The 288358-nt window shown below is 48.0% G+C and overlaps 3 protein-coding genes across 5 annotated transcripts; 1 reads left to right on the forward strand and 2 right to left on the reverse strand.

Annotated features, from left to right (window-relative positions):
* Window positions 1-19823: 19823 nt before the first annotated feature.
* On the reverse strand, window positions 19824-60082 carry CD58 (CD58 molecule). The gene is made up of 6 exons (XM_044238993.1): window positions 59952-60082; window positions 41940-42230; window positions 33906-34169; window positions 26851-26935; window positions 24522-24558; window positions 19824-20140 (listed from the first exon to the last, which is right to left on the reverse strand). Exons 1-6 carry the CDS (start codon window positions 60019-60021, stop codon window positions 20114-20116), a joined length of 774 nt encoding a protein of 257 aa, XP_044094928.1. The 5' UTR covers window positions 60022-60082; the 3' UTR covers window positions 19824-20113.
* A 4743-nt stretch (window positions 60083-64825) lies between these two features.
* Window positions 64826-160084, reverse strand: IGSF3 (immunoglobulin superfamily member 3). Of its 3 annotated transcripts, none has more exons than XM_044238994.1 (12): window positions 159992-160084; window positions 158668-159341; window positions 106083-106460; window positions 103500-103910; window positions 97741-98130; window positions 96268-96327; window positions 93301-93702; window positions 89398-89802; window positions 77511-77921; window positions 73651-74058; window positions 69770-70237; window positions 64826-68014 (listed from the first exon to the last, which is right to left on the reverse strand). In XM_044238994.1, the coding sequence occupies exons 2-12, from the start codon at window positions 158708-158710 to the stop codon at window positions 67764-67766; spliced, it is 3627 nt and encodes a 1208-aa protein (XP_044094929.1). In that variant the 5' UTR covers window positions 158711-159341; window positions 159992-160084; the 3' UTR covers window positions 64826-67763. The 3 variants fall into 3 exon arrangements, with proteins under 3 accessions (XP_044094929.1, XP_044094930.1, XP_044094931.1); XM_044238995.1 differs by lacking the exon at window positions 159992-160084 and adding an exon at window positions 159757-159869; XM_044238996.1 differs by lacking the exon at window positions 96268-96327.
* A 68073-nt stretch (window positions 160085-228157) lies between these two features.
* CD2 (CD2 molecule) lies at window positions 228158-241074 on the forward strand. Its single transcript, XM_044236491.1, has 5 exons — window positions 228158-228280; window positions 228388-228687; window positions 233139-233387; window positions 236710-236832; window positions 240296-241074. The coding sequence occupies exons 1-5, from the start codon at window positions 228220-228222 to the stop codon at window positions 240592-240594; spliced, it is 1032 nt and encodes a 343-aa protein (XP_044092426.1). The 5' UTR covers window positions 228158-228219; the 3' UTR covers window positions 240595-241074.
* Window positions 241075-288358: the final 47284 nt, after the last annotated feature.

Genomic DNA, 288358 nt, shown 5'->3' on the forward strand with positions numbered 1-288358 from the left:
AAATTACGTAAAATGCGTGTGATTTTCTCCCATCAATCTGCCTCTGTGAGTTTAATTTTCAGCCCCAGGCAGGGGAGTCCAGGAGGTTCAAGGAGTAGTTCTTGCCTGCACGACCATGGAAGCCTAACGGGTTTCCCAGCCCCCACCTATGCGAACCCCAGGGCCCCAGCCCCTCCCTACTTTCCACCCAGCGTCCAGAGTGAGTGTTTCAATCCATAAGGCTGGTCATGTTGTTCTGTGGCTTAAGCATCTATGTGGGATTTCTGTTTCATCTGCTAACAATCTGAGGCTTTCCCCATGGTCAGCAAATCCCCACAGACCCTCAGCCAGCTGCCCCTCCTCCTCTCTATACCCACCTCCAGCCATGGGGGCCTGCTTCACACCCCTGACCACATCAGGTAGGCTCCCACCATGCTTCTGCTCTTTCTGCCTGAAACACACTTACCCAAAGACCCCTGAGCTGTTCCCTCTTTTCCTGCTCCTGGCCCCTGACAGGTGCCCTGTGTCATCAGCTTCTAGCCCCTTCCCTGCTCTACTGACTAGACTAGAAGCTTCAGGAGGGCAAGGACTCTGCTTGTTCCTGTAAGTTCCTTTTGGTCCCCAAACGGAGACCAGCAATGGCAGGGACCAGATGCTCAATTAAATGATTGTTTCCTGAATAAATCAGGTGTTTTTCAGTCTAAAATCATTCTGTACATTTGTTTTTATACAGGTCTATATTTTCCAAATGTTCTTCGGTAACTATGATATTTAGTCAGAAAAAAGCGATACAAAAAGACAAAAAAGTCTCTTTTCCAGGCCCATTCTTTGGGAAGGCCCAGAGTGGCTATGAAATTGTTACAGGATGGCCTGGCTCCTGTGTCATGGAGTCAAAAAATGAATCTCGTGGACACAAAGTGTGAAGAGAAGTGAAAGTTGATTAAGTCAAGGAAGGTGAGAGCAGAAAGCAAAGAAGAAGCTCTCTAGAGGGAGAGGGGTCCTGAGTGGTTGCCACTGAGGGCTTCTAGTGGCAACCTTTTCTTGAACTGACTGGGAAACTTGTGGTCTTGAGGTGCTGGTACCATCTTGGTTTGAGCACAGACTAATGATAACACCCTTGATGACTCAATTCTTTGAGGTTTGGCCATTTTCTATGATTACACTGTAGCCACCAAAGAAAAATACTCCCAAACAACCCAGGCCAGGTGGTCTGTTTCCTGGTCTCTTGTTCACTCTGGCTTAGCACTTCCGCCTGCCAGGAATAGCCTCAGAACCCAGCCAGGGCCCCCTATCTTCCCCTGCCTATACCTTAACCTTTTCCTTATTCAAAATAACTGAAGTGCCTCACCACCCCGGGGTCTGAGTGGCACCAGGCCCGTCCTGAGCTCCTCGGAGCTATAACAATACTGGGAAGAGCCACCAGTTTCCTGATGGTAGACGACAGGATTCAGTGGGAGTCAAGCAGCCCGTTTCCCTAACAGCATTTTGCCTTGGGGTCAGTGAGAGGAAAGTGGGGGGTGCGGAAGAGGAGTGAAACAGACCCATAACAACTGTGCCACATCCCCTGCCTTCCCCGCCCAACACACCAGCACAGCTCCTGCCAAGGGTCCCGGCTTCCTAACCTTCCCCACAGGGGGCGTCATGGCTGTGCGCAATGATTTCACAGGCACAATGTGCTTTCCTCGACCAGGTTTTCTCTCCCTTTTCTTAGCACACTGTTTCTCTGGGCCGGGCAGCTGCTGTCTCTGTGCATCTGTGTGACTGAATCCAGAAGGAAGAAGAAGCATTGCCTTGGTTCCAGGGCCCATCTCTGGCCTGACAGTGCCCCTCCTCCCGTCTCTGGCTCCGCTGGTGGGTGGGAGTCCTGGGCTCCCCAGTGACTCAGGGCCCTGTTCAGAGCCACCTTGAACCCTGGAAACAGTTCAGGAAATGAAAGCCCTTTGCACTTGATAATGGGTTCCTTTCCGGATGGAAGGCTTTCTAATCCTTTCCAAGGGCCCATCCAAAAGAGGCATCTGAAAAGAGAACTGGGGGATGCCTGGGTGGCTCAGTTGGTTGGACAACTGCCTTTGGCTCAGGTCATGATCCCCGAGGCCCGGGATGGAGTCCCACATCGGGCTCCCAGCTCCTCGTGACAGCCCTAGCGGCCACCCGGTTCCTGCCTGTGCCATCATGACCTGCCAGCTCACCCCGCATCCAGGGCCCAGCTGCGTCTCCTGGGCTAAGACATGCCTGAGATGCTCAAGAGCTGGGGGGTGGGGAGTGGGGGGTGGGTTCAACCAACTCCTATAAACCGCCGGATGGCAAATACTGTAGTCTCTGAGAGCCGCCAACGGTCTGGCCTCTGTCGCCTCTCCTTTGTTGGTTTCTTAGGACGCTTCCAAAATATAAAACCATTCTTAGCTCACAAGCCTTACAAAAACATCCTGTCAGGGTGGGCAAAGTACAGCCCACGGGCCAAATCCCGCCCACGGCCTGTGTTTGCAAGATGAAGCTTTATTGAAACTCAGCCGTGCTAGTTTATGAATTGTGTGTGGCTGCTTTCCGTCTACACTAGGGAGAACTGAGTAGCTACAACGGAGACTAGAAAGCCAGCAAAGCCTGAAATACTTACTCTGTGGCCTTTTCCAGGGAACATTTGCCAAGCCCTACCCTGTGGTAATAATGTAGATGACTCAGATATCTTTCCGTTTTTAAAAATGTTTCACGTGCACTCCTCTTTAATACTGGAAACTATTTTTTATGACTATCAGGCCCCTTTTACAGACAAGGACACTCAGGACAGACGCCTAATCCGTGGCAGAACCAGAACCCAAACCCAGAACTCTGGCCTCTCAGCGGGGGATTTTTGACCAGATAAAGCTACTCCCAACAGGGCAACCTCGGAAGCCTGGGAGTGTGCTTATTCAGCTCCATCGGGGAAGGATGCAGCAGGTCCCTTGGCGTCAGCGTCTGAGAGAGACTGGGCAGGGGACACCACCTAGCTGACCTATCCAGAAATTCTTAGGATTGTCTGAGACCCGCGCATACAGAGAATATCTCCAAGGACTTTTGCACACAGGAAAGGCTCCTTTGACAGACTGCCTAGCTGGCAGGAGAGCTGTCCTTTAAAATCCAAGTTTGGCTCCCGTGAACATTTAACAGGCTGTCACATCCCCGTGAAGGGCATGGCCATCCTTCCACAGAGGGCTGGGGCTGGCCTTGGGACCCACTGAGACCCGGGCAGCCATTTCTCCCCCGGTCAGGGATGGTGATGCCATCAGTTGTAGGAGAGAGACCTCCAGTGGACATTGGTGGTATTGCAGCCTCCAAGAGCAACTCCGGCGGCGCCCCCCCACCCCAAGGCCCCCACTTCACTTCTTGGGCTGGGAGTGTAAATCACTGATATTGTCATTGAGCAACTGCCCCAGTACAGACAGATAAATGAGAGTTGTCCTCCTCGAAATCCTCCCTGTGGGACATGAGGACAGTATGCCTGTTTAACAAAGCTGCCATTTCCCCAAACGTGTTAGGAGCACTTCCTTCGGGCTGCCTTGATGGCCCTTTCTGCACTTCAAGTCTTATCTGGGGGACACATTTGACTCCTGAGAACAGTTGGCCTTGGTGAAGCTTTGTTTTAGCTTCTTTTAGTCCAGCTTTGCTCCAGGACCCGTTTTGTGTGTTCCATGATATTGTTCGTTTTGTTCATTGCTATCGTTGGTGGTTTTTTATTTGAATTAAATACCAAAATCATAAACTAGGATTTCCAGCCATTCTGGAAAAGCCATACCATGTTTTTGTGTTCTTAGTTCTTGTGCTACAGCCAATGGTTGAAGCTGAGGAGCTGCTTCCCCCTTTGGAGAGGTAAGTGTTCCCAGTGTGACACAGTCCCCACCATCCCCTATTGTCCCTCACTGCTCACCATGCTGTTGACTACATTGCCTTCCCAATCTCTGTGGAAGCTTCACGGCTACATCCCACATGCAGAATAATTGCCATTGTAATATCTGTGGCCACAGGACCAGACGCCATGCTGCACATGGTACGTACATTCTCTTATCTAACCCAGTGGAGTATTATTCCCAACTCATGATGCAGAAACTGGGAGTCACTACCCCTAAGCGATCAGCCTGTGGTCAAATAGCAAGTATCCACCCCATGCAGTTAACCTCTGTGATCAGGCAGGCAGGCAGATCTGGACTTAATTCCCTGAGGTCGTAGAAAGGTTGCATAGACAGAAAATGTCTTTAGGTAGGACGCACATACTTGAATTGAGTTTCAGTTATGCACATAACACATTTTTCCTTGTCATATAACAGGCGGCTCCTCCCCTTGGTTTAGAGGGCATCCCTGGCTCAGTAAAGGGCCCAAAGAATCACTAGGTTTTTCTCTTTTTCTATCCACAATAGATTCAGGAATGGTTCGCCATGATCCTGATTATGAAGTGGTCAAGATATCTTTGGTCTTTGTGTAGAAGACACTGGAATAGTCTCCCTTCCTTCCTTGGGACTCCTGTCTCCACCCCCGTCCAGTGCCATGTGCCCGGTGTTGAGCTCCTCACAAGGGGCCAGGGACCCCCATGTGACACAGCATCTGGGCCTACACTCTCAGACATCACCCCACATTCCAGATTTTCCAACCCCTTTTGTATGTCAAAGTATCTTCCATCAAAACATCTGCCATGTCCCAGATTTTTGAGCTCTTGCTAAGGGATCATTAAGTTGATCTGAGAAATGAACAGGGAGATGAGGTGCTGATAGAATCATTCTTTCTTCCAACATCCATCCCCTCCTTTTTAAACTATCTCGGGGTTCATGGGAGACTGAAGCCCAAATCCTTAGCACTGTGGCCATCCTTTCCACCCAGCAAGCCCACTGGCCTTCCAGTTCCTCCCACACCTCTGTCCCCTCCAGCTGCTGGTTCTTTACAACTGACCTCGCCCTCTGCCTGGAAATCTCTTCTACCCCCTGGTGGCTAATGACTGCCTCCCGGTCCTTCAGTCTCCCTTCAATCACAGCCTCATCAAAAAGCATTCCCCGGGGGCGCCTGGGTGGCTCAGTGGGTTAAGCCGCTGCCTTCGGCTCAGGTCATGATCTCAGGGTCCTGGGATCGAGTCCCGCATCAGGCTCTCTGCTCGGCAGGGAGCCTGCTTCCTCCTCTCTCTCTCTGCCTTCCTCTCTACCTACTTGTGATCTTTCTCTGTCAAATAAATAAATAAAATCTTTAAAAAAAAAAAAAAAGCATTCCCCGACCTCTCTGACTAGGACACACCATCAGACTCCAGCACCACGAACCCCTCCTCAGGGGTACAATTCTGCATTCATTTATGTGATGAACACACCTGTGCTCTCATCAGGGGAGGGGGTCCATGATGCTATCATGGCGGGACTGTACACATACCCCTCGCACCTGCATGTCCAACTTGCATTTGTTGAATTTGTCTGTGGCCGGGGTAAGGAGGAGGAGGAGAGGGAGGAATTTCTTGTTGGAATTGTAGTTGAATCTCATATGAGTAAATTTAGTATAAACCTAAAAGACTTGCCCAAGGATGCAGCCGAGCATTAGACCCCAGTTCCCAAGAGCTTTTCCTTTGTACTCTGTCGCTCTGGCCTCTGGAGCTTCTGTGGGTCTCTGGGGCCCGTGATGATTAATCGCGTGCTGGAAATGATGATGGCTTTGGAGGCCTGCCCAGTCTGGCTCCCGACACAGCCGGTGCAGCAGCATCAGCCTGCGGGAGGGTCACTTTGCCACGTGCAGGGGCAGAGGGGGGCTGCAAGCACCAGGGCAGACCTCTGGGACACAGAAATTCATCTCTCACAGCAGGTGCGTGAGACCCGGGCTAATCCCTGGAAGAAAAGACACCATCTACTGTGCCCTGACCGTGAGCAAAACGCTTTAGGGACACTGTCCGGTTGACTCAGATCCAAGACCTGCTGAAAACTGTTATTATCCCCATTTGCAGATCGTGAAACAGATGCAGACACAGGGCTGCCCCGAATCACACAGGCAGCCAGGGGAAGAAAGGGTGTTTAAACCCGATGTGTCAGGTTCCTCAGCAAATTCTTATGGCACCATGCAGCATAGCCTCCGACAACAAGGAGAATGCTCCAGACTTCATGAAAGTACAGGATTTAAGGACTCAACATAAGAAGAATAAGGAGACAGAGCCAGAGTGGGCCGGAGTGAGCCCTCCTGGTAGGAGGCTCCGTAGAGGGGTTGCTGGCCCTGGGAGCAGGAGAGTCCGGGGCCGAGGAGGAAGAGCTGGCTAGCTCCTAGATATGCAAACGCAGGGCACCCGGCCAGCTCGGTCGGCTGAGCATCTGATTTGAGCTCAGGTCATGATCTGGGGGTCCTGGGATGGAGCTGTATATGGCTCCCTGCTCAGTGGGAAGTCTGCTTGGCCCTCTGCTGCTCCCCCAACTTTTACTCTCCCCCCACCAAATAAATAAATAAAATCTTTTGAAAAAAAAAAAAGAAAGAAAGAAAGAAGAAGTGCAGAATGCAGCAGGGCTCTGGCAGGGGAGCGGAAAAGGAGAGGGATCTGGGCGGAGGAGGCCTCCGTCCTACAGGTAGAGCTCAATGCATTGTCCTCCTTCCCCAAGTCACACCCTTCTTCCTCCCTGCTATTTTGAGCAAAAGGAATTTCTATTTCCCCCTTATATGGAAACATTCATTCAACGGTCCTAGATCTGGAAGAAGAAAATGCAGCCTCGTAGACCAGTCATCCAAAGGAAAATGCAGTGAAACGACCCTGTCCTTAACAGTGTGTCTTGGACACCTGCTTCTGAGAAAAGGGCCTGGAGCGGGGAGGGGAGGCCTTGTGCTTCCCACAGAGGGAGGGGGCTCCAAAAGGGGCACGGAGGGCACTCAGCAGCTCAGGCCTCTCCCAGGCAACTTTGGGCACTTGACGGTCCCGATTCATTCTCCCCCGTCCGGAGGGAAAGGCGGGATGGAATGGCCTTGAACGCTTCTTGCACTTACGGTTTGATGGTCCTCCGACCTGGGTCTGGGGGTGCAGGCAGAGTGCAACCAGAGAAAGGACCACGATGCCCAGGAGGCACCCGAGAGCTGACTTAACAGCAGGTTCATTGACCGAGAAGAGATTGTGTTTGAAACTGACCTCATCAGCGTGGATTTTGTACCTTGAGAGTTTCTTATCATCTGCAAGAAAAGTAATTTATAGATTTCAGTGGACTGGGCATGTTGTCTCGGATAAAGGGCACAGATTTTGATGTCAGGCCAGGGTTCAAAGGGTAAGACCTCAAGAAGGCGGCTCAACCCCTCTGAGCACTGGATGCTTTAATTGTAAAAGAAGGATCACAGCGCACACCTCATGGGGTTCGAGGAGTTTCCACAGAGAGAATACAGAGCACAGATCCCAGCAGGACTGCTGCATATCACCCGTCCCCTCCCTGTGGATCGGAAGGACCAAAGCCCAGGATGGAGTTAGCTGAGAATTGAAATCCACCCAGTATTTTCCCTGCACCAAATACGTGCCTTCGTCTTTCACGCCCACACGGGGCTCTGCCACTGGGCAGACAGAGAACAGAAGCCTGGCTGGTGGCTTCCCCTCATAAATGGAGGACCTGAGATTTGAACCTCCATCTGCTGGATCCAATCACATGGGGTCTTTTCCCAGACTCCCTGGTAGAGCCATCTGCTGGGAGGGGATTTCAGCTTGGGTGTTGCTCGGAGAAACCCCACTGTCTTACAGGTCACATTTCTCCTCCCCTATTCTCGGAACACCCTTCATTCTGGCCCGAATGGAACCAGCCTTGCCAGCCACCTGGGACAAGGGGATCACTTGGCCGCTTGCTTGGGTCAGTCAAAGCATTTCTAGCATCACCCCCCATGCAGGGGAAACGTTGCTATTTATACCGAAGCCTCAGTGCTTTCCAAGGAGTTCGCTCACCCCCTGTGAGGTGGGAGGGGAGTGTTCTTGCCTGATGCTGTGGCTGGGAACAGGCTCCAGGAACTTCCTGAGTCTGGGGTGGGGAGCCCAGGGGTTCTGGGGCCTGCACTCGTTGCATCTGCTGCTCCAGACCCCTGGGGGGCTCTCACCAGCGTGGCCCCTCCAGCCACTCGGCCATTTGCCCCAGGGGTTCTTGTCACCCAGAGACCGAGGTGTGAGGAGGGCTGAGTGGCTAAAGCACCTGGAAACTCAGCAGTAACAAGCCTGTTCATTCTCTCCAGGGACTGAGACGTCAGGGTCCTCAAATACGCACTTCCTCCGACTGGCTGTGATAGTCACTCCCCCGTGACTGCAGCTGGGGATGTGGTGTGACATCAGGGTGCCCGCGTTACGTCATCCACTGGGGGCTTCCATCCGGGGTGTGCTCTCTTGTACCCACCAGCCCTCTTTCTCCCGGCTCAGGGCCCCCAGTCATCTTCAGACCCGAAACCCGCCCCCCACAGGCCCCTCTGACCACACCGGTTTCTCAAGAAACTGACTGACCACCCAGCCCAGGTTGCAGCGTTTCTAACTTGTCTCCCCTTGGTCTGTGACCCCTTCTGGGGTCCCGTTTGGAACCCTGGTCTAGGCCCAAGCCCCTTGATGACAGGTTTGTCCAGACCTCTCAGGTCAGTCTTCTCCCAGCTCTTGGCTTGGGCAGGCAGAATTGGGTCCCCGTCCCAGTTCTACACCTTTATGGGCAATGCAGGCTTAACCGTGTTACTACACTTCTGGGAGCCTCTGTTTTTCCATCTGTGTGATGGGAATAATACTACCATCTACCTTCTAGTGAAGGGGGACATGCAGCAGGCAATGCATGGGCGTAGTGATTGGCACATGGCGAAGGTTCAATGAACGACGTGTGTGTGTGTGTGTGTGTGTGTGTGTGAGAGAGAGAGCACATGCATATGAATGTGTGTATCCCTCCTGAGGCTTGACGCCTTCACTGTATTTTTTTCTTCATCTACCAATTCGAGCACCACGGGGCTACATCATCTCTATCTTCTCAAGAATCCTGGTTATTTATTTTGTCCTTCCTCTCACTTTATGGCTTTCTAACCTATTCTCCCACCCCTGTTTCCTAGCCCTTTGGGGCTTTCATTTCTCCTGCTCATTTTAAATGGTTTACAATAGCAACATATCAACGTTGCTGACATTTCCAGTCCTATCTAACGGGACGGGGAGTGGAGGCTGATGGACTAGCTGCAGAATTAATTGAAGCAATGAATAATTTAAAAAAAAAATAAAGAAAACTTACGAAGGATGCATATAGGCAATTCACAAAAGAGCAAGTCCAATTGATTAAAAAAAAAAACACATAAAACGCTTTCAGACTCTAGCAATCAGGGAATGTAAATTTCAGCAGCAATGAGCTACTTCTTTGCCTCTATCAGAATGACCTACATTTTAAGCCTGATGGTACCTCTTGCTGGCGGGAATGTGGGAAAAGGTTACTTTAGTCATTGTTCTTGGGTGGCGCGCAATCTCTGGGAAGCAATCTGGCAACATCTACTAAAAATGAAAACTAAAAATACTATATCCATCCCACTTCTGGGATTCAACCCCACAGAAATAAAAAGACACCTAACCCAGAGACAATGTGGTTTGAACTGTGTGGGTCCCCATATATGCAGATTTTTCCCCCCATAAACACAGTACAGCCCTGTAAATGCATTTTCCCTTCCTTATGATTTTCTTAATAACGTTTTCTTTTCTCTGGCTCCCTTCATTGTAGGAATGCACGAGATAATGCATAGGACATCCAAAGTGTGTGTTAATTGACCGTTTATGATGTCGGCAAGACTTCCGGTCAACAGTAGGCTACTTGATAAAATTTTTGGAGAGTGGAAAGTTACAGATGGATTTTGGACCGTGCGGGTCAGCGCCCCAAACCCTGTGCCACTGTGCCGGAATATATGACAAGATGCACAAGGATGTGTAACAAATCGTTGCTTCTGGTGGAAAACAAAACCTAGAAACACAGAACATGTCCTTCAGGGCAGGGAGGGTGAATAGATTAGGACATGTGCGGAAATATTCTGCAGTCCTTAAAAAGAGCAGCTGGGCCTCAGTCCGGTGATGCATAGGGATTTCCATGAGTAATTCGTGAGAAAAAGTGAAGGGCAGGAAATTGTACACAAAATTATCCCACTTTTGGGGCGCCTGGGTGGCTCAGTGGGTTAAGCCGCTGCCTTTGGCTCAGGTCATGATCTCAGGGTCCTGGGATGGAGCCCCACATCGGGCTCTCTGCTCGGCGGGGAGCCTGCTTCTCCCTGTCTCTCTGCCTGCTGCTCTGCCTGCTTGTGATCTCTCTCTCTCTGTTAAGTAAATAAATAAAATCTTTAAAAAAAAAATTACCGCACTTTTAAAAAGAACTATGTCCTCCTTCCCCACCCTCTGGCCCCATTGTGTATGTGAACCAAAACACACGAGTGTGGAGGAAGCGTGGCAGAGGCCAGACCTAGCTGTCATCCTGCTTTTGGAGGTTGATGGGAGGAGGTGAGGGAGGACCCCATCAGAAAAAGAAAAAAAATGGACTGTATCAAAATTAAAACAATATATATAACATAATCCCATTTCTCCATTAATGTCCAAGTGTGTGTGGGTATATGTGAGAAGGAAATTTAAATTACATATATGTATCTTGAACATTTTTGTTAACCCAAAACATGCATATGTACATTCCTTTACCAGTAGTTGACACAGAGTCAAGGCCTTTGCATTGTGAATATGCCTGATTTTTTGGAGTTCTGCTCTACTGTGCCTTTGTACAAAAATCACACCCTCGCTGCATTGTCTGCCATCTCTAACGTTGGTTTCCGTGGAGCAGAGAGCGAACTTAGACTCTTGAATACAGGTTGAGTACAGGAACCTTTTAGAAACCAGGCTTTGCCTCTGTTCTTTCCTGTTGTCTTACCTACCTCCAGCTCAACAATAACCTTATTTTAGGATCTCCTCTTTATTAAATTCTCCGAACTGTCAACTTGGCTCTTACAGAAACAATAACTCTTTCACACCCACATTTCCCCAGCTTATGTGACATTCACTGAAGCACCCCAGCATGGAACAGGTTTAGGAACAGACGCCTCTCACTGCAGGTGACATTCGGGTCAACAGGGAAGCCACAGAACCCTCTCTGGCCCATGCATCCCGTGTGCCTCCCGGGAGGGAAGGGCAGCCTGCGTTTCACGGGGAGAAAGGATGGGGTCCCCTAGCCTGGCAAGTCAGGCAGGAGAGGCGAGAGCTCACATACGGTCAGTTGGGGAATGGGGAGCTGCCGGGCTCTCTCCAGCTCTCTATGTGACTCAGTCAGTTACTCTGTGATTGAAATATTTGCTGTTGGGAGTGAGTGCAGGAGTCAGCAGACACAGCAGATCCACCCTTTTACCAAACATTAGATAGCATTTCGCAGCCAGGGCAAGAAGGCAGGGGTAAGGGGCTTGACTGGGGTGTGGTGGTGGGCGGTCCACGGGTTTGCCATCCTGTCTTGGGACAGGAGGTGCAGCACTGGCACTGGGACAGTCTCCTAACTTGCTAAGTAACTTTGAACACACCATTTGAGGTCGCTACACCTGTTCCCCTCTCGGCAAAAGGGGGCGACACCCTCTCATTGACAGAGTTTCCCTGAGGCTCAAATGGGATGGGTCTTCATAACCGTGGTTACTACTGGGAGAGGACCAGCCAGGCTCTTTCAGATGTGCGTACCTTACACCCCATCTGCAGCAACGGGATGGGAAGAGGCATTCCGTCCCTTCCATAGGCAGCAAGGTTTACAGCAAAGAATGTGATCTTGGAGCAAGGGGACAGGGTCTGGCCACACTTCCAGCAGGATCTCGCTGCTTTGGACAGGTCACTTCATCTCTCTGAGCATCCGCCTGTCCCGTGGAAAAGGAGGACTAGAGTCACACATGGCTCAAGCCGTTCTGGTGAGGATCGCATAGAGCTTCTGAGTCCAAAGGCGTCTGGAACCCAGGAGAGGCTCAATAGACGCTATTCTTGGGGATATGATTCTTAGTCCATAAACTGAGACATGAAAGAAATGGAATGTCCTCTAGTGTCCATAACTCAACTGACTTCTGACTCTGAGCTCTCATTTCTCTTCGTTGGTGGAAAACATAAACCCCCGCCCTTCTCAGAGAATGCCCCACTGTGGCATTGCGGTCTGTGACTGTACGTTGTAAAGGACATTGGGGTGGAGGGTACTTGGCCCTGGCTTCCCAGTCACACAGGTTGGGGCTCACTGTCCTGTGCCCAGTCTCTCTATTGCTTGGAGGGCATATTTAGAGCATACAATTGTCTCCATGGCTTGGGGTTACAGAGCCAGAAAAAAAAAAAAAACAACATGGATGCAAGACAATGGGGAAGCACGGAGTCAGTGGTGAGGCAGAGAGTTGTGTGCCTCTAAAGTCATCCAAATTTAAAAAAAAAAAATGAACACTGTGAACACTACACAAAACACACTCTTTCCCACTCTGTGGATTCAGTGAGCCCTCACTCTCTTAGAGCTCTACCTCCCCCCTTCTGACGCCCCTCTGGTTCCCTGTTTTATTCTTCTCTTAGCCCTTAATACTGTACTTCCCTTATTTATCTGGTTTTATGTCTGTCTTCCCCACTAGAATGTAGACCCAGGAAGGCAGACTTCTGTCAGTTTTGTTTACTGTTAGATCCCAAGTGCCTACAACAGTGCCTGGCACATAGTAGGCACTCATTAACATATTGGATGGATGGATGGATGGATGGATGGATGGATGGATGACTTCATTGTTGAATGAATGAATTGGTTTTCTTTCTTTTCCTCCTATGATACTTCTGCTATCAGAAGATTCTCAGCTGGGCTGGGATTAGGGTGAGGCCAGTGAGATCCTCAGCTAGGGTGCAAAATTGAAGGGGGCACCAAAAAGAACTCAGTAATCAAGATAAATTAATATTTAATGCAATATTTTTAAGATTCAAAATTAATGCAAAAAAAATCTGTGAAGAACCAAATCTCAACATTTTAAACAAACATGAGATTTGAAAGGCTTTGCAATGAGCTAAAGTTGGTCGGAAATGAAGATCATCCCTTGGTCAAGAGAAATTCTTCCCCCACCCCCACCCTAGGGAACAGCAGGAGTGACAATATTTTTAACTCCTGTGGGTGAGGTAAACCTGGATGCTTGGGCCAGACTGGTGTTGGCCTCCAAGTCCTGGTTGGGCTTGCATAGCACCAGGGGTTAGAGCCGGCTCCTGGAGCAGGCCTCAGCAGCCATCATCAGCCTACCTGTTCAAGAGAAATTCTTAAACATGGCAAGGTCATCTATTGAAAATTAAGATAAGCAAAGAAGTAGACTTTGAAATTCTTACTAATGAGTTTTTCATCAAAGCCAGGAAAGTACCATTCTGATAAACAATATTTTAGGGTATAAATAAAATATTTAAACTTTAAATATTGTTGAGTTTTAATACACCTACTGTTCAATTTTTCAAAAGAAAAAAAATATTTTGTTACCGAAATGTTCTAGAAAAATCTCGCTTGTTAAGAAAATATATACAGATGTGTAGATAGGGGCATGCATTTTTTCCCTTTTGCTCCAGTCTCTAAATGGGTTGGCCAGGAGAGGTGTGTCGATTGAGTGGTTTCATGAGTCATCTTTAAACAGGTTCTAACTGCTCTGGTGTGAACTGCTTGCATCGGAAGGAATGAAGGCAGTGGGGGTGAGGGGGACGGATTTCAGGAGGCCGGTGAGGGAGGCAGTCTTCATTGGCGTGCTTTTCAAACGACTCTCAAATCAACACACATACATCTACTACTTTATTTTTGTTTTGTTTCTCATTTTTTCCTTTTTCCTTTAAAAAAAAAACCTTAAAATTCAATTTAGTTAGCATATAGTGTATTATTAGTTTCAGTGATAGAATTCAATGATTCATCAGTTGCATATATAGCCCAGAGCTCAATACATCACATGACTTCCTTACTGCCGGGGACCCACTTAACCCATCCCCCGACCTACCTCCCCTCCCACAACCCCGTTTGTTTCCTATGATTAAGAGTGAAATCAGTCAAGCAGAGAGAGTCAATTATCATATGGTTTCACTTATTTGTGGAGCATAACAAATAGCATGGAGGACAAGGGGCGTTAGAGAGTAGTAGGGAATTTGGGTAAATTGGAAGGGGAGGTGAACCATGAGAGACTATGGACTCTGAAAAACAGTCTGAGGGGTTTGAAGTGGCGGGGGGGTGGGAGGTTGGGGTACCAGGTGGTGGGTATTATAGAGGGTGTGGTGAAAAAATAATGAATACTGTTTTTCTAAAAAAAAATAAACTGGGAAAAAAAAAAGAGTCTCTTACGGTTTGCCTCCTTCTCAATTTTTGCCTTATTTTATTTTTTCTTCCCTTGCCCTATGTTCATCTGTTTTGTTTCTTAAATTCCACATATGAGTGAAACCATATATTTGCTCTTTCTCTGACTGACTTATTTCACTTAGCCTATATACACTCTAATTTCAGCCACATCATTACAAATGGCAAGATATATACACATCTTCTTTATCCACTCAGCTGTTAGTGGGCATCCAGGCTCTTCCCATAGTTTGGCTCTTGTGGACATTGCTGCTATGAACATTCGGGTGCACGTGCCCCTTCGGATCACTACGTTTGTATCTTTAGGGTAAATACCCAGTAGTGCAACTGTTGGGTCATAGTGTAGCTCTATTTTCAACATTTTGAGGAACCTCCATGCTGTTTTCCAGAGTGGTTGCACCAGCTTGCATTCCCACCAACAGTGTAGGAGGGTTCCCCTTTCTCCACATCCTCGCCAGCATCTGTCATTTCCTGACTAGTTAACTTTAGCCATTCGGACCGGTGTGAGGTGGTAGCTCATTGTGCTTTTGATTTGTATTTCCCTGATCAGAGACCAACTACTTTAATCAATAGTTTTCTTTTTGCATGAAAGACTCTTGAAAAATAAACCTCGAAGAAGGAAAAGAGATCAAGAAGAGGAAGAGGCTAGAGAGAGAGGAAGGACTCAAACTCCCCAGATGTCAGATATTAACACAGGCTGCCCAGGGAACCCACACATCCGCTCACTTCACTCTCACTTCCGCCATCCCCGGCCACTCTTGCTCTGGCCACACGGGCCCTGGCAGGCTGCTGGGCCGCTGTCAAGCCTCTCACTACATGGCCCAGTGGCCAGGGCTGTGCTTCCTCAGGCTGACGGACACACACATCTGACCTTTTAGTTGAGGGTGGGGGGCGTAAAACTGAGGGTTCAGAGGTCTCCCAACTATCTGGGGAAGAGTGACCACATGCCTCTAACTTCTCTTAGTATAGCTTGGTGGGGAAGAGTCCTTCGGCGGTGCCCGGCCTGGGTTGGAGCCCTGATTCTTTCACTTGTGACCGGCTGAGCTTGGACAGGTGTCTGTGGCTTTCCTCGTGCATGAATCATTGAGAAAAATGTACCTGCTGGTCCCTTAGGGGAGGGCTTCTGGTGGGCCAGAGGCCTCAGGAAGGAGCACCAGCGATGCAGAGATGAGGCTGAGGGCGGGGACTGGAGAGTCCAGTGCTGACTGTGGAAGGGAGGTTCCACTGGCTCTGTAGGGGGACACCCCAGAAGGAGGAGCGGGCCTGGGAAGGGGAGTGTGGCTGCTGGGCATAACATGACTAAGGGTGGCCAGGAGGGGACACACAGTGGAAGGATCTGTCTCAAGATTTTTTTTTTTAAACATTTAATTTATTTATTTGAGATAGACAGCAAGCATGAGCAGGGTGGGTCGTGGGCAGGGGGAGAAGGGGAGAAGCGGACTCCCCGCTGAACAAAACCCCTGATGCAGGGCTTCATCCCTGGAAACTGAGATCATGACCTGAGCCGAGGGCAGACGCTGAACTGACTGAGCCACCCAGGCGCCTGTGTCTCAAAAATTTTTTAAAAATATTTTATTTATTTGACAGACAGAGATCACAAGTAGGCAGAGAGGCAGGCAGAGAGAGAGAGAGGAGGAAGCAGGCTCCCTGCTGAGCAGAGAGCGCGATGCGGGGCTCAATCCCAGGACCCTGAGATCATGACCTGAGCCGAAGGCAGAGGCTTAACCCACTGAGCCACCCAGGTGCCCCCCGTGTCTCAAGATTCTAAGTCGAACTCTGGTTTGTGACACGTTCATAGACTCACTGGCCGGTGTTTGAAACTAGATGATTGTTCTGGGCTCTGACTTCCAAAAAGAAGGTTACTTTGTCCTCTGGTAATTTGCAGCCCCAGGCAGAGCAGGGAAAATTGTAGTTGGGATCCTGAGATTAGGGAAGTTGCCTACATCTCCCATCAGCCTCCAGGGCTGAGCCAGCTGATGGGGAAGGCTGGTGCTGGGGAGGGGGACCCCCACTTTGAACTAATAGCTTAGTTTTTTGTTATAATAATGGCTTTATCAGGACATAATTCACACACAGCACAAGCCATTCATTTGAAGTGTACAATTTGATGGTTTTAGTCCAACAGTTATACATTTACTACAATATTAAAACATTGTCATCACCCCAAAAAGAAACCATGCCCTCATTAGCAGTCCCTCCTTCCCCTGACCCTGCATCCTCCTTCCAGCCCTGGGCCACTATAAATCCACTTCTTAGCGCTAGAGATGTGCCTATTCTGAACATTTTGCATGGACAAAATCATACAGTCTCTTTCGATTGGCTTCTCTCCCTGAGCACGTTTTCAAGGCTCACCCATGGTGTAGCATGTATCAGACCCTGGTACTTTTTTTCTTTTTTTTTTTTTTTAAAGTAGGCTCCTTACCCAGCAGGGAGCCCAACATGGGGCTTGAACCCATGACCTGATCTGAAACCAAGAGTCGGACACTTGCTTAACCTTCTGAGCCACCCAGGCATCCTCAAATCCTCATTACTTTTTACACCGGCTACCAGCCCATTGTCTGAATGGACCACATTTATCTTTTCCTCGTGGACGGACATATGGCTTGTTCTCACTATTTGGCTATTATGAGTAATGATCTATGACATTCATACGCAAGTTTTTGTGTTAACATGTTTTTATTTCTCTTGGGTATATACCAAGGAGTGGAACAGCCGGATCGTACGGCTATAATTCCTTTGTTCTTTGTACAGGCCTCCATTTTAGGACTTTGTACACTCTCCCCAAGTGCTCACAGATGTGTTTACCCTATCACATCACAAGCTTTCCTCTCGCATACCCCACAGAACCGGGCACCTACAGTACTAACTATGTGGGAGTCAAATGTTGCTTACAGACACGGCAAGGTGAAGCTGGAGAGCTGCCCCCCAGATCCTAGGTGGGCGGGGTGGGGAGTGTCCCTGGTACCCTTGACAAGCAGTGGGGACCACAGCCTGATAGAAGTAGGTTCAAGAAAGGAGGGGAGGAGTCAGAAAAAAGGAAGTACAGACCATTTCTTTTGAGAAAATTTTCCATTAATGATAGTGGAAAATTAAGACAAGGGCCAGTTGGGGAAGTGAATCAAGGGTATTTTGGTTTTTTTGAAGATATGGAAAATGACATTCTGTTTGTGTGACGTAGCAGAAAGGTGAATGCTGATGATGTGGGAGACAGACAAGGAGGGATCTCCTTAAGTAGATGAGGGCAGGTGGGATCCCACACAGAAGCAGCGTTATAGAAGGAACATTTTGTCCTAAGACTCATGTTTTGAGACCCTAAATCCCATGTGACTCTATTTGGAGACAGAACCGTGAGGAGGTGACAAAGGTTATATGGGGTCGGTGGGGGGGAACCTGCTCTGATAGAGCTGATGCCCTCAGAAGAAGAGAAAGGGACACCAGGGCTCTTTCCCAGCCATGAGAGGACACAGCAAGAAGGCAGCCACCTGCAAACCAGGAGGAGAGCCCTCACCAGGAACCAAGCCAGCCGGCACCTTGATCTTGCACTTTCTAGCCTCTAGAACCGTGAGAAAATAAATTTCTGTTTTTTAAGTCGCCCCGTCTAAATTCTTGTTTTTAAAGTTACTCATATTTTGTTATGGTGGCCCCAGCAGACAAAGACAAGGTCGGGGAGACTGAGTTCAGGCGGAGCAAGGAGTGTTTCAACAGTCACAGGAGGGGAAGCAAAAGACACGGCTGCCAATGCAGCCGGGTGTGCAGACACGTGGTGGGACGTTTTTCTGGATGCTTTTGTTTCGGTGACAGAGGAAGTGAGGCAAGCAGCCGAGCACACGGACACAGGGCTACAGGTCTAGGAAGAGAGAGGAAGAGAGAGTGAGCAGACCCAGGCAATGCTGCAAGGTCATCTGAGAGCCACTTCGAGCCCCCTGGGGGTCTGCAGTCCAAGATGACCCTACTCAGCCCAGGGCTGTCTTGGCCTGCAGGGGTGCTTGGCAGCTCGGGTGCGGGGAGGGAACCAGCAGAGGTGACTCTGCCCACCTTGTTAGGATCTGTCCAAATGAGGACAAGTGGGAGGGTAAAAGAGTAAAGGTAGAGGAGTCACTCTCACGATGAACATGGAAACCCAGCGTGGCTCGGGGAACAAGAGGTCGCTGCAGCAGCAGGCCAGTGGGGGCCAGTGGGGGTCTGTGGAGCAGGGTCCTCAGGGAGAGATGTGTAAGATGGAGAGAGGAGCAGGGACACTTGTAACAGGGACTGTGAGGGGCTGCAGGCATTGCTGGTGGAAGGTCAGAGACAAGACCAGGGCAGGGACTGCTGGGAAGGGACGGGGGGGCAAGATGCTTGGGGCAGACCATGCCAGGGCACCGGGTCTGGGGTTCTGAAAGCACACTCAGATACGGAAGGGAGGCGCATTAGGAGAGTGATCTGGGCTTAGCGCTAAAATCTTCACAGGTTGAGGAACAACGAAGATGCTAGAAAAGGGAATGTCTGGTGGTGGTGATCTGCTGGTTTGCCCATCAGAACCGAGGAAGGAGGCATGGGCTGGAAGCAGAAAGGAGCCAAGAGGACGCCAGGCCTCCTTCTTGCCCGGGGTCCAAGGAGCCCAAGAGAGGAAGCAGCTGGCCCTTGAGAGGGCATCGGGAAGCATCAGCCTCAGGGAGAGTCGGGTTCTGGTGAGAACAGAATGGTGGAGGGAACATTCATAGCCGAGAATCCGAGGAATCTTGCTACTAATGAAGGGGTCAGAAACGGCCTTACAGAGCTTCTGGAGATGAAGGTCTGGAAGGCGAAGGAAGGTCTGGGAGTCCCAGGCTCCCTACAGGGCCTGAAATAAAAGGGTTTCACAAGATGAGCCAGACACACACGTTGATAGGAAGCTTTGCTGCCCAGAGGTAGAAGGAGCAGGGGGAAGAAGGGCTCTTCCCAAGAGTACTCGGGGCTCCCAGGCCCCTACCTCATTCCTGCTGATAACTGTGAGGGGGCCAGAGAGAGCAGTCTCATGGGGTTCCTTTCAGCACGCTTTGCCTTGGGGTGATAAAGCGGTGTTTCCTCTTTCAGGCTGAAGACTCCCACGTGACAGGAGCTACAGAGGTAGTGTGGGTTCAGGAGCTAAGGGCTTTGGACGTTGGTATGTATGATGGCGACCCGAGGGATAGCCAGCGCCACCTGCTTCCTCATTCAGGAGAGGCTGATAGTCTGCATTTGTATAGGACTTCAGAGTTTTTAAGAGTTCTCTGCTGTTTCCCTGCCCATGTGACAGCTAACACCAGACACTGAGTGCGTTAAGAGACCTTCATGTGACAAGTCTCCCTGAGTGTAGATGGCGGCCATCTGGTCTTAGCGAAGTAAACAGAAGACCCGTGTGTTCTCACCTCCTATCAAGAGCCACGGATCCAGCACACGGAACGTGTTTTGTCCACCTCCTCCTCACTCCACTACCCATCCTGCAATGAATTCTTTTCCCTCTAAGACAAAAGAGCAGTGGAGGACGGATCTAAGTAAAAAGCCTTCACCTCCTGAGGTAGATGACTCAGAATAGTTTTCTGACCTAAGAGGAAAAAATAAAGCCAAACCACCTACCATTTAGGGTATATTTACATATTTACATGTGTATATCTGATAGAAAATTAGCAGTAAGAAACTGAGAATCAAAAACTATTTACAGTATGTAGTTGGAGACCAGAGTAGGGATAGGGTAGATATTAGTTCTGGTTAATAGTTGATATTTCTTCCAAAAAAACTCTTCTAGTGGAGGGTCACTTCAGATTAGAGTTCCAAAATGTCCTTGAAGATGACAGAATACTTGAACAGCAAATCAGATGGCTTTTGATTCCATTATTTAAATAACTTAGTCACTATACATTTGATCATCTTGAAGCACCGGTCAACTGGGGCTATAAGAAAAAAGATTTTATGTTAGTAACTTGTAAAATGCAAACCAAGGTACCCTCTTATTCTACTGGGAGTAGACCTTTTACAATGAAGCCATCAAAGCCAAGGGCTCCGCGGCACAGAGATGGAGGGAGATGGGTCTTGAGTCCTCCTGGGACGGTAGCTGGAGGCCCACTGGAAGTAGCCCCTTTAGTGCAAGGCACTCACATTCAGTCCCGTTTCCTCAAACCGACCCAGTCTTTGAGTGTCATTGAGACCTCCGAAGAACAAAGCTAAGACCTTAAGGACTGTTATGTGAGCTGTCGCTCCTTCTGGGGGTTATCTGCTCCTGGCCACATGCGGCTCCTGGGGATGGTTTCCGCTCCTCCTCAACCTCTCTTCCTGATGAGTCATCTCTGCAGTGATGACAGGACAATCTGGGGTTGGCTCAGAAGAAACGAGTCCAGGCACAAAGCTGCAGCAAAGCCTGGACACGCCCCTTCACACCCCCCCTGCCTGTTCTTGCCTCGTGCATTCCCTACCGCCTATACTTCCTCGGTCAGGCCAGACCCACTGGGTGCAGCCCAGACCACACCAGGGCTCCCCAAATATCTGTGCCCCATTGGTGACCAGAGATCATAAAGAGTGAGTGCTGCGGTCACAGGGATTAGGAAAAAGGGAGAAGATTATGAGCTTTCCTATTAAGAATCTAACAGGTACCTGGGTGGCTCAGTCACTTAAGCGGCTGCCTTAGGCTCAGGTCACGGTCCTGGAGTCCCAGGATCAAGCCCCACATCATCGGGCTCCCTGCTTGAAGCCTGCTTCTCCCTCTCCCTCTCCCTCTGCCTCTCCCTTCTGCTTGTTCTCTCTCTCTCGAATAAATAAATAAGTAAATCTTAAAAATAAAAAAAAAAAATTTTAAAAAGAATCTAATAGAACCCAAAAATGGGTGCTGTGAATTTTTGAGGGGGATGAAGTGAGAGGTGCTTCCCAAATGTGTCCCGGAAGGCAGAGCACTCCTCAGAGCGGGGGCAGGGCTGGGTGGCCGCACTCCTCACCCATGCCCGCACAGGTTGCTCCTCCTGCCTCTCCAGCTCCCCTTCAGGCTGAGACACCCCCACAGACTACAGATCTTTCTTCCCAGAGAAACAGGGCTCTCGGCTCCCTCTTTAGCTTGGGTGACTCTGTGACCTCTCTTCCAGGCGTTCACACAAAAATAGAGATGACCAGCACTCCTGGAAATTGTCGACATTGAACTGTCTGGCTGAAAAGTGTGGTATGATGCCTGTTTTTCTCTCAGCACTCTGAAATGTGCTTGGGTGTCCTTGGAAATATATTAAGTGGGTCTAGCTCTTTCAGACACTGTCCTCACAGAAACGTGAAAATTTGGCCTTTGTTCCTGGTTATGCTCGTCCCCTCCCCCACTACTCTTCCCCACCCAACACCCTCCTCACCCAACTCCGCCATATATGTAACTAATTATTGAGTTTAAGGAAGTCCCACTATGGCTATAGTGGCCTCTTTAAATGTAACAATTAGTATTAAGTAGGTTGTAAATATACAAAGTACAAAATCTGAACAGTAAACAAAAATACACCAAGAGCTGTGAGTGAGCTCCCACACCCAGCTCCAGGCTACCCAGGTCTCTCCCCAGGATGTCACCCTCAGATGTCACTTTTACCTTCCAAGATTCATTATACCAAAGCAGTGCTTCTCTTGCTTGGCAGAGCTCTCCTGCTCAAGAGCCTACGATGGCTCCCTATTCTCATATTGCTCCAGCTTAATGCTCCTGACTTCACTCTTTTGCCACCGACTCAGCTTGATGCTAAGCAGACCAATCTCTCGGTCAAATAAACCACAAGGGTCTAGCTCCCCTCCATGTCTTTGCCCCTGCTGCCTCCCCGGCTGGAATGCCTTCTCCACTCCACCCTGCTCCGAAGATCTAGCTCGCATCCCACTCCCCTCAGAGCCTTCGTGATGATTCTGGCCTCTTCACCTCCCCTCGGGTGGCTGCCCAGCCCAGACCATCCCTACCACACATGCTGGCCCATTGCCCGGGGCCTCAGCCCATCTGTTTATGTTACTCATCCGCTCTCTCCAGTGTGCCCACACGCTGCTCGAGGGGGGAGCCCTAACATACCCCTTCTCTGAACCCCACACAGTGGAGGCCTCCCTGGGCACATGATCTCAAGCCACCAGCGAACACAGAGCCTCACTTTGCTGGCACAGAGGGACCTCCGTGAAAGTGTGCTGAATGGAGAGAGCAGCCAGCAAGGGCATGAGCTCTGGGATACTCCGTCACCTCTCCCAGCGGCCCTGGCTCACAGCCTCCCCTGAACCACAGCGGCAGTCCTGTTCCGATGGCCGCCCATCCGCTGTCACCAGCAGGGTCCCAGCAGAGGCCGGCCCAGAATCTCGCCCTCCCCGGCAGTCATGCTCACTGCCTCCAACTGGTAATCCCCACCTCTGACCACAGCCCCTTGTCCCCTCTCTCCCCCCTTCCCTGGTGGCACACCTGTTCCTCACCTCACTGACCGCTGCTCACCCTCTCTCCAGCCCCCTCCGCATGGCCTCCTGGCCCATTGACCCCTCCTCACAGCCTTGATAGGAGCCTCCCAGAGCTGCCCCAGGCCTCCTGCCCAGCCAGCCTCCCTGGTAACCTTGGTGTGTCCCACCCAGCAGCTGGGGAGAAAGGGACCTTCTGAGCCCATGGGCCCTGCCACAGGCAGGTGCTCCCTGCTGCACAGCAGCCCTTCCTCATTCCCACTCCTACCGCTGACCCCCGGGCATTCTCAAAAATCAGCAACTCACTCAATAAAGCCAAAGGTTTTGCCCACTCACCCTCCCCAGCCTCTCCTCACCGTTAATATGCAGCCGCTGCCCTGAGGGTCTCTAGCAAGGGCCAATCTGGCTCTCCACCCTGACTCGACCCAGCCCAGCTCCTCCACTCAGCCTGTCACCCAAGGACTTGTCTTTCTTGGTGACCTCAGACGCTCAGGGCATCGGTTACTAATGAAGGTGCACCCCAGGCTGGAGCTCCAGCCGCAGCCCCGGAAGCCACTTCGGCAATTGCGCACCAGACCTCGGGACCCGTGTAGTGCGCCAGAAGCCCACACTCAGCGTGTGTCACGGCACAGACCCGGCTCCCCAACCCAGAGCCCCGCCTGGGCACCAAGCGTCAGAATCCCTGCCACTTCTGGCTTTTTTCCTGGGTAATAATCATAGTCCCAATCATCCTAGCGTGGTAACCTGGATTAAGCTCCCCTCCAAACCAGTCACGCTTCCAAGCGTTGTCTTCCTAACGTGTTTGTGCACGCTGCTACTTCGATGTCCTCACCCACAATACTAATCCTCTACTCTCGTTACGCCCTTCCTCCACAGAAGACAGCTGAGGCACAGAGGGCTGAAGTCACTTGTTCAAGGCCCCGGAAGAGAGGAGCTGGCAGGGAACTCGCACCCCCGGCCCCAGGCAGCCTGCCTGCTTAGCTGGAATGTTCGTCACGAGGACTGCCCCACCTCCTCCCGCACCCGGCCCCCCATGGCAGCCCTGCCAGGGCGACCATAACTCAGGCTTTCTCTGCTTGGCTGCACTCTTCCATTTGCCCAGCAGCCAGTGTGCCCATCTCCAGCCTCTTGTCTACCAACGCCCCCTACGCTCTGGCTGACACATAGCTCTGCTCAGAAACCCTCAGTGGTTTCCCAGAAAAAAAACAACACAGACCTCTTGGCAACTCTCTCAGTATCTTGGCTTGGCCCAGCCTGCCAGTCCAGCCCTAGCTCCCTCTTCTCACCAACATTTGCTGTCCCAAAGAGGAGGACTCGCCACTCCCTATCCTGCCTCACAGCCCTGAGTCCCTTTACTCTTCCCACCACCCCCTGAAGCCCAGCTCCTGGGCTCCTGCCTCGTGACTGCCAAGGACCTGGCAGGGGACCAGGGTCCTTCTGGAGCCTCCATAGGGGAGTTTAGCCACATTGCTGCTGTTGACTGTGTGGATCCTAGCTTTGGCTTGTGACACAGGCCCAGGTCTGATCCTGGCTCCCAAAGTGAACCCAATCCTTGGTCCAGTTCTCCGGGGACAGGAGATGGAGGCTAACAGGATAACCCTCTGAGTCTGAAGACCCTGATTTGACCCAGCTCGATGATGTCTTAGCAATGGGCCCTGACTTCTCATAGTCACTGTCTCAGAGCAAGTGGTCACGACACCCCTGTGCAAAACCCACAGCGAGGGCAGGAAGGGGTGACACCCAGAAACTGCTGAGCCCAGCGCGGATGTCACTTACTACCATTCAAGACAAGTGACAGATACACATGGTCCCCAAGGAAGAGGTGGCCCACATCAGGCCTGTTCTGGCTCTGCTGCATGATACCTAATTTACCCACCGCACAGTCTACGGGGTACTTACTCGGTTCTCTCTGTTTCTCTGCCACATTGCAGAAAACCTACAAATGAAGACATTTTCAACTCAGTTAAAGGACTGAAAAGCAAAGCTGAACGCTGCAGTTCCTGCATGCCTGATGGAGACCTGATTCTGAAGCACTCTAAATCAAAGCCCTGTCGAGCTGGTCTTCCCGCCCCTCCAAATGCTGAAGCCAAACTAACTGCAGAGGGGGTCCAGGGACGTGTTCTAAGACGGCTCCTCACATGATAGGAAAAGAAATGCAAACACTGCTAACAAAAATGGATATTTCTATGGCAGCCCATGCACAAAGCTAAAGACATAGGGCAGGCTCGGATGGCGTGGGTCAGCACTGCCCAGGAATGTGTGAGCCACCCAGGTCATTTAACAATTTTAGCAGTTGTATTACAAAGTGAAAAGAATGGGGTGAAATTCATTTTCAAAATGTTCTAATTTTGAAATTAAAGTTGTTTAATTTTGACACTATAATTTTTTAAAACATGTCATGAATATTATCATTTTAATGAGTAATCAAAATAAACATTACTAACGAGATATTTTGCAGCCCTTTCCAAATACGTCTTAAAAAGTCGGTGCGCATTTTACATTTGCGGCATGTGTTTTTGGACTCCCATGTTTCCCAGGTTCAACAACTAGCTCATGGCTTACCATTTTGGACAGCGCCATTTTGGATGTTAAGATGTGGCTTCCATACACGTCCACATCAGTGTCCTCCCATAAAAGGCATCAGCCTTCGTCTGGAGCCAGGCTGGTGGTCCAGCAGCCTAGTCCACAAGCCTGACTGAACTCGTCCTGGTGTCTGTCAACTACAACTCAGAAGGCTCCATGCCAAATGCCTCAGCCTTTCCCAAGTTATGGCTTTAGGGTGGTGAAGCCAGCTGAAGTAAGGATATTTTTCAAGATAATTTTTTTTCAGGTTATAAGGTGCTACGGGTATTGACCATGGGAGTAATTAATTTCTTCTCCACTGAATGAACTTTTAAAAAAAGTTAAATCACCTGACTGCTTTGGAATTATATGGGCACTGAGTATACCTTCTTTTTTGGTTCAGGTATTCTGATGATAGACGCACAAGAACTCTGAGTGGATAATGTTTTTGGTTTCTGGGGACCCATCTGTTATGGAGCTGATGAACAATGATACTGTTATTTGGGGATTAAAAATAATTCTTTACAAGAACATTTGAGCTCCTTAAATATTTTACTCATTGGTAATGAAGCCTCAAAACTTTCTTCAGCTGATTCTTATTTAGAGGAGAGTCGACTGACTCATAATCTACCACCTAGGGATCCTCGTGATATATGCAACCTTTAATATGGAAACAGTATCCCTGGGATATGACATGTTAGTGGCCAGGTACCAACAGTAGTCTCGGACAGCACTGGCGGACAGAACTTTCTGCGATGATGGAATGCTTCTCTATCTGGTCCGTCCCACCACGGTAGCCGCTAGCTCTGTGTGGCTACCGAGCACTTACATGTAGACAGTTCAAATGAGGAAAGAAATTTTAAATTCAACTTAATGAATTGCTTTTATATTTAGACCACTCCACGTGGCCAGTGCCTACGGTACGGAGCGGCGCAGGTCTAGGGGAACATAAAATCTAAGTTGGTCCAAGACATGCATGTGAAATGACATGGGTCCCACATGCCATCACGTGGCTGAAAGGTGACTCTTCTGCATTCCCTGTGGGAGTAACAAATCAGCCTTGCCAAGAGCCCTTTTGAGAAAGCAGATGTGGAGAAGAACAGGATGGGGGAACAGCCCACCTGTTCTCCAGGGCACATGGGCTGTCTTCGGCGCTGGCCCACATGTCTAGGGGACCCAGGATGGCTCAGGAAGGCAGTGCAAGTAATACCAGGCCTTTAGGACCCACTCCAAGTCACCAAACCCTAACAACAGTTTCCTCCTCCCCGGGACCCCCTTCTGGGCTAGAAGAATGGAAAGTAAAGCCCTGGCAGCCAAGAGCAAGGGGTCTTGTGCAAAATCTAGCTTGGAGACCAGAGATATAATACATGTTCACACAGACCACAAGCAGAAGGAGGCTGGGGAACATCCAGCAGGGTTCCCATATCTGTAAAGCCTCCTAATGGCCCGAAGATTCCTTGCCCCCAAGACCATGCAAAATCTTGGCAAACCTCGTGGACCCAGCAACTTTGGATGATGAAGAACACAGGAAGAAACAGAAGCCTTGGTTTCTTTCCAAATGCCTAAAATTTCAAACTTCGCTTTAGTCTCTAAACTATTAACTTTCTGGCCTTTGAAAAACCAATTCGAGGTCGAAACGGATTTTTTTGAAAGAAAGTATACATACCTCTTTTGAACAGCCAAAAAAATTACTCCTGCTACTAGGGGTATGACTACTGCTGGTATAATTGCAAACCTGCTCCTTGAATTCTCTGTAAAAAAAATAAAAAATAAAAATAAAGGAAGCTGGTAAGAAAGAAGGAAATACAATTAGCCAGATTGATCAAAACAGAGTCCAGGGGATTCTTCATATTTGCATATCTACAAATTCCATATCTACAATCCGCCTACTTGCTAAGATGTATGTGTCCTCCCCACGTCCATGCCACAGCATGTTCATGTTCCCTGGAGAACACATGGGGCAGGACGGCAAACAACCCGATTGCTAGGTGGACATGTCCCCACTGAGGCTGAACCAGGCATCACTCCACCCTCTTGAGTCCCTCTCCTCTAAGGTAAGTAAGTGTCCTATTCCTGGTCTGTGTACTGCCACATTTTTCATACTTTCGTGCTTTTTGTTGGCTAATTGTCTAAAACAGCCCTGAACACAGTGCCAAAGTGCTGTGTAGCATTCCTAAGTGGAAGAAGGCTGGGATATGCCTTTCAGAGAAAATATCCGTTGTTAGATATGCTTCATCTAGGCATTAAGTCATGGCGCTGTTGGCCGAGAGTCCGATGTTCATGAATCAACAACACATCTATAAGGTGTCTTTAAATAGAAAAGCACACAAAACAAGGTTGTTTACTGATTTCTTGCCAAAAATGTTGACCAGAAGCTTGCAGGAACCTAACCCTGCATTTCCCAGAAGCAACATTCAGTATTCACTAATTCCGTATTCACAGTGACTTTATGACACACGACTACCGTAGATCAAGAGATCCAACAGTATTTATAAATAACCTTACCCGTATACGGTTGATACATAGCAAGCCCAGTGCTATTTATTAAAAGATGCAAACACTCCACTAGAAGTGTTGTTTCCAGCTAGCCCACACTGTCTGTGGAAGCTTAACTTAGCAACACGAGTCTGGTAGGGCACTGTGGTGGCAGTGCGCGTAACAAGGGCTCTGTAAAAACGTCCATCGTAAAGCAGCTACACAGTGTGCCCACAGTCTCACCGAACCATTATAAGAGTCGGAGCGTGCTGCAAACCTCTTGCTGCCTCAGTTTTCTCCAGGGGTGACTAAATGGGCGTGATATGTACACCTGTCTCAGAGGGCAGCTGGGAGCATCAGTTGAGTTAAGATCCTTGAGAACAGCTATAACCTTTCACCACCAACCTAATGAGGAGATGCTCTTGGTATCGCTACTGACATCCTTTGACCCCGCAAGTCCATTTCTACAGAAACGATCAGTGATGTGCTCTTCCCCTCCCTCCAGAAAAGGCACAAAGATGTTTACCGCAGCTTTCCTGACAATATCAAAAAGCCAACACAGGGCGCGTGGCTGGCTCAATGGGTTAAGCCTCTGCCTTCAGCTCTGGGATCCCAGAGTCCCATCGGGCTCTCTGCTCAGCAGGGAGCCTGCTTCCCCCTCTCTCTATGCCTGCCTCTCTGCCTATTTGTGATCTCTCTCTGTCAAATAAATAATCCTAAAAAAAAAAAAAAAAAAGCTAAAACAACCTACGTGTCCTCAGCAGAAAAGCAGGACATATTTACAATGTGGACTCCATCCAGCTGCTAAAAATCCAAAGGCAGAATACCTAAACATATGGCAAAATGATCCCAGGGCACTGCTAAGGGAAGGCTGGGGTCACTAACAGCAACCACTGAGGGTTAAGAGAGAAGGGAGAGGCTGGGGAGGGGAGAGAGAAAGTGAATAAATAAATGAGAATGAGAATGTGAATACACACCCTTTCTTCTTATTCAGAACACAGGTGGGTTAGTACAAACAGAAAGTCACCCACCGGTTTGATCTGAGAGGCCCCCAACCAGAAACTGCTAGTTACCTCCCTGTAATGCCCCCTATCCTTCCCCCGCTCTTTGGTGACAAAATTCAGATTTTTGGATGGGCATGCTATAACTCCACTCACAGATTAGTTCCTCAGCCTTTCTTGCAACTGGGCTTGACCACGTGACTAAGTGCTAGGCACTGAGCAGTAGGGAGGGTTGTGTGGATTTCTCCAAAGTCTCCCCTTTCTGGATCCTCCTGCCTGAACCAGTGGGCAAGGCAGGAGGATCCAGGCTGCTGCTGGGTCTCTGACAACTTTATCAAGCGGCAATACGTCCAGGACTGCCTACTTTGGATATGTATGTATGTATGTACACACACACACACACACACACACACACCTAGTAGATAGATAGATAAATAGATAAATATAGATAGATATAGATTCTAATGTGAAAAAAGCCATCTTCATTTTCAAGCCACCAATATTTTTAAAAAAGTATTATTTTTAAACCGCTGAGTCTAATGGTACTTGATCCAGTCCCTTCCAAAAACCTTTCTCCCAGGGATGATGCCATATGCCACGCCCACTCTGGGACAGCAGATATTCAGGGGAGATGACAAAACAGTAACACAAGTTCTTCGGTCTGTTCTTCCTCGGCATCTGCTGCACGGACAGGTGCTCCCCCCTCTTCACGTGGCTCCTGATTGAGATGACACCTTGCTGGAGTTTTCTTCCTGCCTCCTGGGAGGTCCTTCTCTGTCCCCTCTGTGGGACACTTGTCCTCTCAACAGCCTTGAAATGCTGGGGTCCCTGAGACTCAGTCCCAGTCCACTGCTCTGTCTTATCTGCTCACCTAGTCCCACGGCTTTAAATGCTGACTGTACAATGATTCTGCCCACACTCCTTCTCCCGTGCTAATGACTCCCCAGAGACCTAGACTCAAATCAAAACGCCTTACCTGAGGTCTCCACTTGAAATCTAACAGGCATCTCGAACACGTCCCAAACCGAACTTCTCACGTCCTCCACACACCTGCTGCCCTGCTTTCCAGTCTCAGTAAACCATGACACTGTTCATCCAGTGGCTTGAGCCAGAAATCTGGGGGTCATCTGCACATTTCTTATTTGGGACCCTTCTCCCCTACTCAAACCATCAGGAATTCCTTGTGGCTGTATTTCCAACACGTACCCCAACCTGAACCACTGCTCCCAATCTGCTGTCATTCCAGCCTTCTGAGACACCATAACCTCTGGCCGAGACCCAGAGTTTCTAAATTAGGTGCACATACCCCAGGGAGTACACGAACTGACCGGCGAGGTGCAAAAATGCAAGACCCTCTGTTTACATTTGCTACTTTTATCAGTGTTTACGTTTTTCCGATTTCGTTTAAGTTTTAAAATGGTACAAGTTAGGGCACCTGGGTGGCTCAGTCGATTACGCATCCAGCTCTTGGTTTTGGCTCAGGCCATCATCTCATGGGTCGTGAAATCGAGCCCCGCATCAGGCTCTGCACTCAGCGCAAAGTCGGCTCGAGATGTTCTCTCTCCTTCTCCCTTTGCCCCTCCCCCAACTCACACATGCTTTCTCTCTCTCTAAAATAAATAAATACATCTTTAAAAATAAAATAAAACGGTACAAGTTATATTCATCTATTGGTCCCCATACCCAACTCCCCATTTTCCTTTGGGAATAGAACCCTTGTGTTTTAAGTTGGTGCATGCCCGGCCAGCTGGCTAGTAAGGAGGACACTTCCCCGTCTCCCCCAGGGGTCATGGCCATGAACTCAGTCTGGCCAAGCTGCTGGCCCTGGAAGTGATGCATGTCACACTGGGTGGCTCTTTAAAGGGGAGGACTGTGCTCTCTCCTCTCCCTTCCCACTTGCTTCAAGGTAAGTAGAGAAGTGAGCCCCTGTTTGACTCCAGAGAGCACAATTTTTAAGCCATACCCATTTTGGTATATGTTTCCAAAAGATAAGGATTATCTATAAAGCATAACCATGCCATTATCATAGCTAAAAAAAACTAAGGCCTTGATACAATCAAATATGCGGTCACCACTTAAATCTCTCTTATTTTTTCACTTTTTTTTTTGTTTGTTTCTTTGAATCAGGTTCAAACAAGGTCCATATATTGCAATTAATTATAGGCTTCTTAAATCTCTTGACATTCTAAGCTCCCCCTCGCCTCTCTCTTTCTTCCCCTTATAATTTATTTATTAAAAAACCTGATCCCTGGTCCTACAGAACACCCCCATAGTCCATACTATCATTCCAATGGTACAGTTTTCTGGCAGTCAAGTCCTGTGCGTGAGTCAAAATTTATTCCTTAATTTGACTTATTTTAAGACATACGGAATCAGGATGATGTAATGGGGGAAAAAAAAAAGGCTCCAGGATTCAAAGACCTAAATTCTAATTCTATCTCCACTACATAAGAACTTGGGGAAGCCGCCCCAGCGAGTAGAACTTGTTTCCTCACTCTTAAAAGGTAAATATCTTCTGATAAGGTAAGTGACTCCTGTGGGGCAGTCTGGAATGGTGATAGTGGGCAGCCAACAAGACGATTATTGGGGAGGGCCTGCCAGAGGGCAGCAGGCTGGTCCATGTGAGTTACAATGTTTCACTGATAAAATAGGAAAAGTCTGGAATAAAAAAAAAAAAATCAGCACTTAAAAAAGTAACACCTAGATTTTAACCATTATACCCACAAAAATTTATCTATTCTGATGCATGCAACTCTACAGAAAGTATTCAAAAATCATATTGGAAGAAAAGAGATCCTAGACAATTTATTGTCAAGAAGAACCATTACGATCATTAAATTTGGGCCCCAGATTCAGGGAAGAAAAATGTCCTCCAACACTAGCTTAGTGGGTCCCCGGGTATATGTCTCCTATGTCAGGACTACTCTAGGATTTATTTATTTTTAAAGATTTTATTTATTTAGGGGTGCCTGGGTGGTCAGATGGGTTAAAGCCTCTGCCTTCGGCTCAGGTCATGATCCCAGGGTCCTGGGATCAAGCCCAACATCGGGCTCTCTGCTCAGCAGGGAGCCTGCTTCCTCCTCTCTCTCTCTGCCTGCCCCTCTGCCTACTTGTGATCTCTGTCAAATAAATAAATAAAAACTTTAAAAAAATGATTTTATTTATTTATTTGACAGAAAGAGAGCCCAAGTAGGCAGAGGGGCAGGCAGAGAGAGGAGAAGCACATTCCTTGCTGAGCAGGGAGCCTGATGTGGGACTCAATCCCAGGACTCTTGGAATCATGACCTGAGATAAAGGTAGACCCTCAACCCACTGAGCCACCCAGATGCCTCAGCACTACTCCAGGATTTAAATGACCTGGAATTACCTAGCACTGTTTCTCAAACTTTCAAAGTCTATAATGCAATGTGAACTATTAGTTTGGAGGGTGATGTAAAAGAAAGATGAATCACCATTATTGCATAACCAAGAGAGTCTGTTTGCAAATTAACCACCTCTATCATCAAGGAGAGGGATGAGATCATGATGATCTTTTCTCAAGGTATCCACAGGAAAGGGCATCTTACTTGGACACTCAATTCCAAGGGTAAAGGTTAAGTGAAAACCTATGCAAGGGCAAAATGCTTGGGGCACAAGAAGCTTTTCAAGATTTCAACCATCTGGTTTATTCTGCACGCAATACCTTCTTTCTTTTGTTGGTTATGGGCATCTCTCTCTCTTTCTCTCTCATACACACACACACACACACACACACACACACACACCCCTAAGCCAAAAAAGCACACTGCTTTTGATTTTTGTTCCCACAATAAGGCAACTATCTGCTAGCATCAAATTGCATTTCCACACCTTGGATATTATGTAACACCCAGTAAGTGGAATTACTAAAGACATGTCTGCTCCACACAGAACAACTGTCGTGGACTTTGCAGCTGGCTTTCAAATCTTCTGTGACTTGCACAAAAGGTGCCGTCCTGAGTGGTACCTCTGTGGGTCTGGTTTTTTCTCTGCCTCTGGGGATCAAAACCATAGGTTAAGAACTGGAACTCATTTTGTCCTTCATCTGGAAGTATTTGTTTGCTTTACCCAGGAATTCACACTGCTTAGTCTGAAAATGATATAATGAACTTAATGCCTCCATGTCATTATTTGAAAATTTTCGGGGTGCCTGGGTGGCTCAGCTGGTTAAGTGTCTGACTTCTGATCGCAGCTTAGGTCTTGACCTCAGAGCTCAAGCCCCATGTTGGGCTCCACCCTGGGTATGGAACCTACTAAGAAAAGGAGAGAGGAAAGAGGAAGGAGAGAGGGGAGAGAGGAAAGAAAATTTTCAAGAAGGACAATACATTGGCAACTCAGGGAGAAGGGCTCACTAATCAAATATAATTCAAGGTTTTTTTATATTCATGACATTGACTAACTGCCTTTTTCCACTTCAGTTGCCTGTTCAGAAAAAATGGATTCACAGAATCACCCCATTACTGCCCAAGGGAACTCACAGAGTCCTGTTCACTATTTACAAGGATGATATTGTTCTGCATCATAGTGTTCACTATTTTCACCTCTTTTTTTATGTTCTAATGACTGACTTTCAAATTACCGATCCTTTTGTCTGTAAACTGGGAATATAATGTAAAAAAAAAAACAAACCCGCTAATAAAAATTGCAAATTACAAAGATACACGAGAGTTGAACAAAATAAAAGGGCCACAGCCAAGACCGATTGTCATCCCATCCAGGGAGCAGCCGAGATAAGGTACCAAGTGCACATTTTTGCGGCACACGGGGGCAGCCTTCAAGAACATGATGGTTATCAAGAACATTACTGAATACTGCTGTGAACAGTTCCTGAGGAGCTCCCGAGCCCGATGGTCTGACTTCAAAACCAGGCTCTACCCCTCACTATCTGTGATCTGAGGCAACCACACTGAACTCCCCGCGTCCAGGTTCCTCCCCATAAAATAAAGATAATGGCTGGTACCCAACTCCTGCAGCTGGGGAGGACTGACTTCATGAACTGATCAGAACAGTGCTTGGCCCAGCAGAGGCTAAGAAATGGCAGCTGCATGTCTATAAAGCATGGTCCATGAAAACCATCCCTCATCTTACATTTCAGACATGAAACACAGGTGAGCATCTCTGGTTTGAAACTCCCGAGCCACCTGGGGTCCCTGGATGCATCACCCCTCCCAAACCCCCCCGCCCCTGTAGAGTATCTCTGCCATGACACACAGGGTTGTTTACTCACCAGCTGGGACACAGGTTGCTAAGACAAGCAAGGATGTCTGTTTGGACAACGGACTGTTAACAGTACAGCGTATTTCCTGCGAGAGATCATTGTTCCTCTTAATCACCACTTCAGACATATTCGAGCCATTTTTACACAGTGCCGGAAAGCAGTTCCATGAATAGTTTAAATGTTGTATGAAATTGTAAGACTCTGGGATCCTGCAATTGACTGTAATGTCTTCAGCAGCCAAGGTGCAATTTAGTGTTGGAGACGGAAGAGGATCTGGAGAAAAGAAAGATAATATTTAGTACAGGAAAGAGGAACATTTAGGCTCATCATCTATGGAGAGATGAAGAGCTCCCAGCTTCCTCATGAGCTAGAAAAGACAAACAGACGCCCCTCCTTGAGCACCCAGGGGACAGAATTCCCTCTTCTTCTGGGTCAGATCTTCCTGCTCAAATTCAGAATATACGCAGGCACTAAATTCCTTATCCTCCATGCAGGAAGCCACGAGTTTCCACAGAAGAGCAGCAAAGTCAGGTAGCTGCAAATCCTTGTATGAGCTGGCATGAGGATTTCACAGTTTTTTTTTTTTTCACTTACTTCTTTTTTATTTTTATTTATTTATTTATGTAAAGATTTTATTTCCTTATTTGACAGAGAGCTAGGGAAAGAGCACAAGTAGACAGAGCAGCAGGCAGAGGGGGAGGGAGAAGCAGGCTCTCTGTCGAGCAGGGAGCCCGATGCAGGGGCTCGATCCCAGGACCCTGGAATCATGACTTGAGCACAAGGCAATTGTTCAACTGACTGAGCCACCCAGGTGCCCCTATTTATTTATTTATTTATTTTAAGTAAGCTCTACACCCAATGTGGGGCTTGAACTTGTGACCCTGAGATCAAGAGTTGCATGTTTTTCCAACTGAGCCAGCCAGGCGCTCCCTATTTTTCTCACTTACTTCAAGTAGTCACTACCCTGTTGTACTAAAAATGTTCTTGTATTTGAGTATAAGGTGGTACCCAAAACTAAGTGGGGTGCTTCCTAACATATATAGAGGAAAGAGTTCGTATTATTCTACAACCTAAAAATGTTTAATTCCAAAAGATATCTAACTTACAGTGTTTGCAAAGCATGCGTGGAGCCGTGCCGTGAGCAGGTCCTGCTAATAGGCAGAGTGGGGGACGGCACCTGCCACAGACCTGTCAGTCGACTGGCTACAGCAGCCCCAACCTGCAAGGGAGGGTTAAGAACCATAATGCTAGTTCATCCCATTAGACGTCCGTGTATTTGTTCATTCATAGGCCTTCTTGCATCTCTACCTTGCCCCAACAACTCACCATAAGAAATTGGAGAAAACATGTACAAATATACGGACTCTCCAGAAAATGGTCATAGTAGAATTTGGATAATAAAATTTCAATGCTTTATGAACATCTATGAAAAAGCAAATTAGAGCAAAGTAACATTCATCAAGATGACAGAATACCATGCTGCTATTTAAAATGGTATTTTCTAAGGCAAAGAAATGCTTACAATCTAATTATTCATCTAAAATAATCTCAAAACGGGGGCACCTGGATAGCTCAATGGTTAAGCATCTGACTTCGGCTCAGGTTATGAACTCAGGGTCCTGGGATTGAGCCCCACATCGGGCTCTCTACTCAGCGTGGATCCTGCTTCTCCCTTTCCCTCACCAGCTGCTCTGCCTGCCTATGCTCTCTCTGTCAAATAAATAAGTAAAATCTTTTTTAAAAAAATCTAAAAATGGAAAATATTCAATTCCTCTTTCCCCTCATCTTCTCCAGACTTCTTTCATGCTCAGTTAAGTAACACACCCGGTTAGAGACCTGAGTCACCCATGACTTCCCCTTCTGCTTGGGACTTCTTCAGCTGCTGGATTTAATCTAGTTCACATAACTTGTTATGTGTTGCCTGAAAGCAAGCAATGGACACCTTTCTCCAGATTAAATTGTAAGCCACAGACCAATAGCTTTTAAAAGAGTAAGAGCTGCTATCATTGACTCCAAGTTAGCCAGCCCAGAGCCCTCCTCTCTAAGCCTCCTCCGGTCCTTCCTGCCTACCACATGCCCACAGCAGCCCCAGGAAGCACCTTCCCGAGGCCCCAAGTGCCTCTGTGCACTTGAGAACCAGAACTGATGGTTCTACACTCTGCACGTACCTATGCCTCCCTCTGTGACTAAGCTGGGCCTGAAACTGAGCTTTCTAGTTCCCTGGAAATGTTCCACAGAAGCATTTCTCAACTCTCAGTGGGCATGAGAAGTCACCAGGGGTGTGTATTAAAATACAGATTCCTGGGCTCCCCCTCCCCCCCAAGGATGCTGATGTGGGTGCTCCAAGTGTTCTGTCCCAGATTCTCGTGTAGTGATCTGATTCAGCCAGCGTCTAGTGTTTCGTGAACTCAACAGTGGCGCCTCATAAGCCCCCTTTGGCTGTATGTCTGTGGAAGGTAAGGACTCAACACGCCTCAGCTCTTACCCACGGCGCCTGACCCAACACAAGGCTCAGAGGTGGCTCCTCAGTGAGGAGAGCGGACGCTGGACAGAGGGAGGGATTCTCTCCACTGTCTCAAAGGTAAACTTCATCGGCTCCCCTCTGAAAAGGAAGGGTGAGGTGGCTAAGAGCCTGACTGCCTGGGTTCATACTGCAGCGTTGCCAGGAAGAGCCACGTGCCCTCGGCCAAGGTACTGAATCCCTGTGGCTAGGTCTCTTCTCCTACACAACAGGGAAACCAACAGCGCCACCCCTTCATGATGGGGATGAGGATCACAAGAGGTGACATGGTAACAGCTGGCATGGGGACTACCATGCGCTGCCTGGCATGGTCACATCAGCTGTAACAGAGCGCACGGCGGGAAGGTGAGCACCCCCTCCACAAGTGTGCATTACACAACCAGGAGCTGGGAGGTGTGCGCTTCCGTTCCCGCTGGCTGTGTGATCTTGGCCCATGGCTCTTGTGGTAGCGGGCACATGTTCAAGAAACCAACCAGCCAGGCCCCTTGTTCTACAGATGCAGAAGGAAGCCCTTGGCTAAATCGGTCTCATTTTCAACTATGAAATGGAACGTAATACTCTGAAAGATTGCAAAGGTCTACTAGAGTATGAAGAGAATTTGAAAGGGCCCACATGGGAGAGCTGGTGTAATTTTGTGTGTTGTTAGAGCGCATGGAACCATCCAAAAGCTTTTTCTGGTGGTCTCGCCACAGCATGGCCGCTGGAAGAGCCGGTCCCGCTCACGGGAAAGGATGCAAACCTCCTCAGGTCTCCCCCAGCTCAGATCTCTGCTGAGACTCCTCAGCTTCTCTCACTGCCCACCGGACTTCCCAAGGCCACAGGGAACAAGTAGGAGTTACATCTGGACCTCAAGCAGCATGAAACTGACAGGAAACATACCCACTTCATCCTTAAGACAACTCGGTCCATTTACAATGCAGGAATCCAGTGCCCTGCTCTGTAAGACGGAGAACCGCTTCTACAGATCTGATGATATTTGTGTATTTCTCTTAACTTTAGTAAAAAGTCATACCACTTCAGATCGTTTAAGGATTGAGTAGTTAATTCTACTTATACGACCATCACCGCCTTCAATGCAGCTAACGAGAGAAAGCACTAATAAACCCTGGTGGTGGAAATTTGAAGGGGATTTTGAGGGAAGAAGGAAGCCAAATACGAACTTTCACACAAGGAAGTGGATGGCCTGAATTGAGGGGGTGCCAGGAAATCCCCCTGCCGAAAATATCCTTTCTGAAAATCTCCCAATAGGTCTGGTGTCTCCGGAAGATCACTAAGTCACTTAGGTATTAACTAACATACCCTGAAGGAAGTAGACCTTCCTCATTTCAAAAAAAAAAAAAAAAGTATGACCAATCATTTTGTTATTCAGGTGTGAAATCCTGAGTCATCTTATGTCTTTTTATAACCCAAATCTAAATTCGCTTGACTCTTTCTTAGAAGCATCTTCTCTTTCTTTCCTTTCCCAACATCTACCAGCAACACCTGTCTCCCTAGAAGATCACAGTCACTTCCAACCTGGTGTCCCCTCTCTCTAATCCACTGTCAATACCTACCATCTGATTAATCATCTGAAAATAGAGTTCATCAAGTCATTTCTTTGCTCCAGGATCAGATCCAGTGGCTCTTCCGTGTCACAGGCTAAAAGCCAGACTCTCGAGCCAGGACTTGAGGTCCCACCCTTAACGCTGCCCACATCGCTGCCTCCTGATCAACACTCACCTCTCTTGGGCTCTGCAGGTCTTTGCTAACGAGGCTTCCTAAGGGCTATTCAGTTGGGCTGACTCCTGAAATGATGTACCTTAGTTGAATGACCGTGGAATTTTAAAAATCAAATTATTTTTAACGATTTCATCAAGTTTAAAAAGTTAAACATATCCAAAAGTCTGAACACAGTTTTACAAACTCTTATGAAAGGGCTTTCAAATGTTTTCCGTTGTTATCTAAATACGAAATCAATCTTTTTAGTCGCTGGTTCTATAAACAGCCAGATCCCCAACCTGCATGTTTTATAAATTCTGCTTCTCCGAAGGCATGCACTGATTTTCCTAATGGGATGCCTCCACACCTTAACAAGCCTCACTCTTCTAAATGGAATTAATCATCTTCTGGACCAACCAGCCACCCAGCCTGAAAGCCTCCATTTCCGTCAACCCCCCCTCCCACCTCCCGGTCACCTGGTTCAATTGCTTTCATTACTATAATAAATATTTACTGAACACCTAGTACCTGAGTTCTAGGGCTACAATGATAACAGGAGAGAAATTCTCTCCTCTTCCTAGTGTCTCCAACAGACCAGGCAGGTGAACTTATGAATAGCTACTCCACCAGCTCCTCACCCCCTCCCATTCCACTGACGCTGCCTCAGACAGGACTTGGAGAGCTCAGACTTGAACTTCTACACTGGACTTTCTGCCTCTTCTCCCTTCCCTGCAAGCCATCTTACACACTTTGCTACCAGATGGATCTTTCTAGAACGCCTCTGGCATAGAGGAGGTAAGGCTAGAATGACATCCACTTCTAGGAGAAAACAGTGAGCCTGGGACCCCATAGAGGGCCGAGATGGGTACGGGTTGAGCTGGCAATGCTGAGGGGCAGCACAGAAAAGGGAGCCAAAGTCAAGGGCAACACTAGGATGCCTCAGAACAGAAAGAGGTGATCCTGGATGCCAGATCTCATACGGCCTTGCACTACAGATCTTAGCTTTAGCTCCGAGTGAGGTGGGGCCACTGGAAGTTTCTAAGCTGAAGAAGGACACGCTTTGACCTCTGTTTTAAGATCACTCTGGCTGCTTGCATTTAAAAATAAACTGTGGTCATAATACACATAAGTCAAATCATTATGCTGTATACCTCAAACTTATACAGTGAAACAGGTCAATTATGCCTCGATAAAACGGGAAAAAAATTAAATGTAGTTAAATCTGAAAATAACACAAAATGCCTCCTGTTAAGGGGCAACGGGTGACCAGTCAGATGGTCGCTGCAGGCCTCTGGACAAGGCTGACGGAGCCCTGGCTCAGCCCCGGAAGAAGCGGCAAGAGGTGGTCAGAGGCTGTAAAACCAGCAAATTTCCTGGTGGAATAAACACGGTGTTCGAGAGAAAGAGGAAGAGAAACACGGTGTCGAAGATGACATCAAGGCTTAGCCTGAGCAACTGGGAAGAAGGAACTGCCATTAACCAAGCGCGGGGAAGACGTGGGGAAGAACAGGATTCAAGGGAAAGCTGATGAGCTCACGATCATCAGACAGGCATCCAAGTGGAAATCCAGAGGAAGCGGTTCGAAACACACGTCCGTGGGGCCCCGGGTCAGAGCCCTCAATCTGTGTTATCAGTACCAAAATAATATTGAAAGCCTGAAGCCAGGCTGAGCTCACCCAGCTGGGTGTGAGCGCAGGCAGAGAAAGCTGGCTCAGGCCTTCAGGTCTCCAAGGCCTGCAGGTGGGCAAGACGAGCGAACCAGCCAAGGAAACCGGGAAGGGACACCTAGTGAGCGAACAGAATGCCAGAACGGGGTGGGATCCTGGATGCCCACAGAAGGTCGTGTTTCAGGAGAGACAGGGATCCGCTCTGTCAGATGCTGCTGAGCGGCCAAGAAAGATGTGGTGGGGAGAGCACGAATGGATTACTGGTTTTTTAAATGAAATCAAGAGTTCAGGTGAAAGCCTGGGGTAAAGAAAGCCTGTTTGGGGTGGGGTAAAAGTAAAAAGAAGGAAAGGGGTTAAAAAGCAAACACAAATAATCCATGGAATTCTCTACAAACAAGTGGCAAGTGAGTGGTAGCTGGAGGGGTGGGGGAGGAGGCATCTGGGGGCTCCCGGTGCTGGTGTCAATATTTGACAGCATACTACGGATGACAGTTGGGTCCATGGAGGACGCTGCTGCAGGAACAGGGCAAGGGCAATGACTAGGGCAATGTCCCCAAGGACTAGTCCCCAAGGCCTAGACCTCTGTGAGCAGGGTACCGGTGCTCAGGGCAGGTAGGCAGGAAGGCTGAGGGTGACAGCCTGTGGAAATTCTCCTCTAAGTGCCTCTCTTCCTCAGTGAAACAAGATGCAACGCCTTCAGCTGAGGAGTGGGTCTGGAGAAGAGGGTCTACGAGGCTTGAGGAGAGGAAGGACAATTGCTGGGACACTGGGGGACATATTAGATTTGACTAAGGCAAGTGACCAGAAGCTTCATGTGTGAGGCTCTGTGAGGCAATGAGTTTCTCTACAGCCACAGTGTGTTAGCACAAAACAGGGAGCGCGCTGGACTGGACCTGGCCACACAGGCCACAGGAGTACAGCCCATTTAAAAAGGGTGCCTGGGTGGCTCCAGTCACGATCCTGGTGTTCTGGGATCAAGCCCCACGTCAGGCTCCCTGCTCAGCAGGGAGTCTGCTTCTCCCTCTCCCTCTGCTCCTACCCCTACTCTCTCTCCCAAATAAATAAGTAAAATCATTTTTAAAAAATTTAAAATATTAAATTAAAAAAATTAAAAGGAGCAAGGAAACTAACCAAATCTTCCAATGCTTGGCCCAGTGAGTGAGCACATTCGGGCTGCCTAAGGAGGATAGGGGGTCACGCGAGGTAAAGGGAGAGCAGAATTGGCAGAGCAGGGGACACCTGGCGTGACACAGTGGAGGGCTCAGAATGAGTGGTAATGACAACTTCCAGGTTCTATCCGTGGGGAAAGGCAGCGGGGGAGGTGGAAGGAGGACAAGACCACCACCGCAGGAGAGGAGACCGCGGACTCAGAAGCCAGGATATTAGAACAATAAATTTAAATATTATAATCACTGAGAATTATGACAGTAGGGACATCAGAAACAGCAAAAGTGGGCCAGGCTTTCCAATGATCCAGAAACGTTGGGATATATCCAGGAGCCTACAGATGACAAGGAGAATGACCTGGAAGCACGATGGGAAGTATGGAGGAACAAAGACTCCATCTCACATTCCCATGTAAGGTGATAGAGGAGAGAAAAAAACCCACCTCCTGGGGTGTGGGGCAGGTGCACACTCTCATTTCCAGAGCATCCTCTCTCAGTGGAGCTCAGAGTTCTGAGTTCACTGCTGCCACTACATCCCTTTCCAGAATACTCCCAGCAAGACAAGCAATGCTGCTGGCAGCAGCTCCACCCAGCTGGCCTCCATCTCCGTCATATCCTCTCCTCACTCAGAGGATGAAGAGGGCACGGACACTGGTGTGCCTGACAGCCTAAGAGATCCAACTCTCTTCCTTCTCAGAAACCATGCATTTGTGTTCCTCTCTTAAAATAGTTGGGACAAAGGGGCGCCTGGGTGGCTCAGTGGGTTAAGCCTCTGCCTTCGGCTCAGGTCATGATCTCAGGTCCTGGGATCGAGCCCCGCATCGGGCTCTCTGCTCTGCAGGGAGCCTGCTTCCTCCTCTCTCTCTCTGCCTGCCTCTCTGCCTACTTGTGATCTCTGTCAGATAAATAAAAAATAAATTAAAAAAAAATAGTTGGGACAGTTGCCATGTTAAACAAACCAATTTATGGAATAAATTTATGGAATACTCACCAATCACCTTCAGAGTGAACAAAATGTCGCCACTGCTCAAAGAATCCAGTTTATAGTCCGCCTCATCCGAATATGTTAGGTTGAAGATGGTAAGGCTTCCTGATGTGGTGTCTAAATGAACTCTGCCTACAAAAGGTGGGAAAACTCTGACGGAAGAGCCTGCTTCCCATTCAAGGACTTTATCCCTATTTTTTGTCCACATAATCTCTGTAAAGGGTACAGAGTTTGATACAGGGAAAGTTACGCTCTGGTTCACAGTTCCAAACATCGGGAAATGACAGCTGATGGAGTCTAGGAGGGAAAAAGAAACTGGTTAGGAAAACCAACACGACTCGACTGAAAATAAAAAATCATCCTCCAAGATGTTCTTTGTGGGGGTGGGGGGAAGAGATTTTGCAGTAAAAATGATTCATCAGCTACTTTTTACACTAAACAGATAAACAGCTGATGGCAAACACAGCTCACGGAGGGCGGGAGTTTCCTCTCTCGCGGGGGCGCCGTGGCCCACAAACACGCAAGAAACAGATTCAGCTTCGATGGAGCATCAAGTCCCCTTTGGGAACTGGGGGCAGCGCAGGCCCTCCAGAAGCCCCACTGTGTGGGGAAAACAAAGCCCGCCGGGGGAGCTACCTCCTCCAGGGCCTTCCTCAGGAAGTCATGCTGAGGCTCACAGGAGGCATCGCCCCAGGCCTGGGGGAGGAGGGGAGGAGAGGTCATTGTATTGATAGAGGAAGGGGAGCCTCCCCTCACCAGCTCCCCCCTGCCAAAAAAAAGCAGGCCCCGAGTGGAGAAGGAGCTGGGTGTGTTTGAGGAAATAAAAGCAGCTCCCCATCGCTAGAGGAAGCAAGCAAGTGGGTCACAGGTTGGGGGTGAGGCTGGAGGGGCAGGCAGGGCCAGGTCACAGCATTTGTGGGTGGGGGCCTGGGGGTGTCCGGTGAGACAGGCTCAGGGCTTGGGATGGATCCTCATGGCAAGCGAAAGCCACGGGACGAACTGCAAAGTGGACAGTGGTGGCCCGAGACAGGCGTGCAGGCAGGGCAACCGGAATCGAGGTCAGTGCTGGAGCAACGAGAGGGTGGCCGCCGGGGCAGGCCAGAGCAAGGTCTGGAGGGAGGGGACAGACAAAAGGCCAGACTCAAGAGCAGCTAGGGACAGAAAGCACCAGGGTTTAGTGACTGGAGGTGCAGACGAGGGAGAGGGTGTAAGAACCTATGTTATATTCTTATTTTAGCCAGAGGCGTCCAATGAGGTTCAACAATAACTGTTGTTTAACCCTTAAACTGTCCCTGCTCCCCTCAGGGATTTTATATTTTAAGGATTTTATATTTTAAGTCCCCCAGGGGACTTAAAAACAAGTCCCGGAAACCAGCTCCAGGTGTGGAGGCCAAGAAAAACAAGGCTAGCCTTGTTTGAGTCTAGCCCTGACAGAAGTATAGCCATCTTGGCAAAGCAAAAGCTGGCACCTTGCACTGAAAGAGTGGGTTAGCATAAGAATGGCCATCCTGAAGGCCGGGAAGCCATTTTACTGAGCGTCCCTAACAAACCCACCCGGTGCATGTAACTAGAGATAAGAGAAAGTAGCAAAGGGGCACCTGGGTGGCTCAGTGGGTTAAGCCGCTGCCTTCGGCTCAGGTCATGATCTCAGGGTCCTGGGATCAAGTCCCGCATCGGGCTCTCTGCTCAGCAGGGGGCCTGCTTCCCCCTCTCTCTCTGCCTGCCTCTCTGCCTACTTGTGATCTCTCTCTCTGTCAAATAAATAAATAAATAAATAATCTTTAAAAAAAAAAAAAAAGTAGCTAAAACCTAAGAAACAACTGAATCATATGCCACCAGGGCGGTGTTAGGTGGTGGCGTCAGGGGACTTAAAAACAAGTCAAAAACTGTCAAAGTAGGGTGCAAGATATGTATGTAGCTATGAAGAAGTGCCTTGAAAATGCTATATAGGGGCGCCTGGGTGGCTCCGCGGGTTAAGCCTCTAACTTCGGCTTAAGTCATGATCTCAGGGTCATGGGATCGAGCCCCACATCCGGCTCTCTGCTCAGCGGGGAGCCTGCTTCCCTTCCTCTCTCTCTGTCCTCTCTCTCTGCCTGCCTCTGCCTATCTGTGATTTCAGTCTGTCAAATAAATAAAAATCTTTTTTAAAAAGTGCTAAATAAACCCTTGGCTTTGAGGGCTCGGGGTCCTTGTTAAAACCCACTACGCTGTGTGACTTGCATTATCGAGAGTGTTTTCTGTCTAATTAAGGGGTGGTCGACTCCGTACCCTAACAAGGGGGCGTTAATGGACTGGTCAGGTGTCCTTGGCTGACTGACGGGCTATCAGCGGAGATCAGAAACAAGGACTGGGAAGCAAGCGGAGCCCTCAGGGCACAGGACTGGGTTCAGTGGCGTGGGGAGCGTGGGGGAGCTGTCTTCAATTGTCCCTCCTCATGAGTCAACTGTTAGCATCTGTGCCCGACCCCATACCGCCAAGCCTGGCTGAGAGCCGGAAATCCACACCGTGGGAGTATCCACAGCAAAGAACTAAGGCTTCAAACAGAAACTCCCGCCTATTCGTCCCCAATCTGGCTGTTGAGTATTTACTACCACCGCTAGACTGAGATATTCCCGATACCCCAAAATGGGTTTAAATGCATCTGGTTCCAGACTTGACTTTCCTGTTCAGAGAGAAGAGCAGCTGTTAAGGGAAAGACATTAACGATAAATTAAAACTTGAAGCTTTTGCCTAGTAGCAATCAGGGTAATTGAAAGAACATGGGAAAAAAATCAAGACTATTAAATAGACCGATGGTAGGCAGCCGTGTTCAGTAATTTCAAATAAGGAGTAAATAGGGCCCGTTTGTCTATTGTGAGGATTTTGAAAACCCATCTCCCTTAATTAAGGGGGACTGCCCACAGGAATTCACCAGCAGCCTTGTTGGGGTGCCGGTCGCTCGACCAGACCACATGGGAAGGTGGATGAGAGGGGCAGGATGTGAGGAGAGATGGTCTATCCACACCCACTAGCGGAGGCCTGAAACGTCTTGTGCGTGAATGAATGCAGGAGTGGGGAGGGCGGTGGGGGAAGAGAAGCAGTATGAGATGAACCTCGGCGGCCATCTTCCCAGGGAGAGGCCGTGTCTCCTGGGTTTGAGAACAGAGGGACGGAGCAAGTCGGAAATGGAGCCAGTGCTGGCAGAAAGCACGGGAGGGGAAGGGGGAGACCGGCTCCAAAAAAGCCAGTTTTGAGCTGGAAGAAATTCTCAAAATCCTTTAGTCAGACTGAAAGGGCCTACTCAGCCAGAGCGGCCCCACCCCGGCTGAACTGCCATTTTGTTGTAAAACTTAAATTGACTCCCCCTGCCGCCCCCCAGGGGAACTTACTTGAAAGCAAGTCTGGGAAATCAGTCCCAGGTAACAAAGTCCAAATACAAGGGTGGGTCAGGCCAGGTGGAGGTATTCAATCAGTGGGGGCGCATACTGTTTCCTAGCTACCAAGGAGTATGCCCCCCACCCTTTGGCAGCCTTTTGGCGCCAATCCTACCCAAGGTGTGATAGGCTGGTTCCAATGTCTACTAGGGTAAACTGTAACTCAATTGGTCACCTAGCATCACTGCGGAGTTTCCTGTGTGTGTTACAATCTCATTGGCCACCTGTGTGTGGCCAGGCCCAGTCACATGGCCTTTACTCTATAAAAGTTAGTCTGGAAAGCAGGGAGGGGTCACCCTCTCTGGAGCGGTGGCCCTGACCGGTCTGTTTGACACTCGGTCTGATTCCTGATGCTTGGCACGAAATAAAGCTTTGCTTGACCTTCGCTTTGTATCAGTCTCGCTCCTTTAATCACGGACCCTTTATTGGGGGACCCAACAAGACAACTCCCCATCTCACAGGTGAAGTGACAGGGTACCAAGAAAACTGAAGGACAAGGTCACCGAATGCCTCCTCGCTGCCCGCGGTGCATTCCCGCACCCTCGTGTCCCTTGGTAACACCCGTCAGGCACCCCGCAGCAGTGGCCCCAGCCGTGCCGCACAGAGGAGCGAACAGGCTTCGCAGTAGCTCTGCATACTCAGGGCGGCCGAGGGACCAGAACGCAGATTTCCCGACTCTCGTGCCGCACCCCCTTTCACAGCAGGCTCATTCTGGAAATATTTGCTCTTTAAGTACCCACTGAGCAGCTCTGTGATGTGGGGACCCCCACCCTCCACCCCCAGAACATGACAGATGCAGTCCCAGCCTCTCAGAGCTCACTTTTGTTAGCAAAGTCAGACTTGATCCAAATAATTGTACCAGGGGCACCTGGGCGGCTCAGTTGGTTAAGCATCTGCCTTCAGCTCAGGTTAAGATCCCAGGGTCCTCGGATGGAGCCTCACATCAGGCATCTTGCTCAGCCGGGTGCCTGCTTCTCCCTCTCCCGCCGCCTGCTCCCTGCTCCCTCTGCTTGTACACACTGTCAAATTATTTAATTAATTAATTTTTAAAAACCACAAATAATTGGACCAACGTCCCGTTGCAGCTGTGCTCAGGGCCAGCAAGTAGAAACACAGGGTGTCACTAAAAAGCACCCACTTGGGGAGCCGACAAGGGGTTAGAGACGGCTTGGGAAGAAGGAGGAGCAGCAAGTGCCACCAAGTGGGGTTGGGGGGAGCTGGCCCCTGTTCAGGGATCTGGGTCCAGAAGGCAGGAGGGCAATGCTATGAGACAAGATGATCTGGGGGGCTGCACGCGCAGGCAGAGCCCAGGCCTTGCAAGGCCTCAGACAAAATTCTGCCCTGTATGTTGAGACGAGAATGCTACCAAAGAGTTTTAGGCAGGATGGTGACAAATAAGACGAACTCTTTAGTTTAAAAATGTGTTTAAAAACAAAACATACATAGACACATAGATATAATTTTATATAGATGCAGAATGGAGATACAGACATTTAGCACAATCTTCTCTGAACTGTGTGGGTGTGTGTGGCTTGGATGCCTTACCCCATCTCCCAAGCCCTCTAACCACCCTCAGTCCAGTAATTTCCATAAACAACTCAGAATATACCCTTTTTTTTTTCTTCCTGCTCAGATCACCAAATAGAAACAAAGATGCATCACATATAATGCATATATATGTATATATATATATGCCTGGTCATGATTTAACAAAAACGGTCTTATGCATGCTTCTCCACATCTTGCCTTTCCCGGCAAGAGTACCTCATAGAGGTCACACCAAATCCACTGGTAGGGCAAGACTTTCATTCCAGGGTACAAATGAACCATAATTAATTAGCCATCCACCACTGCTGTCCCTAGCTTCTTCTACTACAGTAACTGTCAAAACCATACCTGTGTTCTTGCATATTTATGGCTTTGTATCTATGGGACAGTGTCCCTGGAGTGGGGCTAAATTAAAGGGCAACATATTCTTTATTTAAAAGAAATTTTTAAAGATTTTGTTTATTTATTTATTTGACAGAGAGAGCACAAGCAGGGGGAGAAGCAAGCTCCCCACTGAGTACTGAGTCTGATGTGGGGCTTGATCATAGGATCCCTGAGCTGGAGGCAGACACTTAACAGACTGAGCCACCCAGGTGCCCCAGATTTTTTAACAGGCGCTGCCACAATGCTTGCATTTGCTATTTACATTCTGATCAGTAACATATGAGTTACCTTTTCCTTGCACCCTGCAAGCATCCAGCGATCTTTTCCTTTTTTTTTTTTTTGCACATTTAATTATCAGGCACAAAGTGACATCTCATTGTTCTCTGAATTTGCATTTTCCTGACCTCTAGAAATTTAAGCATCTTTTCTGGTTTTTGGTAATTTGGATCTCCTTTTCTGAGAACTGTCCTTTTGTATCCTTTGCCTTTTGTTCTATTGGCTAGCTCGTCTTTTTCTCACCAGAGTTTATGAGTTCCTTGTATGTTATAGAAATTTTTGTTATCTATACTGTAATTCTTCTCCAAGATGGGTGGTTGGTGTCATTCCCTAAGACAGGGGATGAGAAGGGGAGCCAGCTGGGGCAAGAAGATCATACTTTCAGATGCCAACACTGGGGTGGGGTCTGTAAGACTCCCAGGTGGATATGTCCAGTAGGCTGCTGGGCACACGGGAGAGGATACAGACTTGGGGATCATTACATTTGTAGTGGCTACTGTCTAGTATTCCCTTCCCACAGTAAACTCTTTTCCACTGCACTTTCAAGACTAACCATGAAGTAAGTTGCTGATAGGATAACTGCCAAGGAAAAAGAAGAATAGGAGAAAGGGGAGTGAGTTCTTTCTCAAAGGTCACACACTGAGAATGAATGAATGAATTTGCACACAAACAGCAACAAAGGAAAGGGGTCAGCAGTGGGCTGGTTGCTTTGCTGATATGGGGTGGTCAGAGAGGATGCCAACTTCCTACGCCTGGGGGGCAAAAGGGTAAGTGCCCAGATTCTCAGGCAGATGGGCCCAGGGGAACTCTCAAAAGCCTCCCATATGAGCTATAAAATGTAAATCATAACGCCCACCACAAACGATTGTTTTGAGGGTTGAATAAGACTGAGAGTGTTTACACAATGGCTGAAATAAATGTGGCTTTCAGCAGGGCTTTCCCTCTTTTTCTTGCAGTGAGTCAGGCCACATCAACGCCTTTGTTGTGTGTGATCCTGGCGGTGTGACCACTGAGTGGTGCGGGATTGCATCATTTACAAACGAAGGGAGAGAAAAAAAAATGCATTAGTGATAGCCTAAACAGACATTCCATGCCAGCCTGCGTTTTAAAAACTGTTTTGAAGAATACTGAACGATCTTTTAAAGACCAGGGAGGGGGGTGTACCTAATACCAACAGATAGAGAAATCCTACATCTAAAATCAGCCCCAGCTCCAAATCCTTAGTGGCAGTGTCCTTGCAAAACATCACCATCACACCCAATTTTGATAATTCTTATATAGCTTGAAGTCAGAATTGGAACTCACATATTTAAAGATGAAGTGTCCTGATTTTTTGACTTAGAACATATGGTCACCATAACTACAGAGTTAAAGAGGACAGATTCCCACTCCCAGCCACAGATTCCTCTGGGTGTTTTCCTTGGGTCCTGGGATTGACACTGACTGCTATTTTTAGTAACCAAACACTTATATATAGTACTCACTATCTGCAAGGCACCCTTGGAAGAGTTCTACAAATATGCAGGAGGCAGGCACTATTTGTAACCCTATTTTGCAGATGAGGAAACTGAGGAACACAAAGATTAAGTGACTTGTTAGTGAGGTGGTAAAACTAGATTTGAACCGAGACGGTTTGAAAATTTAACCACTATTTTCTTCTATAGCCTGCTATGTGGCACGTGGCTATTACAGACGTGACAGGATACATCCTAGAAACTGCATCTGTAGAACTCCTATATGGGGACTACTCCAGCTGAGACTCAAGCACGCCTCTGAAACCCGCAGGTGAGGTAACGGGCTCAGGGGTCCCCAAATCACTGACTGTCACGGTCTGAGGGGTCCTGAGAGAACAAGAGTCTGTGGCCCCCAGGACCCCCGGCTTGATATACATGAGGAATTTGAGGTTTGACGGAGCAAGAAAGCGATAAAACCCAAAGCCCCAAGATGTGACGACCTAAGTTTTGTGGTGGTAGTGTTGCAGTTTGTAAACGACTTCAGATGTGACAAAGGGACATGGGACAGGGCTTCCCAATTAGAGGCCATGAGAAACTGAAGGGAGGGCCTAGGAGTCTGCACTCCCCACGCGTGATGGAAGGTACCATGCGCGATGCGGAAAAGGGACAAGAGAGGCTTGAATGTGGGGGCGAAGGAAAGCGAGAGCCAAAAAAAGAAAGAAAGGGAAAACAAGGGACAGGTGAAGACGTGACGTGGGAAACAAAACCACAGGTGCCCCTGCGAAGCCTGAGAGAACGGGGAGCAGCAGCATGAACAGATGTCCCCGGTGCAGCCCACGGACGCCGCGGGCACTGACGCGCATGCACTCCTCAGCTCCCACCCGCGGGTGCGCGTGCAACTTGCCGAACTTCTGATTTTCCAAGAAATGCTGGACGCTCAACTTCTGTGGGGGGAACTTCTCATTCTTAAAAGGCAGCAACCGATCCCAATCTGAGTTCAGACAAAGACAGGGTGATGCTCTGTCTCCGCTGTTTCGCCGCTGCCTGGCCCAGGAAGGGCACTTGATAAATATTTGAGTGAATTAAGTCACGGAAATACAACTCGACTACAGTCTGAAAAGCAGGGCTTCCTGACAGAACCTCGGAATTTGGCAGCTCGCCCAGACCCTGACCTTGGGACAGCCCCCTCCACCGTGTGCAGGCGAAAGAGGCACCTCTCCAGTGCTAGCCAGCAGCACCACAGCCAGACTAGAGAGGCTGCTGGATCCCCACTCCCATCTCTCCCCCACTGCTATTCCTTTCAAGATGTCTCCTGCTTCCCCTTCCTGCCTGCTACTTGCACCAGCTAAGTGTGGACCCATGCAGGATGTCAGCTCAGAATCAAAGGCAACAGCCTGTATGGGGTCTGAGGAGATGCAATTTGTTTACTGAAGTCATTTCTTAGAAAAGAAGGATGTGATTTTAAAGTCTTCTCTCTCTAAAATATATTTTAAGGATGGCTTGCAGATTTGAGTAGCTAAGATTGAAGTTGATTTGATGAAAAAAAAAATCCCCTAAAAGTTTCAGTACCTGAATATATAAATCTTGGTATTTCCCCATGTTCAATATTCTAACGGTGTTTCAGTTAAAGACTCCTTCAAGCGTGAAGACAGCAGGATCTGGGGGCATTCTGAACCCAAGCGAGCAGATGAGTCTTTTCTCCAGATGGGAGGTTGTGACCATAGCCTTTCTCCTCTGTATCATGGCATACCGTCCGTTGACATCTGCCTGGAGCGTGAAAGTGGCGGCATTTTGGGAAACAAAGTCTCTCTCTACACACGTACACACGTTTACCACACAGAGAAGTGGCCACTCTCCTAAAATGTCTGTTATCAGATAATCTGTCCTATTAGGTTCATAGATATTAGCAGATCAGTCAGACCCCATATTCCAGTTTTGGGGTAGGAAATCTGCTCACCAGGTGTGTAGATAATAAAGAGGAAATTGAGTGTTTTTACTTAAGGAAGTGCAGTGCAGCTCGTTTCTTTAACCTAGCTCTTCATAAATCCACTCCAAATGAGTCTGAGGCCAACTCAGCCTAGAAAAAAAGTGACAGCATGGGCCTGAGAATAGGGGGAAGGACATTCCAAAGAATGGGAGCCACCAGATTTACAGAAGTTCAGAAGCTGACTGAGATCATGCAGAGGACACAGAGCTGGTGCCCAGACACAGGCAGCCAGCTCCGGAGCCCACACTGTTAGCCAGGAAGTGAGACGCCTTGGTCTTCCCTTGTCCATTCCATCCTTGTCCAGATCCAGTCAAGGATTTGTGCTGCCATGATTGCTAAAAACAGGAATCTCCTGCTCTCAGCTACACTACCACTGCTTCCCCGTCTCCTTGATTTCAGCCTGAAACAGCAGCCACCTGAATCTCAGAAGGTTGTAAGCCCCTTGGCACCCCCAGTCCCAGAAACAGCCTAGAACTTGCCCCACATGTGCTCCCAGTTGTCAAGCTACAACTTGACTCCTGGTGAGCTCCTCTGCAATGGAGATGTTGGAACCAATGACATCAATTTCCTGTTGAGCTTTTCTGTCTCCTGGCAGGCTGAAGCTTTCCCCCGTTTCACCCCTTGGGCTGACACTTACAGTCCTTTCCCTGCTCCATCTGTACAGTGTGCCTCAGGCACCACCAGTCACACCTGACTCATGAGTATATGAAATGTGGTCCGTCCAAAAGGAGGTGTGTTGTGAGTGTAAAATACTCACCAGACACTAAAGATTTAATATGAAAAAGGGAATGTAAAATCCCTCATTAATGTTTTCTAGATGTTGAAATGAAAATATTATGGTTCTATTAGGTGATGTAAAATATATTATCAAAATCATTTTTTCCAATTTCATGTTATGTTTCTAATGGTCAGCCCTCCTCCAGCCTGTCTTTTAAGATCCCGTATACCATCTTGCTCAAAAGCCCTATTTGTGAGCTCATTAGGCTCAAAAGCCACATGTTCTTGTTGGAGGATATATCTGAGATCTACAGCATGCTTTGGGGAATAATGACTTTACTAGAGCAATTTAAGACTCTGTGAGCCTTTTAAAATCTATTCTCCAAAGTCTGATTCAAGGTATTTCTATACACTATTGATCATTTCATTAAGAATTTCTATATAATCCCTACCATTTTCAGGTTACTTGGCTCATAGTTGAGAAACTAATTTATGATGACACAGCCTTATTAGTTTCTTATGAATCTGAATTTCTTATTATTTTCTGACTGTGCATATAAAATAGCATTTTCCCCCTAGTTTTTAACTGTTACAGGGGGAAGATGTTCAAGAAACTACACAACAGTGAGCCTGGTGGAAATTCAGACACTAATCACAGCAGACATTTTGAGGAACATTATAGAAAGGAAGTTTAAGTCCACTAGGACCTGAAATGGGTCTTGAGAAGCCTATCAAAATAATTTGTTTCCTTCAGATGGGATACTTGGTCAAGGCCACAAAGGGCAGACCTGTGAACTAGGAGTTCCCCACCGGGGGCAGAGAGCAGACATGAACTTATTACAGGGATTCCGGGCAACAGGTCGCCTTACTTCCACTGATTTTAATTGGAGCCTCAGAGTCCTTGGACTCAGAGGTCACTGGTACAGGCACCAGTAGCAGGAAAAGAAAAGGAAAGGAAAGACAAAAGGGTGCAAGGGCAAGAAGATTTTTTAAAAGGAAAAGAAAACAAAAAAGGAAACAGTCAAAGGAGAAGATGCTGTGTCTATAAAGTAACAGGAAGACATTTTCTTTGGATGCTAGTGGACAGACACCAAAAGCTATCTCCAAAGAAATGCTAAGATGTCTTCTGGCACTTTCATGGGGACAGTGTCCGTACTTTACAACTCCTATTCAGACCTCAATGGGTCTGAACAAGTGGACAAGGTAGTATCCTGGTTTCACTTTCAATCTGGAGACAGGTTTGATTTGTGACTGCTGAGTCTGTTTTCCTATGAAAAAGCTTTAAAAGATCTTCTGCACTTGAGAAGAAATCACTTGATTTCTGCACTTGAAATCAAAACACAGAAAACTTCTGCAAACACGCATGCCTCATGTATGCAGGCAAACTTTCTGCTTTTAAACAGAGGAACTAGGGCGCCTGGGTGGCTCAGTGGGTTAAGCCGCTGCCTTCGGCTCAGGTCATGATCTCAGGGTCCTGGGATCGAGTCCCACATCGGGCTCTCTGCTCAGCGGGGAACCTGCTTCCTCCTCTCTCTCTCTGCCTGCCTCTCTGCCTACTTGTGATCTCTCTCTGTCAAATAAATAAATAAAATCTTTAAAAAAAATAAAATAAAATAAAATAAAATAAATAAATAAACAGAGGAACTAATACCTACCCTGAAAGCCTGTCTTCATTCAAGAAACACCTACAATTTCTTGGACAATAAAACAAATTCTTTGACCTAGTTCTCAAAAGGTGGTTCTAAGTCTCTAAAAATTTTTCAAAGCTACCCATCAAAATTAAACCAAAAACCTAGTCACAAACGCAATGTGGGAAACTTGATTAGATCCTGGTGTTTTAAAAAAGACATTCTTGGGCGCCTGGGTGGCTCAGTGGGTTAAGCCGCTGCCTTCGGCTCAGGTCATGATCTCAGGGTGCTGGGATCGAGCCCCACATCAGGCTCTCTGCTCAGTGGGGAGCCTTCCTCCCTCCCCCCCCACCTGCCTTGCCTACTTGTGATCTCTCTCTGTGTCAAATAATAAATAAAATCTTTAAAAAAAATAATAAAAATAAAAATAAAAAATAAAAAAGACATTCTGTGACAACTGGAGAAATCTGAGTAAGGGTGGAATTTAGGTGATATGATGCATTACCATTAATTTTCATAAATATAATGTGATCAGGATTACACAAAAGTACTAGGGAGTAAAGTATGGGTGTATAGAGAGATTATAACTGTAACAAAATGTTCATAAATATGTCAGTAAATCCACATCCTGAAATCTACAGCCCGAACAAGGTTTCCCCAACCCACTTCTGCAGATGGTGCTTTTGAAAACAATCTTATGTGACTGGCAACTGTGCTGTCCTACATAACTTTACATGTCTTAGCAAAAATTACACTGAACAATGCATACACATCACACGTAAGAGATCACCTACGGGGGCACCCGGCTGGCTCAGTCAGAAGAACGTATGACTCTTGATCTCAAGGTTGTGAGTTCAGGCCCCATATTGGGTGTAGAGATTACTAACAAAATAAATAAACTTAAAAAAAGAGAGAGAGGTCTCCTATGGATCTTCAAATCTTCATAAAGTTTATCTAAACTTGGGTTGGGAATGCACAGGTTCTGAGACAGATGGACGTTGACTTCTGTCACGTTTTCATTTCTTTCCTGTGTGAAGTGAACCTGGACAAGGTACTTAACCTAACTGAACTTTGTTCTCCTCTTTAATAGTCTCTACCTAAAAAAACTGGTGTGATAATGAAATGAAAACAAAAATCCAAACCACTACGCATAGGACCTGGCACAGAGTATGTACTCAGTTCCTGACAGCTACTATTATAACAATAGGTCTAGTTTTCTTATAGGAATACACCACACTATTTTGACTCAGAGTATCTTCTTCCTAAATAAAAACACAAAGATTGTGAATCTTGATTACAGAAAGAAAAATGAACAAGTTTCACTTAATAATGTGAGATAATAACTTAAAAAGGAGAAATGCTAGACAGACACTATATCATCTAATGTCCAGGTTTAACACACTGTGTTGTTAAAAAAAAAAAAAACACGAAAACAAATCAGTGAAAGGAACATTTTAAGAAGTAGTAAATGGCTTTGTTTCTGCATACAGGGAAAGAAAATCTCTGTGGAGAGAGCTGGCAAGATAAAGGAACTATACAAAGCAGCAACAGAAGAGGGCAGGTTCTGCTAAAAAGAGTTGAAACAACAGTCCTTATTGAGTTTGGCTACCTGCATGGACTACCTCAGCCCCATCCACGTGGCATCCTGACAATGCACCCAATCCTGCTGGTTCCCGCTTCCAAACACACCCCCCTGTCTCCCATCCAGTCCCCCGCTCTTGCGGTCATTGCATACCTACACTGTTCTTATGGCCTCCCCTGCTGGTCCCCCTGCATCTCTTCTGCTCCCTCTACAGACAGCTCTCCAGATTCACCAGAATAATTCATTTACACATTCCAGTCACTGTAATTTCACTCCTGTTCAAAATCCTCCAAAACGTCCCATTTTGCTGGGAGTAAAAAAGTCACAGTCTTTAAAGGGGCCCACAGAACTTTATCTCTAGGACCTAGCCCTGACTGTGCTTACAACTTCCTTTCCTACTGCTTTCTGGTGCAATGGGCTCCTTGAACGCCCCTAAATGCCAGAAGCCCATCTCAGGGTCTTTGCTACTAGCCCCTCTGCCTGGAATACTGCTCCTCCAGACAGCTGCCTGGGTCTCTTAAGGCCACGCTCACCTGTTGCCGTTTTAGGGAGACCCTCCCTGGGCTACACAGTGTAGAACACAAACCACTAGAGAGCAGGGTGGCTGAATGCAACATCAGACATTCAGCCTATGGAAGACTATGTAGCTGTAAAAAAAGAATGACGACAGGGGCGCCTGGGTGGCTCAGTGGGTTAAAGCCTCTACCTTCGGCTCAGGTCATGATCCCGGGGTCCTGGGATCGAGCCGCGCATTGGGCTCTCTGTGAAGCAGAGAGCCTGCTTCCCTTCCTGCCTCTCTGCCTACTTGTGATCTGTCAAATAAATAAATAAAATCTTTTTTAAAAAAAAGAATAATGATGATCTCTATGAACTGATATGGAATGATTATCCACACATATGGTTAAGAGACAGAAGCAAGGTAGAAAAGGGTATATTGAGGATGTTACTATTGTTACTGTTTTTGCATCAAACACTTGTATCCACAAAAAGAAACAAGGATAAAACAGAAACAAACAGTACCTGTTATGACAGGGAGAGGGTGGGAACAGGATTTCTCTGAGCATATCTCTATATGGTTTGACTGGCACCATATTAATATTTCACATACTTAAAAATTGAATCAGGGGGGAACCCTAAAAATGAATAGAAACAAATTAATGCAACTATATATTGCGTTGATAGCATAACCACCCAGAAGAAAAAAATTAATCCAAATAACTTTTAAAAAGACATTATTCTGGGGGCACCTGGGTGGCTCAGTGGGTTAAAGCCTCTGCTTTCGGCTCGGGTCATGGTCCCAGGGTCCTGGGATCGAGTCCCGCATCGGGTTCTCTGCTCAGCGGGGAGCCTGCTTCCCTTTCTCTCTCTGCCTGCCTCTCTGCCTACTTGTGATCTATCTGTCAAATAAATAAATAAAAGTCTTTTTAAAAAAAGACATTATTCTGTACATATTCAGTGGGATATATGGATGAATAAAAAGAACCGTGAAGAAACTCCCAACTATAAAGTTTGTGCTTGGTAGCAGTACTGGTAGAGCAGTGAGGAAACGATTTTGTGTTTAATGCATATTAGGAGAACATAGTGATGCTATGAGGAATAGTGTTCTCACTGTGGCAAAGGGAGATACAAATAAGGAATAGAGGAAGAGAAAAATGAACCAAATTGTTGAATGAGGCTTAGTGGTAACAGGATAAACTCATGACTTTGTGAAAACTTCCCCAGCTCTTAGAACTGACAGCCTAGAAATGAAGACTCCAGTAGCCTTGAGCACACCTAATACCCAGACACTGATTTCTAAATCCCATCTCCCACTAAAAGGAACGAGAGACTCTGTTTATAGGCTGAGGCAGGAAAAAGATACAAAATGAGTCCAAGACATGCTTCTGTGCCAGAAAGTAGGAAGTTCTCAAAAACTGATGGAAACATAGCAAAGAACATGGAAGCACACAGAGGTTCCCATTTGCCAAAATCTGGATCACCGAGCATCAGAAGAGTTGACAAAAAATGCCATCTTAAGAAATACCCATGGGTCAATACTCAAACTAAAAAAAAAAAAAAAAAAATTAAAAAAGAGGAGCAAAAGCTCTTCATTACTCAAGAATGTCGATGATGTATAAAGAAAAATAGGGATAGAAAATTGCCATCCACAAATATTTTAGTGGACTTGGAGAAGAATCACCAGTGGATGCTAAAACACTGGATGAAAGATTGTTTTGGAACAGGACAGTTACACAATCTCAAATGTCACTTGATAAATCACATATTATTTACAAAGGGGAACAGGTGCCTCTATGATAGAGGAATCTAGTGGATCACCTTAACCAAATAAGCAAAGTTAAGTTCTCCAATAATGGGACAAATAGGACTGCATCTATTGAGATGCATGGAGAAGGACACAACACATCTATGGAACGCTCCTGCAAGTTATAACCAGAATCTAATCATGAGGAAACAGACCATCCAATTCTAGGGACACTATAAAACTGGCCCACACCTTTCAAAAATGGTGATGTCATAAAGTACCAAAAAAAAGAAAAGAAAAAAGAGTTGGCAAGTTTTAGATTAAAAGGTATTAAAGAGGCAGGACTAACCAAATGCAGTGTGTGATCTAGGATCAGCTTCTGGACTCTATCAGCAAAGAGTTTTATACTGATGGTATATCTCCTGACTGTGATCATGGTTTCATGGATTCCATGAGACATACATTTTTAAAAAGACATACGTTGAAATGTTTACAGGTAAGGTGTCATAAGATCTGCAATTCTCAAATGTTTAGACAAAAAAAAATGTGTGTGTAAACAGAAGTAAACCAAATGTGTCAAAATTTTAATAACTGGGGATTCCAGGAGAAACGTGTGAATGTGTTCATCATACTATTTTTCGCAACTATTCTAAAGATTTCTGATGTTGCAAAGTTTTAAAGAAGGAAAAAGAAATATCAACCATGCCTACTCCCCTTTCCTCTGTATTACTAATCTCCGTATTAGTTTACTTAACCACCTCCCAACATCTATATATTTACTCATTTATTCATTTGCTGTCTCTCTCCCCCACTATAATGTAAGCTTCACAAAAGCAGGAAAGTCTGTCCCTTGTTGTAACCCCAGTCCCTTGTATAGTGCCCAACACATAGCTGACCCTCAATAAGAATGTGTTCAGTGAAAAAAAAAAAAAAAAGAATGTGTTCAGTGATCATGTTCACATTCTAGGAAGTATATACTCTCATTACCTTTCCTCACCAGTGAGTGATACTCTCTCTCTCTTTCAAGGCAAAGATAGTGAGGTTTGCAGAAGTAAGGCAACTTACGGAAATTATAACGCAGGTGAGGAGCAGGGCCAGGGTGGGAAGCCAAGCATCTGACTGCAGAGCTGATGCTCTTAATCACTGGTGGGCAGCTTCCCATTGAGACAGGCTCTGCCTGTAGGTGCATCTGCCCCTTTGGCACAGCCATCAGCATAGGAAAGTTGGGGGGGGGGTCCTGTGATGGCATCCCCCCGTGACAGCATCCTTGCCTCCAATGACTCCCGGCTGCAATCCTTCCTCCATATTGCTGCCAGATTATTCCTCCTAAGCACATGGTTCTGATTCTGTGAGGCCCAGAAAGAATTCTCCTTTGCCTGCACAAGATAATCCAGACTCCCATCCGGGATGTGTAGAGCCCTGCAGCAGGGCCTCCAGCTCCCACGGGCACACTTAGGCTCTAGGGACACCAAATGATTCTCAACTGCCCAGGTTCACCCTGAACACTGTGCTCCCCTGTCTTTTTCACCTCTTGGAATTTTTCCCACATCATAGCAGGTCCATACACCATCTATCCTCCGAGGCCAGGTGCAAATACCCTCCCTTCCATGAAGTCTCTGTTTCACAAGACAGACTTGATTCCACAGAAGACACTGCTCCCTTCCCTGTAGACGACGCCCAGAGCACTTTATGCTCAGCCTGTCTTACAGCATTTACTTGGGTGCCTTAGAATGTAGGCACTTCGCGATCTTCTCAACCCCTCCGCGCGCTAGGCAGTCTCCAAAGACACGCACCCCATAGACACTCAATGGGAGCTGGTTGCAGAAAGAGGATGGAAGATTGACTTATTGTATGTGCAAAGGGGCCCCTAACGGGAAACCTCAAGGAAATAAGAACTAGTTAAGTGTTTATTATTATGCTTCAGAGGTTTGGCTATGACTGTGTGTAGGGGTTTATAAAGGTGGGGAGATAAAAATGGAGACATAAATATTTCATGGGGCTGTGAACTTAGCTGAAGAAATGGGAAAGGGATGAACGCAGTTCTACACGCACAGATTTCTTTTACATTTTCAGGGGAGGGGAAAGGAGCACCAGCCGCCCTGCTTCGGAATCCTGGGGCGATTCGGTCATTTTTCTTGGTGGGTCCCTGTCCCAGGTCGGGTACGCTTCCGGCAGGAGCTCAAGCCAAACGCGCGGCGGCGTTGGAGGAGAGGGGAGCAGAAGGGGAACCAATCGGCAGTCGCCGCTCCTGAGCCCCACCCGGCGCGCCGCGGATAAGCCGAGTTCTTTGGTAGGTCCAGCCGCCGGGACCCGTCCTGGGGGAGCTTACCCGCTGCGGAAGAAGTGAAAGGGCCGTCCCCAGCGCTAGGCGACGGCACCCCGGGGGTGTGGGGGGGGCAGCAAGTGGTTTCGCAGTCACTGGAACCCCAGCAAAGGCACAGCCTTCCGGAGAAACACCCAGTGGGGAGGTGAAAGGGCTTGGGGGAGATGGGGATTAAGGATTCTAAAAAGAAAAAACCACCGGAAAAGTGAGCGAGCCACAGTCCCATCCCTCTTCCAAAGGCGGATTCCGGTGCCTAAGGTCAAAGTTGCTTCCTGACTACCCATGGGAGACTTGTTGAAGTGACAACTCTGCCGGACAAGGTCCCGCGGGCTGAGTTTCTTCTCCCCAACCCAGCCGTGGCCGCCTCGCGCCCCACCCGTCCACCCGGCTCCGGAGCCCTGAAGCCATCGACACCCCCAGCGCTGCCTAGTCCCCGCCAGGGCGCGGGGAAGGCCCCCACTCACCGAACTGGAGCGCCAGGCAGACCACGCCGAGGACCCCCGCGGCCCAGCCACACGCACTCCCTGCGGTCATGGCGCGTCCGGCTGGCCTCTAAGGCCCTACTGCGCTGAGTGCACCCTAGTAATTTCGCCAGCAGCCCCGCCCCGGCCTCCCCGCTGTACCAGCCCCGCCCGCTCTGGCCCCGCCTCGTCTCCCGTCCCCTGCTTCCTGTCCACCCTGTTCCCAGAGTTTTTCTGCTGCCTCCCGTCTGCTCGGTGGAGTCCTTCCATCAAAATGGCTTGCGTTTTAAAAACCAGGCTTCTCTTCGTTCCCCCCGCTGCTCCAGCACTTTTCCTGGACGTCTGGGACGCGATGGAGGCAACTTTGTAACTGGGGGGAGGGGAAGCTGTCGAGCCCCTCCTCCACCCCGTAAAGCTGCGTCCCACTCGGCAGGCCGGTACGGGCACCGGAGAACTCTGCCGCAGGACCGGGCGGCTCTGAAGCACTTCCTTCCGCGCTTGCCTCCAGCAGCAGCAGCAGCAGCAGCGCGGAGCTTGCTGCTCTGCTGCTGTCCTGGAATCTTAAAATATAAGGAAACGGGACATTTGGGGCAACTGCTAGAACGTGCGGGATTACCTGATGCCGCCGGTCCCGCCGGTCTCATTCAAGTTCAGGCCACCTTTTCCTTAAGCCTGCCCGCCCCCGCCCCCACCCCAACCTTCCCTTTCCCCGGAGCTGGGACTTATAGCCTTGGTTTCTCCCTTCTCAGTTTCCTCTTTGTTTTCCTCCTCCTCCATCTCAGCTGTGGACTTTCCCTTAGGCTGAGGAGCCAGGTCTGGTCGGGTCTAGTCGCCCCTTCACTGTTCGGCCTCCCAAACCACCCGCCTCAGATGCAAAAGGCACTTGGAACATTCCATCCTAGTGATTAGCCTTTTGTTTTTGTTTTAAGATGTATGTATGTGTTATTTATTTGAAAGAGAGAAAGAGAGAGCGCGAGCCGGGAGAGGGGCAGAGGGAGAAGCTGAGAAGGAAGCCGGCCTTGGGGCTCCATCCCACGACCTAAGCCAAAGGCGGACAGGCGCTTATCCCACCGCGCCACCCAAGCGCCCCCTATTGGTCATTCTTCTTGATTGGCTTGTCCTCGCTCAAATCTGTCTGACCCCAGACCGGAGGACTCGGAGAACGGAACCAGCTCCTCACGTGGCTTCCATGTCTTCCCCCCTTTCGTAGAGAAGCACATGAATTGCCCCCGCCCAGCTGCGGGAACTAAGGGAACTCTAAACCTGTTCTGGTGAACAGGACAACCTGCTGTCCTAATAAACACCAGCGTGTCTGTTTAGAAACTGAGTGGAAATGTGCTTTATTGTTGCTGTCTTCTCCATCAGTCTCAAGTGAGGATTCCAAAACCACTCAAGACAGTTGAACTATACTGTAAGAATTCATTAGTTCTTAAGTCAAGCATAAAATCTTAAAAGGTATCTGGGTGGCTCAGTCAGTTAAGCACCTGACTCTTGATCTCAGCTCAGGTCTTGATCTCAGGGCTGTGAGTTCAAGCCCTGTATTGGACTCCACACTGGGTGTGGAGCCTACTTTAAAAACAAAACAAAACAAACAACAACAAAAAAAAAACCTTAAATCTTAAAAGGCATCCCTACCAATGAAATTTCTGGGACCAATGTCATGTACCTACCTGAAGACATTCCCTATCAACTGTAGATACTTGGAACATGAGGAAGGAGCAAAGTATAGCACAAAATGTGAGAAAATCACATTTCTGCTCTGTCCCGGGCTGGTGGGAACTCAGGCCAACTAAAAAAGGTAGGATGAGGTCAAACTTTTAGACTGGAGACTCTGAATGTTTTTGAACTGAGAAGTGATATAACAGCAAACATCTGCTGAGCACTTACTAGCCTGGCCTTGTGTTAAGTCCATCACCCGAACTAATTTAATCTTCTTGCTGCCCCTGTTTTCACAGAAGAGGAAACAGACACTCAGAAAAGGTAAGTGACTTGCCCAAGGACACACAGTAAGGGGCAGCATGGGCAGTCCAGCTGAAGTTCATCTAAAACACCACTCTCACCCTCTCTACAGATACAGCCATGCTATGGACTGGACTGGCCAGCAGATGCTGTCAGTCCAGCAGGGCTGTGGAAAAGTCTGCCCAGTCATGTGGGGCAGGGAAGTTTGCCTCAGGTCATGGCCTCCAGCCTTTGGGTAAGGAATGATTCATTAGGTCTTCTTTGGTTAGATGTTCCTCTGACCAAGTCCAACAGCAGTGCCAGCTTTCTCATTAAGAGACATGCTATGCTTCTATCAAGCCATTTTGGGGGAAATATTTATTTCACACCCAATGTGGGCCTTGAACCTGTAAGGACCTATTTTACTGCCCCTGCTCCCCTTCCCCCAGGGGACTTAAAAAACAAGTCCTGGAAACCAGCTCCAGGTGTGGAGGCCAAGAAAAACAAGGCTGTACCCACCTTGAATCTAGCCCTGACAGACGTACAGCCATCTTGGCAAAGCAAAAGCTGGCACCTTGCACTGTAAGAGTGGGTTAGCATAAGAATGGCCATCCTGGTTTTAATAAAAGTGGGGTTGTTGAATGCTCAAAAAAAAAAAAAAAAAAAAAAAAAAAAAAAGAATGGCCATCCTGAAGGCTGGGAAGCTATTTTACTGAGCGTCCCTAACCAGCCCACAGGGCGCAGGTAACTTGAGATAAGAGAAAGTAGCTAAAACCTAAGGAACAACTTAATTATATACCACCACCAGGGCGGTTACGTAGAGGCGCCACAGGGACCAGATGTTAAAGAAAACAAATAGTTAACTTGCAGAAATCACAATCCTGCAAGACAGGAATCTCCCTTGGTTTGCAAATGTCCTGGTGATTTACAACAAAAAGGGCTATCTCGTCAATGGCCCAATTTCCAGAGAAAAAGGGCTCAGTTCCTCAAGGCCTTACCCTCCCCACCATAAAACTGAGGGAGGCTGAGGCAGAAGGAAATGTAAATCAAGTTAAATTTCTTCTAAACCTAAGTCTCACTTAACAGCCAGGATGGCGCCAGGGTGATGCCGGGGTGGCAAAGGTTAAACCAAGTTAAACTGTCAAAGTGGGGCGCAAGATATGTATGTAGCTATGAAGAAGTGCCTTGAAAATGCTATATAAACCCTTGGCTTTGAGTGCTTGGGGTCCTTGTTGAAACCCGCTGCGCCAGGCCGATACTTGGACCCCAGCTAGCTGGGGTCTTGCATTATCAAGAGTGTTCGCTGTCTAATTGAGGGGTGGTCGACTCCATACCCTAACAAACCCCAAACCCCAAGATTAAGGGCCTCATGCTCTACTAACTGAGCCAGCCAGGCGCTCCTTCTACCAAGCATTTTAGAGGAGCTTCTATGCGTGGTTTAGCAGATTTCATGAGTCAAAAGTGGCTCTGAAAGGTGGACCTGAGTTAGGCAATGGGCCCAAAAGGCTCTATTCGTATACTGAAAACATGCTCCCAAAAGGAGAGTGGATGTATTTTTCATCTGGTGCCAGTAGTGAGGACCAGTCACATCTGCTTATCACTGCAGATAAATCATGAACTAGAGGGGGAAAAGGAGGGCTCATCTAGCCTGCTCACGTGGCATGGGGTTGCTGCTCTTCCTAGCACGTCCCTCTCTGGTTCTTTGGCTCTAGTTCTTGCCTACCTTGGAACTACCCCCCAGGAAGCTTAGAAATCCCAGGACGAGAGAGCAAAACACTGCTCCCAATCTTACATACATGGAAATTGTCCCAGCCTCTTGTGGAAATGTACATTCACTTCACTCATATAAATACTGGGCAGATTTGCACCAAAGGCGTGGATGGGTAATCTTCTTCCACAATACTCCATTTCCCTTTTTAAAATGTGCCTTGGCAGAAAGAGAGCAGTTGGTAGAAAAATTAGGCAAAAGTAATGCGTAAGACATAACATGGAACCATTCTGGGTACCCAAGGGATAAACAATCCCATTTCAACTCCTGGCCAGGCCAGCAGCTGCAAGAAGTTGATAAGGATGCGGCAGATGGGGCTGCGAAGCCGAGGAAAGCACACATTAAAGCCTTTGAAAGGTTTGATTTTTTTTTTTTTAAAGATAAAAGGAAGCACCTCCCTCTGCTTTTTACCCGCTATCTAGTTTCTTTTGCATAGTCAGTGCAATGTACAAAATTACAGATGGGTTTTGCCGAATCATGTGTCACTGCTGTGGTTTTAATCATTCTATCATTCTCACTTTGCAGAAGTGGTGAACTCCTCGGTACTATCCCAGTGTTCGAGTGGTGTGGGGAACGTGGACTGGTGTGCTGTGTGGGAGAGCACCCTGAGCAGGAAAACACAGCTCCTGCTTGGCTCCTGCCTCCCAGAAAATGCTTCCTGATAAGTCCACAGTCGATGGGGCAACACTCCATCCTTTGAGAAAGGCGGTGTGGTCTTATTGTGGAGACTCTGTAGCCAAGGGGAAGTTGCTTGTTCCAGTGCTCATCAGTCTCCTCCTACCCCTTCCTGTCCCACCCCCTAAAAAGGAAAGCTGTTCGGGAACTCTACTCGTGAACCTGCCTATTGGGCCTCCAGGTGTGTGGTGCCTGCGCAGATCTGGGGGCAACATGGCCTTGACAATCAGGGTAACTGTGTACATGTACTATGATTCATCTTTAGCAGTTGACGGTAAAGCAACTTGGGAAAGGTACCCCCCCCACCCCCATCATCTGTACAAGGCACTCTTCAGGCTGGGGGCAGGGTAGGGTAATTAAGGTTACAATGCTTGACCCTTGAGCCTAGCAGGCCCATGCCAGGGGCAGAACAGCACACCTCCAGGGCTCAGTTTCAGAGGAGAGAGGCAGTTTAAGGGAAAGGAGGACAATGGGCTCCAGTAACTGTAAACAGCCGTATTTTCAACATAATTTACTACAGGTCTCTGAAGTGTATATAAAACATTTTAGTGCAACATTTTACAAATAGTTTTCCTTTTAAAAAAAAACAAAAAAAACCCCAAAACAAATCAACAGCTCTCTACATCATGCATGGGTAGTTTTCTTACCCTACCTGTTTTGTCAACAATAAACGCAGAGAAACCATTGTTTGAAAAGAATATGAAAACCTGCTACAGAGACACCCTGATGAAGGAGGGTGTGGTCATATCAGTATCCTGGGATGGGCCTAGCACAGTGTAGTTTTTCATGAATGCAACATTGTAGCTGTAGATCCGTCAAGAGAACAGCTGGTAGTTTTCCTCTCTGGGTCCTCGGCCTAGAACTCCCGTAGGCCGTGTGTGCAATGAGGTCTCCAGCCACTGGAGGGCACCATTACCACTCACCTGACACCACATTTCCGTAGAAATGGCCAAACAAGGTCCTGGGTATTTGTCGAAAAAGCTGAAATGCTCACCCTTTGATGGTAGCCCCCAGCCCAAGAGAAAATATACAGGGGAAAAAAGAAAAAAAAAAAACCCCAATCATTAAAATACTGGCTTCGGTTTCTTTTCTTCCTTTTAAATTTCCTGCAACTGCTTCACATTATTTAATTTGTGCGTCACCTACTTTTCTATAGCTGAGAACCAATGCGAAGTCAACTCTTCTCTGTCGTTTATACTCCCAGTCCCACCCAGCCCTCTGGAATCTTCCCCTTCTCACAGAGGAGAAAGTAAGTCGTCTTCCCTCACTGACTCAGGCTAGAAATGAGGGGCTAATTTTCCCACAGAAAGCCCACGTGGCTGAAAGGAAGAAATGGGGCCAAGGACTGCCTTCTTCCCTCCCTGCTGAGCCGGCTGACTACCTCCAAAGTGTTGACGCAGCCTGCATCATAAATGGGAATGAGCACATCAGGCTACGGGGAGTGGGGGGGGGGGGCTGAAGGGGTGGTGCCTACACACGGCCCCAAAGAAGAGCACTGGAGTGTGGGGAGGAAAGGGAGGCAGGCTTCCCCTCAGCTGAGCACCTGTGCCACCCGCACCCCCGCGGACCCCGAGATGGATTGGCAGCCACATGGCCTCCTGCCACGTCTGTTCAGCCTCAGAACAGACAATAATCTTTCTGGTTAGACTTAGCTCCAGAATCCCTGGTGGCTTTTTCTAAACTGGGAATTCCCTTGGGATTCAAGATGCGAGCTCAAGAGGAGAGGAGACGGCGCTCTCGGTCGGCAAAACAGAGAAGCCCAGGGCATAAGCACTCCTCCCATGGAGTAGGCAAAAGGCAACACTTGTAAACCAGGACGGGGCTCCAGAGGAGCCAAGCACACTGCCCCGGGATATAAAGGAACAGGGGGACACTGGCCTTGTTGGGCTTTGGTGGGCATTCGAAGGAGATGCCACCATAACAACAAATAACCAAATCACCAAAACCACAAACAAGATCCAAGAAGGGGAAGGGCAAAAAGCCACACCCAGGCCTGTGATGACTTCCCGCTGAGACTAGGTGTCCTCTGAATGGGTCACAAAAGGGCTGTGTCTGGACCTCTCCTGGGCAGATAGATATTCTTACAGCGGTAAGACACAAGGGGATAGAAACAGTGGATAAGAAAGACAGGGCTCTCTCTGAGGAAACTAACTGCAGGCAAGAAGAAAAACCTAGTCTTCATACCTCCATCCCAGCAATTACAGCTCCCCTGCTCTCCAAGGTCAGGCTCCCTCCAAGGTCAGACTCTGGAAACCACCTGGTCCCACCCTGACCCTTGCAGGAACTTAGCCGTCAGCGTGGCCGGTGCCCCCACAGGTGTTCTGTGGTAGCTGCTCGGGCCCTGATGTGTTCAGCTCAGACTGTCCCCTTTTCAGGCTCCCTGGCCACTTTCCCTTAAGAGTTTGGCAAAGCACCTTAGAATGGAAGCCCACCCGCTCACAGTTATCAGTTAAGAGACTGCTCGTGCAGAACAGATGGAGCCAACAACTCGTCCTTTCTCCTTCCTTCGCTCATCACTGGCTTTGACCAATCTGAAAGTCAGGAGCTGCTAAATGTAGCCCTCTCCCCACTTCAGCTGGCAAAGTGCGTGCCATTTGGAGCTTCTGACTTCCTCTCCAACAGAGTAGGGGTTGTGTGTTGTTTTTTGTTTGTTTTCATTTTTTTTTTTTGGCAAGCTTGGGATGAAGCCTATTTTTCGCCTCCCTGCCAGGCTGGTTGGGTACCATCTACTCCTAATGGGGTTATGCTGGATTTCTCCTGTATGTACACAGTTCTTTGAAGCAAAATTCAATGCTTTCATCTTGACTACAAAGAAGTTCCAACCACTCCAGCTGAGGGAAACGATAAGATACAAACTGGGCCCACACTACACATAATTTTCAAGTCTCATTAAGAAAGTAAAAAACGCTCGGATGGGTTCTGATCCATGGGTAGCATTTTCAAGTATGCAAAAACAGTAAGTCTTGGAAGAGATTCCTTTGCGCCGTAACGTTCATCCTTCCTTTTGCCATCAGTGGTACGTTAAAGAGAAATTCGTCCGTCACATTACGGAATCCAAAAAGGGTAAACCGAAGGGATTTAAAAAGAGTCCATTACAAAGAATAAGAACCCCTGTAACATCTATCTGGGAGTACTCTATAAATCGGTGAGTAGACGTGGGACCTGGAGCTACTCACTACATTACCGGAAACAAAAACAAGGAGCCTAATTCTGCAGGATAAGGACTTCTGCTCCAGAACAGCTAACCAACCAGGACTGCCACCTCAAGGCAGTCTGTCTCTGTGACTGATCGGGGACTTCGAACGCTTCTCAAGTCTGACAGTTTTCGGCGTGAGCACTCCAGGGGCTGGGTGCCGTCCACTGCACGATCACAGAGCAAGAGGCAGGAAGGGAGAGTCTCAGCTCCTCCGTGGCTGAGGTCCGCTGGGCTCCCCTTAGTCTATGGCTCCTGGGTGGATGCTGAGCACGGGGGGCTCCAGGCAAGTGGGGGAGTAGTTGAGGTGTGGCTCTTTGATCCACAACAGGGGTACCCCGTTCTTCCCGTCCGAGTTCTTGCTGGAATTGCGGCTCTTGAAGCGCACCAGCAGGATGGTGATGATGAGGATGCCAAAGATGGGGAAAGGGTAGAAGAAGACGAAGTAGAAGAGGGCGTCATTGGAGCAGATGATGGACTGCAGGGTGGAACCTGGAACAGAGAGGCAAGACCGTGAGGGCTGGGAGCCTGGACCTCTGGCCCTCGCTCCCGGAAGCCCTCGCCCAGCCTGACCCAGCTCCCGCACCCACCCTGTCTTTTCCTGGCTGCTGTGAAGAGAAGAGAGACCACCCCCCTAGCCTTGCTCTCCCAGCAGCGCCTCTTCCCATTCACAGCTGGAAGTTCATTCAAAGTAATGCCTCCAGCTCCCGCAGGGAGCCAGTACGGACTGCCTGGAGAGCTACAGAACCAAATGCAGTTTACTGATTGTGAGCCCAAAGGGATAGTGGAGCAGCTGAAAGTTCTCACCACCTGCCCGGTGAAAACTTCACGTGTCCCTCTGGACTCAGTTCTGCTCCAAATGTCCTTCTTTGGGAAGGACACGTTCTCGCCCCACCTCCCAGCTTCTGAAAGCAGTTTTACTGGAAATGACGCTTACTCACTTAAAATTATCAAGTGAAATGCCATTACGGACCATTTACCAATGTCCACAGTGTGTGTGTGTGTGGCTGTAAGGAATTCAGTCCTAGTTATTCCTGGATGTGGAAGAGAATGAAACCTGCTCCCCCACACCCCAGATCCAATCGAGGTCTGCTCTGGTGTATGAGACCTCAGCAGCAGACCATTTTCTCTGGAAAACAGGGCTGCTGATGACCTCTATATACTATAAAACTTAATAAATAGGAACATCCACAGTGGGAAGATAAAATGTGGACTAAACACCTTTGCTTGTACTTTGGGGTTATTCAGTGGATTATGAGGGGGTCTGAGTATGATTTAGGCTTTTCTCTGCTTCCCTTTCTACTGCATAGCCATTGCTCAGTATTACTAGGAAAATTCAACACACATTTATACTTGTTAGATTTCCAAAACATATGAAATTGCTGATAGTCGCCCACTTTCGACCTACAAAACCTCAATTTCATATGGTTCCGTCTCCCAAACAGGAGGTAGTCAAAGAAAAGAAAAAGCTGACAAGACGAAAAAAACCTCCAATCAAAATTACCCAGGACAATGTTTTGGCTGAAACGGAAAAGAGGTTATGGTTTCCCGCAGATTCTTTATTTGTGCATTGCAGGCTGGTTCTAGGATGCCACACTTGGACAGTAGGCCAACTTAAAAGAGCGACTTGTGAGAACAAATCATTCAGGCCAGCAATGATTTCTTCCAGTCTCTGGCTGTGGAGTCCCTTGATCTGATGAGAAGACTGAGCTCTGGACCTTTCTGGAGCAGCTGATGGCGAGCAGGGCCCTCCAGTATCACTGATCATCCCAACCACTCATGCAACATTCAGCTCCACTTCCAAGTCACCCTCCAAAACCCACGTGAGCCAGGAACTTGAGAAAAACAGAGCAGCAATGTACTCGGGCTTCATTTTGTGTCCTTCTGAGTCTGAAACACGCTAACTGGCTAGAGCAGGATGAGGTGAGATATTCTGAAGAGCGACACCATAATGTCGCTTGGGTACTTGGATAATGAAATGTTACCAAATGGGAATCTGGTGGAACATCCAGTTGATTAGGAAGATTCCTGGATGGTAAGTTCCCACTCTAACTCCTATCCTCAACTGAGGGTCAACTATACGAACTGGTATGGCAAAGCCAAAATGCCCTCGACAGGTGGGAAAACTGCTTTGTAACCCCATAATCAAGCTCTGATTTTATTCTTCCAGACTGCTGGATTCACCAGCTGGAACCAACGGTTGGAACCAGCAGAGACATCCTTCCCCTGTAACCTGGGCCGACTCACTTGTGTCCAGAACCCGGATGCCGATGGGGGCCGACTCCTCCTCCGTCAGCCGGTACCACTCCTTCTGAGGGCTCGGCAGCCACTCCTCCACGCGGCAGGAGTAGTTCCCAGTGTCCTGGGGGCTCGCCTGAAGCACGGTGAGCCGGTAGAGCAGCGGGGAGAGCCTCTGGAAGCGAAGCCTGCCCTCCCAAGGGCTGCCTTCTGGGCCAAAGATGGCATCTGGGCCCACGCTCAGCAGGGCCGTCCGCTCCATTTGGTCCTCCTCTTCTTCCTCGTCCCCTTCCTCCTCCCGCTCATCCAGGCCAGGGCCGTCCCTTTCCCCTCCGGCTTTAGTCCTCAGAGAGTACCAGGCCACGGCAAAGCGGGAGTCCTGACTTGACCGAGACACAATGCTGCAGTCCAGCTGGAAAGCTGCCTTCTCGGACACTGTGGCATTGGGGACCACCGTGTCCACCTGCAGGGCAGCATCTGAGGGGGGCAAAAAAGGAAGAAGAGGCTGTTTTAATTTCTTTGCTCAAAATAACCTGAATGTCCATCACCAAATACACTCTAGTAACACAGTAATACTATACAACACACACCTATTGAAAAGAGCAAGGTGGTGCCGTGTGCCTGGCGTGGGGGAAGGAGACTCCAGAAAGATTGCTAGGCCCTAGAACACTGTGTACTCTATAGGTCACTGTATGCAGAAGAAAATATATTTATTTTGACACACGTATGTTTATGTTTGCTTCGAATATCCACAGAATTCACAAGAAGCCAGTACGCTGGATTTAGGGTGGGCTCAAATCTAATGACTTGTGTCCTGATAAGAAGACAAGGGGACACACAGACAGAAGGACACAGAGGCAGAGTCTGAAGCAATGCGGCCACAAGCCACAGGACACTTGAGGCCAAGAGACACCGGAAGAGGCAAGGAAGGATTCTTTCCTAGAAGCTTCACGGAGAGCCTGGCCTTGCTGACAGCTTGCTCCTAGACTTCTAGCCCAGAGAACTATCAGAGAATAAACTTGTTTCAAGCTACCAAGTTTGTGCTAATTTGTTATGGCAGCTCTGGGAAACTCACTCAACCCTCAGCAGCTTCTGAGTTTGAGCCATGTGGGTGGGGACTGTTACCCAGATCATAGTGAACCGAGGAGCAAAGTGTTCTCCAAAGACTCAAGCCCGAGACCTGAAAGGGCCCCTCACCCTGAGCACAGACCACCCCCCACCTCACCAGAAGGATGACATGGACAGCATCCTCCTGACCGAGACAGGAGACACAAAAGGGCCAGGAAGAGGGACCCAAGTAGGTGAGTCACACGTCACAGACACCACCAGGCAGCATAATCAGTTTCTTTATTTTGCTGCTGCCCTATTTTTTTTTGGGCTCAACGGGACAAGTACTAAACAAACAATCCACTCCCTACCTCTTAAATGGCCTGTCTGGCTCCGTTTATGAAATACTCATGACAGATGCCAACACAACGGCAATGAAAGTAGAGATACCAAATCGGATTCTGCTTGGAGGAAAACCAAAGAGGAGCATTTCCCAAGTACTGTCCTGGGCTTTCGATGAATTGGTTTAACGTTGCTCACAGGTCAACGCAAAGCTGGGGTCCCCTCACCTCCATGGGGCTGGCCCGTCTAGAATCTCAGTGTGCATCGCTGGCACAGAAAGGTTCGGGAACCTTCTACAGGTGGTGAGAACACCACCTTGGCCCCAGCTCCCAAGGAGGAGAACACATTGGAGAGCAAGGCGGCAGGACGCAGAATATCCATTCAAAGGCAACTCACATTCCTTGGCTCATTGCTTACCCTTCCAGAGAGCAGGGCTGACTGTAACCCCAGAGCCATGAGAGAGAAATGCTGCAGCTCAAGGGGCAGTCCACGGTATCTTTGCTCTGCAGAGCCTACTGCATTAGTGTCCTAAAGCTCCTGGCGGCTGGCCAGCGAGAAGCAGTGGACCCCAAACGGCAAGACGATCAGCTCCTGGACATTTAATTTCCTGGAAGGATCTGTTCCTCATCTACTCTCCTTTGTTTTCTTCTCGCCTGAATGCTTATGATCTAAAGATTGATTTATTTATTCTAGAGAAAGAGCCTGAGCAGGAGGGGCAGAGGGAGAGGGAGAATCTCCAGCAGACTCTGTGCTGAGCACAGAGCCCGATGCAGGGCTAGACCTCACAACCCTGAGATCGTGACCTGCGCAGAAACCGAGAATCAGTGCTTCACGGACTGCACCACCCAGGTGCCCCGAATGCTTAAATATAAGCAGGTGAGTTTTAGTTTAAATTTCCTGGCTCCCTCGCGTGCCTCGTCTGCAGGAATGACTCAAAGCAAGTTTTCTGAATGAAATGAATGCCCGGGCGCCTGGGTGGCTCAGTGGGTTAAGCCGCTGCCTTCGGCTCAGGTCATGATCTCAGGGTCCTGGGATCGAGTCCTGCATCGGGCTCTCTGCTTGGCAGGGAGCCTGCTTCCCTCTCTCTCTCTCTGCCTGTCTCCTGTCTACTTGTGATCTCTGTCTGTCAAATAAATGAATGAAATCTTTAAAAAAAAAAAAAAGAAAGAAACGAATGCCCACCTGCCCACGCACTCCCCCTCCCCTCAACATACCTCTCTAATTTGGTTGCCCATGTCTGTCCTCTTCTAGAATAGGCCCAACCATCTACCTATGCACACCTGAGCTCTCTTTCCTGTTTCAGGTACAAGCCCGGGGAAAGAAGGCCACCCCCAACTCTCCCCTGTATGTTAGGCTAGAATGCAGCAGGGACTTGGTAAATGTCCATCCCCTCCTCATTGCCCTGCAGCCCTGGAGTGGGGACGTGCACATGGTTGGGTGCTGGGGGACAAGAGCACCCGGCAGCCACCTCTCTCCAATTTCATCTTTGAGAGAGGACACGCAGCAGTTTCTAGGCATGGTAAAAGAAAAAAAACAAAGGCTCCTGGGAACTATGAGTAACTCAAAGCAGAGGTGATTTCCCATCCTGCGTAGGCAAGACACAGAGCACTGAGATAATGCCTCTTTCCCAGAACAAATGGTGTGTTCACTCCGAGGTGTGTTCCATGACACGTGGGCCTGGGCACAGCTGCGAGGCTCCCGTGTCCTACCCACGAAAAGAGCGTTCTCGGGAGATGTGCCAACGTGACAGACACTTCCAACAGACTACAGACAGGAACGCTGGGATGCATGGGAAACGAACAAGACAGAGCGTTCTCGTGGACACAGGCTACCAGTCCATTTCCGCTCCATGTCCTCTGGGGGACCACTGACTTTTTGCTGGGACCAGGATGGATGAGGATGTGGTGTCCAGAGGACCACCTCTGCTTTTATTATGGATGGAAATGTGTAACCATAATCGTACTGAGTAATTATGTTCATTTAGCTACTATAGAAATGACAAGGACAAGAAAGGCCACACAGAGTGGTCACTGGTACCAAAAAATTATTAGGTAGTGAGAGATTAACGTTCATCTTTTCCTAGGTAAAGCAAGCTATTTCTATTTAAAGCACGGGAATCAATTCTTTTCCGCTGAAAATCCACAAGCTTAACTTTTTTAAGCCACATGGCTACTATTTCAAGATTTTTGCATCTCCACCACCTTCTGAGCTGGAATTGTACTCTTTAACAAGGAAATACTCCACGTTCTGCAACAGTTAACTGAAAAATCCTATTCTGGTTAAGAAAGAGAACGACTTTAGGCCAAAGCCAGATGTGCCATTTTTCCATTCACTAGGGGAAAAAAATGTGAGACAATTCTGAATGCAAATACAAAATGTAAATGGTCATATATTTAGCTGCAAACAATGTGTTAATACACTCACTCTGTGCAGTGCACCAAGTATAACCCTTAGAGGGGAAAGACCCAGAGCCCTGTGGGCCTGGGGACATTAACCCTCACCTGGCCTCGTGACGGTCACAGCCATCTGCCCAGCAGTGTCCTCCGCCCGCTTATACCACACGCCGCTGGGGCTGGGCAGCCACTCCTCCACGCGGCAGCTGTACGTCCCGCTGTCCTGCACAGCCACGTTCTGGATGAAGAGTCGGTACACGCCGGGGGAAGGACTCTCTAAATGTAGCCGCCCCTTCAAGTTATTTCTGGCCGCCTGCTCCCCATAGTGGAAGGTAGCCTCGCGGCTCAGGCGGGCCACGGTCTCCCGCTCCGGGTGGTTGGGCTTCCACACAAACCACTCCACCAGGAGCTGGGAGGCCACGCTGGTGCGGTTCAGCACCACACACTCCAGCTGCACCTGCTGCGTCTCCAGGATCGACAGATTCCCCTGCGCTTGGCTGAGCCTCAGGCGGCTGTCTAGAAAGGCAAAGAAAGACATATTAGCCTCATGGAACAACAGGCAACTCGCATGCACCCTCTCCATGTGCCGGCCCATGGATGCCTTCTGCATACTGAAGGGCAGCGGCCCACTCAGTTAGCAGAAAGGTCTCCCGGCTGTGGCACCCACACATTCTGAGTCCCTTGATCATGTACCTGAGTTCACAGACTGCAAGCAGTTCATGGAAACAGCTGACCCCAATTTCTATCTCATCAGTTCAGAGGCATAGGAGAGGACAAGCACGAGGTACAGATGACTCCACACCCAAATGAGAGCAGCCCATGAGCCTATGGGTGACCAGCAAGGCTGGCTGGGAAGGGTCAAGCAGATGAGGGCATGGTGAGACCCTCTTTCAAACCAAGAGCAAATTTTGAAAACTGACCACATGACAGCTAGAATATGCTGGGCCACCTACCACAAAAGAACTGCAGACAATACAAATATGTTCCTGAGCTGGCTCTACAAATCGCAATTCTTACTTTCTTGGGTTCCCTCTCAAAGTGAGAACAGAACAGATCTGACCTTAGTAAAGAAATATCTGATATCGATGGAACCAGTGACTTGAAAAACTCAGCCAATCAGATTCTCTTCCAGAGAAAAAGTGTCACTGATGATGGTGTGCCCTGATGACATGCGTGTTGTTTCATAAAAGGTCCTGATGAGCCTATCTGGACCAGGGGAGCCAAAAACCTACAAAACTGTAAAAGCACAGAAGCACCTGGGGAAGGACACCTCCTGAGTGATACCCAAGGTGGGCGTGGCATGCACGAGCAATTTTTACTCTTTTTACACTTCAAAACTGTCGGAATATTTTACTATGCAATTCAATAAGTTTTATAATTAAAAGGTCAATTAAAATAACAGAAAAAAGGGGCGCCTGGGTGACTCAGTTGGTAAAGTGACCAACTCCTGGTTTCGGCTCAGGTCATGATCTCAGGGTCATGAGACCGAGCCCCAAGTTGGACACCCACTCAGCACAGAGTCTGCTTGAGATGCTCTCTCTCCCTGTCCCCCAGCCCTCTCCCCTCATTCATTCTCTCTCAAATAAAATCTTTAAAAAAAAAATAGGAAAAATATTTTAATTTTTATTTTTTTTAAAGATTTATTTATTTAGAAAAAATATTTTAAATAACGAGTCTCCCAAAAATATACATGTACATATATGTGTGTGTGCGTGTGTATAAGGCTATTAACTCTGATGGTCTCTGAGTTGAAAGATTATTTTCTTCTTTTATTGTGTGTTCTCCAAAGCTCTATAAGCATATTCTTTCTTCTCAGGTAAAGAAGGAGAGGGGTGGTATGTAGAGAAAAGGAACTGGAAGCAGAGGCATAAGAAAACAACAAAGAAACAAACAAAAAAAATCACTGAAAAGGAGGGATGTGTTGTTTGAATCAGCATCCTGTGAGCTTTCTGTTTATAGTGCTGTATTCCCACCAACAGAGATCTCACTAACTGTGTTTTGACAAAATCCGTGCAGCCCTATGTGTTGGCCCAGTTAGCTTGCTCTAAGTCTGTAGTCTCAGATGGGGAAATTCCCTCGATAAATTTAGGATCCACTGAGAATCTCTTCGTTTCTGCACAAATGAGCAAAGGCAATGTTGATGAATGGTGACTAAGAGGGAACTCGAGGTGGGCGGGGATCATGTCCTCCCAGCGGAGAAAGTGACCCAAACTGAAAACAGGCAGAAAGAACAGAAACCTAAAAGAACATCTGTGGGCCAAATGACAACTGTCAGTTTTCAAAAGCCCCAAGGACCAGCCTGAGGTCTCTGGAAAAACCAAGAGGGATAATGGAGACCAGAGCTTCCTTCACAATACACCCGCAGAAGGGTTCACAGAAGTGTCACCATGAGGGGCTGAGAACCCTGCATTGGGGCAGTCTCAGCAAGACAACATCCCAAGGGAAAAGAAGGGGGATGGCCCCAGTGCACTCAGTGTGGGCCAGGCCACGTCCTGGCCTCTGCCTCTGGTTCCATGCACTGTCTGAACAAAGGTGTACCGAGGGCCCTGGGAGACAAGCCGTGGGAACAGAAAGGTGAAGAATATATCCACACACATGCACATATTTAGTTCTACATATAATACATACTACCTGATAATAAATGCAAAAAAATAAGCAGCCCATAATTACTCACATACAAATAGGTAAATAAACAGAATGCCAGATTGTGATGTATGCTGTGCAGGGGACAAGGAAATGGGTACAGGGTGACTAGGGTGCTAGTTTAGTTAAAATGCACTAGGAACACCTCTTTGAGGAAGAATGAGATCAATGAATATCTATGGTCAACATGTTCCAGCCTAAGAGAACAGTAAGTACAAAGGCCCTGGGGTGTTCGAGGAAAGCTGCCATTTGTTTCTTATTCACTGAGTATTTATTAAGGGTGCCATACCAGTGGCTAAATATACAAAGACAGAGCCCTGCCCTCAAAGTACTTAAAGTATAGTGGAAAAGAAATGCAAACAAATAATTATTACATCAGGTATTTTATAAGGAAAAAGGAACCTCTGGTGATATGGGAGAAAGCGGGGAAGGCTTCCTAGACGTGGTGCTGAGTGAAGTCCTGGGGATGGAGTGAAGACAGGAGAAGCAGGAGAGGGCTGTTCCAGGCACAGAGGAAAACGTAAAGGAAGACACGGAGACTGGACTTGGGGTGCAACAGAGCACCCTGGCCCATCAGGAAGGACAGGCTAGTGACAACAGATTGCAGGCCACATAGGAAATGAGGGACGGAGAGGGAGCTAAATGGCCACATCGTGTGGGGAGTTCAAAGAACTAGAAGAGCTCTCTAATAAGGAAAACGGGAGACTGACAAAAGCACCCTCCACTCCTGAAAAGATATGACCCAAACTTATTCTGGGTTGCTCCAGAGGCAGATCTAGAACCTGGAGGGGAATTACAGGGAGGGGTTTTTTAATGAGCAGGGCTGCCCTGTGGTGGGTGGGAGGGAGTCCTGCAGAGCTCAGGTGCCTCCCCTGGTCTGTCAGGAAGCAGAATGGGGCCCCCACCCACACGCTCTGAGATGGGGGCCGAAGCGTAGTCCGCTTTGAAGATGGGAAGGAATCCCCTCCTGGGTGGAAATGGGTGGTAAGAAAGAAAGGGGAGCAGAGCAGGGAGACCAGAAAGTGCCTCCCAGGCAAGAATGCTGGGTATGGAGCCGGCACCAGCCTGAGATCCAAGGTGCAACCTGAAAACCCAGAAGGAGATCCAGGAGCCGCCGGGGTCCCGGCCTCACCGCCTCGTGCCCAGCACAGTCACCCTGCGGGGCTGGCCTAGTGAGGAAGATGCTGTCCCTAACAGCAGAGCAGAGGGCACTTTCCTGAGTTAGCCTCAGCACCAGGCGGCACTAGGACGAGGTCCCCCCGCCCCCCGGCAGTACCTCCATGCTAAAGCCACTGGCCTGGGATGGCTGTGCCCCAGATCCTTACCTGGCTGCTTCACGGTGACCTCTGTGCGCCCCGAGACCTCCTCGGCCAGCTTGTACCAGGCATAGTTGGGGCTCAGCAGCCACTCCTCCACGTGGCAGTAGTAGCTGCCACTATCACTGACCTCGGCTCTCTGCACCGTGAGGCTGAACAGGCCCCCGGACACGTGCCTCTCGAACTGCAGCCTGGACCGCAGGCCCTCCTCCTCGGCGTAGGTGCCGTACTCAAAGGCCGAGCTGTGGGTGGTCTTCAGGATGAGCTTGCCATCGGCATCCGAGGGCTTATGCACGTACCACAGCACGGCGAAGTGGGAGTTCTGGCTGGTCTGAGACTTGACGGAGCAGCTCAGCTGGATGGGCCTGTTCTCCACCAGGGTGAGGGTCCGCTTCGACTTGCTCACCTGCAACTTTGTCACTGCAAAGGCAAAGGGGGGCAGTTCAGCGGAAGCGCTGGAAACCTGGCCGTCCCTAGCCTCGCCTGCGGCCCCCAGCCAGGCTATGCCCAGCACAGCTCCTGGAGGACTGAACGCGGACGGGCTTCCCCCGAAGTGCGGCTCAGCGTGAGGCAAGTGGCACGGAGCTGGCTTCACCCCAACATCCCTCCACCTTCCTCATATCACCCAGCCTCCAGGGGACTCTGAGAACACAGATCTGCCCAATCACTTCCTGCTTAGGAAGTTTAATGGCTCCCAACTGCTTATCGCTTATAAAGAAAAAGTAATTCCTTTTCACAGTACAAAGTCCCTCCAGGATCTGGCTCTTGCCCAACTGTTCTGGCTCATCTCCATGACTCACCCCTCCAGCCCCAACCCCACCACACGGGCTCCCCCAGTCCCTCTGCACCTCCCTTTTTTTTTTTTTTAAGATTTTATTTATTTGACAGAGAGAGAGAGAGATCACAAGTAGGCAGAGAGGCAGGCAGAGAGAGAGAGGGGAGGAAGCAGGCTCCCCCTGCTGAGCAGAGAGCCCAACATGGGGCTCGATCCCAGGACCCTGAGATTATGACCTGAGCCGAAGGCAGAGGCTTAACCCATGAGCCACCCAGGTGCCCCAAGCACCTCCTCTTGGAGCTCTGGTCTCTGCCCCTCCCCTTCCACCATCTCCCCTCTGGCCCTTATGCGCATTCATCTCTCCACACCCCACCCCACCCCACCCCAGTTCCTACTCCCCCACCCCGACCCCCCCCCCCCCCCGCCGGCAGCCCCAATTGGCGCTGGCATCAGAACTCTCTACATATCTTCTCGCTGTTTTTCCTTAGTCTCTCTTCCACCCTAATCTTTGAGCGCCCTGAGGGCAGAGATCAACCTTTTCCCTGACAGTCTGCAAATATTTCAAGTGTAGTCCTCCTGATGCTGAGTGCCAGGGATGGCCTGAAGAACACCACCATTGTGCCTAGTGGACGGTCTTATCATTACACCCCCCAGAGGCTGGCACAGTGCCTGGGCTTCAGAAAGTACGTGCTCAGTGTCTGCTGGGATCTGTGGGGGAGAGCGTGCCCGAGAAATGTGGTAGCAGGCAGTTGGAGGATTGCTGGGGGTGATCTTCCTGTGGGCAGAGAGGGGGAGGAGGCTGAGAAGAAAGTGGCGAGCAATGGGACAGAACGGAGCTAACTCCAGGGTCCTTCCCCTCGCTGCCCTGCTCCAAAACCAGAGGAAGGGCAGACTCCACAGTGCCACCCTACCTGCTAATTAAGGACTGGGCTCACCTTTATGGTGGCAAGAAGCCAAGGTCTAAGGAAATACATCTCAAGTAGGTAATCTGGGATCATACCCACTCCACCCTTATTACACCTGGCTCTGCTTACTCTCCTACCCACCATTATCCCCCTACTGAAAAGGTTTTTAAAAAAAGGAAAAAGCCACAGCTCCAAGTTCCTCCTTGGGAGTGAACAGTGAAAGCAGCTTTTCACACCCCAACTGAAATTTCTGAAAGCCCCAGACCATCATTTGGATGCCTTGGTCACGCACAGATCAACATTCTGGGTGGCAGAGATGATTCAGCAAGCTAAGGGACGGTGGGATCTAATACCCAATGCCATTACTGCAAAGGCAACTCCAATAACGAGTAACTCAGTGTGAATTAGGAGACACTATTCACGAAGGACTGCTAAATTCACATTCCCACAGACCTTCTCAAGCCATTAAGAGCAAACCAATATGAATGGCACCTGGGCGGCTCAGTAGATCAAGAGTCTAACTCTTGATTTCGGCTCAGGTCATAATCTCAGTGTCATGAGATCAAATCAAGCCCAGTAAAGGGCTCCATGCTGGGCTTGGAGTCTGCTTAAGATTCTCTCTCTTCCTCTCCTTCTGCTCCTCCCCCACCACCTCTTCCCCTCTCTCTAAAAAAAAAAAAAGAAAAAGAACACACCAATATGAGAGAGAAATCCTCCGTCCCACGCCCCACCCTTCTTTTTGTCTTTTTTGTAAACAAGCCCCTCGCCAGCCTTCTCCCTTCTTCAAACACACAAAGTCCTCCAGGGCACACAGGAATCCAGGGCAGGGTTTACCAGTAAGCTTCCCAGCTCTGCAAACTAGATGCATTTAGCTTGCCAGTCGACTTTGCAGATCCGATTCCTACAATACTTGAAACAACCAGCTCCCTTTTCATTCCCTTCCAACCCAATTCACCACATGCAAATGATATCTATATCAGCACAAATGATACCACCTGAATTATCTGGTTCTTGTCCAAAAAACTGGGTTGTTCAGTGTAGAGCAGAAAGAGCTTTAAAATGTATTATTAATTGGGGCCAGATTATTTTTGCAACTGTTACTAAGGAAACCTCAATTGCTATAGTAACTGCATATGTTAAACTGAAATCCTATGACTAAGCCTCAATTCGGTCACGTGGTCTGAGAACAAGAATCCAAGGAAGGAAGATGTTTTAAAGCATTTCCATTTTTTCTTTCCTTGCCATGTCAAAATATTGTGAAGTGTTGAAAAGCTTGAAAGAGAGGCACTTTTGAAATGTGGTGCCTGCCTGACAGGTGGGCAAGGGGTCAGCTCCTACTCTGTGCTTGGAATTTCCTTCCCCATCTCAAGGGCAGGGAGGGCCTTGCCTGAAGCCCAGGAGAGCCCGCAGCCCCCATGCCTAATTAGGAAGATCTCAGGAGTCCTGTCTGGTACTGCCCTGGACAGTAGGAAGCCTGCCTGCACCATCACCCTTCGTTTGGCAGGGGGGGCAGCCCACTTCAGGATAGTAGAATTTTCTTAAAAAAAAAAAAAGATTTTACTTATTTATTTATGAGAGAGAGAATGAGGGAGAGAGAGCGTAAGAGAGGGAAGGTCAGAAGGAGAAGCACACTCCCTGCTGAGCAGGGAGCCGGATGTGGGGCTCCATCCCAGGACCCTGAGATCATGACCTGAGCCGAAGGCAGTCACTTAACCAACTGAGCCACCCAGGCGTCCTAGGACTGGTGGAATTTTCATCGGTGTGATGACAATACCTCATAGGAGTATGTGTAACCTAAACGCAATGGTCTGTAGAAAGTTTAGCAAGAGTTTATTTACATTTTTTACTACTTCCATTTCATTTTGGTCTCTGGGTTCAGTGCCACGTTCAAAGCACACCACGAGATCCAGAACTGTCAAACAAAGTGGCCAACTTTCTACTAGACGTGCAGCCACTGGCCTGGGCCCGACGTTGCCTGAGAACTTGACAGAGATGCAGATTCCCAGAACGCCCCCCGCAACCGCCCTGCTACTGACTCAGAATCTGCCTCTAACAAGATCCCTGGGTGATTCACGTGAACCCTAGAGCCTGAGAATCCACAGATAGAGCCCCATAAGTGAATGGATTTTGGGAGGGAGACAGCACACAGGTGATGAGAAAGCCAGGGGCAAAGGTGGGTTAATCCCCAGCTGGAGTCAGCAGAAGGTAGAGGCAGGAAGAGAAGCTGGGAGTGAGGCCCCACCTGCCAGTACAGGCTCAGGTGAGTGCTGCCTCCAGGGGGCGCCTCAGGCTCCCAGGGCCGTGCTGTGCCCTGTTTGAGGGAAGGGCCCTTTCTTTGTGCACCTGCAGTCTTTCGTAGGCCTTTCATGGGGCGGGATCCTGGGTTTGGCATTCTCGGAGAGGTGGCTGTGTCACAGCAAGGACAGGTGGAAGGCCGTGAGAGGTGTCTGGGGGAACTCAGCCGCCGGGGAGAGCAGCGGCTTCACCGGCCAACCCACCCATCCTGCAGACCCTGTTTTGTATGCCATCCCCCAAACCCCCGCCCCGAACTCCCTTCTTCCATCAGTCAAGGACTTCCTTCCACCCTGCAAGAGCTCTTACAGGCTGTCTCACGCTGAGGTTTGTTTTTTAAAGGCCTTTTGTTTCCTACAAAATTATAAGCATCTGAAAGCCAGGGACTGTGACCCAACCATTTGCTAAACAAATTAAGAAATGGGTGACTGAATAAATAGGTGACTGATCTTTTCTTGGAGGTATGGGGATCTAAAGGAGAAACGTTTAATCCCGACTGCAACAGGAGGGACAGCCCATTTCACAAAGTGTGCGACATCTGAGCTCAGCCAGCCCTTGAAAAACAAGTGAGTAGGTGTTGTCCAGGCATAGGAAGGGAGAGAGAGGGCACCCAAGAAGAGAGGGGCCAGGGGAGCAAAGGTGGGAACTGCTCGGCACACCACAGTCAGGGAGAGCAAGCGGTCAGTCCTGCAGGTGAGGTCAGAAAAGTAAGCCTCCACCGGTCTGCAAGGGGCCTGGGATGCGTACCAGACGCGGACCACTGCGGCTCTCAGGGGGCCATCTGGGGCCACCTGGGGCCTTGTGGGGCCCTCCGACATCAGCATCACCTGGGACTTGCTGAGACCACGGAACCAAAAAGCTGGGGGTGGGGCCCGGCGAGCTGCAGCCTCACCAGCCCTCCAGCCAAGTGGGAGGCACGGTGAGTAAGAGAAGACACAGGTATGGCCGTGAGGTGGCCGCAGGTAACCCAGGAGACAGCAGTTTCTGTACGGGGGTGCACAGGGCCAGAGGGACCAGTGAGGAGACTTGGGCAGTGAAGGAGCAGAGAGAGGAGGAACACTGGGCTTTACTAAAGACAGGGGACAGCGATCAGAACAGTGAGGCGCAGACAGGGCCAGTGGCCGGACAGCAGACATCTGTCAAGTTGAAGCAAGCAAGTCAGGCGAGGAGGGAAAGCTATGGGAGAGAAATGAGTGTGTGTGTGCATGCGTGAGTGTGTGTGTGTGTGTGTGTGTGTGTGTCGCACCCTCCCTCAGAGAAGGAGACCGCAAAGACACACGCCAGTCAGGCAGCTACTATACCTACAGTCCCTCTATCCTAAGCCCCTGCTCTTCTCTCCCCCCATGGTCAGGCCCTACTTGACCCCTAGAATCTCTGTGGCCATACTCGGCCTGCAAGGGAGCTCTCCAGTCCCCACCCCGAACCAGGGGGAACTTCCTAAGCCACAAACAGGAGCTTGCTGCTCCCAGCTTGGGGCCTGCTTGGGGCTCCTCAGGACCACAGTTTTCAGCAGATATCAGCGAAATCTGCGGGCAGGTTTTTCTTTGTCATATTGATGGGAAGTGGGGGTGCTAAGCAGATGAGGGCCAAGGATAGATGCAAACCCAGGCCTGGGATGGTTCTGGGCCCCAAACCTCTGGCTCTGTCCTGTGTGACTTTCAAATGACATTCATGTGGGGGGAAACAATACTTTTTTTTTTTTTTTTTTAATTTTGCATGGTTTTAATATATGCCAGGTAAACAAAGGGAGGATTTTCCTTTGTTTTGTTCCACACTGCAGCAAGAGTTGCTCAGGATTTCAGAAAGCATGTCGTGGAGAGCCGCACTGCTGGGGCTGACGGGCCTGACAGTCGGTCGGTGTCTCTAGGGACAGAGCGGTGTGTCTGCCCAGCGTAGCTGTCCCTGAGCCCTGAGTCACTGTGCTACGAACTCCTTTTCAAAAACATTCATCCTCTATCCCACAGTTAGGGCACCGTAACCATTTCTAAAGGTTATGTGAGTAGGAACGTTATACTGTCTAGGAATTTCATTTTAAGAGTAGTAAAGGGACTATTCTGAACTGTTATAAAAAGGATATGATCTGAGCACCATCAGAACTCCTGATTGCTCAGATTAGAAAACGTTATTTAACCAATTCATAGATTCCTTTCTGTGTGCTAAGCACTGTTGTAAGCACTTCATAAATACTGGCTATTTGCTCCCCACCAGATCTATGAAATACGTAACATTAGGGGCGCCTGGGTGGCTCAGTGGGTTAAGCCGCTGCCTTCGGCTCAGGTCATGATCCCAGGGTCCTGGGATCGAGTCCCACATCAGGCTCTCTGCTCAGCAAGGAGCCTGCTTCCCTCTCTCTCTCTCTGCCTGCCTCTCTGTCTACTTGTAATCTCTGTCTGTCAAATAAACAAATAAAATCTTAAAAAAAAAAAAAGAAATACGTAACATTATCCCCAAATTTAGAGATACTGGCCAAGGTCACCCTGCTGGTAAGTGGCAGAGCCCAGACTCAAACGCAGGCTGCCTGGTCTGTCCTCGCTTTTAACCACCACATGTGATGACCCTCCACACTTTGGTGTCTAAAAGGGGCTCCCTTGGCCCTCGCCCACATACCTGGGGCCAGAGCCCTCCGTGACCCCATGCTTCAGTCACATCAAAACATGTGTGCTGCTTCCTCCCTCCATGATGTCCCCTGTACATGCTGTTCCAAGCCTGAACTGGCCCACTGCCCACCCCCAGGCCGGCCCCGCCACCATCCCTGTGACTCTTCCCCAAGCTTCGACGTCTTCCCAGGCTGCAGGACAGCCTGCCAGGCAGGAATGAGGACATGCCCCTGTCTGCAGCTGCATACTGAGCATGGAAACTGGCACAGAGTAGGGGCTCAAACGCGCTTGCAGAAGGCAGCAGGAGGGAGGAGCGAGGAGAAAGCAGCAAAAGTTTGGAAGTGGAAGCAGCTGATGAGGAGTCACCCAGACATGCCCTGTCTGTCTTACCTGTCTGCAGACAGAGCAGTGACCCTTACGTGCTGCCTGCAAACAGGTGCACCTGGCGTCACCATGACAACAGGGCCTGAGGAGGTGGGGGAGGGCTGGGGGACTCCCCTAGGGCTCTGGCGCTCCTGCTCACTGTCTCTGAGCCCCCAGCAGGCGGAAGCCACACGCACCCAGCATGCCAGGAGAATGAACCTCAGCTTCTAAAAGATAGCAGGGGCCAATCCCACTTGGGATGAGGCAGGCTGTCACTTACCAGACTGTGACAAGGACAGCCACTGTTCACATGCCCTGGACCCATGCAAGTCAAAGAAAAAAGCGCTCAGCCCTCCCAATCTGCCAGGTCAGCAATAAGAAACTGGAGAAAACGGATTTGGCAGCATCCACAGGGTATTAAATATTCATCCTGACTACCCATCAGTAAAATCCCAGCAGAATACACCCACTGACAAGTCGGCTTTCTACACCGGAGGCTCTCCTCTTGGAAGCTTGTTTATTGCTTTGTCAATTTGAATGTGCAATATTTAATAGCCAGACCGAGAGAGGGTCGTAAACACTTGGAAAATGAGTGCTGACATTTCCCTTATTGCTTCTGTATTTAGGAGTATGTGATTGGAGGTGTTTTTTGGTGCTAAAGAAAATCAGAAGAAAGCAAAGCGATGCTTGGAAATTAAAAGAGAAAAGAATTGATTAAGAGCGAGGAATCGAATTTGTTGAACTGGCTTAAAGTCTTGCCTAAATGCCCCGTGGGGGTCACACTCTGTGATCAACGGGAATCAGGCTAATCTAAATCAACAAAATGGGAGCGATGGCATTCCTCGAAGATCTCCTTGGGGACGCGCGGATGGAGCAGGAAGTAGGTAAAAAGAATGGTCAACGATAGATCCGCGATCGATCGTGCCATCCAGCCAGAGATTTTAATGCATCCAATACCTGTGATGTGGTCAGGCCCGCAGGTGGCCCTGGCAAGGACCGGACTGGGGCACAGATCACACAGAGCCCCTTGGGAGCAGGTGACATGAACACTGAAAGGCTGACACATGGACCAGCACGAGAGAGCCAACAGTCCCTGGGTTTCTCTGTGATTCTGTGGGAATAAGAATATTTGATAAAATATTCTGAAAAGCGGATGGCGGCAGGTGTTGGGTGGGGGGACACTCGATGGAAAACACCAGAGCAGGGGTGAGAGGACTGTTTTGAGGGGCAAGGACTGGAGGGAGAGCAACAAGAAGAGAAGCCCAGGCTGGTTCTGAGCTCTGGTATCCCCAAGTCTTAGGAGCCATCTTGTGGCAGAAGTTTGAAGAAACGGGCCTTAGAGGAGACGTCACTTAAAATCCTTCACCATGGGGGCGCCTGGGTGGCTCAGTGGGTTAAAGCCTCTGCCTTCGGCTCAGGTCATGATCTCAGGGTTCTGGGATCAAGCCCCACATCGGGCTCTCTGCTCAGCGGGGAGCCTGCTTCCTCCTCTCTCTCTCTGCCTGCCTCTCTGCCTACTTGTGATTTCTGTCAAATAAATGAATAAAATCTTTAAAAAAAAAAAAAAATCCTTCACCATGGCATGCCTCGGTGGCTCAGTGGGTTAAAGCCACTGCCTTCAGCTCAGGTCACGATCCCAAGGTCCTGGGATGGAGCCCCGTGTCCGGCTCTCTGCTCCGCGGGGAGCCTGCTTCCTCCTCTCTCTCTGCCTGCCTCTCTGCCTACTTGCGATCTCTGTCTGTCAAATAAATAAATAAAATCTTAAAAAAAAAAATCCTTCACCATTAGCAGACTAGAACCTCTACGGGCACCTCATGGCCCCAACTTGAAAAAAACAAATTGAAGTATTTACTAACGGGTGTCAGGAAATCACGGATGGTAAACCAGAGAGAGGTGAAGTCAAATAAAAGTACCTGGTACTGAAGAGGCTCCCTGAGAAGGAGGAAAAAAAAAAAATTGCCTAGAAAATGTGCAATATAATCAAATGAAGAGCTTGGGTTGTGGAGCCAGACTGCCCGTCTGGATTTGCATCTTGCTTCTGCCTCTTATTATGGATCACTGGATCATCTATTTAATGTCTCTGTTCGTGTCCTCGTCTATAAAATGGGTGAAACCTGGTATTGTGAGAACCAAGGAAGCTACTGCATCTAAAGCACTCAGGCTGGTGAGGAACACACACAAGAAACACTCCATCAAGATTAGCTGCTGTGTCATTGTCACTATTCTCACGGCTACAACCTCCTGTGCTGTGAGACTCCCCGTCAGCCGGCTCCCAAGATAAACTTCTTTCTATTAATGAGGCTGTTAACTCAATGCATTAAGTACGCTCTCTGACGATATGGCCTTAAAGAAAGTCAAAGTCCCCCTTTCATCATCCAACCCCACTGCTTTTTAACAAGGCACACATGGGTTCAAATCCCAACCTCGCCCGCCCCCACCACTTACTTGACTTGGGCAAGTCAGAACCTCTGCGAGCCTCAGTGACTTTGCTGATCAAGTGGGACAGCAAGAGCCTCCTCCCAGGGTATCGGGTGAAGACAACACGGATCACACACGCCAAGTGTCTGACACAGTCAGTCCTCTGGTATTTTCCACTCTACTTCCCCTGCCTGCCCCACCCCCCACCATGAAGGCTCAGTACCAACCCAAGTGTGTGGCGGGGAAAGGAAAAAACGACCATGGAGCTCTTTGGGAAAGGTGAAGTGCTAACTGCATAAATATTTAAGAGAGGAGGATGGTAACATTAAGAGGGATGGACTCTCCCTCGTGCATCAGCCATTCCCTGGGCGGTGTGTGGCCCCAGCACCCACTGGGCTCTCTGCAGCCCCCAGAGGACCTGGCAGCGGAGGGGGCACAACACCGCTCACCTCAGAGCACAGGCCACGTGACTCACAGCCCCTCCCCACAAGCTTCTGCACCACTGCTGCCCCTTCTCGCTCCACAGACTAGTTCGGCACAAGCCACCGAGACCCGAAACAGGTCTCAGAGAAGACCCTCACCCCTAGCTCTCCAGCTACATTTTCCACCCAGGAGGAATGAGATGGTGTGATGGAAAATGGAGAGACCTTGGAAGCTGAGAAGACCGAGGACCACCAGCCCCAGCAAGCTCGGTTTTCCACTTGACAAGCTGGTTCACCTCCATTGTGCCTCCTAAGTTACTGGGAGCCTGGGTTTCTCCGCAGAGAAACCACAACAGGGATACAAACATCTCCATCGTTTCAGTGTTGGATGAATTTTTCATATAGGGGCTAGTAAGGACAAAGCCTGGCTCCCAAGAGGAACTTAACACATTTCTACCCCTTATTCTTTTTAGAAACACCGTAAGTTCATCGAAATCCAAATAACTTGAATCTTTGCTGAGCTAATTCCTGAGCCTTTCCTTACGTGCTCCAGCCTTAGATTCCAAACAGGGACAGAAGCAAGCAAGTATTAGGAACTGATTCAAAAAGGCAATGTCAGGCAAGGTCCTGAGGTCAGCACCGAGGCTACCTTCTACAGCTGCAGAACCATGTGACGGATGCCATGGCTCACAACGGCGAGCTTGAGGGCCAGAGGAGACCACAAAACGCACAATCACAACTAGAATGTCCTGGTCAGTGAGACAGGCAAGTGTGTCCCTCAGCACTTCCACAACAAGAGGTCATACAAAATGGGGTCTCTGCTTAACCCTCCATTAACCCAAAAACCTACTTAAGCAGCACAGCATCTTCTTTGAGCTTCCTGCTGCTCAGGCTTAGGCTGTAACTGCCCAAGGAACCCCTTCCCATCATTTATACAACTTGCTTGTTCCAAACTCTGTGGCAGAACAGGGCTTTCACGGGGTTAGAAGAGGCCAAGGGGGAGCTCAGACAACACCACTATCACCATATGACGTGGCGGAGCAGACAGGTTGGTGAGTGGGTAGAAAAGTCCTCTTTGCAAGCCGTTCAAACCATCTTTGCAGAATGGGCGGGTCACAAAGTCAGAAAGTTGTCTTTGCAAGTCGCGTCTCATCCACACCACCCTTCACAACGAGGGTGCCTGCCCTTTCCTATTCAGGGGCCCAGCGGCCATGGCAGGGAAGCTGGGCCCATAGCCTGGGCTCCACCTTCCACCAGCTTCCAGCCAAGGAGGAGACGGGACACACTCCGGGGACACGCGGAAAGCACAGATACCTACCCGCTCCCGTGCACTAGGAAAAGGGTCCAGCGAAGGAGCAACCCCTCCCCCTCCCACTCCGGGAAATGGCATGGAGGAAAAAACACAAGCATTCAAACCGTGGATCCACATTTTACCAGCTGCGTGACCCTGGGCAAGTCACAGTCTTTCCTGGGCTTGTGAAAGGCTCATAAAACCAGCAACCCTAAGCACCTGCCACAAGGGAAATAACTCAGTAAGGGACTCTCCCGTCCCCTGTCGCGCTCAACATTCCTTAGCTGCCAACAAGGGACAATGGTCCCTCCTCCATGGTGCTGTCACAAGAATTTAGGAGATGACATTAAGTAAAGAGAGTCTAAAAAGACAAGACAACTAAAAGCAGTTTGCAATTCCTGATTGGATCCTGGTTTGGAAGGAAGAAAAGAAGAAAAACTATAAAGGACATCATAGGGACAACAGGGGAAATGCTGGTAGCATTCCGCAGCGGTGGTGAATTCCTGGGCCCAACAGCAGTGTCCTGGTTGGACAGGAGAGAGTCCCTCTTCTTAAGAGGCACACACTGGAGGACCCAGAGGCAGAAGACCCGACCCCTGCCAGTGACCCTCAAATGGTTCAGAATCAACAGCCCAAACCAAACACAGGGAGAAAATGAATGGGGTAAGAGGTCAGCCATGGACAAGCCAGACCAGCAAACGGTCCTCTTACAGCCGCCTCCAAATCTGAAATTTCTGCAGCTATAAAGCAGGACCACTGAGGGCTCGATGTGCGTCCCCTCTCCGTCCCCACGTGCTGGCACCATGGCAAACCCCACCCCCCATGCCGCTGACCTGGCTGCAGCACCCTGATCTCCAGGAGGTTGGAGGTCCGCTCGGCCAGCCGTGTCCAGGTGTTGTTGTAATTCCTCCGCCACAGCTCGGCCACACACTGGTACTTGCCCGCCTCCGTGTCGCTGGCCCGGCTGATGCTGAGACGCACGTTGTTGCTCGACTCGGCCTTCTCGATGGCCGTTCGGGTTCGGAAGCTGGAGGACCTGTCCCCCCATTGGACTCCTCCATCCCGGGTGAAGGTCACCAGGTCATGGAACTCGAGGGTGCCTACCGGCTGGAACCGCCACGTCACTGACACGGGGACCCGGGCCGGATAGTGGGGTTTGATGATGCACTGCAGGTCGAAGGAATCACTGTAGGTCACGCCCGGCGTGCGGGAGATAGCTGTGACAGCGAAGCCCATTTCTGCAGAGAGAGCAGAGACTCCAGCTGTGGGAGGGAGGGGGGACACCTGGCTTTCTCAGGGCAGCGTGCCGCAGTGATGGGACTACTGGCAAAGCGAACGGAGCACTGCCAAGGCTCTGGGTCTCTCCTGATGCCCGGACCACGGCTATTTTGGCTCTCACCTGGAAGCACAAGCCCAGAAGGTCACAAGACCCTGCAGACAGAGGCCAGAGGCAATTCTCTTTGAGCAGCACTGAGCAAGTCCCTCTGAGTGAAACCTTCATTTCCATCTGCCTCCCATCAGTCCCCTTGCAGGAACTGAGGTTTGTAGGCAGAGCTCATCCTAGAAATCTTGGGATCCCAGGCTGAAACAGGAGAAAAGGGGTGCCTGGGTGGCTCAGTCAGTTAAGCATCTGCCTGCATCAGGCTCCCCGCTCAGTAGGAAGTCTGCTGCTCCCTCTCCCTCTGCCTGCAGGTCCCCCTACTTGTGCTCTCTTTCTCTCTCTAAAAAATAAAATCTTTAAAAAAAAAAACAAAAACACACACCAAGAGAAATAAGCCCCCAAGCCAACTTCATTCATTGCCTGTAAGGTGGACACAGCCTCCAGTCCCAACGCCTCCCCTGTCTGGTCTGCAGCACATCGGGGCTGGAGAACGTGAAGGCAGGTGGCAGGACATGTCCCACGTTCCTGGGCCAGGCAGTGGAGGTTCACTCACCTGCCCTTCTTTCACTTTCCTTGTGAAATTCATAGGAGACAGGCACTGAGGGAGCTACAGCACATGGCCAGACCTCGAGCAGGGGGAACTTGGGGTGAGGTGGGCTTCTGCCATCACAGTAGACTGTGAGGCTCCTAATACTCCTCACGGACGGCCAGCTGACTAGTCCCTGACCCCAGCTCCTCAATGGGGGTTATCTGACTTCCCTCACCTTGAAACACTACTTAGCATTAATACACTGGTTGTGATCATAAAACCAGGGCCAGTGAGCATTTACGGAGCGCCATGCCCCAGGCATGCTGCCAATGGCTGTGCTTCTGCCACACTTCACTGAATCCTCCAAATGACCTCGTAGGACAAGAAGGCGCACCATCCATTCCTTACGGGTGAGGAAGGGGCATGGAGAAGTGAAATGAATTCCCACGGTCAAGCTGCTAGCCAGGGGCAGGCAGGTGGTGTTATCCATGGGAAGGGGTTAAAGGCACAGACCCCTGAGCCAGATGCCTGACGGTGACACTTTCTAGCTATGTGACAGCAGCAAGTTACTTCACTTCTCTCCACCTCTATTTCCCCACCCATAAAATGGGTCCTTGTGAGGATGAAATGAGTTAATATTTTGCAGCATACTTGGCATGGAATAGTACCTGGCGCCCGCCCTATTCTGTCATATATGTCATTTGCTGAAGAAACAAAATGCACATAAAGGAAAGTACTTCAGATTCCGTGGGTAAAATACCAGGCACAGAATGAGTTTTTCAGATCTGTGTGGGGTGGTTAAGACAGCAAATAGGTCAGCATAATCTGCTGAAAAATCTGGATTTTCAGTTTGGATTTCATAAGCTATCTTTATGTATCCTTTAAAAAAAAAGTTAAGACCCAGAGACCCAGTCTTAAACCTCAAGTGGTTGTGGTGGTCACTTGGGTCTCTGCGTGCAGTATATGTTGCCCCAAGGGTGGGGGAACATAGGACCTCAGGGAGAGGCCATGCACCAGGGGTTCCTGGCCTCAACACCCTAAGGGGAGAGAGCTTCTCCAGGCAAGGGACTCTGTCCAGGTTTGACAGAGCACACACCAGGATCACGGAGCACGGGGCAGCCGGCTTACTCTAACTGAATGGTCACGATGGGCCAGGGCAGCTGGAGGGTATTCCCACCTGTCATCTTCCTGGGGCGCCTGCTGAGAGCCAGCCGTACCTAACTGCACCAATATGAAAACTCATCTAGGTCACCATCTAGACTGACAGGCAACTTGACCCCACAGTGCCCTCCACTCTCCCTGCCCTAACCGCCTTGGGCCGCCCTAACTATGGCTCTGGCCAGAGGCACCTCAGAGGTAGAGAACAGGGAAGTAGAACCAAGCCCTGGGATCCCAGGTCAGAGCCCCTGGTGACCCTGACTGTGAGAACCACAGACATAAGGTGAGAAGGAAAATTCTCAGGGGATTAGCGGATTCTGTGAGGTGACCTCTGGAGAAGTGCTCCGGACAAATGTTAACCACTCCTTGGATGTCCCTAACCTCATGATGTGGGGAAAAATGACCGTGACTGGAAAGTTAGACGTTTCCTCACAGGTGGCATCCCCAAAGGTCCACACTGGTGTTGACTGAGCCGGCGGGGGGGGGAGGGGGCGGCGATTGGCAAACTCAACCAGTGGACGAAGTTTCCACAGACAGAAATCTGAGCAATATGATGACTGCAAGAAGCAGGCCAATCTTGCGGATTAAGCTTTTAGGAAAAAAAAGTGTATTTGTAATCTTGGGTGGGTAGTATATTTGTAATCTTCCATTGAGGGAAAACCAGCCGGGGCTACCATCGTAATGGGTGTGTGTCTAAAGGCGCCACCAGCCCTACCTATGAGGAGAATGGACAATGTAGTCCCAGGGAGTGGGACACAAAGCCACTGAGGACAGTTGATGTCACAGCTGTCCTCATAAACAGGAAGACCTAACAAGACAACGACTGGCCTTTTACAATTTAATATGTTGATCTTATTAGGCAGATAAACATTGACAGAAGTCTCTTTCACGGCCCCATGAGAAGCAAATCTAATTCTCTGGTTTTAGCAAATCTCAAGGTATCTTTTAATTTCATGCTAATGAGGAAGTGGCTTTCCTAAGAAGGTGCCTTATAGAGGGAAAGATGAAAGCACAGGCTTTGAAAGAAAAATGGAGAGACTCTTGGCTTCCCGGGTCTGGATGACGGGTCTGTCCTTTAAAAGCTGTGGCCCTGGGCATATGAGGTAACCCTGCTCACTCAGTTTCCTTGTAAAATTGGGTTTAGCCCTTGGCTAGGTGAAAATTCAAAGGGACAATTGAGCTTAAGTGCTTAGACTCAGCCAGGAACATAGTAAATGCTAAAAAAAAAAAAAAAAGGGCGAAAGAGGTATTTTCTACCCTTGTATGTGTTGCTCTGGCCTTTTGAGAAGGGTTGAGCCCCTGGGCTGTAGGGCAGGAGAGCCTGGGGGCAGGCGAGAGAGGCTCTGCTCTGGGGGGTGGCCGGTTTTGGCAGTGGCCACGTTCCTCCACCTGGGGCCACCACTCCTGCTGGGTGGCCTCAATCCCCTGGCCAGAGTTCTTCCAACTTCACTCCTTCCATGCAGACCCAGGAAGGGTGCGTGCCCCCAGCTGCCACCAGTCCCCAAGGCTCTCAACCCTACCCACACTTTGGCAACAGGCCCTTCAATTAAACCCTTCAGAAGGTGCCACTGTTTCCTGCCAGAACTCTGATGGACGTCAGGGTGAGGTTTCTGACAGGGCAGCAGTCTCCCCACTGCCCCACAGAAAGACCACCCGATGCTGCCTTACCAAGAGCCGTGATGGAGACGGGGGTGCTGGCCCGGCGTTCCCCGACGATCTGCCACTCGCCGTCCACAGCCCGCACCCACTCGGTCACATGGCACTCGTACTGGCCCTCGTCCTCCTTCCTGCTGTTGAAGATGCCCAGGCTGAACGAGCTGGGCTGCACCTGCTCCATCTGGACGCCCCCGAAGCTGCTGCGCTCCCAGTAGGATGCGCCCGGTTGCACAGTGCCGTCCCGGTCTAGCCACATGATGTTGCTGCGGCGGTTCTGCCGGTCCACGAGCTGCCAGATGACGGAGAAGCGGCCCTGTGACCGGCCCGCCGTGCGGACGCTGCAGGAGAAGTGCAGGTTCTCCCCCTCCAGGATGACGCTGGCGTTGCTGGCCACCTCCACAGAGATGCTGCTCTCTGGAAAGAGGGAGAGAGGGCCACGCTGTGGCTTTCAGGCCGCTCCCGCCCCCTCCCCATAGAGGGGAAAGGAGGACGGGGGCAGAAGTCATGCTATGCAGGTGCCGGTCACCTGGAGGGTAAAAGCCCCCCGACACTTGCTGCCACTGTGAGCCCTGGCTGCTTCTGGGCACTGCCCCCCCGGATTTTAAGATCCATCAACTCAGAGGCCCTTAGCTGGGTGCCAGGGTAATGTGTGGGATAAAGAGGGTCTGAGACCAGAGACTGAATTAGAGCCTAAGAAACACAGAGCAATGACCTTACGCTTGGGTCATAAAGGCATTTATCAGGGAATCTGCTCAGCTGGGGTTCAAGGATTTTTCCACTTGGGAGTTTGAGTAAGCTGAGTGACTCCGGAATTCTACTTCACCCCCATCTTCCTGCCATTTGGTGATACGGCAGGCAAATGAATGATGGACATCTGTAACATGTCACTAGAGCCCTACAGGGCAATATTAGCAAGCAGCACAAAGACGATGGGACATACTTGGAAGATAAACATGAGCTTGCTTGGGTGTGGGTTAAAATGGCACAGGCGTCTCGTTTCACAGAGGGGTGGAGAGTACGCTCTCATACTTCTCATTACCGAACAGACCAAGGCCACCAGCTCTCCATCCTGCCACCCACGTTCAGCCCGGGTTCCACGGCTGCAACCTCAAAACCTCCTGCCAATCAAAGTTCAGGCAAAGGATCCACTTCCCTTCGCTCCTTCACTACTCACTTAGTTTGCTGACGTCACTCAGTCAAATTATTTCAACTCTACGTGGTTTGTCTCTAAGATAGGGACAGTGACATTTCTACTATGCATTTTTTTAAAGATTAAAAAGGAATTAAGAGGGCGCCTGGGGGGCTCAGTGGGTTAAGCCGCTGCCTTCGGCTCAGGTCATGATCTCAGGGTCCTGGGATCGAGTCCCGCATCGGGCTCTCTGCTCAGCAGGGATCCTGCTTCCTCCGTTCTCTCTCTGCCTGCCTCCTGCCTACTTGTGATCTCTCTCTGTCAAATAAATAAATATAATCTTTAAAAAAAAAAAAAAAGGAATTAAGACTATGCATTTAAGTCACCCAACACACCAACACACTGGAGGATTCCAAAAGGTGGTCACAGTGATCATGATTAACTATTCCTAATAACTTTTGTTTTTATAAATATCCTGCATGTTCAAATCTGTCTTCATTATGCATACATTCTTTTATCTATACTGAGTTTTAAATACAAACACCATAATGAATTCGGCTTCAGTTTTCCAGGTACCACCCACACGAAACACAGTGATTTAAAATCAATCAATGAAATCAAATTCCAGATTAAGCGGCACACCCAATCATGGAGGAGGGACACACAGACACCCATCACCATGTAGTGAATCCATCTCTTCCTGTAGTTCTCCCACAGGCAGAAACAGACAAAGATGAGCACCGAGCCCCAGCAGCTAGTTCGTGCTATGGGGAGGGTGCCTGCTTTCCATTCTGGACTGGCTTGGTCCATGTGAAAAATCGATCTGGGTTGGGTGGAAAAGAGGAATTTTCCCAGGAGCCATATGAAGATGATTTACAGAGATGGGGAGGCTCCCGGTAAGCCATCATCTACGGCACTAAGAAGCCCTAAAAACACGGATTTGGAGGCAAGCAGATGGGGCCTCTAGGCCTGGGTTCACTGCTTCCTAACTCTGTAATCTTGGGACTCTTCTTCAACCTCCCCACGCTTCCATTTCTCTTGTGCAAAATGGAGGCACTAAGAGTTCCTAATTCTCGGGGTCACAACACTGACAGCACTGTCATCCTCATTAATGATAATTCCTCTTGAAGTTAAAGACCCGTCCCCAGCAAGATCGTTCCACGCGGGGAATTGAAAGGACAACTCCGCATGAAGCAACGGAAGTCCCTTCGCTTGCCTCCAGCCGAAGAACAACGTGCAGAGCATCCCTGCCATTCCCTTTGGCCACCCCAGCGGACCCTTCCAGAAGCTCTGGCTGGGTTCCGGTGGGGACTGCCTGGAAGAACTGCCCGGTGAGATGTGGCCCTCAGAGAAGAAAAACCAGGCTGGCGGGCTGGGTCCTAGGCAGATAAGAACCCAGGGGCTGCACTGCCTGTTAAGACTAGTTCCGAGCATTCCTGGGTCTGAGAAAAAGGCAGCCAACAGTGTAGAACTCTCTGGATTAAGGGAGAACTAGCACAGACTAATGAGAATCTGACGGCACGGGCGCTGGTGAAATGTCCCATCAGGAGGTGGGTGAGGCAGCACAGGCTAAGCACGGAGCAGTGGGTCTGGAGCTGGAAGCAAATATTCCTGACACCATGCACACTCAGCCGCTCATGGGACTCGTCCTGCCACGTCTCTGCACGGTGCTCTGGCTTCTTCCTTCCTAGGATGGATAGGATTGTGGCCTCTACAGGGATTTCAGGGGCGGGAGCGCAGGAAGAAGTGATCTATGCGGAAGCACTTGGGCTCTCGGAAGGAAAAGCGCCATTAAAATCCAAGGTATTATCACCATTCCCGATGTGATCGCTGTACTTTGGTAGACTTACCCAAGTGGCCTTGGGGCAGGATCTGGTGGTGCTGAGGGACTTTAACTACCCAGTTATCTGCTGGAAAAGCAATATAGCAGGGCCACAGATCATCAAACAAGTTCTTGGAAGGGGTCGGGGGAAATCTCTTAGTACAAAAGACACAGGAAGTAAAACAGCGTGGCTGCCCTTCCCTGGATCCTTACAGCACAACGAGGAATTAGTTGCAGATTTAAAGGTAGAGAGTCCGTGGTTAAGGCAAGCACAAACCGACAGAAAACAGTCAGGAGAGTGGGCATTCGATTCAACCATTTCGACTCTACAAATACTCAGCAAGCACGTTCCCTACGCAAAGCACCATGCTAGGCATTGCAAGGAATAAAATAAGAGTCTAAGAAACAAAATAATTTTGAGATTATTAGATGTGTGAGAGAGATTTTTAAAAATATAGAAATAAGGACAAAAGAAAGGAACCCCATGGGTGAGAAAAGAAAAAAGTGGCAAGACCCCTCTGTTTACTTTATCCTTCTTGCTTGTGGAGAACTATATTAAAAATGGAAAAGGGAAAATCAAAGCATAGAGGGAGCCATAACAAGGATAAGGGAAAGAACAGGGGGAGCAGTTGAGAAAAAGGTTAAAGGTTAGTTTAAAAATTTCACTGTCCTGTTTGAAAATCAGGGCATGGTAAGCTTTAACTCTCTTTTTAGTAAAAACAGAACTATGAGAGAACGGAGATGTTAATAACGTCCTGATCCTAGGGGATGAGTAAACATGGTAGGAGCAAACGTGGGTAGTGTCCCCAGTTCCCAGCTGCAACGGCTCCCCGCCCAGATGAGGCCAGCTTTCCTGGAGACGGGAGCCTGGCCAGAGCCTTGGAAACCAACTAAGCTTTCACAGGAAGGCTATGCTCCAGGAAGACAGGAGAGGTCCCATCCACTGACTTTTTAAAACACAACTTCAATAGGGAAGAGACCCTTAGGGAAATGCCAACCCTTATACGCAAAAATGCAGACAGCAAATCCTTTTAAATAAGGGGCTTTATGACTGAAAATCCTCCCATAAAAGACCAACCCTTGTAAGTGATATTTTAAGGTAGGCATCTGCCCACTTCTTCTGGGCACTTGATTCCCACGTGGGAGCAAACAGTCATTCCCAGATTCCTGATTTTCCTCCCAGCTGAGCTGGCCCAGCCAGCATTTACAGAGGGCTGCTAACGCTCAGTTCTGGGATGTCCCTTCCAGCCTGCAAACACACCCCAGTGCTCTGAGTCACTGGGGGGTGGGGGGTGTGCTAAGTGTGGGCAGGCAAGCTAGAGAAGGGAGAGAGAAAGATTAGCGGGTTTCTCTGCCAGCGCTGACTGAACCCTTGGGCTCCACGAACCCCCCACTGCCAAATAGCTCATCTGTCCCCCAACTTCTTTTCAATGATGCCAGCTATAGACCAGACGGGGGTGGGGAGGGGACAGGAGAGGTGGCAGCACATCTCTCTACTTACTGATGGGGAGGACTATGATGGGGATGTTCTTGGGCCGCTTGCTCTCCTTGTCAATGAACTCCCCGGTGACCGTCTTTTCTCTCTCGGTCACACGACAGTTGTATTTCCCACTGTCTTCCTGGCGGAGGTGATAGATCTTGAGCACAAAGACACCGTCGCTCTCCTTGGCCACTTTGAGCTGGCCCCTGGCTTCCCGATGGGCGAATTCACTGTTGAGGACTGGCACAGCATTAGGCCCCATGCTGGCGATGAGCGAGCTGTTGAAGGCCCAGGACACAGCGAAGTAACGGTCAGGAACGTTCTGTGCCTCTAGGATGCATCTGAACTCCGCCGGCTCACCCACCGTGTACAGCCGCTTCTCGGTCTCCAGCCGAACGGTGAACTCTTTGTCTAAGGAAACCAACAACAAAACGATGCATTCTGGGTGAACACAGGGACCCCCAGCTACCCCAACAGTATCCGCAAATTCCTACCACCGGGGCCTTCTGGGGGCGTGCTAACCACAGGGAAGGCACGTCCTCGCTAGTCTTGGGAGAAAAATCCAACTGACGCCCAGGGATAATCTGAGGATCCGAGAAACTCCTGAATATCTCGGAGAGAACTCAAAGGTAGCTAGACCCAGACAGTCTAAGGGGCTCACCATCTCAGTTGAGACGGAGGGGACTCTGTAGCCTAGGCAGTCCAGGATTAGACCCCAGAGGTCAATAAGGAATATCATTCCTGACATCACTTACCCAGGTCTAGCTCTCACCTATACCCCCCGAAACTCCATTTAAGCAACAGGCCTACAAACATTTTCTGCCGATGTGGTGGAACCCACACCATGGAAATGTGAGAGACGGGGACTAGGCACTAACCCCAATGCTAAGAAATATCCGAAAATGTACCGATAACAGAGATATGTTCTTAGTCCCCTGTGCACGCTGGAAATAAAACACAGGTAATTACGACAATCGCTCGCACAAAATTCCACAAAGTGAAAATGAATGTCTCTCCACCAGTCACCACCTGTCAGATCAAATCTAGAGAAGGAGGGAGAGGGAAGATACCAAGTTCTGCTGAAAGTGAATGACCTCTGAGATGATCAGTGAGGCCAAGCACCCTCCAGAGAGCTGGCTGTCTGAACGGGAAGGAGCGGGTGCTCAGAGAGGGAAAGGCTCATGGCTGCAAACAGCGTCCCATAGATGGTGAGACACTCACCGCCCCTCATGGGCACCCATGGCAGAAGTGGGGGCTGAGACGAAGGATGAAGGTTTGCAGAAAACAGAACCACGAGGCCTTGGGTAGGAGGGCTGGAGCTAGGTCCCTCCTTCTTTCAGGTCTAGCTCTGACCCCCTGAAGATGGGAAATCACAATCCAGGTATGTTTGAATTCCTCATAGACCTGTTGGCTCTGACCTCGACTACCTTCCGTATGCTGGCATTTCCAAGCTTCTACCACTAACTTTGTGACCTTTGCCCCATTTTTGTCCCCCTGTCCTATGCACCCTTCGAGCAGATAAAAAATTCTATTTTCGTGGGGCGCCTGGGTGGGTTAAGCTGCTGCCTTCGGCTCAGCTCATGATCTCAGAGTCCTGGGATCGAGTCCCGCATCGGGCTCTCTGCTCAGCAGGGAGCCTGCTTCCCTCTCTCTCTCTGCCTGCCTCTCCATCTACTTGTGATTTCTCTCTGTCAAATAAATACATAAAATCTTTAAAAAAAAAAAATTCTATTTTCGGGGCACCTGGGTGGCTCAGTTGGTTGGGCCGCTGCCTTCGGCTCAGGGATCAAGTCCCGCATCGGGCTCCTTGCTTAGGGGGAGCCTGCTTCTCCCTCTGTCTCTGCCTGCCATTCTGTCTGCCTGTGCTCGCTCTCTCTCCCTCTCTCTCTCTGACAAATAAAAATAAAATCTTTAAAAAAAAATTCTATTTTCCCTGAAAAATCACAGGGATCACAAGTATGCATCTTTGACATCCTCTTTTCCAGTCCTCTTTTCCTCTCCTTGTTCCTGAGGCTCTCAACCACTTCCCCTCCCCTCTCCCATGGGCTGATGTCTTGCTCCAAACATCCATATTCTTCAGCAAATTAACTCCTTCCTTTAGGATCCCAAATTCCTAACAAAGCAAACCCCAATCAATGACTCCCAGGGGCTCGCCTCCCCAGGGATAGCTGCTGCCTCAGCTTCCTCTTCCTCAAAGACCAGTCCTACGAGGTGGGAACTGAAGTGAGTTTCTCTTTGTCACCCCCTGCCCAAAAGGGACACACCAAAAGGGAACTGTGCCTGTGTTATCGGCCAGACAGTGGCTCTGTGGTAAACCCAATTACAGTCACTTGACATCAATGATTTTTAAAAAAGAGGAAAAAAAAGGCATGCCTTCCAGATAAATGGCACGGAAGACATGCAAACAGGTGCCTGAGACCTCGGAACTTTCCATTTCCATTTCCTCAGAGTTAGGCTGGCTACAACTGTGGCTTTCTACTTGTGGCAACCAGAGACTCTTCTACTCTTGCGGGACAACCCCATGGTTTGGTGAAGCTTGATGTTCCCAAGTCGAAGACACAAGACTTTGAGCGTACCACCGCCTTCCTGTGCAGCTGGTCCTTGGGGATGATGCCCAGTCAATTACACCTCCAGAAACTGATTCCTGCTTTTCCCAATGCCCTCACTCTTCAGCTCCCTGAAGTTTGGCTTCTGGCCCCTCTCCCACACTTCACTGTCTTAGCAAATGTCCTCAGTGATTCCCCTGCCCACTGTGACCCTGACCCATTGCACCAAAGGCTTCTCTCAAGCAGGTTTCAGTTGGACCCACTCTCCTCCCTTGGGTTCCATGACGCCTTCCTTCCTGATTCTCCTCTTGCTTGACTGACCCCTTGGTTTCTTTCTCTTTCTCACCGAGACCTGCTCCTCTGACCTCTCACTGCTGCTATTCTCCTGGGCCTTTGCAATTACCACCACACGGCTCCTCCCAGGCCCTGATCCCTCCCAGGCTCAGCATGGACAGTGCTTTTATGTACTGAGCATCTCTGTAAGCTTCTGCGTGAAGGATGGAGTCCTGGACTGAAACTGACAAAAACAGAAGAAAAGACAACCAGGGCTGCCACCGACCGGGAAGCAGAGGCTTTGAAGCAGGACTTTGTTCTTAATACCTTTCCTTCCCCTTCCCTCCCCATCCCAATTCAAGGAATCCCCCAGAGCCCTGGCCGCAGGGTGGCCAGTACGTGGATTCCTGCTCCTTGTGGTGCTCCCCATTCTTCCATCTCTAGCACCCGCTGCCTGCTTTCCAGACTGCCGCCCACCCACCCTGGTCTCAGAGCTCCCTCCTACCTGGTCTCTCCACGGCAGGACCGACCTGTTTAATTAACCTCCAGCTGGCCTCTGGGGTTCTGTCCTTCTGGAACCCAGAACTCATAGTGTCACTCCTTGCTTGAAAATCTCTATTTCCCCCTACAAGTGTCTGAAGCAGTGGTTTTCAAACAGTCCTCGGGAGGGGGCAGAGGAAAGGGCAGTTTCTTTATGTAAAATCTTTTGTTGCCCAATATAGAAAACATTTGGTTAAGGGCAGTGAGGGAACACTGTGGCCCTCAGTGTGCCTTCCTCCACCACCTCCTGGCAGGCACCTCTAAGGGGGCTCCCAAGACCCCAAGAAGGACAGCTTGCAAACACTGGGGCTATGGAGTCAAGGCCGAGCTCCCCACTCCAGCATGTGGGCCTCAGGCCTCCTCTCGTCACTCATTTCTGGGCCTCAACCTCTACCCATGCCAGACTCCTGTCTGCTGGCCAAACATGGGACACATTTTTGTGCCCTTAAGCTTGCCCCTCTGGTGTCTCCTCAAGCTTCAGACTCAGCTCCACTGGTCCTCCTTGCTGGTTTTCCTGGATTCGCCTTCACTCTCCCATTCAGGGAAAACTTCAGGTCGCCAGGGCACTGCCTAGTCACTGTGTCCCAGAGCACCATCCACACAGCATCACAGACCTCAGAATACCCCATGAGCCATAGGCCTTCACAGCTGCCCCTTCCCTGAGGGCAGGCTCCAAGAGCTGTTCATCTTCGAATCCCCAGCGGCTCTCGCCGGACCTTCACCGCCACAGAGACTCACTGAATGTTTACAGAAAGGAACTAAGGGAAGGGCCGGATGCGGCTGCAACCGTGGAACCTGAAAAGCTTGGGGGCACCGAGTAAAGTCATCAACTTTTTTTTGCATCTAGTTTTCTCTTGGCTGGCTTAGTCTGAATACATTTGCTGGGCAAATTCAAAAAGTCCTAATCCCAAATTGGTAAGATTAAAATAAAGAAGATTAACTGATGCCACCTAATTTGAAAGCATTAAGATTCAAAATTTGGTCCAGACTTCTGAAGCTGATCTTAAAGCCAACCAGAAAGGGAAAGGATAAATACGAAATGAAGTGCCTTCCCCAGATGTCTTAGTACTGGAAGATCCAAAAGCTGCTAACGGCTCTGGGCCCGACAGAGCAGATAAAGCACTCTCTTTCCCGGAGCCGATCCTTCTCATGAAAGCCCATCCGCTGTCCAGAGAATCCCTTCTGCCCTATTACCTGTAGAGCTGTGCCAGACAACATAGACAGCAGAAGAATCACCTGGGATGTGTACTGGAAATCCAGCTTCCCAGCCCCCAAGAGCCCCGCTCCAGCAGCCTGATTCAGGAATCTGTACCATTGGGTAGACTGGAAGCACTGCTCTACACGGACACAAGAAGACCAAGACCACTGACTGTGTGTAGCAAACAGGACAGCGAGGTTAAGGTCAGGTCCTGAAGATGAGACCCCAAATGTACCACAGATCATCTCCCATAAACCACACCTCCAACCGCAGCTCCTCCTGGAGGTGAGGAACAACACAGGAACGTCCTCGGGCTGCTTACTGCACCTCGATGATGGCTCGATGACCAAAGTCAGGGCACTCAAGGTCTCGTGGAAGGCCTGCTGCTGCCCAGCCAAGGCAGCCCGCGACAGACATTAGCTCCAGATCACGGCTGGACTCGGGGGCATGGGGCAGTCGGAGAGTGTGGGGAGTCAGAGAGGATCTCTGCTCATGGAGTCATCATCTTCTCACCCCAGCTATAAACATGTCAACTCAGCCTCCTCAGGGAGCCCCCTTAGTAGGTCTTTCATGAGTGAAAGCCCTTATGGGAGAATCTGATACTCGCCAGGCGGACCTCGATGCCCTGCCCTGGGACTTCTCCCGGGGCCCCATCATAAAGCCACTGCCCTCTGCATCTGCCCCACCACTGACTTACTTTGCAGAACTTCTGAGGGACCCTGAAGTACTACGTGATAAAGCATTCTGGAAATTATAAAACACCACCAAGGACATAGTATTAATATAGAAAATCATAATTAAAGCCAAAATTTCCCTAGATCATAATTTCAGACCTCTGATGGAAGGCTCATAATCTCAAATGTCTTCTACAAATAAAATAGGACTGGTCACCGAAACAGGTAATGTCATCAAAGTGGGGGGGGGGCAGTCCCTGGGAACCCAGTTCATAAGATACAAAACAGTTTATGTGAAATCTTCCCATTTTTAAAAATGAACCTGTAATTCAAGAAAAATATCAAATACCCCATGGGCCCAAGAAACCCTATCTGTAAGCAGGATTTGGGCTGGCTGCCTCCTCTCCAAAAGTCATTAGAAGGTCAGATTTTAGGCAGGCCCCTCTATGTTCCTAGTACTTTCAGAGGTCACCAGAGAAGGATTCTGCACCTTCTCCTAGCATCAGACAACCCCCCCCCACCACCAGCAAGAACAAGAGAGAGACTGACCTGTGGGCTGGACGTTGACCACAGTACCCTCGGACCGCTTTCGGGTCATGGCGTACCATGAGCCATCTGGGTCCTGGATCCACTCGGCAGCCTCACAGTAGAACTCGCCCTGGTCGGAGGGCTGCAGGTGGAAGACGGTGAGGCGGAATGTGGAGCTCCCCAGCTTGTCCAGCCGCACCTCCCCCAGGCTCTGCCTCTGGGCGTACTCGCTGCTGGAGTGCAGCACAAAATCTCGGCTCAGGGCAATGACCTCTGCAGGCTTCTCGCCCCCTCGCTGCCGGAGCCAGGCCACTGACAGGTGGCTGTGCTGGAACGTCTCCGTGGTCACCTCACACGTCAACTCCAAGGGGTCCTGCTCCACTTTGTGCAGAGTCTGGGGCACGGCCGTGGTCTGCAGGGTGTCAGGAATCACTGCAACACAGAAATGTCCCGGGCGCATGGTCCCAAAGCTGCAGACCCTCACCCTTGCCGGGGGGGCCAGCCACTGACCCCACACGGCCTTCAGCAGTCACCGGGAGGCCTCGGTCAACCCCGGATGGCACAGAAACAGAAGGAGTTTCCTGCGTGGATTTGGACTGCAATTTTTTGGCACTTAACACTTACCTGTTTGCTATTTTAATAACACTTGGCTAACACAGGCGGGACGTACTTCGTTCCTCATAGTAAACGAACTCTCTAAAAATACCGTGTCAACAAGAATTCTCTTTTAGGCCAAATGAGATTTTGTTGTTCCTTCTGGTACTGCTTCAAGATACTTTCGCTTGGCTTCTGACCGATCCTCAAAAGGAAATAGTTCTTAGAAGTTGCGTTTTCACATGTCTGTGCACCTCGCTGACTTCCTCCCTTCTCACTGCCTCACCCCCATGTTCCCCCCCACTCACTTCAGCAATGCAATGCTCTAGCAAGGCTACATTGTAAAAAAAAAAAAAAAAAAGAAGAAGAAGAAGAGAGAAAGAAAAAAAAAGTCTTTGGCAGAGGAAAGCAACAACAACCTTGATCATCAGGTAGGTGGAATTTTCCTGTAATTCATGTGTCAGAGGGGTCCGTGTTAGAAGGAAGCCTCAGTTCTGGCAAGTGAGAACATGGCCCCATGGCCCCTTGGTCAGAACTGCACTCTGGGGGCACCTGGGTGGCTCAGTGGGTTAAACCTCTGCCTTCAGCTCAGGTCATGACCTCAGGGTCCTGGGATCAAGCCCCACATCGAGCTACCTACCTCTCTGCTTACTTGTGATCTCGCTCTCTGTCAAATAAAAAAATAAAATCTAAAAAACAAAAACAAAAACAAAACTGTACTCTGGAGACTCAACACCCCCCTTCTTGGCCTGGGGCCACCCCAGTCACAACAAGTATGTGTTTTCTTACTGAGCTCATCTCAGGCCTGGGTCTCACAGGCCTCTCGATAGGATGCAGACCGACAGAAAGGAAAAGTGAGTTTGGTGTGGGGTGGGGAGAGGAGAATTCAGTGTGGACAGCACTGGGGTGGAATGGTCACCCATGTAGAGGGTCAACCATAATAAAGCTATTCTGTTTTTCTGCTCAAGATATAATTTCCAAGCAGAACTGTGATAATAAAAACTGGAGATTAAAACTTGGGCGGAAAAACAGACCAGCCTTGATATCGTTGACTCTTCCAAATCAGCAAGCCTGGTGGCCCACAGCCGTCCACACTGAAATCTGTCCCCTCCCACCAGCAACCTCCAACATTCAGGGGGTACTAGGGCCAAGGGAGACAGCTGGTGCACAATCCCTTGCTTGTGCAGCCGGAGGACCTAGGGAGTGGCTCCGGGTGTGAACGAGGACCTGCAGGTGCACTCCCTCCTGACTCAGCAATGCCTGCAAGTCTCAGAGCCCCAGAGCCCCAGAAGCGCAGTCTCGCTTCTCTGCTAGCGGATGTCCTCTACTCCACCTCCATCACTTCTTCAGGCAGATCATCAACCACAAATGTCCTTGCCTTCGATTTTCCTATCTCCTTTCACCAGCTACAGGGTCAGTTAACCTTCTCGGAATTCTTAACACCTGCATTCGATCTTTTGTTTTAGCCCCAGCCTTCTATTTACGAGGGATTTACAAGGGAACCCACGACCTTTGTTCACTCATGCTACTGGTTAACCACTAAGACATCTGAGGAGCTTTGGGTTTTTGTTGTTGTTGTTGTTTAGTCAAGTAAAGTTGGAAAGCAGGGACTCGGTAATCTGGACTCAGTATTTATTTCCTCCCCTCCCCCACAACCCATATGGTGAATCTAATCCTTCCTTCCCCCACCCCCAGTGGTATTTGGAGGTGAGGCCTCTGGGAGGTGATGGGGTCATGGAGGGGGAGACCTTGGAAAGGGACCTCAGTGAGCTCTCTCATTCCCTTTCTGCCATGGGAGAACACAACGAGAAATCAAAGGTTGGCAACCCAGAAGAGGGCCCTCACCAGAACCAACCGTGCCTGCCACCTTGACCTTGCACTTCCAGCCTCCAGAGCTGTGAGAAATCAATGCTTGTCGTGTCAGCCATCTGGGCTGTGGCATTTGGGTATAGCACCCCGAGCAGACTCACTGGGGTGGGATGCCAGCCACGGGAAACGTCATCTCCTTACCCACGAGGTTCATCTTGGCACTGTAACTCCCGAAGTACTGGTTGTCCGTGCTGGGCGTGTGGCACTCATACTCCCCGGCGTCCCGGGCCTGCAGGTCGGTGATATGCAGCAAGGCTGAGTTCCCCTGGACCCTCTCCACGTAGATCTTCCCCCCGCGGACTCGCTGGGTGTAGATGGCGTAAGGGAAGGAGGAGTCCACGGTGCTGACGATTTGGACCTCCCGTTCTGGGGCGGATGGCAGGTAAATGGACCACTGGAAATTCTGCTCCGAAGGCCCCTGGTAGCCGCTCACGTTGCACCAGATGGTGATGTGGGAGCCCTCCGTGCGGTACAGGGGTCCTTCCTGGACGGCGACATGTCGCTGTGCCAGCACTACACCTGTGGGGGACACACGGACAGGCTCGCTTACTTCGCAGACCAAAACGCAGAGTAGGCAGCGATCTTCAAAAGCGTTTGTGATTTGTATGACATGATCATATAAATAGCTTCCTGGCCCTCTCTAAGGTGCTCTGTGATTTATAAATATTAATTAAAACACTGCGCTAAAGCTCTGTCCCGAATTTGCATATATGGAGATCTGACCAAGCAAAGCCGCAGTTGGTTACTGATTCAACGGCTGAACCCTTGGGAATTTCATTTAGTCCCTCTGTTTGTCATTTGTTTTATATCTACTTATTAATGCCGTTTATAAAGTTTTTAATGAAATGAGCAAGAAACGTTGACTCCTTGACACCCATTCCCATGAAAACAAATAAAAGCAACCGTCCTGCAGTCTGGGCCCGTAGGATGAAGGGAGTCCTGCGGCCCTTGCTTTGGTGCTGCGCCCTTTGTTTTTAGATGTAGCTCTTCCCAGCACAGGAGGTGGAGGAGCAGTTACTCACCTGGAGCTCCTGCGGGCGACTGCGGCTTGAAGCTGAATGCACATGAATGTGGAAGGACAGCCCCGATGCCCGCACACTGGCCATGGGGGGAGGGGGGGCTGCCAGTCTGGCTGGCTATGCTGCTCTGGGGTCACCCCTGCCTGCCTTCTCCTCATTCTTCTTAACTACGCTCTCCCCCATAGACTCGGGAGCATGGAAAATGGTGAGTTTCATTCCTCATTCCATGCTAGCCTGAGGCTGCTACTGCCTGAGCCCCAGGGCAAGGAGGAGAAGGCACCCCCACATCTCCTCACCAACACCGACCCCCCACCCCCAAGCCGAATGGCCTTCCTTCCCTGCAGCAGCTGGGTACAGCAGTGAGGCACAGGGGGCAGGTGAGTTCCAGCCCCTGTTCTGGACTGGCTGTGTCATCTTGGACAGGCTGCTTTTCCTTTCTGGACGTTGATCTCTTCATCTATAAAATGATTTCTAAGAAGGCCTGGGAGTGGACCAGCACATACATTAGGGCTGGCTTTGTCCCTTACTAGCTGTGACCTTGGCTTAATTACTTAAAACCTCGGGGCCTCAGTTTTCTCATCTATAAGACTGGGACAATAACATGGGCCTCACGGAGTTATCAGACTCAGTAAGATAACGCCCATAGGGGTGCCTGGGTGGCTTAGTGGGTTAAAGCCTCTGCCTTCCGCTGGGGTCATGATCCCAGGGTCCTGGGATGGAGCCCCGCATCAGGGCTCTCTTCTCAGCAGGGAGCTTGCTTCCCTTCCTCTCTCTCTGCCTGTCTCTCTGCCTACTTGTGATCTCTGTCTATCAAATAAATAAGTAAAATCTTTAAAACAAACAAACAAAAGCACCTGTAAAGCCCCCAACACAGGGTCTAGCCCACAGTTACTCTTCTGTGCAGGGCTGCTAGCTAAAAACCCCTCCTAAAAACCCCTCCTGGCTGGAACATTCTGCAGTGCTGGATCCATGGGTTTGGCCAGACATCCCCAAGGACAATCCAAGGGCCTCTTGACAACGACAGCGCCTCTCTCCCACCCACCTCCACGCACAGCAGCAGCCCACTTCCACGGTCCATGACAGCTTCCCCTCTCCCTCTCTGAAAAGGAATCCCAGCTGCCCAGATGTGAACCGATCTGACGGGGATCCAGCTGGTGAGCAGCCCAGACAGCTCGAGGACATGGGGACACAGCTTGAGGCCAGTCCGGGGCTGCACTTGGGAGGGGGCAGGATGGGCACCTCCGAGCAAGCTGGCCTCAGCTACAAGATGACAGACTTTACCACAGACCCTAGAAGGAAAGACGGGGAGCTTCCGACCTGTAATTCACAGAAATCCTTTCCTCCCAATCCAAGTCTTACCCGGAACCCCATCTTGGCTTCCTGCGCAGAAACTGAGAACTGAACAAATGAAGGATCAAAGTGGTCTGTGAATGTCACTGATCCATCCTGGTTGACAGCCCTCATTACTACACTGACAGCCAGGGAGGAGACAGCTCATTAGTTATTTTCGGTCTGTGAAAATTGTGGTGTATAACATTTTGACTATGTGTACTCTGTCTATGACAACTTAAAATATCTGTATGGTGACATTCTGAATCAAATGTTTGCACTCCTCCAGAAACACAGAACTCTGAAAACAATCTAACTGCATTCAGAACATTCAAGTCTCTTTGTATCTCAGGGCTTGGGGACACAAAATCCACAGCCGCTTGCCAGGAAGGCCACTAGAGGCAGGTGAGAGGGAGCCAGCTTCTCCTTCACGCTGCAGCCACGCTAGAATCAACCGGGGACCTTTCCGACACAGCAGGGGCTGGACCCCAGCTGGTGTAACTGGTCTGGGGTACAGCCCGGCCAGTAGCAATTCTAAAAATCCAAAAGCATGGCAAGGTCGACAACTGCTGCTTCCATGGGTCTCTATGTGCTGGCAACCAGGTGTCCAGATTTTGGAGGCCATCTCCTCCCTTCTGCAAAGACTCTCCGTGAATCTGGGTCAAGAGAGCATCACTCTTCTCATCCCGTGAATGGGCGCGGCGGAGGCCAGTTCTCAGGCGAGGCAACCCAGAGCTTAGCCAGCCCATGTTCTCCTCACAGACCTTACCACAGCGTTTGGCCATCAGATCACACATGTCACCCCCTGGAAAGTAAACAGCGTGAAGCGGCCTTGATGAGCTGAGGCATCCGGGTCAAACTAACTTGTCCAAGCCCGAAGCAGGCTGTAAGCAGCCTTGTTGAACAAATAAATAAACAAATACCAGGCTGGACTTGAACCACACACATTCGGCCGCACTTGTTCATTCAAGATCTCCTTCATTTCCTTCCCGCCCCACAAAGGGCCTCTGGTCCCTGAAAATAACACCGTTCTTAAAGAGTGGACCCTAACACAGAAGTAGAAATTACATTTTCCTTCTCAGTTTAATTCCCTTTCTGCACCCCACTCTCCACATTTCCTATTCCTGGCACTGCCCCCTCATTTTCTGAGACAGCGCCGTGTCTTCAAAGAGACCCAGGTCCCCTACCTGGCCAAGGCCTGCGCTGGCCTCGAGGCCCCTTCCGTCTTCCCTCTCAGCCTACAACAGGAGACTCCTCCTGGGAAGGGATTACTTTTTTTTAGTGTTATTGCTTTTTTTCACCTTAGACATTCTTATATGTTTTGAATTACTCTGCAACAAGCAAATACCACTTCTGTAATTTAAAAAGAAAAGAACAAATATACACAGGGTCATATACAGCCATCTAAATAGGACTGGATGCAGAAGGCAGAAAAAGAGTGGAAGACAAAAATAAGAGCAAGGAGCAAGGGCTACAAATACAAAACAGTAATATGTGTGGTAGCTACAAATGCAACTATATCAGAAATCACTCTGAACATCAATCAATGGTCTAAACATGCCAATTAAAAGAGATTGTGAGAGTGGATCAAAACACACGAGCCAAAAATTAACAAGTCAGGAAATGACAGATGCTGGCAAGGATGTGGAGAAAGGGGAACTCTCCTACACTGTTGGTGGGAATGCAAACTGGTGCAACCACTCTGGAAAACAGCATGGAGGTTCCTCAAAATGTTGAAAATAGAGCTACCCTACGACCAGCTATCGCACTACTGGATATTTACCCTAAAGATACAAATGTAGTGATCTGAAGGGGCACGTGCACCCAAATGTTTATAGCAGCAATGTCCACAATAGCCAAACTATGGAAAGGGCCTAGATGTCCATCAACAGATGAATGGATAAAGAAGATGTGGTATATAGATGTATACAATGGAATACTATGCAGCCATCAAAAGAAATGAAATCTTGCCATTTGCAACGACGTGGAAGGAACTAGAGGGTAGTTAGTGCTTAGTGAAATAAGTCAATAGGAGAAAGACAACTATCATATGCTCTCCCTGATATGAGGAAGTGGAGATGCAACGTTGGGGACTTGGGGGGTAGGAAAAGAATAAATGAAACAAGATGGGATCGGGAGGGAGACAAACCACAAGAGACTCTTGTCACAAAATAAACTGAGGGGGGTCGGGGGGAGGGTGGTAGGGAGAGGGTGGTGGGGGTTATGGACTTTGGGGAGGGTATGTGCTATGGTGAGTGCTGTGAATTGTGTAAACCTGGCGATTCACAGACCTGTACCCCTAGGGCTAATAATACGGTATATGTTTATTAAAAAATTTAAAAATTAAAAAAGAAATCATAGAGTAACACAGTGTTTGGCGCAAGCATGAGAAAGCACTCCATCAATTTTCACAATTTTAAGCATAATGTTAACGCTTAATATCAAATGAGATAATAATGTGGAAGTACTCTGTAAAGTGGTACAGGGCTGTACCCACTGTTGAGTTTCCTCTACATAAATGCCTCACACTTCTTTGATGCCATTAGTGATAATAGTCCAGTGTCATGTTATTGTAACTGAAGGGTAATTCTCTGTATATTTTGTCTGTTGAAGGTGTGGATAGAAATTAATAAAGCTCCCTTCACTCTACAAAAAAACAAAAACAAAAACAAAACAAAACAAAAAAAACCACACAAGCCAATATATAATATCTTATATATCTTGTAGATATTATATATCTATAAGAAGTCCACTCTAAATATAAAGGCACATATAGATTATGGGTAAATGGATGGAGAAAGATACCCCATGTAACCACCAATCAAAAGAAGCAGGGAGGCACCTAGATGGCTCAGTGGGTTAAGCCTTTGCCATCGGCTCAGGTCATCTCAGGGTCCTGGGACTGAGCCCCATGTCAGGCTTTCTGCTCAGCAGGGAGCCTGTTTCTCCCTCTCTCTCTGCCTGGTTCTCTGCCTACTTGTGATCTCTGCCTGTCAAATAAATAAATAGAATCTAAAAAAAAAAAAAAAAAAGCAGGAGTAGTTCTATTAATCTCAGAGCAGATTTCAAGGTAGAGAAAGTTAAAACTGATGATGAAGGACATTACACAATTCTCCACAAAGACATAACAATTCTTAACGTGTACGCATATGACAACAGAGCATCATACTGGATGAGGCAAAAACTGACAGAACTATAAGGAGAAATGGATGAATACACTAGCAGAGCTGGCGACTTTGGTACCCCTCTCTCAGAAATGGACTGCTCCATCAAGCAGAAAATCAGTAAGGATACAGCTGAACTCAACAACACCATCAATCAACTGAATGTAACAGACGTCTATTGACCACTTCATCCAACAGCAGCTGAGTACTCATTCTTCTCAAGCTTGCATAGAACAGTCCCCAAAACAGACCACATTCTGGGCCATAACACACACCTTAGCAAATTCTGCATTAGCAAATGCAGAAGACTAGAAATTGCAGTGTCTGCTCGCAGACCACAGTGGAATCATGTAACAGAAAAATAACTGGAAAATCCCCAAACATGTGGATATTAAACAACACACTTCTAAAGAACACCTGGATCACAGAAGAAATCTCAAGAGATATTTAAAAATATTTTGAATTCAATGAAAATGAAAGCACAACTTACCAAAATGTGTCATATGCAGGCAAAACAGAGCTTAGAGGGAAATTTATATCGTTGGACGCATGTATTAGAAAGGAAGAATGACCTCAAATCAGTAATCTAGGTTTCCATCTTAGGGAAATAGAAAAGGAAAAGCAAATTAAGTCCAAAGTAAGCAGGAGATAGAAATCAATGGAATTGAAAATAGGAAATCAAGAGAGAAAATCAACAAAGTCAAAAGCTCTTCTTTGAACAGATCAATAAAATCTATAAGCCCCTGGCCAGGATAACTAAAAAAAAAGAGAAAGGACACAAATTATCTAATAATAAAAAATGAAAGAGAAGACATCACCACAGGGCCCATGGAAATTAAAAGGATAATTAAGGAATCCTATGAACAAGTCTGTGCCTACAAATTTGATAACCTACACGACAAGGATCAATTCCTTGAAAGACGAATCTGTGAAAACCCACATGAGAAACAGATGATTTCAACAGACCTATAGTCCTATCAAACAAATTGATTCAGTAATGAATAACCTTCCAAAGCAGAAAGCACCAGGTCCAGATGAGTAAATTCTATTGAACATTTAAGGAAAAAAGTATGCCCACTCTCTACAATCTCTTTCAGAAAAACAGAAGTAGCAGAACACTTCTTAACTCATTCTATAAGGCCAGCACTACCCTAACATTCAAACTAGACAAAGACATTATAAGAAAAATACAGACCAATATCTCTCATGAGCATAGATGCAAAAATCTTCAACAAAGTATTAGAAAATCAAACCCAACAATTTACAGAAAGAATTATACACCAAGACCACATAGGATTTATCCCAGGTATGCAAGACTTGTTCAATATTTAAAAATCAGTTAATATAATCTACCACATCAATAGGCTAAAAAAGAAAAATCACATGATCATATCAAGAGAAGCAGGAAAAGCATCTGACAAAATCCAACAATATTCACCGTAGAAAGTCTCCGTAAAGTTGGAACACAGGGGAATTTTTCCATCTTAATAAAGAATATCTAAAAAAAAAAAAACCCCATAGCTAACAGCAAACTTAATGGTGAGAAACTCAAAGCTTTCCCACTAAGATTAGGTACAATGCAAGGATATTCCTTTTTACTACTACTCCTTTTCAATATCATTCTTGAAAGTCCTTGCTAATGAGATAAGGCAAGAAAAGGAAATAAAAAGTATACAGGGGGGTGCCTGGGTGGCTCAGTGGGTTAAAGCCTTTGCCTTCGGCTCAGGTCATGACCAGGGGCCTGGGGTTGAGCCCCGCTTCGGGCTCTCTGCTCAGTGGGAAGCCTCCTCCCCCCCCCCCCGCCCCCTCCTCTGCTCAGTGGGAAGCCTCCTTCACCCCCCCCGCCCCCCCCACCTGCCTCTCTGCCTACTTGTAATCTCTGTCAAATAAATAAAGAAAATCTTAAAAAATATATATATATACAGATTGGGAAGGAAGACATTAAACTGTCTTTATTCACATATGACATGATTGTCTATATAAAAAACCTAAAGGGATTGACTAAAACAAACAAACAAACCCTGGAACAAAAGGAATGTGAAGTTTTGAAAACACAATACCATTTACATTAGTACTCCCCAAAATGGAATAGTAGAAATGTAACAAAATGTACAGAAGATATATATGAGGAAAGGTACAAAACTCTGATGAACAAAATCAAAGAACTAAGCAAATGGAGAAAAAGTCAATGTTCCTGGATAAAAGGACTCAATATCATCAAAATAACAGTTCTTACCTGCTTTATAGATTGAACGCAATTCCAATCAAAATCACAGTAAGTTATCTGTGTATATCAACAAACTGATTCTAAAGTTTATCAGAAAGGCAAAAGACCCAGAATAGCCAACACTATATCGAAAGAGGAGAACAAAGTTGAAGGGCTAAAGCTATGCAACTTTAAGACTTACTATAGAGTAATGAAAACAGCATGGTATTGGAGAAAGAAAGGGCAAATAGATCAATGGAACGAAATGGAGCCCCATAAATACTTAACTGATCTTTGACAAATGGGCAAAGGCAATCCAATGGAGCAGAGACAGTCTCTTCAACAAATAATGCTCACATAACTGTATAAACACATGCAAACAAATAAGAAAAAAACCCAAATCCAGACAGAGACCTTTTTCCCTTCACAAAAACTAACTCAGAATGGATCACAGACCTAAACGTAACATGTGAAGTATAAAACTCCTAGAAAATGACCTAAGAGGAAACCTAGGTGAGACTGGGGACAGTGATGACCTTTCAGATACAAACATTAACGGCATGATCCATGAAAGAAATAATGGATAAGTTAAGTGCTCTTAAAATTAAACTCCTTCTGTACCCCTGGGGCTAATAATACATTATATGTTTATTAAAAATTTTAAAAATTAATAAAAAAAAAATTAAACTCCTGCTCTGTGAAAAACAAAATCAAGAGAATTAGAAAACAAGTCACTGACTCGGAGAAAATATTTGTAAAAGACACATCTGAGAGAGGACTGATAACAAAATATACGATGAACTTTCAAAACTTAAAAATAAGAAAAAAAATGATTAAAAAATGGGCCAAAGACCTTAAGAAACACCTCACCAAAGAAGACATCAGATGGCACAGAAGCATATGAAAGGCTGCCCTACATCTTGTCACCGGGAAAACAGAAATGAAAACAAAAAGATACCACTCCCCACTCATAAGAGCCGCCCAAATCTGGAACACTAACACCACCAAGTGCTGGGGAGGACTTAGAGCAAGAACACTCATTCATTGCTAATGGGGATGCAAAACAGAATAGCCACTCTGAAAGACAGTCTGAGGGTTTCTGACAAAACGAAGCACACTCGTACCATATGATCCAGCAACTGTACTCCCCGGTATTATCCAAAGGTGTTAAAAAGTTTTGTTGCTACAAAAACCGGTACATACGTGTTGATATCAGCTTTATTCATAACTGTCAAAAGTTGGAAAAACTCAAGATGGTCTTCAGCAGAGATCAACAAACGTGGTACCTCCAGACCACAGAGGAGAATTCAGCACTAAAAAGAAATGAGCTTTCAAAATAAATAAAAAATAATAAAAAGAAATGAGCTTTCAAGCCATGAAAAGGCCATGAAAGAACTTCACATAGAAATAAGTGAAAGAAGCCAATCAAAAAAGGCTACACATTATATGCTTCCAACTAGGCAACATTCCACAAGAGGGCCAACCTATGGAGACACTAGAAAGATCAGTAGTTGCGGGGGGCGGGGAGATGAACAGGCAGAGCACAGAGGGTTTTTAGGGCAGTGAAAATACTCTCTGTACAATACTGTAATGATGAACACGTTTAATTACACATTTATCCAAACCCACAGAGTATGCCACGGAGGAAGGGTGAACACTAGCGTAAACTACGGGCCTCAAGTGACTCTGCTGTGTCAATGCAGGTTCATCCTGGGTAACCAACGTGCAGCTCTGATGAGTGACGTGGGTGATACGCGAGGCTACCTATGAGTGGAAAATGGGGTGTACAGAAAACTACTGTATCTCCCTCTCGATTTTGTTGTAAACCTAAAAAAGTAGAGAGAGAAATACTGGATAATATGATGGCAAGTGATTTTTATTTTCTTTTTTGTATTTTACACCTCCCTACCCTTGTTTCTCTGCAAAGAGTATATACTACTTGCATAAGCAGGAAAAAAATTTAACCAAAAACAAAAGTAAGGTATGACTACTGTATAAAATTTCTTCTGTATTGACTAATATGGTAGAATAAAAAAAAATACGTGTTTGGTTTTTGTCCCTGGTTCCTGGCCCAGAGTTCCTAAAACCCTTGGAATTTCTGAGTGGTAACAATGTCTTTTTGTCATTCATAAAGAGCCCCTTTTCCCCCAAAGGAGTGATGCTAATGATTTAAAGCAGGCCCTTGACAGTTTTAAGAGAGGAGCTGGCCTAGCCTAGAGGGCTGATACTTTCTTCCCCACCCCACATACTCCAGGGAGAAAACAGGGGCAAGAGATTGAGTTCAACCACCAACGGCCAATGATTCAACGAACTATGCCAGTGTAATAAAACCCCATATAAAAACCCTAAATGAAAGGGTTAGGAAACCCCTGGAGTCAATGTGTAGGGAGGGTGGCGTGTAGGGAGTTTACCCTCCACACCTTGCCCTCTGCCCTGACTGGTAATGCAGAATGCTGAAGCAGGACTTCCAAGGCTAGGCCAAAAAAGACACCAAGGTTTCTGCCTTGCTCTCTGGGACCACAGACAACATGTCAGGAGGACATCAAAGCAGCCCTCAGGGCAGGTCTACCTGAGTGCCCCACCTCCACCCCCCTCAAAGACCAGCATGTAACTGGCCCATGTCCGAAGCGCCAAGACCAGCCAAGATGACAGCCCCCCACCAGGAGTCACAGTATCAGAGCCACCAGAGGTAAGGGCTCCTGGATTCCTGATGCACAGGAACTGTATGAAATAATGTTTACTGTTATCTTTGTGTGTTTTCTGACTTTTTGTATCATTTCAAGAATTTTATTGACAACTGCAGTAATTCCTGCTTTCACAGAGCACACACAGCTTCTCCAATCAAAATTCTTTTTTAAGATTGCACTTTTTTTTGGGGGGGGGACAACAATTTTAGGTTTATAGTAAAACTGAGAAGAATTTACTATTGATTTCAGCCTGAAGTGTGGGGGTAATTTGTTTTGCACCAATATATGACAGGTATCGACACCTGTGAGTCTTAAGATTTAATGAAAAACTGTGTTTGCTGCCCATGCATACATTTTCTAGAAGAGGGGTCCATCAATTTTAAAAGATTCGGAAAGCAACTCAAGGCCCAGGAAAAGAATTCAGAATATTGCTTTAGATAGTACATGATCATTAGGACAGGCCATGTCCTTTCAGATTTACTTGTGACTGTCTCCAGTCACATAAACAAACACGGGGTATCTATCACTTCACTAGTTTTTCAAGAGCATGCATGTTCAAGGACGCTCTTTTTCCTTTGTTCCCAGATGAAACTGGCTAGGGGTGGTATGATTCAGGAGTTACAGAGCAGGAGGGGTCACTGTGCCTGTGAAAACTAGCTTCTCCTGCATTTTTTGGAATACGCCTAGGCTCCAGGAACCCACGTCTCTAGGCAAAGGGTCCAACTGCTATGTTCAAGATGCATGACTGAGCATGTCGAAGTGTCAAAGGATCTAGCTCACCACTCCACGTCTGCTCTTCCAGCTGTGGCCTCTCCAGTTATGAAAGCTCCCTCCACACCCAGCTGGTAGAAATTCTACACGCAACCCTGCCACACTGGCGTATCTCCTTATCCACACGATGGGAACAATGGAAGGCACCGTATCTCGATCTTGCAGGTAACCCCAGAGTTCAGATAGATTGTGAAAGCCACCCAGTGAGCATTTCAAGATTTTATTTTCTTCCGCCCCCTAGGAGATCATCTAAAACTTGGGGGGGGGGGGGTCTTTGTTAAATACAAGAGCATAAAAAAGGAACATTGATGTTTAACTTTTGGCTAAAAATGCAAAACTGCATAGGTAGTAAAATGATGTTTAAAAAAACCCAAAACTATACCTAGAAACTATGACCCCAGAAAACAATGATCCTGGCCTAAATCTCTGAGTGGTGAGAATGCTGGTGACTCTCCCCTTCTCTTTTCTTTTTATTCTCCCATTACTTTAAATTGGCAAGTCTGTGTTGCTTTACAGTGAAGAAAGAGGACGGTAACAACCGGCACTTTAGGGGGCCAGACACCACCCTCCCCGCTCGGCGTCCATCATCTCATTTAATCTTCACACAACAAAGGTTAGCTGATGTCATTAGAGCCACCCTGACCGATGAGGAGATGTCCTTCGGGGTTAAGCCATTTTCTCCAGGACAAAGAATGTGACTAATACTCTCCTAGTCTGTGGTGCATGCCGAACATGGGAACATCAGCGTTAAGCGAGGATAAGCCACAGACTGACTTCCTTAACAACCTCGTCCTGACAGCTGTCAAGGGGAATCTCTAGGGCCTCAAGTTTAAAATGCCAAACAGACCCTCTGCAAGGTGGAGACTGGACCCAGTAGAAGCTTCCCAGAGAGTGAGCAGTCAGGGAGGCGACTCTGGTGACAAGGTCTGGGGGTCCCCACTTGTTAGCCTTCAGCCAAGGGAGGACAACGGTAGTATCAGCAAAAAGGATCTCCGTGTGTTCCCCTTCTAGACCAGGGGACGGACAGACAGACACAGAGGTTGGCCCTTGCGACGACAGCCAGCACCTGCTGGACCCTGATGGGGCACCAAACACTGTCCAAGTGCTTCACAGGTATTAACTAACGCATGTCAACGCTCACAGCAGCCCTGGGAGGAATATACTCTTAGCGACTTCACTTCACAGATGCAGAACCTGAGGCATGGGGTGGAGGAAGCCAGACTGCCCTCACCTGCACCACCCAAAGCACCTTCACAAAGGGGTCCCGCTAGGTCCATGTCAGCACCCATGAGAGGCAGTCTGACCGAGGTGTGCGTACACACACACACACGCAGGAAACCACAGAGACAGGACAGCGGTCTCCTCCACTTCCCCAGACCACGGGCATGAAGACCTCTAGCTCGGTCCTCGTTTCCATCAAAACTGTCCCCTGAAGCAGCCTCTGACTCCCATGCGATGTGTGTGCAATGCCACCACCCAGCAGCAGATCTGAAGAATGCAGATGATTCCAGAAGCTTCTCCTTCCTTGATCTTGCACAGCATGGGAGGTGCTGCGAGACCTCGGCTAGGACTACTGAAGCTCTCTGTGCCTTAGCATCCCCCCATTTGTCAAATGACTTAACTGTCACCTTGTCATTGAAGGACGAAACGAGTTCTTCCTCCAAGATTCTGAGCATGTGGCCCATCCTACGTGCTCCACGAGCATGAAGTGGCTGAGTGCCAGAGGGCCTGTGGTGGTGACAGGAGCTCTAGCCATGAACCCAGTTTCTCCCACACACCCTGGCAAGGCGTGTTTTCCAAACACAGCTCCTGTCCCGGGTGCTCCTCCTCAATGAGACCCTGCAATCAGGGGTGGACTTCGATCTCCCTCCCTTTGAACCTGGGCAGGCTGGTGACCCTGGGACTGTCCGGGTCTGGTCGTAGCAAGTAACGCAGCATCTGCTCTGCCACCTGGTGCCCTGTGTGGCCATGCAACAATCTCCAGTGTCCTGAGGCTGCCGTGCTGTGAGGAAGCCCAAGGCGCAGGGAGGGGGCCCCTCCACCCCGTCCACAGCCCGACGGAGCTCACCACCCACGGCGTGCCATCGAGCGTACGGGATCGAGCCTTCATAGGACCGCTCAGCTACAAGCAGCCTCCCAGCTGAGACTCTGGAATAGCGGGAACAGAAAGAAGCCATCCCCGCCACGCCCGCCCCAATTCCTGACCCTCAGGTTCGGCAAGCACCATAAAATAGTCTGAAGCAACTGAGTTTGAGAGTAACTGATTACAGAGCCAAGGGGGCTGGAACCTACGCTACGCTTTCAACCAACAGTTTCTGAGTACCTGTTATATGAAGGGGGGCCCAGCCCCAAACGGAGGGAGGGATTAATAAGACATAGTTGTATGCAAAGCTGACAATCCCAAAGGAAATGCACACAACCAATCATTACTGTATAACAGAAGGTGACCACGGTGAGGGGCAGAGTGCAAGGTGAAGATTCCCTCAGAAGGAGACTGTAGGCTTCCAAACAGGCTTCACGGAAGCAGGGGCATTTGAACTGGGTCTTGAAGGGTGGGCAGGGAAGTATGTGCCGCATAAAAACACTACCGGGTCGCTGCAGGACCCACGAGAAGCCTGTTGGGGGCTCTGGTCACACGACAGGAGGGTACAGGAGTCCCAGGCGGGAAAGGGCACCGAAAGGCACCCGGATACAGTCAAAGCTCTCCTCTGGGATAGGGGAAGCTGAGAAAGAGGCTAGCACAGGAAAAGCAAGGACACAGATCGGGTTTGTGTTTCTGAGTCCTCATTCTGGAGGCAGGTGGAGGACAGAGCAGAGGGCAAGACCCAAAGCAGGGAGACCAAACTCACAGTCAAGTGAGACAAGATGAAGGCCTGGCCTGGTTTTAAGTTCAAGGACAAAAATATCACTATTCCTTCTCTCCTTTTTTTTTTTTTTTTTTTTTTTGGTTTAAATCCCCAGCGGTACCTAAAATAGAGCTCGTCTAAAGATGATTAGTTAATGTTACATTATTGATGCCACTTCTAAGGAGGTATGACTACCTGCTACAGAACCAGCAAAGAAGATGGCAAACACAATGATTCACTTCACCCCAAACCGACTTTGATCTCCGTGACATGTGTCCTGCTGAGTCATGACGAGGCTGCCTGGCTGTCTGTCTCCGGTAGGATTCCCAGCCAGTGAGCCCCTGGGCGGGGTCCCTGTTTCCCAGCTGCAGTCTCATTTACTTGGTCCTAAATGCTGAAGCTGCCACCTTAGAACGCTGCTGAACGATGACTTCAAAAATACTTTAAAGGTTCTAATATTTACTTTAATTAGAATATTTCAAACAAATGATAATGAAAACATTATAAGCCTTCAATCTCTTCTGACTACCAGCCAACATCCTGCTTCCCACCTCAACTCCACAGAGACTAGCACTAATATGAACCACTCCAGACTTTTCTTAAAAATCCACGTAGGTACAGAAATACAGACACAAACAGATATGTGTATATACATATATAAACATATATATACACAATCATTGAAAATACACAGTATCATTACAAAAACACTTTGGTTCCATACAGACACATTCCTTGGTTTTGCTCCCCAATGTTTTTGAGATTCGATATAATTCTAGTTCCTTCCTTTTATATAGCTAAATGGTATCCCCTCCTGGGATTACACTGCATTTTATTTGTTCCCCTATAGATGGATATTTACAGGATTTCTCATTGTTTTGCTATAGCCAACATGTCCTCCTCTTTGCGCATGCCTCCCACTGGAACAGCACTCCAACGGGTCTTAAGGGATAACTTGCTTTGAGCTTATGCACGTCTTGCTTGCTGACCTAAGTCCCTTGGTCTGGAGCAGAACTAACATACTTTCCTTGAGATTTGCAGACCACTGGCCTTGAGGAGTGAAGGAACAGGCCTTCCCAGAAGATAAGGTCTGACTCTATGAAAACAGCTGCCCCAGAAGCCAGCAAGTCTGCTCAGGGTCACATCCACTTTGGACTAACCACCAGGGCACCTGCTTCTCCTGCTCATGTGCTCTTCTCTCTTCCCCTTTATACCTTTCCAGCCTCAACTATACGGGGGAGATGGTCTTTGAGACGTTAGTCCACCACCTTACCAGGCTGCCGGCTTCCCGAAGAAAGCAAGCTTTCCTCTGCCGCCATCCCTTGTCTGTCAAGTATTGGTTTTCGAGCAGTAAGCAGCATCTGAATCTGAATTCGGCTCCTGCTCTCTGTCCAGAAGCACTAGGTTTTTGTCCTCTCCTTGACCAAATTTGTGCAATCCCCTAGCTTCTCTCTCCTTAACCACTGAACCCACAGGGAAGAACTGAGCATTTCTAGGATGTCCGTGGCCCTTTCTCCCATGACGTGCTTGGCACTAGGACTAGCCCCCTGCTCTTCTTCCTCAGCCATGCCCCCTCCTGTCACTCAGCCCTCCCACAGCCTTCCACTCCCCGAAAAGGCAGAGCTAATGCCCCAGAGTCCCCCCACCTTCTCATACCCAACTGGGGCCCTTCACTCCCATCCCAAGGTCAGCACAGCCCAGAAGCTTCTGGAAAGGCAGATGGGGGAGCCCTGCAGCCTGCCCTGATCCAACCATGCCCACAGCTAAGGTAACAGACCCTCTTCCCAACTGCACCAGAACTGAGGGCTGCATATCCAGGGGAAAATGCTTATAATTGAACAGAAGTACCAGTATTCACCTTCTGTTTTCTGGAAGAGAAAAAAAAAATTAAAAGACGGAATCAGATTACTTGCCTGTAAATGCTCTCCCTGTAATTACCCTACATCTACTGACCACTGTTTCCTTCCATCCGGTTTCAAAGATAACAGAAATGGACTGAGTGTCAGGCAGATTGTTTTTAATGAGAGGACAACCTCATGGTACAGCTCTCCGGCCGAGTCTGGTGGCCTAGGAAGCACCAGTTTCACGTGAGTTCCCGTAAAAGGACCCTCACTCAGAACCATTCTGGACCTGGAATGCCTCAGTTTCACCAAGTTCTTAGACAGTTTGAGAGGCACCTGCTGGATATCCAAGGAGTCACTTTACTGGCCGTCACCACCGTCCCCCATGAGGAGCAAGGTAACACCTCCTTGGTTCCCCCCCATCACCTCTATCCTCCGGTTCTTCCTCCTAGAAGCTGGCAGGCTTCCTATGTCTCCCCTGATGTTCTCGTGGCCCCAGGAAGAAGATGCTAAGCCCAGGTCCTTCCTGAAAAATGCCCAAAGGGCTCCTGCGGATTGCATGAGGAGGTCAGTTCTCTGGGGCAGCAAAAAATGCGGAAGACCTCGAGGGCATGACCTGGGAGGGAACTGGAGGCAACGGCTTCAGGAAGCTCCTGAGAGGTCTGCCGTGGCCCTCAATACAATGTCCCACACCCTCCCCGTTGTCTTCCAATGCCAAGGCCACAGACATACACAGACACTCATAAGAAATGGGGGCTGCCCTGCTGCCAAGGGACGTACAGGTTTTGAATGGGTGGTCTTCAGATGGGCCTCAGAGCAGTTTCCTACTCCTGGTGCAGCCCCTCCAACTTCCCTCCAGGGAGCACTCCTTGTACCAACCACTGATGCTCTTCTCCCAATTCCGCCCAAGACCACAGCCTTCTCCCCTGGGCTCTCTTGGCCTCGTGAGGCTGTGCTGTGACTCCCAGAGGGAACCTCTGCACACTGAGGAGCTCTGTTACCATCCAAACATGCCCTGAGCTCAGCACTTGGGGCTTGTCAAACACTTCAGTATATGTCACCAATGGGAGAGCCAACAAACACAGCAAGGTCCAAGGGCCCCCTTCTCTCAAGTTAGGAAAAGTCCAGAACACTCGCCTTCAGTCCCAGAAGTACTCGGGCAGCTTCCTCTGGGAGCCAGGCTGGCTTTGCCAGACAGTCAGGGAAACTGATGGGCTGGCAGCTGGGATGACCATTGTCCTGACTGTGACCATGCTCAAAGGCGTGTGGGCCATTCTCTTGGTCGTTAGGCAGATAAACACAAGGATCTGAGCTCAGGGGCCCATTCAACTAGCTCAAGTGGGTATATGTGTGCGGTGGGGCAGGTATGACAGGGGACACCATGGAAGTTCAAAACAACCCAAGAGTATGAGTCACAGTCCTTAGAAGTCCCAAAACTGGAAACCCACATGACCTAGACTACTTCCTCAGGACAGATGCACTCCTCTGCAAAGACAGGCTTCCTCTACTTGCCCGAAGTTTCTGGGCTCCAACAGTCCAGCTTGCATATGCCTACCGTTACCTGTGCACTCACCTGCAACTCCCTACTATGGCTCTAGTACACATTCCCCAGACAGCCACACCTCAAAGGCTCAGGTGTGGATGTGGGGGGTCGTTTATGACACACACATCGCCCCACCTAGGCCCAGGCAGCCTTGACCGGGTGGGCTTCTATATTCCATTATCTGGCATACAACCACTGCCCCCTCCGTCCCTGCTTCAAGAGTGAGTAGCCAGGCATCCTGAAATATGTCCAGCATGCTAACAAAGAATCAACATCCACACTCAACTAAAAATTAATAGTCAAGTGCATGGACACCGCCCCTGGGGATTTCCCAAGCCCCTGTTACCTCTATCATAATAATTCACAACCATTCCTCCTCTCAGCTTTGACTTTCATTGTTGGTGGTTCAGTCTCCTCCTCTGAGGGCCGCCCTGGGGATGCCTCATTTTGCAATTTAATTCAAGGAACACGCTTTGAGCAGGACTGTCACCATGGAGTGAGTAGCGGGTCCCTTGGTTTTTCTTACTGGGGCCAGGAACACATAAAACACAACTCTGCAGCAGCCCAGAGACAGGAACTGGGGAGTTCGGAACACAGCCCTGGGAGGTGTGCGGGGCTGTGCTGGGGGAGAGGAGAGGGGCCCTCCAAAGGGTGGCAGAATGAGGAGCAGCACACGGCGGGTGGGGATGGGGGTCTGCAGAAGCGGGGAGAGGTCCAGCCAGCAAGGCTCTGTGACAGAAATGACAGCCCTTCTCCAGCAGGTGGAATATTACACAGTCATCAAAAATCACAGAGCAAAATACTATGAACACCTAAACATGTCGGAAGCATCTTACTTAAGTTAGAGAAAGAAAAGGCTCTAGAGGGTTTACAAGTGTTTTTGTCAAGAACCACTTACCCCACTACCTATGTATGGGGAAGGTGCTGGGCCAACACACAGGAAATTGCTAAAGGACAGGAAGGTAGTAAGTGACTGGTTTTCTTTGTGTGTTGTGTTTCCTAAGCATTCCGCACTCTGCATGGATTACTCTTGGATGGAGGACAAGCAGTCACAAAGCATTTCTCAGACCGCCTTCCCCTGCACCCTCCCTCCCCCAGAAAAGGAATCAGAGAAGGGTGACTGTTTTTGTACAGATGAGTCCAAGGATGGGTGAGTGGGGGAGGCGGGAAGGGAAAGGGGGCTAAGCGGCCTTTGTGGGTGGGGGAGGGGGAAGGGAAGGGCTGAGAAAGACTGGATGGCAGAATCGGCCAGGGCCAGGCTGGCCAGGTGACCTGGCAGGTGTGACAGGTCTCGTGGTTAATCAGTTGCCCTCTATTTGAGCTCAGTACTTGCTCAAGGGCCTGGTTGAACAGGTTCGACCTCATCTCCTTTTTTTTTTTCCCAAGCTATTTAGTCACTTTGCTAAAACTCCTTATTTTCCGAGTTATTAAACTTTCAATTCCGTGTTGATCCATTCCTAGCCCTTGTACACATCTCTTCTGTTTCTTCCAACTCGATGCCCTCATGCGGCACGGATGGAGACCATGAGCCCTGGTGACAATCGTCCTTCCAGGGTACAGAGAAGGCCCCTGAGGGACAGGCGGCTGGGGGAGTTCTGAGAAGGCAGAAGTCCAGGCATCACCATGCAGGCTGCCTCTGACTTACCCGAGGCTAAGGATGCACAACAAGTCCCATGGCTGTCCGCGGTTCCCTACTGAAAGCAGCTGCACCAGTAAGGCCCTAGAGAAGCCTCGAGGAAGAGAGACTTCAGAATTGGGATTCTGAGCATTGGTTCAGTGGTCCCACGAGGGTTCAAAAGCCTCTGCCCCCAGCGGAAAACTCGGCCCAGAAGCTGAAGGTACTCCCCAGACATCTTCTTCTAATTAGAGGTGAGAGGAAAAGCCCTCTGGGTAAGACCAAAGACATGAGGGGGTCATGAGATGCCTCATCCTAAAACCAATGCTCCCCCTCAGCTGTCACCTGAAAAGGGCCATAAGGACTGAGAACCTGCGAAATCCCTGGCGTCGGCCAAAGCTGCCCTATGCAAGCGGTTTCCACAACAGTCCTCTCGTCTGAACTTCACACACGCCTTGCAAGAGAAGGATGCTGTCCCCATTGCACAGAGGGTGTGAGCAAATGGAGGCTCAGAGAAATTAAGCACCAGGGGGATATGCGGCCAGTAATGCATCCAGTCCACAACTGTGGGTGCTGCCTCTCCCTCACCAGGCCCCGTGTCAGGCGAATGAGCTACAAGACCCACATCCTCACCATCTAGGAGGTGGAGACAGATGTGCAAACGAAGTCAGAAGGGCCAGCAGTGCAGCGAAGGACACGTGCAGGGCATGGGGCAAGCGGTCCCCACTAACCGTAGGGAGTCAGAAGAGCTTCAGAGATCAGAGCTTTCTGGTGCCTGTTTTAATTAGGGTGAGCAGATGTGCCTGCTTGGTAAGGCTGGAGGGACACGACCAGGCCCTCAGCCCAGAGGAGCCCACATGCACACAGCTCCTGGGGGGAGCCAAAGGGCTCACGGTGTGGACACACTGGGGGGGGTCAGACCGATGAGTGGCAGGAGCAGCAGGGCAGACCCGGTGGGGCTCAGTCGCCACACTACAGAGGCTGTGATCCGAGGGCAGTGAAGAGCCACGGAGGTGTCCATATTCCGAATGTATATTCTGAGTCATGTCTCGGGAAGGTGGTTCTGGCGGGAACGATGGGAAAGAGGTCCTAGCAAAAGATCCTTGCAATGGTCTAGAAGAGCGCCGCTGAGAGCCCAACGAGGGCAAACCCCAGGAGGGGACAGAGGCAGTCTGGAAGAAGAGATGCTAAGGAAATGTGGCCACGAGCCCAAGAGTCCAGGAGCTGTCCAGAGCAACTCGCAGATCCGGGTGACAGGGTGCGTATAGGGAACAAAGACAGAGGAGGAAGGTTGGCAGTGGGGGGGGCGGTGGATGAGTCACGATCGGACTAAGAGTCCATTCCCCTGCGCCCGTCCGACCCTCCGGACCACCGTGCCACTTGAGGCTAGAAATCACCTCCTCTCCCCACCCTCTGCAGGACAGAGGGAGCAGAGAACACAGCTGATGGAGGCAAACACTCAGACAGGAGGTGCCTCCGAGGCCAAAATAAGCCATCGATCAATTGGAGGAAGTTGCCAGAAGACAGTTAATTCAAGACTGCTCCCAAATAGCTGGCACTCAGTTCCCCTCAAAACCTCCGTCATTGGAGGACCCCCCAGCTCCCAAACGGGCATCATTACCACAAAGATCCAGACATAGCAGAAGTCGCCAAGGGCAGAGCCGTTCCTGGAAGGCAGTCAAGGATCCCAGACTCGCACGACGCAATCAATGAAGGCTTGATTGAGAAAAGAGAGGAGAGGCAACTGACGTTCAAAATAGAAAATGATGCCATTAGTGAGAGCCCTGATGATATGGCTGTGAAGGTTATCGCTTTGCTAGGGCTGTACGTTTGGAAACAGTTACGGGTAATCAAAACCAGAAAATGCTGACCATCCCCGAAGGTCTCCAACGCACCTAAGTGCTGATAAGTGAAGTTATCAGCTGTCTTTTGTGTATATGGCCAGATGAGCTATGGATCTCTGTGTGGCGGGGGGCTGCCAGCGTCCCTCGGCACAGCAGACCGCCACGGAGAGGCGACATCCCCACCAGGATTTAAAGAGCATCTCAGAAGCCCCTTTCAAGATAACTGTGGAGTAACTAAGCATGCCACACAGTGAATGAGGGGTGCTCTGAGGCAAGGGGAAAAAAAGCAAACCTGGAAGGAACAAATGGGGACCTGGAATCCCACCCAGTGACCCTTTTTCAGCCACTTACTTCTGTCTCCCCAAACTCACAAGGATTGTAAAGGAAATCCATGCTGTAAGAAGGAGAAGAAAGACTGTACTCATTAACTTAGAGAGCTCCCCTTGGCTGGCAGGATTCACTCACCTACCTGTAGAGCCAAGAGCAGGACCCAGTGCATGCAGTGCTTTTCAGGGGTAAAGGAGCTGCTGTTTAAAAGCTCTTTATGGGGGTGCTTGGATGGCGCACTCAGTTAAGTATCTGACTCTTGGTTTCCACTGAGGTCATGATCTCAGGGTCAGGGGATGGAGCCCCAGCCCCGTGTGCAATGGGCTCTGCTGTCAGCACGGAGACGGCTTGAGATTCTCTCTCCCTCTGCCCCTCCCCCTGCTTGCACACACATGTTCTCTAAAATAAATAAGTAAGTAAATAAAATCTTCTTTAAATACCCAAAAAAGCATTTCTCAGAAACTGTAGCCAAATCCAGAAAAGTGAAGGGCTGTGGCCAAGAACAGGGGAGGCAGCATCTATAAAGGGGCTCAGAGAAAGTTTTAAATCCCCATGCGTGTGGATGGTGACATTCGTGTGTTTACAGAGCATTTGATTTACTTGCTAAGGCAAAATTCCAGAAGGATGAGACACCGGGACCTGAGCAGAGAGTTTCTTCACTGCAGCTGTCCCTGACAGGCTCATTGTAAAGTAATGAATTCCGTGGACACTCAGAGAGAAAAAAGAGCTTCAGATGCTACAGATCGATGCTGCGCACTGCAGAGACACAGCCCTTGGTGTCGGCGAGCTGTGTTCGTGTACCGTGAGGAGTTCAGCTGCAATCTGTCCCTTTGAAGGCCCGCTAAGAAGTAGGTACAGCAGTGCCTATGCAATCTGCCTCCAGCCTGCCTACTTACCTTGTCTCCTGCCATTCACTCATTCCCTCATCCCTGTAGTATATATTCACCATGAACATGCATCAGACTCCAGTCAGGCCTGTGCCCATTTCTTCTCTTCATACTCACCTCTGTTCTTACCATGCTTCCGATCGAATATCCCTACCCGTGGTTTCATCTCATCTCGAGGCTCGGTGTAAGTCCATTTTCCTCCCTGAAGCATTTTAGCTATTTCTGCCCACTTCAGGCTCTACCCTTCTCTGAATCATTATTGGGATTACTGTTTGTGTCATAGAGTTTAGTGCTGGTTCTATAGAAAAGAACCTTCTGTGATGATGGAAATATCCTAGACATGTGTTGTCCAACAGCAGTAGTCACTAAGTGCATGTGGCTATTGAGCATTTTACATGTGGCTTGTGAGGTTGAAGAAGTTAATTTTTAATTTTATTTAATTTTAATTAATTAAAATTTGCATTTGAGAGGGCACCTTGGCTTAATGAGTCAACCATCTACTCTGACAAAAGCTTTTGGTTCAGAAAAGCCTTTTCGGAGCCCCAGGCGGAGGCTGACCCGGAGTTCACAGGCCCAGCCTTCTGGTGAAGGTGGGTGGGTGGCTCCCGAGGGGAGGTCTGGGCTGGGGAAGAGCCTGGGCACCAGACCAGAGAGTCAGCATCACTGTGGGGGCCCGGGGTGGGGAGAACACTGCGTGCACAGCAACAGCGGTGGTCTCTGGGGGGGACGGGGTGAGGAGCAGACTTAATTCCCACTGCCTACATCCTTCTGTATCTTTTTATATTAGACACGGGCAATTCTTCGCTCATCCCAAAGTAAATGAATAAAAATGCATGCTATGCCAAAGTAAAATCTGGAGACAATAAAAAAGACGAAGATTACTTAAAATTTCTTCTAATTAAGTGTCGTTTAGCAATCTAAGGGGAAGGTGGGGGGAGGGCTCCAGATAGTGAAGAAAACAACTCATCAACAAGAGCTCTGCACTTCTGGCCAAAAGCACCTCCCCCCTTTCCCTCCCTCCCCCGCTGAGGACAGCTCTGGCGTCCCTCTTCCGTGGCCTCCATCCCTGGCTGCCTCCTCTTCAGAGTGCCCAGTATCGTGCGCTGCCCGCCAGGCCACAGGCGGTGCCCTCCACCCTCGACATCTAACGGTGCTATGGGGGAGTTCAACTGCTCCTGCCCTTTCCACACCTGAGCGAGTGTACCCGGAAGGGGGCCGCAAAGCTCCCTTCCCTTCCTTTCCACATGCTCTGCTCACCTGACTCCACGGCTCCCATGGAGAGATGGATCTGGGTCCTCCTCTTGGACCTAGGCGGGCTTATGACTTCACCAGCAGGGATACAAGTGCCTTCAAGGCTAGGTCATGAAAGGCTTCCTCCTGGCTCTCCCTGGCGCCTCGCTCCCTCGGAGCCCTGGGAACCCTGGGAGCACCCTGAGGGCACTGAACCCGCCATACTCTGAGGAAGCGAGGCCAGCCCCCAGGAGTGACCACAGGAAGAGAAAGAGATGCTGCGTCCCCACCCCTCACCCCACTGCTCCACCAGCTGGGGTCCCAGCCAACAGCTCCATGCAGCGGAGTCTCCATGCAGACACCAAGGGAGGATCACGGCCAAACCCTTCCTGAAGTCCTAGCCTACAGGATTCCTTGAGAGAGAATAAAAGGATTATTCTCGTAAGCCACTAAGATTAGGGCGGTTGGTTGAAAAGCCCTAGGTAATGGATAACCGCTTCTCCACAACAGAGTCGCCAGGGTCTAGACCCCATCTCAAACTCACTTCAGGCTCCCACCCACTGGTTTTAAGGCACAGAACTTGGTTAGCCCTTGAGTCAAGCTGTCAATTCCAGAAATTTGTTTAAATAAATTCATTGTATCTGTGCATATTTGACTATTCCTCCAAAACAATCTCCACTTATGTCTGCCTTCCCTGGCTCTCTTCCTGGCAGAGAGTGGTCCTCACTCTTCTCTCCTCCCTCGACTGTGGACAGCCAGTGGAGGACCCAGGGACGGCCCCGAAATCCTGTTTACTCCCAGTCACGGCCAGCCCCTCCCAGGCCCCCTCCTGCAGCCACACCTCCATCCACTGGCCACCCTCTGCACCTGGCCCACAGCTGCCGCCCAGCCCTCATCCCGCCCAATCCCCACACGCAGAGCAGGAAGGACTATTTTTTGTTTTCCACCCACGGTGTGCCAGAAAAGGCTGGTGGCAGCTTAAGCACAAAGAATTCTCAGTCTCGAACACTGGGATGGCCACCCTCTTTTTTGGGCACTGAAGCAGATCCCCCATCGTTCCAAGAATCCAATGACCAACGCTTGGTAACGGGGTCTCTGCTTCCACCCACAACAAGAAGTCCGAGGACTTCAAAGCCCTTCCCTGGAATGGCTCTTTCTCTGCCCCACACCCAGCCCACTCTGAGTCCCTCCTGAAAGCCCAGCCCATTTGTCTTCTCTGCTGGAAGGCCTTCTTCGCCCCCTCTTGTGCGGTGTGCCCCTGGCTGCACCATGGAGGGACGTTTCCATACCCGTCTGCCTCGCAGGCCTCCGGGCAGCCAAAGTCAGGGCCTCATCATAACCAGCTCTGTGGGCCCCTCTGGGCTTCTGCGGCAGGTGCCCAGGACATGCACGGGACGAATCACGCACTCATTCTCCCGGAACCCTCTTTCCCAGTGCACCTCCACTCCAAAGAACAACCTTCCCCCCGGGTGCCTCACTCCCCCCGCCCGCTGAAGTGAGTCCCTGCTGTGCAGACAATCCCGCTCCAAAACCACCTTCCGCACACCCGTTTTCCGGCTCCTTGCACGCTCAGAGTCGCTCTGAAGGGCATCTGTTCAGCTCTCCAAATCTCCACAGCCTGATTTCATGCACTTCAGAGTTGGCCCTTGTTGCGCCCTCTCCGGCCTCCAGCACACCAGGAGGAAGCCTGCTGATGACTTTTCCCAAGCTCACAGCAGTCTGCATGCCCATGGCTCTTACGCCTGGAAGAAACACTGCTCTCTAGTACGGAGGATGCCGTTCTGCGCATCCTAGGTCTTAAAACTAGGAAAGCGTGGGTGCTGCTCTTAGAACAGTCCCTGGTACCAGAGGAGCTCGAAGTATCAGCTCAATGAATGAAAAGGAGGAAAGCTCACTGACCTGGAGAAGGTGTGGTCGGCCGAGGCTCCTCTCCACCGGGCACCGGGGACTGAGAGAGGTTGCATGACTCAGCCAAGGTCACCCGCAAGCCAGTGAGGGCAAGTGGAACCCCGTCTCTTGCCTCCCCGCCCCTGGCCCTCCTTCGGCCCCACCCCAGCTTTCTGGAGCCACCCACCGCTTCCATGCTCCGAAGGCAGCATCTCCACGAGGAGTTCTGGACAGTGGCCAGGAGTATTTTTCTTCCTGGCTTTAAAACAAACTGTGACAAATGGCTCTGCGGATCTGGGCCATGAGGCTGAGCAAATGGGACTGCGATTCACACTATTAACTTAAATTCTACTCAGTGTTATTTCAAATTAGGGCATTTTAACCAGAAATTATAAAAAGCATGGTTTGGGGAGGAGGGGGGTGCGTTTCTAAGTTGCCAACAGATTCATTTACAAATCGACTTGTTCCTGGCCACCCTCAGCCATCACAGATTCGTACCCACTCCTTTTCCTTCCCTCCACACTAGGTCCTGACTCAGGGATGTGAAGAACGATTCTTGGGGCCCGTGCAGCTACCGACTGCCCACCCCTGCGGCTCAACTCCACGGGTGGCAGCTCGGGTCAGGAAGCTGTTAGAACGCTCTTCTTTACTTGGAACTGAACTTGGGCGCAGGGGTCCTGGACACAGGCTGAGCGCAGTCTCTTATTTACCCATTCACTGGGTAGTAACTGAGCACATTCTAGGCACTGAACACTGAAACAAGAATGAAAACTACAGAGAGATGCCCAGCGACCCTCCGGACGCTCACGGAGCCTGCCGTCTCGATGCTCTGCGGCTTCTCCTCCCCAGGCTGAAAAAGCCCGAGACCTTCCACGGCCGCACGCGTGACATGGGTTCAGTCCTCTTCCCCGTTTCTCACAAACGGGGTCCGGGTTGCCTCTGTGCCTCCAGATGTGTTGCCCAGAACTTCACGCCATCCCCCACCTGTGGCGTGACCGGCACAGAGGAAGGACACCAGCACCCTGGTTCTGGACACCAAATTTCCTCCCGTGCAGACAAGACGGCTTTGTCCGGGGGCCCCATCACAGGGCTGACGCCTGCCAGCTACACAACCTGCCACCCCGCCCACAGCCCCCCCGCCTCACACTTGGGTAGCTGGATTCCAAACCTTGCCTTCGTCCCCGTTCCAGGCTAGCAGAAGGCAGCCCATCCGTCTGCCTCGCTTTTTATCTTCCCCACCAACCAACCTGCCTGCTGTCTCTTCTCGTTTTACAGTCCTTTAAATGGCTTTAAATGAGTGTGACCTCCACCTTCATCAAAACTCACTGGAAGAATGCAGAAAGGTCAAGGACAGAATCCCACAACACCCTAATGCACCCAGTGAACTCTGAACGCGGTGCTTGGGCACAAGACTTCCGTGCCTGTCCTGTCCATAGACGCATCACGTCACCCCACCTCCTGCTGGCCTGTGCAACAGGCATGCTCAACAAATGGAATACGATGCCAAAGCCTAAGCCATTCCACACTTACAAAAATACAAATAAATTTAAAGAAATTCTATTGGCTCCACTCTGCCAGTCCCTTCTTGTCTCAACACCTCCTCTTGGTCATCAAGGTGTCCAAATTCCCAGCCCACTCCCCCATCCCTCCGATCTCCCCCAAGTCCTTCCAGAATTAGCCTCCCCACCCCCGCCCCCGACAAGCCTGCTGTTCGTCATTCCCACGGACAGGCTCTGCTTACAATGTCTTCCATCTCCCCACGTTGGTGGGCGAACAATGGTGAGCACAAAGGAAGAGGAAGGAGGGAAGGTAGAAGGAAGACAGGAGGAAGGAGAAACCAGTGATTCTCAGCACTGGGTCTTGCCAGGCCCTGCTCTGGATGCCTCATGTGCGGCACAGGTAATCCCCACAGCAACAACGTGAGGCGGGTGCCTTTCTCCTCCCTGTCCACAGATGAATGCTGAGCCAGGAGCTCAAGTCATCTGCCCCAGGCCACATGGGAGTTTGTGCTCTGAATCATTCCACCGGCATCACTGTCCAGTAAAGGCCTGGAATGAAGCACCAACCCGCTGAGGAGCTATCTGTGCCAGGGCTGCGGTGGGTGTCAGCCTGGGGAGTCAGGGAGGGCGTCTCATGGAGGTCCTCTTGATCTGAGTCTCGGGAGATCAGCAGGAGTTGGGCACACAGCCCAGGGACCAGTGTGGGGAGGCACTCATCCACACACGAGGACAGGGCCCAGGCGAGGCCAGAGAACAAAGGGTGAGTTCACCGAGAGGACTGCTGCGGGCCCTGGCAAGGACACTATGAACCCTGGTGACAATGGACAAGTAGGGACCAGGTCTGCATGGTCTGTGTTTCAGGAAAGATGGGCCCTTCATCCTTCGTACATCCAGTCACCCAGGCCTTGTTACAAAAATCTTACTTTCTCCGAGCCCATCTGTCCTACCCCAATGCAAGCCTCAGGTGTTAACCAACAGCAGGTAAGAGGGAGGAAACCATATCTAGGACCAGACTACATATAGGGAGGGAAGGGGTCCCCCTTCACCCCTCCCTCCACCCTGTTCCTACCTTCTCCAAAAGGAGAAAATACAAAGTAATTGATTCTTCTATACCCTGTTAAGTCAAACCATTAGGGTTTCGTTACTTGGCTTTCCCTCTCAATATAACTTTCTGGAAAATACGTAGGACTCTATTAAATTTAGGGGGATCCGTGACCTACTGTCATCAGGTGACAAAATACGCACTTTCTCAGGATTGGATGAGTGTCTTAGCTTCAGTCTGGACGCTTACGACATCACGTGAGCACAGTGGCCATCTCCAGCTCACAAGATGAAAAGTAATTACACATTCCTTGAATTTAATTTTTGAATGAGGAAGCCTTGGAAACCTACAGAAGAGTATACAGAGTAATGAACAGCCATGCCTATCCAAAGGCATGCCTGTCAAATCCTGATATTTTGTCGCACTTGCTTAAAATTCTTTTTTCCAAGAAAATAAGCCTCACAGACGCTGCCCAAGTCCAAAATCCCAGCTCCCTGTGCTCGCTTCGGCAGTACATATACGAATTTCCCAGCTCCCTATCCCATGGCCCCACCCACCCCCAAAACAACATCCTGCCCTCAGCGTTTACCACTCCTGTACGTTTTTATGCTTCAGTACAGTCTTTGCACATTTCCAAACTGTTTATCACGGCACCACGGCATGCAGTTTGAGTCATGTTCACTGGACCATTGTTGAGGGTAATCTCTGTTGGCCTGTGTCACACCAGCACATTCATTCCTAGTGCTGTATATCACAGTCCCTTGCATGAACGTTCACTGTATATATATATAGATAGATAGATAGATCATAATTTATCTATTCATTTCTCTGTTGAACTTTTAGTGGTTCACAACTCTTCACTACAATAAATATCCCTGTAATCCTTCATCTGAGGGGATCTCTGTTCATGCTGCGCATGGCCCAAATGGCTCTGCTACCCTGGGATGCCAATTTGTATTCCCAAGGTCAGGGTTAAGTGTTCTTTCTGTCCTAGGTGCTTGTTAACTCCCTGGCATGGTCTGGCCACTACATTTTCACCAATCGGATGGGGACAAGATGCTACCTCCTTGTTATTCTGAAGATGAATTTTGAATGCAAATGCAAATTACTAATAAACATGGCCTAAGAGCCAAGAGTTCTCCACAACACATGGGCAAATCATAACTGTTCCTGGTTCTCTGGAAAATAATACAGGCAGGATAAGAAAGGGAGCAAGTGCAGATAAAACGAGGCTGGGGATGAGCTGATAATGGCTGGAACTGGGTGATGGGTGCATGGGGGCTCGTGATCCTATTCTCTCCACTTGGGGATATACTCACAATTTTCCACAATACAGAATTAGACTAAGGAAAAGCAGTAAAAGTATCCGGGCCAAAGAATGCTCAAAGAACAAGAGCAGGGGTCACAGCAGAGGGCAGCCCTCAGAGCAGGCAGCGCGCAGAGCGGAAAGGGCAGCAGAGGACAAAGGGAAGCCAGGAGAAGGTCTTTTTGAATCGTGTTAGTATGATTTAAGTCAGAAAAGTTAGGAACCATATTCACGCGACGTTCGTGATGACCCTGCACCACACTGCCTTGGCTGACGGAGTGCTACACGGATGAAGGATGAAGGTGTTGTTCCATCAAGTTTTCCTTTGAAATACAGCACATTTCATTTGTTTTCATGCTCCCAAATGTGCTTTTTAATATGAGGAAGAATTATCTACGACAAGGAAAACTTTAGAATGACAAGAAATTGGCCCTCAGGCTTCCGTTTTTGACGTCTGGGGTGGCCTCCCTAAGGGTAAGAGCTCATATTGCGTGCTTCTGCAGTCCTGAGGACTAATCTTAGAATTCTGGATGCTTCCAAGCAGCTAGAGCTGGGAGGACCTGAGTCGCCCTGCTTAAGGGGCAGGGCTCCAGGCCTGGGATGAGAAAGGTCAACCTCAAAGAAACAGAGAGTGGGATTTGAGACAGAGCAAAACTTGACCAGGGAGAAGGCTCAAAACTCCTGTCACATGGGGAGGAAGAAGCACATTCACTCAAGTGGGTAAGAAAATGAAAAAAGGCACCTGGGGGCGCTCAGGCGTTGAAGCGACTGCCTTCAGCTCAAGTCATGAGCTCAGGGTCCTGGGTTTGAGTCCCACATCCGGCTCCCAGCTCAGTGGGGAGTCTGCTTCTCTGCCCTTCCCATGACTCATTCATTCTCTCTCTCTCTCTCTCTCTCTCTCTCTCTCTCTCATTCTCTCTCTCTCAAATCATTTTTTTTTTTTAACATGGGAAAGAAAAGCCTCAACCAGAATCAGAGCCAGTGATTTCGAGCCGGAGATGCGGGCTGTCTGGGAAGAGCTCTCCTGAGCCCAAGGGCGAGGGGGCAGCAAGCAAAGCCCCTCAGGGACATAGGCTCCTCCATGCCACCACCAATCACCACCCGCTGGCCACGGGAACTCAGGGTGGCAGATAGCAGTGGGGGCCACCAGGGCCACCTGCCGGCAAGCCCACGGCAAAAACTGCTTAGCGAAGTCACTTTCGGGTTCCTCTGCATATTGCTGCCTAAAACCATCCCACCTCAGAACCGGCGTCCCCCACCTTCCCCAGCAGCCTCCCCTGCCCCTCCCCCTCTGCCCCAAAGCAGTCTTCATTAACCACACGGATTGACCACCCAGCAGTAACAGAGGCGGCTGGCACGTCTTGGTCTGAAAAGCACAGGGTGAACAGCGAGAGTGCACAGGGTGAACAGCGAGAGTGCTGGGGTTGGAGGGCCTCATTCGCCAAATGCTGTGTGAAAACTCTGGAGCGGGGTCATGCCGTCCTGCCCCCGTATTCACAGAAAAGGAAACAGAGGTCACCCCGTGCAAGGTCACATGGCTAGTTCCTGACAAAGGGGCTTAGAGAATGCAGGACTCCGGATTCCCAGATCAGTGCTCTTGACTCTCCCACAAGGCTGCCCTCTCCTAAACACCCACTCGTCTCTGTGTTAGACTCCAGCTACTTTTGTATTCACACCCCTGGGTCATCGAGAAATTCCATGTGGGATGGACATTCGTCATGTGACCTTCAGGGGCCTTGACTCACTCCCCTGACAGTCCTTTGTGTCCTTGACGCCTGGACACTCAGTGGCTCTGTTCTCTTTTGTGCATTTATTACTGTCAGTCTGTGGGAGCAAGCAGGAACTTTCCATGCCCCGTGCTCAGAGGACAGCCCTTCTCAGCAGACCCGACCCAGGGCCAACCTGCCCCAGTCACACCTACTCATGCCTTATCCTCCAGGGGCTCCAGGGACAGTGGATCCCACAGGACAGTTCCTGGTATGAACTTGGCCTCTCTTGGAATGGTGGCCAAGGCCAAGACCAAGTCTTATGATGCCATGTGCATGCATGAGAAGCTTTCCTGTGGACAGTGCGACTGACCAGCCAACCCTCTGGGCAATGCAGACCATTGTTCCCACTCCTCAGTGAGGGAGCTGAAGTCCAGAAAGGTCTGATGCTTCACCCAATGTCATCAAGTTAACAGGAGTCAGGGAAAGGGTACCAAATCAAGGTTTCCCATTCTAAGTGCAGGACTTTCTTCAGCCTACCAGGCAGGTTCCCCAGCTCACCTCTGTCCTCCCCAAACCCGGGGCCAGATTTGGTGAGATCATTCAGCCACCGGTGTTTCAGGGCCATTTCTGGGCTCAGCGCCACCCCCCCCCACCCGACCGTGACACCAATGCCTTAGAGCAGAGGACCCATGCTTCCTTCATCCAGACCCCCTGCCCAAGAACACCTGTTGGCAGTCCCCACACAGGAAATGCCACCACAAATAAAGAGAAAAGTGAACCCAAGCGAACCACATGCTCCTCAAACTCCTTCTCTCATCACCAGGGCCAACTGTAATGGGACAGCGGGCCTGTCCATTTGGGGCCATCAAAACATCAGGGATCTACCTGGAAAGTACTAGAAACTGTACTTACTGGACACCTGCTAAGGACAGACTTCAAATTACCAACAGAGGTGATGGGAGCAAAGAAAGCCAGCAAAGGAGGACGTCTGTGTGGGGGCAGTGGTCAGAAAAGGAGGCTGCCCTGAGTCACTGAGGGCCACATGGAGAAAACCTCTCTAGTTTCTAGGACCTCATCTGGCTCCAAACATGACAACTTTTCCAGAAATCCTGCATTAAAAAGGCGGGCTCAGTAACTTGTTACTATAACCTGCCACCACAGCAGCCAGTGATGGAACCAAACACATCCATGAACCGTGGAATTTAGAGGATCTAACCCTTGAGAACATGGGTGGCTCTCAGCTACTCGGCTGAAATCTTCGAGGGAAAATGAAAGTCATCCTAGTAAAGAAAAAATCAAGCCTCAGACCACAGGGTAAAATCCTGCTGCATTTCCAGTATGTGGGCCTGCCCTAGAGACTTCAAACTTGCCAACTCCACAACCGCAAAAATCATTCCAAAATGTAAATCTCTTTATGTGTGTGTCTGTGTGAACATCACACACATTCATATCTATGTGTACATGTACATATCCACATACGCATGCATACACACATACACGTTCATGTTATAAGTACTTACAGTTTTTTTTCTTAGGAGACCCTATCTGATAGTGATTTTTGTACCTAGCATGGTTCTAGAAGAACCGAGTCTTAAATACGTGTCTTCTAAAATGGTTCTGGGGTTTTTGGAATTGGCTCACTGATCTGAATAAATTTAAAAGCAAACAACTCTTTAAACGGCAAAAGAAAAATAAAGAGAAAGCATGAACTCACGGCAGATTACTATGATTATGAAGTAATCTACATCGCAGCAGCTAGTGACCCTGCAGGTTGGGTGACCAGAAAGACCCCAGACTAGAAGTCAGTGGTATCAGGTCCCCCTGACATGCTGCCAGTGGGCATGTGGGGTGGCACAGTCACCTGGGGAGACAATCTGGCAGTTTCCTATAAGGTTACACGTACTCTCACCGTACGACCCAGCAATCCCGCTCCTGGAATTTACCTAAGACGAATGCCTGTATCCTCACAGAGACTCACACGTGAAACAGCAGCTTTATTTATGATTGCCCCAAACTGGAAACAACCCAAATGTCTACCCACGGGACATTTTGTTCATCACACACTGTGATCTGTCCGTAGCACGGAATACTGCTCAGCAAAAAACTAAAGTACATCTATACAACCACGTGAATGAACTGGAAAAGCGTTATGCGGAGGGAGAGAAGCCAAATTCAAAAGGCTCCAGACTGTGGGATTCCGCATGGCCCATGCTCCAGCCGGGGCAACACTGTGGTAACAGAAACCAGGCCCGGGGCCACTGCGCCTGGTGGTGTGAGGAGGGGACTTTCTAGGGTGACAGGAAAGCTCTCTACTCAGTTGTGACGGTGGTTTACACAAACGTTTGCATCTGTCAGCACACAGAGAACAGCATATTCGACACTTAATTCTGCTATACATTAACACCACCACAATAAAGTGATTAGAACATTACTCAGTTCCTCTTCCTTAGCAGGAAGGGGCCCCTGCTGGCCGTGACTTGGAGAAGTCACAGGACCCTGCTGTGCCCTATCTGATCTGGAGAGGGGGCTGTGTGACAGTCCTCAGACCTGAAACTATAGGGATGAGGGCAGAGAACACACAGAGCCTGGACTGACATGGGAGTTCAACTGATGTCTGCTTCTGCTTAAACCCCGCAGCCAGCCAGGGTCAAGGATGAGCCAGAGGACTCGGTCAAGTACTGAACTCCTGGGGAGAGCAAGGGACAAAAGCTGGGCCCAGCCAGACAAGGATGGGGGCCTACAGCCCAAATGGGGCACCTCGGGTGGAAGGAAGCTTGCAGCTGCAGCCACTTATGGGGCTGGAGGGAAGACGGAGGCCAGCACGGAGAGGGTAGTGAGGGCCGGACCTCTGTGGATCACTTTGCACAAGGCCAGCCTGGCTGGGGCCTCCAGGCCTCTCATTTCCTCTACCTTAATAAGAGGTCGTGCGCAAGTGCCTACCCACAACTGCATCATCTCCCGGCCCCAGCTTAAACACAGAGCCGAGCCAGAGCAGGACAAAGTCTCCTTCATAACCCACTGCAGCCTGTTCCCACTGCTGCTTGAACCCTGGGGCTCTGTGACCCGGAACACCAGCTTCGGCCACTCCCCGGCACTTTCCGCAGGCGCCAGGACAGTGCATTCCTCTGCCTGGCTTCTGGGTACATGCCATTATTTATCGTTATCTTCAGAAGGAGCTAGAAGCCTCTGTGGGCTGGGGTCAAAGAGAGGACGGGTCTGCAGGACTTCGAGGAACCGTAAAAGGCTTGGAAGTGAACGGTGCCAGCTCTTCGGTGTCTCACTGTACTTGAGAAGTCCCTCCCAGCACAATACACTTAGCAGCCAAGGCAGGGTTCGTTTTGGGTTCATACAGAGTGAAGGCAAGAATTTCCTCAAGTCACTGGAGGAGAGTAGGAATGAGGCAGAGAGGGGCCACTTCAGAGCACGTACAGGACACCAACGCTGCCAGAGGCAGGAGTAGCTGTCCGTGCAGAAACAGAGGAGGAGGACGAGGAAGCTGGGACGACAAAGGAAGGCAGGGGAGCCAACGGGGGTGCCTCCGGTCATGAGCCACTGCCACGGGCAGGAAAGCCAGTAGCTGACAGCATATGCCTCCTCCCGGGTCTCCCCAAACCCTTCCCGGCATGCCATCCGGCGACAAACAGCTCACTTCCCAGGACCCTCTAATCAGATACTCTGCAGCCCCCTGACACTCAAACGCCCACCCAGGTTCTTTCCCGAAAACCCAGCGTGCTACGTGAGATGACATCGACACGGCTCCCTGAAAGTGCTGGAAAACGAGGCAATATAAAGGAAACCCTGAAGAACAGGCAAGAGAACAGGAGCCCCGAAGGAAGCAGGAGCTCGAGCAGATGGAGGGGGCTGGAGAGGAAAATGGCTCACATATCGTATAAAGGCAACATTCAGAGGCAGAGGTGTGACAGGTGGCGAAAAAAGGTGAGGCAGGCGGGCAGGTGAGACCCAGGCAGTGCGGCCCCGTCAGCGGGCTAAGGAACGCCCCCCCCGCCCCCCCGAGTTGCCCACGCTCTCAACCTCAAATGACGCCAGGGCCCGGAGACTTCTGGAGCCCGGCCGCAGCGGCCCCGCCAAGATTGGGACAAGAACAGCAAGATATCCCAAGGAATGCGACAGTGGGGTCCAAAGGTCCTGCATTTATGGCCTGGCAACTATGTACTGTGGCCTAAATCCAATCTCCAAATGGCCACCAGTGTCCAAGGCAACCTGCAGCAGGTCAGCTGACCAGGGAGGCACCCAGGCCCTGAGCGCCAAGTACAGTTTCCTGAGCACGGACCAGGCCCCAGGCACATGGCAGGCACTCAGGTGCTCTCCTGCCTGGGCCCCATTCCATTCTGACACTAACCCCCAAGAGTGGCTCCTATTGTTTTGCAGATGAGGAAATAAATGGGAGCTTAGAAGAGTTAAGTAGCTTGCCCCAAATCCTACTGCTGGCTCAGTAACAAATGCTTATTGAATGTTGGCTGGGTGGACAGATGGAGGGATGACTGGAAGGACAGATGGACAAGGGAAAGGCCAGGCTGACAGATGGCTTCAGTGTCATCTTCCTCCTAGGATGACACTTGGACCTTCCAGGCCTGTCAGAGGAAGCAGGGAGAGCAAAGGGGAAAGCAAGAGTGGCTGCCCAGGAACAGAATGGCACCGACAAATATTTATGACACCTCTGTGTTGTTGGAAGACGAGGAAAAATTAAAAAAAAAAACAGAGATGGCCCCTTCATGCCTTTAAGTTTTCAAATTCAGGAGAAGCTGGAAACTTCTAGGGGGTACGGTCCAAGGAGTCCATGGTGGCTCTCCCGCCCCACCCCCACCCCTGCCTCAAGGGCTTTCCTCTGGGTATTTGTGGGCTCAAAGTTTTCAGTGAGATGAGAAACAGGACACCCCAGAGATCACACCCAGAGCAGGAGAGGCGCCTCACAAAAGCCCTTCCCTTGCAACTAACTCTGCTTTGTTTAAAGCGAGATCAGATTGGGCATCTGCACTTTTACTCGATGCCTGATGAAAACCAGATCCCAGATGCCTCCCAGCACTGCCTCCCAGACCCTGCCCTGAGGAAAATAATGGGAGTCAGCCAGGCCCAGTGTGTTCCGGGCTGCAACAAAGACTGGCCTGGTCCAGGGGCCTCGCTCCACGCTCCTGAGCCTTGAAGAAAAGACACACTTACCCTCTTTGGAGAACAGGAAAGATTAAAAAGCACCTTGTGCTGAGTCTAAGCTGGAGGTCTGGAACTTCTCCCTGAAGCTCCAAGTCCAGTTCCACTGATGACTGAGACACTCAAGCTGGTCACCAGTGGATACCAGCCACTTGACATTTCTGGAATCTGTGGAGAGAGCAGCCGTCTCCCCACCACCGCTCCTGAGCAGGGAGCCCCTACCCTGGGAAGCTAAACAGCCTTGGGGGACAGGAGCAAGGAGTGGACTCACCCTCCAAGAACACCAAGAGCCCCAGAGGGAGAAGGAGGGGCAGCCCACTCACTCAGACCTCTGAGCAAACCATGGCAGGAGGAGGTGTTAAAGTGTAACCTGAAGGGACGCCTGGCCGGCTGGGACAGACATCTGCCTTAGGCTCAGGTCATGATCTCAGGGTCCTGCTCAGCGGGGAGCCTGCCACTCCCTCTCCCTCTGCCCCTCCTCCTGCTTGAGCTTTTACACTCTCTCTCTCCGTCAAATAAATAAAATCTTTAAAAAAAAAAAAAAAAAAAACTAATGTGAAGACCCCATAGCAGCTGGATCCTACACAAACAGCAGTTAGCAATGCCACCCCATTACAACAGCAGATCTAGCTTCCACGACGCTCTCCCAGCCAAAGGCAGAGCGAGCATGCTGGGAGGAGGTCCTCCTCCCCTCGTGGCCACACGCACAGTCCCTGCCCCTCAGTACCAAGCATGTTCTGGCCAGGTGGGAGGGTCGGGGGGGGGGGCAAGCTGGGGAAGGGAAGAAATACAGGAATACCAGCTCTTAGCTGCCTTCCTTCCCCAGGAGATGACGCCTCTTACTTCCTCACCCATCTCACTGACCCCACAACACTGCAAACCTGGAGGAGTGTGTACAGATCTGTGTTGTCCCTGTCACATCATCCTAAGTCCCGGTCTTTCATTCCCAAGGCCTAACCCATATTTTGAGAAGAATTCAAGGTCCCATTGCTTAGATCTTCCACCATTACCTCAAAAGCCCGGTGACAGAGACCAGACAGATTGTCCTAAACTCGATCCCCTCTTTCAAATTTCCATTTTACGTCATTTCCCAAGCCACACACCCAGACGCTTCGAGGCAGCTTCTAGACTTCCCCTTTGTGCCACATTCAATCAAGCCTTCTCTCATCAGTTATTTTATTCCTTTCCAATTTTCCTCTGCTATCTTCCTCCCCTGCCTACCACTTTCACCTCGCATCTCACCACCTGGAACTAAATTATTCCACTTGGCTTTTCCCGTCTCCCCTTCTGACCAGCCTGGTACATGGCTGCCTCCCCATAACCCTCAAGGTCCCCTTTCCCAGCTTCTTCCCTGCTCCCAACCCTCCCTCCACTGCATGGGTCAAGGGTCACCTTCTGAGCCTGCAGCTGTCCATGCTCTAGAATCGGACTGTGGCATTAGTCAGGACATAATCTCAACTGTTCTCCAGCAGTGCCACGTCCACTCCTGTCCCTGCAGGCCTGCTCATGCCATCCGCTGCTCGGAATGCCCTTCTGCCCTTCTGCTCTTCCCACACAAATCCCACCTCAGGATCCAGTCCAAACACAGTTGCCTCGCTCCAGCTTTGCCTACCCATGGACTTAGCTCCCTCCTTTCTGGCTTACCCGAGGGCTCAGCACTGGCTCTGAAGAGAGTGCCTTCTGATGATCAGCTGAACTGTACTGTTACGAATAAATCCTACTTCCTGCTCCTCTGAGGGAGTGTCTAATACAGGTAGCCTTTGACTATAAGTAGCAGAAAACACCAACTCAACTGGCTGAAAGAGTGAAGACAGGAAGTACGGAGCTCGACCTGTTCAGCGTTCAGTGGCTCTGGATCCTCTCCCTCTAATGGCTCAACAGCTTTACTTTCCTCATGGTGACATGATGGCTGCCTCATCTCCAAGACTCTAGTGGAAGAAGCTGTCCTTCTTCTATGTTTCTAAGAGAAGACATTTTTCCTAGAATCACCACAGCGAACTTCTCCTCGTATCTCACTGGCCACGAACGACTCTGTCACTCACTCACGTCTACACTACGGGTCTCCATAACTGGCTTAGACTGGTCAGCTTTTACTCTAGAGCCAGAGGTGGGGTCACTTTTCCTTGAGTGGTACCAGAAGAGAGACATGACTTTCAAACCAAATGAGGGCTCTGCCGTCAAGAACAGAACAGCTGTTGTGGAGGTAACCAAGGGTCTGCCATAGGCTGGGACCAACAAAACACATTTGTGTTTTCCAAACTCGCCACCCCCATCCTGTGCTGGCACATAAGACGCTCAACAGCGAGCTGTGCCATTGAGCCAAACTAGAAATTATCCTGTGGGTGTGAGAAAATAGTGAGCATTACAATGGAGTGGCACAATTGGACATTTGTGCAGAGAAACCGGAAAGAGGGCCAATAAATCCAAACAGATGCAAAAAAAGTACTCAGCAGAGGAGGTTTGGGAAGCTCTGGTCCCAGCCCTAGGCTGGGCCTAACTCCCAGTTCCCTGGATAGGGAGTAGGCCATGGGCCAGAGCCCTGGGCTTCTCCCAGCAGGGCCCAGCTGGGCCTTCTCCTCAGTTCAACTCTTGCCTCCAATGGGCCCGTGATCTACAAGACCAGCCCACAACCTGGCAGGCACAAACGAAGCTCACAATGAGGGCTATCAGTGCCTCGCGAGTCACCGAGCACTTTGTGGGCACACATGGATCTGTTGACCATGAGACCGCATGAGGTCTGGGCTGGAAATGCAAGCGTTCCCTTTCCTCTGGACTAAAGAGACGGCCCCTTCTGTTGCCCCGATGGGGCTCTCATCCCTCATTCCTCTTGGGCAACCCTGCTCAGATCTTTGTCTTCATCTCAGCCTTCCAGCACTTTCTCCTGGAGTCTCTGGGCCACAGATAGCACTCTGGGCCCCAGATACACATGCCTCCACCTGAGGCTGGGAAATATGCCAAGAACTGCACAGAAAACACACGTACCACAAGGCTGTGAAGTCCCACTGGTGCACCATCTCTACCTGACGTCACAGGGCCACGAGTTTTGGCTCCTGGAAATTTCAGAGTTCCTTCTCCAGTACCATAGCGGTCATCTCCTTGGCTAACGAGAACTGTGTTAAATGCAGCGTACTCTAAGAGCTCAGCGGATTATAATACATATTCAAAATTCAATACATATTGACTGAAGAGCTATTACGTTGAACCTTATGACACTGCTGATATTCAACTGTTGCTGACCTACAAATGGGGCAACGTCACACAACTCAATCTAGTATCTCCTCCACGCCAGGCAACAGGCTAGGAAGGGCTTGGGACACCGTGGCCGACAACACCCACAGAGTCCCTATGCTCATGGGGCTTACAGTCTAATGCATTAGACCGTGCATTACAAAGTAACATACTGTCTAGCTTCGTTCCTGTAATTAACAATATGTGTGCTTATTTGTGGACTGCTTGACTTCTTTGCTAGCCTATAAAGCTACACAAGGATGGTGATCGTTGTCTTTTCTACATAACACACTGCCAAGCACGTGGCAGAAAAGATCAGATATTTGCTCAACTTACTGACTCATGTTAAGATAGGTAAGCACAGGTGCTGCAGCAGCATAGGGGTTGGGGGGGGAGGGTAAGATCAAGGACTTGACTAACTTGGGAGTTCTGATATTGCTAATAGGGTTGAATTAGGCCTTCGCGAAACAGGTCTGTATACCACACAGGGTCCACCGGCAGCGAAAATAAACAGGGTTTCACAGGGACTACTTAAAATACTTAAGAGAACAAACTGTTTTCATGCACAATCCAGTTTTTCAGAAACTCCATTTACATAAACAATTGGTACGCTAATTGCAAATCATTCTTATTTCTCTCCTGAAGCAGGATCCCCAAGGATCTTTTATTAGGCGCTCTATTAGCCTCGTTTGAGTTACAGTATTTACTTAAAAGTAATAACAGTGAAGTTCTTAGAAAATATTTGGTAATTCAAACATTTTTCTAATTTTAAACTAATCCTCATTAGTCTCCATTTTTAGGGATTTTACCATCATATGGAAAGAGAGTAGCAAAGTCTGCACTGCGGGAATATTCGCCAAACTCCATTGCAGGAGGACACTTCTGACAGCGAAAACCCGAGCTAACCACCGAAAGGGTTGAAAACAGCACAGCAAGAAATGACAATCTGAAGAGTGACCGCAAGGGGCACCGGCTGGCTCAGTGGGTTAAAGCCTCTGCCTTCGATTCAGGTCATGATCTCAGGGTCCTGGGATCAAGCCCCACATCAGGCTCTCTGCTGAGCAGAGAGCCTGATTCTTCCTCTCTCTCTGCCTGCCTCTCTTGTGATCTGTCAATTAAATTAAAAAAAAAAAAAAGCTAAACCGGGCACTCACGTTGAAGAGTGACCGTAATCCAATTTAGTCTAATCAATGACACACACACAAAGTCACGTTCCATTTCTAAGCAAAGCACATGAAAACTGTAGAACCTGCACCCCCTGATCTTTCTGATTGACCTGCTATAACATAATGACAAATGTCGGTGAAGAGCACTGACCAACAGGCCTCTTGTCTCTCTTGCGGCCTGAGAGAGCCAGCCCCAGACACACTGCACAGACATCGGTGAGCTTGGCTGGTATCTTCCTGCGTGTTTGGCCTCTCGTCCTCTGCACCGGCTCTGAGATTTACTGACACGCTGGTCACATTCACGGAGCATCTCAACGCTCTTGCCATGGCAAACGATCAGCAGGCCCTCTCCCCAGGCCGAAAGCCAACAAAGATCTGTCGCCAGCAAGGAGGACGCCGGACCCTCCGAAGGACGCCAGAGTCCCCATCCCGCCTCCTCTGCAGAACCTCGCAAATCTCGCGGATGCAGGCAGGATGATGGGGTTGGAGGAGATTATGCTCTGAATGTCTTAAGAGATTAGATACTTAAAATCCTCCACATGACTTCAGTCATCCGCGTTACAGATGACAGAGTAAAAGCCTACTTGATTAAAGCTGAAGGCCTATACATTTGCAAAAGGGAAAATAGGCAGAAGGAAACAAGAGTCAGATTACTGATGGGCACAGCACCAGCTCTGGGACATCGGGGGCTGCTGAATAAATTATGACAAGGAGGCACATGCAGTAATCACAGACTCACCATAAATACCGCAGCCCTCAAGGCTCTCGTATTCACTTACTTTCCCCCAAAGCATAGATTGAATCTGGCCTTGTCCTCAAAGGAGGCCTGGCTCTCCCCAAATTCCAAATATGGAAAATTACAGCTCTACTGTGGTGATGGGGGGAGGGGGGTAAAAGTGGAAAGGCAAATGTTTGTATTATGTCATGTTTTCCTTTTAAAACAAAGGCTGCGTACACCAGACTCCCTCTCTGTTCTGTGAGGGGTGGTCTCCAGTCCCTCTACTCTCCCCCAGCCCAGGCCTATGGCAGTCCCTTCCTCACCTCCAGAACACTTGCCCTTTAAGAGAAGAGGATTACACAGGAGATCCCTAAGGATTCTCTCCAAATACATTCAAGCCCAGAGGCACATGAGTTCTTAATCTACTTTCTCTCTTCCAGAAGTTCACCAGCGGGTGGAGAGCTGCTCAGAAAGGTTGGAATCATACGTGTGAGAAAGGAGTTACAGATGCTGTCCCTCCAGACAGCAAGGTACCAGGACCCCCAGCAGGGGGCCATAGCCCATTCTGACACAGGGACAAAGAAAGAGCTAGGCAGGGCACTCAGATGCAAGCTTGCTTGTTGGTAATGGAAGACTAGAAGGCAGATGGCAACACTGTCCAGCATGCTTCCTTGGATACTAAAACATCAGAAGACCTTAAGACACTGTTCAGCAAATCATCTCTAAATAGCATCCTAAAGGGTGGTCTAGATTCAGGAGAAGCCTAGAATGACTCCACATGCCATCTCTGATAATCTAACCGACGTGTCCATGTGGGAAGCAGAACCCCCAAAAGACCAGCCAACTCCCAGCCAACACAAAACCAGCATGGAACAAATCCGATGAGGCACACCAGGAAGGCCTTGGAAAAGCGCTGCCTACGGGGAGGAGGAGGGCTCCATCCAGACGCTCTGGGGAGCAGCAGCCACCAGCTTTGGAGCTGGGGTGACTCCCACCTGGAACCTGCCTGGAACCTGCTTGGGGGACTGGTGGAGAAAGGGGAAGCAATGATCGATGAATGCTTAGGGGTAGCAGCCCTGGGTCAGAGGACAGCATCTGGCAAGGTGCAGGCCTGGAAGAGCCTGGACCACCCTGAGTAGACACAACAGTTTCTGGAACCCAGGCCCAACATTAGAGGCAGCTCTGAGCTGTCCCCACAGCCTCCCCCGACAAGGCTCCCCGAGGGGAGTCACTCTGTAGGAAAGTAGGGAGGAGGAGTATAAGACAGGAGACATATCAAGCTTACCACCACCACAGCCCCCACATGAAGGGTCCTCAGGAGAAGCCCTGGTGTGGAAGCCGCCTCCGGCATGATGGGATGTATGTGATGGCTCTATTTTTCTTTTGTTCTGGCTTCCTAGAAATTCAGAGCTGAGGACGAAATTCCCAATTCCCAGAGACAGACAATATTCGCAGCAGTAAGTAAGGATGTTCCACATATCCAGGACTTGGGATATTTGTGTATTTTCTCATTTTTTTTTTTAAAGATTTTATTTATTTATTTGACAGAGAGAGATCACAGTAGGCAGAGAGGCAGGCAGAGAGAGAGAGAGGAGGAAGCAGGCTCCCCGCTGAGCAGGGAGCCCGATGTGGGACTCGATCCCAGGACCCTGAGATCATGACCTGAGCCGAAGGCAGCGGCTTAACCCACGGAGCCACCCAGGCGCCCTATTTGTGTATTTTCAAAAGAAAGAATTTGCGCTCACGGGGCCACCCACCCCGGTCACCCCCAATCAGTGGCCCTCATGTCTTACTCCTTCAGAGGCCATTGTCGGGGCCGATGGGGGCATATGTAATTCACAGCTGCTAAAGCAGAGTTGAAAAAAACCAGGAGGAAAAGATGTTCAGTAACCGTAAGAGAAAAGACATACCTCAGGGACAGAAAAGAGTTCCCCCACGTCAGAGTGTTATTAATTAATTTTTCTATTTATGAAGATTAAAAATACAGATCCTGTGACTTCTTAAAATGTTTCTCACGATTTTACCTTTCCATTCTTAGTTATGGGAGGCAACCGCATGAGGAGCTGCTTGGAGTCCACACTTGAATATTTGCTGGATGAACAGACCAAAAGTCTTCCTAGGAAAGTCGTGGAAGTGGTTTCTAGCAGAACAGCAGTCTCGGGTTGGGGAGGAGCAGGTCAAACCCCGATGCTGAAGAAGGGTTGACTTCGATACATGAATCCAACCAGCATCCCTCCAAAATGGGCACTATTTTAAAAATCAGGTCTAAAGGTGACCGATCCAAGAAACCTGCTTTTGCTTCCAGGGATTTAAAGAAAGTCACACCAGTGAACCTGAGAAGTAACCCAACACTTTGAAATGATAATCATTTTTTACAGAAATAGCTGCTTCCGCAGGGATAGAGAAAAAAAAAAGTGTTCTTTTGGGTCTTAAACGTCTGGTAGCCGGTAACCTCAGCAGTTACTCTAGTCCAGTTCGTTCTAAATGGAAGAATCATTGGGGAATTGAAAATGCAGGAAAACTTCCCTCATTTTCCCCCCAGTCTATGAAAAAATATGAAACTTGACTGAATTAGATCCCAAACCCAATATTTATGGTTATTCTCTTAACAAGTTTTAAATATGCTTCATTTGAATTCAACATAATTTCAAAATTATAACTAAAACAGTCAACAAAATATGTGTGTACCTAATTTGTTAAATGTATGTGTTTGGGGAGAAAATACTCAGAACAAACAAGTCAATTCTTTTCATTAAGTACATTAAAATTTAAGGGTAGTGTTTATATTATGACTCTTGATACGGCAAGACAAAATTATTCCATGATGTAGCTATTGAATGAGGCTCACTACTCCCCAATGATTTCACAAATTACAGTTCCAACTAGCTATAAAATAACCAAATCAGTTCTGATATGGCCATAAAATTAAGCCTGAAAAAATAGTGAGGTAAATTACCCCTTTAAAATCAAGTTGTTGAACAATATGTTCTGTATGAGTCTATTTCTGTCAGAAAAAAAAAATCTATATTGGTATGAATATATGCATAGAAATGATAAAAAAAAGATTTGGAAGAATATTTATCACACTGTAAAGAATATATATCAGACTCAGTAAGGGACATAGGGCGGAGAGGGGAACTTTCACATTTTACCCTCCATCTCCACCGTCTAGATTTTTTATTCACAACTTTATTCCCCTGTTATCTCTGTCAACAACTTAAAATCCAAAAAACAAAGCAAACAATAGAAGCTACCTTCTGAAATTGAAACCAATCTCTCATGATCTTATTTTTATACAATATTGTACCCTAAACACTTTATTTGTTGTTTTAAATTATGAGTTAATTCCAATCAAGTCTTCAGTAAATTTAAGATTGATGGGATCGTTACATCTAAGAGGTTGTGAAACTTCTCTAGAAGTCTTTAAAAAAAAAAAAAAAAAAGAGGAGGAGGTTGTCCCTGAACAGGACAAGTGTGGACTGACCTACAGCAATGGCTGGTTTTTCAGACCCATACTGAAAGTCCTTCCTAGCAAAGTCAGTCAAGGTCACCGACGCAATCAACAGATGGGCAAACACCGTCTAGGTTATCCAAGGGCCCTGGGGCTCTCAAAGTAACATGTGGGGTAGGAGAGCTGGCCACCTCAGACATTTCAAAACACCCGACAATGACTCCACTTCCCCTACACTGCAGATACAGGGCTAAGGTACCCAACAGATAAAGCCATGTGCGTCCTTTGGTCACGGGCAATGCAGTGTGTCAGATTAATGTTGCTTTAGAGCTGAACCATATCACTAGAGCAAGAGTGAGCAATCATAGTGGTTACCACGTAGGAGAAACAGATTAATTACTACTTAATGCTGAGAGACAGAAGACTTCAAATGGATGGGGCGCCTGAGGGAAGGAAAGTTAATAAAAAGGGGTCCGTGAGAAGGAGGCCAACAGCCTGCCTCATGACACATTTCTGTTGCCAGCACGCCACAGGCCGGGATCCAATGCCCTGAGGGCAGAGACTGTGTTCTCAGAAGTCACCAAGAGAAAGGAGGCATGGAGTGCCCCCCAAAGAATGGGAAAATGGGTGCTACAGACAAAAACAGTATTAAACACACAAAAATAAGGCCAAGTTTAGGCAATCCTGAACAGGCTCCCAGACATCAAAGAATCAGATTTGGGGAAAGAACACACAACTGGTATCGGATTCTCCCCCAAACCCCTGCCCCGTTTTAATAAAGGGAAGGCCTAGGGACCTGAAAGTCAAGGGGAAGAGGCCACGCATTTCTTTGAGTTCACAATTTTGTTAGAATGTCTTTGCCCTGGGGCACCTGGGTGGCTCAGTGGGTTAAAGCCTCTGCCTTTGGCTCAGGTCATGATCTCAGGGTCCTGGGATCGAGCCCCGCATCGGGCTCTCTGCTCAGCGGAGAGCCTGCTTCCTCCTCTCTCTGCCTGCCTCTCGGACTACTTGTGATCTCTCTGTCAAATAAATAAATAAAATCTTTAAAAAAAAAAAAAAAGAATGTCTTTGCCCTGACGATGTTCTGATGGATTCATGAAAGCTCTTTCCTTGGTACAGGAACAGGTCCCCTTCACCACTCTAGACCTTCACCTGCAGGAATGCCTCCTACCCTCCCTGGCTACTTCTCCAGAGGTCCTCCAGAACACCCACTTACAGCTCTCTTCCTTCCACCTCAGATCCAAATACCCAGACGTCATGCCAACTGACTGACTGCTCCTTCCGGCAACAGCCACTGACACTCACGTCAGACTTCTCCAGTCCTTGGGAAACCTTCTCAAAGCAGCTGCAATGTGCCCATGGTGGCCTCCAGCCCCGCAATTCTGCCAGATCCTCCTTGTCCTATTACTTAAGAAATGCCTAACATTCCAGCTCTTCCAGAAAGCCTTTCCAGACTGACCACTCACAAGCTACTCCAGCCTCATCCCTCTCCTAGACAGAAGTTCCCTCCTGCTGAGCTGACAACAAGAACAAACTTGCCCACCCCCTCCTTCCCCAAAAGACACCTGTCCTCGGAGAGCACGTAGTGTCATTGTCTTCCTGTCCATTTGCACAGGGATATACTGCTTGCTTTACTGCTGGCCTTAGAGGACCATCGCCTAGAAGAGAGGAACATTGGGCAAAGCCTGGGTCACCTGGATGACGAGGAAGAGGATATGTGGGGGGAGTTTAATTAAAGGGCTAATAGAGGATTAGACAGAAACTTTGTTTCAACTCTCATTATCACAAAGCCTGTTATAAAGGTTTTCCAAACACATCTGATCACTTTCCAGCCTGAGTAGAGTTAATATAATTTAATCTTTGATTTAGGATCTTGCAGGGCCCTGAGGCTCATCACTGTCTTCTGCTACTATAATTATAGATGCGGAAGATGTAGAGACTGGACGGATGGTGGCCTGGAAGTTAATTTCTGGAATAAATCCTTGCTACCACATCTTGCGATTTTTGCCTTTCGGAAAGCGGAGTTCAAAAATAAAAAACAAAATCTCCCTTAATTGAAGGTTCCAGTTCAGGGAGGTTCATTGCCATGGTCTTTGTTAAGTGCCCACCACTGTGGCCCACAATTAGTCACTTAATAAAGCGTTCTTGATGAGGGAATTTGGCAACGTGTGATTTTCTACAAATGGAAGCTTGATTTTGACGCAACCACTCATTTCTTTGAAAATCAGGGGGCATTCACACACAGGTGTCCTAAATTTCCTTAAATTAAAAACCAACCCTTCGCGAGGAGTTAGCTGTGCTCACTTTCAAGCAGCAAAGAAACAGGTGTCCAATCACGGCAAATGAAGAGCTCCCGAAGGAACCTAAAAATATTAATCAAGGAGCCATAATGGAGGATGCACGAGGCCAGGGACCAGGGGAGGCCAGCCATGGCGCCACTTCATTCAGTTTCCAGGCCAGGGCTCAGCGGAAGTGGTCCGCCTGGGCTCCGGGAGACCCAGCCTAAGTCCCACTCCCAAACTCCTTAGAGTCAAAGGCGGTTCTGTGTGCCCTCATCATCCCGGGTGAACTGGACCCTAAAACCACCGCCAGTCACTTCTCGAGACCCTGCAGGGCCACCCTACCACCGTTACGACTGCTGTCTCCTCTGCGCCGTGAGGATTCTACTGGGAACAGAATGCTCCCCGCATGGAAACCCTGCCCGTTTCGGAAAGCTAATGAAGTCCTCTCACACGGCGTGCTCCCGGCAACCGCCGCCTACACTGAACTTCACTTGGCACTTCACAGGGGTCCTTGAACAGAAGTCAGGAGCTATGGGAACTTGAATGGGAAAGAAAAAATACGCCTTTATTTTCAACTAACCTCTTTGTGAATGTGGACCTCTCTGTGAATGTTTGATTATGGACGCAGGCAGCCGTCATGACCGTGTCTCTAGGACCTGTGACTCTGTCACAGCAAAAATCACACATGCTTTCATTTCATATCATGGTTGACACTGATACCTCAACATACCGTTTTCGTGCCTCACTATGCCATAATTACAATAATTGTTGGACCTGCTGCTAGAGGCTCGTTATTTAATGTGTTACTAAAGAAGCGTATTGCTATAATCATAAATTGGTTTAATGTTTTGATGACTATATTTCAATATAATTGATTTCCTTTGTTAGCCAATGTGTTTTTATTTGCGCATTTCAAAATGTTCTCCAGGGAAAGGGTCCAGAGGTTTCACCATACTGCCCCAAGGATCCAGGGCCCAAGAAAGATGAAATGTCACCCTGTGTTTGTCGACATTTTAAAAGCACAAGTTCTAGAGCCCAACTTGGATTCAAATCTAGGCTCTGCCCATCTCTAGCACTTGTCCTTTGAGCAAAACGACCTGAGCTCCCTGAGCCTTGAGTTTCCTTGTCCTGGGCAAGGAAGAATATGAAACCATTTAGTCATCAAAAAATTAACTGAACAGGGGCACCTGGGTGGCTTAGTGGGTTAAAACCTCTGCCTTTGGCTCAGGTCATGATCCCAGGGTCCTGGGATCCAGCCCCACATCGGGCTCTCTGCTCAGTGGGGAGCCTGCTTCCTCCTCTCTCTCCCTGCCTGCCTCTCTGCCTACTTCTGTCAAATAAATAAATTAAAATCTTCTTTAAAAAAAATTAACTGAATACCTACTTACTTTGTACCAGGCATAAGGCTGAGTTCTGGGGCTACAGCAGTGAACATGATAGGGAGGGTCCACCGTATGGAAGGGCTTTGCTCCGCCAAGTGTCTAGCAGTGACTGGCACACAAGTGGACTAAAAACACTACGATCACTACTGTTAAAATCACAACACTGCCTGCGTGATTGTATGTGGATTTATGTTGCTTCCCACTGTAACAACTATTGGCTCATCTGGCTCGTGCCCTCCCGGTAAGGCTTCTTAGAGGCCAGGGGCTGGGCCGCAGAGTCACAGAGGGGCAGCTGGTGGGATGGAAGAACACAGGCTTTGGACCAGAAGATCTTGGCTTCAAAACCCTCTGCTGTCACTCACTAGCTCTGTCGCTCAGCCAGCAAACCACTGCTGACCCTCCCACATCTGTTCTCTTCTCGGAACCCTCAGTTTTTAGCTAGTCAGAATTAAGGATGCCATTTCTCAGGCCTCCTTGCCGCCGAGTACAGTCATGCACTCAAGTTCTAGCCAACAGGGGTATAAGCAGAAGAGGGGAGGGCAACCTTCCAGAAATGTCCTTAAATTATGAAGTCTTGCCCTTCACCAAGCCTTTACCCCCTTCATGATGGCTGGGGCTAGCACAGCCGTCTCAGATCATGCCATGACCTTGGGAATGGAGGCATGCACGAAGGACAAGACAGAAGGGGCCTGGATCCCTGCCACTGTGGAACACCATATCGAGCTGGTACAGTAGTTAAGGAACCTTAACCTCCCTGGACCTCAGTAGCTCCATCTACACACAGGTGATGCTGGGAGTCCTCTATCCAGTGAGTGTATGTGGAGGACTTCATGAGACGGGGCTGGCTTCACAGCCAAGGCCAGAGCTTCCCTTACTGCAATGCGAAGCGCAGGGCATGGGGGCATCTTAACACGGCCTGGGGGGCATAGTGGGGACTCAGTAACTCGCAGAGTTGAAAGGCCTCCTAGCCAGTCAAGGCCTCCTAGCCAGTCTAGTCCTCCTGATAATTCCCTTCTCAGGCACCCCGGTCAAATGGTCCCAGGAAAGGGACAGTGTACCACTCCTGCAACAAATGCTAGGGACGGTGTTTGTTCACGCATAAATTACAATCTTCAGAACTCATCCCCTGACCACCCCCAAGCTGCTTCACTTGTGTCTTCTGCCTTTGATCATGAGTCCTGCCTCCGAGCTCACTCTCATCAGAACATCAAAGTTCCCTTCAATCTCTTTTGGAAGAACCCTCTGGCCTCCTCCCTAGCTAACAGCGTGGTAAGGGATCACTGCCTTGGTCCCATCCTATTCAAGCAAGCAGCCTCTCAAACTCTACACATGAAATTTGCCGCCACTGGAGGAGAAGACGAATGGTCATGAGCCAGCTACAGGTTCTCCTGGGCTGATCCACAGATGTCCCAATCTCCTCTTTCCAGGCTCACACTTTTAAAGCTATTCCGTCTTGTTTGCAACATCAGCACTGGCCTAGGAGGCGTAACTCTTCATGGCTATGCAAAACCGAAATCTGCTTTATGGGCCTGAAACTTAGCATCATCTTTCTGGATCGTCCCCTTCCTGTACTTGCAGACACAAATCCTAGTCTGCCTCTCCCACATGGCTGTCATTTTGCCACGTCCCTGTCACTCATGCAGGCTGCTGCCTGGCACAGCCCCGGCCCCCTTTCCCTCTCTCCTCATTCCCTCCTTTTTCACACGCACGCCACAGTCCTGCCACGGTCACACCAGCCCCTGCTCGTGTGCTCTCTCTCTCTCTCTCTCTCTCTCATCTTCTGCCCCTCTGGCTCTGCCCATTCTCAGCAGTAGAGACTTCACTAACCCCCGTGGCTCGACCAGGCCTGGGCATCAGGTGGCTCTGGAATTGGCACAAGGGTGGTCGTGGCAGCCAGTGGCCCCCAAGCTGGGTGGGGCAGCCAGTGCTGCAAGAGGAAGAGACAAGACCTAGCGGTCACTGTGGCTGCGGGGAGGACAGACACAAGGGCAGGAGTCAGCCCCCAGACAGGCCGAAAAGGAGGAACCTGATCCAAATCCCCGACGCTGGCAAAGGAAGGGAGCACAAAGCGTGGGTCCACAGGTGCGGAGGGAGTTGGTGGCATGTGGGAGATGGACCCCGGGTCCGCCCTCAGGGACTGTCACCGGGCTTTCTGACTCAAACTGCTGTTTCTGGAGGCTGACAGCACCTGTACCCCTGCCACTGTGCAGAGTACTTAGCCTCATCCTACTTTGTACAAACAAAATTGGATTCTGGGTGTGTGACCCACATGAGCACAAAACCTTGGGATTCTTTGCTCTTTGAAATTCACATTACACATTAATTTACATTACACAGCAAGAATGCTGACGCATGAATCAGCCCACACCAGACTGCAAGCAGGAAATAAGACCCCCAACCTGGGTTTTGTTCCCTCCCCAGACACCTCCAGTTCTCCGAGGTTAGCAGGGGTGGGTAGCAAGAGCCTCTCCCCACCTCTGCTGACAGTCACTCAGTGATGGGAGAAGTTGCGCCTTCAGCAGCAGGATGTAAAGCACCAGGCACACCCACACTTCTAAACCTTCCCACCTCACCCACGGCTGGCAGCCAGTGCTCCCTTTCACGGCCACCTTGAGGCTCCTTTCCTTCCCTCCCCGGCACCTGTTTCTAAGGGGGCGAGAAGGGAGGCAAGAGAAGAGTGTCAGGGCCCAAGGACCAGTCCACAGAGTGGCCCAGAGGGCAAGCCGCAGAGGGACCTGCAGGAGGCCTCCCATTTCTAGAGCAGCCAGAACAAACAAAAGGCACAAATGTCCCATTTCCTTGTTTTGCCATTGGTGGCTCCTTCTCCTGCCCTGGGCCCCACCCTTCCACCCAGCCCTCTATCCCGCCTTAGCCATACCACCTCCTCCAACTCCCCAGGGCCTTCCTTGTTTGTCCTCTTGAATCCAAATGAATCACTAATTACTGATTTAAACCCAGACACGAAGTCAATGACAAATGCAGTATGAACAAATACCAATGGGATATTCAGGACTGGTGCACAGAGAGCTATCTGCTTTCTTAACTCTGCCTGAGCAGAAAGGAGACACAGGGACACCTTATCCTCACCCACCCTTGAGCACGGCACCAGCGAACCTGCCTGGGGACCCTGTGTCTGAGTGTGTGCCAGGGTGGACAGGGCTGGCACTAATGAACTCACACACTGGTTCTTTCACTTGGAACTGCCTGGGAGAGCAGAAAGACTGATGCCTGGCTCACCCTCCCGGAGAATCTGGTTTCATTGGTCTGGGGTTGCTGCCGGAGATCGGAACTTTTAAAAGCTTCCCCCAGGGATTACGACACGCACCCAAGTTTAAGAATCACTGACTGCACACGTTTATTATGTGTTCCAGACATTTTTCAAAGCAGTCAAGGTATTCAGGACACCTTATAGGCTTTCACTGTCAAGATAGTCCTTGGAGGTATCATCCCATTTTACTGAGGTTTATAGGGCCATCACGATGAGGCTCAGATTCAAATCAGGCTCTCAAACTCCAAAACCTGTTCTTTCCACCCAACTGTGAACTACAAGCATACAAACAACACATCAGAGCAATCTCCACTGCCAGCAGGTCATGAATGAACTCCGTAAATGCCAAATATCTAGATTCGGAAATGCAGACACCATAGGCAGCCATGGTGACCTCTTCACTCAGGGGACAGAACCACAGAGAGGTCAGAGGGTGGGCTCCTGTGCGAGCTCTGGGGAGATGGACAGAAAGGATGCATCAGATCCTGGCTAGGAAGTTTATCCTAGACCCAAGATGTGTCCTCAGATACTACACACAAGCAGATGTTTAATGGTATAGAAAGTATGGGCAAGGGGGGATGGGGGCTCTGCAATGGGAAGGGGATCCCTAGGGCAGGTATCCAGGGTTTACCTCTTGGGATCACAGTTCCTCACCCTGCTCTAAGCATTCTGGCCTTCTGTAGGGGCACTAAAACCATTCCTAACACATTCCCACGCAAGGAGCTTCCCCTCCTCCAGTCTCTCTTCTTCCAGAACTACGCTCTGAGTTTCCTTGGTGAGGGGACATAAGACTGGTATCCTCAAACACTTTTAGGCTCCAGGCCGCTCAGGCAGGGCAATGCATCCCTTCACCACCCTACCCCACCCATGACTACCTCCCCCAAAAAAGGCAGAACAAAACAAAAAACGCAGCATCATTACCACCAAACCAACTTTCCCCACAGTAAGAATAACGCTGCCACTTTGAATTTGGCATTAATGTGGACAGCGGGTAAGACGCTAAAGTTTATAAGGCACATGAAGTCCCTAAACCACTGACACACAGATGGAGGGATCTCACCGCAAGGCAAGGCTTGGGACAGACCCTTCAAGGACAGTAGATGTTCCTTCTTAAAGACAGCAAACAATATCTCACCGTTCCTCCCGGGTCAGAATAGGGCCTCTTGGTACCCTATTCCAACCTGTGATACATATCTGCTGTGTGCCGGTGGCCCCCAAGCCAAGTGTTGATGGGAAAGAACCACAAGGAATTACAGGAACCAACAGCAGGTTAAACTTTCACATCGATCGCACTGATAAGCAGAGCCACTTACCCAGCACAGCCAGACAACTCAGCACTGGGAAAAAGCACTTCATGTCGGCAGCAGAGAAGAGACACAACACAGGACGCTCCCTCTTCTCTCGCACTTAATCTCTCATTTCTGGCAATCCACTTATAGCTCCAGAGGACAGTTTTGGAAATAGAACGTAACTCAAAAAATGAAAACAGGTTAAAGAGAAGAGATCAGCAGGATGGGGGGGGGAGGGGGCGGCCAGTGGCTTGTGTTGAACTCCCCTATGCTAAAAGAAGGGTCCAGAACAATTCTGAAGGCCCTCTAGGCTTCTGCCACATCCTGTGCCTTGCGGTTTCCACTGGAATTGTAGATTGCAGTGAATTAATCCTCAAGGAAAAGGGAAAAAAGAGTCTGAGAAAATCCTTTCATCCACTGATTATACAGAAATGTCCTTGGCTTCCCAGTGAAGGTGTCTGTAAGCTCCCTCATTCGGATTCCCCAAAGGAAACAGGGCAGGTTTTGTCAAAACCTCTGACAGCTAAATCGCCCCGGAATGGCACCGACTGTCTGGGTTTCTTCATCAAAAAGTCCGTCTCCATCCATGTCGGTAGGTCAGGGAGCTGCCACCTGCCCCACACCTACCCAGGACACACGAAGCAAGTTGGCGTTCAGCGGCCCCGAGGCGAAGCCGGTCCCACAATGCCAGCAGATTTCTAAAACAAACACAACAGAGATGTATCAAAGGCGAACACGAGCGCCGCAAAACCGAGAGGCGCTGAGCGCTGGGCTGCTCGGGACGCCTGGGTCCTGTTCCCGGATCAGGACAGTCAATCCGGGCGTTCTGACCTTGGGCAAGTCGCTACACCGGCCCCCGCCTCAGTTTCCCTGCCCACAGCAAATGCGGGAAGCCCGATTGTTCCAGCAACACTTTGCCCACACGCCTCACTCCAGGGAATTCCCTTCGCCTCCTGCCGAGCCCGGCGCCGCGGGGAACCCCACCCTTCGCGGGGACACAGCGGGAGGAGGCTCCGACGTGGGGCCGCCACTCCCGGTGCCAGCTCCGGCCCCCGCCCCAAACGTGGAAGCTCCGCGCGCGCCGCGTCCCAGGTGGCCCCGCTATTGTTTTACCTTCCCGGGTGTTTATTTTTGCTGATTGGAAAGAAAAGAGACGGAGGGAGAAGGGAGCGGGGGCTGCGCTTTCCGGGGCCGCGCGCCCGACCGGCCAGGGGAGGGTCTTGGGCCCGACCCCGGAGCGGAGCCGGCCCCGCGCCCGCCGCCGCCCTCCCCGCCCCCTGCCCCGGGTTCCCGGCTGCCCGCGCCGCCGCCCCTCCGCGCGCCGCCCGCGCTCCCACCGGATACTGACCTCGCCCCCGGCCCTCTCCCTCCGTGCGTCGGTCCGGCGGCCGGCAGTCTGGGCGCACGCCTCCGGGGACGCGCCGCCTTCTCCCTCTCCCCCCGCAGCCGCACCGGCAGCCGCGCTCCGGTCCCTCCCGAGTCCCCGCCCCTCTAGCCCGGCCCGCTGCACCCGGTGGAGCCGCGCGCGGGGCGAGGGCGGTGGCCTGGGCGAGAGGCCCCGCCCTTGGCCCGCCCCTTCCCCCGCCCCCGGAGAAGAGCGGTCTGTCCCAGGGGCCCGGTGGGGGGCGGGGGGGTGGACGCGGGGGCCGCTGCTCTGTGGGGCGCACCTGCCCAGGGCAAGAGCCGCCCCAGGGCCTGGGCACTGGGAGCATGTGGGCCGGACAGCCCTGAAAGTTAAGTAGGGCGTCACACGCAGGCTACCGCGCCGTGGGCAAGCCCCACAAGGCCTTTCCCAAAGCCCAGCAAAGGACCCATCAGCCTTGAAGAGGGCAGCAAGGGAGCAGTGTCCTCTCTCCTGGAAATAAAAACAAAGCCCTTAACAGGAGACTTGAATCCGTTCATGTAGTGGAACCCCATATTGTGCTTCATTCTAGGGCAGAACTTCCTAGAAGTTGTGGCCAAATTGGACTCTGGACCCAACCTGGGTTCTAATCCTGGTTCTTCCACGTCCTTGCGGCCGACCTTGGAGTTACTTCACCTCTCTGGACCTTCGTTTCCCCATCTGTTGTATGGGGAAATAGCCCGCCCCTACTAAATAGGGTTATGGGAGATGTCCATGGCACACTTGTAAAGCACTTCAGAATGGAGCCTGCCCCATCTTAAGCACTTGGTAAATGTAAGATATAATTATTTTATGAGGAACAGCCCTATCGAAACAAGTGCATTTTCATCCATTCAATACTTCATGAGTACACACACCTTCTGGGTAGGAATGGTCAAAAGGTAACCAAGATAGAGAAAGACAGTCCTGCCCTCCTGGAGTTTGCAGTCTACTGGGGAGACTATAAAAGGAGTAAGGCAAGAAAAGAACAAAGGGTTGAGGAAGCACATTCTAGGACCCGGACCCTGTGTTGCCGAGTTGGGTCATAAGGAGGAGGGCTTTGGTCAAATCGGGTCAGGTGCCTGGAAGGCTTCCTGGGAGGAAATGAAAACCAGGTAGAGTCCAAAAGAGCAGAAGGAGGCTGCGGAGGAAGGAGAGGAGGGAGGGAAAGAGTAACTGAGTCCGGACCCTGAATCAGTACCCTCCAAGACCTAGAGGGAGGAGAGAGCAGTCCAGTTAGAGAACCCAAAATCTCTGTTGGGCACAAATTAGGCTGTAAGAAAGTGGCAAGAAATGGCAGAGAAGAAATCTGGTGCCAGAACCTAGAGGGCTTTGTATGGTGTTTTAAGGGGTTTAGACTTTAGGGACCCCTGGGTGGCTCAGTCCGGTGGCATGATCCTGGGGTACTGGGGTTGAGTCCCGCTTCAGGCTCCTTGCTCAGCAGGAAGCCTGCTTCTCCCTCTGCTTGCTGCTCCCCCTGCTTGTGCTCACTCTCTCTCTCTAACAAATAAAGTCTTTCAAAAAAAAGGGGGTGGACTTTAACCCAGGGCAATGGTGAAACCCCTGAAGGTTCTGAGCAAGGCAGTACTGTTCCCAGATGTACATTTTAGAAAGACAACTCTGGCCTAGATGTGGAAGATGGGAGGGGAGTGGAGTTCTAGTAGGTGTTGCTGAAAATCCAGACAAGAGATCCTGGTGACCAGGACCACAGAAGTAGCAACAGGGAGGGAGAGATATGAGCAGGTCCCCTGGATATCAGGATGTAAACTCCATGGAATGCCAGGCTGAAGGTGAGGAATGGGGCCGAAAAACCAGGTCCGCCTCAAAAACTGAGATCAAGATACATAGGATAAGATTGGTTGTATTGAGTTTGAGAGGCCCAAGAGTCATAGAAGTGAAGATGTCCAAAAAGCAGTTAGGGGACGGGGTGTGGAGTACAGGACTCAGAAAGGGACTGTGGGTTTATAAGATGTTTTTCACTCTATTGTACAGTATGGTAATGAAAGGATTTCGTGAAGGAGTATACTGATAATTAATGTATTAAAAGAGATATTAGTTACCCACTCCCCCAGTGTGCAAGGCAATGAAGAACATGAGCCGCTGCCTTCGGCTCAGGTCATGATCTCAGGGTCCTGGGATCGAGTCCCGCATCGGGCTCTCTGTTCGGCGGGGAACCTGCTTCCTCCTCTCTCTCTCTGCCTGCCTCTCTGCCTACTTGTAATCTCTCTGTGTCAAATAAATAATAAATAAAATCTTTTTAAAAAATTAAAAAAAAAAACACCCTTCTTAAAAAAAAAAAAAAAAAAAGAACATGCAGTGGGGGAAAAAAAAAACCAAAAAAAACAAAAAAACTAAGGAGTCTCACTTGCCCTCACCTCTCTTCTTTGCTGGCAGGATCTATAATTACCTTTTATCCCAAACATCTCTCTCTCTCTCTTTTTTCTTTAAAGATTTTATTTATTTATTTGACAGAGAGAGAGAGAGCACAAGTAGACAGAGCAGCCAGGCAGAGGGAGAAGCAGGCTCTCCACTGATCAGGGAGCCTGACACAGGGCTCAAGCCCAGGACCCTGATCATGACCTGAGCCAAAGGCAGACGCTTAATAACTGAGCCACCGAGGCGCCCCATCCCAAACATTACTTGGCATTGTGAGCTGCGTACAGTAAGCACATTATAAGTACTTCAACTGAATTGAACTGAATTGAATATTTATCACATATACCGAGTGTTATATGGAAAATCTCTTCTTGTGCGTTAAATATTACCTCTTTCCCCCAAGACAACCCTGAATCTGACATCTCTCACTCCTTATCTGCTAGACTCTTTCATTTATTTATTGAGTATCTATTGTGTGCCAAGAAAATTCTCCACTCTCGTTCGTGGCACTTATCTTAGTGGAAAACACAAACAACGAAATGAATAAATATGTAACATAACATGACATGTGTTCTTAGGAAAAGTGGGAGAAGGGGATCGTGTGTATGTGTGTGGGATGAGTAGGAGTATTCTGTTCTATGTGGGTGACCAGGAAGACGACATCTTATTAGAAGAACTGAATGAGCCTTGGAGATTTCTGGAAGAAGAGCATTCCAAGCTTAGGAAATAGCAGGTTCAAAGTCCCATTTTTTTTTTTTTTAAGATTTTATTTATTTATTTGACAGAGAGAGATCACAAGTAGGCAGAGAGGCAGGCAGAGAGAGAGAGAGAAGCAGGCTCCCTGCTGAGCTGAGAGCCCGATGCGGGACTCGATCCCAGGACCCTGAGATCATGACCTGAGCCGAAGGCAGCGGCTTAACCCACTGAGCCACCCAGGCGCCCCTCAAAGTCCCTTAAAATGCTCAGAACTATAAGGTTTGTGAAGGGACATGAGAGCAAAGGAGGAGGTGAAATGTGATCAGAGAGGTCACAAAGGAAATCCTATAGGACCTCATGGGCTAGTGGGCAATTTGTGTCCCTCTGGCCGCAGGGAAAGGAGGTACAAGTGGAGGAGGGACACTGAAAAGGGGGCTCTTGTAGTTGTGCAAGTGAGAGATGACCTTGGCTAGGACTGGGATGAAAATGATACAGGTTGTGAGATATGGGTGGAGTCTAGAAGCATTTTGAGACTATGTTCAATGGTATGTTCTGGAGAACTGGATATGGAGAGGAAGAGAAAGAGGAGTCAAGGGATCCTCCAGAAGAGCTACCTCAGCCTGTATCAGAACTCTCTGACCCCCCTAAGATTGCCCGACCCCTTATCCAAGACCACTCTTCCTAAGCATTCAGCCCCTAGACTTCTGCCCAGGGCCCCTTCCTCCATCCTTGAACCCTATACTCAGTATCCCTTCTCATTTTTAACTTCTCCACCTACCCCACCTACCATCTAGACCACTGGCATTTTTTGGATGGTTTGTCAACCCTTGACTTCCATCACCACCCCAGATATGCTACAGCTGGTTCCCAGCATAGCTTTCTAATTTGCACACAGATGGACCATCTAAGATATTCCAAGGGCTGTGTTCACTGTAAGGCAGGAGAGTAGAGTAGAGGCATGCCTCATTTTATTGAGATTCGCTCTGTTGTGTTTCTCAGCTACTCCTTTTTTTTTATAAAATGAAGGTCTGCGGTGACCCTGGTCGGAGCAAGCCTGTTGGTGCCATTCTACCAGGAGCGCTCACTTCATGTCTCTGTGTCACTCACATTTTGTTAATTTTCACGACATTTCCAACTTTTTCATTATTATTATATTTGTGGTTATCTGTAATCAGCAATGGTGACTGGCTAAAAACTCAGATGATGGTTAGAATTTTCAGCAATAAAGTATTTTTTAATTAAGGTGAGTACATTATTTTTTAGGCATCAGGAATTGCACACTTAATAAACTAGAATAGTACAATAGACTACAACAGACATCAGGAAACCAAAAAATTCATTTGACTCATTTTTTTGGCAATATGCACTTTATTGCGGGGGTCCGGAACTTAACCCTCAATATCTCTGGGGCACACCTGTACAGTGAAAAGATTGTCTCTGCCCTCCAGACATAGAAACCATTAAATGAAGTGCTGAACAGTGGTGTGATGGTGGCCCTTTCAGGAGACCAGTTACAGACAGCGGAAGAATCATAAGGGAAGGAGAAGTGGTCAAAGGAGAGGAGGGGACAGAAGTCCCCAGTCAGCAAATACATCGGGTGGCTGGGCCCAACCCTAGCAGCTTGCTTCAAAACAACTTATGCTGGAATGTCGAACCCTCTCCTGGACTGGCCTGGGCTCAGGTGGATATTCTGGACATTTTGGAAGACTCCTTAATCTTCTCCCCCGGGGCTTAAATTCAGAAGCCCACAAAGCCAGGCGGAAGCATAGCTTGAGCAAAGAAGCTGTGGTCAGGAACAAAGATCCTGTGTTGCCTGATTTTCTTAATTTTTCAAGAAAAGCCGGAGATCCAGATTTTCATTTGATTTCCCCTAATTTTATTCATTGGAAGCTAGTGTTTTAAAATAATGTAAACACTGTAGGGGGAACGACAACACGAAATGGGTAGATAAGATATGGGCAAGCGGTTCTATCAGTTGGAGGTCTCCAGACTAACTGGAGCTGTAATCAGAGGCTAATATAAGGAGCACCTGGGTAGCTTTGTGGGTTGAGTGGCTGCCTTCGGCTCAGGTCATGATTCCAGGGTCCTGGGATCGAGTCAGGCATCAGGCTCCTTGCTCCGTGGGAAGCCTGCCTCTCTCTCTCTCTCTCTCTCTCTCTGCCTGCTGCTCTGCTTACTTGTGCTCTCTCTCTCTGTCAAATAAATAAGTAAAATCTTAAAAAAAAAAAAAAGGCTAATATAAAGCCACAAGTGACATAATGTTACGGTTTTCTAAAACTGGCGGGGAGTGGGGTGGGGTGAGAAGGCATTAGCCAAGTTCTCTTTTGTCAACTGAAAAAAAGTTGAGGGCAAAGCATTTAGTCTAAAGATAGCCTGACACCTTGTGCTCACCAGTGCCCGTGTTCATTGCCCTTAAGCCATGCAAAATGCCAAGTGGAAGGAGCAAAGCCTCCCCACCCCACAGAACAGCCAAGTCAGAGCTAAAAGTACCGCTAAACAATCCTGATAGCAAGCTTTCTTCTTGGTGATTATCCTCCTACGTGGGTGAGGCTCCCCAGAGCTGGAGACTAGCAATCGCTTACACAGGATACCATCTGTCCTATAAAAAAAAAAAAAAAATGGAGTTCACTCTTACATCTCAAGATCAAGGTGGCAAGGGAGCAGAGTAGACCCCTGAGGCCCTCCCCATGGGTGGATGCTTGGAACCTGAGGTGTGCCATCTGGTGTCAGTGAAGGGTCTGGATATGCCACCCTGGAACTCTGAAGACTGGTTTATCCCAGGGGGGATGTAAGAGTCTATGGAGCTAACATCATTCCTCCTCCACAAAGCCCCAGAGCTGTGCTCACTGATTCTCCCGTTCTCCAACTGACGGAGAACGGTGGTGTTTGGAGAAGGACGCCAGGTCTGAGCCCCTGACACTTAACTCTGGTCAAGGTACTACACTCTCGCCTAGGTTCCTCCTTTAGACAGGGGGTAACAACAGCATCTGCCCTCCTAGGGCGCTTGCAAGGATGAAATGAGCTGATATATAAAAGAACTTAGTAAGATGGCTCTAACTAGTTCTCAGTACTCACTGGATATTGTTTGGGCTGATTCTGAACTTCGCAAAGTATACACAGCAAGGGACTGGGAACCCGACATTCTAGCTTTCTGTCTGGGCTCTGCTGCTCATGGAGTCTTTTGACCTCTCTGGCCCCAAGTTCCTTGTTCTGCAAAGCGAGGTTGGTGAGACTAGGCAGAAGGTCCCAAAGTAGCTGGAAAGGAATGACTCCAACAGCCTGACAAATACAGATTCCCGGGCCCCATCTGGAAGATTTAGTTTCTGAGTGTTGGTGTGAGACTGAACTAGATGATTGTTTGAAAAAACTTCCCCCCACCCTCCTGGTTCTCCTCCCCTCCTTCTCGGAACCATGCAGGTACTGGCAGCGGTGGGGGGCAGTGGGGGGACGCACAGAGACTCACAACAACCTGGCTGCCACTGTCCCCTCCCCTCCCCCTGCTAGGGCTCTTCCAGCTCAAAATCTTGGGATCGAGTTTTCACAAATTCATGATCCCATGTCCTGCCTCTAAGCCCAGTTCCGATTTTGATTGCTGGGTCCCTCAACGGTATAGTTTATTGCCCACTTCAAAAGAATTAGCAGAGCTCATTTCTCTACCAATATTCCCTTCTGAAATTAGTCCTGACCACATGGAAGAGGCTCCCCATCTTTCCTAGCCCCAACCTTGAGGATTTTGTTGCTGTCCATTTTCTTGGCCAGAATCTCAGCTAATCCTGATTGGGTTGGGTTTGGGTTTTTTGGTGGGTTGTTTTTGGTTTGTTTGTTTGTTTTTTGTTTTTGTTTTTGTTTGTTTTTTTGGTTTGGGGAGGGTTGTTTGTGCTTTACCCCAATGGCAGCCTTAGATCTGATTCTTCCTACACTCTGCTCTGGCTCACCACCATCGTGTGCTCTTCTTCCATGGGCTACCTCCCCTTGCTAATGAATGGAACAACCTAGAGCACATGCGAAGGCAAAGATTTTGAGCTGAGGCTGAATGCCATACACTGTCGTGTTGGAGTGACTTCTCCGAGTTGGATTGGCTGACCGCCTCCCCCCCCAATCTCTCGCTCTCTCAGTGTCCCAGGATGGCAGGGCTGAGAGCCAGGGCTGGCTACCACTTTCAACCATGCCGTTGCCCAGGTGAAGGACACTCAAGAATTGAGCTTGGCCCCCACTGGTGAAAAAACTGTGAGTTCAATCACAGAGCTTCTGTCCCTGCACAGGGGAAGGGGTGTCACCCCGGATCTGAGATTCTAAGAATTCAAACAACCACGAACTTACAGCAGAAGAGAGCCTTCTGGATGTGAGGGCACTCTTTCGGAGACATCTGTTATCCCACTCATCGCCAGGGCTGTCTAGCCTGATCTGGCTGGCGTGTTGCCTCTTTCTATAAAAGAGTGCAAAGACATTGGCAAATCTCACCCAAATATATATGAGCCCAGCTGACAGTTTCCAAAAGTTCACTTGGAAGTTAATTATTTGGAACTCAGAACATATTTCCCCATAACAGTAATATAGTAGATGATGATTCTATTTCCAGGCTGACACACAAGTCTTTTTAACCCTTAATACACTTAAAATGATAACATATTTAAGAGAAAAGGCAGCAAGCCAACAATACAGATAAAACAATACAGAAAAAAGACATTAGGACAAGGATTTTTTTCCTTTAAAAAAAATAATATTCACACTGTTCTACACCCCAAGGTGCAAGAAAGCAGGCAAGCTTCCTATTCTCACGGAGTTTACTTTCTGTATTTATTTTACTATTTATTGTTTGTCTTCCCCGTGAGAACGTAAGCTCCCTGTAGACTGGTACCTGACCGGCCTTGTTCTGTACCGCATGTCCAATGCCTAGAATAGTGCCTAGCACATAGGATGCGTGCAATAAATATTTGATGCATGAATGAGTAAACAACTTCTAGCTGGGGAGACAGACAATAAACAAGGAAGCAAATAAATATGCAATCAAATATCAGATGGTGATTAAGCTCTATAAAGAACAATAAAGCTGAGAATGCTGGGATAGCACTGGCTATCTTCGATGGAATGGGCATGAAAGGCTTTTCCAAAGAAATGATATTTGCACACGATCGGAATGAGGAATTGAGTCGTGGAAGAAATGGGGCAACGTCAGACCAGGAAATTTGGACCAATATTCTCACTGCCAACTAAAATACCCAGACGTGGGACACCTGGGTGGCTCAGTTGGTTAAGCAGCTGCCTTCGGCTCGGGTCATGATCCCAGCATCTTGGGATCGAGTCCCACATCAGGCTCCTTGCTCGGCAGGGAGCCTGCTTCTCCCTCTGCCTCTGCCTGCCTCTCTGTCTGCCTGTGCTCGCTCTCTCTCCCTCTCTCTTTGACAAATAAATAAATAAAATCTTTAAAAATAAATAAATAAATAAATAAATAAAAATAAAATAAAGTACCCAGACGAAATTTAAATAATGCCAAAGCTACTTATTAAAGTGGTGAGGAATTACTGGGCAAAAGCTAGGAGAAGAGGGGGACCGTCACACAGAGCCACTGTTGCCTTGTGGATACCCATGCGTGTGCAGTAACTATCCATAATTCAGAACTGAGTTTTTGGTGGCCTCAGAAAGTAAGGGGACAAACATCAGAGCCCAGAGAGAAGGTTGCAGGCTCTAAATCTAAATCTGGGATTGTCCAAGAGCTATGCCCTCAGGGTAACTGTGAACCAGAATCAACTCTGCCTTTAGGTCATCTGATGCAGCTTGAGACCTTGAGCCTAGAAAGTGGGACCAGACTGGGAGTAGCACTAGGTGCCTTCCAGAAGTAAATGAAAATCCCTTCAGGAGAAAAAACAAACAAACAAACTATCACCGTAGGCCTCAAATTATTCCAGAAGGAAAATTTCCAGCATACAGCCAGAGATAACCAGGAAATAAGACAAGGTGAATGAGAACCAGCAGATGCAACAGAAAACTGGAACAGGTCCACAAAATCTCGAAAGACTGAAGTTATCTGACACAGCCAATGGAGCATCAATGATTACTCTGTTCAAAGAAATACAAACTTGAACTCAACTTGAAAATTTTGTCAGAGAAATCAAATCTGTAGAAGGATCCAGGAGAAGAGCTTTGCCAGCAAGTGCAACGGCCCTGGGGTAGGAACGAGCTTGGCATGTTTGAGAGCTAGAAACTCAGTGTGGCAGGAACAAAGCGAGTGAGGTAGAAGGTGAATTCAGAAAGGAAGGCAAATGCCAAATCTTGAGTCTTACAGGAATTTGTGTTTTATTTCATTTATCAAGGGAAACCACTGGGTGGTTTAGAAGATTAAAGTGACATGACTTCATTTACGTTTTTTAAAAGGCCCATCTGGCTGTTGTATAGGAAAGAGTCTACAGGGAAGCAAAAATAGATGCAAGGTGATCAATCTGTAGATGACTGCATAGCCCAGGTGAGAGACGATGGAAGCTTTGCCTGGGGAAGTGGTGATGGAAGTGGTGAGAAGTGGACTCAGGATGTGAGCTGCCCACTCTTCCTGCTGGATTAGACATAGGGTATAAGGCAAAGACCAGAAGAGCTGCTCACCCCAATATGCTCTCGATATGACCCCATTTTCCCCCTGACACCACATGGTGTCTATTTCTCTCTCAGCAGACAACTCTGACTAACTAGCATTTTAGCCCAGTCCTTCCTTGCTTTACACCTAGAGAGCCAACTGCTTTTTGAAATGTTCTACCAGGATGTCACCAGACCTTGGACTGAATATGCCCCACTCATTATTTTTGCCTGGAATCTATTTTTTCCTCTTCAATTTCCTATCTCCATTAGTGATACCACTTTTCACTCAATCATATAAGCCAGAGCCTTTAGATTAATTTTAGACTTCTCACTTTCCACGGCCAATCGGTAATTGGAACTGCCAACTCTATCTTCTTAACATCTTTTGAAGCTGTCGGCTCCTTTCTGGTTTTGTGGCCTCTGCCCCAGCTCAGGCTTCAGTTCCTCTTTCTAGACTATTATCCTGGTTGTCCATATGCTCTCCCAGGGGACGATCTCACTCCCTGCCCATCCGTCCTTCTAAAGGGCACTTCTTCCTAAAGCGTAGATGTGACCCTTCTGGGGCCACCGATTGCTTACGAAAAATTCAGACTCCTTAGACTAGGTCACGGGCATGCCTTCAACTACCCTTGATCTCGCTCCAACTTTTCTCGGTTCTTGATTATTCCCACTATGATCGGGTCTTACCTGGTTACCAATAGTTTCCTGGTTCAGCCTTTGTACGTGCTGTAATTCTGCCTGGTATGCTTTGTCTCCTGCCATGACCCATCAATTTGGCGAACTCCCAGCCTTCTTGTAGAAGCAACAGAACCCCCAGCTTCTCTATGAAGCCCTCCTCCCCACCCCACCCCCCACTGCTTGCCTCCTTCCGGCATTGGGTTAACCACTGATGAAAGCTCTGTGCTTAGTATAGTCCTCAAGGGTAGTGCTTTTTCGCTGATTTTGGTTATTTGTTTACATGTATGTTTACCTAGTGGGTTTCCTGGGACCAGAGACAGCCTAATGTAACAGTGCCGTCTGTTCCCTGCACTATGCCTGGTGCCTAGCGGGCATTCAGCTGAAGTTTTTTGGAGTGAATGAAGGTGAGGCTAAGAGAATACCCTGGACTCTACCCGCAAGCCCACAGAGTGGGCCTCCAGGCCTTGGGCTCCAGCAGCCGGGGAATAGGGGTATTTCATGAGTTTCCGCTGGGTGATTTCGTCCCAGGTGTAGCAGACCCCAAACTGCTTTGGATAGAGAGTTCATACAAACAAGTAGGAGGTCAGGATTTTGTTTCTGCTTGTACCCAAGAGCCTTCATTAGTGATCACTCTCTAGTTCCCTCCACAGAGGCCCCTGGCAAGGAACATCTGCCCCCTACAACACAGCCCACCTCCATGGGATCCCCGAGTCTCACCCCAGCCCAGACCTCAGAGCCTGGGGACTTTGTCAGGGAGATCATCTCCCCTGACACTTTGGACAAAGCTGACAAGGCCTTAGGAGGCCACGCATGTGCCATACATTCACCACACAGAATATAATACATAAAAGTCGACAGGCTTCTCCCCCTTGTAATTTCTACAACACTTCTGGGACCCCCTCATGCTCCCCTCCCTTTCCTCAAAGATAATTTCCTAATCATGAAAGAGGAGCAGAAAAGGGAAAAAGGAGAGCATGAAACAAAGGAGGACAATTGGGAAGGGGGAAGGATTGAAGGAAGGAGTAGCAGGGAAAGGAAAGAAGGAAGGTTGAAGGGAAGGAGAGAGAAAGGGAAAGAAAGAAGGAAGAAAGAAAAAGAAGGAAGGAGGAAAGGAAGGAAGGAGCAAGGAAGGAAGGAGGGGAGGAAGGAGGGACTGAGGGAGGGAAGGAGACAGAACCTTACATTAAGTCAGCAGGCATGTGACTGCCATGTATATCGGAAGTATCTCTACTTAAAGAGCAGGGACCTGTGGCAGATATTAAACGTTTAATTGACTAAAGAAACCAATCGTAGAACAAAGCCCTTTTCTTTGTGGGCTATCATATGATAACCCAAATACAGTAGTTGCTATCTTTCTCTAGACACTATCAACCACAGCTGTCTGTCTTGGTCCTAGACTGTTTCAACAACAACAACAACAACAAAAACAACAACAACCTTTTCAAAAAAATGTATATATGCGTCCATCAGTCCCAAGACCAAAGTAGTCTCTGTTGCCAATGGCTGGCCTGTGGTGTTCAGCACTGACCCTCCCAGCCTGCTGTTGGCTGCCGGATGTCAGCCGGAGGCCCTCTTCCTTCATCACCCACCCATAGTGCTGGGGGTCCCGGCTGTTGCTGAGCCCTGCCCCAGGTCTGAGGGAGGCCTCATTGCCTGAGGCCCACTGGGGGTGGCGGAGGGGAAGGAGCAAAGCCTCCTGGGAGCAGAGACCAGATGGGGTCATCTGCAAATGCTGCGTGTTCAAGGGCTTCATTTCAGCTTGGGAATCCAGTGGTTAGCCTGAGGGAGAGAGAGGACAGTCCTCCTAGCAGCCTTTGAAAGGTGCACCCATGAGCTGGGGGACATGGTGGGGAACACACCCTAGTCCTCACCCCGGGGTTTGCTTTCCGGGTGGTCCTACAGTTTGCTACAGCCCAAGGGGCAGCTGGATGGTTCTAGACCCCACCACCTCCATCACCTCCACCACTGACCCTTCCCTCACTGCCTTCTCTTCCCGCCTTTCCCACTCCTCCTGCTCCTCCTCCTCCACCTCCTTCTCCTTCATAACTAGGAATTTGGATGAGCAATGGCAGTCACACCACACGAAGATGCTGACCAGAAGGCCACGGAGCCCTCTCTCTTTGCCTGCCTCTCTGCCTACTTGTGATCCCTCTCTCCCTCTCTCTGTCAAATAAATAAACAAAATCTTTAAAAAAAAAAAAAAAAAAAAAGCTCGAATCCACACTTGCCCTTGCCCTTGCCCTGGCTCCGGGACCTCAGAGCAGTTATTTAACCACCCAGCCTCAGTCTCCACACCTGCTAAATGGTAGCAGTAGCACCTGGTTCACCAGTGGAGGTACTGCAGTACAGAGCTAGCGTGGGGAGTCCGCGGCCAATAAACCGCATGACGTCTGCAGCCCACAGTCAGTAGTCAATGAATTTGGTCACTTCACAAATATAATTAAACACCTGAAAATGGCAGGCTCTAGTCCAGGCTTGGGGGGGGGCGGGGGGCAGCAAAATAAGTGAAAAGGAAATCCTGCTTGAAGGGAGTTCACTTTCTAAGATGGGGAGACAGACAGTAAACAAGTAAACAGGTAAAGGATGTGGCGCAATCGTGACAGAAAGCCCCAAGAGAGAAAGAAATCCTGGGGTTTGGTTAGGGGTAAATCTGCGCTGCAAAAGGAGGGATTGTGACCTTAAATAGAGCAGTCAGGACCCCTCTGTGATGTTTCTTTCTTTCTTTCTTTTTAAGATTTTATTTATTTACTTGAGATAGAGCACAGCACATGCACAAGCAGGGAGAGTGGCAGGGAAAGGGAGAAGCAGATTCCCCACTGAGCAGGGAGTAGAACACAGGACTCAATTCCAGGACTGCGTGGGGCTCGATCCCAGGAACCCAGGATCATGAACTGAGCCGAAGGCAGAGCCTCAACCAGGCGCCTCCCAGACCCTCATGGTGTTTGAATAAAGACCCAGAGGAGGTGAAGGAGCCCAGCCCCAAATGTTTGAAGGAAGAACATTCTGGGCAGAGGAACTGCAAGTCCAAAGGCCCTGAGCCAGCCATGCACTAGGTACAAGTGAGAAGCATCCAGGCGGCCGGTGAGACAGAAGCTGGGATGTGGTGGGGTGCGCAGCTGGAAGTGAGGTCGGAGAGATAATGGTATATGCGTGCAGGAGGGGAGGGGGGGAGCAGGGAGAACAATCATGTGGGAACTTGCTGGCCATTGTAAAAACCTTGAAGACTTAAGGAGAGGAATGATATCATCTGATCAATGTTTTCACATAATAGCTCAGGCTGATGTGTTGAAAACAGATTGCAGGGGTCAAGAGTGACGGTAGGGAGACAGGCTCAGGGCCACGGCCATCATCCAGGCGAGAGACTGCGGTAGGAAGCATGGTGGTGAGAAGTGGCCAGGTTCGGGTTTATGTTTCTTAAGGAATTGCTGACAGGAGTGTGATGACAGATTAGAGGGGGAGTGTGACAAGAAAGGAGTGCCAGGGGGCCTCTAAGGCTTTGGGCCTGAGCAATGGAAAGGGTGGAATGGCTGCTTACTGAGATGGCAAAGACTAGAGTTGGAGCAGATGGGGACTGGGGGGAGCAGACGCTGTGAATTCTATTCTGGACATGGTGAGAAATTATTACCTTCCCCACACCCAACAAGTCAAGCACTGGGTCTTGTATTTGGGTGCTTGCCTTCTTAGAACTCTGCCTCGGCCACTTAAGGACAACGGAGGACAGCCAGAGGGTCATGGTCAATAGCTCCAGCTAACAGCCAGATGTGTTTGAGGACGTCTTAAAACATCCTGTCACAGTATAATCCTCCAGAGGACATCAGTCACATGAGTGATCCCAGCATGACCAAGCAAAATCTTCCAGTTGAGCCCAGGCCAAATTGTCCCAAAGCTTTCGGGTTTGTTCTGCCGCGATAGATATTTGGTACATTCGTGTTACGTTTGATGATGCCTTATGGACATTCAGATTAAGATGTCAAATAGGTGTGATCTCTCTGTCAAATAAATAAATAAATAAAATCTAAAAAAAAAAAAAAGATGTCAAGTAGGCAGCTGGATGTCTGAGTCTAGCATCCAGCTGATAAGCTGAAAACGCATCTCGGGAGTCCTTAACACATTGATGATAGTTAAAGCCATGGTATGGATTCCGGGAAGTTGAGTAGAGGCAGGGAAGTCCAAGGACTGAGCTCCCAGATAGCATAACATTCAGAAAGGAAGAGGAATTACAAAGGTGGCCAAGAGCGCCCAGCAGGTGCAATGGGAGAAAAGCCAGCCACAGGAGACACCCTGGGAACCAAGTCTTCCTACAAAGAGGAAACCAGTTATGTCAAATACTGCTAACTGGACCAATAAGATGAGAGCTAAACACTGGATTTAGGCAATGAATATCCTTGGTTACCCTGAACGGGTTTAATCAGGGCTCTGGGTAATAACCCTTTTGAGGGATTCTGTTACAAAGGAAAATAGATAAGCGTACTGAGAGCAGTAGAAGGATGCAAAGTCAAGAGGGGATGTTTTAAGGTTGGGAGCATGCGGTTTATGGGTGGGAATGATCTAGAAGACAGAGGCAAGTCAAGTGGTGCAGGAAGTGGAGGGATTCGCAGGACAGTGCCTTCGAGTAGGTGAGTGGGAATGGGAACGGTGTAGGTGGAGGCACTGGGCTTTGCTGGGGGCAAGGATGGGGCACACGTACTGTGGGAGGAAAGGCAGAATATGTGGGCATTGATGTAGGTTGGTGGGTCGGTGTAGGTAGTACATGGAGTGGCTTTGCCCAGGTTTTCTCAGCGGGACCATTGGCTGAGCTTGAGGAGAAGAGGGGGTTAGTACTGGAAGGTGCGGGAGAAAGGGGATAGAAATGAATGGTAGCTATCATGAATCATTATTATCTATCCGTAGGAAGTGAGTGTTCCCATCCTACCTGTTACTACCCAAGAGCTCAGGACTCCTGTTCTGGCACGTCCCGGCTTTACAACAGCCTTTACATAGAAGGACTTTAACTAGCACCATTGTGCCTAGACAAAGACATCTCTTACTTCCACCTTGACCCAGAACCCAGGTCTGTGCAGATACGTGGGGCCATGTGCTTAGGAGGGTCTGAAATTTTTCCCAGACCAAGGCTGTGAATCTTGATTAACCTGAGCTGATCAAGGGACTTCTGTTCTCTTTGCCGGCCCTGTTTTAGGCATGAGCATGTGTTGCAGTTCTGATCGATAATGGGTGAGAGGAGGTCTGCGGGCAGCCTCTGGGAAAAGATTTTCCCTTATAATAAAAAGAGAATCATAGAAGGAATGATGATGTTTCTTTGCTCGGCAGTGTTGTATCTGTGTGTAGAATCCGGAACTGAACAGCCACATGGTGACTGGGTCTAAGGGGGGAGGGGCGGTGGTGGCTACACACTGCAGGAGGCAGGCCTTCGATGACATCACTGAATCACCAATCCCAACCCCAGAGCCTCCTCTTTACCTCCGGATTTCTTAGTATTTGTGATATGATTATATATTTTCCTTGTTGACTCTATCCCTTTTTTGTTGGTTCCTCTGTGATTTGCAACTAGAAGAATTCAGATACACAGATTAGCAGCAAAATGCTTGCAGAATTCAGCTTGGCCTTATTGAGGACACAAATCCACATTCTATGCGATATAGATAAAGCGAGAACAATGTACCAGGCATGGTATTATACCCCGATGAATAAAACTCCTTTACTGTGAATGTCTTATAACAAATCTGTGTGTGTCTGGATTGTGGACTGGAGATAATAAAATACGGAAATTACCTTCCTTGAGAGCAGAACATAAGTGCCTTGAAAAAGGATACAGGAGGTCAGAGAAGAGAGTGATGACATCCACTTAGGGAGATGGAAGTAGTCTCAACAAGGAATTAGAAGGAAAGCTGGGTCTTGAAAAGCAGGTGGGATGTGGGGGAACGGAGATGGAATGGGGGACTGCGTTGGGTGTAGAAAGTAGGGAGCTGTAATAATAAAGGTAGAGGCTGGAAGGTAGACTGTTCTGGAAAACCACATGGTAAGTTCCGTTTAGCCAGCTTGCCTAGAGGAGAGTGGGCTTGATGGTGGGAAGTTACATCAGGTCAGGATTTGAGAGGCCAGTGAATTAGGGTTTGCTCAGCTTGGAAACGGCAGCCCTGAGAGAATTTCTCAATCGACTGGTAACCTTATCGAAGCTGAGCGTGGGAAAATTCCGTTTCAGAAGGACCGAAGGCATTTCTTCTTTTGCCCAATAATAACTGTTTTCGTTATTTGCCACGCCCTCAATATGCACACACACTCATACAGACCCACCTAAAGCTTCAGCAAGAATAAACAAGAGAGAATTACATTCTCAGGCCCCAGCAATGGGAGGGAGGAACGGGGACCAATGATTAGCCTTGGCCTCCTACAAACTTCTCCATCCCTACTTCCTGCATCCCGCCCCCTTCTCTTAGGCTCCCTGCAGTGATGGAGAGCCCCCATTCCACTTAAAACCTGCCTCCAAAGCCCAAATTTGCACCAGGACAGCGGTTCTCTAGCCTCTGGTCTCTATTTTTTCATACAACAAGGTTCCTATCGGTCATGGTACCTTTTGCAGAATGCCATGAAATATTGATATATTTAAGTCCAAAATACAGCCTCTGATTTAGCAAAAAATTACATATTTAGCTACTGTATGCTTAAGTTGCTTAGAAATGTTAAATTTAATTAAATTTACAGGCACTAACACACAATATAAAACCACAACCATAAGCCCAAACACCTGTCCACAGAAAAAACAAGCTGTCAAACGAAGCACCAGCGGCTATGTCTGGGCCCATTAATATTCATTTGTTACTTGCTAATTCTTTCTGTCATCTGCTAGCACTGGCCAGTGGACAAGGAATAACAGGTGCCAAAGATTTAATAAAAATGTAGAGAGAGAAAAAAGTAAAAGCAGGAGAAATTCTATCCATTAACTTAATTTTTTCTGGGAATTAGTATATTTCTTCATTCATCCAACAAAGATTGATTGAGCAGTTACTGGGGACCAGGCACCATGCCAAGCGGAGGAGACACAAGGAAGTAAGGCGCAGTGCTGCCTTCCAGAAGATGGCTAGTAGAGGTGGGGGCAGATGAGAAAAAGGCTACCAGGGGAAGTGAGCGTGATGGGCCGTAGGGAGCAGAGTGTTGGGCCTAGAGCCAGAGAGAGGGCTTCATGGAGGAGGGGCCATGAGTCAGTCTGGGAGAGCAGCTCAGTTTTCTCAGTTTTCTAAGCCCAGACTCATCCAAGAATGGGGTTTCACACCCAGGACAATGTTCACAGAACTGGGGATCGAGGCTGAACCAGCAGACGGTCACCGACCTCTATGACCTGGGACATAATTACCATTCAAAATATCATCTGCCCTTACTGTAATTTTATAGATGGAAGGACATTTTCGTACCAAAAGGAAAAGAAAGGAGAAGGACATCATTTTAGAAAGAAATAAAGAAAAAGAACGGTCCTCCCATTGTTATAAATTCAGTTTGGGGAAGATCTTTTCACATTGAATTGTCTTATTTGGTGGCAGATTCAAGAAAACACGAAGCATAGAGCTATAGTTGGGGGAGAGGCTGGGGAAGGTGCCACAGGCAGAGAAAAGGAACAGGGAGTGAGGTCCTGAGGTATCTGGGTACCCTGGGTTTGGGAGAAGGTAGGGGCAGAGCCGACCAGACCCCAGAGCTGCGCCGTGGCCTCCTACAGCCTCAGAACGTTTCCTCGCTGGATTCTTCTATAAAACAAATGACAAATTACATTTTTTTTATTGTGTTGGCATAAAAAATAATATAATCTTTATCCCTAATAGTTCCTGTTTATCCTCCTTTGGGTGTTAAAGGAACTTCATACATTTTTGTGGGCTGCTCAAAGTATTGGAGGCCTAAGGTGCTTTGCCTGTGATGCCTGGTGAGTAAGTCAGGCCAGACTGTCTGGAGATTTGGGCAGCATCCTGGGGGGTGAGGTCCCGGAGGACATGTGCTATCGTAACCGCCTCAGAGGTTCTGTCTATGGAGAACTCTGGCCCTGTTGGGAAAGCAAGGCATGCACTAGAGGAGGCGAGGCAATACGGTCACATGTTGGCCAAAGACCATGGAGATGTGTGTCTCTCGTAAGCACGCACAGCCGGGACTGGATACGCAGGTGGGCAAAGGGCCCCTTGCCAATGGTCAATAGGACAGGCTGGCCTTTCTGGCTTCAGGGATAGTAAGCCCCAGGAAACTGCCTTCTCTAGAAACTCTGCCCGATGCTCTAGCATCCTGGGCTTAGCCTGATCTACATTCTGGCGGCCAGGGCCAGACCCAGCCTTCCACAACTCTGAGCCCCTCCACCACCAAGACTCTGACCCAAAAGCCACCTCTATTATGGACTGGATAAACGAAAGCTAGATTTTAATCCTGCTGTCCTTTTTTGTCAAAGTCTCAGGGGCATGCTTATGGGAGGTGGGGGTTGGGGACTGGACTGCTCTTTTCCTCACTTCTGCTCAAAGCAGTCTTAGCTGTGGTATGAGGGGCTGAAGGGCAAGGACCAAGGTCACTTAAATGCATGGCGCATTTGAGATCACTGTTGGGGAGACGAGGGACGGGGGTAGGGAAAGAAGAGAGACAGAGACAGAGGCAGAAAGAGAGAAAGAGGCACAGTAGGCATACCTGGCTGGAGCCCAATTAATGTTTTCGAAAACATGATGCGTCCTTACAAGAATGTGGACTCATATGCTACCCAGATTTTTCTAATTTAGCCTAGGTAAGAGAAGTCCAGAGGTAGGTGCATAATAGTAAAAATTGAGAGGATCAAAATGGATAAAATGTAAATGTCTAATTGGAATACCGTCTTAGTGAATACATGGGATTTTCATGCTGTCTGCCAACATCTTCTCCCCCAGTATTTTACAGTGAAAACGTTCCAAGCTACAGAAGACTTGAAAGACTAGCGCAATGAATACTTATGTGCCCCTCCCCAGATTCACTAGTTAGCATTTTGCCACATTTGCTTTTTCTCCCTATGTATCTCTGTCTCTGAGTGTGTGTGTGTATACAGGAGTATGTTTGTGTGTGTGTGTGTGTGTGTGTCTTTTTCTAAACCATTTCCAAACAAGTTACAGACATCAGGACACTTCACTATGTAACTACTAAGAATAAAGACACACTCCTAAAATATCATCATCAAGCTGAAGAAATTTAACATTGATGCAACAGAATTATCCAATATGTAGTTTAATTATCTGAAAATATGTTTTTGTAGCATTTCTGTAATCCAGGATCCAATCAAATTCATTTGTTGCAATTTGGGTGCTCTATCTTAGTCTCTGTTAAGAGTCCCCTGCCTTGACTTCTTTATCTCAATGACCTTGACAGTATCTCAGTGGCTGTCCTCTTGGATGACCTTTGATCTGGGATTTGCTGGTTGTTCCCCCATGATTATATTCAGGCTGAGTGTTGGAGATAAAAATCCCACACAGGCGAATGGTGCGCCTCCCACTGAAGACATCAAGAAGCTGTAGGGCCAGCTGACCTCATTGTTTGTGATGTCAAGTTTCATTATTTGGTTAAAGGAATGTCCATCTGATTGCTCCATTGTAAAGACAGTTTTGACCTTTGTAACTAATGATTACATTGTTGGTGGTTTTTGTTCGTAGGGCCAAATGCCATCAACATTTCTTGGAAAAACCATCTCTCTTCTACTGTCCCATCCAAATCTCCCACTACCAACATGGAGGGACTTAGAGCTCATGCCAGCATCCCAGAGGCTGCTCCGAGAGCAGAAGGCTTTGTGACTGTAATAATTAATAATCATAATTTAAAAAATTTTTTATCTATTTATTTGACAGAAAGAGTGAGAGAGAGATCGTAAGTAGGCAGAGAGGCAGGCAGAGAGAAAGGGGAAGCAGGCTCCCTGCCGAGCAGAGAGCCCTATGAGGGGCTCGATCCCAGGACCCTGAAACCATGACCCGAGCTGAAGGCAGAGACTCAATCCACTGAGCCACCCAGGCGCCCCAATAATCATAACTTTCTTAATGCTTCTGTTGCCGCCAGTTGGCACAGCATTTTTGCCCATATTACAGCTTTTTATTGTCCCCAAATTTCCTTTTCTTTCTGCAGGAAGCTTAGAAACATCCACTCATTCATTCATCTGTCCATTCATCCTGACCACATACCAGGTGCTGAGCCAGAGTCAGGGGGCTTTCCAAGATGAGGGAGGAGATCCGATCCCTCAAGTAGACAGACACGTAAACTACAGCACAGCGTAACGAGGACTGTAGGGGAGAAACTCGCTCTGGTGGAGCAAACATGGTGATGAAAGTGTCCCCCCCCCGCCCCAGGAGAGAATCACAGGTAAGTGGAGGCCGAGTCTCCAACCTGCCCTAGCAATTATCATGTGCAAAAATGTATTTCCTTCTCTTTAAAGCATTGCCAGGCGGGCTTTTTGTCATTGCAGCTGAACGCACCCTTCATGTACTCATCGTGGCCTTGCATTTCAGATAAGGAAATGAAGTCCCCAAGAGCTGCATGAGTTTTCCAAATGACACTCAGCTCGTAAGTGCATCAGGAGGCCCTTGACCCAGAGTGCCCAATTCTCTGTGGCCTGTGTTGGTCACCTAAGGGAGGAGGTCAGGAGAGCCCCTTTAACCCAAGCCTGAGTGCACTCTTGACTCCCCTCCTCTGGACCCAAACAGACATGGCTAGACAGGAGAAAAATACCCAGGGACAGTTAGTTACTCAGGTGGCCTAGGCACTGGTCATTTCCTTCCAGCCCACTGAGTGATGGGCATCTCAGTCTCAGAATTGGGAGCGAGTTCATCAAGTCCAGCATTGTTCAAGCAGACAGATGGGGGTGTGCCCAGCTCATCAGCCCAATCAGACGAACAGACTGTCTCAAGGACACAAAGTACACCATGAATAATTCCTGTAAATCCGGATCCAATGCCCCCATTTCAGAGGGACTGGCTGAGTGTGTAAGAGATGGAAGGGCCCAAACAGGAACAGGAGTTAATGGAGGGGAGGAATCTATGGGGGCTGAGGCCAGAGAGGAGCTCAGCGGAGCAAAGAGCAGGGCTCACCAGCCTGCTGTGAGTTTGAAGTATGGGAGCAATTAGGCAAGAGCTATTTGTAGACAGAAGGAGAAAAGGTGAGCTCAGCCGCTCCATCCCGTGTGCAGGCTTGTCGCTGAGACCGTCACCCTCGCTAAAGGCTATGAAGTGATGCCGAGGGTCATCCTTCTGGAACGCCAGGGGGACGGCTGGCCCCATTTAGAACACCTCTCCTGAGCTCTCAAAGAGACATCAAATATATCTATAAACACGAAGGTGAAGAATTAAAAGCTTGGCTGATCATTGTCCCACTTCACCGGAAATCATTTCATTAGAAAATGCCAGTGCGCCTGTATTTGTGGTGTGTGGTGTGGTGGGGCATGGTGTGTGAGCATACGTGCTCGCACGCCCGTGCCTGTGTGTAGAGGAGGTAGTGGGGGGGGGGTTTGCCAGCATTTGCCTTTTTGTTTTGTTTTTTGGTGTTTTTTTTCCCCCTGCTGTTCTCCACCCCTACAATAAGCTGAGGCAGTATAAGTTACAATTTATTAGCTGGTTGCTATGGGTTACACCAGCGCTCCACAGATATTCCCTTCAGAAATAGTAACATTTAATGTAATGTAAAACAGAACTACTGTATCACCACTTGGTTGGCTTCTGCTGGCTTGCAATATTATATCCTTCCCTGCTGAGATCGAAGCCTGGGGAAATTAGCTGGTGCCGTTATTTTATTATGGTGATGGGAGTCTGCCATACCCCTGGTTTTGTGAAAAAGAGGGTTTGCAAACCAAAGGCTTCTGGGGGAGCTGGGGTGCCCACTGATAGTGCCACGGAGTGCCCAGAGACCCAACGTTTGTTTCATCTTCCTGTTCATTATGTAAGGCAGATTCCTGAAGCCGAGTTCTGTGAGCCTGAGGCCAGTTACAATTTTGAGGAGGGCAGTTCTAACTACCGGTGGGTTTTATTTATTTTACCATCTGCAGACCATTCCTAGCAGGCTAGTTAACAAAAATTTGTGGGCTGATCAATTTTTAGGATGATATTTAGCTGGAAGGGTCACGCAAAAGGAAATGGGTAAGAGATGGCAGTCGTCTGAATTTAAAATAAACATGGGGCAAAAGAGACGGTGGTTTCGGGCCACCTACATCCTCTCTCATCTGCCCCTGTCTCCATCACCCATGCAGCTTCCCACCACGTCACCCAGGGCATATGTTCGGTCTCCTGACTCTCTGCTCACACGCATCTCTCTCCAGTTCATGGAGCTCTGGTGCTGTCTTCCGCCTATAGGTCACTGAGTCCGTGTACAGGTAACTTCTTCCCGGAGTCTACTTCTATACAAGGGCTGGGGTGATAGGAAATCCTGGGCTCTGGAACCAGATGGTCTGTGCAAACCCTGGCTCTGTCGCTCTCTGGCTGTATGACCTTGGGCAAGTCACAGCTCTCTGGAGCCCTGTTTCCATGCTTTAAAAAATGGGATAACCGTATTTACCTGCTTGTATTTCCTAAGGATTAGAGGTGGGCCTATGTTCCTCCTACCTTCTGCTCTGCTGTGGCAACTTCTGTACCCCTCTTTTGGGGCTGGTGTGCTCTGGACTATCAGTCTCTCTTTGTCAGTCTTAGTCATAGAGGCAGCCACTAGACTGAGGGACAGCAAATGCCATAGTCTCTATGGTTCAGATGCCTTTGGCTGCAAGTAACAAAAGATGCAACTCACAATGGTTTAGTAATGAGGAAACTTACTATGCCCTGTAACGAAAAGTATTGTTCCCCAGTAATGTCACTGATGACCCAGTTCCTTCAGCTGTACTAGGCATTGTATCCAAATCAAAAGACAATGTCTGCTTCTCTTTTTATGAAAAGAAAAACTCTTTTAGAACCCCCTTCCCTGTCCCTGTGGACTTCTGCTGAATGTTCTGGCTAGTATTATGTCGTGTGTCCTTTCTGAGACCAATTACGAGCACAGGGAAAGGGAACATTATGAATGGCTCAGTAAAACACACAATCATGAGTAGCACAGGTTGCCAAATAAAATCTGGGTTTTGTTATGAAGGAAAAAACATAGGGGTAAGTTTATCCTGAATGAGCAACCACACAGTTTCCTGTAATGGCATCCATTTATTCACTCGTTCATTCAATACATAGTTTCTAAGTACCTAGCCTCCATTAGGCATTGTGCTAAAAGCTGTGGACAAGAAACATAGACCCTGCCCCTAAAGGAACCAGCATTTCAAAGGGGGAAGGAGATAATGAACAGGGAAACAGATAAACAAGATAACTATAAATTGTTTTAAGTGTTAAAAAGGAAATAAATAGAGAGCAGACACCCACTAACCTGGGTGGTCAGGGAAAATCTCTCTGAGAAGGTAGCATTTGGTGGAGTATGGAACACAAGTCAGGTGGAGATTAGAAGGAAAAATCTTTCAGGTAGAAGGACCAGCAAGTGCAAAGTCCCTGAGGCAGGAAGGAGGTGACTGCGTGACTTGAGCAAAGTCTGTGCCTAATGACTGATCAGAAGTTGCACCTGGAACCTAGCCCAGCTCCTGCCCCAGGCTGGAAACAGATCACTGGCAGCAACTCCGGCTTCCAGGAGCCTCTCCTGCCCAGACTTGCAGCCCCACCCCGGTCACAGGCACAGCTGCCGAGTCCACAGGACAATGGACTCGGTTGTGGGCTCAACTCTGTGAAGAAAGGAAAAGTCACTGTGGATTGGATGAGGAATTCACTAATGGGGTCAAAGTCTTCTTTGGGCACTGTCTAGTTTAGGTAGCAGCCATTTCCTCTGCCACAGCTATCAGGGGTTATAGAAAGACAGGGGCAAGGGAAGCATGGACCTACTTTCTCTGTGTGTCTTTAAGGGCTTTTCCCCTGGTAGCTCCCCCATTATGGTGGGCTGGGCCAGCTGCTTCTCTTTCACAATGGGGCAAGGCAGGGCAGCTCTGCCAAGCTCTGAGAAGGCAGGGACTGGTGTTCTGGACTGTTGGTATAGTAACCCCCACCCCCCACCCCCGATTACCAACCCCTTTCTATAACCTAGCAGCTGGGTGGACATAAATGGGTCCCCAAATCTTCTTCCATTTTTGAGACTGGTCATTCCTCATTTTTCTTCCCCTTGTCTGCAGCAAACCCCTCTCCCAGGTTCAAGTCAGCCCTGGGCCTCCCAGCCTGACCCCGCCAGGACAGAGAGCAGTGAGGACGGCCTTCCTTCCTTCCTTCCTTCCTTCCTTCCTTCCTTCCTTCCACTGTCAGCAGGGACACCCGGCTTGCTCGTCAGGCTTCCTCTGGAGGCGGGTCTCCCTGCCTTCTGTTTCCAGGCAGCCATTTTCCCCAGAATGAGGTCAGCCAACCTAGCTCAAGCCTGGGTTTCCTTTGAAGCTCTGGTGAAATGAGAATAAGCTCATGGGGGCCCCAGATGAGGCCACATTCACATCAGTTTCCTGTCCCTGGCTTACTATACTACTCACGACACCATACTGCTCCGTGTTTCTCGGGCCCACAGCCTCTCTGCCAGTCCCTGGGGATTACTCACCTATGTCTGCAGATTGCATGGCTTTCCTGGACCTTTGGTCCCTGGCACCCTGCTGGGGAGTCGGAGAAGGAGAATAGGTTCTTGCTTCCAATCTGACAATACCACAGGGCCCTAGAGCAGGGTCACTCAGCATATGGGGCACTGGGAGTGTGGTGAGATGTCCCAGCTGTCTGCTGGCCTCTGGGTGGCTGGTTGTGGTAGAGGCCACCACACTTGCTGGGACCTCTGCTTCCTCCTGACTTGGAGCTGTGCTTCTGCATCCTTTCCCTCTAAGGATGAGCTGTGTCCTGGGAGCTCCACGTTTGCCTATTGCCAACAATCTCCCCACCTCCCTCCCCTCCCTGTCTTGAGTCTGTAGGCAACTCTTCACAAACACAGTGGGGTTCTTCCTCTGGAGTTCCAGAAATCCAGGTGGGAACGGGTGGGAGAAGAGGTCACACCACCATCCCCTGTGTCTAAATCTGAGCTCTTTCCCCAGCCTGCTATAGAAGAGTGGTACCAATGGGAGAGTGGAGGTCAAGGTCAAGTAGCTCATTTTGCAGAGGAGAAAACAGAGGTCCAGAAAGGCAAAGCCATTGAGCCCAGGACTCGGGCCACAGAGCTCATGGCAGGGCCGGGCTCCCCATGTCTCCATGTCTCCCGATTCTCAGTCTGGGTCTCTGTTCACTGGATCTTCTGTCCTCCCAGTTTCAGAGTTTTATGAATGGTCCTTTTTAGTTGGAACACCTCCCTCTTCAGTCCCCAGACCCCCACCACACTTGCATGACCTCTGATAAGGAGCCTCAGCCATGAGTGGCCCTCGTTGTTTGTGTCCAGGACGATGACTACTTTTGTGATCTCCCTTCTAGCACATAGAGGGGAATCAACACGTATTTATGGAATCAGATAATGGCATCATTTCCCATTTCCTTCCTACTCTATAGTGTGTTAACGGGAGTGCTATGAAAAATAAATGCATATTTTCGGCCCAATTAGGTGAAGCAAACTTAGACTGTTGTTTTTGCTGCACAACTGAGAACTTCTAGTAGGCTAAAGGGTGCTGTGACGTTGGCTACACAGTATGAGCCTGTAACAACTCCAGAATATGCACTCGGTGCCATGTTTGGGGAAATGCTGTGTGTGGTGGGTACATAGAAAATCAGAGCCTTCCTTGAATCCCCCCCACCCCCATGACCTTCTGGTTTCCTGGGACAGCCAAAGCACTGGTTAGCCTCTGAGATGAGCGTTCCTACAACCCAGCCCAGCTGCCTCTCCATGGCCTCAGGGCTGCTGTGGGGCGGGCCAGCACCCAGATCACCCCATTTGTACAGGTGGGGCTTCTGCTGTGCTCCCTGCTCCCCACTTCCTGGAACAGTTTAAGGAGGCCAGCTGGGCTTTTGGCCCAGGAGACAAGACATGAAATGTCTTCCAACAGGCATTCTTCTGGCTTTCCTTCAAGTGGGATTTGGACTATAGGATTGGGCTTAAACATTGAATTTCAATTTTATACACACACACACACACACACATACCAAGAGGCCCTGGGGCAATGGGGGTGTTTGAAATGAACACCAGCCCAAGTCCTCTACCTGCCAAGTGTTCGATTAAGCTGCTTAGGTCTGTTTCCACCATCCTGTCTTTCAAATATTTATGTGGCAGATTATAGGCAAGCTTCAAAGGCAAGGAAATGCAAATCTGTTCTATAAATCATAGAATAACACAGCTGCTGTCTTCCTCGCAGTGACAGCTTACGAATGGCAGCATTTCTGTCTGCAGAAGGGGTGGTGGGAGGTGGATTTTTGCTCTCAACCAGGACCGGGGTGCACGTGTGTGTGTGTGTGTGTGTGTGTGTGCATGAATTGGAGGTACAGGAGAGAATGGGAAGTTCTAACCATACTTGCCTGTTTGCAGAAGAGAAGATTTTATTTGTTTTTTTTTTTCCCACTACTTTCCCAGTAGTTAAGAAGTTAACTAATGTGAAGTAAGGAGTTAATGAATCTCAAACAAATTTGTGGAGGGATAAGACCTCTCCCGGCCTCATGCATCCAGGGAGCTAAAGATGGGAGTAGCTTTCAGTTCTGGGGAAACAGACCTAGAACATAAAGTAAGGTGGGGAGAAGTTACTAAGCGAGAACTTGGAGAATTCCAAAAACAAATTTAATTTAGACTAAATGTGTAAAAAGGAAATTGTGCATTGCAAATAGGTATACACATTAAAGTCTGCCCCCAGGGTCTTAACAATCTGCCAGTGGAAGTCCCAGTATGCTGAAGATGAGGCTTTTGTGGGCTCTGCTCAGCTGTTGCCCTGAACACATGGATCTGGTACAGTGGCGTTCAGTGACACGCTGATGTCCGCCAAGACCAACACTGGGGTTTATGGTCCTTGCTCAGCAGCTGGGTCTGGCCCATTGTCATCCTGCACCAGTACCTGGGGAAGGCTACACTCAGCAGCATGTAGAGGCCCAGGGGAAGGGGTGTACAAGAGAAAATGTGTTGGGAAAATGTTTGCCGGGTATTAGTCAGGATTTTGTTGCAAGTGACTCAAACCCACTTGGGCAATAGGTGAATTTTCTGGGTCATAGAAAGGAGTACTGAATAAACAAATCATGGGGAAAGAAGAGATGGAGGTAGCTGGCTTGGGAATAGCTGGAAAGGGCTGGAATTCTGCCAGGGCTCTCTGCCATCACCTGTCTTTAATTTTTCTCTGTGTTGGTTTCTAACATGGCTGGCAACCACTAACGGATTTTGTACCTAACACATTTTGCCACTCTCAAGTCCTATTTTGAATAATACCAGGGAAGAACTATGATTGGCTCAAATGGGATCAGGTGCCCATGCCTGGACCAATCAACTGTAGGGAGGGGGTGTAGGGTCGTATAAAAACATGGCAGTCCTTATGGTTGTGATCCTAAGAAGGGGAGAAGGGGTGGAGGGGAGAAGGGGAGAAGGGGTGGGAGAGTTTTAGGCAGAAAACCCAATAACCATCTACTATAGCCAAGGGAGGGCTGGGGAAAAAATAGAGCAAACAGAGCAGTGAAAGGGGGCCTTAGAAGATGGTGGGATAAATTAGTTATATGTTGGAATTCCACTGACTTCTTCCTTGAAATTCTGTTCCATAGGATTCCTTAACAACACTATATTCTCCTGGTTCTTTCTTTCTTCTCCTTGATGGCCCTGAATCCTCCTCTTCTCTGCATCGAGGATTTCCTCAAGATTGCAGACTCTTTGCTCCCTTGTCTCTAAAGAAGACTAGTAGACTGCTTTCTTCCAAATGCATGAAAAGCCCTTCCTGTCAGGACCCTTCCCTTATCTTTCAAAAGAAATCTATAGTTGAAAGGTGATTAGTCACTTTTAATGCCTTGCTACTCAAAGTGTGGTCCCTGAATCAGTAGTATCAGAATCCCTAGGAATTTACTGGAACTACAGGAGCTTGGGACTTGCCCCAAACTGCTGAATCCATTTACATTCTAACAAGATGACCAAGTAAGTTCATTAATTTGAGATGCATCACTTTAACCAGTTGCAAATTAAACTCATAACTTTTCTGCCTTCCATGCCTAAATAAATATTTCTCCACAATTTTCCCATAAGGTCAAAAGCAACCAATTTCATATTTTTTTAAATTCGAGACATAATTTTTTTTTAATTTAATTCAATTTGGAAGAGAGCACATGTGCATGTACATATGCAAGTTGGGGGAGGGGCAGAGGGAGTGAATCTTCAGGCAGACCATACTAAGCATGGAACCCCACTGGGGGTGCCATCCCATGACCCATGAGACCATGACCTGAGCAGAAACCAAGAGTCAGATGCTCAACACACTGGGCCACCCAGGGGCCCCCAAAGGTAACCACTTTTAAAAACCCACACTCACAACAAAGGACTGATATCCACGATCTATAAAGAATTCCTCAAACTCAACACCCAAAAAACAGATAATCATGTCAAAAAATGGGCAGAAGACATGAACAGACATTTCTCCAAAGAAGACATACAAATGGCTAGCAGACACATGAAAAAAATGTTCAACATCATTAGCCATCAGGGAGATTCAAATCAAAACTACATTGAGATACCACCTTACACCAGTTATAATGGCCAAAATTAACAAGACAGGAAACAACAAATGTTGGAGAGGATGTGGAGAAACCCTCTTAAACTGTTGGTGGGAATGCAAGTTGGTGCAGCCACTTTGGAAAACAGTGTGGATATTCCTTAAAAAATAAAAAATAGAGCTTCCCTATGACCCGGCAATTGCACTACGGGTATCTACCACAAAGATACAAATGTAGTGAAAAGAAGGGCCATATGTACCCCAATGTTCATAGCAGCAGTGGCCACAATCGCCAAACTATGGAAAGAGACACGATGCCCTTCAACAGATGAATGGATAAAGAAGATGTGGTCCATATATACAATGGAATATTACAAAGCCATCAGAAAGGATGAATACCCAACTTTTGTATCAACGTGTACAGGATTGGAGGAGATTATGCTGAGTGAAATAAGTAAAGCAGAGAAAGCAATTATCATATAGTTTCACTTACTGTGGAGCATAAGGAATAATATGGAGGACATTAGGAGAAGGAAAGGAAAAGTGAAATGGGGGAAATCGGAGGGGAAGATGAACCATGAGAGACTGTGGACTCTGAGAAACAAACTGAGGGTTTTGGAGGGGAGGGGGGAATGAGGGGTTAGGAGAACCTGGTGGTGGGTATTAAGGAGGGCAGGGATTGCATGGAGTACTGGGTGTGGTGCTTAAGCAATGAATCTTGGAACACTGAAAAAATAAAATAAAATTTAAAAAAAACCCAGACTCACGATAACCCTCAAAATTATTTTTTTAATACTTCCTTGTCTTTTTTACCTCTATCCAATCCATCATTAATTTGTACCTACTAATCCCACTGTCTCATCGGTCTGCTTTTTCCAACCATGCCCTCATTGCCTAGAGCAGGTTCTAACAGATGCATTTGCCAGGCAGCCTCCTCATTTATAAATTTTTTAAATGGGTCTAATAATACTAGGCCTCATTTACATATTTACATATTATACAAATTTAATGGGTAATTATTTTCATCCTTGTAGGTGTAGTTTTCAACCACGGTTTTGTGAACAGTTGTAGGGAATATTGCAAACAATATATTATGAATTAGAAAGCACCATAATTTATGACTGTTTCGCTGATGATTATAAGCAGAAGCTTTATTCCCTTTGTTGCAAACCCACCTACGCCAATTTGGCTGTTACCAACAAGTTAAATATTGGTCGCCCCCCATAGTTAGAGTTTGAGGCAGATACAATATACCACAAAACAAAAAATGAAGCCAAACACGAGAACTCTTCATTTGCTGGCCCACTTCTGTGGTCCTCGGAGGGTCCCTAGCCATCTGTTTACATGGCGGATGTTTTTACAAATTTTGCAGAGGACACATATTTGAACCACAATCAATGAAGTCACCTTCTCTTTCCTTTATGAATTTCTTTCCACCAAACCCCATTAGTCAGGTGGCGTTGAGAGCTATGGGCATTTGGGGGAACTAACTAAGGAAAGTTCAGTTAGTAATATATTGAGTTTGGGTTGAGTGGGATGTGTTTGTGCGGTCTACAGACATTTCCACATACAGTTAACTGACTCTTATCTGTCCTCTGCAGGAGTGGTCTTACCGCCCACTGGGTAAACTTTCCCATTGACACGATGGGCAAATGCAGTACCAGGGGGCCTACTGTGAAATGAATCTATTATAGGGCACTAGCACTGGATGTTTAAGGGGAGAGGAAGAAGAGCGAGATTCTATGTGCAAAGCCGGAAGCTACACTGCAGAGAGTTTTTCCAGTTAAACCCAGAAAATGATAATCTGAAGATTCAGTGCTCATCAATTCTTAGTAAGGGAAAATCTGTTAGGAATGTATGCTGTGTGCAGCGTCTGCAATCATAAACACTGTCCACTATTTTTTTCTTTTTTGAAGACTTTTGCAAAATCAAATTTATCAGAAGTCCTCTATTTTTAGGGCATAAGTCTTACGGAAGAACTATGGTGAATGTGTCCATTAAAGTTGCATGTTTTATGAATTTTATAAATTAATGACTCACAAAAAATTTGATCATCCAAGTTAGAGGAAGAATGGAATTATTTTATTTCTATGGAAAATATTAAATAATAGTTGTATCTATAATATATAGATCATATATATCTATATATTGTATTATAGCTATTTTACATATCAGCTTTTATTTTATTATATATCTTTATTATATATCTTTCATTGCACATCAGCCATTAATTTAAAAAATTACTCAGTTTTCTGGACTTTTGTGAATTTAACTGTTTAAAGTTCAGAATTTGCTATTTCTTTTCTCATTTCTATACAAATATTCGCTTTTGAATACTTTTGTTTTTGTCATTTTTAAATACAAATAGTATATTTTAAATATAAATCGTAAAAGTATTTTTAATACCCTTTTTTCCCAAGAAGGCCCTCAAATACCGGATTTGACCTCAGCTGGGGGAATATAGGGCTCTTCCCCTTCATAATCTTGTTACCGGGTCACAACAAAGACCAGTGTCAGGTTAAATTCTGCTTCACGTCACAAACACATATGATCAAGCCAGCAGAGAAGCCATCACCGAACCTGTTTGGTAATCTCAGTGAAGACCACTTCTGTTTCCTCGTAGGTGCTCTGGCAGGACGTTTAATGGAAAGCTTACATGCAGCAAACACTACTATTCTAAAGGCAGAATTCTGCTAACCATCCACTTGGAGTCAGAACAAGGGTCTTCTGAATCAGCAGCTACGCCCAGAATTACTTAGCGATGGAGCCCAGGTGAGAAGTAAGCACTCGCTGGATTCTTACACCCTGTCCCTGCAAGGTGGGAAGCATCTCTAGGAGATTTTATTCAGTCCTCCTGACCATCACTCACAGCACCAACACAGAGCATTTCTAACATCCAGTATGCCTGTGATGATGATAACTGAAGATAGAAAGACTTTGGGGCCAGAAGACCTCCCAGCTTTGGGGAGGAGGACTCAGAAGGGAACAGAGGTGGGATGTTCAGAGCCATCTGACCTTGTGTTTAACCTCGATCAGTTTGGCCCTTGGTCTCAGTGATGATGTAATCATCCAAGATGACAACCTGGTGCTTCCAGGGGCTTTTGAACGGAGAAGCAAGCCCTGCCCTACCTGACGGCAAAGCTGGGAGCACGTGAGGCTGGTGGCTGGCAGCCACGCTTCCAGCCTCGAGAGGAAAGTCGCTAGAGTAGCACAGAGCTACGGTGCAGTAAGCGGGAAAGAAGGGTGAGAAACGCCCAAGAGTCTCCAAGTTCCAGTTCTACCATCACTCCTGCGCCACTTGCTTGGATTATGACCTCACAAATTCTCTGTATTGCTTGAGCTGGTCAAAGTCAAATTTCTGTCACATTTTCAGACCTAACATGTTTTAAACAAAGCACTAGATAAGGCAGCAGAATTATAGAGCTCGACAAAATAAAAGAAACAGAAACAACAAGAAACGTGGAGGAGATGTTGTAACTTCCAGGAACAAAATAATCGGGAGGGATGAAATTTGCCATCTCGGAGGTCCACATATACTTTAGGGTGCAGGGTATAGACCTGAAAAAAGGGACCCTGGAATTTTAGCTCAGGAAGACAAACGTGACTGTTGGCATCACCAGCCTTGGAGGATGAGACGGAAGGGCAGCAACAGAAGAGTTCCTTTCTTTTGGTAGGAAGGGGAGGACAGACTGACCACACGGGAGAATGAAGACACCTGCATGGGCGCACACAAAATAAGGGTAGAGATGGTTATGGAGAAGACGAGGAGAGAAAAGGAAATGAGACTCTGGCACATGCTCCCAGGCGTAGGACCAGAGGTGGGAAAGAGGTGGCAGGCTTCCAGACCTGCATGGCAGGCTGGGTGCCAGGCTCACTCCCTGGGAACAGGGGGCAGGGCTTGAAAGCACAGGAAGTGGCTCCAGTAAGCAACCAGCACGGGGTCTCTGGGGCGTGAACCACCCTAGCTGCCAAATGGATGCACTCAGAAGCAGACAAATACAGGTTCAAGGTCAATCTAAGGGTGCAAGTGAGGGCAGGTGAGTGAGTAAGATCTAGAAAGAGAGCCTAAGAGTCAGATATTGGTAGAGGGAGGAGCCCAGGAGCAGATGCTGGTGAGGTCCCATGCGGTGTGTGGTTGAGGCCAGTGGGCACTGGGCTGCAGGCAAAGTCTCATATGCAAGTTCGGCGGACAGCTGTCTGTGCCAAAGCTTTGCTTTTACGCCTGCTTTTCCACAGGCGCGTGGCTCTGCCTGGGGCTCAGGGGCTGAGCGGGACTTCTGAAGGCACATATGAGCTCCTTAGCTGGCTCGGCAGCAAGATCCAGTGGAGATAGCTGGAAATCTCATCTTACTAGACACAGGGTGCCTGAATAATTCTCCTCGTGCCTCTGTTTCATCTTTTGTATTTAAAGGAAGAAATAAGAAGTGCTCCCTTGAACCTAACTCTTGGCATTCTGCTCTTAGATGTCCGTGACAGAGACCCTGAGGGGAGCCAGCCTTCGGGAAAGCTGGTGACATTGAGGGCCTGACCAGGTGAGGGCCCTGAACCCACTGGGAAAGCAGGTTTTAGAAATGTCCAGATAAGGGTTAGAAATATCCAGAATAGCTCTCCTTGAGCAGAGACTCTCAGTGAGCTGGCAACTCCAGAGGAAAGGGAAGGTAATTGGGGCTAATTGGGACTAATTGTGTTTTGTTAACCAATGAAAGCAAGAAAGCAGACCTCAAATAGGACTTTATTTCCAAGTTCTCGGTCAGGAAGCTGGATCTTCAGACTGGAAAAAGACAGAATTAATGCAGGTGAGAGGGAATGAAGCCACAGGGAAGTGCCATGAGAAGACTTCGCACACTCACTAAGATCCTAAAGGCCTGGCAGGATTTATCCCCCTCCAAGTGTTCCTCAGAGAGGATGCCCAGGGTGCCAAGTTCCCAAGGCTAGTCTATTGCTCAAATCCACCCTCCTCCTGCTAATGATACTCAAGGGCCTAGCCCTGTGCCAGCCGCAGCCAGCTAGGCCTACTGCTGCTACCAGTACACACGCCTCAGGGTGAGGGGCCCCGACAGCCTTCCCTCAGCTCCCCAGAGCACAGCTGAGATCAACTGACCTTCCGGGATCGACAGTCCAGAACTCAAGCTGCACAAGGGCAGGGCATCTGTCGGACCCCACTCCATCCTCGCTATGGACCCCCAGGAACAGTTCCTGGCAGATAGCAAGGGCTCAGGAAATCATAACTCTAAACCAGTCTTTACTAACTAAACATTCCAAAATTAAAGATGAGACAGAGAATGTGTAACAACCGTTGAAAGATGTTGCTAACTTTGGGGTTCTTAGGCCCAAATTTAGGAATGCCTTTGTACAAATTATAAAAAGTAACCCCTCCCCCTCGAGCAGGCCTGTGGCTTTGCATGAAGAAGATGCTTTTGTGGAAAGTGGAGGGTATGCTGGGCTCACAAAATAGAAAAAAAAAAAAATGCTTCCGCTAGGGCATGTACATTAGAAGGTGACCCTACTTGATGGGCACGGCTACGGGAAGAGGGCCTGGCTGGAAGGTGGTAACTTTGCGTAAAGAATAAGGCTTGCCTTAGAAGACAGGAACAGAGAAGAACTATAAAAATCGTAAAATGAGTTTAAAAAATGGCAATAAACACATATCTATCAATAATTACTTTGAATGTAAATGGACTAAATGCTCCAATCAAAAGACATAGGGTGGGGGGTGGGAGGTTGGGGTACCAGGTAGTGGGTATTATAGAGGGCACAGCTTGCATGGAGCACTGGGTGTGGTGAAAAAATAATGAATACTGTTTTTCTGAAAATAAATAAATTGGAAAAAAAAACAACAAAAAGACATAGGGTGATGAAATGGATAAAAAAGCAAGACCTCTCTATATGCTGCCTACAAGAGACTCATTTCAGACCTAATGACATCTGCAGATTTAAAGTGACGCAATGGTGAAGAATTTATCATACAAACGGTTGTGAAAAGAAAGCCAGGGTAACAATACTTATAGTATACAAAACAGACTTTGTTTTTTAAAAGATTTTTTAATTATTTATTTGAAAGAGCCAGATCAAAAAAAAAAAAAGAGAGAGAGAGAGAGAGAGGGCGTGAGTGAGGGGTGGGGGGCGGTGGGAGGGTGGAAGGGATAGATGGTGAGGGGGAAGCAGGCTCCCTCACTGAGCGGGGAAGCCTGATGTGGGGCCTGATCCCAGAATACTGGGATCATGACCTGAGCTGAAGGCAGATGCTTAACCGACTGAGCCACCCAGGCACTCTGGACAAAATATACTTTAAAACAAAGACTGTAACAAGAGACAAAGAGGGATACTGTATAATCATAAAGGGAGAGATCCAAGAAGAAGATAAAACAACTGTAATTTATGTAACTATGTAACTTATGCACTCAATATGGGAACACCCAAATACACAAAGCAATTAATAAACATAAAGGAAGTAATCAATAGTAATACAATAATAGTAGGGGATTTTGATACCCCGCTTACATCAGTGCTTAAATAAATCATCCAAACAGAAAATCAATAAGGCAACAATGGCTTTGAATGACTCATTGGACCAGATGTATCTAACAGATATATTCAGGACATTCTACCCTAAAGCAGAATACATGTTCTTTTATTTATTTGTTTGTTTGTTTGTTTTAATTAAGTAAGCTCCACATCAAACATGGAACCTAACATGGGGCTTGAACTTACCACCCTGAGTACAAGACCTGAGTTGAGATCAAGAGTCAGAAACTTAACCAACTGAGCCAACCAGGTACCCTTACACATTATTTTCATGGAACATTCTCCACAATAGATCACCTATTAGACCACAAAGCAAGTCTCAACAAATTCAAACAGATTGAAGTAGATTATGCATCTTTTCTGAACACAGTGCCATGAAACTAGAAATCAACCACAAGGAAAAATCTGAGAAGAGCACGGATATATGGAGGTTAAATAACATGCTATGAAACAATGAATGCGCCAAACAAGGAATCAAAAAGGAAATAAAAAAATACGTGGCGACAAATGAAAATAAAGACATAACTGTCCAAAATCTTTGGGATGCAGCAAAAGCTGTTCTAAGAGGAAAGTTAATAACAATACAAGCCTACTTAAAGAAGCAAGAAATATCTCAAACAACCTAACCTTATACCTATAGGAGCTGGAAGAAGAACAAAAAACCCCCCAAAACCAGTAGAGGAGGGAAATAATAAAAATTAGAGCAGAAATAAACGAAATAAGGGCACCTGGGTGGCTCAGTTGTTAAGTGTCTGCTTTAAGCTCAGGTCATGATCCCAGGGTCCCCCATTAGGCTCCCTGCTCAGTGAAGAGCTACTCCCCCTGCTTGCTTGCCTTCTCTTGCTGTCTCTCTCTCTCTCTCTCCAATAAATACAATCTTAAAAAGGAAGAATGAAAGAAATGAAATAGAAACCAAAAAATGATAGGACGATGAATGAAACCAGGAGCTGGTTCTTGGAAAAGGTTAACAAAATTGATGAACCTTTAGCTAGACTCATCAAAACAAAAAAAGAAAGGACTCAAACGAAATCAGAAATGAAAGAGGAGAAATAACAATTGACACCAGTGAAATAGAAAGATTATAAGAGAATATTACAAGAAACAACTATAAGCCAACAAATTGAACAACCTAGATGAAATGGATGAGTTCCTAGAAATATATAACCTCCCAAAACTGAATCAGAAAGAAATAGAAAATTTGAACAGGCCCACTATCAGCAATGAAATTGAATCAGTAATCCAAAAACTCCCAATGAACAAAAGACTAGGACCAGGACCAGACAGCTTCATGGGTGAATTCTACCAAACATTTAAAGAAGAGTTAACGGCTTTTCTCCTCAAACTATTCCAAAAATTAGAGGAAGAAAAGCTTCAAATTTCATTCTATGAAGCCAGCATCACCTTGATACTAAAACCAGATAAAGACACTAGTAAAAAAAAGGAGGGGGACTACTGGCCAAACATATCTCATGAACATAGATACAAAAATTCTCAACAAAATATTAGTAAACAAAATCCGACAATACATTAAAATAATCATCCACCACAATCAAGTGGGATTTATTCCTGGGATGCAAGTGTGGTTCAATATTTGCAAATCAAGGGCGCCTGGGTGGCTCAGTGGGTTAAGCCGCTGCCTTCGGCTCAGGTCATGATCCCAGGATCCTGGGATCGAGTCCCGCATCGGGCTCTCTGCTGAGCAGAGAGCCTGCTTTCCTCTCTCTCTCTCTCTCTGCCTGCCTCTCTGCCTACTTGTGATCTCTCTCTGTCAAATAAATAAATAAAATCTTTAAAAAAAAATTTGCAAATCAATCAACGTGATCCATCACATCAACAAGAGAAAGGATAAGTATCATACCATCATTTGACAGATGCAGAAAAAGCATTTGACACTGTACAACATCCATTCATGATAAAAGCCCTCAACAAAGTAGGTTTAGAGGGAACATACCTCAACATAATAAAGGCCATCTATGAAAAACCCACAGCTGACGTCATCCTTAAAGGGGAAACACTGAGAGCCTTTCCCCTGAGGGCAGGAACAAGCAAGGTTGTCCACTCTCACCACTGTTATTCAACATAGTACTGGAAGTCCTAACCATAGCAATCAGACAACAAACAGAAATAAAAGACATCCTAATTGGTCAGGAAGAAGTAAAACTTTCACTGTTTGCAGATGACATGATACTGTATATAGAAAACCCTCAAGGCTCCACCAGAAAACTACTAGAATAGATAAATGAATTTAGTAAGGTCACAGGATACAAAACCAACATACAGAAATCCATTGCATTTCTATACACTAATAATGAAGCAACAGAAAGAGAAATTAAGAAAACAGTCCCATTAACAATTGCACCAAGATAATAAAATACCTAGAAATAAACTGAACCAAGGAGGTGAAAGACCTATACTCTGAAAAATCTGAAACACTGACAAGAAAAAATTGAAGACAACACAAACAAATGGAAAGACATCTCATGCTCATGGATCGAAAGAAAAAATATTGTTAAAATGTGTATACTAGGGTGCCTGGGTGGCTCAGTGGGTTAAGCCTCTGCCTTCGGTTCAGGTCATGATCTCAGGGTCCTGGGATTGAGTCCCACGTCAGGTTCTCTGCTCAGTGGGAAGCCTGCTTCCTCCTCTCTCTCTCTGCCTGCCTCTCTGCCTACTAGTGATCTCTGACTGTCAAATAAATAAATAAAATGTTTTTTTAAAAATGTGTATACTACCCAAAGCAATCTACAGATGTAATCCCATCCCTACCAAAATACCAATAGCATTTTTCACAGAACTATAACAAACAGTCCTAAAATTTGTATGGACTCACAAAAGACCCCGGATAGCAATCTGGCAAAACAAAAACAAAAACTTGGAGGCATCACAGTTCCAGACTTCGGGTTATATTACAAGGCTATAGTCATCAAAACAGTTTGGTATTGGCACAAAAATAGACACATACATCAATGAAACAGAAAAGAAAACCTAGACATGAACCCACAATTATATGGTCAATTAACCTTTGACAAAGCAGGAAAGAACATCCAATGGGAGAAAGATTCAACAAATGGTGTTAGGAAAACTGGACAGCCACATGCAAAAGAATGAAATTGGACCACTTTCTTACACCATATATAAAAGTAAACTCAAAATGGATTAAGGATCTAAATGTAAGACCTGAAATCATAAAAATCCTAGAGGAAAACACAGACAGTAATTTCTCTGACATTGGCCATAACACCATTCGTCTAGATCGGTCTCCTGAGGCAAGGGAAACAAAAGCAAAAGTACGCTATTGGGATTAAATCAAAATGAAAATCTTCTGCACAGCAAAGGAAAGAATCAACGAAACTGACAGACAACCTACTGAATAGGAGAAGGTATTTACAAACGACATGTCCAAGAAAGGGTTAGTCTCCAAAATATATAAAGAGCTCACATAATTCAACACCAAAACCCCTCAAATAATCCAGTTCAAAAATGGGCAGAAGACATGAACACATGTTCTTCCAAAGAAGAAATACGGATGGCCAACTGACACATGAAAAGATGTTCAACATCACTTACCATCAGAGAAATACAAATCAAAACCACAATGAGTTATCACCTCACACCTGTCAGAACGACTAAAATCAAAAATGAAAGAAACAACAAGTACTGGCAAGGATGTGGAGGAAAATGAGCCCTTAGGCACTGCCGAGAATGCAAACTGGTGCAGCCACTCTGGAAAACAGTATGGAGGTGCCTCAGAAAATTAAAATTTGAGCCACCACATGATCCAGGAATTCCAGTATTAGGTATTTCCCAAAAGATATAAAAACCTTAATTCAAAAAGGTATATGCACCCCTACATTTATTGCAGCATTATCTACAATAGCCAAATTATGGAACAGCCAAGTGTCCATCGACTGATGAATGGATAAAGAAGATGTGGTGGATGTATACAATGGAATATTACTCAGCCATAAACAAGATTGGAATCTTGCCATTTGCAACGACATGGATGGATCCCGAGCGTGTAACACTAAGCGAAATAAGTCAGAGAAAGACAAATACCATATGGCTTCACTCATGCCGAATTTAAGAAACAAAATAAATGAGCGTACGGTGAAACAAAAGAGAAGAAACCAACTCCAGAGAACACAGGGATGGTCACCAGAGGGGAGGTGGGTAGGGGATGGGTGAAACAGGGGATGGGGATTACGGCGGGCCCTTGTGATGAGCAGCGGGTGACTGCTGCATCACTCTATTGGATACCTGAAACTAACATATAACACTATGTTAACTATACTGGATTTAAAATCTTTAAAAAAATTTTTTTTAAAAAGTGAAATACGTGCTAACAATGCTAAAAATAATTTTTTTTTTAAAAATTTTAAAAATAGTGTCCTGAAGCTGCCAATCACCTTTCTAGAAAGTGCTGAGTGACACAGATGATTAAGCAGCCGACTCTTGATTTCAGCTCAGGTCATGATCTCAGGGTCATGAGATGGAGCCCCTTGTCGGGTGGAGCTGGCAAGATTCTCTCTCTCCCTCTGCCTCTGCCCTCCCCCTCCTTCCACTCATGTGCTCTCTCTCTCTCTCTGTCTTAAAAAAGGTTAAAAAAAAAAGGGAGCAGAAGAAAGAAAGTGCTGAGTGACAGCTAAACGAAAACAGGGAACGATTAGGGTGGGGCTGCCTGTTAAAACAATGGAGAATTTTTCCCTGTGAGTGGTGTAGTGAAGTGTATTTGACACACCTTCTCCAAATGGATGAAGAAATAGACATATTTTGAGGCCCCAGAAACTTGACATGGCTTTTATCCTTGTTATATGTAATGTTCTTATGAAAATGATATGATGGCGATGCTGCTGATGAAATGATTATAGGATTATCAAAATCCTCTAAAACGTATCACGCACTTTTACATATTGGGAAGGACAAATAAAAAGAGGTGAAATAGGGGTGCCTGGGTGGCTCAGTGGGTTAAGCCTCTGCCTTCGGCTCAGGTCATGATCTCAGGGTCCTGGGATCAAGCCCCGCATGGGGCTCTCCGCTCAGCAGGGAGCCGGCTGCCCCCCTCCCCCTCTGCCTGTCTCTCTGCCTACTTAAAATCTCTCTCTCTGTCAAATAAATAAATAAAATTTTTTTTTTTAAAAAAGAGGTGAAATAACCAAAAAAAAAAAAAAGAAAGAAAGAAAAAAGGAAGATAAGGCCTGCCTTTCTCCCAGCAGGGGCCGGCCTGCACCAGAGTGGTCACAGCCCTGTTCTTGGACATATGGCCTGGTGTTACCCTTTGGCCAGGCGCCTGGGTTCCGTGGACAAACCGCAATCTTCGGACAGGGCCCATGGGTGGCGGAGCCAACAGAGCTGCCTGTTTGCAAGCCGGCGGGAGTCAGGCCAGCTCTGCCTAGAATCCCAGCCCCACCCCACTCAAGGTGGGGAAAGGGTGAGGGGTTCTCGGGCCTGCCTCCCTCCACTCATATCCTGTCCCAGCGGCTGCTCTCTGGTGACTGGTGGTGATGGACCTCCTTTCTCCCAGGTCTCCCAGATCGCAGACCTACGATCTATGCGCTGACCCGTAGAACAGTCCGGAACACAGTAGTCCAGAGGGCTTTCCATCATGCCATGAGGAGGACAGGAACTGTCTGTCCCCATTATGCTGTTCTGAGTGTCCTTCGTTTTCTTTAGTCTTTCTTCTAGGAATGGTAAACGCTCTGCCCAGTGTCCCTGACAGTCTTCTGGGCCTTCAACTCCCGCCAACAATTGCTCAGGCAAAAAATACTCTCCACTGTGCAAGAATGAGCAAACACTCAATTCCCAGCATGTGCAAAAAGTTAAGAAGTATTTCTCCCCGGGGCACCTGGGTGGCTCAGTAGGTTAAAGCCTCTGCTTTTGGTCCAGGTCATGATTCCAGGGTCCTGGGATTGAGCCCCGCATGGGACTCTGCTCAGCAGGGAGCCTGCTTCCCTTCCTCTCTCTCTGCCTGCCTCTCTGCCCACTTGTGTTCTCTGTCAAATAAATAAATAAAATATTAAAAAAAAAATATTTCTCCCCTTCTCTGAAAGCAAGATCCCAGAGACCAAGCTCGGACTTCAGTGTGTACAAAAATAGACACCACCAAAGCAAAACATTTACCACCCAAACCTAAAAATCATCGTCCAGACTAATAATGACTTTAATCATTCCAAAGAGCACACATGAGACACCTGCTTCATGCGTGTGTGTTGTGTATGTCACAAAATGACTTGCAAACTAGTATGTTGTCTGTCCGGATGGATTCTACCCACTGTCTTCTTTCTGGGCAAAGATGGACACAGGTGTGAATGGCAGTTTCCTCAGATTCTATCCATACACAGAATTCTCAAAGGGAAAGGCAAGGGTCAGCCTCATCCAGGACACGCCCATCACAAAGAAATAACAAAGGGAATTTAAAAGAGTTTCTTACTATCGGAAATGGTGTCAAGTTTCTTGGCCTGAAACTCTTTTAAGCCATGGATGCCCAGACATCTTACAAATGTCATTGCTGAGTAACCGTTTTTTTTGCTTTTTGAAAGGACTATTGAGCTGGGGAAATTCTGAGACAGGGGTCTGTGTTTCAGGAAGAGAGCAAGATTATTATTATTTTTTTTTTTTAAAGATTTTATTTATTTATTTGACAGATAGAAATCACAAGCAGATGGAGAGGCAGGCAGAGAGAGAGGGAACAGGCTCCCCGCTGAGCAGAGAGCCCGATGCGGGACTCGATCCCAGGACCCTGAGATCATGACCTGAGCCGAAGGCAGCGGCCTAACCCACTGAGCCACCCAGGCGCCCAAAGAGAGCAAGATTATTTATGCCATCTCTGACCCTATAAATCAGAGGTTGTACATTGACGGCCCAGGGTGTCCTGTGTTTTGCTTGGCTCTGCCCAGCATTTATGAAGCTTTTGATTCAGTTGCCAACATTTAAAAAAAGAGGGAGCATGGCAGGTGATATTCTTGCCCCCTTGTCCCCCTGCCCCCCCCCACCCCCCGCAGTGGTCGCGGAAACAGCATTGTCTCCTCCAGAAAGGTGGAGAAGCAGGCCTTCAGGCTTCTCCCCTTGCTCGGGCTTGGCCAGGACACCCACTTTGGCTGATGGAGTGTGGACACCGGTGACCCATGCCACCTGGGAGATGTGGCTCAGGATGGACCTGAGACCTGGGCCTCCCTTTAGCGGTGGCCCCAGGCCCCTGGTGCATTTGTAGGCACCGGTTGGTGGCAGTGACCCATCAGGATCCCCTGTCCCCAAAGGGTCCCTGCTGGACAGCAAGAGAAGATGAATGCAGAGCTCAATAAGGATTCAGAGATCCATTTTTTTTTTTTTTTAAAACATAGACTCTATGCCCAGCATGGAGCCCAACATGGGGCTTGAACTGAGATCAAGCAAGACCTGAGCAGAGATCAAGAACAGGATGCCTAACTGACTCAGGTGCCCCTCAGAGATCCACTTTTTGAAACCACTGCCTTCCCCTGGAGCCCACGGTTTTATGAAACTAGACCCAGCTGGCTCCCACCTCCTCAACCTGGCACAGGCAGGTAGAAAGTGAGAAGAGCGTCCTAGGTCCCCCCTGGCTAGAGCTAGGACCCTCTGGCTGTGCTGTTTTCCAAAAGCGAGGCGCTGGGGTCCTCAACTACCTCTAGGACGTCTCGGTGTATGTGCCACACTGGGCCACTCATCTCACGCCCATGCCAACCGCATCTACTGAATGCTGCCAGCGGAGCCTCATAAAATGCACCCCTGATTATGCCATTCCCCAGCTTCCCCCTCCCCCTCCTGGTTCCCATCGCTTTCAGGATATAGTCGGAGCGGCTTAGCACAACAAGCAAGTCTGTTCATGACCTGGCCCCACAGGCCTCTCTGTACTCCCTTACCCCACTTCCCACCTGCCTCCCTGAGTTCACACCGTATCAAGCGGCTCAGGGTTCTGCAAACCCACCAGGCTGCGGCATGTCTCCTGGTCTCCCCTAGGCCAGGAACACCTCTCCTGGCTGCTTCTCACAGCCAGTCCCTCCTGGGTGTTGCCTCCTTTGGCAAGCCTCCCCGAGCCCCTCGAGCAAATTCTGAGGCCCGCCCCCTGAGATTCTGAGCAGCCCCGGCTCCCTGAGTAGAGCAGTTCTCACCATGCGCTAATGCCTGTGGCCCACAGCCCCAGGAGAGCAGGGACTCCACACATCTGGTGTCCACAGCGTCTCTGCTATCAAATGATCCTTTATTTAAAGACCCTTGGGACTGCTCATCTGTCCATTCATTCATTCATTCATTCACTCATCAAACATTGACACTTGGCAGACACTGTGCGGAGTGCATGGGAAACTCTCCATTCCAGGGCAGTAAGAAAGATGGCAGACATCTCAGGCACAGAATGATAAGCTAGTAAATAAAGACCACCTCAGGGCACAGGGTACGTTATGAAGAAAACTAAAGCAGTATAGGGCAGTGAGCCGGGGTGGCAGGTGATCTGCTCCCTTCCTTAGGGACGTCCGAGAGCTAGTGTGGGGGCTCCCCCTGAACGCCAGGGGCCCAGCTGGGCGGCTGTCTGCCAGCAGCAAGGCCACACTGCTTCTGGTCATCCTAGGGGGCCCGCTGGCCTCCTCTGCCCATGACTGGGGACAGCGCCTGGCCGTTCGGGGCTGCAGGAGGAAGCTAGTGTGACTGGGGCAGAAAGAACCAGGAAAAGCCAACAGGGCGGGGGGTAACAGGTTGGGCGACGAGCAGACAAAGTTGGGCCCTTCAGGTCGCTCTGAGGACTTTGGGTTTTATTCTCTGAAATGGGAGCCCTCGCAGGGTTTGAAGCAAGGCAGTGGCATGAAATGGCGATATTTCCAAAGGGTGCTCTGGCCGCAGAGTAGAGACCAAGACTGCCAAGGCCGGGGTCGGGGTGGGAGGGCACAAGTAGGCAGAAGTGTCTGGAAGTATCTAGAGCCGTCCTGCAGGGGCGAGATGATGCTGTCCTGGACCAGGTGGGAGGGCAGGGGGGTTGCGGACCCTCCTAGACAGAGCCCCAAACGGGACAGGAAGGACCACGACCTCTCGTGGACTCCTACTCCTGCCTTCTGAAGAAGCCAAGGGCTGGGGAAAGGGTCAGACAGTATTTTAGGCTTTAGTGGCCACGTGGCTTCTGCTGCAGCTACTCAGCCCTGCCGCTGTTGGGCAAAGCAGCCATAAACAATATGTAAATGAATGAGCCTGGCCACGTGCCAACACGGCTTCATGTACCAAAACGGGTGGTCCGTTGGCCACATCTGCGGACCCTGTGGCACCAGTCCTGCGGAGCCTGACTTGTCCTGTCGTCCGTGCCCCGGTCCCTGGTCAAGGCAGTGGTGGCGGGCGCAGAACGGGACTGAGGGCTGTGTCACTGCTGAAAGTCTGGGCGACAGCCACTCCCCGGGAACCGAATTTCTTGTAGTAACGCTTGTGGTGTAAGAATGAATCACGGCTTCCCACTGCCTTTGAGCAAGTTCTCTCTTGACAAAGGAAATGGCTTTTGGCAAAAGCCCTTTTTATTATAGTTCAGGCTCATCAGCTATTCTTCTCTAACTAAATACCTTTATTATGTGTAATTAAGGCAGCAACTGAGAAAAGATGCAAATGTGCTCTGAACACTGACTTTGCAGCAGCTGAGAGCTCTTTTTCAAAAGTTGAAATGGGAGAAGGAGGGAAGAAAAGCTGAAAAGAGAAATGGAAAGACAAGGGGGCTGCAGCGAGGTGCTCAGGCTTTCCCCCCAGTCCAGCGGGCACCCCGTGAGACAAACGGACTTGGCCTGCAGAGTTCCAGGCAGCAGAAACATCGCAAGCGGCCGCTGTTCCAACTTTCTGCATATTCTCTTTCTCAGAATTCCTTCCGCTTCTTTTCACGGCGCGTTGTACAGGGTGACAAGACAGAGCAACTGGGAAGCACAAAAGGAGGCTGCGGGAAGGAAGAGAATATCTCCTCGCCTCATTTATGAGGAGGAATGGAAGCCAGAAACAATCCATTCCTACAGCCCAGGCTTGTCCAACAGAACTTTCTGTGGACTTGCAAATGTCGTGTGTCTTCACGGTTCAGTAGGATGGACACTAGCCCTCATGTGTGGCTACTGAGCATTTGTAAGGTAGTTAGTGCCACTGGGCCATCAAACCACATTCTAGGGGCACCTGGGGGGCTCAGTCAGTTAAGTGTCTGCCTTCTGCTCAGGTCATGATCCCTGGGGTTCTGGGATCGAGTCCTGCCTCGGGCTCCCTGCTCAGCGGGATGTCTGCTCAGGATTCTCTCTCTCTCCCTCTGCCCCTCCACCCTGCTCATGCGCTCTCTGCCTCAAGTAAATAAATAAGATCTTAAAAAAAAAAAAAATACCCACATTCTATTCTAATGACCCTGTATCTAAATGTACATGAACACTGGAGGCCAGTGAGCATGGTATGGGACAGCAAGTTGCAATGTGTTGGTTAGGAACATCGGCTCAGGAGTCAGACCCAGGTTTCAAAGCAGGCTTCCCGCTGTCCGATGGTGACCAGGCCAGATACTTACTGCCACTTATCGTTCACTTCCTCATTTGCAGGCTGGGCACAGTTGTGGTCATTTGTGGAGTAGCTCCGAGAATGAGGTGAGGGAGGGGAGAGAGAGCACTGCACACAGGTCCTGCCAGAAGGTAGACGCTCAGGACCTGCTTATTGTGTTTGTTATTCTCTGGGATATCCTCACGGGACCCAAACCCACCTTCTGGATGTTTTAGAAAGGTCATTCCTAAGGCCTCTGTGCTCTTTTCACATGATTCCACATAAATTGGACTAGGGCGAGCGATGAAGGGGGGCAGAAGGAGAGCCAGAGGCCGCAAACCACATCTTTGACTCCCTCTGGTCCTCTTTGAAGGGCAAAGTTGCTAGTTGCTCACTCGGTCTTTGTGGCGGTGTGACCAGCTGTTTCCCAGGCTGTCCTGCAGTTAGGGGTAGTCAATAAGGTGTAAGCAGACACATTAACTGTGACTTTCAGGAAGTCTTTAGAGGCATCAGGCAGTGTGTACATGCCCCCTTGTCTCTTGTCCATTCACCATCCCTCCTACTTCCTACCTAGAATGCAGACATGATGGCTGGAGCTCCAGCAGCCTTAAGGAGCTGTCCTTACGGATGAAAACCCTGAAGACTAAAGATGGAAGAGCACAAACAGAAGAGGCCTGGGTTCACGTACACTGTAAAACCACCACACGAGCTTGGTACCACTCACTTCCAGACTTCTCTCTTGTATACAAGAAAACTTTGTATCATGTTTATGCCATTATTCCTTTTATTTTCTTATATGTGGCAGAAGCGAATATCGGCTGTGACTCTTCCTGAGCGAGGATTAATTCTACAAGTCTAGGTTTCTGTGGCATATGTTTAATGAAAGAAAGGTTGAGATCGGTTCAGTCCTCGTTTCCTCATTCTGCCTGCAGGGGGCACCTAAACCCCCTGCAACATTAGAAACCATACATTCCGGCCAATCTTTTTTTTTTTTTTTTTTTAAATCATCAAGCCTGTTTGCTATTTTTTCTTCTCTCAATCCCATATTTCAAAATAAGCTCTCCTCTTCCACCACCGATTCAGTCATAATTGGCTTACTCATCATAAGAAACATTTAACAACCATAATGGACTTTTGTCCCGCTGGGGGACTGTCCAGCTGGTGGTCCTCTTTCTCTGTGTGGGGAATTCTCCTAACACAATAGAGCTTCTGAGGACCTGCCACTTGCTGTCCCTGTCATGAGCTGGACATGTGCACAGAAAGCTGAAGATGAGCCAACTGGATGGTCTGACGCAGGGCTTGGCATCCAGAGTGAGCGGCCCAGAGCGGCAGCCATGGTTTGGAATTCATTCCTCAGGGCAGCAACACCCTGTGCCCTAGAGAGATGGTTCCAGGGGCTCAGAGTCTAGTGTCCAGCAGCGCTCCCCCCGGGCTGCGGCTGTGGGGAGACCCCAGCTGAGCACCCCATCACTCAGCTTTCCCTGCTAACAGCCCATTTCCAGAGCCTGGCTGGCCCTCCTGCTTTTCTCTTTCTTCCGGAGCCAGCTGACATCATTCCAATGCGCTTGTTCTTTGCCCAAGCCAATCAGACTTGGTTTCTACTCTTTGTAACCAAGAATCCTGATGGATGGACATGCTGAGTGACATGATTTTACCTGTGATACCAAACAGAACTGCCATCATTCCAGCCAGATACACACACACTGTTTGCGTTAGCCGGTGCAGCCTCTACTGTATACTCTTGGGCCTTTAAAAACACGAGTCTTGTTGACTCTACTTCTCCATTTTTCCCACTAGTGAGTCTTTAAGGACTGGGAACTCAAGCCTGGAAACCGCTGATATCATTGTATTTTCTCATTTTACAGATGACAAATGGAATCCCAAAGAACTTCTCAATGAGCATCACTGGCCATTTGCTCTCACACTTGCTTGGCTCAAAGTCAGGACACGTTCTCTCAAGGAGCTCAAAGTCAGGCAGGAGGGCGGGTGATTTGAGTGCATGCAGAATTCTGCCTTTCTGGAGAAAATCTCTGGGAGAACCACAGAGACGCAGATACCATGGAAATGGGCAGGTGAAGATATTCAGGAGAGATGTGTAAGTGAGAAAGACAGGAATTTCGAGAACCCATACACAGTGGATGAAAGCAGGCACGTGGCAAGGCAGCCCAGAGCACCTGCAGATGAACCTCTGCTCCGGACCAGATGAGGAGGGGTCCCCAGAGCAAGGTGGCACGCAGGAGTGGGGAACACAGGAATTCGTTTAGTAGAAAGCTTCCAAAGTCAGAGAGTGAAACCAATACATGCTTGTATCTTGCTTGAAGAACGAGTGATCAGAAACATCTAGAGGAGTAAAATAAACTTTGGAAAGATGATTGTCTTTTAAAATGGATCCTTCGCTTTAAAGAGAGGAAGACACATTTGTTTCCTAGGGTTCCAGGACTTTTTGCTTGGAGGATTTCTTTTCTATAACATTTTAAGGCGGAATGACTATGCCCATTTCACATATTAGAAACCGAGACTCAGACAGGTGGTCCAACCAGTCCACCAAGTGGTGGACCGAGATGTCTAGCTCCAAAGGCACCGTGTTTCCCGGTCCTGCCCTGCCACCTCCCACGGAGCTCCTTGAAACAACAGAGCACTGGAAATGCATTTGGAAGGCACTTCTCAACGGAAGAGACTCAATTTGCAAAGATTAGATTTGCACACAATTCTGAGAACATATCCATTGCTCAAAGCATTATGCAATAATGTAAGGGTAAATAGCATGGGTCCCATACATAAAGGAGGGAAATAATAGAGGAAGTGTGGTTAATTAATGCAGTAGAAACTGAAACACACAGGAGCAGAAACACATGCACTCCCGCAATACGATACAATAAGCGGCTTCATTAGGAAGACAATTTATGTGGTAGGAGAGATAATAGCAAGAGAGAGGGAAAACGTAAAAACAAATTAGTCTACTAGAAAACACCGATTTGAAAATATTTTACAATGATGGATTGGTAAGAAATCCCTCTGCAGTAAACAGCCACGGAACTCTTGCTTTTTGAGATCTTAAAAAATAGGTCAGCTTCTCTGGGTTGGGCAGGTTTATGTGTGATTTTTTTTCTCCTCCTCTTCGAGGGAAGGGGCCGGCTAGGGATTTTCAAAGGCTCCCTTTAGTTTAGGATTCTAAGGTTCCACTCACGGGGCCTTTCTGTGACGGTCACTTTGTAAAGCTGGTTAACTCGGTATCTCTATTTTTTTCCCCCTCTAAATTCCCCACAGGGCTTAGAACTGAATCAGACCACATTTGGAGTCTCGTGTCTCTTGCTGGGCACCACGTTTTAAAAGGGATGCTGACCTGCTCTGCCTCCAGAGAATGGCACCAGGACAGCTGTGTGGAGGTTGCTCGGAGATCAATTCTGACTTGATAGGAGAAAAGCCTATCTCCTGCTATCAGAGCCCTCTGACAATGGGACCGGCTGCTTTTGGAGACAGTTTGCTCCCAGGGATTGGAAACACTGAAGCAGGGGGTGTTTTAACAGCTGTCAAAGTTGCTTTGGAAGAGATTTTCTTTCTTTCCTTTTTTTTTTTAAACTAAGTTTCCTTTCAATTCCAACACTGTATGATTGATTGATCCTGTAACTCTTCAGTATGTTTTACCAAGTCAATAGCTCCTTTTTAGGTCTTTTGTCTTCATCATTAGCCTCTTCCCTTTCCACCAAAGGGAGGGGGGAAAAGGCAGTTGGCAAAAAGCAATGTAGAATGACAGTAACAGTTGCAACGTCAAGGTCTTATTGTCCTTTCATGGTGCTGCCTCCCCTCCACTGGGGAGGAAGGAGGCGATGTGGCCTCTAGATGATCGGAGTAAATGTCTAGAGCCCTGTCAGGGTGATGGGGGCAGTGCTAGGACCTCCAGATTGTCCTTGGGGAGGTCCACACGCAAGAGCAAGGGCAGCCCAGGCTGACAGAGCCATGCATAGAGGATCCTCATCTTGGTTAATGGAACCTCTCCCCATCTAGATTTGTGACCCTCTCTGTACCCCCACCCCACCCCACTAGACTCAGTCCTCCTGCCCACTTCCCATCCATCTTCACGACCTCTTTGTCCTCCAAGCCCCTCCCCCATCTGTCATCGGAACCTGCACCCAGGCCACACGGGCTCCCTCCAATGTGCTGATGCAAATCCGGGCCCCTCCGTCTCCCCACTGTTCACACTGCTGCTGGGATGAAGGACCTTGGCCTCAGCCCCACCTGTCCAGGCACCCGTGTGCTTCCCCAGTTCTATCTGACTTCCTGCTCCTATCCAGCCCTTGTCCTCTCAAGCCACTCACACTGACCTTCTTTTACCCATGAGTCCTCCCCACATATAGGGCTTTTGCCCTGTTCTTGTCTCTGTCTTGGGCAAATGCTCTTCCACCCTCTTGGCCCAGTAAAGGCTCACTGGCCCTTCCCATCCCAGGTCACTGGTGCTTCCTCAGGGAGGCCTCTCTTACCTTCCTGACCAGATCATGTCCCAGGGGGCAGGCCCAGCGCCCACACTTCTCCTCCCCCAAACTTCTCCCATTCACGGGTGTCCCTCTGTTTCTGCGATGACTTCCTCTCCAGACTGGTGGCAGCCATGCCTGTGTGCTTGGCATGGAACCCCCTGAATGAATGAATGAACAGAAGCTGTGTGAGCTACTTTGTTCTTCCAGTGGTTCTCAGGGCCTTAAGAACCACCTGGACCCTGGAGGTGGTCATCAATACGGCACTCCAGCCCTTGGGTCTCCTCCCCTACCACCCCCAAACCTCTGTAACTACCAAGTCAGAAGGTCTATTGCTTGGTTAACCTTGTCCGCACATTTCAGTCTTCTTTGTAAGGCAATTACGGGAAGTGAGAGGGTCCCTAACACTTGAGTTTAGCCAACAGTTCAATCTATTCCTAGAACTCTCTCTAGCAAGAAACGTCTGACTTACAAAAGAATACTAGGCTTCAGTGGGTAGAGATGGCGGAAAGATTTAGAAAGGAAAGGCAATGAATTATGTACCAGATGCCACACACTATTGGTGCCTCTTGGCCTTGGCCCATGGGGTTCTACTGTCTGAAATGCGCTCCTTGGCCTCTTGTCAAAATCCTAGTCATTCAGCAGAAGCAAGCACAGGAGACTCTTAGAAGCCTTCACTGGCTTCTCTCTTGCGGAGTGGCTTCCTCGTCCTCTGAGCTGTCCGGACACCTTGTCCTTACATCCACCATCATGGTGTCTACCACGTCATCTTGCAAAGCTCTGCTGCTATGAGGCTGCCATTACTGGGCTGTGAGCTCTTTAAGAGCAACACCCTTATCTTCACAGCTTTATCCCCAGGGCCTGTCACCATACCTGACTATATCAGTCAGGACTTCCGGTAGCGAGCCCTACAAATCAACTTGATCTCTTCACCTGAGCAAAAAAGGACAAGCCACTCTGGTCTGCTGAACACGCTCCAGCCTCTCGGCAGTTCCTCCAATTTCTCAAAAACATGGCAACTTCGTGGGCGAGCCCTTCACAGGGAATAAGCCAATAGCTGTGCCCTGACCACGGAATGGTCAGCTCCGAAGGAGAGGGAGAGAGTGGGACAGGGAAGGATGGCAGGGAGTTCTGTGCTGAAGACCAGGCCAGCTCCATGTGGTTTCGTTTGGGGCCATACCCATGGTTCCAGACTCACCATGGCCAAGGGTGCCTCTGTCCTTCTCATCTCCCTCTCCTGCCTCTCCTTTCTTTGCTCAGCTCTGTCAATTCGTGAAACTCAGGAAATGGGGCCTCACGCTGGGCAGCTCAGCATGAGCACAGGGCTGGACAGCGCCACGAGCCCCACGCCCGAGTAGCGGGTCACAGGAAGGTGCCCGTGAAGTTTCAGAAGCTCGGCGGGAGACCCCTCCTCCCTGCCAGCATCTACCCCACTCTTTCCTCCAGGTGTCCTCACTTTGTAATTGCTCCATTTCTTTTCTTTGTTTTCCTAGTTAAAGGCTAACAAAGAATGAATTGGGTATCTCAACCGTTTGTGGTCATCATTAATTTCATGGTCCTCTGCATTTATTAAGTCTTATTTCCTCTCTATAATCTCCTTTCCCCTGATATTTGTAAAAGCACATCTTATTCTCCTTAATTGCTTTGGCTGGTGTGATCCAATTCTGATTTTTTTTCACTACTCTTATCTTTTCCTGGGAAGCTTTAACTGATGCGGCATATTCTTGTTTAATTCTCTTTCTTTTTTTTCTCTGCAGACAGGAGAGTATTTCTTTCTCCGGAGCTTCCCAGCAGTCTTTGGGGAAGTTGTACTGATTGCATTTTGTTTCTTCTCTAGAAGAAATGCTGGGCTGGTCTTTAATTATGGGGGGGAGGGGGACTCCCCCCCTTGGCCACACGCTTCTTCCCTGAAAACCATCCAGCTTTCTCCAGTCCTCCCTCCGCAGCCAAACCAAGTGCTCTTTGCCCCTCCGTGACAGATAATTCTTCCCCTGGCTCTCTCCCTGCTGGAACAGAAGGTTGTGCCTGGGGCAAGAAGGAAGAGGGAACAGGCACAGTCAGATGGGCTCCCTATTAGCAGCTCTGGTACACAAACCGATGGTGAAGCTAACAACTGAAACGGTGCTCCACACCTCGTGGGGTCATGGCCGAGGGTAATTAAGTGCTCATTACCAGTGACAGTGAAACGCCACTCCTGGGCTGCCGAGAGTCCGATCTAAATGTCTACCTGTCTATTGTCTGTCTCTCCATCTCTGACCCACAGGCATCACAATTAGAGCTTCTCCTGTGTATTTTGCTTATTCTTCTTATTTAATATCGATTTCATTCTGCCTTGACTTGGGGTTAGACATTTATGGGTCTCTCTCTCTCCCATCTCCCTCTCTAACTTGTCACTTCACCCCTTTGCAATGGAAACGTGCTTTGGATCTCACGGTCCCCATTTCTAGTGGCATCATTGTCGAAACTATTCTAGAAACATCTCCCACCTCTCTTCACCCTCAGCCTCCATCTGTGATAGTTCACTGACTTGGATTGTTGATATGCGCCCCTTTCCTTTACACTGGATGCCCTGTTAAATTCTCCCGGAAGGCAGTGGACACTAGCGGTCTGCCACATCCAGTCCCCTTCTCTCAATGATCACTCTTGGTTTTCTTTCCATTATCTGTGTCTCCCCACATGCTGAAGGGAAGCCAGTGCTACCCAGCACTCTAGGAATAGAGTATGTGGCTCAGGCCCAGCCCAGTCCAGGTAGCTCCATCTCCTGGCTATTCTCACTGGTTCAGCGGTGAGTACATGACATTGTTCAGACCAATGAGCCAAGAGAGGGACACTTATTCAAGACTTCTGGAATGAAAAGCTTCCTTGCTCTTCTGAGAAAGGTTCCACAAGTGAGCCATGAGGTGCCGGTGGCTGTTTAAAAGGTGACAGAACCCACCTGAAAATGAAGACAGTACAGAAAAAGCAGAGCCAAGAGCTACAGAAAGACAGAGTCCCAATTTTGTTATCTGAGCTCACAGACTCACCTGTGCCTGAATTGCTCCTAGACCTCCATACGACCCAGAAGCAAATCCCACTGGCACGGCCTTTGGGATGAACACTTAATGCAACCCTTTCTTGTGTATCTGCTGATGTTTTCCTGGTCCTCTGGCTCAGACCGTCACCACAGCCCTCACAGGGCCTCCAGTCCTATCCTTTATGTAGCCAGAGACCCTATTAAAATCCGGAGTCAGATAATACCAGTGCTATGCTCAGAAACCCCTAAAACTCTCCATTTAATCCCAAGATCCTTAGCTTGTCTCTCAGGCCCTTCCTGGCATGCCTGTTCCCCTCAAACCTCATCTCTAACCACCCTCGCCCCAGCTCAGCCCACTCCATCCTCACTAACCCTTTAACTCCTACCTCAGGGCCTTTGCACTTGCTGTCAGAAACGCTCTTTCTCAGATCATTGCATGATGTACTCCTTTCCTTCAGGACTCTCTGCTCAGCTGTTGCCTATTCAGTTAGGCCATCCCTGACCTTCAGCTTTAAAATGGCACTTCCCCATCACTCTGTATCCCCTGGTCTTGCTTTATTTTTCTTTATAGCACTTAGCACCACCTGAAAATGTATACATTCACGTGGCTATTCTTACCTGTATCTCCCCCATTAGAATATACATCCTATGAGAAATGGGGGCCATTTTGATGGAATTCTTAGAACAGCAACTAGAACCTAGCGGATACTCAAAAAAGTGCTGTCAGCTTACAGACTGACTGACTGGATGAATGCAAGAGCTAATCATCTCCCTATTTTGAGTCTTTTCTTTCCTTTCTTTTTTTTAGGGAACATGCTCAGTATTTCACCACTAAGCATGATGTTTGCTGTTTTTATGTGGACACATGTTTTCAATTCTCTAAGGTACATGCCCAAGAGTGGAATTACTAGATCATATGATAACTTTATGTCTAGCTTTTTAAAAAATACTTTTATTGAGGTATAATTGACATATAACATTGTATTAGTTTCACGGGGACAACATAACGGTTCAGTATTTATACGTTGTACAAAATGCTCACCACCATAAGCCTGGCCACATCCATTGCTCTGCACGGTTATGCAAGGCTTTGTTTTTTCTCATGGTGAGGATTTTGAAGATCTAGTCTTTGCATCTCTCAAATATGCAATTCAGTGTTATTAACTCTGGTCACCATGCTGTATATTACATTCCCATGACTTATTTATTTAATCACTTATTTGACCCCCTTCAAATACTTTGAGTGAGGTATTTTTCAGTTGCCTTTGTGCACCTTGCAGACAAAGCATCCTAACACAGGCTTTAAACAGTATTTGCTCTAAAAGCGAACAAATGAATACCTTAGCGTTGCTCAGATTGTAAGTTACATCTCCTACATCTCCTGGCCCCTGACAGTGTCTTTTGAGTCCCAAGGCTCATACCAGGCTCACATTGGTCTTTGCCCAATAAAGGGGGCAAATCTCTTCCTTGCCCCCAGGCAACGTGGGGTTTTGAGGTATTCAACAACAGAGTAGAGACCAGATCTCACACTTCCTGTTTCCTTGCATGTTTCAGTTGTGCCCTTCTGTCCACAGATCTGCAACTTCCTGACACCCACCCACCCACAGACTTGGGGGAAGGCTGTGAAATTCTGGGCCATGTGGTCTCTATTTATCTAACATTTCCAATTCCCTCTTCTCTGAAAGCCAATAAAACCGAATTTTTCCCACATGAGATTGTGGACTTTTGGAGGAAAAAAAAAGCAAGCATATGGCTCTCAGGAAATCAAATCTGCCTTGTGAGATTTAAAAAAAAAAAATTCCCTCTGTAAGTCAGCCCATGGCACCACACTCTTTGCAGCTGCCTTTGACATGTTGGGAACGAGGACAACAGACATGTTCTCCCGCCTTGAGTGGCCATAATACATGGCAAAATCTCACTCCGCAATCCTCTTCCAGAGTGACTTTCCCCTTCCCCAGCTATTCCCCGAGGACAACATTAGCTCCCTTTTTAATTCCTTTCCCCTCGCTGCACACTCTGATGTTACTTGCCAACCCCCAGTGGACATGTGGAGACTTACTCTGTTTCACATGTAATAGATAAAACAGCAGGGGCTTCTCATTGGAAAACGTTTTCCAGGCTGCAAAAGGCTGCAGCAAACCACAAAGCTGCCAATATGGTCCAGAGTTTATTAATACACGCTTGGCACACAGTGGTACCCACCCCTGCCCCAGCCCCCTGCGGGGAGGGAGGATGGATTAGTTGTAAGTTTACAGACAAAATCCATAGGGGGGCGGAGGCCTCAGAGGCAGCCCTCTTTCCAGGGACCTTCTGGAGACCCCCTTTGTTGTTCTTGTTTTTGTTGTTTAAAAAATTAACATATGGGTTGAGCCGCTGCCTTCGGCTCGGGTCATGATCTCAGGGTCCTGGGATCGAGTCCCGCGTCGGGCTCTCTGCTCGGCAGGGAGCCTGCTTCCTCCTCTCTCTCTCTCTCTCTCTGCCTGCCTCTCTGCCTACTTGTGATCTCTCTGTCAAATAAATAAAATAAAATATTTTAAAAAAAATTAACGTATAATTGGTATCCGAAGAATGGTGCATATTTAATGTACACAATTTGTTGAGTTTGGACGTATGCCAACACCTGTGACCCCCCCCATCCCTGTGATCAAGGGAACAGAGGTATCCAACACCTTCTGCAGTATTCTTGTGTCCCTTTGTTTTTGGTCATAAGAACGCTTGACATGATGGTACATCCTTTCTAGAAAACAGCATGGAGTTTCCTCAAAACATTAAAAATAAAACTACCATGCGATTCAGTAATCCCACTTGTGGGGATATATGTGAAGGAAATGAAATCACCGTCTCGAAGGGATATAGGCACCCCATGTCCACCCCAGCACTACTTACACTAGCCATACATGGAAAAAAAAAGTTCTTTCATTGATGAATGGTTGATATACACCATGGAATATTACTGAGCCATGAAAAAGAACAAAACTGTGCCATTTGTAACAGGATGGATGAAACGTGAGGACGTGATTCTAAGAGAGCCCAACAAAGACAGATATAGCATAATTATACTTCATTGTGGCGCTACCAGACTCCTGAGGCTAAGTCACAAAAAGCTGGGCAGGCGTGCCGGCTCCTCTTGGAACCCTGGCTCTCTGCTGGCCCACTCCTGGGACATTCCTTCTGAGAAGGAGCCCCCCACACCGTGAGGAGCCCAGGCCCATGCAGAGGCCACGTGGGGCGCTGCGGTCCAGAGCCTCCCAGCCTTCCCAGTGCAGGCGTGGAGCCTTACCAAAAAAAGTCACCAGTATCACCGCGGTACGTTGGGTCTCACTGGTGGGGCTGCAGATATGGCAGGGCAGGGCAAGGAAGAGTCATGCTCACGGTTCTGCAAGCATGATAGGGTGCTGGTGGTTTTATTCCACTATGGTTGTGGTGGCTCGCTATGCACCCCAGGACCCACTCCGCACCCCACCGGCCTCACCTCCCCTTCCACAGTCAAAACTAGAGTAGACTGCAAAGAGGCTTCCTTTCCCCCCTTGCTTTCAACTCAGCAGAAAGGACCAGACTGCAAGGCAGGCAGCACTGAAAACCTCCCCCCCACCGCCCCACCCACGCCGTGACTTCCCATCCCGCCAGCCTGCCTGCCCCTCCCTGTTCTCCCCACTTACTCCTCCCTGCCCCCCACACGCACCAGGCATGGATTCTGGCCACAGGCTCGGGAGGAATCCTCCCCCATAGTCCTACTCAACCGCCTCTTAGGTCCTTTCAGTCTTCACTGGCCACCACCTATGCGGCTGTCCTCGCTCAAAGACCAAAGGCCCCAGTTGGCCTCCACTCCCCTTGCTTACCTCGTTTTCCTCCCATTGTCACACCCCAAATACTTCGCTATTACTTGTCCATGTTGTTGAGTTATCTGTGCCCCTATGAGGGTGAGCTCGATGAGTCCACAGGGCCCCCAGGGCCTGGGAGGGCCTAGTACAAGGACAGCAGCCTGTCAATAAATACTCACCAAAAAAACACATGAATACTATGAAACAAAGTGTCGGTTTTGCTGCTATCCTTAGAAACAAACAGATACATGCCTCTCACAGTCCTAGTTCTCAAGTGAGTAAGTGAAAGATAGGAAGAACCCACAGCCTTTAGAAAATAGTGAGTTTCATCCTTCTCTGCAACCTCCAATTGCAGCCGCCCTGCCTGCCTCTCTCCCCTACCAAACCGAAGGGACCCAGTTCCATCAGAAGCTCCCTGGTGTCTGAGCTGCCCGCCTGCTGAGCCCTGTGCCTCCTTGTCTTTCACTGACCTCTTAAAAACCTTGTATCCTGCCGATGTCTCAAGGTCCAGCTCGGGCACCACCTCTCCCAGCTGGAGCGCCTTTGAACTGGGAATTCCAACCGAACCAGTCTGGGGTTCTTCTCAAGGGTACCTGGCTTCCTGGGAGCCTGTCTCCTCCCTCCCCTAACAGAGGTCCCCGTGAGAAGGGGACTGCATACGTTACCCTTTGCCCCTGGGCAGCCTCAGATATAGATGGGGTATGGGGAGTTGGAGGCCACGGTGGAGGGAAGGAGTGGGAGGGGAGGTCGGGAGAACACCATGCTGAGACTCAGACCGGCAAGAGTAGTGGCAGAGCTAAATGACACAACCCTGGTGACAGTATAAAGAACACAGGTCTTAGAGACTCTGGACTCACCTCCCGGCTGAGTCTCCCCAGAAATTCATTTAGCTTCTCCAAGCTTTAGTTTGCTCAACTACAAAAATGCTTATACTGCAAAGATATTTTGCAAAAACAACAGAATGTCATTTTTGAGGGTGGAAATGCGTATAACCTGAAAACACTATGCAAATACACACTGTTGGCAAAGGTGAGGTGTTCTAACCATCGGTAGAGAAATTAGCAAGGGTGCAGTTCAGCGTCTGGCCAGAAGGTGGCAGAAACAGGCAGAGACTTTGCTCCGAGGTCCTTAGAAACCGGACAGCCCTAGAAGCTGCCGGAAGGGGATGGATTTCCTGGGTTGCTCTGAGGAGATGGTTGTCTTTTCTGCAGCTGACCCCGAAGCAATTAGCCTCTCTCCCGTTGTGGGATCCCGCCAAGGCTGAACTGGATCGCAGAAACCTGCCCTGGCTGGTCTCCCCGCCCGCCCGTTTCTCATGGCCACTCCCACCAGTCTGGCACTGTCCCTACCCTTCTAGGGTGCAGTGTAGCTTTCTCACGGGTCACTTGATCTGGCCCTCACCATGACCTTTTGATCTAAGCTGAGCAGGCAGAGGGATGCTGCCTCCCTCACTGCACCGTTTGAGACGGGACCCAGGCTCACACCCTGGAGACCACACAGGTGGCAAGTGGGAAAATTTCCAAAGCAAATCTTACCGATGGGTCTTCCAGCTGGAATTCTGTTGCACCAACCCTTCCTTCACCTTCTCTGTTCAGTTGTTTCCACAACCAGCAATTATTGGGCTCTTGCTGTGTGTTGGAGTGCCCGCCTGGGCTTCCAGCCACGTAGGCCGCTCTGAGCCCCAACCTGACCTCCGCCCCCCTCCATGCTCCTGCACCCGGCTTCAGGACAGGCCTCAGTCTATCGTCTCTATTCCTCCTTGTGTCATTGTGTTCCCAGTGTGTTCCCTTGTGTCCTTGTGTCCCAGCCTGGCATCCCAGAGGTGATCTGCCACACAGCTCCTTAGATCACAGACTCCTGGGCCTTCTAGCCAAACAACCCTGAGGAAGAAATCGGGGAAGGAAAGGTACAAAAGTCAAAAGCAAACGAGGCAAGTAACCCAGGCCTAAGGACCCTCATCAAATTTCCTAGTTCCCACTGGCCTAAAAATGCCCGACTTGCTTGCTGATGAGTGTTCAGAGGCCCCGAGAGCCTCAGGCTTTTCCAGGCTTATTTCTGAAGGTGAACCTTCTCGAGTTTGGCCCCTGGCTTCTTCACTTGAGTAGGCCCCTCTACGAGGAATGAGGTGGCAAACAAGAAAGCTGCCGGCTGTTGAGGGTCTCCCTGGGGCCAGGCACCGCCCTGGATGCCCAACATGTCACCTCACTTGACTTTCAAAACGAACCGGAGAAGGAAGCCTTTGTCCTCTCTCACAAACGTGGAAACAGAGGTTCAGCGGCACGAGCTGCCTGCTTGGATCCGTGTGTCTGGTAGGGGGTGGGCTGGGTCGGGGTGGCTGAGAGCTGCTTCTCTACAATCACGTGATTACACGGTTGGCCACCGGCCGTCGGTACCCCTGCTCTCAGAAGCCTTTACCCTCCCGGGGACTTCCAAGCTGGTGACGCTCATCTCAGGAACCCAGACTTCACACAGAGACAGTTTCCGTGGGCTGATTCTGTCCTCCCTGCTGTGTGGGCGGGAGACACAAAAAGATAAGAAAATTCAGTTTTCACCCCGGAGGAGGTAAGACTTAGGAGGAGGAGGAGGAGGAGGCTCTCAGAGAAGGGGGAGTCCCCCAGCATGAATATGCTTGAGGGGCCACCTTTTCGAGAACGCCCCACTCAGTGCCTGTACTGCTGATGCGGACACTGGTTCTGACGTGACTGTCCAGATACAACCCAGCTGACACGGACTGGTCCGGGCTGCTAACAGACTCGGGGTGTGGCCTTTCGGGTCACCCCTGAAGACATGGCATCCTTGGGTTTTAGGAGCAAATACTACATGTGGCCTCCTCTCTCACGCTTCTCCCCTGAGCTTGCGGGAAGGTATGAAGAGGGGTCTGTGGGAAGCACCAAAGGGAGGAGATGGAGGTCTCGAAGGAAGGCAGGACCAAACTTAGTGATTTCTTAGTCAAGGGAGGCCAAGGTGACCTTGAGGTCTCAGTAGGCAGCAGACAGTGTCCCAGAGGCTGGGGATTCACCTGTTGTACTGGACCTCCTGGACTCGAGCCCCTCCACTGAAATGTGGAGGCCAGATCCCTCCCTGAGTTTCCTTCTGCTCTAAAATCTGACAACTGACGATGTTTACCTGGGTGTGAACTGCCACAGAGTCAGCACAGCCTGGATCTCACTAGTGTGTTCCCTTGACTTTGAGTGAGGGTGGTGGGGGTCAGGACCGGAGGCATGTCCCCGGTCAGGGATAGGAGCTGGTCCTAAAGAAACCTTTGAGTATGTTTTGTTTTCTTCCTCCTCCTGCTCCACTTCTTACTGCCTTCCCTTTAGTCCATTTCCTCGGGAGCATCAGTTGGGTGAGAAAAAAGGTCCATGAATTCAGAACAGGAGAAAGCCCAGATGTCAGCAAGGGTGGTGAAGGAGAAACTGGGATGAGTCACCGGCCAGGTTTTCCCAGAACCTCTCATTTAAAGACAGGGACTGCGCCCACCCACAGTGCTGGAACTTCCACTTGAGAATCAAAGTGTAAAGCAATTTCCGTGGAAAAGTGGTATCTGTTCAAGTTAGAAATACTAGAAGAGCAGCAACAACCAAGTTCAACAGAAAATAGCTATGATCACCCCACAGAGGGACCAACCCCTGCTGGACAGCCTTCCAGAACACAAACCCAACATGCTCTTTGAGAAGCAGAAATGGGATCATACTGTTTATTGTGACCCGCCCCCCCCCCATATTTAGTTTGTCCACATCATGATTTGTTTAACCAATTTCCTCCTCTGGCATGTTTAAATCACTTCCACTTTTGACTTGTAAAAAAATACTACAGTATATAGACTTATAGGCAAGTCTTGTAAGTCCTTCCTTATCTCCAGAGGATAAAATCATTGTTGTGGACTTATTTGGTCAAAATATCAATATTTTTGATGCTTGTGATTCCCACTGGCAAATTTTCCACCAGAAATTCTACACCCGTCTGCATTTCTTCTGGTCATGCTCAAGGGGGTCTGTTTCCACCATCATAACACTGTATATTTTAATTTTTTTAAATGAAAGATGAAAATTTATGTTAAAACATGCTTTTTTGATTTATTACTAAATTGATTACTTTTTCATAGCCTTATTGTTCACTTGTATTTTTCTTCTTTTGTGAATTGTCCCTTTTACAACTTTGACCCATTTTTAACATTAAGGTGTCCATCTTTTCTTTCTACATCTACACAAAAAAAATTTAATTTTATTAACCTATGTCATACATCTTGCAATTCATTTGCCCCTTTAGTCCTTTGTCTTTTAGGGTTTCTTATGTTTTTTAAAAATATTTTATTTATTTATTTGACAGAGATTACAAGTAGGCAGAGAGGCAGGCAGAGAGAGACAGGGGAACAGGCTCCCTGATGAGCAGAGAGCCCAATGTGGGGCTCGATCCCAGGACCCTGAGATCATGACCTGAGCCCAAGGCAGAGGCTTACCCCACTGAGCCACCCAGGCTCCCGTTATGGGTTTTTGTGTACGAAAGTTTCAAACTTTACGTAGATCCATCCATCCCTTCCTTTTTCATGGTTCTTGCCCTTGAAGCTATGCTCATTACCCAGAATTAATGAGATGGGAGAAAAAATTATTGTTTCAAAGAGAAGGACAGAAAACCACTGTCCATTTGCTCCATGGCAGCATAGGAAAGATGATCAGAAAAGTGGGAAGAAGGAGCGGAGGGAACTGCTTTTAAAAGCTGAGGGAAGTTACGCAATGGTCACCACCACGTGGTCCATGCCAGACCTGTCTGAAGCTGGACAGCTAGCTAGTGGGTGGGCCCCTTGCAAGTCGGAAGCTCAATGCTAATGGTTTCTCAGACCCTGCATACACTTATTTTTTTAAATAATTTTGTAACTGTCCCTCAGAACAATGTATTACTTAAAATATAACCCATGAGAAATTCTACTAGTTACCAAGCATATTGAGATACAGCCTCAAGAAAAACACATACTGGCAACAGGCTTCTGGGGGAGAGGACGATATATGGCCTTGAAGCCGAGCAGCTGGGGATGCCCGGCCCGCTCAGGGTGGACCGCCACCTGCTTCATTTCTCTGTTATCTCCCCTCCCCTCCGAGAGCCCTGGTGGCTAATTAGATAGGTCCTTTGAATCTGCTTGTTCAACTATAAACTTTTACTGCTTGACCACACATATTTTCTTGTTTATCTATAAGGCATATGATTAATGTGTAGCCTTTTTCCGCTCTTCTGATTACTGTCTGTCTCTAATAAAAACAGGACTGAGGAGTCGTTTGGGGCAACAGTCTTTTCTACTGTCATCCCCTGCTCCCTTTCTCTTGCAGCTGACTTGTTTGTGCCTCGTTCTTCTCTCGTGCGCCCCGTCAGGAAGCAGCAAGTGGCGCCCGACCAGGGACCAGAAATGAAACAGGAGAAGAAGCCCCAGTGTGAGTTTTTGCATGGCCGTGCCTTTTTCCCAATGGTGAGTTGTGGGTACTTACTGCAGGGTATGGGTAATCTAGAGAGCACAAACGATTACCGCCCTTACGTATGCTTACTGAGACAGCTCCTGAAGGCGAGAGGAGCAAAAGTCAGCGAGAGCCAACTCGTGGAGCTTTTAAAAGTAATTAAAGAACATTGCTCCTGGTTCCCTATGTTAGGGACTTTAGATTTACAGACATGGGAAAAAGTAGGTCAAAACTTAAAACTTTTGCATGCTAAAGAAAAACCAATTCTGGGCGCCTGGGTGGCTCAGTGGGTTAAGCCTCTGCCTCCAGCTCAGGTCCTGATCTCAGGGTCCTGGGATCAAGCCCCCCATTGGGCTTTCTGCTCAGCAGGGAGCCTGCTTCCCCGTCTCTCTCTCTCTGTCTGCCTCTCTGCCTACTTGTGATCTCTCTCTCTCTCTGTCAAATAAATAAATAAAATCTTTAAAAAAAAAAAAAGAAGAAGAAAAAAAAAGAAAAACCAATTCTAATTACTATATGGTCTACTTGGAGCTTCATTTGCTCCATTTTGGAGCCTTTACAAATCCCTGATTCAGAGAGCAATAATGAATGTTCAAGAGAAACTAAAAAAGAGGAACCTGAACATGCCATCCAGGAGGAAAAAGAAATTACTAAGGCCATCATAAAGGAATATATAAAGGAGGAATCTCCTCCTCCTCCTCCTCCAATAACAGAACAAGAGGTGCAAACGGCACTGTTGCCATCGGCTCCGCCGTCCTATGAGAATGCACTGTTTAATGTAAAAAATAAAAAATCCAGGAACAACTCTACATGCCTATTCAGCAGGAAGAAGTTACAAAAGATGAGACCTTCCACCTTCAACAACCTTATAAAAATGTAAGGGTCAAAAATTATTATTATTATTTTTTAAAGATTTTATGTATTTATTTGACAGTGGGAAATCACAAGTAGATGGAGAGGCAGGCAGAGAGAGAGAGAGAGGGAAGCAGGCTCCCTGCTGAGCAGAGAGCCTGATGCGGGACTCGATCCCAGGACGCTGAGATCATGACCTGAGCCGAAGGCAGCGGCTTAACCCACTGAGCCACCCAGGGGCCCCGAGGGTCAAAAATTATTTTTAAAAAAGTTGCTATGGTCTTACCTCAAAAATCATATCTACTACCAATCTCTCAGCACGAAAGTCAAAATTAATGGAAGTTATTACATTGTTTCAATATGTTTCTTCCGCATTTAATCTGTTACCTGATGCTTTATACACAGTGTATGTTTTACAGCGTATAGAAACTGCTACTGTGTCTATATCTGATGTACTATGATGGTTCATCACAGTAGCTGTAACTCTTCCTGGATTTATGCACAGATAAATAACTTTACTTATTGGGCTTATATACCCAATCCCACCCTGCTCCATCCAGCAGAGTGGGGGAAAAATATAGTAACAATTTACTTAAATGCCTCAAAATGGGTACCTGGAATTTTGGATCCTAGATTGCCACTATTGCCCCTAGAGGAGGGCACAAACATTAATCTTACCTTAGGATATCAAAACAGACCAATATGTATTGGCAATCATTCTGGTTGTCTTATCCCTGATGATCAAAGACAGTTGGTGGACTTTGCTACTAATAATTATCTGACGAAAGTTCAGTTACATTTACTCTCCACTAAAGGATTCCTAGCCAATGAATATTGGGGTTCTGGCTATAGCACAGCAGCACCCCCTATTCCCGAATGCAAACTGACACAAATGTGGTCTAATAAGAAAATTCGCCCTTTATGGGAAGACTGTCAAGCTTCTCACCCCAGTATCATTATTAATGATTCCTATGGGATTGTACGGGACTGGTCCCCTAAGGGGATAGCAGTCACCAATTGCACTGGGAGACCCTGCTCCTCTCATCAAAATTTTAAATGGCAAGTTTTTGGTGATCTCATTTTACCACAAACCTCAACCTCAGGAGATGAGCCTCTGACCTGGCATGGGCAAGGACTTCCGGCGCCCTCCCCTTTTGTTAATTATCATAAAAGACAAAAAAATTATAAAAAGTCACCAGTGCTTTAAATCACATAAGAGTTTGGAATAGCTCTTACATTTATCAGTCTAATAACTATACATTCTCCCTTTTCCTGTTAAAAAAAAGAATGGGTAAGAGCACGTGTTAGAGATCCCTATGTTTTTGTTATTGGAAAAATGACTTTTGATCATAACAATAGAAAAATAAACTGTCCCAGATGTAAAATATTCACCTGTGTAAATAAAAATGTTTATACAGACAATTCTATCATTCTCATAGCTAGAAGAAGAATAGGCCTCTGGTTACCGGTGAAATACCACCGTGGTTGGGAAAGCTCTCCAGATAAATATACATGTACTTTTAACAGTTTTAAAGGACTGGATCTATAGAACAAAAAGATTTCTTGGGTTGCTTATAACAGCTATTTTAGGAATGATAGCCATTACTGCTTCAGCTACCACTGCAAAAATAGCCTTGCATCAAACTATGCAAACCACACAATTTGTACAAAAGTGGCACGAAAATGCAAGCAAAGCTTGGAATCAACAAATGATCATAGATCAAAAATTAAATAAAAGTATCTCTGATTTAGAAGCAGCCACGATATATATAGGAGATGATCTTCAAAATATGAAGCTTAGGCTTCACATTTTATGTGACTGAAATGTTTCTTCCTTCTGTGTTACTCCCCATGCCTATGATAAATCAGAAATATCATGGAGCAAAACTCGCTGTCATATTACCAATCATTATGGGGATAAACTAACTTTAGGTATTAAACAACTTCAAAATACTATTCAAGGCATTACTCACTCATTACAGTCAGTTCCAGAAGTAAGTTTTGCACAAAAAATTAACAATATTCTGTCTAATTTAAACCCTTTTACTTACACAAACTGGTCTTGGCGTTATAGGTAAAATGATTATTCTTTTTATTGCTATAATCTTTTTATACTTGGTCCTCAGATGCATGCAAAAATCCCTCCAACTTTTTGATGAATCAAAAAGTTACAAAATCAACTTTCCTTCTTCTGCACAAACAAAAAGGGGGAAATGTAATTGTCCCTCAGAACAATGTATTACTTAAAATATAACCCATGAGAAATTCTACTAGTTACCAGGCATGTTTAGATACAGCCTCAAGAAAAACACATACTGGCAACAGGCTTCTGGGGGAGAGGACGATATACGGCCTTGAAGCCGAGCAGCTGGGGATGCCCGGCCCGCTCAGGGTGGACCGCCACCTGCTTCATTTCTCTGTTATCTCCCCTCCCCTCCGAGAGCCTCCGAGAGCCCTGGTGGCTAATTAGATAAGTCCTTTGAATCTGCTTGCTCAACTATAAACTTTATACTGCTTGACCAGACATATTTTGCCTTACTTCTGGTTTATCTACAAGGCATATGATTAATGGTAGCCTTCTTCCGCTCTTCTGATTACTGTTTATAGCTAATAAAAACAGGACTGAGGAGTCGTTTGGGGCAACAGTCTTTTCTACTGTCGTCCCCTGCTCCCTTTCTCTTGCAGCTTGTTTGTGCCTCATTCTTCTCCCGTGTACTGTCAGGAAGTGGCATATTTAATTTATTTATTTGACACAGAGAGAGAGAGTACAAGCAACCAGAGCGGCAGGCAGAGGGAGAGGGGGAAGCAGGGTCCCTACTGAGCAAGGAGCCTGATGTGGGACTGGATCCCAGGACCCTGGGATCATGACCTGAACTGAAGGCAGATACCTAACTGATTGAGCCACCCAGGCGCCCCAACCCTGCATACACTTTGAAAACACATGCATGTCTGTAGTATCCTTTATTTTAAAATAAATAAATAAATAAATAACTTTTCATTACAAAAATAACGTGTTGGTTACCAGGATTTCTGAGTTCACAGAAGATGGTAAAGTGAAAAGTGCAAATTTTGAATCAGCCTCCTTGACATCTAAATTTTGAAAGAGGAGCACTGTTAAAAATTCAGCATGAATCCTTCCAGACTTTTTTCCATGTATACACTAATTATATAAGGTGATGTGATACAGTATAATTGTCACTTTTTGGTCTTCTTTATTTGAACCATTATACCATATTTCATAATATGAATCTACCATCATTTTAGTTGTTTGCAATTTTCTGTTTCAAAAAAATGCTATGACAGACGTCCTTGAGCAGAATTTTTGCACATTTATTTAAATATCTGTGTAGGATAGTTTCTCAAATTAAAATTACTGTGTAATATATATATATATATATATATTTTTAAGTTTGCAGAAATTGCCAAATTCCATCCCCCATGAGGTATGGCTTTATAGTCCCTTCAATATTGTATGAAGGCACATGTTCCTTTCTATAATCTGGTCAATAATGTAAATTATTATCTTTTCTAATTTTGCCAATCTGGTGGTGCTAATGGTATTTTGCGGCTATATTAGATGTCCTCTCATAAGTTTATTGACATTTCTTCTATTAAACATTTCTTCTACAAACTGTTCATTTGTATCTTTGCCCACTTAAAAAACAGTTTTCTTTTTTCTTACTAATAGGTATAATTTATGTTCTTGGATATTAATAATTTTTCACATATATTGCAAATATTTTCCACTATGTCTCTTCCCTTTGTCCATTTCTTTGCCTATAAATTAATGCCCCATTTGTATGTGATCAATTGTGTCCAGCGCAAAACTGGACATTTACTTTGGAAATCTGTCATTGGGTGTCCCTTTTTGCCATGGCTGGCTCTCTCAGTGCATTTTTTTTCCCCTGAATGCATCCAATACCTCACTTTATTTCTCTCCCTGAATCACAGATTTCTTCCCTTTTCCCCTCTGAGTCCTCTGCCACTTCCCCTTTTCTCATTATCTCTTCCTTTCCTTAACCATCTGTAGTATTAACCATCGTAAATGCGCTGAATGACTCGTTCTGGTAGTTGGATAATATTCCCCAGCTCTATTTTTGTTTGCTTGGAAACAGGTTCTCATTTACCTAACTGAATTTCAGCGGAGTTGTAACATGTGTGCTGAATGTAAGATCTGGGGATTTCAAGCATTTACAGCTGAGAGTCCATTTATGTGTCCTTTTAATCACAAAGAATTTTAGAACATAAAAAACAACTGTTTTAGAACGGAAAAAACAATGTAAAAAACGCCTTGTTGGAGGCAGCATAGGGGAATGGATAGAAGCAGTCTGCATGGTTAAATTTGGCTCCTTGTTAACTGAAGGGGGATCCTGAGTGATTTACTTAGCCATTAGGTTCCTTTTCTCTTTGGTGGGGTAACAAAACCCACCCAACTGTTGTGAGGATTAAAATGAGATAAGAAGACACCCACGCATGATAAACACACCTGCTTTGGTAAAGGAGCCCATCAGCAGGTTGGTTTGCTGAGTGTGTGTGTGTGTGAGTGTGTGTGTGTGTGTCTGTGTGTTTTATGCTAACTGTAAAAGAAGTAAAAAAGAGGCACGTGGTTCAGCTCTCAGAGGGTGGATTCCTCTGGTCTCACTTCAGTTCCTTTTGCAGGAAGAGCTTAGAGTCATAACAAGGAAACTAACCCTAAAGATGAGCCTCGCCTCTCAAGTCTTCACCAGCTCCCTTCTGATTTTCATCGTTTCTACCAAAGGTAAGTTGGTGTGGGTCTCCAATGAAGTGAGCATGCTCAAGTCAGAGAAGCCCCACTTTCTCTGGCTGTGCATCTCAAGATCTCAGGAACTGTCTTGCTTTTTATAGGTGCAGCCCATGAACACAAGGTTGTCTGGGGTACCCTGGGTCTTGACTTCGAACTGAACATTTCTAATTTTCACATGAATGACGGTATAGATGATATACGATGGGAAAGCGGAAAAACCAGGATTGCACAACTCAAAGGGGGCAAGCTTAAAGAGGTATCGGGAAAATATAAAATACTAACAAATGGAGCTCTGAGAATTAAACAGCTAAAGAGAGAGGACCATGATATCTACAAGGTGACTATATATGATAGTATTGGAAAGAATCTCTTGACCGAAACATTTCAATTGATAATTCAAGGTAAGTCTTTGTTCCCCAAATTCCTCCATCCCAGTCTGGGTGCCCTTTAGCAAGTTGGGGAATAGCATTTATGGAGTGGGTCCAGCCTGATCTTGGCCTTGGGGGAATCCCTAAAAGAGATCTAATGCATCTCTCCCACCTCAGTGAAGGCTCCGTCCTGTGGAAGAGATGGAGTCTCCACGTGGGGAAATACGCAGCTGATAGAACCACAATTCTCTTCGCCTAAAACGCTCTCCTCACTGGTTACGGGGATGTGATCTGCGTGTAGAACCTCCTTTAAGGTGGCATCAATCAGGAGGAGAGGAACAGGTGGGCAGAAGGGAAAAGTGGTCACTTCGGGAGGATGAGGAAGGAGCAAGCTGGGTGTGGGGCAGACTAACTGGAGAGCGGGAGGTCTTCCATCCACAGAGACGTTTCAAACCAGGGTGACAGGAAGGGGCTGGAAGTTATGAATTTAAAGGTGAACAGCCGTTGGTTCAGATCTGCTCACCATCAGGGTGATCAAGAGAGGAAGATGGCTTTTGCTCTTGCTGTAGAAAACACACCAGGTGTGGCCATATGTATGGGATGCCCTGGGAGAACTGGCGTGTGTCCTGAAGACAAGCCAGGGAGCTGCTGCAGCCGCCGTCCAAAGGAGGTGGGGGGTGGGGATGGGGGTGGGGGCGCTGCTTGGGGATTCCGAACTCAGGTAATCTGTTCGAGTCAACAGAGACTAGGAAAAGTTACCGGGGCCAAGGGCCCAGCCTAGACCAATTAAATCAGAATTTCCCGGCATGGGTCCTGGGAACCAGTAAGTGCTCAAGCTCCCCAGATGACCCTAATGGGCTGCCAGAACCTGCGGGCCCCCGGAGTCGATAAGGGGTGTCTGCAACATGAGGAAGTAAGAGTATACCTAGGACACTGGGCGGAGAAAAGATGGGCAAGATGGTTTGGCTGCAGGAGGCTAGGAAGAGAAAGTGAAATGGAAATTACATTGAAGTTCAAAGTCTAGGAACACTTGGCCGGGGGTGAGAAGAAGTGAGAAGGGGAAGAAGCATCTGGAGACTGGAACGCCCGCATGAGCACAAACCGGAGATTCAGTGGGCAAAAAACAGTATTTCGGTGCTTCACACAGGAAATGAGCTAGATCCAGGGCTGCTTCCCCCTCCCAGGATCATGCGCCAACCCTGCTCTCAGCACACGGGCCTGGCAACAGCCTCCGCTCCAGCGATCCCCGATGTGCCCGTTCCAGGGGCAAATGACAACTCTCGGTACCGTCCCCCGCAACCTTGAATGGAGAGCACATTCCAGAAATGGGGCGGGATGGAGAATGGAGCGGGAAGAGGGCTGCTTCCAGGCTCTGGGAACCCAGATCTCATGACTCCTGTCCATATGGGCTCCAGTGCTCCCTTCTGGAACATGAGCCTCACATGTCTTCTCTAGTAAGGCAGTGATAAGGGCTTACCAGCTTGGTGTCAAGGGCTTTGCTCCACAATCTTACTTAAGGTTCCTGACAATCCCCAGAGCTAGTTGTTATTATCCTCTTATTATCTACAGGGACACAGAAGTGACTTCTCCCAAGTCTCACAGCTTGACAGGAGCAGAGTCAGGGTACAAATCCAGGGCTTGTCTTAATAAGGGTAGTGACATTTTTTTTTTCCCCTAGAACAGCTTTAGTGAACTAGAATTCACATACCAGAAGTTCACCCACTTAAAGTGTACAATTCAACGGCTTCTGGTATATTCACAGAGTTGTGCAACTGGCACACAATTGACTAGAACATTTTCATCACCCCCTAGAATAAACCCCACATTCCTTGGCCCAAAGACAGAGATCTTTCTGTGACACAACAGCCGCCTGCTGAGTGTGTGTCTGTGTGTGCCAGTGTCACACAGCATCTTAATTCAGTGTGTGGTCTGGTCCCCGTGACTTGCCACATGTCTGCTCTGAGTCTGCTCTTTGTAATAATTACTCCATGGGATATTCGATGAGACAGCTAAGCAAAGATCCCAGCACCTCGGACCCAATACACATTGTGCAGTGCCAATGCTCTCCCCCACCCCTGTTTCTTCATGCTTTTCGTAGCTTTGGTCTCTGTACCTGTATCTCCTTAATGAGGGCGCTGCTGCCGCTGGCTGAAGAGGCACTGGAAACCCTCTTAAAAGCATGTGTTAGGGGAAGAATGAATAAATCCTAACAACCTAGAACTAAGGAGTTCTCATCGATGTGATGTGCCCTGCCTTGATCCAGCCATGCCCCTTCCCGGAAGCCACCTTACAGAGAGAGCTTGTCCAAAGACATGGCTTCAAGAGCCTGCTCATTGCCGTGTGGCTTATATGAGTGAAATGCTGGAAAGGATTGCAAAGTCCCCAGTGGTTACAGACTTATTCATTAAATTAAGAATACATCATTTAAAAAGATGGTAGAGGTGCATATTTATCGATGCTCATAAAGGAAAGAATTTCATAATAGATCATCAGTAAGGAGGAAGTACGCAGACTACAAAATCATGATCCAGTTTTAGTTTTTAAAACATTACTTATGTGGGTATTATATATAGAAATCACCTTGTAAGGATATACATAAAAATATTAAGAATTACTGGCTCTGGTAGTAGAATTGCATGTGATTTTTTTAAAAAAAGATTCTTTTATTTGAGAGAGAGAGAACACATGAGTAGAGGGAGGGGTAGGGGGAGGGTCAGAGGGAGAAGCAGACTGATAAGCAGGGAGCCCGATGTGGGGCTTGATCCCAGAACCCTGAGATCATGACCTGAGCCAAAGGCAGACGCTTAACCGACTAAGCCACCCAGGCGCCCTTGCTTGTGATTTTTTTTTTTTAAATAAGATTTTATTTATTTATTTGACAGAGAGAGAGAGAGAGAGATCACAAGTAGGCAGAGAGGCAGGCAGAGAGAGAGGGCGAAGCAGGATCCCTGCTGAGCAGAGAGCCTGATGTGGGGCTCGATCCCAGGACTCTGGGATCATGACCTGAGCCGAAGGGAGAAGCTTTAACCCACGGAGCCTCCCAGGCGCCCCTGCATGTGATTTTTAATCTTGAAACATTTTGTTGCATCTGATCAATCTTTACAATGATTGGATGTCACCGTTATAAATAGAAAAAAGATTCATTCCATTTTGAAGAGGCAAGTAAACACCTTGATTTGACCCCTAGACTCTATACTGACTGCCTTGTAGACTCTCCATCTTCTTCGTTTTGGATCACACAGAATCTTGGGATGGGAAGAAAAATGAATTTCTACAGGCAGATATACTAGGGCAGAAATGAAATCTGAAACCCATTTCTCTGTACACTGAGTGGAAAGTTCATGGAGAAGATACGTTGTCTGGAAGGCAGGGAGGAAGAAAGTCGTTGAAAAAGAAGCCATCTGGCTGCATAATGAATGGAGAGAAATTGAGAGAAAGGTGGCAAGCCCGGGGAACGTAAGGGTTATGTGGAGGACAGAAGAGAACAAAAAGGAGGAGGTCACACTAGCTAAGAAGTGGTGGGGTTAGGATTTGGATGGGCCCCATCTGAAGCCAAGGGCTTTGTCTTTCATGCCACAGCCTGGGCATATCATGGTGTCAGAAAAAGAGAGACAGGGAGTTTAGGATTATGAACATAACAGTGGCCACCGATAATGTCAGTACCTAACGATTTGCCCAGGGTTCTGTCACATGTTGTCCAGGACAGGTGTGGCATGTCTTCCTTATTATCCGTCTCTTAGAGATAAGGTCCTAAGGTCCACTGAAGCACAGTAAAGGGCGGAGCAGCTTTGGGTGGGGAAAGAGGTTGGTGCCCACTCATTCCAGCCCAGCCCTCTGCTCCCAAGACCTGATGGATGAGTGGGGGTGGGATTCGTTTGGGACCAAGATCCCAGACCACACATGGAAGGATGCCTCCAGGCTAGGGTTCCTATGCTGCTTTGAAGCACTGCCCATGCCTCGGGCTTGTGGGAATCAGGGCATGTTAACCACAGTACCCATGCTACTGAACTTGGACTTGGAGGAGAGGGCTCCTCCCTGATCTGTCCTTTATTAGTGGATGCTCTTAGTCCACCATTTAACCCCAGGTCTTGGGTACGGCCTCTGTAAACGGCAAGAAAACATCAACCTCTTCTACTTGTTAGGATTAAACGATATCATGTAAGTGAAAACATTTTAAGGTATAAAATAGCACATAAACACTTGCGATATATATATGTGTGTGTGTGTGTATGTATATATATATATATATATATATATATATTTTACTCATGTACTGTAGCTATGAACTTCATAAAAAAAAATTTGTGCTGAATGTGCTGTATCAAAAAAAGAAAATAAAAAGGATTTTTTAAAATAGCTAGTGGTCTTGGAAACTGTTCCCTGGTCCCAAACTAACTCTGTTCCCCACCTCTATTAATAAGTAGGTCTACTAAAATCGGAAAATTAGCTAATATGAATTGGATCTTTTTTTTTTTTTCCCCCAGAGGCGGTTTCAGAACCTGTGATGTTCTGGACTTGTACCAATAGGAGCCTGACCTGTGAGATAAGAAGTGGCACTGACTCCGAATTAATCCTGCATCTAGATAATAGACTAGTAGATAATGCTATGGCCAAAACTATTTCTCGAAAGATTGCCACGAACAGGTGGATGACCGAAGAGAGTATGTTATTCAACTGCACAGCCAAGAACAACATCAGTGAGCAAAGAAGAACGATGACCATCAATTGTTCAGGTGCGTGGCAAGCACTGGTCAGAAATCCTGAGCTCAGTTTGAAAACACAGTCTACCAGGTCCAGGGCAGAGACTCACTCTAGTGACTGGGTCTCCAGGCTGGGAGGCAGCCTGGGTTCAGGGTGAGAACTGAGAACACACTTCCTCCTAGAAACCTCTAAGGGAAGCCTTGGAGGAGACAGAAGGTGGTCTTCTATGGTTAACCATCGTGGGCTCCACGGAGCATCATGTCACCTTGGAGAATTACCAAGATCCTCTTCTGGGAGAAAGAATTGCCTAGTTGAAGAGGTAGAAGGAGCTGTAGAGGTTATCTCATGCAAACCCCCATTTCCCAGAGAGGTCAACTGATTTACCCAAGGTCCCTCAGGTAGTCAATGACCAGGATTGTGACTCCCAGGGTAACGATGGAAAAGGGAGCAAAAAAGATTGCTTTCCAGAGGTGTGATGGGCAGTACCTCCTATCAGGAGCCAGAGTAGAAATCCAGAAGTGAGGGGCATGGAGAGAGAATGAGCTCAAGGCCATGGAGGATGGTAGACACGGTGAGGCAATGTTCCTCTTGCCATAGAGCTGACAGCCCCACGTCAGGAAGTCCTGAAACCCAGGAGTGTAAGCTCATCCCCCAGAGTCCTGCTTGACATGAGCCCCGGAAGTAAAGTGTGAGAGGCAGCCTGCCATAGGGGGAGCTCTGGGAACCAGAGGCCTGGACTTCTAGTTCATGTCTGTCCAAATTCAGTGGGATTACCATGTCCGAGTTCCTTCTCCTCTCTGGGTTTCAGCCTCCTGGTCCACAAAGAGAATGAACCCCATGTTCCCTCAGTTTCCTCGTCTGGCACTCTGTCTGCTTAACCCTTCTGAAGGGAGACTGAACACAGAAATGTAGTTCCTCAGCCAGAGGCCCTGAGTTAGCTCAGGAAACAGCCCTGGAGCTGGTATGGAATCAGACGTGAGGCTTTCTTATATAGGCCTTGAAGGAGTTATCTGCCCCTGCACAACAAATTATCTTTGTTGGTGGCTTAAAACACCAGAGACTCTCTTGCAGTTTTCTGTGAGTCATGAGTCTGGGAGAGTCTTCCCCAGGCAGTTGTGGCCCTTACATGTGGCTGCAGCCAGAAGTCCAGTCGGGACCAAAGTCAGGTGGGCTGGGTCCAAGCTCTGCCCAGGGAGGACCCACATCAGGGCTTGCTCTCAGGGACCGTTGGGTTGCCTCACAATATGGCTACTAGCTGTCCTCAGGGCAGGTTAAGAGAGAGCCTGAGGGAGTGCCCGAGGCAAACGTCAAGGTCTATTCAGTAACTTAGTCTCGGGGTACTATCCCATTACTTCTGCCATATTCTGTTCTTCAGGTGCGACTCAGTAAGCCCAGCCCATGTGCATAGGAGGGGATTGTACAAAGATGGGAATACCAGGGGCCTGGGGGCTTTGGGGGGACATCTTAGAGGGTGCCCATTGCACGCTTAGAGGGGCTTCACTTCACCGCCCATGTCAGCCCACCAGCCATGACTCCATAACCCCCCATCATGAAGGCGCAGGAAGCAAAGCTGCCCTTCCTTGACTTCACGGCCTCTTTTCTCCCTTCCAGGAAGGACAAACTTCTACTAAAAGTTATTCATTGTTTATCTGAAATTCAAATGTAACTGAATTTCCTGTGGTTTATTTGGCAACCCATTTCTTCATGTTTATTCTAACCAGATCCCACCAGTATAGAAATCTCTGTGCATCGGGGATGGGGGGGCGGTGAGGGAGGGGCACGTGCTTTTGAAGACCCTCAAAGGGATCACCTTCATGGTCCAAGTCGGGGAGAGGCAAGGAAAAGATCACCCATTTGACTCAGCAAAAGCGAGCATACCCTTGACACCAAGGCACTGAGGGAGGAGCAGGAATGGATACAGAAAGACCACCTTACGTGGAGTCATGGGGACATCACCTCCATGAGGGCATGCAGGAAGTCGTAGGCTTGGATTTAGAGATGATGAGGATGTGGTTTTGAATGATGGAGCCCCAGCTTCTCTGAGACCAGCTGGAATGTTCCCTGCCGAGAGCACCCCAGGGGCCGTGGAGGGCCCTGCTGGACAGACCTGTGAATAGACAGTGTGAGGCATGCCTCCACTTCCATGAGTGCCCCCAGACAGAGGTGTGGGGGCCCCCGGTGCGAGGACTCAGAGTTGCTGAGCGAAGGCTGCATGGCCTGGCCCGTGCTCTCTGACCTATTCCCACCAGGTCAGACCCTGGGAAGGTCAGCCGGAGAGAGACTCCTGCAGCCCCTGGCTCCAGCCTGCGGAGCCTTCAAGGACCCCAGTGCTTTCTTGGTCCCATGGAATGTTCCAATGGAAGCACCTCTGTCCACAGAGCAGGGGAGGTTGTGTGACTGGCAGACTGAGAGTGGGGCAGAGAGGAAATCAGGTGAGGAACGAAAGTGAGAATTAACAGACTGTTGCTGTCGGAAAATCTGTTGGGTTTGGTTTTTGGGCCTCTGGCTTACTCCCAGGGCTCATTCCGGGATTTGCGTGTATCAGGGCCTTCCGAGGGATGTTTAGCTGGAAGAGGGTTTCCTTCTGATGCTGACTGAGCTCCACTTTGTTGACTAGATGCCCCTGACACCCGGCCCCAGCTGCGGCCTCTCTAACTGCGCTTGACTCACCAAGGCAGGCGGCCCAGTCCCTCTCCTGGGGACACAGCTCCCAGAAACACTGGTGCACAGAGCTCTACTAAGAGCCAGAACTCGCCTCTGTGTGTTGTTTTACAGTTTACAAAGCACTTTCACATCCATTATCTGATTGACCTCCAACAGCCACCCTGTGATGCAAGTTTCCTGATCTCCTTTGTATGCTGAATGGAACAGGCTCAGAGACGTGGAGTAGCTTACCAAAGTTCACACAGCTCCTGCCTAGATGAGGCAATGGCTTCAAACCCATTTCTCTGTACACTGAGTGGTTACCCTCATTAAGGTGCGGCAACTGAAGGTCTGCAAAGTGTCCTGATTGTCCTTCAACTCCTTCTTAGAGCGAAACTTCTGTGACATGCTCCTTGAGAGGGGGGCAGAGGGTGATGGGCAATGCCCAGCACATGAAGCATTGGGCATTTCCAGCGCAGAGCAGCAGCCCCCTACCCCAGGAGCCATCTGGGGGGCTTATCCCAGACTCTGTGCCCTTTCAGAGATCAACACAACCGACAGCTTTCTTGAGTTTGGCTTTTCTGAGGTGGAAAAGCGTCCGGAGGCTCTTTTATCTCCTTCACGTGGGAGGTGGGAGTCCTTGGCCAGAGCCATGAAACAGCCCCTTGGCCCAGGGCCCCTCACCTCTGTCCATTTCTGTCCCTCTTGCAGCGAAGGTTCTGGACATCTATCTCATCATTGGCATCTGTGGAGGAGGTCTCGTCTTCTTCGTCTTTGTGATACTACTCATTTTCTACCTCAACAAGAGGAGAAAACAGAATGATAGGAGACATGGTAAGGTCCCCCGCTTCTGTCCCATAGCAGGCCCCGGGCAAAATCCCCGTGGAAACAACTCATGGGGATGACACTGCATGTCTAGAAGGAAAATGATGGAGATGGGGAGTTTCAGAATGTCAAGGGTTATAACCAGCGGTTACAGGTTTTTCCATTCTCTGGTTAGCTTGATCTTTGAAAAACAAATTCTCCGTGGTGACAGTGGGAGAACGTTGAGAAGCCGGATCCTGCTTGGCCCCTTGGAATCCACCACCAAGGCTGGCTCGGTTGAAGCCCTGTGTGGACATATTTTGAATGAACCACACATCTCTACGTGGATAGAATGATTGGCTTCAAAACATAAGCAAACATCTCTTCCTCCCTTTAGGTGGGGGTGGAGGGGGGGCAAGGTGTGTTCAGAACCACGCTCCTAGGAACACAGGCAAAATTTCTGGGGCGCACAGGACACAATGTGGTCTAAAGCCAGGGAGTTATACCACCCTTTTCAATTTGGTGCTCAGAGGGGATGTGCTGGTGCTGGGATTATTTCTTTCTCAAATCAGGCCTATCCAACAACCCAGCAAGAATGAAAATGTCATGCTCATAAGTAGGGAGCTGGCTCCTGGAGCACAGGCCACCCAAGACAGTGAGTTCAGAGAATGGCACAGGAGGTGTCCCTGCAGACTCTGGGGGTGCCAGGACCCCATGCTGCAGGTGGGCCCCGCAGAGTACATCCAGCCACAGCAAGACAGGCAGCCAGGCAAGCAGTCCCCTCGGATTCTGTGCAATCTGACATTCCCAGCAGGACTGGGTCCTCTCAGTCTGGGTCTCTCCCTAGAGAAGGCCCAGGACGCCCACGGCGGTGGCCTGCAGCACCACCCAAACAAGGGCCTGGGCTGAACCTGCCCAGGCAGGGGTGGTCTTACGCCCTCTTTGGACTTGGCTTCCTTACTTCAGACTTCTCACCTTGGGTCCCCTTCGGGTCACTGCCCTCAGCGTGGTGCCATGTTTCCACTGCCATTTTTCCAGTACTCTCTGTCCACATGGAACAGAATTCCTTGTTAGTCCTGTGGGCACCCAGGGCTCCCTCGCCTCTGTGCCCTGTTCAGGCTATTTTCTGTCCAAGTCCCCTTGCAAAAGCCCTTTCTCCATTGCCTGAGGGTCAATGATCACGTAGTCCTCCAAGCCCGTGACAAGGCAATTCCAGCTTTCAACACGATAATTAGCTCACGTTGACAAAGCGATCACTTCGGCCAGGGACTAACCTCTGCAATATAATGCTTTGCATTCATTATTGTATCCAACTTCCCAAATCATCTTCTGAGATAGATAATACTCATACAGATGACAAAATTTAAGCTCGTTGTGGTTAAATGATTTTCCCCAGGTCCTATGGCCAGTGGGCTGAGTCAGGACTAGGGTGAGACAAACAAGGAGTTCCATGCCATTGAAGGAGACATTCACCCTCAGCCCCCACTCTGCCCTTGCTCACCCCTGGAAGTGAGTGCCTTCCATTATGTGCCCTGGCTCCCTTACTCGCTTCACCCTAGCCTGGGCCCTGGGTGCAGAACAGGAGGTGAAATGAGGGAGGACACTAGGCCTGGATTAATTCCCGGGAGCAGACATTTGGGCAGTGGCCGTGACCAGGGTGGGCACGCTGGGCCCTTCCCTGGTCCTGCTCTGCCAGGCAGGCTGCTGAGAGCCACATCTCACCTGTCTGTGCAATACAGCCTGGGGGCTTGGCCGCTTGGCCGTTTTCGACTCCTCCCTCCAGAACTCATGGGACTCTGTCTGCACCTCTCTGGTGACTCTGGGCTCTTACCAGAGACTGACATTGTGGTTCGCAGTCCTGCTTCCAGTCCCTTGATTTTAGGCTTCCTGAGGGCAAGTATCTTGTCCGGTCACTGTCTTATATCCGAGCCATTGCTGCTACTTAGCCGTGGCTCTTCAATCTAGAAGGTGGGCATTAAATGTGTGAGGGACTAATGTACAGAACAGGGGGTGAACAGACTCCCACGCAAATGGGCAGCCCGAGCTCCCTCGCAATGAGGGAGGCTTCTCCAAAAGCACATGGCGGGGAACTGGACTTGGTCGGGGTCAGAGTCCTCTCCACAGCTTCCCGGCCTGCCCTCAGCTTCCTTGGGGCATCAGAGATGGCGTAGAGGATGTGTTTTTCTCTTTCTGTGCCCTTTACCTTTTGTGCTTAGAGCACTCTGGCCCTCCTGTGTCACAGCCACATCGTTGGACTCTGAGTCTTCATGTGGAAACTCCCTAAGGCCTGGATTTCCAGTCCTCAGAGGAGGCTGTGCCCCTGACATCCTCACCAGAAATTACAGGACCATGTTCTGAGGGGACCAGGGCTCCTAAGCTGAATATGCCCATGTCAACGCGAGGGACACTTCACGGGCCCCAGGAGAACATTCTCTTCCTAACTCCCTCGGGAGCCCTGCAAGGATGGCTTTGGACAGAGGGACTGAGACACCATCCTTGGAGTCCAGCGGAGGCTGGAGGGCCAGAGGGGCCCTTCAGGCCTAGAGAAGCTGAGCCTCCTCATGCCTTCCCTGTGTAGTTTTTTTTTTGTTTTTTTTAAGATTTTGTTTATTTATTTGACAGAGATCACAAGTAGGCAGAGAGGCAGGCGGGGGGTGGGAGGGGAGCAGGCTCCCCACTGAGCAGAGAGCCTGATGTGGGGCTCGATCCCAGGACCCTGAGATCATGACCTGAGTCAAAGGCAGGGCTTTAACCCACTGAGCCACCCAGACACCCCTGCCTAACCACCCCCACCCCCGCCGTGTTATTTTAAAACATCAAAGGAACAACCGCATTATTGGGAGTTATGGGCCCGTCTCCGTGGACTGCTCTCACATATCATGGAAAATCCCAGAGGGGTGATAGGCCAAGAAATTCTTGTCCTCCCAACCCAAGAGGATGGAGCTTGCTTATGAATTTCTGAGAAGCTAGCAAGTTTCTGAGGGCTAAAGGGCCCGTTGCCTATATTCCAGCCCCTCACCAGAATGAGGGCTGTCTTAGAGCAAGAACTGCATGAAAGGCAGAGCTCACAGGAAAACCCACCTGAAAGCAGGTGGCCACTAACGTCCCCTCTGATTCTGGAGCTCCTATCCCAAGAGCTCTAACCCCAAGGTGCTCTCAGGGCATCGTCTCTAGGGTAACCCAGCGGCAGGGCTCTGAGATCTGAGTGCCCTCTCCATGCCCGGGACAGCCAGGCACAAAGGCCTCTAGCTGCCTCTTTGCCTCTGGTTCCCTGAGTTCCCAAAAGCCTGGGGCTCTCACTTTACCCTGCTGGTAGGCGCTTCTGTCTCCCCTGCAGGACCTGGAAATTGTATAGGGTTAGAGTGGCTTCTGCTTCCTCACTGCTTCCCCCCACACAGTTAGCATGACATCTCATAGGTAGGTGCTACACTCAATAAATCGTGACCTTGATGCTATCTCACCAAGAGAACTCTCAGAGGTTTTATTATTGCAGATGAAGAGCTGGAAGTAAGAACATGCAGAGTAACCTCCAAGGAAAGACGCCAGAAGCCCCGCCAGGTTTCAGGAGCAGCTCCTCAAAACCCAGCTGTGTGCCAGCCTCCTCCACCACCGAGTCATCGGCCCCAGGCCCCTTGTCCTCGGCCCCCGCCTCCGAGCCACCGTGTCCACCACCACCCGCAGAAGAAGGCTCCTCCTGCGTCGGCCACACAAGTTCACCAGCAGAAAGGTCCTCCCCTCCCCAGGCCTCGAGTTCAACCGAAACCTCCCCACGGGGCCACTGAAAACTCGTAATTCTGTCACCTGGCATGGTGTTCTCTTCCTCAAATTCAGAGAGATAGGAATTGTTCTTTCCCATGAAGGCACGGTGGAGTTTCCCCGCCACGCGGGATCTGCACCTGCGCTTGCATCAAGTGCATTCTGTGGTTTAGGATTATCGCCCGCTGGGCTTGTGGGCCAAGGCTGTGCCCGCATCTCCCAGCTCCTCCACGTGCATGGACACCTGGAGCCTCTGGCCTCCTCCCGGATCCTCATCATGCCAGGAAGGGCTAGCAATTCAAGGGCTAGCATCGCGATGACGGGCCATCGAGCACAAAGTTCTAGACCTCTCTCGCCTCCCCTTTGGCTCATGCACAGACAGGAGATGTCTCGCCGCCCCTGTGGCTCGCTGCAAGCGGCCAACCTGCCCGAGAGAGACTGCTGGGTTTCTACTGTGCCTAGTGAACACTTGTCCACCATCTTAAGGGGAGAAGTGAAATAAAAGCTTTGATCTGACCCAGTGTCTGCTCATTGTAGAAAGAAACGCCGCAGCAAGCTGCTGGGTGAGAAAGAGGCTGGGTGGTGTGACAGCAGGATCAAGTTTGGTCACCCCGGTTCACCTGGACCACCGACTCCCCCCATCACGCCACCAGAACATGTTCCCCAGGCCTCGGCTGCAAAGCTGGCCCAACAAGCTATTGGTAGATTTGTCTAATGCACTGAAACCTCTACATGCAAACTGCGACCAAGAGGCACCAACAAACGTAATTGTTTGGGTCTTACTTCCTTGACGGTTCAGACCTAGTCACGGCGATCTGTAGAATCATCCTTGGTAAGAAGGGAATCGTGACTCCCGCAGGTGCTGTGAGGCTATCAAACATCAGCAAAGGGCAGGCTCAGAGTCACCTCTGGGGCGTCAAGTCCCCAGGGTCTTATATGGCCACAAGGCAAAGATCATCCCCCATCCCCAGCCAGCAGCCGTGCTAGCTGTATGGGGGGAAGTGGAAAGAAAAACAAAACAGTTTTCAGTTAAGGTCTTAAAACAATAGGCAGTGAGCAGGCACCTGCTTTGAAATGTTTGGTGCCATGTTTGTGGTCCCGTCCGCCCTCCTTCTCCTGGCTTCTTAGACTTGCTAAACCTTGTCAAGATCTGGCAGGAAGCTCTGAGGTCTAAACCACAAAGCCTATGTGTACTCAGGACTTCCTGTGAGAGCTCGCTCGGGGAGGAACCGCGCCTGCTTCTGAGCCTCAGTGTCTCCTGTGTCGGTACCCGGAGTTAATCTCGAGGGTGAGGACGAATGAGTGCCCACAGCCTCCTGAAATTAACACATCAAATCCAGCCAAAGAGCAGTCATTCCAGGACCCGCCGGGTGGGAAAGGGGAAGGTCTTAGCTCTGCCCTCTTTTCCTCACGACAATCCTGAAACAGTCCATTAGCCGTCCTGCCAGCATGGTTCACTCCCATTCCCTTCGTGAAGCCTTCCCTGGGCTTCATGAAACCTTTCCAGGGCAGGCCCTGCCTTTCTTCCGAAATCCAGGGGTGCAATTACATAGGGTCAAGGTCATATATGGCTTGTAACTGCTCCACAGTCTGTCATTCAGTCATTCAACATTCACTGAACATCTATGTACCCAGACTCTCTCCTAGGGAGTAGAACACAGAGGGGTATAACTGCGTCTTTGCCTAGACTCAGCTCACAGTCTGCTTACAGAGCAGTGGACCGATAACCAGACTAAAGTAACACAGCCTGGGAAGTAGAGGTCAGAGACAAGCACAGGAGCCCAGAAGAAGGATTTTGAATCTACACTGAGTGGGGGCACTGGGACAACCTAGAAGTCTTCCTGGAGGAGGTGGCATTTGAATCGAGTCATACTAAATCAGCAGCATTGGTGAAGTTGATGGGCAGAATCACCCGTGCAGAGGGAACAGCCTGGGCAGGGCTCACGTCAGCTCCCTGTTTACACACGTATGTGATTCCTTTTTCAACTACTGGGTTTCATTAGCTTGAATATTGCCTTAAAACTAAGGGGCATCAGTGTTTTACAATACCGTAAGAGAGAAAAAAACACTCTTCATTGCATTATAACAAATGCTAAGATACAGTTTTTAGGCGTGACCCCATTTCTGAGATGTTAAAAAAAAAAAAAAAAAAAAAAGCTTTTTTAGAACCGGTGAAAGCTTCCTGAAGACAATGACCATTTCTCAGTGTTGGGTACTAAATATGTCACTAGTGACCAGACTGAATGGGGGAGGACAGCCCTGTCAAAGGAAGGGCAGTGGACATACGTGGCGTCCACAGATGTAAGGCACATTCCCTGCCCTGCTAGAATCACCGCTTTGAGGTGGAAAACATGGGCTTCACTCAAGATTTGTGCTGCAGTCTCCCCACGTGTCCGGTGTTGAGTGACCTCCCGCTGACCCTGCCTGGAGCATAGACTTTCTGAGAAGTGATCAGGTCAACTGTGTAAGAACAGACTATGGATAAAAAAAATTTGAAAAACAAATGGGGCCCCTGGGTGGGTCAGTCAGAGGAGTGTGAGGCCCCTGATCTTGGGGTTGTGAGCTCAAGCTCCATGTTGTGTGTAGAGATTACTTAAATAAATAAAAATGTAAAAAAAAAAAAAAAAAAGAGAGAGAGAGAGAGAGAGACTGGGGAGCTTGTAAAAGAAAAACTAATGATTCAGTAAGTTGGGTTGGGGCCCAAGCCCTTGGGTTTTTAATGGCCTCTCTAGGTGATTCCGACAGGAGTTCAAGTTGGGGAAACACAGGATCCTCAAATTATTACTCATCAGAGTCTGGCCAAACTTGAGGACTTACAGATAATAAAGCATTGGAATAAAAACAGCAACAGCCCAGTATTGAACTTATTTAAGCCTCTGAGGAGAATTCCGAATACAAGAAAGTCCGCCAAATCGGAAAAAAATATCCAGGTAATTCAAGGGACAGGAGCAACCAAGAGCGTCATATGAAGATAGGAAAGTTTGATCATTTTGATACACTCCCCCCCATACCTCACCCCTGCCATCCTCCCGGAAGAGCGGTCTAACCCTAGCTGCTGGGCCAGACAGCAGACTCAGCCCCCCTCTCTGCAGTCACCTACATGGGCCGCTTGGGGCTCGCCATGCTTGCCAGTGTGGTCATGTGTCCTGTACTTCAGAGCTGCGGCCCACACAGTTCCCCTGGATCCTTGCCTCCTCGCCTGTCCACAGTCTTCTATCAGGATTCAGATCCCACGTCATCAGAGAGGCCTTTCCAGATCCTGAACTCTGCCGGGAGCTTGTGAAACCGTTTCACCTCTGTGACTTGCTCTGTGGTTCTCCAGCTCAGAGTGGGAGAAGGCCCAAGGGTACCAGAACCGGAGTAATTTACTCAGCCTCACTGACCACTGGTTTCCTCATCTGTCAAATGAGGAGAACGGTTCACTGGGTCAGAGCGAGGAGTCACTGGAAATAATGTATGTAAATGTAATTGGTGTGTCCTGCTGGGCAGAAGACATCTGAAAACTGGGCTTTCCACCTGGCTTGAGGCCTGAATAAGAACATTCCAGATAGGGATGCCTGGCTGGCTCCGTCAGTTAAGCGTCTGCCTTTGGCTCAGGTCATGATCCCAGGGTCCTGGGATCAAGACCCGCATCAGCCTCCTTGCTCAGCACCACCAGCTTCTCCCTCCACCAGCTGTTCCCTCTGCTTGTGCTCTCTTTTCTCTGACAAATAAATAAATAAAATCTTAAATTTAAAAAAAAAAAAAAAAAAAGAATACCCCAGATAAGGGTGCCCGGGTGGCTCAGTTATTAAGTGTCTGCCTTAGGCTCGGGTCCTAATCCCGGGGTTCTGGGATCGAGCGCCACATCAGGCTCCCTGCTCGGCAGGAAGCCTGCTTTGCCCTCTGCCACTCCCCCTGCTTTTTGTTCTCTCTCTCACTGTGCCTCTGTCAAATAAATAAATAAAATCTTTTAAAAAAAAAAAAAGAGAGAGAGAACCGGATAGCAAGTATAAATGGCCCACTTACTGGAAAGGGGCAGAGCAGATTATAAATTAATAAATAAGCACATGGTAAGGTGACTTATGCTGTGAGTTTGATTCACCTGAGTTGGTTTCCTGATGCTGGGCCCCATGGGACAACTGGATAATATCTGATACCGGATGTATTAAAGCTAAAGATCAGTGTGATCAGCGAGACCACCCCCCAAAGCCTAGACAGAGCCACCACGCTGGCTGTCACCTCCTTGGCCCCAGAAGCAGAGCCACCCTGATGACCTATATAGTCTCCATAAGATAGTATGGCAGCCATTCACAGCAACTCAAAGCAGGGGAGAGGGAGGTGGGGGAAATTCTGGTCTTTCTGATAGCCTACCTGTCCACATCAGATCTACCCACTGGTCAGAGCCAACTTGGGGAGGTGGTTACGGCAAATGTTTGTGTTGGGCAATCGGCCTTCGTGGATTCAAGCAGTCAACCCATCCTGGAGGTCCGAAGGGACCCAGTAGAAAAGCCCGGCCATAGGCACCTAGATTGCAGGGGGCTGTCATCATGAAAGGGACAGAGTGGGGGAGTTTCTAGTTAAGGGTAACAGCTTCACTCAGGCATCAGCCTTTACTGCCTTCTGAAACCCATCAAAAGTGACATCACACTTCTCAAAAATTGAAGACCTAAACCATAAAAGCAGGGGCACCTGGCTGGCTCGGTCAGCGGAACATGCAACTTGTGATCCCCGGGGTCTTGAATTTGAGCCCCACATTGGGCATAGAGCTTCTTTTAAAAAAATTTAAATAAAAAATAAATAATGATAATAATAGTAATAAAAGGACGTAACCACAAAAAGATCAGAGGGAAAAAAAAAATCCATTGGCATCATCATCAGTTGATGGGAGGGAAGGACAGCGGATGACTAAGAAGACTTCAAAACTTACAACAATCTGAAGGCAGCAACGGGGAAAGCCATGGTGCAAACTGATTTACTGCATTAAACATTCAAAAGGCATAGGAGTTGGTGGCACAAGGTATCGCCAGAAGCAGGAATGATGTGTGAGGCTAAAACTGAAAGCCTGGTTAAAGATTTACATAAGAAGCAGTTGGATCCTGGAGTCCATCCCCTACACTATGCAGATCAGTTACTGCCCAGCAGGGCCTGCGGGGCTGTTCTCTGGATTGGGGGATGCCAGGCGCAGTTCAGTGAAGGGGACTATATTAAAAACAGGGAGATTAAATAAAAGTTTTCCACTGAATGTTGGAATTGAGTTCCTATTCCACCCAGCTTACAGAAACTCAGCAGAATATTTATGGTATTTTTCAAGCAGGATATTAGAATAGACTTATCAGCTCAAAAAAATAAAAATAAAAAATAAAAAATCTCGGGGCACCTGGGTGGCTCAGTGGGTTAAGTCTCTGCCCTCAGCCCTGGTCATGATCTCAGGATCCTGGGATCCAGCCCGGCATCAGGCTCTCTGCTCAGCAGGGAGCCTGCTTCCCCCTCCCCCTCTGCCTGCCTCTCTGCCTGCTTGTGATCTCTCTCTCCCTTTCTATCAAATAAATAAATAACATCTTAAAAAAAAAAACAACTCATCAAAAAGATCGTACTAAAAAAGACCAAACAACACTAACATCCAGGGTTTCCCAATGAAACCTGCCAGCTAGATGACCCTGGAGTAAAGTCTGCAGTCACTAAGCCCCTCTTACCCACACAGAGTTGTCTTTACAGTTCTTCTCTTAAATATGAGCAGACAGGAGCGCCTGGGTGGCTCAGTGGGTTAAAGCCTCTGCCTTCGGCTCAGGCCTTGATCCCAGGGTCCTGGAATCAAGCCCCACATCAGGCTCTCTGCTCAGCAGGGAGCCTGCTTCCTCCTCTCTCTCTGCCTGCTTCTCTGCCTACTTGTGATCTCTCTCTGTGTCAAATAAATAAATAAAATCTTTTTTTAAAAAATATGAGCAGACAGACAGGAATCCCATGAAATGAATAAAGCCTCTAATATGAAAGACAAAGGCTCAAAAAAAAATCAGAGGTGAGGGAGGAAAACTTAAAAAGCACACTACCTTTAATATGCTCAAAGAGATGAAAAAATACTGCATCACTAAAAAAAGAACAGAGTGTTATGAAAAAGGAATATTCAGAGAGTGTTCTTGGAAATTACAAATACAGTAGCAGAAATGAAAAACGCAACAAAGGTGCTAGAAGATAATGCTGAGGAATCTTCTCAGACAATAGAGCAAAAGGACAAAGAAGAAAAAAATGCTAACAAAAAGATTATTAAATTGGAGAAGAGTTCTACTAGGTCCAAAATCTAAACAATGGGCATCCAGAAAGAGAACAGTGGAAGCAGAGGGAGTTTACTGTCCATGAAATAATTCCAGAACACTTCTGGAATGGAAGGATATAAGTTTCCATTTGAAAAGGGCTCATTAAGGACCTAGCACCATGAAAGAAAACGAACCCACAATAATCACTGTAAGACTCCAGAACACCAGGACCAAAAAAGGGAGGTAGGGGAAGGGAAGGGGGAGGAAGGGAGGGATGGAGGGAGGGAGCGAGGGAGGAAGAAAGGAAGGAAGGAAGGAAACACTTACTGGTACAGAGAAAGGGACCAGGGGAGAATTATTCGAGAAGATGAAATTAATAAAACATCTGATACATTTAAGCATATTGAGAAACGATTTTCATTTCTGAGGGAGAGTTTGAGAATAAATTAGGGATAAGTACAGAGCACACTACTCAACAAACAAAAGACAATAATTAACCATAGGAAAAATAATAACTTCCACAGAAAAGCAAATCACTGCATCCCAGAGCACTTGGCAGTCCATATCACTTACATGACCACTAATAATATAAACACTGAATGTTGATCTATCCCAAATTATAATGTTGCTTTACTGGTAGGATTAGGGGAGGAGAGTCTATACATAATGCCTAAAATGGAAAAAAAAAAAAAAAGTCAAGAAACAACTATATAATCATATTTAGAGACAGGGAACTAAATACCAAAAGAATCAATTATTTTATTATTTTTTAAAAGATTTTATTTATTTATTTGACAAAGAAAGAGAGATCACAAGCAGGCAGAGAAGCAGGCAAAGAAAGAGAGGAAGCAGGCTCCCCGCTGAGCAGAGAAACCAATGTGGGGCTCCATCCCAGGACCCTGAGACCATGACCCTAGCCAAAGGCAGAGGATTAACCCACTGAGCCATCCAGGCACCCCAAAAGAATCAGTTTTAAAATGGTTCTCTCGGGGTCATGATCTCAGGGTCCTGGGATCAAGTCCCACATCAAGCTCTCTACTCAGTAGGGAGCCTGCTTCCCTCTCTCTCTCTCTGCCTGTCTCTCTGCCTACTTGCGATCTCTCTCTCTCTCTCTGTCAAATAGATAAATAAAATCTTAAAATAAAATAAAATGATTCTCTCTTGACAGTGGGCATTGCAGGGGTGGGGATCAGGAGGTTACTATTAATGTTCATTTTCTTTTTGGTAATAAGTTTTGTGGGACTACTTGACTTGAAACTCTATGCATATTAAATCTTGATCCAAATTAAAATGAAATCTACCCAAAGAAGAAGAAGGAAGTGTGAAGGCAGATGCTTTTTAAAGCAGAGCAAGATGAAGAGGATAGATAAACTGGAACCCAAGAGAACCTCAGGCTGGAAAAGTCAGACCACATTAGAAAAGAAACACATTTGTGTGGGAATTTCAGTCAAGAAGCAACACAGGATTCCCAAAGTCAGTCCCAGGATCCCACATCCTGAAACAGCCTAGTGGCAAAAGCAAGACGCTGTAAGAGTATAAAAGGTGTGGGAACTCTGGCGGGCATGGGGCGTCGTTTCCCAGAGGAGCCAAATAAGGCTGGTGAAGTTTGTCTCCGTTTCCTCTCTTTGATTTTTCTTTTGTGCTTCTGGTTGGTGATTTTGTAATTTAAAATGCCCTCCCCAAAGCTCATTGTTGGTATTAGTCAGCTTGGGGGTGTTCTAACAAGCCTGGGTGACCTAAATACCCAAAATGTATTTTCTCACAGTTCTGAAGGCTGCAAGTCCAAGATCAAGGCGCCCGAGAGGCTGATTCCTGGTGAGGGCGCTCTTCCCGGCTCTCAGATGGCCACCTCTTCCCTGTGAGCCGTGTCCCCTCTTCTCCGTGTTAGAACACCAGTCCTGTTGGGTAAGGGTTACAGCCTTCTAACTTCCTTTAACTTAAAATGCCTTCCTTAAAGGACCTGTGTCTGAATGCAGTCAATATGGGGATGAGGGCTTCCACATATGGATTTTGGAGAACAAAACAGTCCGTAACGGTGCTGAAGTGCTATCAAGAATTTCTAAAGACAAGAAGGCTCTGATGTGTCTTACGGAGAAAACGTATGTTTTAGATAATTTTCACTGAGGCATGAGTTATAGTGCTGTTGTCTGTGGGTTCTAGTTAACACATCAATAAGATATCCTAAAGAAGATGCCTTTAAACAGAAACCCAGATAAAATAAGGTTTTGTGTTGGGGCTCCTGGGTGACTCAGTGGGTTAAGCAGCTGCCTTCAACTCGGGTCATCATCCTGGGGTCCTGGGATTGAGGCTTGAGTCAGGCTCCCTGCTCCTCAGGGGAGTCTGCTTCTCCCTCTGCCCTTCCCCCTTCTCACACTTCCTCTTTCATAAATAAAGAAGTACAATCTTAAAAACAACAACAACAACAACCGAAGCTTATGTGTTGGTCAGTTGTTGAAAATGTTGTGACCAGAGGTTAACAGGAACCGAACCCTGTACCTCCCCTCTGAGTGATGGCTTGGTGTTGGCCAATTCCGTGTCATGGTGATTTTAGAGAGCATAACTATTATAAATAATGAAAACTGTGCAAGTGTTTGTTTTTTCTCTTTGCGTTGCCTTTGGACTAGTTCCCCTCCCCCTCTCTACCACAAGCTGACGGGAGTGTTGCCAGGAATTGCAGAGGTGACGTGCGAGGTAGACCACAGCCTGGGGTAGGAGTCCTTTTCTGAAGCCCTTCAACCTGACTTCTGCCTGCTTCTCAAGCATCTCCCATGCTCACGCCCATCATGAAGTTCTAGGCATACTGAGCTCCATTCAGTTCTTTAAAAATACTTAAACCCTTTCACTTCACTTGTGCAGGCCTGCCCTACTGTCTTATTTGGATAACTTCTATCTGTTCCTTATTAAACATCATTCTTTTTACCAAAAACCTCAAACAACTCCCCTAACACTTAAGAGTCCTAGGCTCCCCTTCCCGGAATTCATCACGGCATCCCGACTGTCCCCTCCTACAGCCTTCCTAACATGTTAGAGTCCCATGCTCAAAGCCTGACTTCACACTGGGCTATGCGTCTGGCTGGTTGGCCTCAGAATCATCAGTACTTAGCATGGTGTCTGGAACATAACCGGCCTTCCCTAAATATTTTCAAACAAATTCCTCCACTTTTCATTAAAACACACTTGTATGGCATGACTGGTTCAGGAGCCAGAGGGCTGCCTCAGGAACCCCATCATTCCCATGGTGTCTCACATACCCATACGGTAGGTGCTTCCTCAGTTGGTGCCAGGGGGCACAGGTTGTGTCTAGCTGAAGAGATGACTGGCACCATCTGTGAGAGACGGAGTTGGCAACAAGGGAGGAGCCCAGGGACCTGTGGCAGGTTCCCCATTCATGCTACGTGGTCCCCTCAGGGAGGGAACTTGAGAAAATATGGAAACAATTCCTGGAAAACAAAGACATCAGTGTAAATATTTTTATCCTTCTACCCTCAGTGTCAGCAGACTGAACATCAACCTTCGGAAAGCTTTGGAAGAAGGCAGGTAGTCTCAGGAGGCAGGTTTTCTGTCAGCGAATGGCCCCCAAACCCTCTCGCTGCTTTGGTTTGCTCCCACCCCCAAGTTGACTTGAAAGGACACTGTTGGGGCAAGGCTGGAAACATGGGTCTTCACTTGCTAAGATCAGAAATGGCCTAACGATGCCAGAGTGACCTAATCAAGACCACCACATAAATGTCCAGATGAGAAGATCCTACATCAACATGTTCATCAAGGGAGGCGAACCTTCAGGAAAAAAACAAGGTGTCTGTGACCCAGAATGGTCATTGCATTAATTCCAGCCCTAACAGAGCAGATAAATGGATGCAAGCAGGACTGTTGCTTTTACCTGAGAGACATGTTTCTCTGTGAACGCAAGAGGAAACAAGTATCCATAGAAATTCCTGTCCTAAGTAATCGTACCCCTTACCTCTTGGGGGAAGGTCTTCTGTGAAGCTTCAAGAACGTGGAGGAAAGGGGCGCCTGGGTGGCTCAGTGGGTTAAGCCGCTGCCTTTGGCTCAGGTCATGATCTCAGGGTCCTGGGATCGAGTCCCGCATCGGGCTCTCTGCTCTGCAGGGAGCCTGCTTCCTCCTCTCCCTCTCTCTGCCTGACTGTCTGCCTGCTTGTAATCTCTGTCTGTCAAATAAATAAATAAAATCTTTAAAAAAAAAAAAGTACGTGGAGGAAAGTCAGTCCCCTTCATTGCATCGTGGAGATCCGTGTCTTAGGGCTAGGGCAAGGAGAGCCCACTGGTGTGATTTCTGAGGGGCTAGGAAGGACCCCCTGCTTCCCTAGATGGCTCCCATACCTGAGGCTGATAACTGAAATTTCACTATCATTTACACCCTGACTGTTAAAGCTCTGTGTGTAAGGACTGAGACCTACATGTAAGAGCCATCAGGCTAGCTAATAATTTCAGCATTAATGTCCAGCTACTAACCTTTTAGTGAATAAAGAGCCTTGCTGGTTTCCTCCCTGACAATCTGTTATTCAGTAGAGTAGGTATTCTAGATCTTGAGATCACACATTGCTTTTTGTTTGGGTTTTTGTTTTGTTTTTATAGTTTCATTTCAGTGGGAAGCAAATAGGCTGGGGCCCTACGCATTTCATTTTTCCAGAGTGCAAAGATGATTACTCATCTCTGCATAGGGGTTCTTACCCTGTAAAAATGCAAGTCCTCCTAGGAAAGAGCAGCCTTTGTGTGTGGGAAGAAGAGCCTGTTGGCTGGGTGCTGAAGGGGTGAAAATGGTAGGATGGGATTGGTTGTATAGAGGGAGAAGAGTAATGTGGGGATCATGTTGGGGCAATTCCTCCCCCACCCCCCAGAACTCTGCCTAAATTAGCCAGCCCTTTTCAGAACCCTCTGGGCCTCAGAGCCTCAGAGCAGAGGGATGGAGGTGTTACGAGCAGGTCAGCTTGCCTGATGCTCTCCAGAGTAGCTGTCAGGTCCATGGAGCCCTCCACTGGAAGCCTCTTAGAGCTGCCAGGAAGATGAAAGAGAAATCTGTCCTCTGCTAAGCCTGAAAGTCCTCAGTTCTAGAGAAGTCTTTTCTCAACCCAGAGCTTAGGGGAGAATCTGTGAGAAAGAGAACAAAGGAACCTTGCTCAGTGGGAGCCATCCTCTAGAAAATTCTCCTCAGGGGGCATACCTTTTGGAGGGAGCACTCCTGGGGGAGAGTCATCAGGGGAACATTGCTCAGGGGGAACATCCCTCAGAAGGAATCTCCTCAGTGGGCATGCATTTCAGGGGGGAGCACCCCTGGGGAGAAATCTTCAGGGGGCACACTTCTGGATCAGTAGTCCTCAAGGGGAAGAAACAGTGCTAAGGGGAAGCATCCCTCAGGGGTAATCTCCTCAGTGGACTTGTGTTTCAGAGGGAACACTGCTCAGGGGTAACAGTCCTCAGAGGGAGAATCCCTACAGAAGATTCCTTTTAGGAGAATTCCGTAGGAGAATCCCTACGCCGCAATGGACAGGCGTTTCAGGGGGAACACCCCTAGAGGGAAGCCATGGGGGAACACTGCTCAGGGGGAGGATCCCTCAGGGGGATCTCTTCAGTAGGCATGCATTTCAGCGGGAGCACTCCTCCATGGGGAAGTCCTTGGAGGAAGCATCCCTTAAGGGGACCTCCTCAGTTAGAATGTGTTCCAGAGGGAATACTCCTCAGGGGACCACTCCTTAGAGGGAGCATCCCTCAAGGGGATCTCCTCAGTGGGCATGCATTGTAGGGCGAACATTTATAGGGGGCCAGGAATTCTCAGAAGGAGAGCATCCCTTAGGGGAAGTCCTCAGGGGAAGCATGTTTCAAGAGACCAGTCCTCAGGAGACACTCTCCTCATGGGTAGCTCTCCTCAGTGGAGCTTTCTTGCCCTTCTACCATTCCCCCTCAGTGTGGGTTCCAGCATTTTCTCAAAGCCAGATCAGTTCTTGTTTCCTGACAGGACAGAATAAGACACTGTCATTTACACCCTGACTGAAAAGCAGTTACACATATTCACAACAATGATTCCCCTCACCAGGCCATGTGCAATTAATGGAGAAACATGGTGCCCTCTAGGAATTTCAGCAAGTGTGTAAGGAACATGGCAAGAACTGTCTGAGAACCCTTCTCTTTCTTCTTCAAACCATACTGTGCTTGTGGCTGGTGCCGGATGTAACACCCAGCTAGGGCTCCTGCAGAGAGACACTGGGAACAAGTAATCAACCCTCTCTTCTGCCTGCTGCCCTGGGTGGGACAGCACCTGGCTCAGAGCCCTGCCTGGTGGAGCTACTATAATTTTTGCTCAGGGACATGACCCCCACCCCCCACCCCATCCCCAGCCGGCAGGAGCACTCAGGAACCTCCACCATAAACCACGTGTGTCATATGCTGATGTTGGTACTTGTGCCACGGTGAAAAGACCTCACGAAAACAGGTTGGGCAGGAAGCTATGGAAAAGGCAGAAGTCTCTTTTGAATCGTAAAAAACAAGTATCATGTAAGAACTTGTTTTTGGTGGAAAATTATTCTTTACATGTCTTTGACACGTTCTTCTCTGGACCTGTCAGGGTGCTGGCAGGAAGTTGAATTCCATTCAGATGGCTCAACTGAAGAGACTCCGAGGAAGGGACCACTCACCATGTGTGGGCAAGGTCGAGGGAGCCAATAGCGGTGCTGAGGTATGCAAAGGTTAGGAACTATATGGAGCTGTTAGCCCCTAGACTAGAAAGGACAAGGGGTCCATGACAGCTAGAGCTGCAGGGAAGGGGTCACCAGGAGGGACCAGTAGTCCCAGGAGGACACAGCTATAGTCAGAGACATAGCACGGAAGCAGGAAGGAAGTGGGGAAGACACCCCAACTTATCTCTGCTTCTTGTGGCTACTCATTGGCCAACCCCACCAACCGCCAAGTGTAAGGGAGCCCAGGTGACACAGTCCTGATGTGCAGATGGATGGAGAAGGATGGAAAATGAATTATGAGATGTGAGGCCATGTGGAGAAGAAGGAGTACATTCATTGTTATGGTGTCCATTCTTTAGGTACAGTATTATCATCAAATATATTACAGAGGACAGTCCCTTGTGTTTTCACTCTTTATGCACATCCGTGTCCCCGGTCCACCCCACCTCACAAATTACTTATAGGAACCATACTTGTCTTCATGAATCATGAAGACTACCTTGGACCTGCCATATATGTAAGAGACAGACCACTGGCGCCTTGAGTGACCCTTGTTTTCTTCCTGTCTACGGAAGTTAGTCAGTAAAGGTATAATGGATGAGAGCCTACAAGACAGTTAGAGTAGCGTCCCTCTCTCCCTAGACCTGCTCCCAGCCCCCCTTCCACTGGATACAGTCTTCTGGTGGGCACACATAACTGGTGGAGATTTAGCTCTGTGACCACAGGAATATACCAGACCTTGAACTGTGGGGAAAGAACGTGACAGGAGGCAATTCTGAATTTTCTTTGGTGTTAATGAACACATAGAATCTCTTGGAAAGTTCAGGAAATTGCCCAACCTTCTTCAGAAGCTACCTTGACTCCTTCCTCTTCAATTTCATTTTCTATTTTTCAGTCCAGAGGACCTGCAAAATGTAAGACATGCTCTTCCTTTGGTAGTTCATTCATCCACCCATCTCTCCAGTAATTTTTTTATGGCGAACATCTATCATGCCAGCCACCGTTTTGGGCATTGACATTAGAAGATACAAAAATCCTACAGTTAGCCTGGAAAACCCGCCATCCAGCTGAGGTGTCCAAACATTTATTTGCCAAGTCTCCCCAGCCTGGGCAGAAGTGACAAGTGCCATAGTATGTGACTCAGAGGAGCCCTACAGGCAATTGCTCGATTCCGAGCACCACCCGGAGTCCCAGAGTCACAGCAAACCCTCCGTGGAGCTGCAGTGGATGCCAGCATCATTCCCTTCAGGCCCCGACAGAGACCCACAACCCCACCCTGCTCCTGCTGCTGCTCCGAAGCTTGGCCTGGGCTCTTACAGCCCTGATTCCCATCCAACCTGCTGTGTCCATCGAGATTTCCAGGCTCTGAGATCAAGGCCTGCTGCTCCCGCAGCTCCTTTTATCTGGACTGTCACTCTTTTGTGATACGGCGAAGAGGGCATCGGCTACGTTGAGGATCATCTACTCATCTCAGCTGAAGCAATTCCGGTCAAAGTAGCTGTGATACCAGATCTTTCCTGGTTTTGAGAAGCAGGAAGTCACTGAGCAGGGATGGAGGGGGCGGGGAGATTCCTGGGGGTTGAGGGACCAAAAAGAAGGGCGGGAGTGCCAAAAGCAAACTTCAGCCCCTGACCCGGGCCCGACCCCATTGGGCTGTGCAGACAAATAAAGATGGTGTAGTCCACGTCTTATTAGAGGAGGGCATAAAGGTCTTGACAGTGTAAGTCACATACCATCGAACATCAGAACATGACATTTTCTCTGCTAGATTACCTCCTTAGTCCATCCATCCCTTAAACAAATATGTGTTGATCTCCTCTGTGCGAGGACTGAAAAAATGTGTGGGAAGCGGCTCAGTCTCTCAAAATGCTAAATTTCTAGCCCAGGGAGGTGATAGATGGAAGGACAAATTTTTTCCATTTCCTCATATCTCCTCCCCTTTTTTCTACCTCAGCATTCAAAATTTCCCTTCTCCCCCACACCAGGAGCAGGAGATGGAGAAAGAGTAACTGACAAGCCATGCAGGAGCTCAGACACAAGGAGAGGAAGGACTTGGGGTGGTGCTGGGCAGGGAAAGGGTTAACTGACTGGCAGGGAATGGCATGGCAGCAGGAAGATGGTGGGGGGCAGCTGGCCACCCACAGAGGCTGCTCTACTGGTAGGCAGACCCCAAATCTGAACAGAGAGGCCTCTGCCTGTGACCTGAAGTGTAGACAAATCAACTGAAATAAACTGGGGTTAGGGTTAGGGGTCAGGGTAGGGATTAGGGATTAGGGCTAGGGGATAGGGTTAAGAGTTAGGGTTAGGGTTAGTGTTTAGGGTTAATGTTAGGGTTAGGGTTAGGGTTAGGGTTGGGACCATGCATACTTTGGAGCATAAGGCTTGAGACAGTAGGGAAACGCTGATTTTACATTGGAAGTCAATCTATTTGTTCATTTGACCAGATGATGCCTGTTTAAATCACTTACCCATTGTAGTCCTCTCTGTCTTCTTTGGCCAGCACAGTCTGGGACATAGGAAATGGGAACTGATGATTACCCTTCCTGAACCTGAGTGACCCGCAACTCAAAGGCCATTCTTGTGTGTCTCTTCCACCTTCCACGGACTACTTGTGTGTCCAGGTTTCTGATGTATATGGAAATGGTACGTATTTCTCACAGAATGCTTTCCACGTTCAGGGAAAGCGGATGTTAAAGCCTTCTGGTGTGATAGAGGATATTTTGACAGAGGGAGTGCTATTATAAAGGAGCCTTAAAGGACATCTGTAATCTGGGTTTGTGGAGATAGAAGGAGACGAAGTTCCAGGCAGAGAGAGCAGAGGTGAAATAGGAATGGGAATGAGATGTGGAGCCTTTATTTATCAGGAATGTCGTGGGATATCATGTGGAAAATCAGTGTGATGATTTATCTCCATGATGCTGACCTCTTTGCCTCTTTGTAATAATAACTTTGGCAGGAACTTGCATAAAATCTCAACTGGAACCAAATATTCATTCCTTATTTTTTTTTAAAGATTTTATTTATTTGACAGAGATCACAAGTAGGCAGAGAAGCAGGTAGAGAGAGGAGGAAGAAGGCTCCCCACTGAGCAGAGAGCCCGATGCGGGGCTCGATCATGACCTGAGCTGAAGGCAGAGGCTTTAACCCACTGAGCCACCCAGGCGCCCCCATTCCTTATTTTTAACTAATCTGTAGATCAAACCAAACTTGAAATACACACACCTGCCATATATACACGTAATTTTTAGCCACACAGTAGAATCCTACATATTTTCAACAAACACAAATTGTGGGTAGGAAAGGTGTATGTTTAAATTCTAAATTACATTTCTCTTCTAAATATAATACTAAATTTATTTCAGTAATCTGAGTGTGTCAGCCTTCCCTTTATTAGACACAGAATGCAGTGAGGCACGGCCGTTCATAATATTGATTTCTGCATGTAGCTTGCAGAATTAGTCTTCATAATTAACCTCCGTACATTGCTTTATCCACAGGCTATCAGTCTGGGTTCTTAATTGTAAACACTGGCCCCCGCTTAGCCGGTTTAAGCAGAGAAGGAATTTATTATAGGCTAGCAGGTGTCACACAGACTTTCTGAGAAGGCCAGAGGGGTCAGGCGTGGAAGCTCCACTGCCAAGGGTAGGACACTAGGACTCTGTATAGGCTGAGACCGCTCAGGCAGCATGGTCATGCCCACTGGGGATGGTGACAGTGTGCAGAAGCTCTGCCACTACTCCCTGGAAAGGGGATATTCTCCTGCTCTTCTGGCCCAAAGATACCTGCCGGTGTCTGCTCTTCACCTTGGTCCTTTCCAAATTCAAGTCTCATTCTGTGCTTGAGACAAGCAGAGTCCAGATAGCATGCCTGCCCCCTATCCCTGCCTGAGAAGCTGGGGCAATGAGTTCTGGGTTTCACCTTGGGAGATATAAGTCCACAATGTGGGAGGTTCCCCAAACCTCCAATGCAGGATGCCATTCAGATGACACAGGGGTGGCCCCAAAGCTTGGCAGACGTCTGCTGCACATGGATCTGGTGCCCTGTGCCTTGGTGCTCTTTCAGTCAATTCTATTGACATAAAATTCTGTTTCATTTGTTTTGCATTCTGGAGATTTCTGTTTCTGGCAGTACTGCAAACGACGCAGCCTGAGAAAATACCCCACTGTAAGACAGAAACTCTGGGGAAAAAAACAATCTATCAAGTCTCCTCTGAAAGGCATCACTGATCTTGACAAATAAGACAGTGAAATATCTACAGAACGAAGCTGAAGCTTGAAAACGTGGAGATGAACTGACCCTAAAGCTGGAGGTGCTGATCCTGGTGACTTGCTGATCCCTGTAACCCGGGGTTCTGGATTTGATGGTTGCATAAGGACCAAGGCTAAAGTTTTGGGCCTATGTCCGGGCGGGAGTTGGAACAGAGACCCCCATGTAACCTTGGGATAGTCAAAGAGGCTCAGTGAAACGTGTCTATAGAGAAGCTGCTCAAAAGCAAGGGAGTCATTCAGGGGTTTTTTCAGGGCTGGTTGGTTGGTTGGTTGTTGGTTAGTTTGAAGCTGGCTAGGGGGAAAAAAAAACTCTCCTAAAACTCTGAGTTTGGCATTTGATCCCATACGACCTGTGTTGGCCAAGAAGGCACACGCTGAGAAAGCTGGTGATGTGCCTCCACGATTGCAGGGCACGTGGTGGCAGGCAGACATGAACACGAGTTGCCTCTCAAAGAAACGTTAGCACAACCCAGTTCTCTCAGGATCCCCGCAAATACAGTTCAGCCCAACGAGAGATTGTATCCTGAAACTATAAAAGGTGTAAGGAAACAGGCCACCACAAGCAAGAGTCCATGAAAATAGCAAACAGTCGGCTAGGACTTCAGCTACTAAAATTACGGTACCGTTTAAAATGCTAAGAGAAGGGACACCTGGGTGGCTCAGTTGGTTGGACGACTGCCTTCGGCTCAGGGCGTGATCCTGGAGTCCCGGGATCGAGTCCCACATCAGGCTCCCAGCTCCATGGGGAGTCTGCTTCACTCTCTGACCTTCTCCTCGCTCATGCTCTCTCTCACTGTCTCTCTCTCTCAAATAAATAAATAAAATCTTTAAAAAAAAAAATGCTAAGAGAAATAGGAAATGGGAGCCAGGAAAATGGTATCGTCAAAAAAGGGATGGGTCGGGGCTCCTGGGTGGCTCAGTGGGTTAAGCCGCTGCCTTCGGCTCAGGTCATGATCTCAGGGTCCTGGGATCGAGTCCCGCGTCGGGCTCTCTGCTCAGCAGGGAGCCTGCTTCCTCCTCTCTCTCTCTCTGCCTACTTGTGATCTCTCTCTGTCAAATAAATAAATAAAATCTAAAAAAAAAAAAAAGGGATGGGTCACACAAGAGTATATACACAGCGGAAGGCAGAATGGGTGAACTGAAAGAAATTACCCAGAATGCAAAGAGTATGACAGAAAGATGGAAAATACACAACGGAAGTTAAGGAGCACAGGAAATAGATGGGTCTAATGTGTGATGAACAAGAACAAGGGGCACCTGGCTGGCTCAATCTGATGACCATACAACATTTTTTTTTAACCATGCAACTCTTGATATCAGGGTTGTGACTTTGAGCCCCATGTTGGGTGTAGAGATTGCTTAAACACACACACATACACACACACAGAGCAAGAATTCCAGAATAAGACAGTAGAATTAAGGGGTATTGGAGTTTAAGGGTAAGGCCAATAAATGACACCCCAGCCTCTACTCTGTTTGGAACCAGTTGAAAAAGGTACATTAGATTCAGGCAGATGGAGATAAAACTGCCAGGTTTATTATTGCAGGAACTTTTGAATAAACATGCCTTAGTAGCCTTCCTCCTCCTGTATCTCAGAATGAAGCAAACTCACCCACCCCATCATAGGCAGTGGTGGACCACTGAAAACCTGTCTGCTTTCCTCCACCCTTCAAAAGTCTGCCCTGAAAAGACTTTAGTGCAGAGGAACAGAAAGGAATATATACTCCCTGTAGTCAGCTCCCAAAGAGAAAGACACAACAGGCGTGGCTGAGCATAGGCAGACAAGAGCCCAGCCTCCCCTCCCAGTCATCTTCCCACCCAGGGAAGGAGAGGACGAGTGGACAGAGAGGCTGGGAGTGTTGCTCTCAAAGGCTCTCCTCCTATTGCTTGAAGAGACAATTCATACTTTTCTGAATTGATGACTACTTTAATCCTTAGATCAATGAAGCATAATAAATGCTGAACAGGATAAATAAAAAAATAATCTACACTTAGACACACTGTAGTAAAACTGCAGAATACGAAAAATAAAGGGAATTTAAAAGCAAGTTGGTGCAGCCTCTTTGGAGAACAGTGTGGAGATTCCTCAAGAAATTAAAAATAGAGCTTCTCTATGACCCTGCAATTGCACTCCTGGGTATTTACCCCAAAGACACAGATGTCGTGAAAAGAAGGGCAATCTGTACCCCAATGTTTATAGCAGCAATGGCCACAGTCGCCAAACTATGGAAAGAACCAAGATGCCCTTCAACGGATGAATGGATAAGGAAGATGTGGTCCATATACACTATGGAGTATTATGCCTCCATCAGAAAGGATGAATACCCAACTTTTGTATCGACATGGATGGGACTGGAAGTGAAATAAGTCAAGCAGAGAGAGTCAATTATCATATGGTTTCACTTATTTGTGGAGCATAACAAATAGCATGGAGGACAAGGGGCGTTAGAGAGGAGAAGGGAGTTGGGGGAAATTGGAAGGGGAGGTGAACCATGAGAGACTATGGACTCTGAAAAACAGTCTGAGGGGTTTGAAGCGGCGGGGGGGTGGGAGGTTGGGGTACCAGGTGGTGGGTATTATAGAGGGCACGGCTTGCATGGAGCACTGGGTGTGGTGAAAAAATAATGAATACCGTTTTTCTGAAAATAAATAAATTGGAAAAAAAAGAAATAGAAAACATAAAAACTAGAGAAAATCAATGAAATTAATATACAAAAAAAAAATAAAAGCAATTAGGAGATAAAGACAGATTACTTACTAAGGACTGTCAGAAGACTTGCCAATAGTGAGATGTAAGCCAGAAAACAGTGAAGAAAAGATCTTAAAATTGCTAAAACAAACAAATAACAACAACAAGAACCAAAACCATCACATGAGAAATATACCGGCAAGGGAGCCCCTGGCTGGCTCAGTTGGCAAAGCCTGGGACTCTGGATCTCGGCGTCCTAAGTTTGAGCTCCACGTTGAGTACAGAGATTACTTAAAAAAAGAAATTGAAGAAGCACACAGACATGCACCAGCGAAATTGCTTATCAGGGAGAAGACTAAAAGAAAGATACTTTTAGGCAGACAAATGAACCTGGAGCGCTCCTTACCAAAGAAACTTCTCAAATGTGTTGTTTCAGGAGGAAGTGGGGCGTGGGCTGATGGGAGGTCAGAGATGGAAGACGAAGCCTAAGGGTCTCTTCTACCTCCCACCTTTCCTAGACGAGGCCTCTTGCAAAGGCTCAAAGTGACTTCATTTTGTGGGTTTGTTATCTGGACTTTGGCGTGGAGGCTGTGACTCGTCTTTAGAACCTAAGCAACGGGGGCCCCTGGGTGGCTCAGTGGGTTAAGCCGCTGCCTTCGGCTCAGGTCATGATCTCAGAGTCCTGGGATCGAGTCCCGCATCGCGCTCTCTGCTCAGCAAGGAGCCTGCTTCCCTCTCTCTCTCTCTGCCTGCCTCTCTGTCTACTTGTGATCTCTCTCTGTCAAGTAAATAAATAAAATCTTAAAAAAAAAAAAGAAAAGAAAAGAAAAAAAAGAACCTAAGCAACGATCTGCCTCCTTTTCAGGGGCTGCAGGCCCATGGTGGTAGGGGTGAGGAAAAGGGAAACGAAGGCAGGGGGAAAACGAAGTCATGTGACGCGCCGTACAACCCAGGGGGCCAGATCTTCGCCAGGAGCCACGGAGAAAAAAGATTGCTCCAGTGGGATTTCCTCTGGAAACATGGCGAGAAAAATCCATGCCTCCGCCTACTGTATGGAAGGGAGGAGGAAGAGAGCGTTTTATCTGCTCAGCTCTCTCCAGCCTCGGCCTCTTGTCCAGGTCGGCCCCAGGCAGAACTCACTCTCCCCGCACATTCGCGTGACATCACCGAACTGCTCAGAGAACCTGAGAAGCTCCCGTGCTCCCATGAAGTTCCTTCAGCTTCCAGAAGTGGCAATGGGACTTGGAGCAGATAAGGCTTGGTGTGGGAGATGGGGAAGCTCTGCTGGTATCAACTAGTCTCCAGATGGCTCCGAAATCTTGGCAGGGGGCCAGCGCAGTGGTGCTGGTGATGGAACGGGTAGGGAGGCCGGCGGTGCCTCCAGAAAAAAAAAAAAAAAAAAGAGGCGATCAAGGGATTCTGAGAAGGCTGGCAAAGCTGGACTCCTCAAATAATTCTTCTCTGGCAAAGTTAACTGACTTCCTGGAGATTAAATCCGTGTCCGTGGCCTTGTTAGAACTGCCCTCTAACCAATGAGCTAATTAAGCCAGATTCCATTTTTTTTTTTAACTGAAAATTAGAGGAAAAATCAAACCCTGTACCAACCAGGATAGGATAGGCAATGCTGTGATAACAAACACATATCTCATGGTGTAACATAGCAAAGGTTTCCTTCTCCTTTGTGCCTTATCCACCGAGGTGTCCGGTGGCTCTTTGGGGCAGCAGTCCCCATGAGATGTCTCGGGGAGTAGAAGCTCTGCCGTACTCTGCTGCTCCAGCTCAGCAAGTGACTCCTTCGTGAGTGTGGCAGGAGAACAGCACGGAGAACCGTGCACCAGTGCTTAAAAGCTTCCCCTGGAAATGGTACATAGCACAGTGGTCGGCAGCATCATTCAAAGTTAGTCCACGGGCTCTGGCTAACTTCCAAGGGTCAGGGAAGGATAATCTCCTACAGGTCCGAAAGGGGAGGAGACCCCTTAGAGAACACAAGAAAGTCTACCACAAACATGCTCTTAAAATAGGATTTCTGGGACACCTGGGTGGCTCAGTCTATTAAGCATCTGTCTTTGGCTCAGGTCACGATCCCCAGGCCCTGGAATCCAGCCCTGCACCCTGCTCAGCGGGCAGTCTGTTTCTCCCTCTGCCTGCCACTCCTCCTACTTGTGTGCTCTCTCTGGCAAATAAATCAATAAAATATTTTTAAAATAATAAAGTAATATAAAATAAAATAGGATTTTTACTGCAATCAAGTAGACAATTTAGGGAAATTGAAATTCATTTATTTTGATAATCCCATCATTTCCAGAAGTTTCCTAACGAGAAGTCCAATACTTGATTTTTCTTAAAGTTCTACTAGTAAAGTCGAAATCAGCTTAGGAAAAACAGATCTTTTTTTTTTTTTTTTAAGATTTTATTTATTTATTTGACAGAGAGAAATCACAAGTAGACGGAGAGGCAGGCAGAGAGAGAGAGAGAGAGGGAAACAGGCTCCCTGCTGAGCAGAGAGCCCGATGCAGGTCTCGATCCCAGGACCCTGAGATCATGACCTGAGCTGAAGGCAGTGGCTTAACCCACTGAGCCATCCAGGCGCCCCAAAACAGATCATTTTTGACATGAAAAGAACTTTAGAATTTCCCCCAAAATGTGTTTTTAGCCGGATTGGCAGAAATCTGTGTCAAAACAAGAGTTTGATTTTAATGTCAGTCGGTACCCGCTGTGGAACCGCTGTCCCCATCATCACGCTGTCCTTTTCCCTGCCTCACCCTCCCGGGGCCTCATCACCTGTCCCTGTTATCTGCCCGCTGCTGGTCTCTTTCCACCCGGGTCGGTCCCCATCCAACTAACGTCCCACGCCGACACCCCAGGTTGCTCTTGACATTCATCTCTATTCAGAATGTGGTTTTCACTATCAGACACTGTCTCTAGAATTTTCTTATTACTCCCAAAGTGTGCACTGCCTCTCTCTCAAAACGGAAAGCTCCCGAGGATGAGGAGCCATTTCCTACATCGTGGCATATTCTCTCCCCTCTTTGTTCACTGCCTTTTCCAGCACCTGGCCCTGAACACTGTGCGTTCACAGTGCACTCAATAAATACTAGTTGAATTGAATTCTCTAAACCGTCCTAATTATTCATTCTGCTCAAGTCCCCGTGTCTATGTAGAATGATGGATTTCCAGACACCAGGACTGAGGGTCAATTCAAATCTCTTGAGAGCCTATTGGATTTACAGGGGCGCGGCACCTTCCCCTCTCCCCGCTGGTAAATAGAGGGCACAGGATTACGCCGCCCGGGTTTTCTAGACAGCTGCCCTGCATTTCATGCCCTCCCGAGAATCCGTGCTAGTGGCAGCCATGAAAATAAAACCACCTTTTTTTTTTCTCTCTAAATTCTGTCAACAAAAGGGTCAATGACTGTCAAACTCATGACTCATTGAAAGTCCACTGCATCCTGTTTCTCTGACTTCTTGGAGGAAGTAGACCCCAAGATTTCCGAGAAGGTTCTCAGCAGTTTGTCTACTAAGCACTCCTTCCAGATGTTTGTGAGAATGACAGTATCTCCCTTATTGTAAGTCTAAGACTCTCGGAGACATTCCGCGCCATGTGATATTTGAACGTGGTCACAGTGTGTTTCTACTTGGGAGTGAAAATGGTAACTAGTCAGGAGGAATGCCGTGTGAGTCTCAGCTTTTTGCTTGTTCTTAGGTAATGGGATAATGCAGGTACAAACACGCAAGGTTTCCTACATAGCAGGAGTAGACACTTCTTATTTCTGGGATCAGTTTTAATACTCCACCAAATAAACTGGCCAAACAGCAGCTCCCTATGTACGGAGCACAAAATAGAGAGACTGCACAAGTCATAACACACAGAAACATGGCCCCGGAAACGTGTTACATGAATCACTATGGGCCATGGGGACACGCAGCAGCTACTAAGATGCCAGAATCTTCCCAGGGTTGGCTAATGTCGCACAAATGGTCTGACCTGATGGAGGTATAATCCTGACACTCTGGATTTTCCATCATTTTTTCTAATGCTGTGGGCTGGGAGTACAAAATTTTCGGTTTTCATAATGAAGTTTGAGACAGGATGTTTGTCCAAGTAATTCGAATCCATCAAGAAACCGCTTGGGGGGAAGCTTATAATGAGATCCTTTAGCTTTATACATCATTTAGCTAAATAGCCCCCCCCAATATAACACGGTGGTACAAGCTTGCCTATCTCATTAGTATTTTTAGTGAATTCAATCAAGTCATTGTGGCACTGTACAGTAATAACGTCGCTGGGCTTCTAGCCACAAAAAATGTCAGAGATAAACCGAAACATGCATGGAGTCACTATGAAAAACAAATTAGCTTTGCTGTTTCATGCACATCTATCAGAAACGAGAACTAAGTTATATAAAACTTTGGAAAAGGTCATAGATTAAAATACCCTAATATCGGAAGTGACCATATGATTAAAATGTCTTTTCTTCCAAACAGTGGAGAGTTCTATTATCTGAGGAGTCCACTCATTCATGCTCTCCACATAGAATAATAACCAATTAAAGATGACAGCAGTTATTAGATTCTGTTAATGATTCAATTTTGAGACAGTCACAAGACACTCTATTCCCTTTTCAAGCTTCTGGAACAGTTAATTAAAGAGCACTGTTAGATTTCAGGCAAGCTATTTTTTTTTTTTTTCAAAAATTTACGTTTTGTGATTTCTATTCTGTGTAATTAGGATTTTCTCAATGTTGTGCCTTCAAAACAAAACACAGGGGTCAGCTGGCTAATGTGAGAGTCAAGCCATTATCCATAATCTCAGACTTAAAGTTATTATGTTCATCAAAACAGCCTCATTTTTGACTGATTAATTTGATACTACATAATTGGTATGTGTTTGAAGTAAAAACTAAACCCTGTGCAATATTAGGGATGCAAACCAAGAATTTAAATTAGATAAAAAGGATTTACTGCTATTAACAATATTTTTAAACGAGGGAGCAAACTTCAGTCATATGGTCTTTGAGATTCTAGGACCCTTAACTGTGCCCTTTGGGGAGCACTTTATGGGTCAATCATGGTCATTTAACAAATATTCCTTGTGTCATGTAATCTTCAGAACAGTCCTATGATACAGAAAATCGCCTTCTAAGGCTAGACGGGCAGTGGTCCAAAGATGTGGGTGGTGTTACATCGGAACAGGTGGTCAGAAGAGGGAGGAGACAGGACCGAATGGAGCTGGAACAGTCATAATTGATCAGTGGGCTCCCTGACCTTTGTACAGACGCGTTCCTTGAGGGCTGCATGGGAGGCACAGTGAAGAGTGTGAAATCTGGGGCATCTTCCTTCGTCCTCCGGTCCTGGAGGGCATCACTGTGAATGAGAGCAAACCAGAGACACACGGAAGAAAGCTGCTGGGAGTCTCCACTGCAGAACCCACTCGAAGCTGGTTACAGTGATGTGGTTTCTCTCAGTAAGGGACCCATCAAAGGGTTTCACCCAGGGCCGGGGAAGGTGCTCGGTTTCTTGGCCTCTCGCTGGTAAGCACACAAAAAGAGTAGCAGGAATTTCTTTGTAGTGAAGACAAACTATGTGAAGGAAATGCTGAAAAATTCCTTGTGGCAGAACACACCTATTTAATGCAAAACCACTACAGACTAAGGGCGCCTGGGTGGCTCAGTCCTTAAGCCTCTGCCTTCGGCTCAGGTCATGATCTCAGGGTCCTGGGATCAGGCCCCACATCAAGCTCCCTGATCAGCGGGAAGCCTGCTTCTCCCTCTCCCACTCCCCCTGCTTGTGTTCCCTCTCTCGCTGTGTCTCTCTCTGTCAAAAAAATAAATAAAATCTTTTAAAAAAAAAACAAAAAGCAAAAAACAATAGACACTGCGGACGAGGCTGAATGAGAAGGTCGAAGCGTAAAAGGAGAAAACTCAAGCCAAGTCACAAAACTGTACACAATCAACATTTCTTGGGCACCTGTTTTTATGTGTAATATCCTTCGAACTTTCCATTAACGCTATGGAAAAAGTCAGCCTCAAATAGTCTCGGTTCCTGTCTTGACATCTCATGACATTTTGAGGCCCTGTGTGAGATTTGAACAAGGATCTGATGACTGACTGCAGCCGGGAGTCTTACCAGTCCACTCAGCATTTCTGATGTGTCAGAAGAAAATCTGAAATGACTTGTAATGCCTGAGCAGAGGAGTTAATGTAGCAGCTGAAGAGGGTGATCCTTGGAAACACCTGCTCTGCAAGGTTGGCCGTTGACTGACATCTGGGAATGACATGCTAAACCCTTCCCTAGACGGATACAAAATTTTCCCTAAATGATAACCATGGCTTGCTGTCCCAAACTGTGTAAACAGTGGGGCTTGTGTAGGACATGTACTACCCTTCCAGGAGTCTGGAATTTCGTCTCTTCTGTGCTAGGCTGAGGGGGTCTACGTGACTGGCCCCCAGTAAAAACCTTGAGCATGGATTCTCTCATGAGCTCCCCTGGTAGATGGTATTTTGCATGCGTTGTCTTAAGGCATCGCTGGAAGAACAAACACGTTTTGTATGGCTTCACTGGGAGAGAACTCTTGGGAGCTTGTGCTCTGGTCTTGGCCCCTGGTCCTTTTCTCTTTGCTGACTACTTTGCTCCCTTAGCTGTAACAAGCATCACCCTTGTTACAATTGTATGCATGCTCAGTCCGATGAGTCCCTCTTAGCAAATCACTGGATCTAGAGGTAGCCCCGGGGACCCCCCCAACTTAATGCCACAAAAATAATAGTGATGGGTTTCAAGTCACTAAAATACTGGGTTTCATATTTAATTATTGATTCACAGAATGCTCGCATGAAGACTTAAACCACAGCAAGTGCTAGAAGGTTTACAATAAGGAAGGGCAGTGGCTTACCTCCTGCCTATACCTCAGTTTTTCTCCCTATAGGGAGCCATTTCCAACTCCTTCAGACATTTCTCCTAACATTTATATCTGTATTGATACATATGCTTATACTTAAAATTTCTCGATTTTTCAAGTTTAGTTACTATCTATTGCCCTCCTACTATGGAAAATGAGGATTTAACTAGCTTACGACCACCTCCCTTCCAACACACCCCCACAAACTTCTCTTCTTCCATCCTTGTAGTATGTTTTTTTTGTTGTGGGGGGACAGGATGGAGGATTTTCTATTTAAAAAATCAATATTCGGTGTTGATACTATTATGACTGTACTATGACTCATCTCCTTTCTTCTACAACTTTTTCAAAAACGTCCTAGAAATAAGTACCATATACTTCTAATATGCTATCACCACTCTTCCTCTAAACTCTCTGTCAAAATTTTAAAGCAAGGCAAATACGTAAGGTAATTTGTCCTTTTCATTTATTTTATATTTGATAAATCCCTTTAGGGTTCTCTGTTCCCTCCTGCTGTGGATGTGTCCCCTGGGAGTTCTGTTTGCGTGTCTCATATGTTGGATGGCCTGTCTCACCCTCTCGTGTCTTCCTGTTTCCCGGTTTGATGAAGCACATTCTCTAGGAGCCTCTTCAAAGTGGCACAAGGGAGTGAAGTGTCTGAGATGTGCATGTCTGGAAATGCATTTATTCTACCCTCACACTTAATTGTTAGTTTGGTTGGGTAGAGAATTCCAAGTTGGTCATCACTTCTCCTCAGAACTGTGAAGGCGTTCTTCTTCCCCTGTATTCTAGTTTCTTGGGTCACTGACTAGGATTGCTAGAAGTTTAACTGGTTTTCACACTCTAGGATCTTATCTTTTCCCCCGTTGTCTGAAATTTCACAATGCCGTGTCACTGCATCACTTTTCTGGGAACTCAGAGAGCCCTTTTCAATAGGGAAACTCATGGCCCAAGAGATTTTCTTGTAGTACCTTTTGTTAAAATTTCTTATTAACTTTCTCTGTTATCTTTCTCCAGAATGCCTTGTAAAATAGTTTTATTTCTTGAATTGATGCTCTAACTTTTGTATTTTTCTGTATCTTTGTCATTTTGGTTAATTTCAATGAGATTTCTTCCACTTTGTCTTCCCATCTACTGTTGAGCTTTTAAGACCATTATTATAATTTTAATTTTCCATTTTCTGATTGTTCTTTTGATTGGTTTTTTTTTTTCCCTTTCCGGATGCAATGTCTCGGGCTTCACGTGATAAGGGCAGGATGTTCTCTTTTCTTCCAGTTTGTTTCTTTCTGTCCCTTTGTAAAATTGTGTTACTAAACTTGTCTTTTAGGGACAGGTTTTCCTCAGGTGCCTGGTGATTCCGGTTATCTATTTGTATTTATGAGAAAGGAACAAAAAGCTGGTTACAGGCATAGCTAGAGACTGTTGACCAATGAGCTTCACTGCAGGGCTTTCAGGGGAGGCCTGGTCATTAGTTGTAGAACCTTAGGGTCTCAGGGTCTGAAGTCTCTTCTCCTGAGTCTGTCTCTTTCTTCCTTTCTCCCTCCCTTCCTCCCTCCCTTCCTTCTTTCTCTCTCTTTGTCAGGGAATGGCAGGCAGGGTCCCTGCTCAGGGAGCCCAATGTGGGAATCAACCCCAGGACCCTGAGATCATTACCTGTGCCAAAGGCTGCTGTTTAACCGACTGAGCCACCTGGGTCAGTCAGTTTCTAGAATGCAGAACCCTCCTGCCTAAAGGATGTGATCCTGGATGTTAGTGTTTGGGGAATTAAGGAAGAAAGGAAATGGGGAAATCTCATCTTCAAATATGAGTATTTTCATTTACTCCTTTTCAAACCCTTACAGTATGTCAAAAGACAGAAGCTACATTACTAATTCAAGCAGAGGAAAATCAAAATCAAGAAATGTTAGCTTGGTGCGCCTGGGTGGCTCAGTGGGTTAAGCCTCTGCCTTTGGCTCGGGTCATGATCTCAGGGTCCTGGGGTCGAGCCCCACATCGGGCTCTCTGCTCAGTGGGGAGCCTGCTTCCTCTCTCTCTCTCTGCCTGCCTCTCTGCCTACTTGTGATCTCTCTCTGTCCAGTAAATAAATATAATCTTCAAAAAAAAGAAAAGAAACTTTTACTTGTAAAAAGTGATTAGCTAATAAAAAAAGGGAGGTGATTCTCTAAAAGCTCCAGAAGTGGTGGCAGGGGTTGGGGGGAGCGGTTATTACCTTCAGGCTATTTAGATTAAGGGAAATGAGACGAGGAACTAGGAGACGGACACCACAGCCCCAGCCCCACCACACACAAAAAGCTGCAATTAGACCCTCTCAAAGAGGGCATAGCTACTATGGGAACACCCAGCCCACTGTTACCAAAGAGACTACCAGAGGACACCCACCAGCAATGATGTGTGGAAGTGTGGATGGGCTGAGCTGCTGTGGAAATGGCCATCAGGTGAGGAGACAGTTACTTGAGGCCACCTCTAGAGCTGCCATGGAAGGAAGTGGCTGCTGGGCAGATGCAGCAGGAGATGAGTGTGGCTGGAGCTGGTCACGAGGGGCACTGGGGTGAGCACCATCAGGCCTCCCTCACCAATCCACTGGCTCCCCCATTGAAACAGAACCAGAAGGAAAGCAAGCCCCTTCCTGCTACTGTCACCTCGTGGTATCACTCTAGAAACGTCTACTGACAATGTCTAATATTGATCCCATCAGCAAAAAAGAAATGCTCACAGGGTTCAAGTCCAGTATTACAAATCAGGGCAAGGAAGGGTGGATTTGGAAGAGAGATAATAAATGGGCCACGGGCACACCTGCCCGACTCTGGCCTGGTGGCAGTGTCTGAGTTTAGCGCCTCTTTGTCAATTTCTAGAGCATGAATCTTCTGTTCCCTGCAGTGGGGTACGGAAGGGGACTTGGGGACTGATTCCTTCTTATACAGACTGTGAATCAATGCTCTTTTTTCAGCTACATTCCTCATCCCTAAGCTCAAAGGTTCCTAGTACCTCTGGTCTCCAAGCCTCTGAGGCTCACTTGAGCAAACCGGCTTCTCATTATCACTTCTCCTACTGTACAGGGAGATTTCTGCCTCCTCCACAATGCCACACCACTTACTGCTTGTCTGTCCACTCTGTGACTCCCAAGATCCGGTCCACATTTCTCTGCCAGTGTCATATTTTCTCCTATTTTTCTCTGTTCCTGTAGATTTCTAGCTTTTGCAAAAATCTATTCACTGTCATTTGGTTGTAATGTAAGGGGAGATATAGGTAACTATGCCTTTCAATTCCCCATATTTAAAACACCAGGCTTTTATTCAAAATATAAATATTTATCTATGAATTAAAAAAAAACTAGCTGGGCTAAGTAGTGATTGATAACAAATTGTTTTTAGTTTGGGAGGTATTTAAATTACAACCACGATTGCGTACTTCCAACTTACTCCGTAACTATCAAAGATTGGTTTCAGAAACACGGGTATCAAGAGCAAATTACAGTATTTGTTGAAAATGCCTATTCTTAAATCCACCCCAGATCGTATGCATCAGACTCTTTGGGGGTTGAGCCAACTAATCTGCATTTTTAATGCATTTCTCAGATAATCAATGAGTCTAAAGTTTGAGAAGCGCTGATCTGTTCTGGATTATTGATGCGTGATTTAGCATTTTGGTGAAAAGCTACATTATGTCAGGAAAAAGACCATTTAAAAACGACTCTCAAATAAGGAATATCTTGTTTGTTTGTTTGCTTTTTCGCCCTACGTGGGTGAGCCTCACCGGTGGGTGTACACAGCCATCAGTGGAAGGACCATCGCTCATCTGTTGTTTGCGACCGGCAGTGGAAGGAAAACGGTCTACAACCCTTCATAGACTCAGACACATTGACAGTGACAATAAATGACAACAACTGCCTCCATTAGACTGTGGATAAAAATGAATGTGTGTTCCAAGGTCTTGATGAGCGAAATCAATTATGCAAAGTGAAACTCTACATTACTCTTTTGTTCCATCCCGAATCTCAAATCTCGAGCTGACTGTAAAGTGGGAAGTCAGCCTTCGGTGGTTCCAGGAAAGCCGGAAGCAAGTAACGAGCCACCTCCTCCCTCCATCCACCAGGCCTTATCTGCACAGTGGTGGGTTTTGCTCTTTAGTAAGATATTTCCTACTCAAGATATTTTGCATCTCCTTTTCTTTTAAAATGATAACACTAGGGGTGCCTGGGGGGCTTAGTTGGTTAAGGGTCTGCCTTCTGCTCAGGTCATGATCTCAGGGTCCTGGGATCAAGCCCCACATTGGGCTCCCTGCTCAGCCAGGAGTATACTTTTCCCTCTGCCTCTGTCTGCCACTCACCCTGCTTATGTTCTTTCTCTATCAGATCAATAAATAAAATCCTAAAAAAAAAAAGAGGTAACATTAATGTTCATTCTGACTGTGAAAGCAATATATGCTAATTGAAGACAAATTAGAAAACTGAGAAATATTTTTTGATGAAAATTGAGAAGAAAATAAAATTTATCCAGAGACAGGCAGTGTTAATGTGTTTGTGTATTCCCACCTAGTCTTCTGTGCATTTTACATGGTTGAAATACGGCCTTTTAGCTAGTTGTTTACCTTGGTTTTTTTCCACCTAATATTTGTAAGCAAGTCTCCATGTGATTAAAGTTCTTCATAAACACTTTTAAAGATAGTAGGACATCAATTTTGTATCTACACGTTCACTTAGCCACTCCCCAGTTGCTGGACATTTATGTTGTTTCTGACTTTTTTACTGTTTCAAATAACACAATATGAGGCTTTGTATATTAATTTTGGCCCACATTCCCAGCTTCTTCCTAAGGATGTATTCCTAGAGGTGGTGAATATTTTAAGGCTTTTGATAGTTATCACACTATTTTCCAGAACACTTGTCTCATTACATACTCCTACAAGCAAGGAAGAAGAATGTTCCCCTCACTACTGTTTCATCAGGTTTGGAGATTCTAAATACTTACTTAATCAAAATGATATATCCACAAGGATTAAAAAATAAATTTTTATCAAGAGACATAATTTAAAAAACACTAGTTCCTGACTCACTGTGCTCTGCTTTCCTGTCCCCAGCCCAGGAACAACCCTTCTTAACTTTTATAGCTATTATTTTAGATGCTAACCTATAGTAATTTGTTCCACCATTTCAAAGCTGTAGACATTATCTAGTCAATTCTGCAACTGATTAGAATACAGTTCATTTATACTCCTGCCTGCTTCCCCCCCCGTTTCATCCCTGCCTCCTCCTGATAAACTTATATCACTGCTCTGCTTAACCAATTATAGGTCAATAATTAATCATTAAATAATATAATGATACTATTATCTCATTGTGATTGTCATTAATATATTAATAGTTGTTATAATTATAATACTGAATTATTGCTATAAATACTATCCAAGAGACCCACATTGTATTTTTTTTTAAAGATTTTATTTATTTATTTATTTGACAGAGACAGAGATCACAAGTAGGCAGAGAGGCAGGCAGAGAGGGGAGGGAGGGGAAGAAGGTTCCCTGCTGAGAAGAGAGCCCGGTGCAGGGCTCGATCCCAGGACTCTGGGATCATGACCTGAGCCAAAGGCAGAGGCCTTAACCCACTGAGCCACCCAGGCACCCCCACACACATTGTATGTTAATAACACACTTGTTTTTCCGCCCCGGGGTGCCTGGGCCAGTATCTCTCATTGTCCTTTTCTTCTTGCATTGTCTTCCTTTGGCGTCATTCTCATTTTCCTAAATGTACCGTTCCATCAGGGATTCTGTTGAGGCTCCCTTATTTTCCTGGAGATCTTCCCACCAAAGTTCTTCATATTCCTGCTTCAAGGTGTGTCAGGAATGAAACTGTTTTCTAGACAGACTTTTAATGAGTCCCCTGGTTTTTAGTTCTCCAAGGCTCTTCTTTCCTTTGTAAAAAGCGCCTGGAGTTTCGGAGCCCGCTGGGGCAGGGCCAGCCCGCAGTCACCTGTTCCGCATCCCATGGTGGCCCTGTGGACACACTCAGCTTTGGCTTCCTCCCAGGTGGGAGGAACGCTGCTCTTCAAGAATTTCGTTGAGATTTCTCAGCCTCAGATAGCCCTCATCCCAATAGTTCTCAACCAGGGGGCTCATTTGTCCCCAGAGGGACGTTTGGCAATATCTGCATTTTTTTTTAAATGTTCAGTTAACCAATGTATAGTACATCATTAGGGTTTTTTTTTTTTCCTTTTTTAAGTATGTCATTAGTTTTTGATGTCATGTTCAATGATTCATTAGTTGCCTATAACACCCAGTGCTCCTCACCACAGGTGTCCTCCTTAATACCCATCACCCAGTCTGCAGACATTTTTAATGGTCACAACTGGAAAGGAGGATTGCCACCGGCTTTGAGGGGGTACAGAGCAGAGATGTTGTTAGACATCCTGCAAGGCACAGGATGGCTGCTCGAACATAGAATTATTTATCATTTTAGTGGCATAGAGAGTATGTACGTATATATTCAAATTGATGTCTTTATATCACTTAATCTCTCAGAGATTCAGTTTTTTCATTCATAAAATGGGATTGATACTTGGGACTATTTTAGGATTAGCAGCCCAAAACATACAAATTCTTTTAGCCTATCAGAAGTTTAGGGACACCTGGCTGGCCTCAGCTGGTGGAGGGAGCAACTCTTCATCTTGGGGTTATGAGTTCAAGCCCCCCGTTGAGTGTCGAGATTACTTAAAAATAAAATCTTAAAAAACCCATCAGTAGTTACAGATCAAAAATTTTTTGATAGTTTGACAGGTTTTAAAATGTTATTGTTTACATCACTTTGTACTGACAATGTTAAATGGTTCCGTAAGCTTATTTTGCAATTTGCAGTCATTCTGCTGTGATTTATCTCTTTAACTCCTTTATTAAAATTTATTAACATTCAATGTTCTTTATAACTCAAGTACTCTGGCCCTACCAGTTTGTGACTTCAAAATAAAGTCCCATTAACTTTAATACCCAAAGTATCACTCTGAGTTGCTGTATCTCAAATTGATAAGAAATTCACTATGGGAGCACCTGGGTGGCCCAGTCAGTAAATCCCAGCATCCTGGGATCAAGCTCCGTGTGGGGCCTGCTTCTCCCGCTCTTTTGGTCTGCCGCTGTGCTTGCTCTGTTAAATAAATAAATAATAAAAATCTTAAAAAGGGGGGAAAAAAGAAATTCACTATGTTCCAGGGTTACTTTTCCCAAGTATCACTGAGTGAATCCAGAGTTACTTATTTTATTTAAATTTTTAAAGATTCATTTATCTGTTAGAGAGAGAGCACACAAACGAACAAGTAGAAGGAGGGACACAGGGAGAGAATCTCAAGCCGACTCCCTCTTAGGATGGAGTCCCATGGGGGGCTTGATCCCATGACCCCGAGATTATGACCTGAGCTGAAACCCAGAATCAGATGCTCAACCCCCCTGAGCCACCTAGGTGCCCCCTGCCCACCAGATAGTCAATTGCCTGTCCTCGGCACTTGCTGCCCCCTGCTGGGAGAACAAGAACTTGCATTCGCCCCCGGGGCAGATGGTCTGCACTCTGGCTGTTCCCTCTGCCTTCCTTCCTCCGGGCTCCTCCTCCTGGTATCCCAGGTCTCCCATGTCACCATTCAGCCCCCGGTGGTGGTTGCAGCATAACAGGACAAACGCCTGCAAGCCTGCAGAGACAGAGTTTTTTACCTGACCCAGAACTCTTGTTTGCACTCCCTCTGGTGCAGGAACTGGCCAACCCTCCAGGTAGAGTAGACTCATCAGGATAGGAAAAAGCCATCTATATTCAGGTCAATGAGGACTGCTCCACAGTGAAACTGCGGAAAGTCAGAGTGAGTGAGCTCTTCGATGACATGTCTGCGCTTAGTGGTTTTCTGTATAACTTGTACTGAGCATTGGCTCTGTGCAAATTGAGGACTTGAGCATCCCTGTTGGAGGCTGGAGGCTCTGGCCTGCACTTACTAGCTCAAGCCTGGGTCTGGTTACTTAACTCACCATCACAGGGGTTGGTAATAACACCTCTCCCACAGTGTCGTTGTGAGGTTTGATGACAGTGCATGTGGAGTGCTTAGAATGGAACCTGGCCATCAAACATTGGCCACATTACTTATTCTTGCATTCCCAGGGTCGGCTGCAGACCCTGGCCCCAGCAAGTGTTATATACACTCTTGTCACTAATGTCACCATCATCCACTCACTAAGTCACATGTCTCAAGGAGCCTGCAGACAATATCCAGGTCTGGGGTGTGTGTCTGCCCTCCCAGAAAAGTACGCAAAGCCAAATCTCTATCAGCTGTCCTCACGTTTCAATCTAAGTTTGGCCGGGGAGAGAAAAAGCTCTGTCAAGTTGAAGCCTTCTGCAGTAATAGTAATAATACATAATACGTAATAATAACTTCATGCATTCCCAGGAATTCATACTGTTTTGAAGTTTGTATCTAAATTCTTGACTTAATTAGATCTTGTATCATTTTGTGTGTGTGTGTATGTGTGTGTGTGTGTTTCTTGACAGCAAAAACACAGAACCAGAGGATGGGGCACCTTGCTGCGTTCTGGATTAAGTTGACTTGGGCCAGAATGGGCTCTATTTCTATTTCACTCTGACCTGAGAGTCAACTAATGTTCTGCATTCGATTTATAATTCTTACTCTAAGCCACCATTAGGAACTTATTCCTTAACTCTTAAGAAAGAAGGCACAGCATTTTTGTCCCAGTAAGGATGACTTGCCAATTTTAAACACGGGAAGAAGTCTAATTGTAAGTCACTGCAGACGGTGGCAATGTTTGTCACATCTTTGTACCCCCATGGCTCTTACCACCTGAGGTCTGGTACATAATAAGCACTCACTACACTGAATATTTCATCCTTGACTCTCTCTCTCTCTTTCACTTTTAAAAACAATAGGAAGTAGGGAAGAACCTAAGTAAGTGTTGGATATTTAAGGTGATGTCATAAAAGTAACACTGAGCCCAACTTTTACTATTAAGAGGTGCCGCTCACATATAAAAACACAGAAGATATCATATAGGATTTAAGATGAATGAAAGACAAAAGAGTGGACTGTTTCCTTAATCATTTCACTGTAGCCTACTTAACGTATTCTATAAACTGCTTTTGAGCACCTGTCTTCTGCTGAACACGAAGGAAACTCCCCCAACCCCATCCATGTTCCTGAAGAGGTTCCCTCCTCATTAGGAGACAGCCTCTTCTCTTGTCCTGTCCACGCGCAGTTGTACTAGGATCTCGAAGCCTCGAGATGAGGCATGGGGAGGCCCCGAAACAGATGAGAGCAGCAGGCGGGGTGGCATGAGGACTTCGAGGGAACCCGATGGGGTCTGTGCAGCGCGGGGGCCCTTCCCAGAAATTCCTGGGTCGTCTTTCGTGTTGCAGCCACAGAAGACTACCTCCTGAAGACTGAAGTGTTTGAGTTCTCGTCTTGCCTTCCTCATTAGACAATGAGATTCTTAAATCAGAGATGGTCCTCAAGTGCCTTCTGTCAGCTGCTCCCCTCTTACACCTTGCAGGGAGTACATGCTTAATGAAACCATGTTCGTCAGTTATCTTAGGAGATGGATAAAAAAGTGACCGCCTTCCGAAGGAAGAGGAGAGAACTCTCTCCTCCCTCTGCCTCCGCCCTCGCCAGGTCCTCACGGGTGCGGGCCCATGCTGTCACCCGCCGGCCCTGAGCCCTGAGCCAGTACCCAACTGAGATTCCCGCGTGTCAGGGGCCTCAGCCCTCTATCTCCTGGGCCAGGGGTTAGGGGATCTCAGCTTGCATCCCAGAAGCAGACACTTGTTCCTGTGTTCTTCTCCACCTTCTCCCCTGATTTCCCTTCTTGGTCCCATGTCAGCAGCAAGGGTCCAGCTTCCCCTGCTCCACGCTGAGCCAGGCCTGAGTTTTCCCTGCCCCTAGGAGAAAATCTCTCCACTTGCCACCTCCCCATGGCCCCCACTCCACCCACTCCATGACAGCAGTGAGAACAGGACCAGTCTGCAGTCTTGGGACCTGGTTCTTAGATCAGGCTGATTATACCTCCTGGTGTCCAGGTCCCATCCAGAAGCAAAACACAGGCTGGGGATGTCTTCGGGGCCCGATTTGACCATCGCCATCTGGACCTGGGCCCTTGTCCTATTGCTCCTGCACGTTCTGACCTCTGGATGTCACCTGCCTATCTACCTGACCCCGAGGATTGACAACTGTGACATTTCTTGTCCAGCGCCCATTCTTCCTGAATTCATCTCATGCTTCAGGCCTTGTGACCTCCTTACTTACTGACTTATCCCTGCAGCCGGAGGCCAGCGTCTCTTCTTCCTGCTCTGTCCCATCCTCCTCCAGTCGCCCTTCCTTGAGTGAGCCTCAAGTGTTGATACGGACAACAGTTCGGTTAAGGAGATTCTGATGGACCCCAATAACCAAGCCCAGACAGTGTGCAGCGATGGATTAACATGTGAGCTCCAGGCGGGGATTGAAGGACCGGGTCTTCTTCAGTTGTGTAAGCTGCATCTTTCATGCTCTCACTGGACATTAATATTTATTTGGTGAGTGGGTGTGCAAAAAAATGAACGAGCAAATCAGAGGGGAGCCCCTGTAGAAGTTCACTAGAATCTATCACCTTGTCCTATCTGGTTCAGCGTTTCCAGCAGCGGGTTGCCTTTTGTGAACCCCAATAAATGGTACTATGGAGAGTAGGATTACTGAATTGCAAATGACAGGATGAGAGTTTAATAACAGCGTATTTCACAAACTCTAAGATGCACATTTGAACATGTCTAAAATCAGAAGCAGTGTACAACGGATGGCAAGTCATAATTTAATTGGCAGTGTTTCTTCCTCCTTCATAGGAAATGTTTCTTAATGGCCCATATTACAATCAAAAGAGGCTTATACTAGGCGAAATACGATATTTGGGTTGATGTAATCCAAATCAAAGATGATCAACAGGATAGAAAAAATGGAATGACTCTCACAAGATGGTATTTTGTAGTGATAAACCAAACAGCCCTGCACTTAAGTTCAAAAAATCAATTGCACAAGTAAAAGATGAAGACAAGTTGGCTGAAATTCAGTTCCTGTTACAGCGGCAGAAATGGGCTCGAGCAGACTGTTAACTAAGAGTCAATAACAATGTCGCTGCCCAAGAAGCTAATGCGGCTGTAGGCTGCTTTAATAGAAATACCATGTCCCCAAACAGGCAGAAATAGCTCATTGCAATTTTCTTGGGTCACATGGATTCTGAGATATTCTCTTGGCATATTTGGAGAGGCACGTTAACAAGCCAGAGCGCACACTTTCTTTGCAAGTGTGCTTCCGAGTTAAAATCTACATCTATGCTGAGAGATGACTTTCTAAGAAACAGCTGGAATAAGTGTGTTCTTGAATTTATCTTAAGAGAATTGTTAGATGTGTTCTTCTTCAGGAGGACCTGGAAATTTTACTTTTGTTTCCAGATCCAGGAGTAGCTGTGTTTCCTGTTTGCTCCTATGAATGGTGTAAGTGCCCATGTTTCCCTTTTGCCTTGGTTGCCGGTAAGTTCAAAAGACAAACATAGGGCCTGCATCTAGCCAAGTCCAGAGAACTATATGGTATAACGTCTGTGTCCTGTGTTGACCTGGGGTCTACATTTTCTGTACTGATTTCCCCTTTGCTGACCTTTCCTTCATCACTTTTATAATGCTGTCCTATCATTTATGTTCTGCAAGTTACTTCAAGTCTCCTATGGAATAAATTGGGGATCTGAATGAATAAACACCAGAAATAAGTATGTGAAAAACAGGTGCAATTCAGAGGAGAGCAACTGGGAAAGCAAATGATGAGGACAGTGTTCCTGAGAGATAGGGGTGAGGGAGCTAGAACCATCTGGAAAGATACTATCTACCAGGAAGTGAGAGCAATCCTAAAGGTGTTGGCAGGTCTGCCATATTGGAAAGTGGTTAAATTTATTCTGCGAGACCCTAAGATAGAAAAATCAGTGGAAATTAGAGGGAGGTAGGTTTTTTTTCCCCCTTGATATAAGAAAAGAAAAACTTGCTAAAAATAAGCCAAAATTAGGGGCACCTGGCTGGCTCACTCAGAAGCGCATGCAACTCTTGATCTCAGGGTCTTGAGTTTGAGCCAAGGTTGGGTGTAGAGATTACTTAAATTATTAAACAAATGAACAAATAGACTTAAAAAAAAAAAAAAAAAGCTATGGGGAGCCTGGGTGACTCAGTTGGTTAAGCACTTGGCCGTGGCTCACTCCGATCATGATCTCGGGGTGGAGGGATGGAGTCCCATGTTGGGCTCTCTGCTCAGCAGGGAGCCTGCTTCTCCCTCCCCCACCTCCATCATGCTCGTGCTCTCTCTCTCTCTCTCTCAAATAAATAAATACAATCTTTTCTTCTTTAAGCTAAAATTAGAATGGCTACATTGTGAGTTATGCACTCCATTTTGGGAAGTGCTCCAAGGGAGCCTGGAGGGCCACCTGTCAAGGATGTGAAGGATGGGACCCTGAAGGATCATGGAATTCCCACCTGCCAGGGACTAAGTGCTTCATGAAATGGAAGGGGAGGTGAGGGGGGGCGGGGGCAGGAGCCACCGGCTGGGGATGAGGGATGGGGCTCAGCTGAGAACCTTGCCTTTGTGGGATGGGATTCAGGGTGGAAAGGGCCTGTAGGGAGAGAGTCTGCCTTACCTCGCAGGAAGGACTGTCCCCCTGCCCCATGGAGGCATCCTCCCCCCCCCACCCACGCACACGCTAAAAAGCGCACAAAGGGAACTCAGGAATACTGGATGAACACCCAGCCCATGGGCCTCCAGCTGGCCTTCCTGCTCCTGCTCTCAGTCTTCCCCCCGCAGAGTCTCCGGAGCTGTAGGGGGGAGCGGTGGGGCGGAGGCAAGAATGTGGCACTGTCCGTTCTCCCCGGGGGGGCCTTTCAAATGCCGTCCTTCACTCTGATTGGCCGACAATTACCTCATTGTTCCTTCACTTGTTAGAAAATCACTTCTCCCCACTCCTCTCCCAGTTTTTAATTCCAAAATGACAGAGGATTTCCCTGGCTGTGTCTTCTACCCCTCAAGTTCAAAACTCCCATTGTCCTCGATCCCAAATACCCGGGCTCTGCTGGCTCATCCTGGCTTCCTTAGCCCCGCAGATTCAGGCCAAGCTTCACTGAGTCCTGTCTCCCCACTCTGCTCAAGTTCATGTTCAGTATTTCCCCTCTGTCTGCTCTGCTGGTAGCAGCTCTCATGCCAAACAGCCCCAGACCCCCTCTCCCAGCCTGTGGTGAGCACAGGATGGGAGGCGCTGCCCAGAGCAGCAGCCATGAGTAGGAGGGGAAGAAGGCGCTAGGAATCCCCCACCCCCAGCTGAGGCTAAAAACAGACCTGGCCGCCCCCTGCAACAGGTTCCAGGGATCAGGACCCTCTTCCTCCTGCTCCATTCCTGCCATCACTCCAAAACAGAAAGCCACAAATCACACAGCCCCGTGGGGCTTCTTTTCTCGCCCAGGCCCCCAGAACGTTCGTCTTCATTTGACGGTGACGGTGTGATCCGTCCTCCCCTCCTCTCCCACCTCGAAGCGGCCTGGGCTTTGGGATAATTTACAGCCTGAGACCTCGGAAGGCTGGAACCTGGCCAAGGCCAGGCCATAAACTTGGTTCAGAGTGTTTCTGGTGAAGGACAGACACCACTTCCTGGCCGTGGGCCTGCCCTTTCAGTAGGGCGCACCCCCGCTGCTGCTCTTCTGAGGATGTTCCCAGGCGTGTGGTGCCGAACCGCAGCTGGTGAGGGGACACAGTTCCTGGGCCCTGGGTGCTCACTCGCCCACCCTGGCCCTCTTGCGCCAGGGTGCTCGTCCGGCCAGGTCCTTGCATGCCGAGCTGTGGTTGTGGGCACAAGCAGAGGTTGGGGTCAGAGAGGGTACCTGAAGCTGGATGGGGGCAGCCATCCAGGAAGGTAAGAGGGGCCTTGCCTGATGCCTTGTTTTGTCTAACTGGGGAAAGGATATGCAAATGAACTCCAAGAGCAGCCTTGTGGGAAAAAGACCACAAAAGAAGAGGGGTTGGTGGGGGAGGGGACAGGCATTTATGGTGCTGAGTGGACTCACTGTGTGCCAGGGTAAGGAACATGTACGTGGCTTTGCCAACAGTGTCTAAACGGAAAGGTCACATTTCTACTTAAAAACAAGTTGTGGAGGGGTGCCTGGGTGGCTCAGCGGGTTGGGTGTCTGCCTTCCACTGGGCTCATGATCTTGGGGTCCTAGGATGGAGCCCCACATCAGGCTCTCTACTTGGTGGGGAGTCTGTTTCTTCCTCTCCCTCTGTGCAGTCTCTCTATCTCAAATAAATAAATAAAATCTTTTTTAAAAATTGAAAAAGTCGTGGAACCTATCCTAATCCTTTCTTACTCCAGGAAACTTGTTTGCCCCCCCTCATTCCCCCCCTAAATATTCCTTGTAACCTGCGCCCCAGGAATTCTTCTCTGGTTGGCACAGCTGCTTTGGCTGATGTGGGAAACAAAGGCAGAAGAAAAATTATTAAATTTCCTTACTACCTATAGCCCATTGACAAGTCCTTGAAACAGGCAGAATGATATTCCTCTAAGGGACTCAACTGTTGACACTTAGCTAAGGGCAAAAGGCAATCCTAGCCCAACCGCCAACCCTCACACTCAGGATCCTATAAGCCTACTTTAACAAATAAAAATTCCTTTGGAAACTTCCTTTATCTCCGCCCCCCAAGATACATGTTGGCAATCATTCCCAAGGACATGGCCCACCGATATAGGTCTGAAGGGTCTCATGACTAAGGCTTTATTAGACAGTAATAAATGACCTTTTTCCCAACAATAGCTAGGCCCCTCGAGGTCCTGGAAACCTTGCTTCCAAAATTCCTTCAGACTTAAACTATCCCTAACCCCCTCCCAACTTGAAATGGGCCGCTCCTCATGATCCCTGGTGCAGCCCTTTCTGCCCATGGGTCCTGTCCCTGTGCTTTAATAAAATCGCCTTTTACACATCTTACACAAAGATGTCTTACACACTTACACAGAGATGTCCCAAGATCTTTCTTAGCCATCAGCTTCAAACCCTAATGTCTTTCCTTCATCATTGGCCAGCTTTACGCAGTCCTCCTAACTGGGTACAGGCCCTTCCCTCAATTCCTCACCATGACAGCAAAAAAAGAGGCGATAGCACTTCACAAGGTTCCTGCCTAAAATCTAGGCCAAGGGCATCACAGAACATCCACCAAACTAACATCAACCTCCACACTAGGTGCAGGGGTTCACAGAACCCAGGGGTCCTTACTAGATGCCACCCCACTCCCCTTTCAGCCTGTGTCACTCAGGGAGAAGCCAATCTTTCTCACCCCACCCCTGAGCTTGAAACTCTCACCCCCGACTGTAAAATAAGGACTCCTTCAACAAACACTCGCAAATATTTACTGAGGGACTACTCTGTTCCAGGCACTGTTCCAGCCACAAATCCCTGCCCTCAGGAAGCTTATCTCTTGCATTTCTGTGAAGATGAAATAGATCAGAGCATGGAAGAGCCCATTTGTCTATTTTCTTTTTTTGTTTACTTAACACCATATCTTAAGATAGCTGTGTGTTGTTTGCACATACATCTCCGCCCTTCCTGTGTCCCATGGTTGCCACCCCCACATCCTACTTGCTCATTGTCCGGCAAGAGAAATGTGGGTTATGTGAGAAGACTTGGAGACAAGTGTAGTTAGACAAGAAAAGCAGAAGTTTCCACACAGAGAAGGGCAAAGGAGTCAGCCTTTAGAAGAGGGGTTTTTCAAATAAAAACCACAACAGGTATTCAAAGGAAAATGTAAAGGGGCGACTGGCTGGCTCTGTGCTTATTTCAATTGTTTTACTCTCTTTGGGTTCCGTTTGCTGAACTTTCTCTGCTTTCTTGAGATGAGTGATAAACTTTCTTCTTGTCTAATGTATGTGTTAAGAATTATGAATGTCGGGGCACCTGGGTGGCTCAGTGGGTCAAAGCCACTGCCTTAGGCCTCAGGTCATGATCCCGGGGTCCTGGGATCGAGCCCCGCATCGGTCTCTCTGCTCAGCAGGGAGCCTGCTTCCCCCTCTCTCTGCCTGCCTCTCTGTCTAGTTGTGATCTCTGTCTGTCAAATAAATAAATAAAATCTTTAGAAAAAAAAAAAGAATTATGAATGTCTTGGGGCACCAGGGTGGCTTAGTTTGTTGAGAATCTGACTCTTGATTTCGGCTCAGGTCATGATCTCAGGTCCTGGGATTGAGCCCCAGCATTAGGCTCTCTGCTCAGTGGGGAGCCTTTTTGAGATTCTCTCTCCCCGATCTCTCTCTCTCTCTCTCTCCCTCTTTCCCTGCCCTCTAAAATAAATAAATAAATCTTCAAAAATAATAAATAAAAATAAAGGAAAAGGTACAAAGTTACCAATGTTAACCATGCTTTCATTCATCTGTTCATGGTGGGAAAAAAAATTTGCTATTTTCCTATGATTTTCCTATCCACGAAGGTGATCGCCAGACTTTAGACACCAGCATTGCCAAAGTCAAGGACAGGGTTGTTATCTTGAGTCAGTGACACATGGAATAGACAGGCTTAAGGCTTTCATTTAGTTTGGGGAACAGAAGGAGACAGATGAACATGGCATCTGCTATTGTGGTTGTTAGTGATGTTTATCTCTGCATTCATAATGTCATGTTTGGAGATGCTGCAATCTGATGTCCACATAATTGCGTGAGGACAAAGAAGTAGTTTTGCAAGTAAACAAACAAAAAGGAAAAGTAAGTAAATAAATAAGTAAATAAATGCCATCCCAAGTGACTTTGTAAGAACGAGGCAGAGAGAGATTTGATACACAGACCGAAGAGGAGAAGACAATGTAACTGCAGGGCAGCGACCGGAGAAGACAGACCCAGAATGTCTGTTATTCCTCAAGAAGGAAATCTCAAAGGAGAGAGAAATTAGAAAACAAATAATAAGAAGAACAATATCTCCAACAGCCATTCAACAGAATGGGCCCTGGAACATCAAGCCAGATAGAAACGAGTAATAATAAAAGACTCTCCCCTCTACCCATGATGATGAAATTTCAGGACAAAAGACAAAAACATAATAATTTGAAAATATACCATAGAGCTAAAACACTTGCCCTAAAAAGACTAAAATTCTGATTCTCTTTAGTTTTCATTGACGACGTTTGGCCATAAGACAAGAAGACAAGATTTGGTGTTCAGGGCCTGAGTTCAAATTCTATGAATATCCCCTACCAGCTGGTGGGCAGCATAGCACCAAACCGAGAACATCAGAGCCCGTTCAGACCAGGGTTCGATGCTCAGTCTGCTCAGAAGTGGGCGGCCAAAAAACGGGCAGGTTCGCCCACTCACCTAAGTAAGGCTCCTTACTGTCAGTTATGGGATGCCTCTCCTCTGCAGCGTTCTGTGTGGCCATCCTCCCTGAGCGCACAGAAGGACAGCACGACCAACACAGGAAGGGCAAGGATGTCCTGGTAAAGCACGAGTTACGAACTAAAGAAAGAACCTGGATCTGACCTGCTGCAAAGACTGGCATTTTGTTGCTTAGGAAGATGAAAAGAAATTAAAGATCATAATGTCCATAATAACCCAGATTTCCTACTTCTCGTAAGGAGATCTATCACTACTGAGGCCATGTTCCAACAGGACAACAGCAACATAATGAAAAGAAGCAGTTTTACTTCTGATTTGTTGCCACAACCCTATGATGCCCATTCTTATGCCTGCCTTTCTTGGACCTGTGCATGAGTTTCTCTATAAAATTATTCTGGGGGCACCTGGGTAGCTCAGTGGGTTAAGCCTCTGCTTTAGGCTCAGGTCATGATCTCAGGGTCCTGGGATCGAGCCCCACATCAGGCTCTCTGCTCAGCAGGGAGCCTGCTTCCTCCTCTCTCTCTCTCTGCCTGCCTCTCTGCCTACTTGTGATCTCTCTCTGTCAAATAAATAAATAAAATCTTTAACAAAAAAAAAAGATTTTTTAAAAAATAAAAAATAAAATTATTCCAAAGTGGGAATGCTGGGACACAGAGTAAATTACATAGTAAGCTCTACAGTTAAGATACTGCTCCAACATATCGACTATCTAGTAATACATTTAAAAGGACACAGGACAAATATATCAGAATATATTAGAAGATTAAGCTGAATATATGTTCCAATGAAAGAAAAAAAAGACTGTCAGGTTTAATGAAATCGTTTGGATAGGCTACCTAAACTTAGGCTATGGAAATTCTAAAAGGAAAGAGACAAAAAATATGCTGTCTGAAAACTAAGCAAAAGAAAGTCCGTATTACTATATTAAAATCACACAAAGTAGATGTTACAGCAAAAAGCATTCCTAGCTAAACAGATGTACTCTTTACAGTGGTAAAATGTGCAATCTACCAGGAAGACACAGAATTTGAAGTTTGCATGCAGCTATAAAATAGACTCAAAAATGTAAAGTAAAAGCTGACAAATATAAAAAAAGAAATAGACAAACTGCCCAATGTTAGAGGTTTTAATACACTATCTCAGTATTGACAGAACAAGCAGATTAAAAAAATAGAAAGGGTTTAGAATATACAAAAAAACAGTATCAGCAAAACTGACCTAATTAATATATAGAGAGCACTGTACCCAACATCTGCAGGATACACATTCTTTCTAATTGTACATGAAATATTTAGAAAAATTGACCATGCGTTTGGTCATAAGACAAGTCTCAACAAGTTTCAATGAACTAAAATCTTGCAGAATGCGTTCTTTAGCCACAGTGAAATTTAGCTAAATTTCAATAACAAAATATAGCTAAAAATATATATTTCCGTATTATGCTATATTATAAATATTATTTATTTATTTATTTATTTATTTATTTATATGATGATGTGGGGCTTGATCTCGTGACCCTGAGATCATGACCTGAGTTGAAACCAAGAGTCAGATGTCATCAAGACACCTCAAGACACCATCGAGGCACCTCAGACATTTATAATTCTTAATGCACACATTAGAAAGGAAAAACGTTATTACTCATCCCAAGAAAGCAGGAAAAGTTCAGCAAATGGAACCCAAAGAAAGTAAAGCAGATGAAACAAGAAAGACAGAGCAGAAATGTTTAAAATATAAGATTGAGGTTAGGTTATTGGGTTATATGTCAGTTATTTGAAAAGATTAATAAAATTGTTAAATCATTGGCAAGACTGATTAAATATATATATATATATATATATCTCCAATGTCAGGAATGAGAAAGGTAACGTGACCACAGGCAGGGAACCAGGCATAAATACCTTGACTTCAGGTTCCCCTTTTCTCCAATTTCCAGTGGGGCTTATCTTTTTAATGCAAACATTACAAAGACAATAGGCAGATATCAGGAGCAACTTTATGCCAATAAATTTGAAAATTTTGATAAAATGAACACATTCCAAAAAAATATACAATTTACAAAACAGAAGAAAAGGAAAGAATTCCTAATAATCACAAACTGTTACAGAAATGAAAGCCATAATGAAAAACTTTCCCTCACAAAAAGAAATTCCAAGAGTGCTTGGCTGACTCCATCAAAGGAGCCGGCAACTCTTAATCTTTGGGTTCGGGAGCTCAAGCCCTGCGTTCGGTGGAGAGATTCCATCCGTGTGTATGTGTGTGTGTGTGTGTAATATATATATATATATATATATATATATATATATATATATATCCCTCCAGACCCAGATGACTTCACCAACACATTTTACCAAGCTCTTAAAGAAAAAAATAATAATATGAATATTGTACAAACTTTCAGAGAATAGAAAATCAGGGACCGGGCGCCTGGGTGGCTCAGTGGGTTAAGCCGCTGCCTTCGGCTCAGGTCATGATCTCAGGGTCCTGGGATCGAGTCCCGCATCGGGCTCTCTGCTCAGCAGGGAGCCTGCTTCCATCTCTCTCTCTCTCTCTGCCTGCCTCTCCATCTACTTGTGATTTCTCTCTGTCAAATAAATAAATAAAATCTTTAAAAAAAAATAAAAAAATAAAAAAAAAAAAAAAGAAAATCAGGGACCATTTCCCCAACTCATTTTGTGAGGCAGAAAGAACCTTGACTTTAATGTTGTTTGACTAGTTCATAGCAAGAAGGGAAAATATCAAACTGATATCACTTATGAACACAGATGTAAAAATCTTAAACAAAATATTGGCAAGCCAAATCGGTTTTATGAAAAGGATACAACATCATGACCAAGTTGGGTTCATTCAGGAACACAAATTGGTTTAGCTTTCAAAAAAAAGTAATTAACACAGAAAATAATTAAAGTCATATGAATACCTCATTTGATTAGATTCAACATATATTTGTAATTAAAAAAAAAAAAAACTCTTAGCCTTTACATGAGATAGAGAATTGGGGGAAAAGTTGAAAGGATTGGAAAAAATAAATAAAACTATCATTATTCACAGATGATATGATTGTACGCAGAGAGAATCCCAAAGAAGTTAAATCATTAGAATTTTTAGGAAAGTTTAGCAAGGTTGCTAATAAAAGTTCAATATACGGAAATCTTTTGCTTTTCTATATCTCAGCAATAGAATTAGAACATGAAATATATTTTTTTAAGATTTTTCTTTATTTGACAGAGAGAGAGATCACAAGTAGGCAGAGAGTCAGGCAGAGAGAGAAGGGGAAGCAGGCTCCCCGCTGAGCAGAGAGCCCCATGCGGGGCTCGATCCCAGGACACTGGGATCACGACCTGAGCCGAAGGCAGCAGCTTAATCCACTGAGCCACCCAGGCGCTCCAGAACATGAAATATTTTAAAGATATCACTTAACATCAAAATATACAAAATTTCTAGTTATAAATCTAACAGTGATGTGTGGGCAACTGGGTGACTCATTCGGTTAAGCATCTGCCTTTGGCTCAGGTCATGATCCCAGGGTCTTGGGATTTGAGTCCCACATCTGGCTCCCTGCTCAGTGAGGAGTCTGCTTCTCCTCCTGTCAGTCCCCTCCACCCCCCTCCTACACTTGCACACAGACAGAAATAAA

The sequence above is a fragment of the Neovison vison genome, chromosome 2, assembly GCF_020171115.1.
Source record: "Neovison vison isolate M4711 chromosome 2, ASM_NN_V1, whole genome shotgun sequence".
In the NCBI taxonomy this organism is placed as follows: domain Eukaryota; kingdom Metazoa; phylum Chordata; class Mammalia; order Carnivora; family Mustelidae; genus Neogale; species Neogale vison.

Coding starts and splice junctions, on each gene's coding strand:
- CD58 (XM_044238993.1), bottom strand. CDS start 60,021: ATGACCGCAGGGAGTGCGTGTGGCTGGGCCGCGGGGGTCCTCGGCGTG. Junction 34,170..41,939: donor GTTCACTCTGAAGGTGATTG/GTGAGTATTCCA, acceptor TCTTTTCTCCAG/ATCCTCTTCCGTCTCCAACA. Junction 20,141..24,521: donor AGAGAAACAGAGAGAACCGA/GTAAGTACCCCG, acceptor TTTTTCTTATAG/CCCCAGTTGACCGGTGCTTC.
- IGSF3 (XM_044238994.1), bottom strand. CDS start 158,710: ATGAAGTGCTTTTTCCCAGTGCTGAGTTGTCTGGCTGTGCTGG. Junction 103,911..106,082: donor TGCCAAGATGAACCTCGTGG/GTAAGGAGATGA, acceptor TCTGTGTTGCAG/TGATTCCTGACACCCTGCAG. Junction 98,131..103,499: donor GGTCAACGTCCAGCCCACAG/GTCAGTCTCTCT, acceptor TGGTTTCCTTAG/ACAAAGAGTTCACCGTTCGG.
- CD2 (XM_044236491.1), top strand. CDS start 228,220: ATGAGCCTCGCCTCTCAAGTCTTCACCAGCTCCCTTCTGATTTTCATC. Junction 228,281..228,387: donor TTTCATCGTTTCTACCAAAG/GTAAGTTGGTGT, acceptor TGCTTTTTATAG/GTGCAGCCCATGAACACAAG. Junction 228,688..233,138: donor ATTTCAATTGATAATTCAAG/GTAAGTCTTTGT, acceptor TTTTTCCCCCAG/AGGCGGTTTCAGAACCTGTG.